This window comes from Cupressus sempervirens, chromosome 11 (genome assembly GCF_028749045.1).
Source record: "Cupressus sempervirens isolate cs-2001-9-10 chromosome 11, ASM2874904v1, whole genome shotgun sequence".
Lineage (NCBI taxonomy): Eukaryota > Viridiplantae > Streptophyta > Pinopsida > Cupressales > Cupressaceae > Cupressus > Cupressus sempervirens.
In genome coordinates this window covers 672,022,553-672,310,910 of record NC_143128.1, presented here as the reverse complement: position 1 = coordinate 672,310,910, position 288,358 = coordinate 672,022,553, and the positions used below count along the sequence as shown (strand labels likewise).

The following is a 288,358-nucleotide window of genomic DNA, read 5'->3' as shown; positions in this document are numbered from 1 at the left end:
AGATCGTTTGCATCAATGTGTAACATATGTCAATCATCTTAGTTGATGCAAGGCACTTCTAATGCTTCTTAAATAGACTTGGATAGGGGTATTACCCCTAGCTTACCTCTTAGATACTTATGAGCATCCTTAGGTAATGCTTTTGTGAAGATATTAGCTATTTTCTCCTTTTTATTCACATATTCCACCCTCACCTCTTTGTCTTAAACTAACTCTCTCAACTAATGGTACTTGATTGTAATGTGCATAGTTTTTCTATGCATCATAGGATTTTTTGATATATTTATAGCACTTGTATTATCACAATAAAGCATCACAGGTTCAATGATTTCCTTCTTCATTCCTTTAAAGTTGTTTGATCCATACAATGTTTGTACAATTTACTACAGCATCAACATATTTAGCTTTAGTAGTAGAATTAGATATACAATTATGCTTCTTTCTACTCCAAGTAACTAGCCTTTTTCCTAAGAAAAATGCTTCTTCACTAGTGCTTTTTCTATCATCAACATTTCTAGCCCAATAAACATCAGTGTAGGCTCTCAACTCAAACTTCTCATTTTTCTTGTAGTATAGACCATAGTCTTCTGTACCTTTCAAATATATCATTATTCTCTTAACAACCATCAAATAATTCTCCCTAGGATTAGTAGAGAATCTTACAACTATCCTAGTAGATAATACTATATCACATCTTCTATGCATTTCATATTACAAATCGCCAATCATAGACCTATACAATGTTTGATTCACCTTAGTTGAATCATCATTCTTTGACAATTTGTGTCATGTCACCATAGGTGTGCTTATTGGCTTGGAATCTTCCAATCCAAAAAAATTTAGTATCACCTTTACATATTTTGACTAAGTGATGTATACACCATATTTTATTCGATGTACTTGCAAACCCACAAAGAACTTGATCTCTCCAAACATAGACATCTCACATTCTTCTTACATTTCATTTGGAAAATATTTACATAAAATATCTTGACCTCCAAATATGACATCATCAACGAAAAATTGAGATAGTAAAATACCTTTGGCTTTTTTTTCATCAAGTATGGATTGTTATTATCATAGGTCCTCTCAAATCCAATCTTCACAAGATATTTGTGAAGCATTTCATACCATGTTCTTGGTGCTTGATTCAAACCATATAAATCTTTGTATAGTCTACATACCATGTTTTCATTGTTAGCATCAAAAAATCCTTTTGGCTATTCTATATAGACCTATTCTTCTAATATGCCATTTAGAAATGTAGATTTAGCATCCATTTGATAAACTTTGAAACCTTTGTATCCATAGTAAGAAAGCACGATTCTTACTCCTTCCAGTCTTACAATAGAAGTGAATGTTTCTCCATAGTCTATCCCTTCTTCTCATGCATACACCTCACAAAATAATCTTGTCTTATTCCTTGTGACTTCACCATTTTCATCAAACTTATTTCTATACACCCACTTGGTGCTAATCATAGTTTTATCTTCTAGGCTAGGAAGTAAAGTCCATTTCTTATTCTTCTCAATTTATTCAATCTCTTCTTCCATGGCTCTACTCCAATCCATATCTTCTAAGGTATCTTTCACTCTCTTGGGCTCATACATGATAAGAAAACATGTATCACTTCTCAACCTATTTCTTTTCATTCATCCTATATCTTTATCTACAATAATTTGTGTAGAAGGGTGATGTCTTTTGACATACTTTGACAATCTTGGTTATGCTCTATTTTCCTTATTAGGCATATCAATTTTTGAATCACTATGTACTTCTCTATCTTGTAATTCAACATCTCTTTCATGTACACTAATCTTAGAATCATAGTGTGCCTCAACTTCATTATGTAACTTGGCACCTGACTATAGCTCGGTTCCTGAATGCAACTTGAAATTCATTATATGTGACCTGGTAGTCATTAAAATTTTCTATTGATTTGTAACTTGATTTATAGGATCTTCATCAGTAGGCATACTTTCATAAAAGGATACAAATGATTTCTATTCTTCTAGTTCCTTCATAGGTTCAGCCTCATATACTTTTGTATATTCATCAAATTTCACATTTGTACTTTCCAAAACTTTGTTAGTGTTAGTATTTAGAACTTATAAGCTTTACTTCTTGTGGTAGCCAAGGAATATACCTTCTTCACTTTTTGCATCTAATTTACCATTCCTAAATCTTTGAGAATATAAAACTTGCTTCCAAATTTACCTTAAGATATTTTATACTGGATGAGTATCTATACCATATTTCAAAAGGTGTTGAATGAGTACCTTTCTTGACTTGCACATAATTCAAGGTATAGACAATTGTACTTACAAACCTCTCTCCAATATTTCAAAGCAATATTCTTCTCCATCATGAGTGTCCTAGCGCAATCCATTATAGATCTATTTCTCCTTTCAACAATTCCATTTTTTAGAGGGGTTATAGGGGTAGAGAGATTATAGGGGAATATGTATGTCTCTTGATTCCTTTGTCATTACAAAACATATTAAACTCATTTGATGTAAATTCTCCTCCTCTGTCGAATCTTAGACATTTGAGACTTTTACCTATTTCCTTTAGAACTATTTTTATGTACCACTTAAACATTTGAAAAGCATCAAATTTTGGTTTCAAAAACATAACTATCATCATCCTAGAATAATCATCAACAAATAACATAATGAACTTATCACCTTTGTAACTTTGCACATCAACTAGTCCACACAAGTTAGTATGAAGAATCTCCAAAATTCCTTTAGACGTGTGATTCTTACTCTTAAAACTAGACTTTGTCATTTTGGCTAAATAACATTGTTTGCAAATTATATTGTCAGGTTTCTTCAAGTTAAGAAAACCTCGAACTCTTCTCTTGTTACTAATACTAACGAAGTTATCAAAATTAACATGACATAACCTCTTGTTGCATAACCACACATCATCAAATTCTAGAACTAGACAAGTAGCATCATCCATATCAAGATAGAATACATTACCTCTACTTTGATCATCATTTCCCATTAGTTTCCCATCAATATCATATACATTAGCTATATTTTTCTCAAACTCAACCTTGCAACCTAAACTATTCAGTTGTGACACACTCAATAAATTGTAGTTAAATTCTTCAACATAATAACCATTGTCACATTAAATCTCTTCTATGAGTTTGATAGAACCTTTTTCTTTTATTAGACAAGGTGCATCATTACCAAATTTTACACTATTTCTATCATAATAATCAAGGTAATGAACTTCCTTTTACCTCCAGTCATGTGATGTGAACACCCACTATCAATGATCCAATTTTCATTCTTGTTTACACAAGACACTAATATAGTTGACTCATCCTCATCAAAATCATCATTCATTGCAACATACACCACTTCATCATCATGATCATTAGATGCATCTTTGGTATCCTCTTCTACAATGTACCAAGACTTCTTGGATTCATCTTTATAATCTTTTTTGTCCTCATCTCTCTTACTTTCGTACTTGCCTCCACCTCTATAGTTCTTCTTCTCTGGCATCTAGCAGCAATATGACCAACCTCATTGCAATTAAAACACATGATAGGTAACTTTCCTTTAAATTTTCCTTTACCTCTGTGAAATCTCATTTCCAATAGTGCTTCAAGTTGTTCTATATCATCATCATCTATATCACTATCACTAGAAACATATTTTTCCTTTTTCTTCTTCTTCTCATTAAGTTCCTTCAATGGCAGATTAGCTTTGAAAGTAGATTCAACATTGTCATATTTGAAGTTGTCAAAATTGGATAGCTCAAAAGTAGTGAGCCTACCTACCAGACCTTTAAGAGTCAGATTAGAACCTGGTATACATCTCAGTTCTTGTCTTTCAGAAACTCTAATAGCATAGATAGGCATCAATATTCTCAAAACTTTTTTTAGTATAGTTTCATCATCTATCTTACTAGTAGATCCTCTTATAGCATTAACAACATCTTTTATCCTAGAGAAATATTGAGAAACATTCTCACCTTCAAGCATTCTCATATCATCGAATATACCTCTAAGACTTTCATTTTTGGCTCTTAAAATATTTGCATCACCTCCATAGATGGTGCAAAGATCATACCACATCTTCTTTGCACTATCACAACCCTTGATGTCATCAAACTCATCATAACTTAGGGTAGAGGCAATCTCCAATATTGCTTGATTTGTTCTTTCTTCTTTTTTAGATCTTCAACAATTAGGGCTCCAACAAGATCAACATGCTAATTGGCAATGGTAGATTATGCATGGTGTCCAAGATCTCCTAGATGTAGCTTCATCAAACTTTTTCATGCAGGAAAGTTGTTCCTGTTAAGCTACGAGTACCTCTCTTTTTGACATCTCATTCTTTTGCTTCTAGTACCTTCAAACGAGTCCTCTTAAGCAAATGGCTCTAATACCAATTGTTGGAATTATTTAGAATAACTAAGAGGGGATGAATCAATTATCCAAGGTCTATATGTAAAAATAAAACTTTTCATATCTTATTGAACCAGTATTCATAAAACATATTCATGCATGCATTTATTAGATCATACAATCACTTAAACTTTGTAGGTTACTACCAAATGAGCATTGCAAAAATGTAAGCATGAAACATAAAAGATTCAATAAAACATTTGACACAATGATTTTTGGTGGAAACCCAATTTGGAAAAAACTACCACTAATATGCTACTCATTCTCACTCTTCTGAAGTGATTCCTTATGAAAGGCCAACACTATTAAAGGTTACAAGAATCATTGTTAAATTTGACCTAGTTAGAGGATTTTAATCACCCTGTTAGGAGTGAGCCATGTTAGAAGACTTTAGATCATTCACTTGGAATGTCACCTGGTTAAAGGATTTGCAAATGACTGTTAGGTCAACCTTAATCCAAAGGATTTACCTTAGAATAGTACAATGATTAGAAAGTAACAGTAAGGCTTGATCTAATAATAAATTACAACTCACTTGCAAATTAGAGATCTTTGTTTCAGTACACCATTCTACTTGGCTTTCACACACTTCATCTTTGATATCTTATTCACCCTTCAAGAATTGACACTCTTAAGCCTTCTTTCCTTTCGTACCAATATCAGTCTCTTCTATTTAGTCTTTGATTGAAGGAATACCTTAGACGTCTTGCCTAACTTAAATTCTTGAACATTGACCTACCTTTCTTCTAACTAGTCATCTCTATAAATAGAAAACTAAGATCTTTTTTTGTTCATCCTCTATCATCCATTTTTTGGTTGAGTAGGATTAGGTAGGATTCAATGAATCTACCCATGTTTTCATTTTATTCCCTTCTAGAAACTTCTTCCACAATCCTATTTGAATTTGCCTCCAAATGGTTTACCATGAATTTTGTGCCACCAACTCATCATAGTTATCTTTCGTATGCTTCATAAAATTCAAGAAAATAAAATAGTCAATTGAGATTTCTCAAATATATGATTTAACATTAATATTGACACACGGTATCACTATGTTGTCATTTGGCTTCCATTTTGTTCTTCCACTCATCTTCAACTAGATCACTTAGCAAACACTAAAGTTTACTGGTGCTTGGCATCAACTAAACTTTACTCAGCTTACACTATATCACTTGGCATACACTAAACTTTGACTTTACTTCTCTCTAACTAAATTTTTGTTCAACTTCTACTAAATTTTCTTGGCACCTACTATCCACTCAATCGAGCTCGGAAAACTCAATTATTCTTGCTTGTTCTTCTAGACTTTGTCAATGTATCCAACATTTGCAAGCTTAAGTAGATAATCAATGCACTATATTGTTAGTGTCTTAACTAATCTTTGTACTCCTCTTTCATACCATAACTCAACCTTTTCTCTAGGTTATTTTGTTATCTAATTTTATCAAACCCTCTTCATCAATAAAACAAATGATAGTACTCAAATCAACTAAGAAGTTATCTTACCAGCAAGTAGCAGGTTTGACATCAGTGACAAAACAATGATTGAAAAACATTCTCATACTTGTATTAATCTATTTTCAAGACTAGGTTGAGTTGAATGAATTAGTTGATTAACTAAAATTTCATTCTTGATAAAGTGTGATGTAATATTTAAGATAAATTTGATTAGTAAAATTAGGTACGTTAGGTTGGTTGGATACCTTTTTACTCAATTCATTTTACAAGATAAACCTATAGGTGTTTAGAGTTGTATTTAGGTTGGCCTAGAAATAACTAAACACATCATATCAATTATAACCTAACCATTTAGAACTAGATCTAACATTTGAATATTTTTTATTAAAATAATTTCAGTATACATTTTACCTTGCCATAAAATCATATACCACTATCACATATGAACTACAACCCTTTACTACATTATTAATTTATCATTACATGCTATTGCACTCACTTTATTTCTATCATCAAATTCTATTAATATAAAAACTAGACACTATTCTTATTATAAAACATTAAAATATTAACTATCTACATAATAACAATTACTAACTAGAGTAGCACTACTTACCTAAGAAACTAACATTGTCACTACCAATTTAAAATATCTAATTCAAATTCACCTTTATACTAAACCCTATTTACAAGTACTAACAAAAATTACTAGTTAACCAAATCTGATTTAGTTTAAACTAACTATACTAATAATTAATAATTATATGTTACTAACAAATCAAAGCTTCTCTAACCATACTTTATACTAACCTGCCCCACACTCTTTTCTAACACATAAAACCTAGCACCTAATGACCCTACTCATTTCCCCTTCCTATTCCCACTACTTTAGGTAGTTCCCCAAGTGCAGGTGCATTGTCCCACACCTACCACATACTTCCCAAGGCTTACATGACCATCTTCCCCATATAGTATGCATGGAAGCATTCAAAGGTAAGTGGATGTATTAAAAGGTAAAAGAAAAGGTTGGATAAGTTTTAAACTATCTCATCCCCTACCAAGTGAATTTTGAAGTCATCAAGCCCAGTACACATGGGAGAGAGGAGGGTGATGTCAGCATCTCTAAATGCATGTTTTGAGTGCAATACGTATGTGGTGGTATTTTAGGAGATAAGAGATTTGTTGTGGAGTTAATTATTCTCAAACCTTGTTGACATTTGTCCTCCCCAAAACCCAAGCATGCGTACTTTCCTTGGAAAATTGGGTAGGGTAACTAGAGGGTGATATCAGTATGCCTCAATGAATGGAAGGAGGGAAAAGGAGAAATTCAAACACATGGGAGAAGGAAGATGCTATTAGGATGAGTTAGGTGAGATGATAATGTAGAAGGGGTAGCTTAAGAGTTTAGAGTGTAGTTTTAAATATTCTTTTGACTCCTTTTTTTAATTGAATTCTTAAATAATTTAAGGGTGTATCTTTAGAGAGTATTCCCTATTACCTTTTTTTGAAATTTAAAGGTTTTCCATGTATTAGACAACATCCTATGGATGGTGCTCCTTTTACCCATTTATTAAATGCAAATTTTTTTAGGACTTTAAGAAAGGGTTTAATGGGTATTTATCCCACTTCCCATTAGTGATATTAGATGTAATTTTAATGTTCTTAGGAGTATATTAGTGGGGTGTTAATAATATGTCTATTTAACATTTAATGTATATATTGATTATTCCATTATGTCTATTTAATGAATTTGAGATGCAACTATAGAACTATATCAATTGAACATGAAATTTGACTTTTCATAACATAGGTAGACCTATCCATACTCTAATTTTAATTTCTTCATGAAACAAATTATCTTTAATATAATCAATCATCTTGTCTTCAAAATTTAAATCCAGGGTTACAAGAGGTTGAATTGTGAAACAACTAGATTTTTGCATTTATGTTATTCCAAGCAATTACAAGTGATTTGCAATGAAATATATTTTAAATCTTCTCATCCTACCATAAAATTTATACATAAGTATAATAATTCTTCTTATTACAATAACATCTACATCATGGAATACAATCCAGAAGCTCTCAATAGAGGTATAGGTTGTTTTTTTTTTTATAAAAGGATTGCAAGATACAATAAAAGCTCATCATAAGGAGAAGTCTCCAATGAATGACTCAAGGAAGACTACCAATGCTCCAAACCCAAGTTGTTCCATGATGAGGACATATCCAAGCAATCTAAAAAAGCACTTAGAACAACCATGGAGAGCTCACCTCCCATCCTAGGCCTCAAAAGACCACTAACCAAGTTGAGAGAAATTGTAACCAACCAGGTAAAAAAACAAATCAAATCTCACATCATGAAACAAAAGATAAGAACACCCTTCCAAGCATTATACAATTGGGTTCACATTTAACCCATAACTTAAGAGTGAAGGTAGGCTACCAAGTAGGATATTTCTCAATGTAAAAACATAAAATATACATCCCCTTTCGAGGCTTAGAAATTGACATAAACTTTCATATATTCTCCTCCTTATCCCCTCAAAGTAAGATCAATGGCATTGGCATGAAAGATCCGATACACCTTGATTTTATTCCCTCTCCTCATCATGGTAAGAGACTCTACACTATCTTGGTGTTCAACTAACCCCTTCCCCCATACAAGGAAATTTCTTTCCTATCTGAGGGTGAGTAATACTAACACTCCCTTAACAATTCTCCCAAAAAAAAAAGAAAAAGAAAATGAAAAGGAAGCAAGTAAAAATCCACAATACACATCCCTCACATGATAACAATAGAAACACAACTCCAAACATGCAAGAGATTTACATACACACTTAAGCAATGAACAAAATGTACACATCCATGGCTATGGATAAATCTACCTTCACAAAGGTTATGATGAGGTTAATCATTTTCTCCTCCCAATTACCAAATCTTGTCTTCTCTAAAAATAAAGAGTGTGTGAACACCCTCCAACTCTTCAAAGGGACTCTAAATAGCCTCTAAGCTCACTTACCCAAAAATAACAATAACTCTGATCTTAACTCTAAGCCTCCTTTGGTTTCCCCACTTGCTCCTATCATAAATGAAACCTCTTAGTAGGGATGTAAAATTGGGTAACCTTATGGAGATGGTCAAATTTTCCAACAAAGGGAAATTGGGATGTTTTAGGCATCATAAATGTTGCTAGAAAGTTCTAGAAGGGTGGAAAAGGTTCCTAACCCATACCCCTACCACTTGGGCACTTCGATTACATTAAATTTGGCTTCTAGGATCAATTGATGACCTATACAAGAGGCTTGATGTAATAACTCAACCAGTTATAAATTTTTAAAGTACTGAATCCTTCTCAAATTCAATTGTTTGACATTATATCAAACACTTTGCAAGCAAGCTCTAATTCCAATGTAATATCCTCTACAATTCTAATTTTTATTTCATGATTGCTAACCTGAGAATTTAGTCAAACACTTTGTACATAAGGGATATATATTTTAGATGTAAATTCTAATTTATTTCTAAATGCCAAACTAAAAGAGATATGCTTGAAAACTCCAAATGACTAACAACAAGTGCTTTTGTATTTTTGCTAGAAACATAGAGCATTGACAATAAATGAGAAAATATGCATCTACATCAAAAAGACATTAGGGAAACAAATTATAATACAAAAATCTGATATAAATTACATTACAATATATTTTACAAACCCTATCAATGCCCTAAATATTTACTCTCAAACAATGCAAAATGTAGTAGATAAAAACTCAAAATTTCTCCCAAAATATGAATTTTCCTGTAGCAAATTGTTGTAGCAACTTAGTGTAGAAAATCATTATAGCGATAACACTATAGCAATGATATAGTACCAATGGTACTATATCAAAGTTACTATAGCAATATCCAACTATAGTAATATCCTTCTTGTTCCTTCAATCTTACTACACAAATTTGGCCCTAGGCCACAAATTTGGCATAGTAAAAAGACCGATTTGTCTTCTCCAACAACCACAACCCTTCACAAGATATTTCACCACCTTAGTTATGCAATAAATGGGAGTGTTCATTCCCAACAATCAATATAGCAACTACAGAAACCCTTGGCTCCATAACTTATCTGGTAGAGTAGATGGAAGCACATTCGATGCTCAACAATGAGGTTGCCCTCCCTATTTATTCTTTTCCTCCAATAGATGGACCTCCTTCTAGAAGAAATAAAATTATATTTAATTCCTCCTTCTAGAATATTATTTTAACTTATTTATTTAACTTAAGTCACTTTTTATTAAATTAATTAAATATAAATTCACCTTTTAATTTTAATTTATTTAATGACTTTATAAGAAATTAATTTAACCAATTTCTCCTTATTTCTCCACTTAGCCTTTGGAGAATGTAAAGGATAAGAACTCAACTAAAATGCTAAAAAGATGGGGACATTACAATCCACCCTCACTAAAATTGCTTGTCCTCAAGCAATGTCAACTCTAGATGCTACAAAATTTCCTCACCTTCCCTAGTAGAATCCACACCAACAAGTCCTTCCATTTGATCAAATATTCCCTAATAACTTGTCTCCTCGACAATTTCTCTCTAACGTCCAATATAGCCTTAGGAAGAAAAATCAACTTACCCTCATCATGTAAGGGTGGTAGAATTGTGAAAAGGACCACACAATGTTCTAACACCTTCTTGAGGTGTGACACATTAAAAACATTATGAACCTTACTATTAATTGGTAACTTCAACTCATAAGGTACCTCTCCCACATGCCTAATGGTTTTGAAGGGTCCATAGTAACATGGATCTAGCTTCCTTGCACCATTCTTCTTTAGTGTAGACTATCTATAAGGTTGTAGTACCAAGTACACCATGTCTCCTACCTTGAATGAGTGTTCAACTCTTTTGTAATCTACATATTGCTTCTACTAGTTTTGTGCTCTCTGAATATTCTCCTTAAGAGCCTTTATGATATCTTTATTTTCTTGCATCAAAGCTCCAACAATAGGCATTCTACTATCACTCATTAAAAATCAAGAAAGTTGGGCACCTCATAACCATACAAGACCATAAATGGTGTCATCTAATTAGAAACTCGGTAGGTAGTATTATAGCTCAGTACTCACAAAGACATATACACTTAACCCATCCCTTTTACTATCCTACAATGTAGTTACTAAGATATCCCTTCTTGGTTAGATTAGAAAGTGGTGTTGGATGTTGTGAATATCCATTAACTGATGTATAGTAAAAACCACATGAGCCCTACATTCCTCTTAGTTGTGTGAGATTCTAAAGTATAGGCAACTTAATTATTGTCTTCATCTATTCTAGATCTATGCATACTCCTTGTGTGCTATGATGTATACTAAGTACAACAACTCTCTAGAGCCTAACCCACACTTGAATTTCTTGACATACAAGGTCTCTTAGCCAAGAATACCCAAACTTGTATCAAGATGCATAATATAATCCCTCCACAATTTTTTGTAAACAAAAACTAACACAAACTACCTCAATTGTCATATATCTAGATGATAAACATGTTTTTTCTACTCCTCATGTATTAAGATAAAAAAAATTCTATGTCATGCATCCATGCCATCTGCAATACCATATTAGCATCTCCTATGGTTAAAACATAAAAATCTACATTAAACTCAAAGTTATTCAAATGCGTGGGTAGATCTAAAATATTCTTGTCACACCTAAGAGTGTAGCCATTTGTAACCTTTACTCTTATACCATCAAAGACCTTCATCTATATGTTGTGTCTTTCAACCAATGAAGCATCAATGAAGTTATGTGTGGCTGCTATATAAAGAAAGGTAATGATCTTCTACATAAACAAAAGTCCATGTATCCTAAAAGATCCCTCAAGTTGTGTGTTAGTGAGACATGCTTCCTGTAGCTGAAATGACTCTTCCCTTTCAATCCTTTCTTCCTCATGTTCTGATCCTGCTAGCTTAGACCCTTGATCAAATTTTTGATCTAAATTTTTACATTCAGAACTCTCATTATATGCCCATATAACACAGTCAATATTCCCCTTACACCTTAATAGACAATCATGATTTGCATCATGCACCCGTTTGCAAAAAAACTTATTTCTACTCAAATCATTAAGTGTTTCTCTATCTAGGGGAGTTTTTGATTGCCCCTTTGGATCTAGCTTTTTCTGAACTTCCCTAATATAGTCCTCAATTTTTTTGTGCATAATGTTATGATAACATAATATTGCAATAATCTCATTCTTCTTCACATTCATTTGAGTCTCCAAGCTATGAGCAACTTTATCTGCACATGAAGAGCCCTAAAATTGTTCTTGCTCCTTCATGTTATGAATCTTTACCAAATCCTTTAATTGACTAGACTCGTCAATTTCATTTTTTTCATCAAATCGAGGTACATTTTTATATTAATTCTCTATTTGAAATAAGAGTCCTCTAATGTTATCCATCCTCTATTTCCTTGATAGGTTAAGGATATTTACCTTTCCTTTGACTTCTTGAAGATGTTGTCTTGCATTGGCAGCCAATGATTTAGCATTTTTAGCTTTTTGCAACCATTCATCATTCATTTCTTTAAACTTTTTCACCTCTTTAATGCTAAAGTAAGTTAAACTAGCTCTTTTATTATTGATATATTTCAATTTAGCAATATGCATAAGGCCTCCATGAATGGATGTTATCATAGTGTTGGTATTTTCATTATATGGAGAATGGTGGTGCATAACACAATTTTTGTCAAACAAATTAGTTAGGATATCATGCCATTATAAAGATTTACTTTCAACATGTGTAATCAAAATACTAGAGGTTTCTCCACTATGTAGAGGATCAACTTTCATATCCACGTTAAGTGATTCAATCAAATGATGAGGTCTTTGTAATTGCCCATTCCAAAGCAAGCTCCCTAATTGAAATGAATATGAATTAGATTCATTATGTTGTGTGCTATTATCCATGCACACATCAACATCCAAGGTACTATTTCTATGTTCCTCTAGTTCAAAATCCTAGGGCTCCATGTCAACAATTCAATCTTCAAAGTCATTTGCTAAGGTCTAATTTGAAGAATCAAACTCATCAATGCATGAGTCTGTATCACACATAGTGTCATTAATACCCCTTTCTTGAGTACTACCAAGTGACATCTCAAGGATAGCATTTGGCCCTTGTAGATGCAAGGTTTTATAACTAATGTTATAAGAATTAAAAGTGTTTATGAAATCTCCATTCATGGTACTGATATCTTGAGTGTCAACACCCATGGTCACTTCCATAAGCTCTTGTGACACCTCTTGTAAGGATAATGTAGAAAAATCATCACCCAAGGCTATCATACTATTTTCCTAATTCAAATTTGTATGTCTATCAAATTTATCATATAAATTTTTACACACCTTATTGGAACAAAAAAACATAAAGTCATTCTCCTTTATCATGTGTCAAAGGTTCTTATAATTCCTAGAATGAGCTCTAACTTTCCTATTTCCATCAAGCATAGGTAATGTCATACTATTACTTGCATGATTCAAATCTTTATTTTGTTCTCTTGGCCTTTGATCTTGCCTTGTCTTATAACACTCTCTCCTTTGACTTAGAAATCTATCAAATCTCAAGCATTCCATAACCTCTGGTGTCAACCATTCCAATTCAACATTTTTTCTGCCATAAGATGATCTTCAAATGTTGCCTCTCCTTCAACATTATCATCTCCATGTTTATTTCTAAGAAACGTAGGGTGTGTAGGCCTATGAACGGTTTAGGAGGAAGCTCTTTGTACTATACTCTTATCAGCATCTAGGACATGGTTTTGTTTGATCTGTGGGTTCATCTTCAATATTGTTGTAGTAAGTTTTTGTCAAGCTTCAACTATCCATTATTGTTTTGCTGCCAAATGTCTAAAGAACTCTTATGCTTCTCTTTCATCATTGTATCCACTATATCATCTTTTGCTTCTTGTCATCACTTCTCCTCCTTTGTCACCCATTTATTCTACGGGTATATTCTCAAACTGATTTTTCTCTTGTTCTAATCTCCTATGAGTGTAAACCCATTATTGTGGCTACATATGATAGCTCAACTCTCTAGGATGGCATGATCAAAGATCTGATACAACTCTAATAATCCCAACCAGTTATAACTTTGTGAAACACCAAATCCTTCTCAAATTAAATTATTTGACATTTTGTCAAACACTTTGCAAGCAAGCTCTAATACCACTATAATATCCTGTGCAATTCTAATTTTTATTTCATGATTACTAACTTGAGAATTTCATCAAACACTTTGCACACACACACATACACACAATATATATATATATATATATATATATATATATATATATATATATATATAACCAAACTATAAGAGATATGCTTGCAAACTCAAAATGATTAACAAAAAATGTTTTTATATTTTTTTTGAAACATAGTGCATTGACAATAAATAAGAAAATATGCATCTACATCAATAAGACATTAGGGAAACAAATTCTAATACAAAACTTTGATACAAATCAGATTACAATAGATTTTATAAACCCTACCAATGCACTAAATATCTACTCTCAAACAATACAAAATGTAGTAGATAAATATGTGGAATTGCTTCCAAAATATGAATTTTCCTGTACCAAATTGTTGTAGCAATTTATTGTAGAAAATCCTTCTAGTGATGGAACTATAGCAGTGATACTGTAGCAGAAATACTATAGAAAAATTACTGTAGCAATATTTGGCTTATTCTTTCAATCTTACTCCACAAATCTGGCCCTAGGCCACAACTTTTGCACAATGAAAAGACTGATTTGTCTTCTCCAATAGCCACAACCCTTTGGAAGATATTTCACCACCTCAAAACTTGGAAATCAATGGGAGTTTTTGTTCCCAATGATCAACGTAACAACTTCAAAAACCCTTGGCTCCACAAGTTATTTGGTAGAGTAGATGGTGACACATTCGATACTCAACAATGAGGTTTCCCTCCCTATTTATTCTTTTCCTCCAATAGATGGAACTCCTTCTAGAATAAATAAAACTATATTTAATTCCTTCTTCTAGAACATTCTTTTTATTTATTTATTTAACTTAAGTCACTTTTATTTAAATTAATTAAATATAAAGTCACCTTTTAATTTTAGTTTATTTAATGACTTTATAAGAAATTAATTTAATCAATTTATCCTCATTTCTCCACTTAGCCTTCAGAGAATTTAAAGGCTATGAACTCCAAGTTGAGATGCTAAAAAGATGGGGACATTACACTTGAAATATTTGATCTCCAAAATCATAACAATGTAACCTTTCCTCTAAACCATAATCAAGGGGAATTAATTTAGGTTACTAACTAAATCAGTCTTAGGTTAATAGGTTACATTGCCAACCATAATTTACATGCCAGTACACTTATGCATATATGATGCAGGAATATCCTGGGCTTTCTTGCAATCCAAAATTTTGGAGGTGTTTTGGCTAAGAATTATGGACTTGGTCACCAAATAGTGGTGTTTAGTCATTGAAGGGTCTAGTTTTGGGTGAGGAGCTCAGTTGTTGAAGGGGACTTGGTCATTTTGTAATATCCCTTGCCCAAACTAACATATTTCAGCTCAAGGAATATTGTCAAACACTTGTATGATTCCTTTCTCTTTTTCTTTTTGTTTTAGATTGTTTGATATAGTTTGAATAATGCTAAGAAATTTAGAATGTTCGCAAATGATATTACAATATCTCTTACAATGAACTAATATGCAAGTGCAGTTCTTTTTGGTATTTTTAATGCATATACATGGAAACTATATATGGAATGGATACTTACAACGAACTAGCATTTTGACAAATAATTGACATACAACTGTTATGCTAATCATTTATGCTATTAGATGGACATTTTGTCAAACTAATCGTATGCAACATATATCTCTTTTATTGAATTCATTCTCATGTACAATGTTGCTATGAATTTTCCAAGACAAATGGGATTACAATAATGACTACAATAATGCCAAATCTAATTCTGAATTATCACATACAACAACAAAATTATATGCCTAAGATTGCAATGCTAACTACTAATAGTTGCAAGAGGAACTTGATAAAAGTGATGCCCATGGATGGAGATTAAAGTTGTGATTGGAATCAAGAACAAATATTATAGTGTAGATATTGTAGCACAAAACTATTCATGCATATTGTAGTAGCAAAGAAAAAAATTGATTACTAATGGCTTCTAGAGATGAATCTTCAAGTCTGTGCTCATTAGTCCTTCAATATTATTCAAACTCTTGGGTTATTCCTTAACTTTAAGAATAAATAGAACTCCAAAATGAAGCTATCTTGAATGTCAAATTCAATGGAAATTTTACCACCTCAAATGATTGCAACACTGAACAATTGATGCTCTCCAATGGCTAATTGAAATTAGAAACCCTTACTTTCTTCTATCAAGTTCATATCAAATACAATTGACAATAATTAGATGCCTGACAATGAAGCTTTTGCCTCTATGTATTCTTATCCTTCACCCTTCTAGAAGAAAATAAAATATTATTTAATTGCACTCTCTAGAAGCTCCCCCCTTTCCAATACAATAATTAGTTGCGCTTCTAGAAAATGAACTATCTAGAAGCTTCCCCCTTTCCAATAAAATAATTAGTTGTGCTTCTAGAAAATTAAATTAGTTAAATATAGAGTCACATTTAGATTTATTTATTTAGTGACTTCAAATTTATTTTTTTCTCCTTATTTCTCCACTTAGCCTTCAGAGAATGAAAAGTTAAGAACTCCATTAAGGTTCTAAGAGATGGGGAAAATTACACACTAAAGAGGCCTTGATCATTGAAGGAGCTCGACAAATATAGTTTGCTCGACATTCACTACAGTACATAGCATGTCTTGGTTGCTTGACACTATTTGTGTGCTTAGAATGTGTTCATTTCTTGACATGCATTAAAAGCTCAAAAATGCTTGTTCTTTAGCTGACATGCAATCCCATCTTGGTTCTTGTAGGTGCTGAGTTGTCTGTGAGCTAACTTTTGGCATTTAATTCATGTTGTACATGACTTTGGGTATTTAATTCATGTTGTAGTTGACTTGTGGCTCAACATATATTTAATGAAAGGGTTTAATTTAATTTTTAATGATCTAGGATGACCTGTGGCTTAGTGCGGTATAAGTAGGGCATATTTTGGAGTCTTTAAGGGAGGGGTGATCCATCTTGGAGAAGAGGATGAGAACTTTGAAGAGCTAGTAGCTATGGCTTGGAAACTAGGTGATTTATTTGTGGGCTTGCAAGCACAGGTTAAGATTTCCTTGGAGGTTTCTACCAGAGTTTGGATTTGGACTATATGGGATTAGTATTGTAAGTTGGATCTTGTGGAATCTTGCAAAACTATTTTGTAATTGCTGTTGTATTTCGGTCTAACCCAAAAGGCCTTACAATTGGGCATATCACATTTAAATAGTTGATTTATGAATAAAGAATTATGATTTGGTATTACATCTTGCATTTTTATTTCTTTTTTGTTGTGTTTCTACTATGTGGTTTTTTCTAGAGATCTAGATTACCTCCAATAGAGATCTCCTCAAATTCTCACTACATTAGATTGTATCAGAGTGAAGGTTGCTCCTGAGTGTGTAGACTAGTCACCAAAGCTAAGGCAATTTTCACTAGGACTTGGGTGAAGGATGGAAGAGAAGGTTGATCTAGTAGAGTTGACTAATCTTCTGGATTTGTGGATCTATTGCTTTTAGTTTTGTAAAAATCTTAGAAGATGCCTCCAAGAAGATTGGACCCTAGGGAAATTGATGATCTTAGTGTACAAGAAATGATCTTAGAGAAGGTTAAAGAAGATTTTAGATCTAAGATGGAGGAGGCTAAAGCCATTTTTAGATCTAAGATGGTGTTGATGAAGAGTGACATGATTGAAATTGTGAGTGGTCTAGGTCATGTGCCTAGACATATGGATACTAAAGATGGTTATGAGGAAGTTGTTAAAGACTTTAAAATTGTTGGATCAAGTGGTGAGGACATAATTGATTGTGTGGAGAGACTCATTGGAACTAGGGTTGGTCAATTTGCTAAACCTAGATCTCAATTGAGGCTGAAGCATAAGATGGAGGTTTCTAATTTCTCAGATACTTTGACTCTTGAAGACTTGATTGGTTGGATTGGTGAATTGGAAGACTACTATGAGCTTTAGCATATTGAGGATCCAATTAGAGTAAAGTTGGAACAAACTAAACTAAAAGGACATGCTGCTCTTCATTGAAAGAACTACAAAGGGATGGAGAAGAGGAAGGTGAAATGAAGATTACTAGATGGAGGTTGATGGTGACTAACTTGAAGACTAAGTTCATTCCTACTGATTATGAACTTGAGTTGTTTAAGATATTTTAGAATCTAAAATAGAAGGATCTGACTATGAAAGATTATAACAAGGAGTTCTACAAGTTGACTATTTGGCCTAGGCATGGAGAATTCTCAAAGGAGAAGGTAGTTCGATACATTAAGTGTTTGAGATTCAATATTAAGGATGAAGTTAGTATGTTGAATATTTCGTTGATTGAGGATGCTTATCAATATGCCCTAAATGAAGAAGATAAGTTGAAGATGAAAAGTAAACGTAATTCTAGAGGGAAGGAGAACTAGGATAACTTGGCAAAAGATAAACCGATTGATGTAGGGCATAGATTTTTTGAATGTCCCAAGGCTGGTGATAGATGAGATGTTGTTGTGAATGAGATTGAAGGCCAAGATAGTCAACCTAAGTAATGATAGATTTTTCTAGCTCATTGAGTGTTTATTGGTTAGAGGAAAATGGGGATCTTATGAGAGGACTATTTTGTTTAGGACTCATTCTAATTCTGGTGGTAAAGTTTGCAATGTTATTGTGGATGGTGGTAGTACTAATAGCCTTCTTGCTAAGGAGATGGTTCAAAAACTTGGTTTGAAGAGATTGAGACATCCTTGTTCTTATAGGATTGGTTGGTTGCAAGGTGAGCATGCTTTGGAAGTAAGGACACAATGTATTGTTAATTTCTAGATTGGATAGTATAAGGATCAAGTGTTGTGTGATATTATAGACATGAATAGTTTTCATGTGTTGCTTGGTAGACCTTAGCAATATCATTGCAAGGTTGTGCATGATTGTGTCAAGAATGTATTTACTATTGTGAAAAGTGACAGGAAGCATTCCTTGATTCCTTTGTAGATTGAAAAGCTCAGTAGAAGGAACCTGAGTATTGGTAATTGAGTTGAGTTGAAGAATTTTGTGAGGGTTGGAGATCAGCATGAAAATAAGACCTATAGCACACCTAGGATGGATATGAAGAAGCAGAAGAAGAATAAGGGAAAGAGTGTACAAGTTGAGGATTTGGAGGATATGTATGTGAAGAACCAATTTGGGAATTATGGCTTGAAAACTAGAATATGTTCTTCCAACTATTGAGAACATCTTTTTGAACTTGGGGTGTCTGATGTAGGAGCATTTTATAGCTTTCTTGTAATCTTTCATGTTGGAGATGTTTTGGCTAAGAGTTGTAAACTTAGTCACCAAACAATGGTCTTCACTGAAGTTCTCAGCGTGTGTTGTTTATTCAACACTCTTTGTGTGCTCAACATGTCTTGCGTGCTCAGTACTCTCTGTATGCATGACATGTGTTGGTTTCTCAAAATGCACTGGGAGCTCATCAATGCTTTTCATTTGGCTAATGCTTGGCTTGGTTGTTCTGACGCTCGATCTAGTCTTGGTTCTTGTAGGTATTGAGTTTTCTGTAAGCCAACTTTTGACATTTGATTTGTGTTGTAGCTAACTTTGGGTATTTAATTTGTGTTGTAGCAGAATTGTGGCTCAACATATATTTAATGTAAGGGTTTAATTTAATTATTAGTAAGCTGGTCTAACTTGTGGCTTAGTTGGGTATAAGTAGGGGGTCTTTGGAGTCTTTAAGAAAGAGGTGATCCATCTTTGAGAAGTAGATGTGAACTTTGAAGAGGTAGTAGCTTCGACTTGAAAACTAGAAGATTTCTTGGTGGGCTTGTGAGCAAAAGTTAAGATTTCCTTGGAGGTTTCTACAAGAGTGTAGATTTGGACTACATGGCATTAGGAGTGCGAGTTGAATCTTGTGGGATCTTGTAGAACTATTTTGTAATTATGGTTGTATTTGGCCCTAATCCAGAAGGCCTTAGAACTGGGCATATTGCATGTAAAGAGTTGATTTATGAATAAAGAGTTGTGATTTGGTATCCAATCTTGCATTGTTGTTAATTTGTTCTTATGTTTCTGATATTTGTTTATTTTCAAGGATCCAAATTACCTCCAATAGGGGTATCCTCAGATTCTTACTTCATCAATATAACGAGTATCAATTGACACCATAAGATTTACTTTTACATAATATTTAACATGACACAAAATATAGAATGATGCACATATATTAAGATTATGATACAAATTCAACACTTGACAACAAGATTTGAATTACTCAATTGGATTCAACCTTGGTCTTACAATTTGCACATAGGGTTAGCTATTGTTTCTCTGATTAATTCCATGGTTAAATTTCCTACACAAATGTGAATATCAATAGTTCAATAAAATAACTTTTATATATATATATAAACCAAATTTACATAATCAAATTTATCAAAATATTATAACTTTCATTTAAATAAACTTTTCCCATTTATGAAAATAGATTATCATCACTAATCTCATTATTTAATCATCATTAGATATTCATTAGTTTAAATTGAAATACTAAAATAGTCATCATAATGCATGTTTATACCTAAGATATCATAGAAATCATTAATAGAGCATACTGAACTGTCTAAATGCATATAACCCAGTCATCAACGTACCATTAATAAACATCATCATCATAAGGTGAAACACCTCATAACATTGTTAGTACAAGTCAATGTTTAAATAGTCAAAAAATTTAGTAAGTCTTGAATCATGGTGTATCCATTCAAATCTCCCATAAATCATTTAATAAAGAAATTAATATTTAAATAATGAGGGCAGGTCTTACAATAATAAACAAAAAGAAGGAAGCACAATGTCAAAGAGAGAGAAGACAAAGAATTAGAGAGTTGAGCAATGTTGGGTCTTCAATTTCAAATATTATTTTAGCAGAGGAGGGCATTGATGATACCATGATGGATGAAGAGGATGAAGAAGAAAACTCAATACAAGAAGATTTAGGTGTCCATTCAAATAAAATATTCAATACAGGTGTGTCTCCAAACCCTTGAATTTATTCTCATGAAAAAAATGGAGATTTTGTAGAAATAGGTTACTATTTATATGATTTAGGTTTTCTTCATGAGAATAGATTGTCAAATGATCATGCACTAAAAACTCTAATAGAAATGCAAGTCACAAAAGAAATACCAAGTTCAAATTCCAAGTAACATTGAAAATGAAATGCCAATTGAAAATAATAATTATATGAATGTAAACATGGAAACACCAAGTACTAAAGAAACCTGTTTGAATGATACTAAATTGCATGAACATAATTTTTATTTTTCTAATTATATGCTAGATAATATTCATGGATTGGTTTCGTGGAGACAGATTAGGACCACATGCTAATAGATTATATAGACTATTGTTTTATAATAAGAAATTTGGGTTTCAATATGAGTTGATGTTGTAGCTAATTAAAATGTGAAAAATGATGAAAAGGTTAGGAATGTATATAAAACCCAAAAAACTAAAAAGTGTCTTTAAAAGAAGTTGTATCAACTATTACCAGTGCCTTTAATGTTATCAAAAAGAGAAGTCACTCTAAAGATAAAAATGTGACATGATGAGCAACAAAATAGATTTAGTTCACAAATAAAATTCTAAAAGAAGATTCATTAGTAACATAAGTGGGTATCTTAATGTGAGTCATAAGACTCTAGAAATGGATAAAAAGAGAAGTGTTAATTTTGAATGTGATCTAGGAAATAGTTTGTGGACTTATAGTTGTAGACTCCCAATATCTAATATGAAACTTACTAGTGAAGTCAAAAGTTTGGTTGAAACATTTTGGCACGATAATACAAGAGTATCACCTAATTCAAGAGATGTTCTTAAATTAAGAGTTGGCTCAAAAATACATGATCTACATCCTAAACACCTTTTTGACATGACTTAAATTGAATTATTCAAAAAAACTTAGATGATAAGGTGTTAACTATTACCATTAGTGAAAGATGTTCTAAAAAGTGTAAACCATGGTATGATAGGATTAACAATGAAAGAGTCGCATGTTGTAAAACTCATGTTCAATTTTATTACCAATATGACGTATTTCAATTTATACATAGTACTATGCATAGTAAAGAAATTTTACAAGAATGTGGTATGAAAATACCACCTTAGACTATAAAGGCTTTGAAATTAGGTTTTTTTTGTAAGCCACCTAATGACCGATATTTTCTTTTCATTGCATGTCTTTCATGTACATCTGATATGTGTGGCAATCTTGCTTTGTTAGATGAATGTTTGCATGAAAATTATTTGACTACTTTTGGACAATAATTAGTTGATTTAAAATGATTCATAACTATTTAATAACCATTCAAGGATGTGAAGATTGGATCGTGTGATCTAGTTGTAGATAAAGTTAGTTGTTATGCATTTATGGATGACTGTAAGAGTGTGATCATACCAAAATATGTTAAACACTCTCAATAAACTAGATGACTTGATGAACAATTTCACATATGTAAGAATAAGTTTCCAATTGGTACTATACTTTTATTCATTGAATTTATAGAGAACTACACACTTGCACCCCAAGATGAGGTACAAGAACAATATTTCAATTCAATGTAAGTAGAAATTTTTGCTCATATAGTTTATAGCCATGCACCTAAAGTACAGAAAATGATCAAAAAATATTGGGAGAGTAGTATTTCTATATGAATGATAATAATCTTCATTCATCTAAGTTTGTCTAATATTTCTTCAAAGTCTTTTATGATAATTTAAAAAAGAGACAAATTCAAATGACACAACATCTAATATGGTCTGTTAATTGAATAAGACAATTCATGAATTCTAGAATGTTCTAGTGGTTGACTAGGACATAGGAAAAATAATATCCAACATATGTTGAGTTTTTTTAAGGTTGCACATGGTAAAGGAGAACATGATGGTGTTGGTGCATGGGTGAAGAAAGCCCTTTACAAAGAGAATTTTTTTAAAATTTAAGGAAAAATCCAAATTAAAAAATGTGCATGACATTCTGGAATGGTGTAACAAATATTTATGCATAGGATCATGAAAAAACTCTACAATCAAATGTTTCTTCTACCTATTTGAAGAGAAAAATATCCTTTTAATATATGAATATAATACAATTAGTGGGTCAGCTAAATGGCATTCATTTAGGAGTTCAAATTCTAACACTTGGACTATGTGGACTAGGGAGCTTGCTTATTATTGTCATTTTTATCTTGTAGGTGGATGGGAGGAATGCGAGAATATAAAAGGGGCTGAAGAATAGCAACAAAAATCATTAGCAACTACTAACACACATATTGATGATTATATAGTAGATGAAGGCCCAAATATAAAATTTGAATTAGAAGACTATATGGTCATATTTCAGACCTCATACAACATGGTATATTTTAATTAATTTTGTTTTGATCATGCTTCAATTTATATTTTTTATTTATGTACATGTCACTAATATAATTCAAGTACATGTCATTAATATATTATTTATTTATGTATAGGTCATTAATATTTATGTATTTTATCTTATTTTGTAGAACATGTTTATGTTGTTATTGCACTTGATTATAAGAATGAACATACTGAGTATTAGCTAGCTATATGTGCGGAACCTAAAAAAAATTGATATGTCATAAATTATATAATGATGGTTTTGAGTATCCAATTGTCTCTGTCATTGTAGTTGGCACCTAGCTATGTATATACCTAACAAGAAAAAGTGGTTTATTACCATTTGAAGGAAAAAAATTCCACTATTCTCATTTGCTTGTGAAAATGAATATAAAATTAGAAAGATAAAAAGGGGAGCCCTGTAATAAGGTGTTATGAAAAATTTCAATGTAATACAATGACACAATCATAGATGCATTGCAAAAGAAAGAGGATGCAGATGCTATAGTACGATGACTACAAATTGCACACATCTAACTTTTTTCTTTATTGTGCTCTCTTTATATATCTACTTATATAATTTAAATGTATGTATGTATTGTGAATAGAAAATTAAATAAATTATATACCTCTTATATAGGTCTCAAGTAAAACTAATGAAAATTTAAATGTTTTAATTGTATCAAACATCAACATCTTGTGCAATTACACATAGTGAGTGTACATTAAGCATATTTACATAACATGGATAGGTCTTATACATTTATGCCTTTACTAACATATCAATTTCCATTTAAGAAAAAAAATTTGTAGTACCTCATTTTGAAGAAATTTGTTCAACCAATTTTTTATTTCAATTGAAACATGTTGTAAACATTTAAAAACATGAGTTAACCTCTATTTATGTCCTTCATATTGTGTTACATGTCTATGACTTCACTTGTCTTAAATATATGACTTTAGTTATTTTTTAATATATGAGTTTAGTTGTGTAAAATATAGGAGTTCACTTCTATTTGAAAGTTATTGAAGTGCACTTGATATTAAATTCTTTGTCAATTTGTAATGACCTATATTTTTCCAATAATTTTACTTTTAAACATGTTTAAATTAATTTTCCTATGTTTACATAAAATTATTTAAATTATTGTTCATACCATATACTAAAAAATGTGTCATAACATGAATAAAACATGCCATAATAAAAAAATTGGGTCATACTTACAACATCATAACATAAGAAGATACCATATACTAGCATGATAACAAGTCATAAAAATATATAACAAGGTCTAATATGCGATAATATTCGTGATCTATGAAGTAAAAAAATATAATATAGATAATTTTCCTAATACAAAGTGTATCATACAAAATGTTTCATTAAAACACAATGTAAAGGTGCCCAAAGATCTAATATATCTGATTTGTAGTCCTTTTTTACTTCACACAGAGAGGACTCAGATGGATAATCTTGTGTAACATGATGTGTCTCATCATGTGGGGCATCATATGTCACATCCTATGTGGCATCTTGAGAAGACAATATGTATATTCTTAACTAAAATGGGTTTCAAACTAGTTTGCAATTAAAATAAAATATCTAGGACTTATTTAAAATTGTACCCTACGAGATAGATGTCCCTCTATAATAGGAGGAGGTTCCCTAACATAACTACCAAATGTGGCAGTGCTCAACTTCTGTAATAGAATACATGAATTTTGAAATTTTGAAAAAGATCACAATGAACTAGTTATAAATAGAAATATTGACCTCAAAAGATGATATTTGTACCTCCATGTAGCTTAGTCCTATACTCCCACCAATACTCATGGTGACATCCTCCTAAAATCATGGATACATAAACCTTGAGTCAAAATTATATATAAATGAATTTTACAGAGTACATAATTTACGCTACAATTTTTTGTAGTAAAAGAATATATGTCATACTTGACTACTAGTCAGTATCATAGATGAGTCTAGAGATATGCTTGTACCATAATGACCATGTATTCCAATGGCCTATAATTAGAAAATATAATGATGAATTATATTTGTAGATATAAGTTAGTAAGCATACATATGCAGCAAAAAAATCTTGAAAAATTACATATAGTATGTATTTGAGGTTGGTCCTCACTACTAGAAGCATCGACATGTCTAAATGGCCAAAAGATGAAGGACTCAAAAACATACTATAGTGGGGCCTATATGGAATAGTATGATCCATCCCTCATTCGTAAAACTAACATACATTATTATACATTAACAAAGTTGAATATAAGTTAATAACAATACGTACATAAAAATAGTAAAATGTATTTTTCTTGCAAAGTTCATACCATAGGTATTTGAGGTTGTGCCTCACTGGTGGATGAATCAAGACCTATAGAAGCATCTAACTGTGTAACTGATAAGAATCCCTACAAAATTAGACAAAAATAATATATGAGCACATGTTATCAAATTCAAGTTCCAATTTACATTATTTTAACGATAACTCAAAATGCATACCGTATGATGGATGCCAACATCTGAATGTCTCAAAAAAACACTATACTATCTCTTGGGAGGAATAGTATCCTCCATCCTCTGTTAATTTAAAGTCAACATACATTAATATGGTTAATACAAATATTTGTATATAGAAAGTAAATATTTTGTACTTTAGAAATTTTAATTAAATTTTTACTGATTGCTTCTGATTATCTCCCACCCCATAAAGAAGGTTAAAAAATGGCAACACATCAATATCATCAATAGCACCACCATGAGCAACATACACCTCATCATCAAAATCACCACCCTCGACATTGTGGGCATCCTATGTTGTATCTTCATCACTTTGGGGGCCTCTGCATATACCCCCACAACTAGTACAAATGTGTCCAAGGCAATGAATATTCCTTGCTTACATCCACTAATCTACTAAATTTCCTAAGAGGGCACTTGACAAACTAAGAGAATATTACACTGCTCGATGATGGAGAGGCACTAGAGCAATTGGTGCATGCATAGGAACAAGAGGTTGAGGACATCAGTGATTCCTCATATTATCACTACACTTTTCCCTAGGCCTATCATAAGGAATCCCTCCACCAAACCCCTAAAATAGTTTTATGTCAAAATAATTGGGTGTCAATCCCAATTTAAACTCTTCCCATAGTTTCCTAAGAAAGTACATGGGCTCCTCAATATTAGTGTGTGGTGGATGGTTAAATACCATCCACCACTACTCCCAAAAATAATCTAATATGTGGAAGCATGTGCACCATTTAATAGATGTTTGAGGCTTCTTGCCACTTATCTCTTCACCAATTTTGAGGTTCTTAAAATATCTTCATAAATGTCCTTTAATAATAGTTTTTAGTTCATTGACCTATCTATAAGATAGGCCATCAGAATAGATGGCACGCATGTTTTTCATTCATGCTCTAATGTTATCTATGTCATAGCCTAAGTGATCTATCAATTGTACAATTCCTTGCATGGTATCTACAAGGTGAAGTAGCTTGGGAAGGGGCAAAGGGGTGGGGGGGAGGGGGGTCTAGTGCCTAAGATTATGGATGACTTGCATGATGTCATAGAGGTTATGCGTCATGCTCTATCACAAATCCTCTAGGGTAGGTGGTGGGGGAGGACTAGGTAGTCATGGAGGTGGGGGTGGAGGTGGAGGGGGAAAGGGTGGGGGTAGGTCCTCACCAAATGTTTCATCCATGATTATATTATCTACATATATGTATACAACATAAAAATTCACCAAATTACTATTTAATTAATAAAAATTAAAACATATAAATCTATTTACGTGTCTTTAAAACTATTCAAACATCTTAAAATACATGTCATAATTAGGGTAAGGGTTTTCAATTATGTAATGAAAACCTATTTTTCGATTTAGGTTGGTACTAATGCTTAGTACTAGGGTTAGGATTTAGGTTATGATTAGGGTTTAACAATTAAGTTTATGATTCAAGTTAGCAGTATAGTCAATCTTATGATTATGATTAGACTTTTGGTTCTAAAGTGTTAAGGCTTATATAGTATATTTTAATATTTATGTATTTATATTACATTTTTACTTTATTTGCACAAATTTTTCTTTTGTTTATATAAATATTTCATAAAGTATTGAAATAAAATCAAATGAATTACTTGATATTTGAATATAGACTAATAATTAGCATGTCAAAATAACATTTACACAATACAACTTACAATGAAGATTTGATCAACCTTGTAAATTTTATATATTTAGTTTTAAGCATAATATCAAGTTGATATAACATCCATAATGGATGAGAGATTTTCCATTTAGATAGTACATATTATGACTTTTGATATAAAAAATGAATGTGACTTTTCGACCATTGAGGTTTTGGATAATGCATGCCTGTCACTATAGAAACAAGTGCTGAAATGACATTTTTGTTAGTGCTATGTGTTTCCATTCATGTCAACCTTAAAGCTTCTAATATGTATTATAGCATTTGATGATGACAATGACTAGGAATAGTTAACAATAGACATTTTTTTCGGATTAAGGTAAAAATGAGTTTTATAAGGAGATCCATGAAATGTCCCTTTTCTAATTTTATATAATATTTCAAACCTCTAATCAGATTTTTAAAATCAAACAATCAATAATACAAAGATCCACTAATTTCTCAATAAACCCCAAATTGGGTATGTCTGAAATAGTGCCAAAAAATTCACAACTTCATATATTATTAATAAATATGAAAATGTACATTTTTACAAAAATTTTAGCAGCATAATGGCCTAAAAAATGACATTTCCATATCTGTATAGCATTTACACAACATCTCACAAACGTAGGACACAAACTATGCTCATCGGGCTCCCAAAAACAACACAAAATAGTTGGAAACACCACAAAAACACTAATAATCCATCATAAAAGTATAATAATAACCAAATAAATATATTCAGCTCTATTTTAACATCTTAATGTCTGATATATAGCAGCAACCCAAACTGATATGAAATACTCAACCGGAAACACCAAACTCTTACAAAAAACACACCCGAAAACCCACAAATCTGCACTGTTCAGCACAAAGAAAAACTCTGTATGAGCTTGCACATGGAATGGCTTCAAAATCCCATCCTTAGCCTTCTTAGAAACCTACAAACTCCCATCTTTGGTTCCCCTTGTCCATAGGTTTGGCAGCCTCTGAAGAACAACAAAGCAATAAGCGAAAATTAAGTTCTGGAATGAGCCCAAAATGTCTCCAAACCCTTTAAAAGAGGGCATAACCCTAACTCACGTCCAATAAGGGTTAATAAAATATAATTTAATAATAATTTTAATTTATTAGTCCATTTTTTTCCAAATATTAGCCCCTTTTGCTGAAACTTCACCTTTTTGGAGCTTGCCTGCCTTAGCAAAATTTATTATTTTTAATTATTTGAAAAGGGGACATGACAAGTCCTCCCCTCCCAAATATTTCTTGTCCTCAAGAAATGAAGTTTGGAATTTTCAAGAATATGTGCTCCTTCCCAAGTTGCATCCTCTAGTGGTAATCCTTTCCATTTGACCAAATGCTCTATGAAGCTCCTATTTCTCAATCTTTTCTCTCTTGTATCCAAAATCTCTTCTAGTATCAAAACTAATTTCCCTTCATCATCAAGAGGTGGTAATTCTATAGATACTATGGTTTTCTGGCCTAGAACCTTCTTTAGGCATGATACATGGAAAATATTATGTATTTTACTATTTGGTGGGAGGTCCAATTCATAAGCTACCTCTCCTATCTTATTGATGATCTTATAAGGCCCATAGAACCTTGGCTTGAGTTTCTCTGCCCCACTCCTCTTCAAGGTGCTTTTCTTATATGGTTGCAACCTAAAAAATAACAAATCTCCCACCTCAAAAGATCTTTCAATCATTTTCCTATCAGCATATAACTTTTGTTGGTTCTGTGCATGTTGTAGATTATCCTTGAGGGACCTTATTATGTCTTGGCTTTGCTTGACGAAATCACTTGCTACAGGTACACTGCTATCAAAAAGTATTAGATCAACAAAGGAAAGGGCATCATAACCATAAAGAGCACGAAAAGGAGGCATACCAATAGACATGTGATGAGATGTATTGTAACAATACTCCCCTAGGTGTAACCATTTCACCCAAGCACGCTGTTGAATTGAAACATAGTTCCTCAAATATCCCTCTATCCAATTATTAACTATCTCTGTTTGTCCATCTATTTGAGGGTGATAGCTAGTACTGGGAGTGAGTTCAATTCCTACCAAATGAAAGAGCTCCTTCCAAAAAGAGTTGAGGAATCTACTATCCCGATACTAACAATGTTTCTAGGCAAGCCATGTAATCTAAAATTTTTTTTGAAGAACAATTCGGCCACTTGTGATGCCTTGAAATCAGATGTGATAGTAAAGAAATGTGCATACCTAGTTAGTCTATCTACCACCACATATATGCAATCCTTACCTTGAACCTTGGGCAACCCAGTGATGAAGTCCATGGAAATACTTTTCCATTTTTGTTCAGGAATAGGAAGTGGCTGCAACAACCCTGTAGGAAAATTTTGCTTACTCTTGCTTTCTTGGCATACCATACATTCTTTAATGTGTTTAAGTACATCCTCCTTCATACCCTTCCATGAAAACCACTCTCCAATTTACCTGTATGTCTTGAAGTATCCCTGATGACCAGCCAAAGGTGTGTCATGAAAGGCCCTCAATATCATCTCCTTAGTTTTTGATCCTGGCACTAAGAAGATCCTATTCTTGTAATAAATGAATTCATCAACAACCTTGTACCTATTATCATCCACTAACTTATCCAAAATCTTGGTGGCAAAGGAATCTTTAGCATGCTCTAAAATTATGTAGACTTTCCAATCAGTAGAGATAGATGTTAAGGAACACAAAGTGGGCTTTCTTGAGAGAAAATCAACAACCACATTATTCTTTCCTTTCATGTATTCAATGTCAAAATCATAAGCTTGCAATGTGCTTACCCATTTTTGTTGATGATCATTCAAATCCCTTTGGCTCAAGAAGAACCTGAGACTATTATGGTCTATCTTTACAATGAATCTCCCACATACCAAATATTGTCTAAACTTATGAAGTGCATGCATGATTGCCAACATTTCCTTATCATAGATGGACTAACCTTTCTTTGATTGATTTAATTTTCTACTCTCAAATGCTATTGGATGTCCCCTTTGAGTTAGGACAGCCCCTATACCTTCTCTAGAAGCATCACATTCAACAACAAAAGGTAAAGAGAAATCTGGAATTGCAAGCACAAGGCATGAACTCATTACCTCCTTAAGCTTATCAAATGTTTTTTGTGCCTCTTCTGTCCAAACAAAAGCTCCTTTCTTTGTCAAATCAGTCAAGGGGGCAGCAAGCTGAGAAAATACCTTGGCAAATCTCCTATAGTAGCTACACAACCTGAAGAAACCTCTCAACTGTGTAAGATTAGTGGGTGGAGGCCAATCCAAAATTGCCTGGATTTTTTGTTGATCAACCTATACTCCTTTAGAACTTATAATATGTCCTAAATATAGGATCTCTGTTAAACCAAACTCAAATTTAGATAGCTTAGGATAGAAGGATTGCTGCTCCAAGATCCCCAAAAATAGTGTCTATGTGCTTTAGATGCTCTTCCCATGTTTTACTGTAAATCAAGATATCATCAAAAAATACAAATTTTTTTTTTTGAAGATGCTATCTAAATACCTTATTCATACAAGATTGGAATGTCGTAGGTGCATTAGTGAGGCCAAATGGCATAACAAGAACTTCAAAGTGCCCATAGTGACATCTGAAAGCAGTCTTTTCCACATCTTCATTCCTCATTCGGATTTGATGGTACGCTGATCTTAAGTCAATTTTTGAGAAGTATACAGCACCATGTAACTCATCAATGAGTTCATCTATGCATGGTATGGGATACCTATTTTTTATGGTCTTCTTGTTTAGAGCCCTGTAGTCTATACACATTCTCATTGTACCATCCATTTTCTTGACAAGTACCACAGATGATGCAAATGGACTAGAGCTAGGCCTTATGAATCCCATGTCCAAGAGTTCTTTAATAGTTTTTTCAATTTCTTCCTTATAAACTTTTCGATGGCGGTTTGGGGTTGTTATAACTAGTTTCGCACCCTATTCTAACTCTATAACATGCTCAAAACCTCTATCTGGTGGTAATCCTGGAGGCAAGTCATTGAAAACTATACTATGCTTATCAAGAATATTTTGAATTTCAAAATAGAAATTACCTTGATTCTTTGGAGAGCTTGTTGGATGGATTATGACTCCTACTACCCATGCTACTTGTCCTCTTCAAAAAGTTTTCTCCATCCTCTTTGTAGAGACCGCCTTAGGTGCTCCATTCGATAAGCCTCTCAATATGACTTCTTTCCCTTTGGAATGAAATTTAAACTCCATAGTTTGATGTTTCATGTAATAGCCTCCAATAGAGTACAACCATTGAACACCCAATACAAGATCTGTCTCCCCAATACCAACCACATAGAAGTCATCACATAACTCATAATCTCCTAAGGTCATCTTGAGTTGTTTCACCACCCGTGTGCAAGGCATAGTGAATCCATCAGCTATAGTAACATTGAATCCCTCAAAATATTTAGTTTTAAGCCCTCTTTTCATGACAAATCCCTCATCAATAAAATTATGAGTTGCTCCACTATCAAGAAGAACTATCAACCTTTGGCTTGCTAGTACTTCTCAAATTCGAAAGGGATGGTATCTTGGGACTCCTGATAATGCTGCTAAACTGCCATCCTTGCTGATTTATTTTTCTTTCTCTTCTTCTACCTCCTCCTTAGTGTCATGAAATTCCTCATGCTCATCTGAATCAGATTCTGAAGCAACTTCAATATAGTGCACTTGACCTTTCCCCAAACATCTGTGTCCTGGAACCCATGGTTCTCTACAAGTAAAACAAAGCTTTTTCCTTCGTAATTCACTCCTAGTCTCTTCATCTACCTTCTTTTTTGCCACATTTATCACATCTTTTGGTGGTAGTGTTGGGAAAGTCTTTTTTTGAAAATTTCCCTTATGTTGCCAAAGATTTGGGGGTTTTTGATTAGTGACTAGTTTCATAGGCATGCAAGTTTCAAGTTGCAAGCTTCTTTTGATAGCTTCCTGTAAGGTTGAGGGTGAGAAAGCCTTAACCAAACCCTTAACAAAATCTTCTAAACCATCAAGAAAAAGATAAAAAATCCTCTTTTCACTCATATCAGGTACCATAACAACCACTTTTTGAAACTCTTCTATATACTCATTAACTGATTTGGTTTGCTTCAACTTTGAAAATTCTTTAAAGTACTCTTCATCATCCTTGAGGTCAAATCTATCTATCACTCGTTGACTAAAATCATCAAATGTAGTTACCTGATCATGACCTTGAGTAGTCATTCCATGATACCACCAATCATAGGCTACATCTTCCAAGTGTAGACTTGCAAATTGAACAGCATCACTCTCCTTCATGGGGTTAAGTGTGAAGAAAGTCTATAATTTTTGTAGCCATGCTCTAGCTGAAATTTTATTTGTTCCATCAAAAGTAGGTACTATAAACTTGCTTATTTTATTTTTGAGCTCTCTTCCACTTATGTCATTCTCCCTCCTATTCTCTTTCTTGGGTATCAAAGTGTTCATCATTTCCACATATTCTCTAAAAGGAACCGAACTGCGAAAGTCATCATCTAAGCCATTGTAAGTAGCTCTTAATGCCATCAAGTTACCTGTAACCTCTTCCACAGGATTAAGGGCTGGATTCAGTACTGGTGGCTCATCTATAGGCAAGAAAATAGTTTTGGTTGATTTAGATGGTGTGGATTTGAAATTTCTTGGCTCCTCTAAAAGTGCTCCCTTTCTCATTAATAGATGCAACTCCTTGCAGATTTTCTGTCAATATTCGCAAAGCCTCTCTAGTTTCTGCCAAACTATCCATTGTTTGCTTCTGAGTATTTTGGATGTCTTGAAGAATTTCTTTGCCATGTCATCTGGATCAGCCATACTTTTCCCTTCCTTGTATTTTGTACTTTTACTTTCAACTAGAGGTTTGATCAAAATTTCTTTATTCTTTTCTCGCTGCAAATATCATTTTTCTCTTTCACTTAGTTGCATGCAAACTTCTACAAACCCTTAGGCTGGCAAGATCATAGCTCTGATACCACTGAAATGTCCCTTTTCTGATTTTATATGATATTTCAAGCCTCTAATCAGATTTTTAAAATCAAACAACCAATATTATAAAGATCCACCAATTTCTCAATAAACCCCAAATCCGGTATGTTCGAAATAGTGCCAAAAACTTCACAACTTCATATATTATTAATAAATTTGAAAATGGAAATTTTTATAGAAATTTCAGTAGCATAATGGCCTACAAAATGACATTTCCAGATCTATATAGCATTTACACAATAGCTCACAAACGTAGGACAAAAGCTATGCTCATTGGGCTCCCGAAAACAACACAAAATAGCCAGAAACACCACAAAAATACTAATAATCTATAACAAAAGTATAATCATAACCAAATACAGATATGAAACTCTATTTTAACATCTTAATGTCTAATATACAACAGAAACCTAAAATGATATGAAATACTCAACCGGAAACACCAAACTCTTACAAAAACCACACCCAGAAACCCACAAATCTGCACTGTTCAGCACAAAGGCAAACTCTGCATGAGCTTGCACATGGAATGGGTTAAAAATCCCATCCTTAGCCTTCTTATAAAATTGAAAACTCCTGTCCTTGGGTCCCCTTCTCCACATGTTTGGCAGCCTCTGAAGAACAACAAAGCAATAAGCGAAAATCAAGTTTTGGAATGAGCCCAAAATGTCTCCAAACCCTCTAAAAGAGGGCATAACCCTAACTCAAGTCCAAGAAGGGTTAATAAAATATAATTTAATAATAATTTTAATTTATTATTCCATTGGTTTCCAAAGATTAGCCCCTTTTGCCGAAACTTCACCTTTTTGGAGGCTGCCTGCGTTAGCAAAGTTTATTATTTTTAATTATTTGAAAAGGGGACATGACAATCCAAAACCCCAGATATAAACTAAAAAATTTGAATGATAACTCTAAATTAACAAAATAAACACAAAATTATCTAAACCTAGAAATATAAATAACTCACGCATCACTTTAAACCCAATAGAAATACTATATTAAACCATTGTATCAAATTCAATCTTAGTTTGGATAAATACTCATGTCTAGTTTTAGGGTTAGGGTTTAGGTCATGATTAGGATAACAGTTAAGTTTATGATTTGAGATAGTTGTATAGTTATTCTTATGATTGTGATTATACTTTTTGTTCTAATATGTTAGGGTTTATATACATTTTGGTTATTGGTTACACTTGATATATGGATTTGGTTTTCAATAAGGATTTAAATGAAAAATCTCAATCCTAAATGTTGAATCCCAATTTGCTAACCAATAGTCCTAAATATTGAATCTAACTCTAAAATAATAAACCCTAAATCTTATAAGGTAAAAATAATCCTAAATAATGAATGGTAATTATAAATGCTAAACATGAACCCTAATTGTAAATGCTAAATCATAATTGTAACCTTAATCATAAATGCTAAATCCTAACCCTTTAATACTAAATGTTGAACTATAATCTAAATATTTGAAATCATGATCCTAACACCATCCCTAAATCCTAAGCCTACTTTATTTTAATCTAAAATTGAATACAATCCATGATACTAAATGTTAAACCCTAATCCTAAATGTTAAATGATAAACCTTAATCCTAGAATATTAAATGATAATTATGGTTAGTATTTAAGGTCACAATTAAAATTATGGATTCACATAAATGAGATTATTATTATTTAATTAGGATTATAATTAGGGCATAACATTTAATATTAGGGTTACGATCTTATCATTTACAAAATTAGGTTTTGCTAGATTGAACATTAATATATGTTGATTAAGATTTAGGATTTTATATTTTTTTATTAAAGTTTTTCCATTTAGAATTAGGGTTACAATTTAAAATTTATCATAAGGGTTTGGCTTGCATTTAATATATTATGAAATAGCACTTAGTATTAGGGTTATGGTCTAACATTTAAAATACAATTTCAACATTTGTAATTAGGGATAGGATTATGGTTTGTTGTTGAAAACTATGGTTTACCATTTTGAGTTAGCACAAGTTGTTTACATTTACAATCACCATTTACTTTTTCAGAATGTTATTTTATGTTAGGGTTTAAATGGATTAGGTTAAGTTTAGGGCATGTATTTACTCTAACTTGAAGTCTTTACTGTTTAAACTAATATGGAGGAGCTTTATACATTTTTTGGTTTTCTAAGTGAAGAATTTTCAAATTTACGTTTCATTTGCATGTTGAAGCTTATTTTTAATTTATTTTCCTAATTTGTTAATTTCTGTATTATTTTTATTAAATTTTACCTAATGCTAAATTTTTTTCTACTTAAATTTTATGTTTTTTAATTGAAATTGAATCTATAGTTTATGTTTTCAATATTAGTTGAAACTATGATTTATGTTTTTCTTTGTAATTTCCCTATTCTACCTTTTATATATGAAATTCATTAAAGAAAATAATGTTTAAAGTAAATACAATGCAAATCTAGAATTAAAGATTTTTTTTATTAGTCGTGAAAAAAAACTATAAATTGACCAAAATTTAAAGCAAAAAGCTAAAAACAATGAAATAAAATAATATAAATCAAATTCAAATACCTAGAAGAGTGAAAAAATTAGTGAGGAGGGGGTCGGTATGATGTCTGAAATTGGGTTCTTGTCTACAAAAGCCACTATCAGCAACACAAATGACAAAAAAAAAGCCCAAAAATTTGGGATTTATGTTTTAAAAATCGGGCACCTAATTTGTTCAAAATCAAGTACCTAATTTGTTTAAAATTGGGCACCTTCTTTTTAAAATCGTGTGTGCATTATGGTTGAGGAGCCCAATCCACAATAAAAAAACAAATACCCAATTTTTGAAAATGGATCAAGATCGCAAACCATAATGGGTACCCAATTATGAAGAATTCTAATTCTGCAAAATGGACTTCTACAGAAGTGAGACTGATCTTTGTGTACTAACCCTAGTGTTGAATTAGAGTCGATATATGTGCCAAAAAGAAAATATAGTAGTGACTGAATAATCCTGTGATGACTGAGCATGAGAACATAGTGTTGTCTGAGGGACAACATTTGACAATTTATGAGGAAATCATGGAGTTGTATTAGTAAGATCAATACCTATTATTACTTTCTAACAATTGTATCAGTATTGAAATCCTTTAATCAAGTTTGACCTAACAGTCATATATAAATCCTTTAATCAAGGTGGCATTCTAATTGGTTTTTTTAAAGTTCTCTAACAAGACCACTCCTAATAGGGTGATTAGATCATTTAACAAGGTCACATTTAACAATGTGTTTTGTAACCTTTGATAGGGTTGGCTCCTAATAGAACTCACTTTAGAAGTGTTAAAGATTAGTGACATGTTACTAGTAGTTTATTCCAAATTGGGTTTCCACGTTAAATCATATTGTTAACTTGTGTGGATCTTATTTGTGATGATTTACTGTTAATATGTTGCATTCTACAAGTCTATTATTATTAGGATAGTGGACAAGGTCAATGAGCCTAAGATTGATATACAATCAAAACTTATGGAGTGTGTAGAGAATAAATTTGAGAGATAAGTGCTAGAGAAAATTGCTAGTGATGTTAGTGAAATTTATATACAATAAATTACTTTGTACTAAATTGGAGAATATTTTGAAGCATTTTTTATTATTATTTAAAATTTTCATGATATGCACTAGTTAATAAGTGAAGTTAAAGAAAAATTGCAAAAGGTTAATGATCATATGAAGGAAGTGCAGATGAATTAAAACTAGATCCAAGTACATCATCCCTACACTATAAAAAGGTGACATTTCTCACACACGTTCAACATAATTTATTAAGAGAAGAAAGAAATTTGAGAGGAGAAATCAACAAAATAAAATTCTTTATATTGCCTCATCTAGGGGTAGAAGCAAGGAGTTGGGTCTCAATTCTGCAAAAATTTGTGGATTGAGATTGTACTCCTTTAGAAATGGGTACCCAGTTTTAAAAACTAAGTACCCATTTTAGGCTCGGGCACCTAATACTAGATTTAAGAAATAGGCATCCATTTTTTCAAAAATTGGGTACCTATTTTTGAAAACATAAAAATTTTGTATTTTTTAGAAACGGGTACCCATTTTTCACTTTTAAAAAATAGGTACATGTTTCTAAAAATTTTTAATTTTGTTTTTTGGGGAATTTTGTATGTTGATTTGACATTTTCAAAACAAGTACTCATATTTTGAATTTTAAATAACGATTACCTATTTCTTACAACATTGGGTGGAATTTTTTTCTTCCACCTCGGATTCTAGTTTGGGATAGGCTTGTTGAGACCAAGCCTATGCCTTGACCTCTCAAGATTTGGCTAAGGCATTGAACTGACAAATTCACGCCTTCCCATAACTTTTAGAGGGTCTTCCCTATCAATTTTTTTACGAAACAAAAACCCATTAGAGCTCTCACTATCCTGATTTCAAAAATATAAATTTTATAGTGCTATGATACTATCTACTATTTTTGCATTATTTTTTAATGAAAGGTGGTACCTAAATGTAAAATAGTGAAGTTCACTAAAACTTTAATAGCTTTTTTATTTTATAATTTTTCTTAAATTAATTTATATCTCATCAATCTACATACAATTCTTTTTAAGCTAAAAAGAGAATTTTTGAAAAAAAAGAAATTTTGATCAAATTATGGTGTCCATACATGAGAGGTTTTAAAATTTACCTTTATAGCAAATTAATATTTTTAATAATAATAAAATTATTCAATAAAAAATTAAGGAAAAATATTGTCATCAATCTTAGGTGTACTAGATAACTCCCTTTAAAAGAATTTTATGAAAATTCATTTAGTTGTGTCAAATTATGGTATCCATACACGAGTGTGGTATGATCTAGAAATAAGCATTTTGAAAAAGTGGTTTTTAAAGATCTATACAAAAAAAAAATCTATCATATGAGTATAGAAATAAATTACATATTCAAAAACTAGATTCTGAACACTAAAATTTTTACTTCTAAAGTTTTTTTATATTCGATCTCTAAATGCCTCAATTTTTGACATCAATTGACGACAAATTTCAAAAATAGGAAAAACACTTCCACTTTTTGCCCAAAAGTGAGACCCAACATCTTGTAAACCCCTAGAGGTTATGGAAGATCATATTAAAGCTACAAAGGATCTCATATCTGATTTGAGCTTATCAATTGTTGATTACATGCCAAATCTTACAACAAAGCTAACAATAGAGAAGAACATCATTACAAATCATCATAAAAAATCACAAGGATTTTCTTGATCACTTTGGATTGCACCTAGAGTAAGTTTTATTATTTTTCAAGCTATTTTGACACAAGTGTCAAAAAGGCGGAATGTACATATGTTTTTCTATCTATATTTTTGTCTATATGATGGTTATTTATGGAGTTATAAGGAGTTGATGTAATACAAACAAAATATTTTTGAAAATGATTTTGATTTAAATATTTTTTGCCAAGGAAGTATATGTTTAGTGGGAGTTATATATTTATGTACATAATGTTTTTGCCACTAATATCAAAGGGGGAGAACATTACTCCTGTATATAATTATATTGCCAATTATGGTCAAAAAGCCAAGTGAAAGAACACATAGTAATCAAGTGACTATATTGAGTAAGAAAGGAGGAAATGAATGACTATTATAGTTATACATGAGCTCAGTACTTACTACGTGATTAAATTATCATCGAGTAAAAGACATCATCGAGTTACAAGATCTCACTAAGCCACATAGAGTATATTGAGCAAGGAGACTACAAAGCTACATAGTTATAACTAAGAAGAAGTTACACTGGATGACAACACAATGAACATAGTATTTACCAAGTAGCATAAAAGCTACATAAATGTTTGAATTGGCACAAAGTTTGATGAGACACGATCATACTAAGTGGAACAATCATTTACATTGATCATGATAATATTTGCAAATATTTCTTCAAGAATGTGAATTGATTATTTGATGATTATAAGGAAAGACAAATGCAAATGAAGGATGGAAAAGGAATGAAATAAAGAATTGTTCTAGATTGTTGATTTCAGTAAAAGATGGATTCTAGAAAGTTCCTAAACCCTAATTAGGTTATAGATCACAAAGAAAAAAGAAAACTATAAAACACATAAACAAAAAAAGTTTCAAAGGTTGCTAACATATTGTTGTTGATCTAATTAGGATCTAGGACTATTACAAAGGAATGCTTTAGATAATTATATAGAGTTAATTCAAAGCATTATTTTAGTGAATTAACATAAAATAAATGCGTAAATGAACAAAGCATAATAAGGTAATGACTAAAAGAAAAAGAGAAGAAGGATAGAAGACAAAACACAATTGATAACGGAGTTCGTCTGCGAGTTGGACTACATCTCTAGGTCTTGCTCCAATAAAGGGACCGATCCGATTAGCTTCAAAATCAATTAAAAGTGTTCAAGATCTCCCCTTCAAGCACAATGGCTACATTCTTCTCCAATGTGAAAGAATAATCATCAAGCCTTCAAGATCATAGTCTCCTTCTCATCATTTGGATGCCTTTTCAAAGCCTACTACCCCCATTTTATACATCAAATTTAGCCAAAAATGGGCTAAAACAAATAACCAACATAATCCCCTAATTTTAAATATGTATCTTTGACCTTTTTCTTTTACCATTCTTTTTTCTTGGATTTTATTTTATTATGGTGTTTTTGTTTTAACAAAATAACCTTATTTAAATAAGGTTGGGAGGATTCGTTATTGATCCATAATAATTCTTCCTCTAATATTAAATATACCATAAATAGTCCATTGGTCAACTTTAACTTTTAGGAGGGCAATGGTTGGGAGTTCAACTACCCTTATCTAATTTCTTTAATTCAAATTAAATAGCTATTTGAATTTGGATTTGAATTTTTTCCCTCTTTAAGATTTTATGATGTCATGCTGACATCATCAAAATTTGTATTTTTACTTGAACTTCAAATTGTCATAACTTTCACATTAGATCTCCATTTTTCATGAAATGAACATCATTGGAAAGCTTTTCATGAGCTCTTTCATTTGAAGTCCATTGTTGACCACTTTTGAGATGATTACATTTTACCTTTTAATGACCTATGTTTCTAGTTTGACCAAACTTTGATTGGTCATAAACCTAGCATCTAAACTCCAATTTTTCCTGTTCAAGTTGCGTTGGAGTCAAAATTGTGAGCACTTTGTAATGATGTTGATTCTTGGAGCATTGGGGACATTTCAATTTTCACTTATTTTTATCCCCTAGATCAAGCCTCCCCACTAAATAGCTTTTAGACCTCCAAAAGTTTGATTACTTAGAAAGTAGGTGATGGTATAGTTCCCTCAATTTAATAATCTCCATCCATCTTGCCTTACTTGGATGCATCCCCTTTAATCCCACTCAAACACATTCAACTGATCATCTTCATGAAGTTCTGACATTCCTGTCAAGGATAACATCTTCTAGTCATTCTAACATGTACTCTAGTGAAAGATCATCAACAAATGGAACCTAAATGTCTGTGTCTTCATTCAAGATCATTGGAGGCTCATACAACTTTAGATTCTCAACATTGAAAACTGAGTAAATTTTCATGTATGGAGGAAGATTAAGGTGGAAGGCATGGGTACCAATCTTTTCTAAGATCTCAAAAGGACCATATTGGATAGGCTTGAGCTTCCTTACTTCACCCTACATTCTTTCCTTGCTAATATGTAACCAAACTCTATCACCAACTTGGAAATGGTGATTGATGAAATGCTTATCATGGCGAACCTTGTATTTTGCAAGGCTCTACTCCAACTATGCTTCTACTACTTGATGGATTACTTGGACCTTCTAGATGAACTTTAAAGCATTTTCTGCATCATGGCATCAATCTACAACATCGTTCTTCCCAAAAGAAAGATCCATTCGTGTCTTGGGAAAGTAACCAAAGCAAGTCTTAAAAGGAGACATCTTTGTAGAAGAGTGTGCTACATGGTTGTAAGCATGTTGCACATAATGAAGAATTTCATCCCACAACTTAGGATGCTTACTATAGTAATTTCTAAGTAGATGAACAATTGTCCTATTGACTACCTCTGTCTATTCGTCCATTTGCAGATGGAAGGTTGTACTCTTCTTCAGCTTGGTTTCCACGAGTCCCCATAAAGAAAATCTCCCCAAGAATTGAGAATTTCGATCTAATACAATAGAAGAAGGTAACCCAAAATGAACCCATACAAATTGAAAGTATAAATGAGTTGTTAGTTCAGCAATGACCTACTTTTTACAAGGCATTAAAATACACATTTTTCTAAATTTATCAACTAATACATACAAATAATCATTATATTTCCTAGACATAGGTAAACCCCCCACAAAGTCCATAGACGCACTTTCCCATGGATGGAATGGTATAGGTAATGGTGTGTACAAACTTGATTTCCTATTACTTGGTTTACTAGTTTCACACATTACACATCCTTTTATATACTTAGTGACAATTTCTTGCATATGAAGCTAGTAACAATATTTTTGTGATTGAGCCAGTGTTTTATTTACCTTGAAATGACCTACAATCAAAGAGTTATGTGCTTCACGGATTACATGTGCTTGTTTATCTTTAGGAATGCATAATTTTCCCAAGTGGTACAAAAAATTATCCTGCACAGAGTAATTTTTCTCTTCTACATATTTACCCTAGATTAAAGTTGCATAGATATCCTTAAATTTCTCATTATTAGCATATTGTTCCCAAAAAAATTCATTAACCATAGAACTGTTCTAAAGTATTTATCAAAGCATTCTTAATAGGAGGCCTAGAAAGCATATCTGCTACTTTTTTATGGGCACCCTTCTTATACTTAATAATCAAATGAAAATGTTGTAGAAAACCCATCCACCTAAAGTGCCTACTTTGTTACAACTTAGATTGTGAGTGCAAATATTGAAGTGGCTGGTGATCAGTGTGGATTATAGTTTCTTTCCCCATTAAGTAGTGCTTCCATTTTTTAACACTCTAAACCAAAGTATATAGTTCCTTATCATAAGTGGGATAGTCACTTACTAGTCCTGAAAAATGTTTCAAAGTGGGAGCGGATTGATTTACCTCCTTGCATTAGTATAGCTCCCATGGTAAACCCACTTGCATCTCTCTCAATTTTTAATGGTTGGTGTAAATTAGGTAGAGCTAGAACTAGTGTAGTGCTCAACATTTCCTTCAAAGTGTCAAAAGCCTTTTGTTGTGGACCTCCCCACTAAAAAGTTTTCTTCATACTTCTTAATGCATGTAATGGTGATGCAATATAAGAGAAGTTTGTATGAACTTCCTCTAGTATTGAATTGCACCTAAGAAGCTCCTAACTTCTATAACTATACTAGGCTTAGGCCATTTTACAATGCATTCAACGTTTACAAGGTCTACTTTTAATTGACCATCCCCTATGACATAGTCTAAGTACACTAATGATGTCTTGGAAAATTCACATTTAGACATCTTTACATAAAGTTTTTCTTTTCTCAATACATCCAAGACTCTTTTTACATGAGTTACATGATCATCCCAAGACTTATTGAATACGAGGATACCATCTAAATAGGCTATGTCAAAATCATCAACAAAGGGATGAAAGACATCATTCATGACTCTCATAAATGTAGCCGGTGCATTAAAAAGCCCAAAAGGAATGACCAACCACTTAAACAACCCTTGTTATGTCTTAAAAGTAGTTTTCTAGATATCATTATCTACAATTCAAATTTGATGATATCCACTATGCAAGTCTAACTTAGTGAAATAAATTGTATGTTTAAATTGATCAAGTAAATCATCTATTCTATGAAGAGGATTTTTTTTCTTTATTGTTATCTTATTCAAAGACCTATAGTTGATGCACATTGTCCAAGTCTCATCTTTCTTTGGAACCAACACAACAGGAGAACAACAAGGAGAAGTACTTGGACAAATAAATCCTTTCTCAACCAGCTCCTAAACCTACTTTTTAATTTCTTCATTATAAAAAATTGATAAATGATACATGCCAATATTAGGAAGTGGCATATCCTACCGTAACTAAAATTTCATGTTGAAACTCTCTTTTCAGAGGTAAGCCTTTCAGTTCCTAAAAGAAGTCATCATAACTGGAAACAATCTTGACCATTTCAAACTTATGTTTAGGATCACATCCCTTGAATGCCTCAAATGTTTCATCTTCTTTGTATTTTACAATCATTAATACAAAGTTCTTACTGGAATTGACTAACCTTTTCATCTGACCAACATTAACTAGTGCAAGATTACTCTTTATCTTATGTGCTCATACAATGTATTCAACCTTATCTTTGAAAAAATGATATTTGTTCCTCCCCCCACTCCACCCCCTTATAAAAGATAGCTTTTCAATCATACAAGGAGGAACTCCCAAGCACAAGACAATAGACATCTAAAGGGACTACATCAACTTCTACCTCATCTACAAAGTTTGTAGGGATTGTAAATCTCAATTTACATTGCTTAGTTACTTGTAACTTTGCATCATTGCAAACCCATTCAAGAGGATATAGTTTTGTATGAGGTTTTGTAGTCAAGTTAAGTTTTTTATCAACTTCTTCAGATATCAAATTAACTTGAGAACCCATATCAAAAAAAGTATCAACCCTAGTATGTTTGATAACAACCTAAATATGAAATAATTCATTCATTTGCTTATCATTCTTAGGAAAAGATTCTTTTCTTGTAATTGCACTTATATTTGAAGAACTTGTAGCTAATGAAATAGATACACCTTTTCCTTTACCTTGGATCCCGATAGCAACAATCTTTGTCTCATCTACAGAGTCAAATCCAAGATCTTGTTGAATTATAGTAGTATTCTTTTGTTTGCCTTTGTCTCCACCATATCGCTTTGGCCTCTTTTCCGGATGTAGCTTCCAAAATTTAGAATCATCATGCCCTTCTTTCTTGCAATGTGAGCATGTAGGTTTTTCACCCTCTTTCTTTACTATAGCTATCTTTTTCCCCTTCCCTTTGTCTTTAGATTTACCTTTAAACTTAGATGGCTTTAATAGTGATCTTTTGGCAAGGATCAACAGAGTCCTCAGAATAATCCAATTGTCTGACCAGAGCAGCAGAAACAATATTTAGGCCAGCACTGTTGTCAATGAGTACTTGACAAACACATGTCTAGTGGATCATAACCTCAATGTGTAGAGGCTGATTGTGTGGGTGATTCAGTGAGTTGTCATCCTCCTTGGAGAAGGTCATAAGATGAGGTGAGGTCAGGTGACCTACCATGAATTGAAATCTCTCAAGATCAAGATCTTGAGGAATGTTTGCCTCAGTGAGGGCTTTGTCCAGAATTTGCCTATGAGCAGGTGAGATTTTAAGAAGCTCAAATATGGAAATGTGAGAATTGGTTCTTCTCAATTGATCTAGAACACTATAACTGGTTGCAGTCAAGTTCGTTGTGTGTTTTGCACCTTTATCGGAGGGACCAGCAAGGGTTTTGTCCTTGTGTTCAAGATTTGAAGTAGGAGGTGTAGGGCCTTTGAGCACCAACTTTGCATGAGAGTGAGTAACAGCGTTAGCATAGTGTTGTGAAGATGCATTATCCATGTTATTGGAAGTAGGGCCTCTCAAGACAAATTGTGTCTTGGTTTTATCATTATCTTGCTTACCCCTTATAGTAATAATGTCGCAGTATTCAAAATCTATAGGTTCAACCATGTGAATGACATTGTCATTGTTGGAATACGTATAGTTGACCTTATTTGTCAAGTTCTGGTTTTGAAGTCTCTCCTTTTTCATAATCTAGCAAATGCTCTTTGAACGCCTTGTGGTCTGAGCTTTTGTTATGTCCATCTACCACAAGTTCACCAGCATCAATCATGTCTTGGACTTTATGATGTAAATTTATACAGTTGCTGGTTTTGTGTCCCTTGTTTCAGTGATACTCACAAAATGAGGTCTCATTCCACCATGGTGGACGTGGTTGTGGATCATAGGGACAAGGGTTATCCATTGGTGAGATAAGCTTGTGTTGTAGCAATTTTTTGTAAACCACATCCAAAGGTTCTCTTAAAGGTGTATACTCTCACTTGGGTCGTGTTGCCCATGAGTTTCTCAGTTTTTTCCCAGATGCCTTATTGTCAGGAGGAGGATTCTCAGCATTTTTGGCTGCTTTGAGGCAATTTGTGACATTAAATGCTACTTTAGAAGATTTTGGTTTGATATTATCAACAACCCCATCATGTACAATTTCTCAATTCTTATTGACATGTTTGGTTTTATCCCTATTGGAAGTGGAACCTTGGTTTGAGTCTCTCTGAAGAGTGAGCTCACCTTTCTTGACCATAAATTCTTTGATACAAATAGCCTATGTAATCATGTCTTCAAAGGTACGTGGACCTTGTAGTTGGACTCTATACCGAAAATCAGGTAAGAGGTTATCAATGAAAATGTCAACCTTCTTCATTTTTGGGATTTTACAGGAATACTTAACGTAAAGTTGTCTCCACCATTGGAGGAAAGTGAGAAAAGGCTCACCAAACTTCTATTTAAGGTTGCATAGATCTCAAATATTTACAGGATGTTGAATGTTATGAGAATATTGCTGAAAAAATGAATTAGCAATTTCATCAAACGTCTTGATACCAGGAGGTAAATGTGAGAACCACTCAAAAGCCTAACCACCTAGGCTTCGGGGGAATAAATGCATGAGGTATGTTTGATTCTGTATAAACTCCATAGACCAAAGCACCAAATTACTGCAAGAGATCGTAGGGATCAGGAGTACCAAAGTACTTGTCATATCTAGGTAGTTCTAAACCTCATGGGAAAGGCGGCATGTTTATACTTTTGTCAAATGGGAATGAATAAAGAGCATCGAATGTGTATGTCTTTTTGGGTTTCTCTTTCTCATGCATCATCTAAGCCAATTGCTCTTGCATAATTTTTAGTTGTTTTTGGAGTTTAGCGGTCTTAGTTTCTTCTTCACGTGTGATAATAGTCTCCACATTGAAATGTGTGGGCAGTTTAGCTCCCTCTTGAGTGAGTTTGAGAAAGTACTTTTCTTTCTCTTTGTTGAGTAGGATTCCCATGACGTTCTCAAAGTTCTTGTCTCTTCGACATTTTGCGATGTGTTCAGGAAGGATTTCCACCTCTTCCTGCTCCTCATCAGTGTCATATTCTTTCTCTTTCTCCTTGTCATCCCTAGGTTGTTCTTGATATCGACTATGACTACCCCATTAAGGTTCACGATCAGTCATTATAGGAACTTGTTCAGTTTCTGTATGTTGTGTTTCAAAAGGGTCCATGGAGAAAGGATCATACATTATGTTTGGGAATGTAGGACTTCTACATGTCTCAGTATCCTCTTGGTAAAAAGGATTTCTAATTTGTTGCAAATTGGAAAATGTTCGTTGAACTTGAGATGACCTTGCAGGTGAGGAAGATCGTGAAGACACCTCACTAGCCAAACTGGATACAGCTCGCATAGCAAAAGGTAAGCTACCTATGCTGCTATTATGACCCCTAGCATGACCACGTCTAATGTTATCAGGATAAAACTCGTTGCCACTTCTGGTTGTGATAGTCATAGGCAAGGACAAGAAGCTAGAACCTGGACAAGGACTACACTAAGAATGAGTCTCAAAAAGGACAAGATAATAGCAAGAATGTTGTTGACTAAGGCACAAATGGTCTGATTTAAAGGCTAGAACAGCCAAAGATTATGACCACTGTGACACAAAGTATGACAAGCATTAAGACGAGGACCAAAATTACTTATGAGACGAGACTAGTCAAGGTATAAGACACAAGTCTTTAGCTAAGTGAAGTGTCACTATTTCAGGGCTATTTGCAAATAGAGAGCGATAAATAGACAGAAAAAAAGATAGTGTGTAGGCTGTAGATAGCTAGAACAGACTCAAATTGGTAATGCTGATATAAAGTCTCGGGCGAAAAACCTTTACGAGTCGCACAAAGAAGTTTTACAGGCCGCACAAAGATGTTTCTGTCTCGTGTGATGGTCAGCAATAGTTTTTAATTTTTTGAGAGAATGTTTACCAGTTTGCATGAAGATGCACAACAGAAATTTAATTTCACGCGAGGAAAAAATGGCTTCGCATGTGAGCCAGATGATTTCGCACGAGACCCAAATGATTTCGCCCAAAAGGACAAAACAGTTTCACAACAGTGGCTGATTTTGACAAAAATATTGATCATTCCAATAACTAGGCAAATAAACAGGGACGTAAAATAGTAAGCAAGTGATTTCAAGCACATCTGAAAACAATGAGCAAGGGCAAAAGCAACCTTGCACATGAACAATCAAGTGACTTAGTTTTTGCTAATCCCTAAGAGAGCTATTTGTGTATGTTTTTAAAGAGTTTTGCAACCACGCATACATCTCTAGAAAATAAAAGTTGGCCTCTCTAAGGTTTTTAGTAATGGTTTGACTCTGCAACTTTTATGACTCACAGGGTTGACCTCCAATCTCGACGCACCAAGGTTTTGACATAGCCTGAGAACTTAATCTTCAAGAGCTGCTAGGGAGATCTAACAACCCACAATGAACCACACTCATGGAGATTTCTTCCATAAGGATATTTATATAGCAGTTGTAACTACCATGGCAAAAATGGCTATTACCACTTGAGGTTTCGTCAATGCAGTTTTCCCTGTAGAGGGATTGTCTGCTACGGTTAACCCTCTCTAAAGGTGATCAACTCACAATAGTATACCACAAGGGGAATTAGCTTCCAGATTCAAGGTTTTGACACCTTTTCACCTTTAGCCCAATCCAAATAGATAGATTAATTCGACATGCAAAACTAAGATTATCTCTTAAAGATCTATGATATCATCTCACTGTGATCTATCAACCTCTTTGGAGAAAGGATGCTTTAATCAAAAATTCGAAGATTCATCTATCTATGAGATGCTCAAAGTATCCTCCCCACCTATAAGGAATCCGTCTTAGAGAGGAGTTTCACTAGGAACCCACTCCCTCAAGATCCATGAATAGTGTTCATGGGGGCTTAATTACTATGTGTGTATAGATGTTAATTTTTGAAAGAAAATCTATCCAAAAGTAATCAAAGAGCACAAGGTGGTACACTTAACACTTTAATTTATGTGAGGTGAGTCCAAAGATGTGGAACATTTAACCCCTAACACAAGCCAACGTGAGTCCATAACTCAGAAACTAGTGAGTTCTAGAAAGCACAAAAGGGTTACCTAGTGGAGCCTTTAATGCTTATGTCATGTAGACCCCTCCCCTTTAACATGGTGCTAATCTTGCAACCACGGGGTGGAATGAGGGGCTGGCAGATTAGCGAGACCAATAACCCAAAATAGCTATCTAAATCTAACCAAGTTCCTAAGCCTACTAAATGAATCCTAATAGAGATCACACCCTAGTATCAATTTATGCATGAGTTGTAAAATGAAAATACGAAAGGAAACACACACCAGCTCAATACGATAGATGTTTTTTTTAGATCCAAATGAAGTGTTGTCAGCTAAGGAAGGTTACCTAATGATCCTCGCAATGTGCTTAGTATATTTTACCTGTTTTTAGTGACTTTGTCGCACTTTTCCAATTGTCTCGCAAACTGCTCTTATGCTATTCTAAAAAAATTAGAAAAAACAGAAACACTAGAACCTACGAACAATCAGGAAAAAAACCAGACAACATGAAAATCAATGCAAAAACTTTCCTTTGTCAACAGAGTTTCGTACGAAATTCCTTACAGCTCACGCGAACAAGTTTTGCGGCCCGCGTGAAATTAAACTCAGCTCGTGTGAAATTATATTCAGCTCACACAAAGAAACAAGTCCCGCACGAAGTTTTGCACACCAAAGAAGTTTCTTGCGTGATGCAAAAAGAATCTTTAAGCAAAGATTTTGGATCCTCGTGTGAAAATGAACAATCTCACACGAAGATTCTCGAATCTGTATGGAACAGTACAGGCAGAGAACAAAAAAATAATTTAAAAAATACAGAAAGAGGCCAAAAAAATTGATTTTTCTACCCCACGGTGGGCGCCAAAAATGTATGCGTGAATATGTGGCCTCTGCTAACACACACACTTCAACATGGTCATTGTATGCAGATTCATCTCAGAATGAACATTGGATTATTCATCTGAGAATTAGCTTTTAAAGCGACCTGTTGCCTTCTATCTAAAGGGAATTGCTTGTCAGATATCCTCAGATTCGAGGTGTTTAAGCAGCCAGACCCTCTAAGAACAAAGGATTTGATAATGAAATTAAGCTAAGAATGAGTATGCAGATTAATCTAGAATGAAAGATGCAATGTAATCTAAGAACAAATAAAGCAAACTAGATTAAGCATATGCATGATTAAACTAAAATGAGATTAAACTAAGAATGAGAATGTATGCAAGAAATGTAAGCAAATGTGAGCATGAATTTCAGCAGTGATTTGATGCAAATTATCCAAATTCATCCTCCAAAATGAAGAGATGAGGGTCTCTTAAATAGACTTTCCTGAAATCCTTCAATGGTTGAGATCAATTCGGATCAATGGTCAGGATTGAAGATGAGGTTCAGTCATAAAGGGAGATTCCCAAATTAAAGGGAGTTCACAAATTTAATTTGAGTAGAAAAAGGAGTTAAATAATTTAATTTGAGTAGAAAAAGGAGTTAACTGATTTAACTCATTTTTTATCAATAGTGAACTGAAAATTTCCCTTTTTGAACTGAAGAGAGATTTTGTTGAGATATTTAATTTAATAAAATGAGATATGCTCACATAATTACTCTTTCTATTTAATTAAATAATCTTTAACTAATTAGAGACACTTCTCTTATTTATTAAATAACTTCATTTAATTAATTAGGAATGGCTTCCCATTTAATTAAATATCTTTGTTTAATTAATTAGAAGTAAGTACTCCATTTAATTAAATAATTTCGTTTAATTAATTAGAAATACCTTTCCCATTTAATTAAATAATTACATTTAATTAATCAAGACAGGCATATTTATTAAATTAAATAAATTTAATTCCATAGTACATTAGCCTTAGGATATAATTTAATTTAATTAAAGTATAAATACTTAATAATTAAATTATAATTAAATCAAGTAGGTTTAATGTGACTAATATGAGTATGTACTATAGGAATTAAATAAGAAATATGATGAATGCATATTAGGGTTTTCTGCATCTGACAATTAAGTCAAGTAGCGAATAGCAAAATGAGAATTGCCTATTAGAATAGGACTTAGAAATTATCAGAAATAGACCAGAATTAGTATCATAGCAATGAACCAATTTTGGGGTATTACATTTTGCCCCTCTTTGAATGAATGTGGGAGCATCATGTTCAATTCAAAGAAAATCAGAAAGCATGATGCAAAGATGAGATTGGTTCCGAAGTTGATGATACAGAGACCAATTGATAAGCTTTTAAGGACTATCTCTAGAATAGAGCTTAATCCTAAGGAATCCAAGTAGAGCACTTAGATACCTAAGATTGATAGCATTTAAAAGACTATCTTCAGAACGAAGCATAATCTTTAAGGATCCAGACAGAACATCTAGATACCTAAAATTGATAGCATTTAGAAGATTATGTCTAGAACGGAGCTTAACCTTCAAGGATCCAGATAGAACACCTAGATACCTAAGAATAATAGCATTTAGAAGACTATCTCCAGAACGGAGCTTAACCTTCAAGGATCTAGATAGAACACCTAGATACCTAAGATTGATAAAAGATAACAAGGTCTCATCATGAGTCATAGAATCATCCCCAGAACAAGGCTTGATCCTCAGAAGTTGGGGTTTAGACTATCCCAATACCTGTCTATAGAACTCTAAGAAGAGTTGTTATAAGGTTGATCAATTGATGAAAAGATAAGATAGATGGAAAAGATGCTAGATAGAAGGGAACAAAATGCCCCAAGTGATGAGATGCCCCAAGTGACTAAGACATAAGCTGGGAACTAGATGCCTCAAGCAATAAGTATTTAATGATGTAATCATCTTGTCCCTCAAGAGCGAAATCGAAAGATGACACACCAAAAATATGATTGAAGTAGTACATCTTGAGATACAAAAGAAATTTGAGATTCAGTAGAAACTAGAAGAGATCAAAATGATCTGAAGAAGATTCAGGGTTGATTTGAAATGATTGCGAAGTCGTAAAGACCAAGTTTGACCAAAAGTTGACTAGATTTAGCCACAATTGACTTAAGTTGACTATTTTCAAGATAAATTTTAAAAATATGGAGAATTTAAAGTTGAAAGGATTCTGAGAATCAAAAAGTATCAAAAAGATTTGGGCTGCACAAGCGTTCGATCGTGTCAGTCCCCAAAATTTTAAAATACATTTTTGAGGCTCTTAGGTGTGTCAGATTTTGAATTTGATCTCAAAAATGGATCCAGAATGGTCCAATTGGCCACGGGTGTGTTTTTTGCGCAAATCTGAGCACTTTGAAAAATTTGGTCAACACCTATATAAGGGCTCGAAGAGTCATTTTCAATTCATTTGTGCTTTTGTCTTGTAGTGATTTTGAGCTCTGATAGAGACATGGCAGTAAATGTTAGATATCATCATTTTGAGTGCTCTAGACGACACAACCGGCCAACAGACTACAGACCATCGGTGAGTCATCAATTTTCCATCTTTGTACTTTTGTTGTCACAGATTTTGAGGTCATTTATTGCACTTTTTAGCATGTTTTAGGATTGTCAATTCTTTCTTCGCACGAGACTGATCTCTTCTCGTGCAAAGATCTTCTTTCTTCACACAAAGAAATAGGATAGGTTGTTTCTTCACGTGTGGCCAGAGGATCTTCATGCGGGACAATTTTGGTTTTGCACGAAGGTGGAGATTCTTCACACGAGGCAATTTGTGTTTCACACGAGAATCTCTTTTCTCGCACAGGCAGCTCTATCTTCGCACGAAGGATAGATTCTTCATGTGAAGAAATAATTATTTCGCACGAAACTGGATGTCTTCGTGCAAAATGGAATGTTTTTGAGCGAGATTTCATGAATCTCGAGTGAAATTCCATGACAATTTTGTGATTTTGCACTTAAAAATTGCACTTTACTTCGTTTTGATGCTTCGATTTTACTTGATACTGATCTTTTGTTTGTCATTTTTTTGTTGTGCATGCAAGAGGTCTTCAGAGACATTTCATTTAGATCTCATTATTCGCCATATGTAGAGTTATTGCAGAGTTTGGATGATGCAGATCGGGCAGACATTGCCCAATTGGGTTTGTCTTCAGTACGCCGAATTTCAACCATGATGGTGAATCACGGCCTTCTCACTACATTGGTAGAGCATTTCCATTCAAAGACGAGCACCTTTCATTTGTCGATGGGTGAGATGACCATCACACCAGAGGACATATGGAGGATCTTGCGATTCCTTTTCATGGTGCCCAGGTGGTGTATGATACGGTGCCTCGATTAGGGACAGAGGCACTATCCATTTTTTTGAGAGAGAGCTACCAAGAGGAAAGGCCATTAGCTAGGATAAGTTGATGCATACCTATGGGCCTACACACAGGTTGGCATCCATGTTGGGTATTTTCTTGAGCTACTTCCTATGTCTTGACAGGGGACAGCATGGGTTGGAGTGTGGATGGGGTGTCATGCTCCATAGGATGGTTGAGGCACCTGAGATCTTTGGGTGGGGTCAGTGCATATTGGCCCATCTTTTTCATGAGATGCTTGAGATTGTCTTCCACAAGAAGAAGACCATGGCAGCAAGTGTTTATGTTCTATAGATCTGGGCCTAGGAGCATCTCCCTATATGTAGACCCATTTTTGAGGATTCTCGAGAGCCCATGGAGCCCTACATCTGTAGATATCGAGGGCATATTACCTAGGCCCACCTGGGTAAGAATGAGCACTGGCGGACACATCTCAATGACCTAGTGTCTATTATATGGCGACCCTGGAGAGAGACAGAGGACTAGGATGATGCCCCTAGAGAGCTGCCCTGGATGTTTAGTTCTCAACCGCTAGCAGGCAGGACGACATCAGTCATAGAGAGATTCATGATCTCATGAGTGTGGCGGTAGTATGGCTGACCACAGGACATTTTAGCTGAGTACTATGCCTATGCAAGGGTGTAGATGGATATTGAGTGGGGATGGCCTCCATGTATGGATCTAGGATAATCCATGATAGACATCCGCAGCCTAGCTGCAGTTCAGTGGGACTACCTGTCGACGATAGTAGATGCTGAGATGATGCCTGCATATCAGGCATTTTTTATCAGTCATCCATACCCACATTTTATAGATCTAGTGGGGATGGTAGGGCAAGTACAGGGACAGGGATAGGGATAGATGCCCCAGCAGCAGCAGGCATAGCCATAGTTGCCACCACAGGTCCAGCACTGGGTACAGCAGATGGGATCAGACCCAGGTGCTGGGGGCAGTGGGGTAGGACATAGTCGGCAGAGGATAGAGGAGCAGGCCCCTCAGCAGGAGGTCCCACAGTAGTAGGTGCCTCAACCTCAGGTACCTCCACCACAGCAGGCACCTGAGATGGTTGATGAGGATATGCCGGATCAGTCGGTAGGTGGGGTACAAGATGCAGTACGGTAGTACCGTGACTGGGTTCGTGCGGCCTCTCGACAATTGGGAGAGTTACAAATTGCATTGGCAGTCAGGTATGCATAGTTGGTAGAGAGACAGCGAGAGACAGATCGTCAGAGGGAGCGTGCGGAGACTGCAGAGCGAAGGCTAGAGCTAGCGCAGGATGAGATCTACTTCCAGTCTGCGCGGGCTGCATATTATTATGCTGCATACACCAGCGCTGTGCAAGATGAGACACTGCAAGTGCAACAATTTTCTTAGTATGCATAAGATTTTGGAGGTGCACGACCTCCTGTCAGGCCAGGCATGCCACCACCGCCTCCGCCACCTGATGCCCCTGCTCCTCCTGCTCCTCTTGGAGGTGAGAGTTTGGGACAAAGTTAGATGCTCTATGTCTGATTTTTTATATTGATCCCTGGCTATGTATCGATTGGTGTGCCAGCATTGCATGTATCATTTTTGATCAATTGCGCTTGAGTAGCACCCATTTTTGTACTAACCCATTCTTTGATACATATATATACGAGATTTTGAGCCGAGTATTCCTATGTACATGTCATTGTCAATTTTGTTTTGCTTTGATGTACATGAGATGTATGTTGTACTTAGATAGAATGCATATGTATGAATTGACATCTTATGTAGTGTTGCATGTTTTTGTTTGACAGTCATAGGTATTCCATTGAGGAGCGAGAATCGACGAACCAAATGCTTGTGCAGCCATGGAGGAATCTGATGCATGTGGAGTATGAACAGAATTGCCATCGAATTACGTGCTAATGCAAATGAAGTATATAATGCAAGACTATGTTAAATGCAACCCTAGGTCTAGTTACCAAGCCTCGACAATTTATCATCATTGGATATAAAATAAAGCTCGTATATTAGACAACTCCCACTAACATTGCAATCATGAAAATATGAATATAACATACGTTATTGGGATGTCGGGATTAAATGTAAGCATTCGAGGCACAAGAAGCCAGAATGACCAGAACATTTGTCCCTTTTAATGTAGCAAGTTAACATAAGCATCAAAGCATGAACGTTAGGATGACCTAAATGTTGCTTGCATGACAGGCACACCAAACACACGAGAGATTCCTCTTATGTTAAGTATTTAGTATTCATTCTGTTCGCAATGACCCTTGTGTTCATAGCCTGAGATAGAAGTGTGCTAGATATACACGCAGTGACCCATACATTCACTTAATAGGATGAGTATCAGTATGTACTATAGCATGAAGAGTTCACTCCAACAAACAAGGAGAAGAACCAATGTCATTGATGTATCTATATAAAAAGAGTCGAGGTACACATAGCCATCCAATATGAGATGGAGGCTCTTATAGTGGACACCCCTCTTATAGGAATAGATCAACTTATTAAAACTAAACCACAAATAGAAAGCAAAGAAAAGATCATGCCCCCTGTCATTACTTCTCTAGTCAAAGATGACATCATCAAGTTGCTCGAGGAGATATGATAAAGCAAAACAAAGCAAACAAAGAAAATGCTCAACATATCCAAAGAAGTATATCATTTTTTTTTGAGTTTAATGTTTTCAAGATTGATGTCAAGTGTTAATGTCCAGAAAATGTAAGAAAGAAATCTCTTTAGTAGGGTGACAATAGTAGGCAGACATAGTCAGAACGACTGGTGACTAAGGTCAAAGAGGAATCTTCATGATGAAGAACCTAAGAAGGACTAAGCGATAGTAGATAGACACAACCATGACAATTGGTGACTGATGCAAAAGAGATCTTCCATAAAGGAATCTTGAGACATGACCTGAGCAACGGTAGGTAGACATAGCTGAAACAATTGGTGACCATTGTGAAAGAGATTTTATGAGGAGAATCTCAAAAATATTGACACTAGCGACAGTAGAAAGACACAGTCAGAATGACTGGTGACTGTCACGAAGGAGATTCTATGAGGAGAATCTCAAAAAGAGTGACACTGGGGATAGTAGGTAGACACAGTCAGAATGACTGGTGACTGTCACAAAGGAGATTCTATGAGGAGAATCTCAAAAAGAGTGACACGGGCGATAGTAGGAAGACGCAGTCAGAATGACTGGTGACTATTACGTAGGAGATTCTATGAGGAGAATCTCAAAAAGAGTAACACTGGTGATAGTAGGCAGACGTAGTCAGAATGACTAGTGACTGTCTTGTAGGAGATTCTATGAGGAGAATCTTGAAAAGAGTGATTCTAGCGATAATAGATAGATGCAGTCAGAATGATTGGTGACTATCGCGATGGGGATTCTATGAGAAGAATCTCGAAAATAGTGACACTAAGGGGGAATGCCCCTGAGTTGTGACAAGACTCAATCCATGGATACATGAGTAGGAAGTAGGAAAGCAAAAGTATGAAAGCGATTGTACAAAATAGCCAGAAGATGCGCTGCAAGATGGAGCATTGGGAACAAGAGGCACCCGTTTAGAGAGCTTGCTAAGATTGAATCAACTGTAAAACTACTTTAGGTGGAGAGTGTTCATAGGCTCTTTAAGCATTTCTCCTTCGGTTGTGGAAAGCTAATAGGTGCCAGATCCATATACTACAGTAATGATGTAAGGACTTAGCCAGTTTGGTTCAAACTTTCCCTTTTGCATTCGTTGTTGTTGACTCTTAGGGTTCTCTCTCAGGACAAGATCACCCAGCTGGAAGTCACGTGGCCTAATTCTCCTATTGTAACTTCGTGCCATTCTTTGTTGATATGCTCATAGATGATCACAGGCTACTTGCCGTCATTCATCTAGCAACACAAGCTCTTGAAGCTGAGCTATCCTATAGTCATCATCAGTGATAAGACCTTTCATGGAGATTCTCAAAGTAGGAATCTCAACCTCTATTGAAAGTACAACATTCGCCCCATATACGAATGCAAAAGGAGTCGTGCCCATTGGAGTTCTAATGCTTGTTCTATATGCCCATAGGGCTAGATTGATCTGGAGATGCCAGTCTCTCCTTGACTTACTGATTGTGTGATGAAGAATTTTGAGGACTGCCTTATTGGATGCCTCAGCTTGGCCATTACCCTGGGGGTAATAAATGGAAGACCAATGTTGTGTAATCTTGAATTTCTTGCACAGTTTCTTGAGGTCTTCATTTTTGAACTATCCTCCATTTTCATTAATGGTTGAGGATGGTATACCATATTTATAGATGATGTAGTTTGTAATAAAAAGTGCTATAGTTTTGCCATCAGCAATTGTGAGAGGGACTGCCTCTACCCATTTCGTGAAATAATCTATAGTGGTGATAATGAACTTATGTCCATTAGAAGAGGTTGGGTGAATCTGCCCTACTAAGTCAAAGGCCCATTGTTGAAATGGCCATGTTGTAGTAGAGGGAATCAACTCTCTAGCTGGAGCGTAAATGAGACTCTCGTGTAGCTGACACTGCTTGCAGGACCTAGCATATGTAATAGCTTCTTGCTCTATTTTAGGCTAGTAGTAACCAACACAAAGGAGTTTGCGAGCTAGTGTTAGGCCATTGGAATGAGATCTGCAAATTCCTTCGTGAACATCAATTAGTGCGTCTTTGGACTCGTCAGGTTCTAAAAACCTAAGGAGTGTTCCGTCGAGACCTCTCCTATATAGATCGTCAGCAATAATGACATAATGTGAAGCATTATGGATTAGGTAACATTTCTCATTCCGGGTCAAACCTTCCAAAATGGTTTGATTAGGAAGGTAGGAATAGATGTGATGGTAGCAGGATGATTCTTGTCCTACAATAGAACAAATCATCCTGGAATCAGGTGTATCATAGGCTGGGTAGTGTAACGCTTCCACCAAGAACTCGTGTCGTAGATCATTTTTTGGCATTTGTAGAAGGGAGGCCGGAGTGGCCATGGTGTCAGCTACTTGATTATCTACGCATTGAACTTGTTGGAAGGTGATGTGTGCAAAATATTTCGTCAAGTCATCAACCATGCGTTTGTAAGGAATTAGTTTTTCATCCTTTGTTTGATATACATCATTTACTTGGTTGATGACAAGCTGAGAGTCATCGAAGATATCCAACTGATCTACTCTCCATTTAGCTGCAATTTTTATACCATTGATCAAAGCTTCATATTCAGCAATGTTATTTGTACAAGGAAATAGAATCTTGTACACTTTGGGCAATGAGTATCTTTGTGGTGTGATGAAAAGTAATGTAGCACCTGATCCTTGTTGTGTGAAGGATCCATCGAAGAACATAACCCATGTATGGTGAGTGAGTGTTAGAATTGACTAATTCTAGAAAGTCAATGTTTATTGGCAGAAGACTCTGTATGGGTGCCTCGGCCAGCTGGTCTGCAATTTCCTATCCCTTTATAGCTTTGCGTTCAACATATTAGATGTCAAACTCACTTAGTATCATGACCCATTTAGCCAATCTTCCTATGAGAGCTACCTTACTGAGCAAGTACTTTAATGGATCTATTTTAGCCACAAGCCATGTAGTGTGGGCTAGCATGTAGTGTCCCAACTTTTGGGAAGCAAAGATAACTGCCAAGCAAGCTTTCTCAATAATGCTGTAGTTTTTCTCATAAGAGACCAATGTTCAACTCAATTAATAAATAGCTCTTTCTTTGTTATCATTGTCTTCCTGAGCCAATAGGATTCCCAAAGATGTTTCAGTGGTTGAAATGTATAATAGCAAAGGCTTCCCATGCATAGGAGGCATCAGGATTGGTGGATTGACAAGATATTGTTTAATCTGTGTTAAGCTTTGCTCACAATCCTGGCTCCAATTGAATTTCAGACCCTTATGTAAGGTCTTTGTGAAGGGTTGTGATTTATCCACCAATTGTGAAATAAACCTGTGAATAGATTAAAACCTTCCCTGTAGTCCTCTCATCTAACTGATGTTTTGAGGTGGTGGCATGTCCATTATTGCTTGTACTTTTTTTTGATCTACTTCAATTCCTTTTGCAAAAATGATATATCCTAACAATTTTTCTAATGTGACACCAAATGCGCATTTCTTAGGATTGAGCCGAAGACTAAACTTATCCATACGATCTAGGATTGGTCCCAAATTGTGCAAATGAGTATTGTGTTTAGCGCTTTTGATCAAGGTATCATCAACATAGTCCTCCATAGTTCTATGCATCATGTCATAGAAAATTGTAGTAACAACCCGCTGATATGTAGCTCCAGCATTCTTTAAACCAAATGGCATCACATTCCAACAAAAGGTTCCCCATGCACATGTGAAAGCTATTTTCTCTTGATCTTTTGGTGCAATTTTTATCTGATTGTATCCAGAAAAGCCATCCATAAGTGAGTACATCTCATAGCCAGTCGTCATGTCCCTTATCATATCAATATTAGGGAGTGAAAAGTCATCTTTAGGACATGCCAAGTTAAGATCACAAAAGTCTTTACAAACTCTGATAAATTTATCATGCTTGGACACAGGGACAATATTGGATATCCATTGAGCATAATCAATTGCATGAATGAAACCAGCCTTCAGAAGTTTCTCCAATTCAGCTTTGACTAGCAATGCAACATGAGGATGCATTTTTCGAAGCTTCTATTTAACTAGTTTGATGCCTGGTGCTATTGACAAGTGATGCATGATAAGATCAGGATCCAATCTTGGCATGTCAGAATATGTCTAGGAAAAATTTATTTTCTTCTCCTTGAAAAAGGCAATGAATTGTTCCTTTTCTTCAGTTGATAATGACTAAGCCAGATGTATCACATGAGGATGTTCTTCTGTGCCCAGGTTAATTTTCTGTGTTGGCTCTATTAACACTAATTATCTCCCCTAAAAGTAACTAGGAAGGACATCAAATATCTCATCCGCAAGTGCCTCAGAGAGGTTTTCACCCTTGGATACATCTTTTGTTTTTACTTTTTTGGGATCCGACACTGCCACAATGTGGTTTTCACCATCAGACCTCTTGCATTTTTTCTTTTTAATTATGTGACTGAGATATTTGATGTCGGCCTCAGTCATGTTGATGCTTTGCTCATTGGTGGAAGACGTTACAGGTTTGATAGCGTTTAGGTAACAAGCAAGAGCATAGTCATTTTGGAATGTGGGGACTTCGTTAGATGCATTGGGGTTCCAGTCTATAAGCTTGGGATGTGTGAGTGAGAGAGTAGTGGCTGGTTCAATTGCGTTCACAATATAGTCATTAAATGCGTGGACCAGCAATTTGAGACCTACGGTGACCACACCCTTAGGTGTATTTAAATGCCTCGGAGTACGAACATTAGTAATTGATGACTCTAGGACACTAGTTGGATCAGACCCCTGTGACCTATCCCTAGACGTTTCACTCACTTCGATTTGATTTTCATAGACATGCACTTGGTCAATGTCTTTATCAATAGTTGCTTCTGAAAGATTGTCAAATTCATATTCATGAGAATCGGTGCTACATGGTGAGAGCTTATAGAACTCCCCAATAGTGATAGGGACATACTCTCCTTCAACCTCTGGATTCCTACACAAATACTCAATATGGCATGACTGACTAGATTCTCCCTTTTCTAAATGATATTTGAGTTGCTCAGCATTGTCCTCAGAAGAATCACTAGTATCATCCAAAGTGCTAACACATGGCACAAAATCATCTGGCTCAGCAAAGAATTTAGCAAGATCATAAGGAATAGGATGAGGGTAAGAATCCTCATCATCAGATTCTTCCTCTCGAGTACCTGACTCAAATTGTGACTCATTTTTGGCTGACCTCTTAGGTACAGGTATGAATTTATTGGATCCCAAATGGAAAGGGACCTTCTTAAACCCTAGGCTAGTTGTGTCACTGTTTCTTTGAGCTGTTGCTTTGATAGGATCTATTAAACCATTGTTATTGCACCCAATAGGGACGATTCCCTTGTAACAAAAATGCTTCATAAGCTTAAGACCAGGCCCATACTTTTTAGGAGTGATTTCTCGAGCTTGTTCTATTAGGTCTACTAGAGCCTCTTCTTTGTAAAGCCATGCAAAAATGGCTCTATTTTCGCTTTCATCTTCTAAGGGAACTGTAGCTTTGACAAAAGAGCCATTAAACTTGGTCTGAGGTGTCAACATGAATGGCTTCTTTAATTTTGAGGGTCTCCCAAAATGTTGAGGGGACTCTGGAATAGATGTTAATGATAGCACTGGTTCCATGTGGTACTCGCCCATACCAATTTCTTTCAATTTAAATGATTGCTCAATTTGTTTCAGCTTATTGTTGTGACAATCAGTAGACTGACGGTTAGCAGGGACAAAAGAATCAATAGCTTTGAGCATATTGCAAGTGTAGCTAGTAGTGGCAGGAATAGTAACTTCGGAGCCATGAAATGGGAATTTAATGGATTGGTGGTATGTGGATGGCACAACACGCATCTCATGAATCCATGGCCGTCCCAATAGAATGTTGTAGGCTAAGGGAATATCAAGCACCTGACAAGTGACATCCCTTTCGACAGGACTGACACAAATTGGTAAAGTCACAAGACCTAGTGACTTTCGTTCTACTTCATCATACGCTTTAATAGTGATCTTTCATTGAGGATTAACAAAGTCCTCAAAATAATCCAATTTTCTGAGTAGAGTAGCAGAAACAATATTTAGGCCAGCACCGTTGTTAATGAGTACCCGACAAACACGTGTCTGGTGGATCATAACCTCAATGTGTAGAGGCTGATTATTTGGACGATTCAGTGAGTTGTCATCCTCCTCGGAGAAGGTCATAAGATGAGGTGAGGTCAGGTGACCTACCATGGATTGAAATCACTCAAGATCAAGATCAAGATCATGTCTTCAAAGGTACGTGGACCTTGTAGTTGGACTCTATACCCGAAATTAGGTAAGAGGTTATTAGTGAAAATGTCAAGCTTCTCCATTTTTGGGATTTTATGGGAATACTTAGTGTAAAGTTGTCTCCACCATCGGAGGAAAGTGAGAAAAGGCTCACCAACCTTCTGTTCAAGGTTGCATAGATCTCGAATATTATAGGATGTTGAATGTTATGAGAATATTGCTGAACAAATGAATTAGCAATTTCATCAAATGTCTTGATACCAAGAGGTAAATGTGAGAACCACTCCAAAGCTTGACCACCTAGGCTTCTAGGGAATAAATGCATGAGGTACGTTTGATTATGTATAAACTCTATAAACAAAGCACCAAATTCTCGCAACTGATCTTGGGGATCAGTAGTACCAAAGTACTTGTCATATCTAGGTAGTTCTACACCTCGTGGGAAAGGCAGCATGTTTGTACTTTTGTCAAATTGGAATGAACAAAGAGCATCCAATGTGTATGTATTTTTGGGTTTCCCTTTCTCATGCATCATCTGAGCCAATTGGTCTTGCATAATTTTCAGTTGTTTTTGGAGTTTAGCAGTCTCAATTTCTTCTTCATGTGTGATAATAGTCTCCAGATTGAAATGTGTGGGCAGTTTAGCTCCCTCTTGAGTGAGTTTGAGAAAGTACGTTTCTTTATCTTTGTTGAGTAGGATTCCCATGACCTTCTGAAAGTTCTTGTCTCTTCGACATTTTGCTATGTGTTCAGGAAGGATTTTCACCTCTTCCTACTCCTCATCAGTGTCATATTCTTTCTCTTTCTCCTTGTCATCCCTAGGTTGTTCTTGATATCGACTATGACTACCCCATTCAGGTTCACAATTAGTTATTATAGGAACTTGTTCAGTTTTCGTATGTTGTGTTTCAAAAGGGTCCGTGGAGAAAGGATCATACATTGTGTTTGGGAATGCACGACTTCTACCTATCTTAGTATCCTCTTGGTAAAAAGGATTTCTAATTTGTTGCAAATTGCAAAATGTTCGTTGAACTTGAGATGACCTTGCAAGTGAGGAAGATCGTGAAGACACATCACTAGCCAAACTGGATACAGATTGCATAGCGAAAGGTAAGCTACCTCTACTGCAATTACGAACCCTACCACGAGCACGTCTAATGTTATTAGGATAAAACACGTTACTGCTTTTGGTTGTGATAGTCATAGGCAAGGACAAGAAGCTAGAACTTGGACAAGGACTACACTAAGACTGAGTCTCAAAAAGGACAAGATAATAGCAAGAATTTTGTTGACTAAGGCACAAATGGTCTGATTTAAAGGCTAAAAAAGCTAGAGATATGACCACTGCGACACAAAGTATGAAAAGCATTAAGACGAGGACCAAAATTACTTATGAGACGAGACTAGTCAAGGTATAAGACTCAAGTCTTCGGCTAAGCAAAGTGTCATTGTTTCAGGGCTGTTTGCTAACAAAGAGCGATAAACAGATGCAGAAAAAGACAGCATGCAAGCTGCAGATAGCTAGAACAAACTCAAATTGGTAATGCTGATATAAAGTCTTGCGCGAAAAACCTTTATGTGTCGCGCGAAGAATTTTTACCAGCCGCGTGAAGATGTTTTTGTCTTGCGCGAAGGTCAGCAACAGTTTTTAATTTCGTGCGAGAATGTTCACCGGTTCGCATGAAGATGCACAACAAAAATTTAATTTTGCACAAGGATAAAATGGCTTCGCGCGAGAGACAGATGATTTCGCACGAGACCCAAATGATTTCGCACGAAAGGAAAGAACAGTTTCACAACAGTGGCTGATTTTGACAAAATTTTTGATCGTTCCAATAACCAGGCAAATAAACAGGCATGTAGAACAACAAGCAAGTGATTTCAAGGACATCTGAAAACAATGAGCAAGGGAAAAAGCAACCTTGCACATGAACAATCAAGTGACTTAGTTTGTGCTAATCCCTAAGAGAGCTATTTGTGTATGTTTTTAAAGAGTTTTGCAATCACGCATACATCTCTAGAAAATAAAAGTTGGCCTCTCTAAGGTTTTTAGTAATCGTTTGACTCTGCAACTTTTATAACTCACAAGGGTGACCTCCAATCCTGGCACACCAAGGTTTTGACACAGTCCGAGAACTTAATCTTCAAGAGCTGCTAGGGAGATTTGACAACCCACAATGAACCACACACATGGAGATTTCTTCCATAAGGACATTTATGTAGCGGTTGTCACTGCCATGGAAAAAATGGCTATTACCGCTTGAGGTTCCGTCAATGCAATTTTATCTATAAAGGGATTGTCTGCTATGGTTAACCCTCTCTAAAGGTGACTGACTCACAATAGTATACCACAAGGGGACTGAGCTTCTAGATTCAAGGTTTTGACACCATTAGCCCAATCAAAATAGATAGATTAATCTAACATGCTAAACTAAGATTATCTCTTAAAGATCTATGATATCATCTCCCCGTGATCTATCAACGTCTCCGGAGAAAGGATGCCTTAATGAACAAGTCGAAGATTCATCTATCTACGAGATGCTCAAATTATCCTCCTCACCTATAAGGAATCCATCTTAGAGAGGAGTTTCACTAGGAACCCACTCCCTCAAGATCCACGAATAGTGTTCATGGGGGCTTAATTACTATGTGTGTACAGATGTTAATTTCTGAAAAAAAATCTATCCAAAAGTAATCAAAGAGCACAAGGTGGTACACTTAACGCTTTAACTAATGTGAGGTGAGTCCAAAGATGTGGAACATTTAACCCCTCACACAAGCCAACGTGAGTCCACAACTCAGAAACTAGTGAGTTCTAGAAAGCACAAAAGGGTTGCTTAGTGGAGCCTTTAATGCTTCTGTCCTATAGACCCCTCCCCTTTAACGTGGTGTTGATCTTGCAACCACAGGGTGGAACAAGGGGCTAACGGATTAGTGAGTCCAATAACCCAAAATAGCTATCTAAATCTAACCAAGTTCCTAAGCCTGCTAAATGAATACTAATAGAGATCACACCCTAGTATCAATTTATGCATGTGTTGTAAAATGAAAATACGGAAGGAAACACACACAAGCTCAACACGAGAGATGTTTGTTTTAGATCCAAATGAAGTGTTGTCAGCTGAGGAAGGTTACCTGATGATCCTCGCAACACGCTTAGTATATTTTACCTATTTTTAGTGACTTTATTGTGTTTTTCCAATTGTCTCGCAAATCATTGTTATGTTGTTCCAAAAAAATTAGAAAACACAGAAACACTAGAACCCATGAATAGTCAGCAAAAAAACTAGAAAACACAAAAATGAATGCAAAAATTTTCCTCTATCAGTAGAGTTTCACGTGAAATTCCTTATAGCTCACGAAAAGAAGTTTTACGGCCCGTGCGAAATTAAACTCAACTCACGCAAAATTATATTTGGCTCGTACGAAGAAACAAGTTTCGCGGGAAGTTTCGCACACCAAAGAACTTTCTCGTGCGATGCAGAAAGAATCTTCGTACAAAGATTCTAGATCCTCGCGTGAAGATTTTGGATCCTCGCACAAAAATGGAGAATCTTGCGTGAAGATTCCTGAATTTGTATGGAACAGTACGGACAGAGAACAAAAAAATAATTTAAAAATACAGAAAGAGGCCAGAAAAACTAATTTTTTTGCCCCACGATGGGTGCCAAAAATGTATGTGTGAATATGTGGCCTCTACTAACACACACACTTCAACACGGTCATTGTATGCGAATTCATCCCGGAATGAACATTGGATTATTCATCTGAAAATCAGCCTGCAAAGCGACCTATTGCCTTCTATCTAAAGGGAATTGCTTGTCAGATATCCTCAGATTCGAGGTGTTTAAGCAACCAGACCCTCTATGAACGAAGGATTTGATAATGAAATTAAGCTAAGAATGAGTATGCAGATTAATCTAGAATGAAAGATGCAATGTAATCTAAGAAAAAATAAAGCAAACTAGATTAAGCATATGCATGATTAAACTAAGAATGAGAATGTATGCAAGAAATTTAAGTAAATGTAAGCATGAATTTTAGCAGCGATTCAATGCAAATTCTCCAAATTCATCCTCCAAAATGAATAGATGAGGGTCTCTTAAGTGGACTTTCCTAAAATCCTTCAACGGTTGAGATCAATTCGAATCAAAGGTCAGGATTGAAGATGAGGTTTAGTCATAAAGGGAGATTCCCAAATTAAAGGAAGTTAACAGATTTAATTTGAGTAGAAACAGGAGTTAACTGATTTAACTCATTTTTTATCAATACTGAACTAGAAATTTCCCTTTTTGAACTGAAGAGAGATTTTGTTGAGATATTTAATTTAATAAAATGAGATATGCTCTCATAATTACTTTTTCTATTTAATTAAATAATCTTTAATTAATTAGAGACACTTTTCTTATTTATTAAATAACTTCATTTAATTAATTAGGAATGGCTTTCCATTTAATTAAATAACTTTGTTTAATTAATTAGAAGTAAGTACTCCATTTAATTAAATAATTTCGTTTAATTAATTAGAAATACCTTTCCCATTTAATTAAATAATTACATTTAATTAATCAAGATAGGCGTATTTATTAAATTAAATAAATTTAATTCAATAGTACATTAGCCTTAGGATATAATTTAATTTAATTAAAGTATAAATACTTAATAATTAAATCAAGTAGGTTTAATGCGACTAATATGAGTACGTACTATAGGAATTAAATAAGAAATATGATGAATGTAGATTAGGGTTTTTTGCATTTGACACTTAAGTCAAGTAGCGAATAGCACAATGAGAATTACCTATTAGAATAGGACTTAGAAATTATCAGAAATAGACCAGAATTGGTATCATGGCAATGAACCAATTTTGGGGTATTGCACTTACCATGCTGTGAAGTTTCATCCCGAGTCCTATTCTCTCACCAAGTTGGAGCTACACCACCTAACCGAAGAGTGGCTAACTAAATTCTATGAACATCATCTACAAGGTTTTGAACTCTATAGTAGACTTCTACTTGTTGAATCTAGTCCTCTAATTTCTCGATATTTAACGCCCCACAATACTTTGGTAAGTCAAAATTTACATCCAACTTGATTTGAGGCTTATGTCTACCCTTAGAAATGTTAGAAGACTCAAAGTGGGTAGAAGAAGGAGAATAGGGAGAAGAAGGAGGAGAGGGAGGAGGAGGAGAAGAGGGAGGTGTGTTTGGAGGATCACGATCATCTCCTTTCTTTTTTCCTTTCTCCTTCCAAGCTGCACATCTTCACATCTTTTCTTCTCTTTCCTATACCAAAACTTCTACCATTATTTGCAAATTCTAAAGACTCTTTTGGATACTCTTATCTTGAAAAACTTGTCCACCACCTTTGTCTACCATTTGTGATGATGGTTTAGTCCTTCATTTTATCATTTGAGGATTGTATTCCTCGAGGTTTCCTTTGCCTTTCTCAATCCTAGATCTTGTTAGCATTCAAATCTGCAATACTAGTCACACAAGAGCTCTAATAACAAATTTGATTTGAATAGGATATAGGACTATTACAAAGGAATGCTTTGCATAATTACATAAAGTTAATTCAAAGCATTATTTAGTGAATTAACATAAATTAAATGCTTAAATGAACAAAGCATAATAAGGTAATGGCAAAAAGAAAGAGAGAAGAGAGATAGAAGACAAAACACAATTGATAACGGACTTCATCTGCAGGTCAAACTACATCTCCAGGTCTTGCTCCAATAGAGGGACCGATCTGATTAGCTCCAAAATTAATTACAAATGTTCAAGATCTTCCCTTCAAATACAATGGCAACATTGTTCTCCAATGTGTAGGAATAATCATCAAGCCTTCAAGATCATAGTCTCCTTCTCATCACTTGGATGCCTTTTCAAAGCCTAAGTACTACCCCCATTTTATGCATCAAATTTAGCCAAAAATGAGCTAAAATGAATAACCAACACAATCCCCTAATTTTAAATATGTATCTTTGACCTTTTTCTTTTACCATTCTTTTGTTTTGAATTTTATTCTATGATGATGTGTTTGTTTTTAAAAAATAACCTTAGTTAAATAAGGTTGGGCAAATATGTTATGGATACATAACAATTCTTCCTCTAATATTAAATATGCCATAAATAGTCCATTGGTCGGCCTTACTCTTAGGAGGGCAATGGTTGGGAGTTCAATTCCCCTTATCTAATTTCTTTAATTTGAATTAAATAGCTATCTGAATTTGAATTTGAATTTTTTCCCTCTCTTCAATATTTTATGATGTCATGCTGACATTATCAAAATCCACATTTTTACCTAAACTTCAAACTGTCATAATTTTCACATCTAATCTCCATTTTCAACAAAATGAATGCCGTTGGAAAGCTTTTGATGAGATCTTTTATTTGAAATCCATTGCTGACCACTTTTGAGATGATTTTTTAAACCTTTTTACGGCCTCTGTTTCTGGTTTGACCAAACTTTGATTGGTTATAACCTTGGCATCTAAACTCCAATTTTACCTATTCAAGCTGCATTGGAGTCAAAATTGTGAACACTTTGTAATGATGTTGATTCTTGGAGCATTGGGGACATTTCAATTTTCACTTATTTTTATCCCTCGAATCAGTTATTGGTGAAATAAGTATATAAGTGAGAAAGAAGATCAGACGATAGAGTAAACTATAGAGGTCAAAGATCAAAGATTGGAGAAGAAATATGAGGAAATACAAATCAATCTCAGAAGGTGATATATCAGTTAGTAGAAGAAGGATCAAATCAAGCAAAGTAAGTTTCTATTACAAAGATCATTTGCTACTACTTTTTAATCATTGTAGCGGTTTCAAATCCTTGAAAAAGGTGGACCTAATAGTGTTTTATGTAATTCTCTTAACTAAGTACACACTTAGAAAAGTGTAGTAAAATCCTTGAGAAGGATAGATCCTAGAAAATCTTATTGTATACTCCTAATAGAGTAAGTCAATAGAAGTGACAAGATATTGTAGCCCTAACAAGGAACCCTCTTACTATAGTGGTGATTCACTTGTGGGTATTGTCCACACATCATATTTTTCTTTGACCAAGGATTTCTAAATGACAAAATGAGTGTTTTATGTGTTATGTTTTATTTTTAGTAGTTGGTGGTTGATAAATTTTTAATTAGTTTTTTTTACTTCCATTTACAAGTAAAGTGGTAAATGTTTAGTGATCACTGAGTGATAGAGGAAGGAAGAAGAATACTATTTTTTTTTTAAGTTGAAAGTTTTTTAGGAAATTGATTCACACCCCTACCCCCTTCTCAGGATCCTACCTTTCATAATATTCCAAGACTAAATGTATTTTTAGGAATAAGCTATGATGGATTTGTGGATACCATCCCCACCATAGCTATCCTTCTAACCAAGGGTTTCTGCATGACCAAATCAATGTGTTATGTGTTATGTGTTATGTTTATGAGTTTAAGGTTGATGAATATTTCATTAGTTTAACTACTTTATTTTTCATAAATATGTAGTGATTGGCAAGTGACAGAGGAAGTAAGGAGAATACTAATTTGGTTTTAAGTTGAAATTTTTTTAGCACTTCAGCACCCCCCCCACCCCCCACACCTTCCACACATGCCCCCCCTCCCACCCCCACCCACTAACATCCTACCTTTCCTAATATTCAAACACTAAATAGATATTTAGGAATAAGATGAATGACAAAGGAGAGGCAATAAGAAATAACGAAATATTATTTTACAAAAGATATGCTCAATTGGAAGGTCTTTATAATGATAAGAATTTTACATCTATCTAAATATTGTACGTAGTCATAAAAATATTGGCTTATGTAGCATATATATCATTGAAAGTCTATCAAATGGATGTGAAATAGGCTTTTTTGAATGAAATACTTTAAAGGTAAACATTGAAAAACACGAGGGATTTATTTCAAAAAAAGATAAGAACATGGTTTACAAATCTCATAAGGTATTGTATGTATTGAAACATATATTAAGGGAATGATATAAAAGACTTAATGCCTATCAAATTCAAATAGGATTCACAAGAAATAGTGAGAATAGTAATTTGTATCTAAAAGCTAAAAATGAGGAGATGATACTTATATATCAAATATTTGGTGATGACATGATCTTTAATGGAAATAGAGAAATGAGTAGACCATTTTCCCATGAAATGATAAAAGAATTTTAGATTTTTATGATAGGAGACATCAATTTCTTTATAGGACTTCAAGTACAATAGATGAAGAAAGGTACCTCAATTAGTCAATCAACATACATCAAGGAGACACTAAAAACATTTGGTATGGAAGACTCAAAACTAGTTGGAACACATATGGTCATAGGATGCAAATATTCCATAGAAGATGATCCAAAAGAGGTAAATGAAATATTATATAAATCAATGATAGATAAGTTGCAATATGATGTTCATAGTGGAGTGGATATAAAAAACTTAGTTTGCATAGTTTCAAGATTGTAATCAAATCCTAAGGAGTCTCATATGATAGAAGTAAAGAGGATATTCGTATATCTTATAGGAATACAAGACTATGGTTTAGGGTACACAAAATAAGAAAATTTTTGTTTTAATGTGGATCTAGATGTTAATTTGGATGGTAATGTTGATCACGAAAAAAGTAGCAAAGGAGGAGCTTTGCTTCTTAGAGAAAGACTAACTTCATGGAGAAGGAAGATGTAGAATTGTATTTCACAATTTGATATAGAGGTATAAAATGTTCTTGCTACTATCAATTGTAAACAAGTTCTCTAGATTAAGAAAATACTTGAAGGTATACATGAGAAGTTAATAAAGCATACATAATACATTGTAATAACTCAAGTGTTATAAATATTTAAAAGTGTCTAATGATCCATTCAAAGACCAAACATATAGTAATAAACTATCATTTTGTGAGAGATAAAATATAAGAGAAAGACGTCAGACTTGAGTACAATCTACAAAAAGCACAAGTTTCAAACATATTTACCAACCCACTATCAAATGTCAACAAGTACTGTACATTAAGAAAATACTCAAAGGTATACATGAGAAGGTAACGAAACCAATTATTATACATTTTAATAACACAAGTTTATTAAATATATAAAAGAGTCTAGTGATGCATTAAAAGAGCAAACATATAGTAATAAAATATCATTTTGTGAGATAAAATATAAGAGAAAGAGGTTGGACTTGAATACATTCTAAAAAAGGGCAAGTTGCAAACATGTTTACCAAGCCACAATCAAATGAGAGCTTTAAATATCTATAGAGATTGAAGAGGTTAAGTTCAACAACCTATCGAGGGACAAGATCACTATAGTAACAAGATGAGAAATATGATACAAGTAAACTTGGTCATATGCTAAGGAATTAATCCCACCTTCCACAATCACCTATTGGAGATAAAATATAGAGAACTACAAACAAACTTGAAGTATAAAGGAAAATACGAAACTTTGAGGAAAAATAATATGAGTATATAGTCCACACAAAGAATCAAAATAATTATAATATTGACATTGTTAACAGTAATAAAGATCTTTCCGTGATTCTCCCTCTACCTGTCTAAATAAGATTTTGGAATTATTATATTTACCTAGTTAGTATATATATATATATATATATATATATATATATATATATATAGATATATATATACATATACATATACATATAGATATACATATACATATACATATATATGTATATGTGTGTGTGTGTGTGTGTGTGTGTGTATATATACATATGTATGTATACATATGTATGTATGTATATATGTGTATATGTATATATCTATATGTATATATATGTATAGATATGTGTACATATGTATACATGTGTGTGTGTGTGTGTGTGTGTAAACATGAATCTAAAGAGTGATATAGAGAAAATAAATTATGTGATTGGGGTTTAAACCATGTAATTAAATAGAAATGAAATTTGAATGAAGAATTGAAATATAAAAGAAAAATGTTTCAATAAGAAAGAGAAAACATGGATAAAACTATGTAATAGGAAAATAAGTATAATAAATGTAAGAGAATGGGTACATATGCCAAATATTATAACACTATAAATAAAGAGAAGGAAGAAAATATGAATATAATAGAAATATTACTAAAAAAATAAAATAGAATAACATTCTAGACATGAACATCAAACTCAAGTTCCAAAAAGAGAGTTTGGTGACTAGATGCATTTATAGATTTTTTACTGTAAATCGTTTAAGGATTAAACTTTTTGGTTCTATTGGTTCTTGATTGGATTCTCCACAAATATAAATACATTTTCAATCTAATATGTTAAACAAATTATTAAAGAGATTTGATATCTATTATACTCTTATAAACTTCAATTGTACAAACTTGTCTCCCTCTGCTAAAGATTTTATCCAATCATGACTTAAGTTATTTGAAGATCATTTTCCCATGTGGGACGTCATATGTTGGAAAATGGGTTAACTCATTAGCTCTATGGTTAAAAAATATTGTATTTACATTAAGCATAATGATTTTGAAACATTCTTACTATTAAAAAAACATTACATTTTGCTTCAACAACCTAAGAATTTTCCATGAAGATAGCTTACTTTTATTGTTTATTTTTTTGTTTTCTTTCTACACCTTTTTTTAGTTATATTTGCAATCTATTTGTTTAATCTGCTTTTCCATTTTTCCCCATAGATCCTAGAATGTGATCCAAATTAGAAGTTACATAAAGAATAAAAAACAAACCATTGAAGTCATCTATTATAACTATAATTGATTTCCCTAATTAAAAATAATGATCTTCCATAACACAATTACTCCATATAAAAATACAAATAAGTTTTCATTTCTTCAGCAAACGGAATAAAGGCTCATGCTTCGTAAACTATCTCCATGCCTTTCTCTTTCTGGGGATAGTTTTAATCCCCTTTAACTGGAATGGTCTAGTTTTTTCTTTGTCTGACACTGGTTTTTTTACTGGTCTTTATTATGGATTTTGTTAGTCTTTGTAAGACCCCTTTCATCCTCCAGTTAACTGCTTTGTAATGATTCTGCAACCGACTTTAACTATTAAAAACAGAATTACTTCATAAAATAGTCGGTTCCCATGTCAATTCAGTGATATTGAATTAATTTGCACCATCTGATAATCAAAATTCAAAGTGAAAACAAATCATCTTCAATTCTCTATCATTCACGCTAAATAAATTACTTCATCTTCTCTGTATTAATTTTTTTAAAGAAACTAATATCTAAACATAGAATTAGTTCATCTGGGAAATATACATGACAGGTTAAGAGGAAAACCAAAAGATTATTGATATTGGACCAAATTGAAGATAAGAGATAAAGAAGCATAGTCTGCCGTACCGGTTTCTTCCTGAACCCAATTATAGATGAGGTCCCACCATTATTGAATCTCTAATCCAGACACAGATATCTTTGATGTCTACTGGCAGGTATATAATGCCCATTCCGATCAGCAAGTAGACCCGAGCACTAAAAAGCTCTTGTGGTTTCCAAGACATTTATTTTAACATTGTAAAATCTAAAAGAGAGAGTATAAATGTCCTGAAAGTTTAAAAAGAGGTGGAATCTGTAAATCAATACCCATTCATACAACTAATTCAATTTTGATGGTAGCGCCACACTCAATCACCTTCTTTAATTCATATAAATGTACTCCTATATTCAAGTACTAAAGCTGTCAATATTAATTTTCCATCTTATTCATGAATAAAAAGACTGATAAAAATATGTAACTGTCAAAAACTTTAACATTTTTATTATTGAATGGTTTGATTTTTAAGAATGTCCATCATATACAAACACTTTAACCGGTTCATCACTCTATCTTCACAAATACTGTGATTATAGTTTACTGAATCATGATATTGTAAAAGTATTGAATGTGTATAAAATTTGAAATTTCTCACCCAATCAGCTTATCTTAGTCATTGATGAAAACATTATGTAACGATTAAATCCAAAAGCTATTAACGTGTTATTCAGCTTAAGTAGCTTTAAGCAATGGATAGCTGTCCACTGCTATCCACTCATTCTAATTCTCAAAACATGAAACTATCGAAAGTGCTAGAGTTTCTGATCCCGTTCATAATGAGCTGGGTGATGAGTTGGTTATCGGTCAGCATTTATGAATAAAAGTTTCAATTATCTTGTACTCTTTAAATTCATGTACACAATATGCAGATGGAACCAGATAGGGAATCTCAAAGTTCAAAAAGGAAAAGTGGATGCAATCAGTGTCATAATAAGAAATATGCCATGTTTTAAAAGCATGAATTGCACAAAACAGTAAAATCATTCTAGTGTTTTACTGAAGTGCAGCTACCTGAATGTGTATCACTCTATTAAAGTTTTCTTTTTAATTTTTAAACTTCCACACAGTCTAGGTTATTTAGATGTTTGGATTTCCTTTAACCTAATAACACTTACAACACAACTACTATATATTGCAATACCAGCCATTGAATTGTAGATTGCTACAATCTTTCTATGCATCTTCCATGTTTATCCTCTCCATCAGCTGCCCAAGTCTCTGCTCAAGATTGGCGGCGCTGCTGAACTTCTGCTGATCAGAAAGCTGCAACACAAATTAACAAATAAATATTCACAATTTATTGCCAGCTTTATTTGACTTGCGAATTGAAGCCCAAATGCTTCAAAATATGGGTCCTTGTGAAAACACTACCTTGCAATGAAGACTGTGGAAAACTTTGTCATCAGGTGTGAAAGAAGAAGCAGAAATTATATGAAGCCCTTCCTGTTCAAGTACAAGGAGAAGACTAGAGAGAGCCATCTGCCCTCTCAAACAAGTTGTTGTGACAAGTACAAGGGAACCCACATGACTGACATTCACCTGAGGAAATACATTGCTCTCCCATAATGATCTATCTTTCTTCTCTTTGTAACAGTGTTTTGTTTCAGTAAGCTTCACATTTTCTTTCTTCTTTGTAAGCTCCTCCAGCTTGTTTTCTAGATGTTGGATATAGTCAGTGGCCACAGATAACTGATCAGTTATAGAAGTCTTGCCCTGCACAAAAATCCAGGACCCTCCAATCATATATTTATCTGTTTTTAACTCTCCTTTAATGGGCACCGGAAGTCAATTTCATCACAATAAAAAACCATATTGTTTCAAAACTGGATTTCAAGCACTTACTGGAGATATTAAGCAGTGTTGTAAGTAGAATTCCTTTAAAGAAATTACTGTTCAAACACCTGTATTTTCTAAGGTCATGGGTTTATCAAGCCAACTATTACTTCAGGAGTCCACGACATAATTTTGCATTATCTTTTAAATTGAGTTGCATTTCTAACAGCTTAGGTAATGGGTGAAATTGTGTATGGAGACTTACATAGAGTATTTGTTATTTTGTAATGACCTTAAGGCATCGATTGAACTTTTTTTTTTGAAAAGAATGTATGAGATATTATGGAGTGAATGAAATCTAAACTTCTAACACAGATAATGGATTTTAGAGATCACATCCTGATCAAACATTTAATAATCAAATTGGCATGTAAGAAATAGATCACAATTGCTTCATAGATTCATCTAAAGACACAAATAGAACTTATCATACAAACTTGATATTATCAAATATTTAAAAAAATAAAAAATAAAGCCAAACAAACTATGCAAGTTGGAAGAATTACTAAAAATATTCCAGCCTCGTTGGCATTAGTTGTTTTTCAAACTTATACCTAAACTTCGCACATTGACTGCATCTTTTAGTGGATAGGTTGGAGGATATATCATCTGAGACAGATGGGTTAGTATTACATACCCTAAAATGAGACAGATGGGTTAGTATTACATACCCTAAAATTGTCCTCCGGTATCAAAGATCTGAGATCAGTATAGCGAGATTTCATTTGTTTCCTCCTCTCTTTTTCTATCACTTTGTGAAGCAATTTCTTATCAAAAAAAAATGAGACAGATGGGTTAGTATTACATACCCTAAAATTGTCCTCCGGTATCAAAGATCTGAGATCAGTATAGCGAGATTTCATTTGTTTCCTCCTCTCTTTTTCTATCACTTTGTGAAGCAATTTCTTATCAACGCCTTCTGATCTTCTTTTCCGTTTCTTTTCATCATCACAAAATTTGGCGGAAGCAGTCTGCTGCGTTGAATCGAACCCAATTTTTCCATCACTAAGACAGAAATGAGGGAGTGAAAACTTTTGGTCTCCGATCTGCACATCATTACTGGAATGAAATCTGGAAAACATTGGAGGAAAATCATTCATTTTCTTCTCTAAGATGGAGCACAAGCAAATTTTGAAAGAAAGGCATGTGGTTAGAGAGAAGACATCGCAAATTTAGTGCATTGGTGAATAATTGAGGAATGCTGATTTGATCTCATCTGTAATATTCAACAGGAAAACCCTACTTCAAATATATGATTTGACAATTGAATATGGGTACTACCTGGAGAGAGGTGTTTATGGGAGGAAATGAGCGGCAAAGCATGGCACCTGTCGGTAGCTTCCAAGACTTTCTTGTCATTGGGATCTAAAAATTAGGTCGTCAGAAATCGGACACCCAACACCCATTTCTATTCTGCACGGTCTCCGAGTTTAACAAATTGACTTGTCGAGCCCACTGCCAGCTCCCATACTGTCTGAATTTTTTTCCCTGTAAGCTCCGTAGGAATAGAGTGAACAGATTATCATTCTGAAATAAGCACAGAGTAGTTCATTGAGTAAATCTTCCTTGTATCTTAGTTTTAGATTGTTATTCGAGACAAATAATTAGTTGCAAGTTGTATTAAATATGAAATGCACTCAATACAACATTAAATAGGTTAAAGATAAATTGATCGGTACAATGTCTGAGAAAAACCCCACTAATACAAAGCGATTGTTCATGTATATGTACATATAAACACCATATAAATGATCTGGGTTTTTTTATTAGATAAAATATTAATGAACATTGAAGCTAATATAATTATATGGGAAGTTTATAGAAAATGGATTCAACAATTAAAATTATGAGCTGTGTTTGTACTGTTTATGTGTGAAATTCTTACCTATTTTATTCTTACATATTTTCAGGTATTTTTTCAAGGGTTAAATCTGTTTAAATTTGATTTAAAATTTATGATTATTAATAATTTCTATAAGCTACACAACTTTGGTTAAACTCAAATTATAGTATTATTAGTCTTTCATTAATCAATCAAATTTAGTTGGTAATCAAAAGGAAGGGACTGTGATAAGAATAGCTACTGCTACATAGATCTATTATTCAAATTTAACCCTTAAGAATACAAAAAGGAATTTATAAAAATGTATTCATCAACCTACTTGAAACAACAATCCAAAGTTATATTTGAAGGCACAAACCAATGCAAGACATAATACCCTATTCCAAGATCCAAGCACCAAATCACCATGTCAAACACTATCTCAAAGAAGAATATAAGTGATATGTAACATAGATCTCAAAGGTTGACTACTGAGATTCTTCATGTTTTCACTAACTTTGTTGGTGTAATTAAATAGTCACTAATTACACTTACTTAAGCTTATTTAGGATATTGCATTGCATAATAGTTTGTCATAAAGGCACCTAGGAGTTTGTGCCTTAATTAAGCACATGGTGTAGGAGAATTCCACTCTAGGTGGTCATAGTTGTTATCTCAACTCACCTTTAATGCACATATCACATTATCATCCTTATCATCACACATACTTCATTACATAATGGAGGATAATTCACCTTTGATGGACATGTGATTCCACCTTGTGCAAGTAATATGTTCTCTTCTCCTTATCATTGTCTCTTACCATCTTTCCTATATAACGAGGCTTATTATGCACATTTTAATAAATAAATTAGATGTAAATAATATCCATTACCAATAATATCATGCTTACATCTTGATGCAATTAACTTAACAATCTCTTCTGGAAGCTATTTTGGTCTTTCATTTGATGCTAAGGGTGTTGTAGAGTCACCTAAAACTCTAACATGAAAATTCTTCTCAAGAAGTGCAATCTTGGCTTGACTCATTGTTGGTGTAGAATTAGGCAATTCAGACATCATCATCATAGTTTGGAGGAGATTTGGGGATTTGTATTTTGTGGCCTTTTATCACAAGGAAAAATTGAAGCTAGTTAGTGCAAATTAGAAGGAGTTTTCATATAGAGGCAGTCCAAAAACTCCTAAATTGAAGTTTGTTTCATCCAAATCAAATATCTGATGCCTAATCTAAAGCCATTTAATTTTCGAAGGTGCAATGGTGGCGATTCAAAAAATATAATTTGAGAGACAATTATCAAAAAATGGTATATCACTCATATATAATCCTTTTTTGGAGCATTTATTTTGTCTTGGAGTAGAATTTCATAATCTACACAATGCTATAGGTGATTTTGGATTTCTATTTCTGAGTTTTTTTTGAAAACTACAAATTGTATTATTTGCATATTTCAAGGCTTTGTTTGGGCACATATTGTATCATTGTCAAGTGCAATTTCTAGGGAAGTGTGTGATTTTTCATCTAGTTTCTAGATTTGAAATCAATTTTCTTTGATTTGGAGTAGACATTTCACTTGCAATATTTGTACTTGGTGAATACTTAGATTTCAGTTTTCTTATTTGTATCAGTAAGTTGAAGGAGTTATCACTTGACTATTTTCCAAATTCTATGCTACTATGAATGCACTTAGCAGTTTATACAAAATTTCTTCTCTTGATGAATTTACAACCAATCTCACACGAGCACAAGAAAAGTTAGCATGCATTGGTAAATTGAAGCCTTCAAAGAATCAAGCATTGATCACAAATGAATCCTCTCCAAAGGCTTCCAAAAGAAAAATGATGAAAGGTGCTCCCCTTAAAAACATAAACCAATAACAAAAATAAAGAAACAATAGGAAATGTGAGAATAAAATAGGGGCTTCTTGTTATCACTGCAAATGCAGAGTTATAAAATTCACAATTACAATATGCTAACCCACATGGGTACCTTCATTATTGTAATCTACAAAAAAATGCTGAGAACTATCACCCAAAGTTGTTCTAGACAATGTTCAAGTCTTTCTTAACTAGGCAATTTTATGTCGCCCGAGAAAGTTCTAGACATTTAAACTTAATACCTAGGGCCGACAGACCCTAACAGTACATATAGAGTTAGCCAAATACATCTTTGACATTTATTTTAGAAATTTTAGGTAGCCCAACTTTGGAAGGCCATAACTCTCAAATCTTTGTTTCAATTGGCTATTATAACCACTTTTCAAAAATATCAGCGCATGATCTACAGGTTTGGAACAATGTGAGTATCCTTTCATTGAGTTTTCAAACCTCATTTGAGGCCTCTATGACATTCCAAACTGAGTTCAAAGATTTTTCTACAAAAATTTTACTCCAAAAATCGACAATAACTTCTTCGATACTTAAGCTGGAGCAATGAAATTTTTATGGTAGCCTTATAATTCTAAGAAACCTTCATGTAGAAAATCAAAACATTCTAAGCTCTTATGACAAACTTACTAAAAGTAGTAATCTCCTAGAAATAATAACCCCCCTGCTTACTAGTCCTTATGAAAATATAAAAGACTTTCCTCACACCCAAGATGCTCATGCATTAGACACCCAAGGTAATTTGAGAAGTTACTCCATCATGTTTCAAGTGTGCAGAGGAAAACCAAGATTGTTAACCTCCTCACTTGCTAGCTATGATGAATCCTCTACTAGTCTCCCTTTCCATTTGATCAGGCATTCCTCATAAGTTCTCTTCCTTGTACTTTTGCCAACACAACTGTCTAGTATCTCCTCAATCTCCTTTGTAGCCAAAGTAGCTGCTGGAATACTCCACTGCACTTTTGTAACTTCATCTCCATCACATTCTTCATAATACTCTATCAAATCTAAAATATTAAATATCGGTGAAATATTCAATTCAGAAGGCAACTTCACTTCATAAGCATTTCTAGAATCATGCCTTTTCACTATCTTTCTAAACTTCTTCATCTTCAGCTTATTATATTTAGACTAGAAAACCCTCATTTCTAAAATGAAACATGACTTCATCTCCAATCTAAAATTCTTTATCCCTCCTTTTCACATATTTCTTAGCTTTATACTATGTATTCATCTTTATAATATGCTTCCTCACCTCTGCATGGATGTTCTGCAAATGTTTAACAAAATCTTCTATTTCAACACTACTCATCTCTCCTTTCTCCAACTATCACAATTTAGAAGCGTTTTTGGGACTACTCCCATATACAATCTGGAATGATGATTTACTAGTACTCCTATTGACAAAATTATTAAATGCAAATTCCACCTATGGTAAAATCATATCCCATCGTTTTGGCTTGTCTCCAACCAAACATCAGTGAATTTTCAAAGCTCTGATTCACAACTTTTTTCTATCCATCATTATTTGGATGATGCAACAAATTGAACTTTAAATTTATCTTCTATTTCTTCCACAATGTACACCAAAAATATCTGATAAATTTAGTGTCTCAGTCTGAATCTATACTCTTTGGTAGACCATGTAGTCTAACCACTTCTCTAAAAAATAATTTTGCTACATGAACAACATCACTAGTCTTCTTGCAAGGAATGAAATTTGTCATCTTTGAAAACATGTCAACCGCCACAAAAATAGAATCATGCCCATGCTACATCCTTGGTAATCCAAGAAAGTAATCCATGTTGACATACTCCCAAAAATTCTCTGGTATAGGTAATTAATAGTACAACCTTGTATTTTGATTCACTCCTTTCACCATTGGACATAATCTACAACTTTGTACAAACTTCTTCACATCTTGCTACTGTAGAGCTGTAAAACTAGTGCTTAAATGAATACAATGGACAACCAAAACATTCAAAACAATAGATTTAACTCACAGATATGATTGGACAAAAGAGAATTAAAGTACCAAAGTAGCCTAAGAACATGCAAACCTCTTAAACTAAGCAATCTTCCCTTTGATGCATATATGTGTCTGAAAGATGGGATGTTTGCTCAATGACGTTGCTCAATCTTCAGTGGAGGATGTGATTCAAAATGGATTTTTGGATGGATTCTTCCATTATGATGGTATTTTGATAGTCCTTAAGCTCTCAAAATAACATTATAACATTAGCATAGAAGTGGATGATATTTGTGAAGGGAGAGGGTTTCATTTATAGTGCAAGGGGTAGTGAGATGGAGGGTCAGGATGCAAGGAAGGGGAATTGGTTAAGGAAGGCTAGGATGCAAGGACGAGAGAGCACATGGATTGTGCTTCTTCAAACCTCTAGCCTTGTGACAAGTGTCATAAGAGAATTGAGTAGGGAAGATGGTCAAGCTAGGTGTCTAGAGGGAGTTATGAGGGAGGAAAAGGGAGGACAAGTGTTGAAAAAGGTGTAAAAAGTCTTTAAAGAGCCTTTAAGTCATGTAAGAGCCTTTAAGGCTCTTGGATAAGAATGCAAGACTTTAAGGATAGAACTTTGACTTTGGTTTGGTTTAAGACTTTCTCAACCCTTAGTTAAAGTTGCACACATGCATAAGGAAGGGATTAGGCTTAGCTTAGGAGAGCATTAGGGTGAAAGTGGCATGTTAGAGGGATGCAAGTGGGCTAGCATTTATGAGGTAGGCTAATTAGTTGGTTAAGCGGGGTTAGCATGGGTCAATGGGTTGGATTTATGTAATGGTAGGGATTTAGGTATAGTTAGGGGTTGGGAATTGATTTGAAATTATCTATTAGATCAAGGTGGATTTTTGAGATTAAATTAAATAGTTTTATGCATTTATTTAATTTAATATGAGAATAGGGATTTAATTCATAATTAGACTTTGGATTTGTCATTTGATTTTATCAATTGGGCTATAATTGATTAATTGAATTAATTAACTAGGGGATGACAATAGATTAATTAAATATTAAATACTTAACTAATGATGCCTTAGGAGATGATTAAATAGGATTACTTGAGTGATGTAATCAGATTTAGGTCTCTACAACTACAACTATGGCCAATAATAATTCTCAACAACCAAAGAAATGGTCTTATCTCTACCAAAATGTCAAGTCAATCCTCCAATATGCTTCTCCTTGATAAGATTTTCTCTCATTGAACTTCTGGGAATGCACAATTGACTTCCTTTGAACAAAATACTATCTTGGATCATGAAATTCAACTACTTTGTCATATCAACTGTAATAGGTTCTGTACAAGCCTTCCATGCCTCACTAAAATCAACATTATCTAGATACAAAGTACTGAGTTCCTTGATCCCAACCACCTCTATTTGTATTTCTGTCAACAAAAGTTGTCTTCTACTAAGAGCATCTACAACTCTATCATAATTCTCACTCGTGCGTTTTAAAATAAATGTATAACTTTGCAAAAACTCAACCCACTTCAAATGCCTTTGTTCAATTTACCTTGACTATTCAAATATTGTAAAGCTTGATGATCAGTATACAAAATAAACTCCTTAGGAAGAAGATAGTGCCTCCACTTCTTCAATGCTTGAACTATACCATAAAATTCTTGATCATAAACATAATATTTTCTTTTTGCATCATTCAACTTCTCACTAAAATAAGCAATAGGTCTACCTTTTTGGCTCAAAACAGATCCTATTGTAGTACCATTAGTATCATAGTCTACTTGAAACACCTTGTTAAAATAAGGAAGTGCTAGAACAGGTTGCTCAGTAACTTTCTATTTGAATAGATTTAAACTCTTATCTACTCTTATAGTCCACTTAAGTTCTTTCTTGTCCCCTATCATTGTTTTAGTTGGGGGTCCATAAATATTGCTAAAACTTCTTATGACAATTTTGTAAAAACTAGATAGTCCATGAAAAGATCTTACCTCTGTCGTACTCTTTGGAATAGGCCATTCAAGGATAGTCTTCACTTTCTGTAAGTCTATTTTCAAACCTTCTACTAAGACTAAAAATCTCAAGTACACCAACTCCCTCTTTAGAAAATTGCACTTCTTCAGGTTTATCAACAAGTTTTCTTCCCTCAACTTATCAAACACCTTGCGAATATGATTCAAATGCTCCTCCAATATCTTACTAAAAGAAAGAATATCATCTAGGTAAACAATGACAAACTTACCTAGAAACTCCTTTAGTACCTTATTCATGAGCTGTATGAAAGTGCTCAGTGCATTGGTTACCCCAAAAGGCATGACTAGCTACTTGTATAGTCCTTACCTTTTCTTGAAAGTATTCTTCCACTCATCACCTTCTTTCGTACGAATTTTACAATACCCACTCTTTAGATATATCTTTGTGAAATACTCAGCTCTACTCAAATAGTCCATAATATCATACATCCTTGGTAATGGAAATATGTACTCGATTATGATCTTGTTGATCATGTGAGAATCTGTGCACATCCTTCTTGATTCTTCTTTGGTGCTAATATGGTTGGTATAGCACATGGACTCATACTCTCTCGAATCAACCCCTTCTGCAACAACTCATGAACTTTTCTATTCAACTATTGACTTTCTCCTGGTGTCATTCTATGTGATGCCTTATTTGGAAAATGGGTTCTAGGAACCAAATCCATCTGATGACTAATTTTTTTCATTGGGAGCAATCCATTATGTACATTATCTATTACACTACCAGAAAACTCCCCCAACATATCTACAACTTTTTTAGGTACCTCCTCTCTTCTTTACTGCCTTTTGGAATTATCGTAACACACATATGCTCACATTTCACACCTTTGAGAAACTCTTTTCCACCAATAAAACATATTTTGATAGCACTACTTACCTTTACTTCTTTCTCATTCAATGGTTTCAACTTATGTTTCACTCCATCCTTGGTTAGAGTGTAGGTATTTTCTCACCCATCATGTAAAACATGCCTATCAAACTTCTACGGCCTACCCAAAAAAATATGACATATTTCCAAGGTATGATATCACAAAGTACCTCATCCTGGTAGCTTCCAATCTTAAACTTTACTGAGAACTTCTCATTGACCATGACCTTATGGTCATCTTACACCCAAGAAATATGGTATAGATGCAAGTGTTTCCGCCTCTTCAACTTCAACTTTGTGACCATATTTTCTCACACCACATTGTCAATGCTTCCACTGTCAATGATCACATCATAATAGTTATCATCACATTTGGACCTGGTGTGAAAGAAACTCCTTCTTTTCATCTGATTCATTCTAACCACTCAGTAGGACTCTTTTATTGACTAGAACTTGTCCTCTTTCAACATCTTTAGAATGTGATGATCTAGCATCTTCATCAATATGTTCAACTCTAGTCTGGCCTTTGGTTCTTTAATCTATCCTTCTTTGGTACTTGGAACATTCAAACTCTTTACATCCTTTTTCTCCACAATGAAAACATTTTCCACGGAAGCCTCCTCTTCTAGATCCTTGTCCTCTACCTCTTCCTCTCTGATCTCTATTGTTCTAATCATGGAAATGATTAGAATTGTTTCTCCTCTAGTTATGACTACTAGTTCTAACCTCATCCTTGTTCTTCTGATCATCACTATGACCTCCATAAGGTCATTTGCCACATTTTCCACTGCGACCTCTTCCACTATTCTTGTTGTAAAATTTCTTGCTCAATTTCTCCTCAACTCTTAAGGAAAACTAGTATGCCTCCTTAATACTATTCATTTGAAGTAGACTCAACTTGTCTTGAATACTTGGTCTTAACCTATTAAGATAACATGCCACTTTCTCCTTATCAAATTCTACATGGTTGGTTCTAATGAGAACTTGGTAGAACTCTTCGGTATACTCTTGAATAGATTCTTTGGCTTGCTTTAACCCTTGTATTTTCTTCAAAAGATCAAGCTCCTAATCCATGAGAATGAATTATCACTTCAGTTTATCAATCGTTTGATCCCATCTATTGATTTTCTCATTTCCCCTTTTATTTTGCTCGAACTAAATCTCCTATCACAAGACCATTGCATGTCCCTTAAATTTTTCCTTCACAAACTTGACCCTATTAGGATGCTCAATATCTTCATACTCAAAGTACTCCTCTAATTCATTGATCCAATCAATTAGCTCCTTTGGGTTAAGATTTCCCTAAAATGTGGGAACCTCAAACTTAGATCTTTTTCCAATCTTGGAATGGCCTTAAAAAGCCTCTCTTTCTCTAGGTTTAGGAATATCTCTACTTCAGCATTTTCTTCTTCTTCATCCTCATCCTTGCTTTCATCTCTTACAAAAAGATTTATTCTTCTGTGCATTTTTTCTTCTAATGATTGCATTTTTCTTTGGAGGGCTCTAAAAGCATTAGGTGTAACACCTACAACTCTTTCACCACGCCCTCTTTGTGGAGGCATTTTCATGCTTTTACTAAAACCCTAGTGCAAATTGCCTCATAATAAAAGATCTATCTACATGCTCATCCCAAACCACAATTCTAGTGTGAACTACCTCACAATTAATGATCTATCCACACATTCAAGAACTCTAGCTCTAATACGACTTGATGAAGGGTTCTCCCCTTAATACCATAAACCCATAACAGAAACAAAAATAATAATAGAAAATGTTAGAACAAAATAGGGGCTTCTTATTATCTCAAAAATGCAAAATTATATCTAATTCAAAATTACAATATGCTAACCCACATGGATGCCTTCATTACAGTAATTTACAAGACAATGCTATGAACTATCACCTAGAAATGTTCTAAACAATGTTTGGGTTTTTCTTAAATAGGTAATTTAATGTCGCTCGAGAAGGTTCTAGACATTCAAACTTTATACCTAGGGTTGATAGACCCTACCAATACATATAGAGTCTATCAAATACATCATTGACATTTATTTTAGAAATTTTGGGTAGCCTAACTTTGGAATGCCATAAGCCTCGAACCGTTGCTTTGATTAGCTATTATAAGTACTTTTTGGAAATGCCAACTCTTGATCTACAAGCCTCAAACTATGAAAGCACCTTTTCATCAATTTTTTGGACCTCATCTATGGTCTCCAAGGCCTTCAAACTTGAGTTCAAATATTTTGCTCCAAAATTTTCTACAAAAAAGCCATAATAACTTCTCTGATACTTAAGTTGTAGCAATGAGATTTTTATGGTAGCCTTATAATTCTAAAATGAACCTTCATGTATAAAATTAGAACATTCTGATCTCTTATGAAAAACTTACTAAAAATAGTAAGCTCTCGTAAATATTAACTCCCCTATCTACTAGTCCTTATTAAAACAAAAAAAGGATGAAAATAAAAATATTTTTGGATGATGCAAGATTATCCTCAAACTAGGATTCTCTTGCATCAAAAAAGAATGAAGAGACAAAAGGATCCTAAGCAACATGAAAAAGGTGGCAACTCTCCTTCATAAATAAGTCTAAATCTAGTTCCTCTTCAAGAGAGGAATCAACTAGAAGAAAGAGATAGAAATATGCATATTGAAAAAGGTTAGGACATGATGAGCATAAATGTTTTCGTAAGAAAATTAATGAGCTCACACACATTCTTCAAAATAACAATATCAATTTTCCCTCATGAATATCTACTCCTTCTACACATTAGGTAGCTTCTATATTTACATCATCATCTAAAGGTAAAGGTAAAGGAGTATATCCACACATATTGAACAAGGTATATAGCTTCTTGATTCAGATGCATCACATCATATGGCATCTTATATGGATAAGCTTTCTTGTATTAAGCCTTGTACTTCTCCATCTATATTAATGGGTATCAATACATACATAAAAGTTTGTAGAAAAGGTTATATGCTTACTAGAGGGTATATTTAATGATGTTTTTTGTGTACCATCATTAACCAATAATCAATTTTCTATTAACCAAATTACTTATGGTATAGTTGTGGGTGTTTCCAATCATAGATCAGTCTTGTATTCTTTTTCAAATTTTGTTCATAGTGATGATGATATTTATGATGTATCTAACCCTTTCTCAAGGGTGAATTATTCATGTGAGGATAAAATTGGACACTTGAATCATTTTATTCTTGAGAAAAGTGTTGATCTTCCTACTCCACCTGTTGCATCTTGTAGTATTGTATGAATTCTTGGATGAAATTTTATATGATTCCCATTATGCATATGTGGTTACTTCATTTAAAGGGATTTCTCTTGAATATGCTTGTTCATCTTCTTTGGAGATTGGATTTCCCAACTCTTCAATTTCAATTAGTTTTTTCACATCTCATAGCTCAACTCGATGGTGTGATGTAATCTTTGAGCATGGAGGCACTTATTCATTCTTTAGTGATGCATACATGAAGACCTTCTTCCCCCCTTCAAATTTTGCATGGAGTGGCTTATTCATCATTTGATCTATATATCTCTTCCTAAGGGGTGACATGTTTCTTGTAGGAATTAGCTTATCTTTTGTTTGTGGGTACTCTTCATCTACATTGGAGTTTCTTCATTATGAGGGAGATATCATGTCTCCTTATTTCCTTCCTATGGGGGGATCATTCTTTCTATATAGATGATGCATGTAGTTCTTGAGGGGTATTTAGTACTCCATCCATTGATGCATTTTGTACATTCATCTCTATTTTGGAGGAGGTTTTTTCCCATGAGGTTTTCTCACTTTCTCCACTTTTGGAGAGATTGTATTTCATGTATCATATTGTACATGGGTACCTAACATGGTCTAGTAGCTGGGAGCCATCTTGCATTGTTATTTTAAGTTCATTGCCCTATTTTTCACATAAGGGGGAGTTGGTGTAGTTAAATATTTATTAAATCTATTTACTTAACACTACTTAGGATAATGCATTGCATAGTATTTTTTCATTGAGACACCTATGAGTTTGCACCCCAATTAACATGGAGTAGGAGAATTCCACTCTAGGTGGTCATAGGTGTTATCTCAATCCACCTTTAGTGCACATATCATATTATCATCCTTATTATCACACGTACTTAATTGCATAATGGAGATGATCCACCTTTGGTGGACATGTGAGTTCACCTTCTGTTGGTGATAGGTTATTCTCTCCTTCTCATTGTTTCTTATCATCTTTCCTATATAAGGAGACTTATTATGTACATTTTAATCAATCCATTGGATATGAATTGAGTCCTTTATAAATTATATCATGCTTTCATATTAATGCAATTGTCTTTCCTATATATCTTGTGGAAGTTATCTTGGTGTTTCATTTGATCATGAGAGTGATGTAGAATCACCTAAAACTGTAACAAAAAAATAAAAAAATATTATACATTGAATAAGAACTTCTTCCTAATCTAATAAACTTCATAAATTTTTCATACAATGTATATGTTCTTCAAATAATAATGTGGTAGAATGATTTAGATGTGACTCACAACATCACCATGCAAATAATCACACATAAGAAACCACACCTTCCACACAAATTACATAGTATAAACACTAGGAAAAAACCTACATCAACCATATATTAGTATTATAATGTTAATACATTTACATGACATCCTAGAGCATGATTACCATATATGCAAGTTAGCCACAATGATAAATGTTAAACCAAATATGTAATATGTGGGATCCAAAACACAAAAAAAACCTCTTAGAGAAGTGGCATGTTATTTATTAACTAACATAAACTCTACTAGACCAGAAGAATCTTCTCTTTTGGGTGCATTAGCATTTAAAAAAAAAAAATCAAACTAGAAAATCACTATAGTCGGCTAATGAGTAAAATTAACACTATGTCACTACTAATTCTACTTAATTCATAAATGGATAATGCATTAGATTGTTTGAGAGTGGAATTATTGATTGTTATATTTGGAATTAATAATTTTTCATTAATTTTGAAACATTTTTGTTTATTAGACAATATTCTTAAATTGTTAATTAGTACAATGAATTTTTTTTAGTGAAGATCTATTTGTTGAACTTGAGCTTACAAAGGTTATAATATTTTTTAATTGATTCTACATGCTATGTTTTCCATCTAGTTATTTTCTAAGTTCATTTGGTGAAGTTTGAGAGGATTTTATGAAGACAGGGTTATCATCATTATTTCATGAGAACTATTGTATATAGTGCTTTGGTATTTCGATCAGTGAATTTCAATGGACAAAAGTTATAGTATGATATTTAGGATACTTCATGGAGATGTACATTCATAGAACTATCTATATATTTCCTTTAGTATTATTAGTTCATATTTTAGTTCTCTCATTGGATAGTGAAAGGAAGTTTATCGCCAAATTGACTTAGTCAAGAAATATCTTATTTGGATTATATTATGACTATCTAATAGATGAGAGTGTGTTGCTTAATATTGCATTGTATTCTATATGTAATATATAAAAAACTTATGGAATCCCATTGGTTGATATAATTTATTTTGATATTAGGTCTTAAATGGAGAAAACCCTAATAAGTATGTGAGACTTGTCTAAGAGAGTGAATTAATTGTGAATTTAAAGGTATGTATGGAAGAGAGAATATGCAAGAGGATGATATAATGTGAGTTTAGATTAGAGAAAAATATCAGTATTGTTGTATTAGGGTATGAGTGAAATATAATTATGTCCTTCAAAGTAATTGTATTGACATAGTTGACACTTTTGGTCAATTTATCTTACTGAATTATTATCTATAGTGAAATGTTGATCATTCTTTTTCTTTTTACCTTATTGTAATTGGATTTTTGTGCAATTAAGGGTTTTTTTTCCTTTCCTTAATATAGTATTGAGATTTTTGCAATATTCAAATGGGAAGAGTACTTCTGAGAGTGGGGGGATGAATGAGAAGTAACTAGTTTTTATCCTTTTAAACCCTCATTAACACGTAACTGAAAGTAGAGTACATGCATGAAAACATATAAACAAACATAAAATGAAAGCATGCATCAACACATAACACAAGTGATTTGATAACCCATAAACCCTCCAAGAGTAAGAAGGTAAAACTAGGGTGGGGATGACACCCACAAAAATTACTGTAGCAATATGTTCAATCACTTATGATGGTCTGCCATGTGAAAGGCCTGCCCTATTAAAGGCTTTATACTATGTCAATAGTGACCTGGTTAGAGGATTTAGAAACACTTTACATGAAGTGTCACCCTATTAAAGGATTTACAATAAGTTGTTAAACCCACCTAATACATAAGATTTTCAATCACATTCTCCAAAGGTTCTCCTACCTAGGTGTTAAGCTAACCTATCAATATAGGATTTCAACATCTAATACAATGGTGAGAAAGTATTAGAACATTTGACTTGATAGAGTGCAATCTTCAATTGTTGGGTTCAGGTTCTAGATCTACTCTTTCCTATTTTGATCCTTCCTTGATCTAATCTCTGTATGTGTTCCTTATCTCTTGTGCTATTCTAATCAACTGGATATGAAATTGCTGCTCTATTCCTCTAAGTCTTTTCTTCGTCTTTAATGAAATTTTTCTATAATATCCCCATCCACTATTCTCCTCCTCATATGCAATGAGTTTTCAACCTCCTTTTAAATATTTTAAATACTTAGGGTTAGTTATGGATCTACGATCCATATTGAATCTCAAATTCCCAGTCATACCTTCCATTTTTCTAATTGGTTGCATGCCTTCTCCATTTTTTTGATTGGTTGCATGCAAAATCGTATAGGGAATGTAAATGATTCATCCTTATCCTTTTTCTCCTTCAAAATCTCTTTAAGTCAGCTCCAAAAATGGTCTACATCTTAGTTTTTGAAGGCACAAACTACTATGCCGATGTCTGTGTTACTTGGCACATATTATATTGCTGATGCTTGGCACCTAAATGGTCCTATATTGCTTGGCACATGTTACATTTCTGGTTTGCTCAGAACCTATTATACTCTGTGTTTCTTGGCACATGAGTCTTCCTAAATCACTTGGCACATACTATGCTTAGTCTTGCTCATCATCTATTACTTGCTCGATATCTGAAGTCACTCGGCACCTATTGAAATAGTAACTTAGCACACACACTATGACTTGGCATATATAGTGTATTTGGCTTCAATACAAAAATGCTTGTGGGTTGACACTCAATTGTCAAAACTATCTAAGAGCAACGATCTCTCCCTTTGACATGAGTATCAAAAACACTTAACTAATCATTGCTATTTTATCCTTATGAGTACCTTATCTATAGAATTTCAAAATACGTTAACTCCCCCTGAGCTGATTTGATTTGTGCCTTGTCATTTTTGCAATCAAAATTTTGTGCTGAATGTACCTGATGCTCTTTGTCCTTTGTCTTGTACCTATATTATGTACCTGTTCCTCTATATCTTCTTATGGAATTTTTGTATTTGCATCAGAGCTATTTTCCATATGATTGCCAAAATTTTGCATCTCCCCTTCACTTTGTCTTTATTCTTGTCCCTTTTGGGGTACCTGCAAACTTTCCACTTTATTCCCAAAATGAATGAAAGAATGTAATCAAAATTTGATATTTCTCCATGTATCCTCATATATACATATATCCTCCTAATGTATATATATCTCCCCCTTATTATATTTCTCCCCCTTTTTTGACACTGATGTCAAAGGATTCTAAGGAATAATACCATGTTTAGCCAAAAATGTACTATTTACCTCCAAGAGTATCTTCAGAGCTAAATCCAAATTTTCCAATGCAATATCCAGTGACTTGTGTTGGATGGTAGTCTCTATAGCAAGCTGTATAAGTCCATGTAGGGTAGAAAGATTTGGATCTTTCTTTAGGACTATTTTTGTGTATGCCTGCTCCTCCTGGAGGACCTCTAAGTGTGGGGTTATGGAGGAATGGATGTACATTAATTTTGCTTTTATGTTTGCCTCCTTTTCTATTAATACAACTAATTCCCATTGTGTGTGAAGCGCCTATGCAAAATGCTTCTCACTCTAAGCTGGATCTCTAGGTAATTGCATGCTAGAGATTTTCAAGTTCCTTTCTAAGCTCATTATTCTTTGATTGGTTTCTTGTGTGAAATTTGAAAAGTCACACAACTTCCTATACAATGAAAATCTATTTTCTAGAACAATTTTGGCCTTATCTATTGTCTTGGCCAATTCTACCTATTTAAGTATAATTACACTTGATATCTTCTCATTAACCCTTCCTTGAAACTTTCTTTCTGACCATTCCATTAATTTTGCATTTGTATCATGGTCTTCATTAGTCACCTGATCAATTATATCTAATAGTTGTTCTACTATAGGCCTTGTTTCATCTAGTGATTGCAAGCTAAAGAATCCATGAAGATGTCCTTTATCTCATTCAATGCTTGCATGTACTTGTATTCTCTTCTCAATACTTGTTGTCTCTTTCTCCTATCCAGTGCACTTTGTATTTCATTTATCTTTTCTATGGTGAGGGAGCTAGATTCATAGGAGGGAATGATGATCTCTTCATCAAGTTCAGGATCTCCATAGTGAAATATCCTGGCTACCTTTTTAGAGATTGAGCCTAGTGTTTACACTTGCATTGATATTATCTTTGTGCTCAACTTCTGAAGAGTTTGAGTGGAAGTACCAGTCTTTGGTAATTCAACCAATGTCTAGATTGTAGCTTGCTCCTCATCTCTTGTTTCTTCCTTCTTTTCTTTAGATTTTTCTGTATCACTGACAATTGTTGGGGGTTAACCTATTGACTATTCTTGTTTTCCTGTATCTTCCCCTATTGCTACACTCAAAATCTGAAGTGCATCACTTACTACTTTTGGTGGAGATGGTGGTGGAAGTAGTAGGAGTTTAGTAGCAGTGTATGTAAAAGGTTGTTCCTTTGACTTCACCTTTTCTCTTTGAGATGCTGCTACTGCTCTTTGGAGTTCATCTACACTCACCAGTACAGGGCTTGTACACAACTGTTGTTATAGAGTAGAATGGTGAAGGATCTTTGAGAGATCCTCTACAGTTAAAGGATTGATGTTTTGACATGAGGTATTAGTAATATCCTTTATTTTTATGCTCTTTGTAGGTGTAATGGAGGCATGAGGAGGGCTAGGAGGTGGCATTTGTGTGTCTTGCACACTCTGTTCTTCCTATCCATCTAATGCCTTTTCCTCTCCTTTAGTTGTATTCTCCTTTTCTTCCACCTTATTTTCTTCATTTTCTACTCTTCTTTCTTTCCTATTTCCTTTTCTTCTCTTCTCTTTAAACTGGCCTCAGCCTTATATTCCTCATCAAATACATCATCAATTGACTTGTATATTGACTTCCACAATTTTGTGGATTTATTTACATAATCCTCTATCTTATTTTGGAGAATGCAAAATGCTCTATTTTTAGGAGAAAATTTGATATTATGCCTTTTATTTTCCTTAGCTATTTGACCTTTATTTAGGTCTAGCGGTATTCTAGCTAGGGTTGATTCCCTTATCTCCTCCTCCATTTGCAAACAAAAATGCCACTTATCTACAACTATCTTGTATAGTTCCTTGGGTATTGCACTATATAACTCTAGAGGTGTGTGTTTTTATTCTACCATCATTGCATACACTGATTACTCTATTTTATTTTGTTCTTCTTTATTGAGCTTATTAAAGTTTATAGTCTTCAAACCACTCAAATTTTCTTTCCTAATATTTACACATAACTAGTCAATGGCTGACTTACCACTTTAAACTAGCTGATATAATCTAACTCTATTCCTTCTTCATCTAAGTTAGGTTGGGCAAGATATCTCCTTATCTTCCTTGGTTCTTCATCAATATTCTTTGTGGCTTTCTTTTTCTCTTTGCCTTCATCTTTTTACTTTTGAGTTGCAGCCCTAGTGGTAGCCCTTGTAGTAGGCTTCTTTATTTTGACTTCAATGGGCTTTGACCCTTGCTTTGCCTTGGGTTGAGGTGTAGGCTAAGTTTTGTCTTTTCTTTTGGTGGCTTTGGCTTTAGTGGGTGTTTCCTCAGCTTCTTCTTCCTCAAAACCTTCCTTTTTCTCCTCTTCTAGGCCCTATGTCAATTCTTCTAGCCCTTGCCCTTGCTAACCTTCTTCCTCACTATCACCTTCAGTTTCTTTTTCTTCTTCTTCACCTACTTCACCTTCAATATTTGCCCCGAATGTCTTCTTCATTTTTCTTTTCATTTTATCTTTCTTCTTTACTACAAATGTTGTTTTTAAATCTGTCACCACCCTGGATTTGACAATATCATAAGTTCTAAAATGAGGAGCATCCTTGCCAATTTCATCTGCAAGTAAAGAAGTGATTGTAGCTAAAGCTTGGTCTACATCAAGCTCATATCCAAGTGGCCTAAGCCATCTTACTCTAGGTATCACTACTTGGATGTAGGTGTAATCTATGTCAACGAAGAAATAGATGTTATTTTCATGCTGCTCAACCAGTGATACTGGTATCCTCATCCTTTGTTTCATGGACTTCTTCAAGTCCTCAAAGTAGCTTATCATCTGAACATCAAAATTGTCTCCCATTTGCTCAATAAACTTATTGACTTGTCTAAAAATTGTCTTGTTAGGATCCCATATTACCTTTCCAACTAAGGGAAATTCTTTCATGACATAGAAAAATATACAAACCAATACTGACCCAAATTTGCATTGAGCTCCTTTAGATTTCCTTATGGCTCCCAAATTTTCATTGATTTGTTGTATTATGAGCTCACTAGATCATAAGTGTGATCCTTCTTTATAAGTTTATATGCTACATCTACTATTATACATGGCATGCTATTCAATCTGCTTGACTGATAGAATTTATGAGATATGACTCTAACAGTGAAATCAAGTAGGGGATTAGTGATGGTATCTATGGTCATTCCTCTATTATTCCATTTGGCACCAGTGTTCTTCTCTATGGCCTCCTTTTTATCACTTCTCAGGGTCTTAGGCTGATCTACGGTTTAGAATCCAGTAACCCTATGAACAATATTCTTTGTGATTTTCACTGGCCCTATTTCTAACCAAAATTATCCATCATGAATTTGGCTCAACACTATACAAATCCATTCAGTCTTAAATATAATGGGGAAAACTAGGGCTTTAGTTACACCCTTCTTTTCAACAATTTGAAACTTGTCCTTCAATACTCCCTTGTCACATAGCTTATCAAAGGCATTGAAAATTTCTAGGTCACCTATGGCTCCAATCTTACAGTTATAACATTTTCTAACATCTTGGAACATTACAACTTTGTTTTGAGTGACTGACAAAGCATCAACTGGGTCATTTTTATAGGAAACTTTAGGTTTTGGCCTAAATTTGGGCTGTTTAACCTCATTGCTAACAAGTTGAATCTCATGATCATCCTTTCCCTTTGTGGTTTTAGACCCAGATGCCATCTTAACCAAACTAGGTTATAATAATAAATATTTTTTTAAATACTACATAGCTCGGCACTTGATGAAATACCTTTCAATAGAAGAGTTCAAGTTGAATTGCTATTGGAATTAGTTGCAAATCACTACTAAATCGCTATTTGGTCACCTCTTTACTCTTCTCATTTTCACTTTCTGTTCGAATGGCTTGAAAATGAGTGATTTTCAACTTTTATTAGGTACAAAACCAAGCATTTATTGCATAGTGCTTACAGATGCACACTTGGCACTTGAAGGATTTAGTATGACTTGGCTTCCATTGTGATTCATTTACTCAGCCTCCAATAGTCTTCTACTTCGCTCGGTTTCAACTATCAACTCGACAACTATTGGAAACTCAACATCCATTGGAGCTTAGGATCTTTTAGAAAATTTTAATTTTTAACTTGACATCTTTTCTTATGCAGATTTCTTCTTGGTAGTACTTCTTTGTTCTTTTGAACTGATGTATGATGTATCTTTATATATATCATTCCCATGTACTTGTCTTGTGCTTAATTGGATGAAGTGTGATCACTTGACCTTTTGGGTGAAGTGATCCCTCCATTAGGTGTACTTGATTCATCTCTTCTTGCCATGTCTTTTTCATCTCTATCTTGATATGGTCCACACTAACTTTTTCTTTACCCTTCTTGACTTCTGACTTGGGTGCTTTAGCCTTTGTTGGATAGTTCTTGCTAACATGTCCTATCTTCAAGCAACTGAAACATGTGGTTTGGCTTAACCATCTGCTGTAATTTCCCTTGAAGTGTGTTCTTATGCAGTTCTGAGGGACATGATCATATTCTTGATAGTAGTGATAATTTTTCCTGATATTGTAATCCCAATTGTAGTGGTGTGCATAGTTTTTTCTCCTTGTAGGCTGATTTGTTGTCCATATAGGCTTCAATCTGCACCCAAAAGCTCTATGTCCATACTTTTTGCAGTTGTAGTAGTGACCTTCAAATCTTGGTGTCCTCATGGTTTTGGTTCTGTAGTCTTTTGTTGAGTGTCCTTTCATGTTACACTTGTGACAATAACCTTTTTTCTGGATGTGTCTTGCTAATTAGTCTTTCTACTCCTACAAACATTAGCAGTGTGCCCCTTTTTATTACAAAAATGACAAGTGAGTTTAGTGATCTTACCTTTGTTGATCCTTTGTGTTGCAGCCTTGGATGATTCTCCTTGTTCAATGCTAGTGTAGCCAAGTCCTGAAGTATCATTACTTGCCCTTAGTGATTTCAATAATTGTTCAAAGTACCTAATAGCCTCAATTGGTTTGTTTTAGCTTTCTGCTATCTCCTTTCCTCTTTTTAATTCATTCTGCAATTGTTCATTCTACATCTTCAAGGTGGAGATCTAAATGTCCTTCATGTTTAGTTCATGATGAGCATTCATTATTTGGCTTAAGGTGTCTAGTTGCATGTTTGATATCTTTACAAAATCAATTGTCTTCTCTTCTAGCCTATTGGTGAGATTTCCTTTGTCATCTTCTAGCATGGCCCTGTCCTCAATTTCTCTCTTCTTCTATTCAATTATTTTACATAACATTATGGCTTGTGATTCTTGTTCCATTTTAAGAGATCTTATCTCGTCTGCTTGAGGTATGTTTTTCTCCATCAATTCTACTATTACTAAATCAAACTCCTTGGAATATCCATTGGAAAATACTTGTGTGGCTTCAATCTCCTTGAGGTATATGTCATTTTAAGCTATGGCTATCTCCTTTCTTCTTTTCAAGAATTTTCTCAATTCCTCTCTGGCTTCTTCTACTTTGTGTGGAGCTAGTTGCACATCAATCACTTGATTGCCAATAATCTTCTCAAGTTTGAAGACCTCCATCTTATGATCTTTTTCTCCAAGTTGCTAGGCTTCTTCTTGTGAGAATCAAAGCTTTGATACCAATTGTTGGAATATTCAAATGGGAAGAGTACTTCTAAAAGGAGGGGAGGGGGGGCAGGGTGCGGGGTGGGGTGAATCAAAAGTAACTAGTTTTTATCCTTTTAAATCCTCATTAACACATAATTGAAAGTAGAGTACATGCATGAAAACATATCAACAAACATAAAATGAAAGCATGCATCAACACATAACACAAGCGATTTGATAACCCATAAACCCTCCAGGTATAAGAAGGTAAAACTAGGGTGTGGATGACACCCACAAAAATTACTGTAGCAATATGTTCCACCACTTGTGATGATCTACCCTATGAAAGGCTTGCCCTATTAAAGGCTTTACATTGTGTTAATAGTGATCTAGTTAGAGGATTTAGAAACACTTTTCATGAAGTGTCACAAAGGATTTATAATAGGTTGTTAAACCCACCTAATACATAGGATTTTCAATCACCTTCTCCAAAGGTTCTCCTACCTAGCTGTTAAGCTAACCTATCAATTGAGGATTTCAACATCTAATACAATGGTGAGAAAGTATTAGAACATTTAACTTGATAAAGTGCAATCTTCAATTGCTGGGTTCAGGTTCTAGATCTACTCTTTCCTATTTTGATCCTTCCTTGATCTAATATCTGTATCTGTTCCTTATTCTTATGCTATTCTAATCAACTGGATATGAAATTGCTGCTCTATTCCTCTATCTTTCCTTCTTCTTTACTGAAATTTTGCTATAATCTCCCCATCCACTATTCTCATCCTCATATGCAATGTTTTTTTGACCTCCTTTCAAAGATTGTAAAGATTTTGTGTTAGGTATGGATCTACAATCCACATTGAATCTCAAATTCCCACTCATACCTTTCATTTTTCTCATTGGTTGCATGTCTTCTCCATTTTTCTGATTGGTTGCATGCAGATCATATAGGGAATGTCAATGATTTTTCCTTATCCTTTTTCTTCTTCAAAATCTCTTTAAGTCAGCTCCAAAAATGGTCTACATCTTAGTTTGTGAAGGCACAAACTACTATGCTAATTTCTGGGTTACTCGACACATATTATATTGTTGATGCTTGGCACTTGAATGTTCCTATATTTCTCGACACATGTTACATTTCTAGTTTTCTTGAAACCTATTGTACTCTGTGTTTCTTGGCACATTAGTCTTCCTAAATCACTTGGAACATACTACGCTCTATCTTGCTCGGCATCTATTACTTTCTCTGCACCTGAAGTCACTTGACACTTGTTGAAATACTAACTTGGCACACACACTGTGACTCGACATATATAGTGTATTTAGCTTCAATACAAAAATGCTTAAGTGTGTTGACACTCAATTGTCAAAACTATCTAAGAGCAATAGAGATCCATGTAATTACCTAAATGTACGTGCAATCCCCATTATAATTTTCATAGAGTTATATATTTGTTAGAAATAATCTTGTGGATTTGATCCCCACTTGGATTTTCCTTGTTAACAAGGTTTCTCTCAACAACAAAAAATATTGGAGTTGTGTTATAGTGTTATTTTTTTTTGACTTCATTTAAAAGATTTCAAATCCAATATATTTACATCCTCCCCCCTAGCCCCTGGTTATGTATTGTACATTTTTATTTCTAAAATTATTATGTTTTCATACTTAAGTTCTAAGGAATATGCCACAACTCTTAGCTATCATATATACACAATAGAATAATTTTCATTTTTATACATTCTATCCAAGTGAAAGACCTAAATAACACACCACAAAAACTAATGGATCACATTGAAAAACTAGAATAGATGTATGCTAATATTAAAGTAATATTCAACAAGGGAGTTATCAACATAATTTGTCACTATCCTTTCAAAAATTAATTGAACTAAAATAGCATGAAAGAAGTAATTTAAATTATTATAACTACTAGATGCTTAGGATCAAACATAATTTAATTCAGTTTTCACTAGTCTACATTGAAATCAATGATTGTGGAATTTTCCATTAATAGAAGCTCAATGAACTCTACAATATTCTAATTTCGCATTGACAAATTTTTATTTTTTTTAATTTTGAAAACCATACAAACATAAATTCAAAAAATACAAATCTATGGCACTATCTAGATTAGAGACTCCTCCTATGAGATATACTTAGATATTTAGAATTCTATTATAAATAATTAATCCATATGAGAGGTAAATTACTTAATGCACTTAAGAGATAGAATATTTTGGGCTTCTTTCTCACACTATGAGATGGATGAAAAAGGAAAATACCTTGATTATCTCTAAGATGATCAACACTCCTTCTCTCATTCCCTAGTATATGCATTGAATTATATATATGCTTTCTCAAGGTAGTGAGTCAAAATTCCCCCTAAATTTGAACTTTATCTTGGTTCAAGAGGAGAGAGAAACCAATCAAACCAAATTTTACCAATGATACTCAATCTCTATTGGAAGATATTGTGTGGAGATATCTATAATTTACCTCATTATCTCATTATATTATAACTTCATTGTGTTCTTGGTGACGTTCTCTCTTTAACATTTAATTGAAGTATGGTCTATCCTTGTAATAATTACCCATTTTTTAGAATATTTGTGCAACTTGTATTATCATAAGGAATATAAATGTGTTCCCCAAACTCTATTTTCATCTCCTTTAGATTTTGTTTCTCTCATACAATCTAGTTGAAAGAAGTTTACCATTTCAATATAATTTATTTATATTATAAATTAGGTCCTTGAATCATTATTTTTCTCAAACTAGATACAAGAATGTCACACGATGTAAATTTTTGCCACTATGGTCATTACACTTTTAACCCAATTTGCATTTATGTATATAGTCAAATTTCAAAAACTTTTAATCTTCGAGTACCATAGCTCAAAATTTTATTTAGATATTAGTTATTATAAATATCATTTTTTAAAAATTTCTAAACACCATTATTTTTCTTGTATTATATTTAATTAATTTGATGCTAACCAAGATTAAGAGGGTAGAGGGTTTAATCAATATTGACCAGATCTTAAAAATTGAGTGATACACACTTATTAATTATATTTATCCGACTTAAGTTATAAAGAAATATATTTCAATAATAAAACATGCATATCAACAGTATAATTTTATATTGAAATCAAGTGTAGGGAAACTAATAATGATAATGAAACTCAAAAAATAAATCACCAATTATAATTGTTTAAGGCCATAGGCTAAGGAGTATTTCACACTTGTAACTAACTTCTAGGCTAAGGCACTAACCATGAGAAAAAATAGAGAGAAATTTAATATCAATAAGAGGACTTATTCCTTCAAAAGGAAAATATAATTTTTTTAAATATATCAATGGATCCATTTTAATTGAGCAAGCATAATATATTAAAAAACTAAAACTATTTAGCATCTATTTATCAATCATTGCAAAAAATCTATCAAACTTCAACTCTTGCACCTTCAATAGTTTATATTCTATTCTACTAACTTTAAATTTGATATCAATATAATTAAATTAAATCTTCACTTCAAATTAACCTTCAGAATGTCAATAAAATGAGGTAGTATACAAGAATTGTACTTTTATTCATTGTAGTACGAGTAAATTTGGTTCTAGTTAATGGGATTTTAAGAATAAACAATTAATTAGGATTAGATATATGATATTCAAGGAGAAGGTCATCTAGAAGGATAACATGCATGGAAATAAGAAAGAAGAGGAACACATATAGCACATGGTTCTTCATGACATCTTAGTGAATATAGTCCCTATAGCACCATAAAATATTAAAAAAATAAAGCTATAATAAGTTTTTCAAACTCTCGTAACATGAGTTTATAGGATAAGTATTATTGACTAATTTTGATGAATGATAAATTTATGCAGAAGTAAAGTAAGTTGAATCTAGGAAAAAGTGGTAGGAAGGAAAATGAGAGGAAATGTATTTCTTGCCACAAAATTGTAAGTTAGTAGAGTATCCTAAAGGTAGAGGATCATCACATAAGAAATTTTTTTATAGGTTAAAGGAAGAATGTGGAGGAAATAAAATATGCAAGGCTAGATTTGTGATCAAAAGTTTTAAAATGAAAAATATATTAACTATGACAAGATATTTTCTCTTTTTAAAAAGATAAAGTCTCATGGACATATAATATTTGCATCGAAAATAATTAGATGTCATGAAAAATTTAATCAACAAAGATTTGGAGGAAGAGATTTCTATGTAGAAACCAAAAGGATATGATGTGAAATATAAGGAAAATGTAGTGTCAAGGTTGAAGAAGAGCTTGTATGCACTTTAAAAAGTATCTTAGAAATGGTATTTCAAATTTCAAATTTTCATGGCTAAAGCATGGTTATAAGTTTTTTAATTCTAATAATTGTATTTACTTAAAAATATTGGATAACAATAGCTTCAAATTTCAATTACTATGTGCTTATTATATTGCAGAAACATTAAACAAAAATCCCTACTCATTCAAAGATGGTGAATAGGGGTATTTTTGGTTGTTGGTTTATCTCCATGCCAAAAAGTAGGGAACCACTTCTATAGACTAACCCTCCTATTTTTTTGTCAAACATGTAGCATATAAATTAGCTCAAACAAAACTTATCTCACTCAATTTTTATAAAGGATTTTTTGGAAGTCTTAATTGGGAAACTAAGGTGTTGAGAGTGGGGGGTGAATCGGGATTTCTATCACTTTAATCTTTTAACAATTCTTTTAATCGCTATACTTAGAATCTAAGGAATAGGATAGTGAACAATACTATTGGAAAGGCATCAGGTACTTTCTTTAAAGATATAAGCCACAAGATGAATGGTGGCCATAACAAAGAAAATTAAATGGTTTTCAAGATAAAGGATAGTAAGGCCAAGAAGTGGAAGCCTAAGAAGAAGGTGCAAGCTCAAGGTGTAGAGGTAATCAAGATAAATACATAAAAAAGGAAGTCAACTCTTGATGTTGTCTGACAAGATGAGGAGCCTATTGATCAAGTATAATAAATTAGAGGTAATTTATGTAAACATCTTATCTATGAACCTATTGGCATGATTTATATCATGTCACAAATTACTATTAAAATTTAGTTGTTTGAAATATTTATATAGAGGAACATAAAACTAAAGGCCTTTCTTGGTTGAAGGAGGGGGGGGGTTGGGAATAGTACTATCATTAAAGGAGTGACATCATCAGGATAAGAAGCACAAGTTGTCATAAAAGATAATGAAGATAAAGGAGTCATATCCCAAATACCCCAAATGAGTTTGGATATTTCATCTATAGCTTACATTAAGAATATTAACCCTTTCTTCCTTAGCTTGATTCTAAATGGAAAAACCTTGAAGAATTGCATTATTGATTTAGGAGCTTCTATTATTGTAGATACTAGATAGGGTAGATGTAGATCCATATATTCTAGAGAATTATTTGTTATAGGTACAATTGATGCACTACTACATATGTTGGCTACTTCGCCTAATGTTGACTTAACCATGAGTGTCCTAGTAGTTGATATTCATCTCAAATATGGAATGTTGCTCTCAAGAAAGTCGAGTATTACAATGGGAGGTAGCCTATAATGTGACTTTTCTTTTGCCACATATCACATTAAGGACATAGTGATCAAGGTTAATAAATAACCAAAGGGTTATTCACATGATTGAAGACAGTATTGATAGTGATTCTACATGTTTCTTAGATATTGAAGTGACACCTTCCTGGCTGAGATTGATATTCAAGAAATTGAAAAGACTATCCCATTGATGTCACAAGAAGTAGTAAAGTCCATGGACTCACTGAATGTTTGGACCATGTATTTGATGGGGCTAGTTCCAAAGAAGCATTAGCGGTTGAAGTGGTTTTTATCTCTCTAGAATAGAACACATTTAGACATTCATTTACCTTGAATTTTACCTATACAAATAAAATAGCAGAATATAATTCACTTCTTCTTGGGTTAAAAGTAGTTGCAAATCATGGTATTAAAAAATTGCATGTTATTGTTGATTCTAAGTTAGTGGTTTCTCATATTAAGGAGGCATATTGATGAAGGTACGCTTTGATACCACTTGATGAGGGTACAACCCAAGACCAAGATGAATACCACAAGAAAAGGAGAATATTATTATCTAAAGTGATATGCTATTACATTTAGTACAACAAAAAAAAACCCAATAATGTTCCCTAGGGGCCTTTCAATGTTGTTTGATTCTAGAGAAAAGCCCTCCTCATAGTACCTTCTCACAAACTCCACAAAAAATGCATTTACAATGCCAAAAGTGACCTTAAGTAACCTGAATTAGGTTTAGGATCAGGAATACATTTTAGAATATGTCATTTTGAATCCACTACCAAAAGAGAAGGTTCTATAAAACATGTCAGACATTGGTGTAAAATTAGAAGAAACCAAAAATGGTAGTCCAACTTCCAAGAGGCACAACTTTTGATATAGGACTCTGCTTGACAAACTGTTAATATTTATGGAAAGCTCTCCAAGCACTCTATAGCCCTATAGATGAGCTTAAGTCATCCCCCATTTTTTGGTCCTGTACAAGGCCATTTGGTGCCTCAAATTTGACTTTGAAGAACTCTTAGGGGATCTACAGGCAATTTAGAAGTACAATAACTTTCAAACCCTAAAGCCTTTCGACTTGATTCCTTTTCTGGAGTGCTTTAAATTACAAGTATAATCATCCCTCTAGCTTACACCCTCTAACACATCATAAATATGGCTTGATTATAAAATAACCTATTTTCTACATTGGCACATATCCCAAGGTGCTCAAAAATTCCAACCCAAAAAACCAATATGTTAGTCTCAGAATGGTTTTGACATTTGAGTGCCAACACACTTAACCACTTTCTACATTAAAGCTGAGCAGCCTTAAGGTATCGGGTGATCTTAAGGTCCCGAGTGAAGATCAAGTGCCGAGTGACTTCAAGTGCCAAGCATGTTACATGAGCCGAGTGATATTCAAGTGTCGAGTTACAGATGATGTTGATCAAAATAAAAATGCAACAGGAGCCGAGTGAGATAGTTTTGTTACATGTTAAAAGCATCAAAAATTAGTAAGTGTTGAGTAACATAGAATGAACATATGAGTTTGTAACTTCACTAATTCAGATGTAAACTATTTTTATGGCCGACATTGAAGGATCTAGAAGGATCAAATAGATAAGATCAAATCTTTTATTTTTCCTATGCAAACTACATGCAGCCAATTAAAAAAATGAAGAAGGCATGCAACGAATAACAAAAGTGCAAGGAATGAAAGGGAAATAGAGAATCAGTATGGATCGTAGATACACACCTAATCCTAAGTCTTCAAATGTCTTTAGAAGGAAGATGAAATCTCATTGTCTTATGAATGGATGAAGGAGTGTATGGGGAAAATATAATGGAGTTCATAGTGAAGAGTAAAAAAACTTAGAGGAAGAGAGCATCAGTTAGACATTCAGTTAATTAGAACAAAGCAAGGGATACGAAAAAATATCACATCTTAGAGGATCACAATCAGAGAAAGTAGATCAACTGCCTGTATTTAGCAATCAAGGATTGTAAGCTATTAGGTTTATTAGACCTAATACTCTGTAGCCATTGTATTAGAAATGAAACCCTATGTTGATAGGTTAGCTTAACAGCTATTTTGTAGATCCTTTAAAAAGGTGATTAAATCCTTTAATAGGGTAACATTTCATGTAAAGTGTTTGTAAATCCGTTAACTAGGTCACTACTGACATAGTGTAAAGCCTTTATCAGGGCAAGCTTTTAATTGGGCAGACCATTAAAAGTGGTTAAACATTATTGCTGTAGTGATTTTGTGGGTATCATCCCCACCCCAGTTTTACCTTCTTATTCCTGGAGGGTTTTTGGTTTACCAAAATCTCAAGTGTTATGTGGTGATGCATGTTTGTTTCTCATGATTTTTTAATGTTTATATGCATGCATGTTAATTTCAGCTATATGTTACTAAGGATTTAAAATAGGCTAAAGGCTAGTACTTCTGATTCACCCCCCCTCTCAGAAGCATTCTTCCCATTAAGACATCCCAAAAATTGGTATTAGAACTTTTGGTTCTCACGAGGAGAAGCCTAGCAGCTTGGAGGAAAAGATTTGAAGATGAAATTTTTCAAACTTGGGAAGATCATTAAGAACCAGGTGATAGATGTGCATCTCGCTCTACACAAGGTAGAGGAAGCTAGAGAGGAATTAAGAAAATCCTTGAAAAGAAGAAAGGAGATAGCCATAGCTGAAAATGATATAAACTATAGGGAGATTGATACCACACAAGTGTTTTCCAATGGAGACTATAAAGAGTTTGATGCAGCAATAGCAGAACTGATGGTGAAAAATAGAGTTCAAGTAGAAGAGATAAGATCTCTCAAGATGGAACATGAATCACAGGGCATAATGTTATGTGAAATCACTAAACAAAAGAAAAGAGTGGTTGAGGATAGAGTCATGATGGAAGATGAAAAAAGGAATCTTGCAAATAGACTTGAAGAAAAATGTACTGAATTAACAAGGATCTCAAACATGCAGATGGATACACTTGCCCAAATGATGAACCTTCATCATGAACTCAATATGAAAGATATTGAGGTCTCTACTTTAAAGATGTAGAATGAACAATTATAGAATGAATTGAATAGAGAAAAAGAAACAACAGAGAATCTCAACAAGTCAAGTGAAGCTATCAAGTATTTTGAGCAATTACTAAAATCCCCAAGGTCCAGCCATGACACTCAAGGATTAGGATATACTAGCACTAAAGAATGAGAGTCATCCTAGATTGCAGAAGAAAGAAATAAAAAAGGTAAGAACACAAAACCTACCTATCATTTATGTGGTAAGACAGGACATACCTCTAATGTATGCAGAAGCAAGAATGCCCATAAGCATGATAAGCCTAAGAGTGCAAGCTATTGTCATAAGTGCAAGAAGCAAGGACATCAAGCACATGAATGCAAACCAGGACTATCAAGACACCAAGATTTGAAGGTCATTGCTACAACTGCAATAAATATGGACACAAAGCCTTTGAATGCATATCAAAGCCTATGTGGACACCAAATCAGCATGCAAGAAGGAACAACTATGTAAACCATTACAATTGGGACTACAATGTTGGAAATGATTGAAAAGATCATGAATGAAGAGTAATGGAACTAGTAAAGAATGTTTTCAATCATTATTTTGTCATTGATTTCAAACTTGCTACTTGTAGGAATGACAATTGCTTTAGTGATCCAAATACTATCAATTGATTGATTGACAAGTAGGTGGCAATCAATAAGATGTAACTAGAGTAGCTAGAGAAAGGTTGAAGTTATGATGTTGTAATGAAGTATAAGGATCAGCTAAGACATTGATGAAATAGTGTATTGATGACATACTCTAAGAGGTTGGACACACTAAGACATATCAAAGATGTAAGTTTTAACTAAGTCATTTGTAAAGCCTAACTAAGTTCATTGGAGAGAGTAAAGCAAGCTAAGTTAGAGCCGAGAAGATTCTTAGTTGAAGCTAAGCAAGTTTAACTTTAGTGTGTGCTAAGTGATATTCAGGTGTCAAGAAGACTTCAGGTGTTGAGTGAAGATCAAGTGCCGAGTGACTTCAAGTTCCAAGTAAGATATAGGTGCCGAGTGATATTTAAGTGTCGAGTCTTCAAGCACTAAGGAAAGTAGAAATGTTATAGGTGCCAAGTGCCGGTAAAATAACAATAGAAGCTGAGTAACATAGAACAAGCCGAGCATCTATAAATTAATGATGCTGAGTTGCTGCATTATTTCTTAAAGTCAAAGATTTGCTAGATCAATAGCGATAAGTTTGTTACATCAAATTTTGTGAATTAGTTGGATGATAAGGATGATGAGTAGATATCATAGAATTTTATGTAAACCATGCAAACCAATCTAGGGTGAATACTAATGGATTTATCATGAAGTTTCTAGAAGAAATAATTTGGAGGGAAAAGAATACCATTTTCTCAAGATCAAATTAAGATTTGAGTGGGAAATGAAGAACAGAACACCTTTATAAGGAGTTACAGGTTAGAGATCAAATGTGCATGCATGAGAGGGAGTTGTTTATAAAGTATGATCATGCAAAGAAGCCAAGAGGAGTAATAATAGAGTAGCAAGAATTTGAGTCGATCAAATGGTCATGGAGTGTATTGGCATAATGAGTGGAAGAACTCAAGGAGATAGATCTTGAAGGGTGAACAAGCTATCAACACTACAAGGGAGCAAAGCCAAGCAAAGAAAAGGACTGAAGAGTGATATGAAATCTGTAAGGTTGAAGTTGTGATCTGTATCAAGTCAAAACCCTTCTAATACTTTCTTACCATTGTATTAGACATTGAAACCCTACATTGCTAGGTTAGCTTACCAGCTAGGTGGATAAGCCTCAGGAAAAGGATAAAAAGATCCCTAGGAGAAGGATAAAGAGATCTCAAAAGAAAGATAAAGAGATCCTTAGTAGAAGGATAAGAGATCCTTAGGAGGAGGATAGGAGATCCTTAGAGAGGGATGAAATATTCTTTTGAGAAGGTGACTGTAAATCCCATAGACTTGGGTGAGCCTAACAACTCTATCTAAATCCTTTAATAGGGTGACATTCCAAGCTGAATGTTCTTAAGTCCTCTAACAAGGCACAATCCTAATAGGGTGTAGAAATCCTTTAATAGGGTCACATTTAATAGTGTGATGTAGCCTTTAATAGGGTAGGCCTTTATCAGGGCAGACCATCAGAAGTGGTTGAAATCAATTGCGTAGTTATTCTGTGGGCATCATCTCCACCCCAATTTTTACCTTCTTATTCTTGGAGGGTTTCTAGGTCATCAAAATTCTTTGTGTTATGGTGTGATGCATGTTTACTTTTCATGACTGTTTAATGTTTAATTGCATGCATAATAAGTAAGAAGAAGCACAACACTTCTGATTCACTCTTGTTTAATTAGAAAGTTTGAATTGGACATCATTGGACCTTGGATAACTGATTCACCCCCCCTCTCAGTTGTTCTAAAGAATTCTAACATCAAAATACAAGGCAAATATATCATTATTATTAGGAATATGGACATATCCCTGAAAATTGTATAAGGACACACTTCAGAGGGAATTATAGCAAGTGGCTACGTTAAACTACTTGTTTTAGTTGCTTGAAAATTGGTCATATTTGCATAAACTGTCCTACAAGGTCAAAAGCACCAAAAACTAAAGCCAACAAAAGAAAAGAAAATATTGATGTTGAAAAAATAAGAGGACAAATGAATAAGACTTGGAAGAAGAAAGATGAGTGTAGCACATCAAGTGAAGGGATCACTTCACCCAATGGGTCAAGTGATCACACTTCATCAAACTAAACATGAATAGATGCATGGGATTGATATACAAAGGTATATTATACACCAGTCCCAAGACAAAGAAGTACTAAAAAGAAGAAATCAGCATAAGCAAAGATGCCAAGTCATAATATGAAGATTCTTACAAAACTGTCGAGTTCCTAATAGTGACCGAGTTGATGACTGATGCTGAGTTGAGTAACTTTAATGGAAGTTGAGTGAAGTGGAAATGTAGTGCAAGTTGAGTAATGTTAAAAATCCTTCAGAAGCTGAGTGGGCAGTTGAGCATTCAATGCGATGGAAATAGGGTATATTATTGCAATTTTAATCATTTTTCTTCATCGTAAATGAGAAGCAAAGAAGACAAAGAGAGCGGAGTGACTTCATAGCAGAGAATCTAGTATTCCAAGTAGATTCCAACCTCTTATAATGCATTTTCATTAATCTTGAGGTATTTTTGTTTGTGTCGAGCTACACAATTTCATATTTATTTGTAAAGAAAACCCTAGTTTGCACAAATGGCTTCAAGTTCTAAGAAAACCCATGACAAAGAGTTGTTTGAGGTCTAGCTAGTATCTAATGAGGTTAAGCAGCCTGATTTCCATCCGATCCCTGAAGTTACATATAAGAAAAATCCCACTGGAGCCCTTTCCTGCATACTTGTGAAAGTTGTAATGTTTCAGGACGTAAGGAGATGCTATAACTGTAAGATAGGAGCCATAGGAGATATGGAAATAACAGAAGCCCAAGAGAAGTTGTGTGTTGATGGAGTTTTGAAGAATGAATATAAAATTACTGAGAGGAAGAGTTTAACATGAGCTTTTGGTTTTCCAACTGTATTTAAGACATAATGGATTAGACTTGTGTTAAGCAGAATTCATGATGGTAGTCCATGGTTAGAAGATGTCCCCATAAAGATCACGAAAGGAATCATTCATAGGGTAACTAGATATCCTACCCTAGATCGGTACAAGATCTTGAGAAGTGATTCCAAGGAGGTTATTGAGAAAAAAGTACATGCCAAGTGGAGTAAAAGAGGAATGACAATTGACACCATTCAAGATCCTCTCATTGAATTTGATGTTAGAGTTATTGCTCATAAATTCTATCAATCCAGTAGACTCAATAGTGTGCCTTGTATTGCAGTAGATGTAGGCTAAAAATTGGTGAAAAAGGATCATACTTATGATCTTGCAGAGCTGCAACTACAAAAAATTAATGAAAACTTAGTAGCTATAAGAAGGACAAAGGGTTCCCAATGATAATTTGGTGCAATTTTAGTTTGTATATTCTTCTATGTTTAGAATGAATTTCCTTCTTTTGGAAAAGTTGCATGGAGAAATAATAGAAATATCATAGCCCAAATTTAAGAATATATAGAAAAAATGGCAAAAAAATTTGACACACTGATGACATGTTATTTTGAAGATTTTAAGAAATCAATGAAGCAAAGACTTAGGATTCCAATTTCTTTAGTGGAGAAACATGTAAATGATGTTTTTTTTCTTTTAGATATTGACTATACCTATGTACAAGCCATCATGCCAAGAGTGAGATGGTTAAGGCCTCTTGGTTATGAGATCAACATAGATAAAGCATCTACAGCAATAACTGCATTATTGGCAAAAGAGATAGAAAAAAGTGCCCCAAACTTTGGCACTTATGATGTGGTAAGGTCAAAGGTGGATATGGAGTTAAAGTTTTCCTCCACACTTAAGAAAAAGGATAAATTGGTTAAAAAGCTAAAGGCAAAACTTGGTGAAGGCACAATAGAAGGGTATGAAGAAGATGAAGAAGTAGAAGGAGATGAAGAAGAGTAAGAGCAAGGACCACCTGCATTAACCTGAGGCATGGGTGAAGATTTTGGAGAAGAGGAAAGTGCAGAGAAGGACCCACCCAAGGCTAAGCCTAAGAAAAGGAAAGCAAAGAAGAAACCAGTTGCACGGCCTAAGGCACAGAAAACTATGAGAAAACCTAGCCCAGTAAAGCCAATTACAAGGGTAGATACGAGGGGAATAGCCAAAGAAAAAAAGGAACAAGAAAAGAAGAAGGTAATAGAGCAATGTGGGCCTACAAAGTAGAAGAGAATAAAGTTTATTGCACCATAGGAGTTAGAGGAAGAAGAAATAGAATCTGATGAAGAACAATTTAGAATGGTAAGATGCTCCACTTCATCTAGAATAGAAAGAATTTGGAATGATATTAGAGATAATGCAGATTTGTCTAGTCTTAAGACCATAGAGTTCAATAAGTTGTCTATAGAACAATAAAAAATAGTTGAGGAGTCCATCTACACTATGATGGAAAAGTTCAAGACTACTCCACTTGAACTTAATGACTCAATACCCATGGAGCTAAGCACATTAATTGAGAATAAGTGGCATTGTTGCCTCAAAATAGAAAAGGAAATAAGAGATTCATGTTTGGCTCATGTAATTCCAAACCTTACAAAAGGTCAAATCAGTAAGGCAAGCAAAAAATATGCAAGAAAATTTGTACCTAAATATCGAGCCTTTAGTATCCTGTAGAATCAAATTGAAGATGTTGTCAAAAAGTCAACACAAATATGGAAGGTAATCTATGGATTGACTATAAGAAAGGAGGGAGAAGAGGACCCTTTTGAAGGGAGAAATGAAGAAGAAGATATTGATGAAAGTGAAAAAGAGGAAGATGTGCAGAAAGATGCCCAAGAAGGTGAACAAGCAACAGTTGAGGAGCAGCAACAAGAACAGAGTGTCCAAGACACCCAATTGCCACCACCTAGTCCTCCACATATTGCAACTACACCTGAAGAATCTATAATAATAAAGGATGTTCCTGACACCTCTTCTCAGAACATCAATCCACTCATTGCAGAGGATCTCAAGAAGATTCTTCACCAAACAAAATTGCAATCATAGTTGTACAGTAGCCCTATTTTGGTGAGTGTAGAGGAATTGCAGAAGGAAGTAGCTGAAACTAACAAGGAAAAGGTGAATCCACAACAACCACCTTCACAACTTCCTATAGCTACTAGTACTCAACCTAAAGAGCATGAAGTCAAAGATACAACTACTAAGGTTGACACTTCAGTAAGTATACCTGCAAGGGAGACAGGAAAAGAGAAAACTAGATAGAAAGATACCTCTATATCTATAGCACAAACACAAGGTGCATTTCCTAAGATAACTATCATTGATCAAGGTAAAAAATAATAGGACAAGGAAGGGGAGAGCCCTAAGGAGAAGGAGCAGCAGGCAATTCAACCATTGGCCAACTTGCCTAGAATAGGGACTCCCATTGAAACTCCACAACAGCTGAGTTGTATAGTCCCATTGCAGATATTTGTACCAGGCTCAAGTTCTACCAAGGTTGCAAGGGAACTTCACTATGGAGACCCTAATCTTGATGAAGAGATAGTCATTCCCAGGTATGACTTTGACACCATGACCATTGCCCAAATGCCTGAAGTGCAAGAGGCACTTGAAAGGAAGAAGAAGCAAGAGGTTCTTAGGAATGAGTACAAATAGAGGCAAGCATTAGTAGAAATTAAGGATATATTTCTAGATGCTTTTAATTTATAGGTACCTGATGAAACAAAGCCCATAATGGAGAAACTAGCCAATATAGTGGACCAGGTACAAAGTGAAGACCAAGAGACCAATGTAAAACTAATGGAATGGTCTGAAAAGAAATTTCAAGGGAAAGTAAACAAGAAAATTGCAAATGAAATAGCACTATCACAAGTTGAACAAGCCAAGAAAATTGAAAAGGTCAAACAGGTAGAATATATTCTCATTGTACAAAAAGTTGCGTGACTTCTCATATTTCACACAAGAGACTAGCTAGAGGATAATTAGCTTGGAGAGGAATTTGAATATTTCAAGCATGCAGCTACCTAAGGATCTAGCTCAAAGTGAGAAGCATTTTGCTCAAACTCTTCATACTTAGAAGGAATTGACTAAATTGACAATATAAGAGAGCACCATCAAAGCTAAATTGTGATAGCTTCAATCTTCCATCACCCCACACTTGGAAATCCTCCATAAGGAACAAGCCTATCCAGAAAATGTTCTAAAGAAAGACCCTAATTTTTCTACTTTAGGTGGTCTTGTTCATCTTTCTATAGAGACTACCATCTAGTACAAATCTCTTGAAATTGCTTTGAGTAATTGGGATGCTTCTCTCAAGATGATTATGGAGGTAAATAGTACATTTTTGGAAAAATATGGTCTTAACCCTTAGAACCCTTTGACATAAGTGTCAAAAAAGGGGGAGATAAAGAGAATGGGGTAGATGAGAAAAAGGGGGAGATATAATGTTATATCAACATTCAGGATGAGACATATTCAGCACAAAAATTTTGCTTACCAAGAGAGAATAGATAATGGCACAATCAACTCAGGAGGAGTTACAATAATTTTTCAATTAGTGAATGTACTCATAAGGTCAGATAAATAATACTTAGTTAAGTGTTTTTGAAACTCATGTCAAAGGGGGAGATTGTTAGTCTCAGAATGGTCAGTGCCAACACACTTAACCACTTTCTACATTGATGCCGAGTAGATTTTAGGTGTCGAGTGATCTTCAGGTGCTGAGTGAAGATCAAGTGTTGAGTGACTTTATATGTTGAGCATGATATAGGAGCCATGTGATATTTAAGTTCCAAGTCACAAATGATGCCGAGAAAAACAAAAATGCAACAAGAGCTGAGTGAGATAGTTTTGTTACATGTGTCGAGCATCAAAAATTAGTAATTGTTGAGTAACATAGAATGCGCATGAGTTTGTAACTTCACTAATTTAGATGTAAACCATTTTTATGGCCGAAATTGAAGGATCTAGAAGGATCAAATAGATAAGATCAAATCTTTTATTTTTCCTATGCAAACTACATGCAGCCAATTAAAAAAATGAAGAAGGCATGCAACCAATAACAAAAGTGCAAGGAATGAGTGGGAAACATAGATTCAATATGGATCATAGATCCACACCTAACCCTAAGTCTTTGAATGTCCTTATAAGGAAGATTAAATATCATTTTATTATGAATGGATGAAGGAGTGTATGGGGAAAATATAGTGGAGTTCAGAGTGAAGAGTAAAAGACTTAGAGGATGAGAGCAACATTTAGCCATTCAGTTGATCAGAACAAAGCAAGGGATACAAACAAATATCAAATCTTAGAGGATCACAATCAGAGAAAGTAGATCAAGTGCTTGTATTAAGCAATCAAGGATTGTAAGCTATCAGGTTTATTATACTTAATACTCTCTCATTGTATTAGAAATGAAACCCTATGTTGATAGGTTAGCTTAACAGCTATTTTGTAGATCCTTTGAAAAGGTGATTAAATCCTTTAACAGGGTAACATTTCTTGTGAAGTTTTTGTAAATCTTTTAACTAGGTCACTATTGACACAGTGTAATGCCTTTAATAGGGTAGACCATCAGAAGTGGTTAAACATTATTGCTGCAGTGATTTTGTGGGTATCATCCCCACCCTAGTTTTACCTTCTTATTCTTCCAGGGTTTTAGGGTTACCAAAATCTCAAGTGCTATGTGGTGTTGCATATTTGTTTCTCATGATTGTTTAATTTTTATATGCATGCATGTTAATTTCAGTTATATGTTATTAAGGATTTAAAATAGGCTAAAGGCTAGTACTTTTGATTCACCCCACCCTCTTAGAAGCATTCTTTCCATTAAGACATCCCAACACAATAGTGGAACTATGAGAGTTGGAATCTCTATTTATCCCATTTGGGTATCTAGAAATGAAAAGCCATTAAACAAAAACTAACACTAAGCATATTTTTGGTTGATACATGATTGCCCTTACACCACTAGATGCTCCTACATTAGACACCCAGTGTAGATTGAAAAGTGGCCCTATCACTTTATAGCTGGTAGAGGAAAACCCAAATGGGAAACCTCTATTGCAGATATCCAAGTTGAATCTTCTACTGGTCATCCTTTGCACATTACTAGTTATTCCTCATACTGCCTATTTCTAGTACTCTGGCCCACACAACTATCCAAGATTTCTTCAATCTCTTCCTTCTCAGAAGTAGGAATTGGACATGACTCCAACATAAAATCCTCATCTGCACCATCATCAAGATATTCTATTAAGTCTTCAATATTGAAAATAGGAGAAATGTGAATCCCATCTGGCAACTCCACCTCATATGCATTTCCTGAGTCACGTTTCTTAAAAATTTTGTAGGTGCCAAATTTCTTCATCTTTAGCTTGTTGTAGGTACCCACTAGAAATCATTCCTTCCTCAAGTATACCATAACCAGATCCCCAACTTGGAACTCCTTATGTCTCCTCTTTTTATCTACTCTAGCTTTATACTATAGGTTCATCTTGGTAATATGTGCATGTAACTCGTCATGTAGGTTCTTTATATGTTCAAAAAAGTCTTCTATCTTAGCACTTGTCCTCTCCCCTTGCTCTATCTTCCTTAGCTCTAGTGTAATTCTTGCACTACTCTAATACACAATTTGGAATGGTGATCTACCAGTACTTCTGTTCATAGAATTATTGTAAGAAAATTCTACTTGTGGTAGAATCAAATCCCATCCCTTAGTTTTATCTCCTAATAAACACATCACTAAATTGCCCAGATTTCTATTCACTACTTTTGTGTGTCCATCAATCTACAGATGATGTGCAAAACTAAACTTCAATTCTGTCTTCATCTTCTTCCACAAAGTCCTCCAGAAATACCCAAAAAATTTAGTATCTCTATCAAAATAATGCTTTTTGGGAGACCATGTAGCCTCACCACCTCTCTGAAAAAAAAATCTACTGTATGCACTACATCATGAGTGTTGTGGCATGGAATGAAATGTACCATCTTGAAGAACCTATAAACCACCACAAATATTGAGTCTTACCTCTTTGTGTCCTTGTAAATCCAAAAAAAAAAAATCATACTTATGTCCTCCCAAGGCTTTGATGGAACAAGCAATGGCTAATAGAGTCCAGCATTGTGACTAAATTCTTTGGATGTTTGACACACTTGACAATTCTGTACAAAATTCTTCACATCTTGTGACATTTGAGGTAGAAAATAATGTTCTCTAATAATGGAAATGGTCTTATTCTGACTAAAGTGTCCTACCATCCCTCTACTGTGCTCCTCCTTGATCAAGTTCTCCCTCATGGAATTCCTTGGAATACACAATTGACTTCCCATGAACAACATACCATCTTGAATCATGTAATCTAGCCACCTGGTCCTATCTAGAGTAATAGGTTTTTTATAAGCCTTCCACACCTCTAAAAAGTCAGGATCCTCAAGGTACAAATTCTTGAATTCATCAAACCTAACCACTTCAACGTACATTACTATCAGCAACAACTATCTCCTACTTAATGCATCTGCAACCCTTTAGACCTTCCACTTCTATTTTGAAATACAAATGTATAGCTTTGCAGGAACTCTACACATTTCAAAAGTCTTTGATTCAATTTAGCTTGGCTATTTAGGTACTACAATGCCTGGTGATCAATATACAAAATAAATTCTTTTGGCAGTAGATAATGCCTCCATTTCTTTTAAGGCCTAAACTATTGCACAGAACTCTTGATCATAAATATAATACTTCTTCTTTGCATCATTCAATTTTTCACTAAAATAGGAAATAGGATTACCTTCTTCGCTAAACATAGTCCCAATAGCACTGTCACTAGCATTGCAATCCACGTAGAACACATTGTTGAAATCAAGAAGTGCCAACACAGGTTGCTCTGTCACCTTCTTCTGCAATAATTCAAAACTCCTTGCAACTCCTTTAGTCCACTTGAACTCTTTTCTATCTCCCCTCATTATTTTAGTTAGGGGTGCACATATACTACTAAAATTCCTAATGAACTTCCTATAAAAACTAGCCAGACCATTGAATGACCTCACCTCAGTGGTAGACCTTTGAGTAGGCCATTCTAGGATGACCATCACCTTCTTTGGGTCCATTTTGAGACCTTTAGCTGATACAACAAACCCCAAATAGAATAATTCCCTTTAAACAAGGCTACACTTCTTAAAATTAATCAATAATTATTCTTCCCTCAACCTTTCAAGGACACTACAAATTTTCAATAAATGTTCATCCAAAGACTTACTGAAAATAAAAAATATCATCCAAATAGACAATAACAAATTTTCCCAAACTTTTCTTTTGTACCTCATTCATAAGCTACATGAAGGTGATTGGTTCATTGGTCAGTCCAAAGGGCATGACTAACCACTCATATAGACCCTTCTAGGTCTTGAATCTAGTCTTCTAGTCATCTCCCTCTCGTATCCATATCTAATGATAGCCACTTTTGAGATCTACTTTGTGAAATACTAAGCTCCACGCAACCAGTCCATAAGATCATCTATCATTGGCAAAGGAAATCGATACTTGATGGTTATTTTATTTATAGCCTGAGAGTCTATACACATTCTCCACCCTCCATCCTTCTTTGGTCCTAGCACTGTAGGTATTGTACATCAACTTAGGCTCTCTCAAATTAAACATTTCCTCAATAGCTCCTAAACTTGTCTATTTATTTCCTCAGTCTTAGTAGGAGTCATCCTATGAGCAACTTTGTTAGGAAAACTAGCTCAAGGAACTAAATCTATTTGACGACTAATTTTCCTTATTAGTGGAAACCCTTCTGGAACATTATATCGGATGACATCTCCATATTCACTTAATAGACCTAAAACTTCAAGTGGAACTTCAATACTACCTTCCTTATCCTTTCTAGGAATTAAAGCATAACACATATGTTGATGCTTCATGCCATCCAAAAATTTTCTTCCATCAACAAGACATACCCTAGCACTACTACATACCTTTTCAGCCTTCTTTACCAAGGGCTTCAATTTTTGGAGAACTCCATCCTTTGTTAGATAGTATGTATTTACATGACCATCATGTACAACATGCCTATGAAAGTACCACGAACTTCCCAACAATAAATCATAGACATCCATTGGGATGATGTGATAGAGAGCCTTGTCATGGTAACTCCCAATCTTGAACTTTACCAAACATTTCTCACTAACCAGGACCTTAAGTTCATCCTACACCCAAGCAATTTGATAGGGATGGGGGTATTTCTCTGTCTTGAGCTTTAGCTTTGAGACCATATCCTCTGACTCCAAGTTGTCAGTACTTCTACCATCAACAATCACATCACAACATTTACCCTTGCACTTGCACATAGTACGACACAAACTTCTCCTTTTTCCAAGTTCATTCTCACTACTTGATAAGACCTTTCTATTAACTAGAACCCCTCTTCTTTCTACATCCTCTGAATGTGATGACTATGCATCATCATCCACATGATCAACCCTTGCTTGACCTTTAGCTCTCCTATCTACCCTTCCTTGGCATTGAGGGTATTCGTAGGCATAATGACCTTCTTTATTGCAATGAAAATAGGTACCAAAAAAGCCTCCTCTTCCTAAACCTTTTCCATGTCATCTACATCTTCCTCTCTAATCTACAAAGTTTTGATCACAAGAGTGGTTTAGACCCTCATTCCTCTAGTTTTGGCTAGTACCCACATCTTAATTTTTCTTTCAGTTCTCATTTCAGCCTCCAAATAACCTGCCACCACCTCTTCCTCCTTGATTGCACCCTCTTTGCCTTCTTTCAATTTTTTTATAGATTCTCCTCAACTCACAAGGCAAACTGGTATGCCTCTTCAATGCTAGTCATTCTAAACAAACTTAACTCATCCTGAATACTAGGTCTTAATCCATTAAGGTAATGGACAACCTTCTCCTTGTTTTCTTATGCATGCCCCATCCTAATAAGGACTTAGTGAAATTCCTCTATGTCTTCCTGGATAGATTTTCCTACTTTCTTTAACCATTTTATGTTCTTGAACAAATCAAGCTCATAATCAATAGGAATTAACTGCTTGTTTTATTTTTCCACCATGCAACCCCATCTTGTGATTCTCTCCTTTCCTCTTCTATTTCTTTCCAACTAAATCTCTTGCCACCATATTTTTGCATGGCCTTTCATTTTGGACTTTACAAATGTAACCCTATCAAGGTCCCTAATATCCTCATACTCAAAATATTACTCTAGCTCATTGATCTACTAGATCAACTCATCCGAGTTTAGATTTCATGAAAACATGTCAACCTCAATTTTAGTTCTTTTTCCAAGCTTGTAAATGCCCGTAAAAAGCTTCTCCTCTACCTAGTTTAGAACATCTCCATCTCCTTCCCCTTCCTATGCAATATTTTCTTCTTCTTCATTTCCATCCTCACTTCTATCACCTAGGGTAATATTCATCCCTCTATGGATCTACTCTGGCAATGCCTAAACTTGTCTCTAGAGGGCTCTAATTTTAGGAGGGAAAACTTTGGCCCTTCCACCACACTCCCTTTATAGAGGCATATTCTTCCTATATCAAAACCCATAGCTGCACAAGCCTAGTGTAAATTGCCTCATAGTCGGCACTCTGTCTACACACTCAGGAAAACCTACTCTGATACCACTGTGAAGATATGCTCTGATACCACTTGATGAGGGTACAATCCAAGACAAAAATTTACACCACAAGGAAAGGGGAATATTAGTATCTGAACTGATATGCTATTACATTTAGTAAATTGAAAATAGACCCAATGATGTGCCCTATGGGTTTAAAATGTTTTCTAATTCTAGAGAAAAACCCTTCTCATAGTTCCTTCTCCCAAACTCCACCAAAAACTACATTTATAATGCCAGAAATGACCTTAAGTAACCCAAATTAGGTTTAGGGTTAGGAATAAATTTTAGAATATGCCATTCGAAATCCACCACCAAAATAGAAGGTTCTAGAAAATACATCAAAAGTTGGTGTAAAATTTGAAGAATCCATAAATGGTAGTCCAATTTTCGGGAGGCATAACTTTTGATCTAGGACTCTCATTGATGAACTATTTACATTTTAAGAAATCTCTCCAGACACTCTATATCCCTATTGAGGAGCTATGCTCGTCCCCCATTTTTTGGGCCCATATAAGGCCATTTAGTGCTTCAAATTTGACTTTGAACCGCACTTGGGGGTTCTCCAAGCAACTTAAAACTATAATAACTTTCAAACCATAAAGCCTTTTGACCTAATTCCTTTTTTGGAGTGCTTTAAATTACAAGTAAAATCATCCCTCCAACTTACACCCTATAATTTATCATAATTATGGCTCAATTACAAAATATCATATTTTCTACATTGGCACATATCCCAAAGTGCTAAAAAACTCTAAGCCAGAAACCCAGTAGTGGAACTATGAGAGTTGGAATCTTTATTTGACCCAAATGGATATCCAAAAAGAAAAACACATTAAACAAAGACTAACACTAAGCATATTTTTGGGTGATATAGGATTTCTCTTACACCACTAGATGCTCTTGTGTCACATATGCATCGAATAATATGAGATTGAAACAATATAGGAATGTTGTGTGGGATCAGATTGAAGCATTTGTGGGATCACTTGGATGGATAGAAGTAATAACAAAATGGTTGATCTACTAGATAATGTATCCATTAAGCCTAATGACATATCTTTTGCTGGGGTATCCAAAACTAAAGTGAAAAACAAGTCTTTTATCCCTTATAAAATAGAAAACTAGTAGGTGTTTGAAGATGAAAAAGATATTTTGAGGTTTCTTCTAAATGAAGTTAAATACCATGGTTAGGAGTTAGACAATAGTACATTGGTTGAGAGCATAGATGGAAAGGACACTATTTTTGGCCAAGAAATACTACCATTGAAAATAAATAAAGTGCCTAAAGGATTAGTAGTGATGGTGAGTGTTTTTTATAATTAAGATAGAGTTCACTAAGAAGTCAACTTAGACAAGAAACCACAAGAGCTTGAAGAAATCAACCTTGGAACAAGTGAGTCCCCCAAAAAGGTGTATATAGGTAAGACTCTCTCTCTTTCTCTAAGAAAGTCCCTAATTAATTTATTAAAGAAGTTTATACATGTATTTTCATGGTCTTATAATGATCTAAAGGCCTATAGGGAAGATTTATTCCAACATGCCATCCCATTAAAAGAAAATGTTGAGCCTTTTAGACAAAAGCAGAGACTTGGAAATCCTACACTAGCCCCCAAAATATAAGAACAACTTATGAAGTTTAGGGATGGGGGAATTAATAAACCTATAAGACATTCCTCATAGGTATCCAACTTAGCACTACTTAGGAATATGAATGGTGATATAAGGATGTGTGTTGACTTTAAGAATCTTAATATTGCTTCCTTAAAAGATAATTATGTTCTGCCAAACATGGAAGCTATGCTATAGTAAGTCATTGGTTATAAATTAATTTCTATTATGGATGGATTTTGTGGGTACAACCAAGTGTTGGTTGATAAGAAAAAATAGTTCAAAACCACATTTCCCCAAACCATGGGGAACATATGTATATGTTTGAATACCCTTTGACTTAATCAATGTAGGGACTACTTCCCAAATGGCCATGGATGTTGCATTTTCTAAATATATAGATAAATTCATGGTTATCTACCAAGATGACTTGATAGCTTATTCCAGGAAATATGAAGACCATTGCAGACATTTAGAAAAAATATTTTTAAAGGATTTGCAATATGGCATTTTTTTAACCCAAAGAAGTGTACCTTTTGAGTTAGAAAGGGGAAATTGTTGGGCCACGTAGTATCTAAAGAAGGAGTCAAAATTGATCTAGAGAGGGTTGCAGTAATAGGTATACTTCTCAAGCCAAAAAAAGTCAAGGGTATTCAATCATTCTTTGGCCAAGTAAACTTCTTGAGAAGATTTGTGACCAATTTTATTGAGTTAAGAAGACCCATATCTAAAATTCTTAAGAAAGGGGAAGTGATCAATTGGGAAGGTAAACCATCAATTTATTTCCAATAAAATAAGGATACAATAAAGAATGATCTGGTTCTTAGAACACTTCATCATGAAAAACCAATACACATATTTTATTTTTCTTCCTTTCACAATGTTGCAGTAGTTTTATTCTAGAAGAATGAAGAGGGTTTTGAACAACCCATTTCTTTTTTTTAATAACTCACTCCAACCTGCAAAGATAAAGTATGAAATCAATGAGAAGCAAGCATATGTTGTTGTGAAGATTATTAAAGCTTTTAGGTGTTATTTTATAGGAGCTATTGTCATGACATTTTTTCCTAGTTTTGTTTTAAAGGATATATTTTCCCAACATGAAGTGGTTGGTATGAAGTGTAGATGGAATAATAGAATCCAAGAATTTAACATTGAAATCCAAATTACAAAATTGGTTAGAGGCCAAGGGTTGGCTAAACTAATGGCTCATTCTAACTTGGATGCCAATAAAATGAATGTTGTAGATGAAGACCACATGTCATATACATGTGATATGGATGACTGTGAGTCATATAAGAATTTTGTTTATTACTTAAAAAACATGGAACCTCCACCTAATTTGACTAATAATGAAAGAATACCTATAAATTTTTAGGTTATCAAATATATAATCATTGATGGAAAGCTTTTGTGGAGAAATTTTGAAGGAATACTTTTGAAATGTATTGATCATGAAGAGTCAGAAAAAATACTCACTAAAATGCACTCAGGTGTATGTTGAGGTCATTATATGGCCAAGACTATAGCTCATGAAGTGATGAGAGATAGCTTTTGGTGGCCAACCCTATTCAAGGATGCTCATGCTTTAGTCAAAAAATGTGATCCTTGCTAAAGATTTGCTAGTAGAGTAAAAAAAATTGGGAATACCCCTTTAAAGATAGTAGAAGTTCAAGCATCATTCTAGTAGTGGGGAATTTATTTCTTTGGAGAAGTATAAAATAATTCTAGTACTACTTATTCATGGATTCTAGTGGCAACAAACTACTTCACCAAATGAGTAGAGGCCATTCCTACTAGAAAAGCTACTACAAAATTTGTGAACAACTTCCTGTTAAATAATATAATCACTAGATTTAGATGTCCTTAAAGGATTGTAACTGATAATGGCATGTGCTTTAGGTTAGAAGAGTTTATAAAATTTTGTGACAAGTATGGAATTACAAGATCAACAGTGTCTCCTTATCATGCACAAGGAAATGGGCAGGAAGAATCTACTAACAAGATTTTATTGAAGATTATCAAAAGAACATTGGATGATAACAAGATGACATGGGATTCCAAGATACACCTAGTAGTTTGGGATGTCAAAGTAAAAGTTAAGAAAGAAATAGGTGTTTCACCTTTTGTTTTGGTGTATGGAATCTAAAGAAGAGTGCCTCATAACAACTTGATAGGTCTATACAATTATATCCAAATTTTTGATTAGGATATCATAGATGATATGAAAGAAAGGATGGATGAATTGGTTGGATTAAGTGAAGTCAAGAAGGAAGCCTCTACCAAGAATGCCAAGTTGCAATTATAGCCCAAATACTCATATGACAAAAAGGTTGTTGCAATAAAATTTTAATCAGAATATTTGGTCTTGATCTGGAAAGCTAGAATGGAAGACAAGGGTAAACATGGAAATTTTGACCCAATTTGGCTAGTCCCATATCTAATTCATGATAATTGAGAAGAAGATTCCTATCTTGTTAAAGACTTATCAAGAAATATTCAAGAATTATCGATTCATGGATAATTCTTGAAGAAGTACTTTTGTTGAATGTACATATTTTTCCATGAACAATAGTATAGGTTTTTGTACATTTGTATATTCCTATATATATATTATGTTTTTCATGTTGTGTGTGCACTACTCTCTCTATTATTGTCAGCTATATGTTCTTATTCTGCTAGAGTTTATGAGTCCTCATACGAATATGGATTATTCATCATCCACAAATAGAGCCACTGTTAGCCCTTATTTGCATGCCCCATTGTTTCCAAAGTAGTTCTACAATATTTTTGAAATTTCAATTGTCATATCCCTTTTCTATGGTGGGAAATTTGAAATAAACCCTAAGTGAAAACATCAAATTAAAAGAACTAGTATTAATTTAAAAATATATGGTAGGGTTATTTACTTGTTAGTTGTAAATTTGCATAGAATAGGGTTAACTCTTTAAGTAGTGTCTTTGCTCAACCCATGGTTTCATATTGGTTAGCTCACATCATGTATAAATGTGCTCATTTAACCTAAGTGATTAGTTATTATTGATAACCATTGATCTTCCTTACATCTACAACTCATTATTTCTCAAAATTTGAACATGTTGTTTATTTATTAAATGTGACAACTTTAGATTTTGAAACCTATCCTATGGGACTCAAAAAATGGAGTAATCCTTAGGCATAATCTCATCTCTTAAATCCTATTAAGATCAATTTCTTTAACTTTGTTGCTAAATAAAGTTGTGCATGGTTTAATGAGTGTGACATAGAAAAGTTCTAATGCATAGATAGTGTGGGCCTGTGAAAGGATTCTTGAAATGCTTTGTCATCATTTTCTAGTTGTCATGCCCTGAGTAGTTTTCATCCCTAACAAATCCTTTCTTTTTTGTAGTTTCTTGATCAATGATTAAATTGTAGATCAAGGGTTGTTGCTATCTCGCAAAATAAAAGTGTTCAAGGTTTAAGAAATGCAAGAATGTGAGCTTTTGGCACGTATCTTGGTGGGGCCATTACATTGAAAATTTTGAAGAATGAGCTCTTTTTTTAGCCATAGATTAAGATGAAGTTCTATAGTAGTCATATTCTTACAAAAGAAACATGAAGAGTTTTTAACCAAAGAGAAAATGTGAAGGAATGACACATTGAGTTAGTAGGCCTAGTTTGTATTGTAAGTTTCAAAAGGAATGATGTCAACATGAAGTGTTAGGTGCATATTTTGATTCTCTTTTAGTGTTATGCATAAAAAAATTAAAATATTTATCTAGTCATCAAATCAAAGGGTGATCTATGCTTCTCTATGTCTCTCAGAAGAATGATGTTCAGGTTTTAACTAAAGCAAGAATGTGAGGAATCATCACATGTCTTAGTGGGTCAATTTTCTAAATAGTATATTAAGAAAGCATGGTTATTTCATGATTGTTTGATGCATGGCTAATACAAGGGTTGTTGCGATCTCACAAAATTGAAGTGTGAATTTTTTAATGAAAACAAAAATTGCTAGAAGCTAACACATATCCCACTAAATAAAAGGGTGATACAATATAAAATTTAAATCGTAGCCTTTAGATTTCTTGTGCATCAATGACCAGTTTTCAAATTCTTTGACCATTAGAGAATTCATTTTGTTTCAATGCAACCTAATTTGAATTAATTTGGCATAAAGTTTTTAGTTCATTCCATGATTTGGTTCGACATAAAATAGAATTGGAGCAGAATAAATAGAGCCTACATTTCTGAGCCTTCATATTGCAAATTATTGTAAAAGAGCTTTCTTACTATGATCAGAGGTTTGTGAGTAAGTGCCCTAACATTTTCTATGAATATTTTTTCTATTTAAATTATTTGAATTGATGAGATGCCTCCACAAATGGAATTTTCTACAAAAATAGACTAGCAACACAGGAATGTGCATGGTGATTTCCTTGAACAATTGTCTACTTGAACAAACAAAACTACGAAGGAAAAAGAATTGGTTCCAAAGAAACCTAGAATAAGGATCAATGAGGGTTTCTATGAAAAATGCAATGGGTTGAGTGATGCAAAAACATCAATGGCAGATTTGTAGTTGTTCAAGAAATGTTTTTCGTAGAGAAACCATGGTATTCTACTAATCAATGTTTGGAAATTTGGCATTGGAAAGTTGGTCATGCCTAGTGTCTTCATGGATGACAATCTACTGACAATGTTGGAAAAAAGATATGATCTAGTCCTACAAGTTGTGAAGAACCATTTGGGGGATAACTTGTTCAGGGTGATTACTAAGGTAGTCAGAGAGGTTTTCATGTTAAACCCATAACTTTACTCTGCATGATAAGATTTTTTTTGATGATTCATAGACTAGGTATGATGATTAGAGAATATACCTTTAAGGGGGGACCACAATAGGAGCATTTTATGAAGCAACAAGAATCCAAGGCTACCCCTACTGGAGGAAATTTGGATCCCTACAAATAACCACATAGTGGAAACACATCAACAAGATACACCATTTGATACCAAATGCAACTCTTTATTTATAAAATAACTATTTGTAAATGCAATGTGCTAGGCTATAAGACTTTTTAGGTTTTGGTCCACTATAATAGTAATTACAAAAATAGTTATGAAATATCCTCAAGATCTAACTCAATCCCATTCTAATCTAGTCCACATCCACACCTTGGTAGAAAACCTCAAGGAAATCTCAACTTGTGCTTGTAAGCTCACCAAGAAATCTCTTGGTTTACCAAGCCTCGACTACTGGCCCTTCTCAAAGTTCTCTCCTACACTTCATCCTTATCTCTAAGATAGATGAATCTACTATCTACTACCTTAAGACTCCACATAACCCCTTACTTATACCCAACTAAGCCACAAGTCTACCTAATCCATTGAAAATTAAAATAAATCCTTACATTAAATATTTACATAAGCTACAAGTCAACTACAACACTCATTAACTACCCACAACACAAATTAAATGCTAAAAGTTGGCCCATGGACAACTCAAGAACCATAGGAACCAAGACAAAATTGAGTGTTAGAGAAAACCATGTTGAGTATCAATATTCCACCAGACATAACTAGCCAAGCCAACTCAAGCAACACAACAACCAAACCATGTAAACAAAACTGGGCTCACAAGTATTTGTTGAGTGCCTTCAATAACTAAGCAACTTGGGTAACACTACTACCAAGTTTCTTCTTTGTAAACTGAGTCCCTTCAAAGATTGAGCAATGTGAGCAACACTACAACCAAGCTACACTGAGCTCCTAATGTGTACCAAGTTACCTCAAGCATCATTGAGATCCTTTGATGATCAAGTGCCCCAAAACTATTTCGAGCTCATTCAACAACTGAGAAACTCCAGGATCATCAAGTCCATTCATCCACTAAGTTCTCAAACAAGAACTATCGAGATATGACTGAGTAAACTCCACCAATCTCCTCTTAAATTGATTATCAATCCAAGCACCCTCAGAAGAAATTACTAAGCTATTGGAATACTTTAGAATAACTGAGAGTGGGAGGGGTGAATTAGTTATCTAAGGTCCAAATATATAAATAAAACTTTTGAAAGCTTACTCAACCCATAAAACATTTATCATCATGCATGCATCCATAAGATTATGCAATCACTTAGATCTTGTAGGTTACTATTAAATCAACTTGCAAAAATGTAAACATGAAACATAATAGATTCAACAACACACTTGACACAATGATTTGCATGGAAACCCAATTTGGGACAAACCACCAGTAACATGCTACTCTTTTTCACTCTTTTGAAGTGATGCCCTATGAAAGGCCAACCCTATTAAAGGTTACAATACACACTATTAAATGTGATCTTGTTAAAGAATTTCAATCACACTATTAGGAGTGACCCTTGTTAGAGGACCTTAGACCATTCACTTGGAATGTCACCCAGTTAGAGGATTTACAAATTATTGTTAGGTCAACCTTAATCCAAAGGAATTACCCTAGTCTAATACAAATTATTAGAGAGTAATAGTAAGGCTTGATCTGATAACAACTTACAACTCCATTTGCAAATTACTGATCTCTATGCCAGTCCTCCATTATACTTGGACTTTACACATTTTAACTCTAATAGCTTGTTCACCCTTTAAGCATTCATATCTCTAAGACTTCTTCCTTAGCATGCTAATGTAGACTCTTCTCTTAGGTCACTAGATGAAGCAAAACCCTTGACTCCTTGTCTTCCTTATGTTCTTGCACATGACAACCCTTGCTTCTGACCAGACATTCCTATAAATAGGAAATTAAGGTATATTTCCACTCATTCTCCATCAATCCTCTTTGAATTCACCTCAAAATATTTTACTTTGAATTATGTTCCACCATATCATCAATCTTATCTTCCACCTAGTTCACACAATCCATGAAAACAAACTTGTCAGCTCATATCCTTTGAATTCATGATCTTTCAAATAATGCAGCCACTTGACATTATCTTTATTTTGATGTTCGACACATACTGTGCTGCTTGACATCCTTTATGGGATCACTTGGCACAAACTAAAGTTTACTGGTGCTTAACATCAACTAAACTTTACTCAGCATTCACTATTTTTCTTGGCATACACTAGAATATACTTTTACTCAGCTTCAACTAATTTTTTGCTTGGCTTGCATTGAATTTTCTTGGAACCTATTATCCACTTAGTCAAGATTGGTAGAAAAAATTTTTTTAACTTGTTTTTCTATACTTTCTTAGTGTAACATTCTTTGTAATCTTAAGTAGATTATCAATACATCATGTTATCATTGTCTTAACTAATTTTTGTACTCCTTTTCATATCACAACTCAAACTTTCCTCTAGGTGCTATTGTTAGATCTTATGATCAAATCCTCTTCATCAATCAAATAAATGATAGTACTTAAATCATATAAGTAGTTTTCTTACTAGAAAATAGTAGGTTTGACATTAGTCACAAAACATTAATTGAAGCATATTGATCATACTTGTATCAATCTTTTCTCAACAATCTCCTTCTTCAATAATCTTCTTCAATCTATTCTTAACATAAACCTTCTTCCTTGAACTCCAGAGTAGCCCCCAAGAAAACCCAAGATGATACTACATAAAAATCCTCAAGTAAATAGAAAAGTTTTTCCCACACTTTGATGTCCAAATAAACATCAACAACCATCTTCATCTTCACCAAAGGCTTCCACTCCAATAGGGACAAGAAAATTAACATGATGATAATCCACATCTGCATCCATTTATCAAACACTAGAACCTGAACCATCTAATTAGCATGCTCACTTCTAGGAAGAAACTAAACATAATGATTCATATATAAAACCTCATTCACATTAGCAACTAGTGAGCCCACACCACCAACAAAAAACTCCATATCAATAGTAATATGTAACTCCTCAACAACATATGACAATGTCTTAACACCAGCAATCTCATTGCTCAAAACAAGATGCTCTGTAACAAATAACTCATCAACAACTGTAATTGGATCATCCATGAAAAAGTGCTCTATAATCTCTATGTCAGACCCAATTGACTAATCAAGAAAACCAACCTCCATCCTACAATCAACAAGGTTCAAAACATCCTCAACAACAACCTCAAGTTTCTCTACAAGTTCTATATCAGACTCCACCATCTAATCAATAAAACTAACATCTTTCATCTCGACCTTGCTATGCCATCTTCTCTCATGAGCAAGTGTTCTAATTGGCTAGACCACTCTCTTCTAGATTGGGAGATTCCAACACCAAAAACATCTACGAAATGCATTCACCATCCCTTCCTTAACTCAGTCAGCCAAACTAGCTTCAAACTGAGAAGACATCTCAAAAAAGCTCCTCTTTACCACATCATAGAGATTCACAATCATCCCAAGGTTCAATCCTCTTGAAGCCATCTCCCAATATCTTTGCAAACCCTCTACAACAAATCATCAATAGATCAATCTCCCCCAAAAAGATCAATATTCCATCTTCACATCCTGCAATCCATTTGCAACTCCTTTCCAATTATAGTTCAAAACCATGAACTGCCACCTCACTATTGGAAATATAAGAGAAGTAACTGAGAGGGGAGGGGTGAATCAATTACTACAAAATAATTCCTAGATCCCTTAGATGTTAGTACAAAATAATCTCTATGAAAACTCAACTTTGCTAGAACTTAGTAAACACACATAAATAGGTTGGCAAGTGCATAACATGAAAATCTTTCAGAAATTATCTCTGATTAATATTACTTTAACTTAGTTGCAGACACATAGGAGAAATAGCATGAACAAACTTGAAATGAAGATTTAATGTGGAAAACCAATTTGGGAAAAGTCACCAGTTGCAACTAGTTAGTGATTTTCACTCTTCTAAAGTTAGCCCTATTAGAATATAACCTTGTTAAAGGTTACAAACCACACTGTTAGGGGTGACCTATTAGGAGTAGCATTTTTAGAGGTCTTTAGACAATTCAATAGAAATGTCACCTTGTTAGAGGTTTTACAAATAGTTGTTAAACTGACTCTATTAAGAGATTTAGATCACTGCTATAATGGTTAGAGAGTAACAATGAGATTACCTAATTCTTTATGCAAGTAAATTGATTATTATAGATCTTAATTATGGCTTGTATACTTTATCCTTCTTGATTAAATGTATCTTTGCATCTCAACAAGGATTTTTTGTTTATCCTTCTAATTTTCTTCCTCTCGGCATCATCAGATCATCAATTATGTTCCACTATACTTCTTCGTCTAATCCTTAACTTGAACTTATATTTATTGTATATGTGAAAATGTGGCCTATGGTAACACACACACTTCAACATGGTCCTTATTAGCGAATTCATCGTGGAATGAACATTGGATTGTTCATCTGAAAATTAGCTAGCAAGGCAACCTGTTGCCTTCTATCTAAAGGGAATTGCTTGTTAGATATCCTCAGATTTGAGGTGTTAAGCAACCAGACCCTCTAAGAATGAGGGATTTAAGAAATGAAATTAATCTAGAATGAGAAATGCATTCTAATCTAAGAACAAGTAAAGGAAACTAGATTAATCATATGCATATTATGTTAAATGAAATCAAGCTAAGGATCCAAATGTATGTAAATTATGAGAAAATGTAAGTAAATGTGAGTATGAATTCTAGCAGAAATTTGATGAAAATTCCAAATTCATCCTCCCTCAAAATGAAGAGATGAGGGTCTCTTAAATAGACTTTCCTAAAATTCATCAACGGTTGAGATTGATTTCAATCAATGGTCAGGATTGAAGATGAAGTTCAGTCACAAAGGAAGATTCCCAAATTAAAGGGAGTTAATTAATTTAATTTGAGTAGAATAAGGAGTTAATTGATTTAATTCCTTTTTGATCAATAGTGAACTGGAAATTTCCCTTTTTGAACTAAAGAGAGATTTTGGTGAGATATTTAATTTAATAAAATGAGATATACTCTCATAATTACCTTTTTTATTTAATTAAATAATTATTAAATTAATTAGAGACACTTTTCTTATTTAATTAAATAATTTCATTTAATTAATTAAAATAGACACATTTATTAAATTAAATAAATTTAATCCCATAGTACATTAGTCTTAGGAGATAATTTAATTTAATAAAGTATAAATACTTTTAAATTAAATTATAATTAAATCAAGTAGGTTTAATGTGACTAATATGAGTACATACTATAGGAATTAAATAAGAAATGTGATGAATGCAGATTAGGGTCTTCTGCATCTGACAATTAAGTCAAGTAGTGAGTAGCTGAATAAGAATTTGCCTAATGGAATAGGTCTTTAGGTTTGGTCAAAAATAGACCAGAATTGGTATCATGGAAATGAGCCAATTTTGGGGTATTACATTTTTCCCCTCTTTGAATGAATGTGCGAGCAGCACGTTCAATTCAAAGAAAATCAAAAAGCATGATGTGAAGATGAGATTGGTTCCAAAGTTGATGACATAGAGACCAATTGATAAGCTTTTAAGGACTATCTCTAGAATAGAGCTTAATCTAGAGAAATCCAAGTAGAGCACCTAGATACCTAAGATTGGTAGCATTTAAAAGACTATTTCCAGAATGGAGCGTAGTCTTTAAGGATCCAAACAGAATGTCTAGATACCTAAAATTGATAAGCATTTAAAATGTTTCATCAGAATGAAGTTTAACCTTTAAGGATCCAGATAGAACACCTAGATACTCGAGAGTAATAGCATTTAGAAGACTATCTCCAAAATAGAGCGTAATCTTCAAGGATCTAGATAGAACACCTAGATACCTGAGATTGAAAGCATTTAGAAGATTATCTCTAGAATGGAGCTTAACCTTCAAGGATCTAGGTAGAACACCTAGATACCCAAGATTGATAAAAGATAACAAGGTCCAATCATAAGTCGTAGAATCATCCCAAAAATGAGGCTTCATCCTCAGGAGAAGGGGTTTAAACTGTCCCAATACTTGTCCATTGAGCTCTGAGAGGAGTTGTTATAAGGTTGATCAATTGATGAAAAGATAAGATAGATGGCAAAGATGCCAGATAGTTGGGAACAAGATGCCCTAAGTGATGAGATGCCCTAAATGATGAGGACATGAGATGGGAATGAGATGCCCCAAGCAATAAGTATTCAATGATGTAATTATCCTGCCCCCTCAGGAGTGAAATCGAAAGATGACACACCAAAATAAGATGTGAAATAATATAGCAATAGATATAGAAGAAATTCGAGTTGTAGCAGAATGTAGAAGAGATCAGAATGATCTAAAGAAAAGTGAACATTTGATTTGAAATTTTTGTAAAGTGGCAAAGACTGAGTTTGGCCAAAAGTTAATCAGATTTAGCCATGGTTGGCTTGAGTTGACTATTTCGAAAAAAGATTTTTTTTGAAAATATGAAGAATGTAGAGATGAAAGGATGCTAAGAATCAAAAATTATTAGAAAGATTTGGGCTGCACAAGCGTTCGATCGTGTCAGTTCCCAAAATTTTAAAATGCATTTTTGAGGCTCTTAGGTGTGTCATATTTTGAATTTGATCTCAAAAATGGATCCAGAACTATCCAATTAGCCAAGGGTGTGATTTTTGCGCAAATCTGAGCACTTTGAAAACTTTGGGTCAAGAGCTATATAAGGTTCCAAGGGGTCATTTTCAATTCATTTGTTCTTTTTGTCTTCTATTGATTTGAGCTCTAAGAGAGAGATGGCAGTTAGCGTGAGACATCATCGATTTGAGTACTCCCAATGTCACAGCCGCCCCGCAGACTATGGACCACTGGTGATTCATCAATTCCCCTCCTTTGTACACTCAATTTTATGCATTTTGAGGTCATTTATTGCATATTTTAGCTTGCTTTTAGGGGGTCAAATCTTTATTCTCGCAAGACCTATCAGCTTTCCTACGAAGATCTTCTTTCTTCATGCAAAGAAAAAGGGTTCGTTGTTTCTTTGCGCACAGTGGGGAGGATCTTTGCATGGGAGACATTAGGTTTCGTGTGAAGAATGAGATCCTTAGTGTGAGGTGATTTGGTTCTCAAGCAAGAATTTCTTTTCTCACGCAGGCAGCTCTTTTTTTGCACGATTATGTGATTCCTTCATGCGAAGCTTTGGGAACTTTGTGTGAAATTTCATGAACTTCGTGCGAAAGTCCATGAAAATCATGCTTTAAAATTTGGTTTTTGCACTCAAAAATTGCATTTCAATTTGTTTTGATGCATCATTTCATCTTGATACTGATTGGTTCTTCTATTGTTTCTTGTTGTGCATGTAGGAGGTCTTTGGTGATGTTGCATTCAGATCACACTATCTACCATATGGAGAGTTATTGCAGAGTCTTGATGATGCTGATTGGGCACACATTGCCCTATTGAGTTTGTCTTCTTTGTGCCAGATTCCAGTTGTGATGGTGAATCATGACCTTCTTACTACCTTGGTAGAGCGTTTCCATTCGAAGATGAACACATTCCATTTGCCAATGGGTGAGATGACCATCACTCCGAAGGACATCTAGAGGATCTTGCAGATTCCCTTTCACGATGCCCGAGTCATCTATGACACAGTGCCCCGAGCAGGGACAGAGGTGCTATCTATTGTTTTTGGGAGAGAGTTATTAAGGGGCAGGGCCATCAATTAGGATGAGCTGATGCACACATATGGACCCATGCATAGGCTAGCATCGGTGCTGGCTATATTTTTGAGCTATTTCCTATGTCCTAATAGAGGACAACATGGTTTGGAGTGTGGTTGGGGTGCCATGCTTCGTAGGATGCTAGAGGCATTTGAGATTTTTGGGTGGGTTCAGTGCATGTTGGCTCACCTTTTTCATGAGATGCACAAGGTTGTCTTCCATGAGAAGAAGACCATAGCAGCTGGAGTTTATGTATTGCAGATCTAGGCCTGGGAGCATCTTCCTGTATGAAGTTCAATTTTTGAGGATTCTAGACAGCCCATGGAGCCCTATATTTATAGATACGAGGGCATATTACCCAGGCCCTCTTGTGTAAGACAGAGCAATGGAGGATACGTCTTGATGACCTAGGATCTATTGTATGGTAACCTTGGCGAGAGACAGAGGATTGGGATGATGCCCCAAGAGAGTTACCATGGATGTTTAGTTCTTGATCTCTAGCGGGTAGGACAACATCAGTTATTGAGAGATTTGTGATATCACGGGTGTGGTGACAGTATGGCCGACCACAGGATATTTTTGCTGAGTACTATGCCTATGCCAGGTTGTAGAAGGATGTTGAGCGGGGGTGGCCAGCATGGATAGATCTAGGGTGATCCATGATAGACATTCGTAGCTTAGCTACAATTCAATGGGACTACCTGCCAGAGGTAGTAGATGCTGGGATGATGCCTGCATATCAGGCATTTTTTATTAGCCATTCATTCTGATGTTTTACAGATCTAGTGGGGATGGTAGGGCAGGGAGAGAGACAGGAACCTCAGCAGCAGCAGGCATAGCCACAACCACTAGTTTAACCACAATAGCAGTCATAAGTCTAGCACTGGATTCAGTAGATGTAGATTCCCCCATGTCAAATGGGATCAGACCTTGGTGCTAGGGGCAGTGGGACTAGATAGAGTTGGTGCTTTAGGAGAAGGACAAAGGAGGAGGCCCCTCAGCAGGAGGCTCCATAGGAGCAGGTGCCACCACAAATGTAGGCACCACCATAGTAGTAAGCACTAGAGATGGTAGATGAGGACATGCCAGATTAGTCGGTAGCTGGGGTGTAGGACATGGTACGACAGTATCAAGAGTGAGTTCGTCAGGCCTCCTGATAGTTGGGGCAGTTACAGATTGCAGTGGCAGTCTGAGATGCATAGCTAGTGGAGTGACAACGGGACACTAATCTTTGGAGAGATTGCATCAATACTGCAAAGCAAAGATTAGAGCTAGTGCAGGATGAGATCAACTTTTAGTCAACTTGAGCAGCATACTATTATGCGGCATATACGAGTGCACTACCTAATGAAACACTTTAGGTGTAACAATTTTCTCAATATGAATGAGAGTCTAGGGGTGCACGAACTCTTTTCAGGCCAAATATGCCACCATCGCCTCTGCCACCATCTACCCCTACTCCTCCTAGAGGTGAGGGTTCGGGATAGAGTTAGACGATTTGTGCCTAATCTTTGATTTTGATCCCTAGCTATGTATCGATTTGTGTTCCAACACGACATGTATCATTTTTGATCGATTATGTTCGAGTAGCACCCATTTTTGTACTGACCCATTCTTTATATATATATATATATATATATATATATAAGATCTTGAGCCAAGTATTCCTATGTACATGTCATTGTTTGTTTTGTTTTACTTTGATGTACATGAGATGTATGTTGTACTTAGATAGAATGCGTATGTATGAACTGACATCTCACGTAGTGTTACTTGTTTTTGCTTGACAGTCACAGGTATTCCATTGAGGAGCATGAATCGATGAACCAAATGCTTGTACAGTCGTGGAGGAATCTAATGCATTAGAGTATGAACAAAATAACCATAAAATTGTATGCTTATGTAAATGAAGTATGTAATGCAAGACTGTTAAATACAACCCTAGGTCTGGTTACCAAGCCTTGATATTTAATCATCACTAGATATAAAATAAAGCTTGTATGTTATACAATTCCCACTGACATTGCAATCATTGAAATATGAATATAACATATGTTATTGGTTTGTCAGGATTAAATGTAAGCATTGGAGGCACAAGAAGCCAGAATGACCAAAACATTTGTCCCTTTTAATGTAGCAAGTTAACATAAGCATTTGAGCATAAACGCTAGGATGACATGAATGTTGCTTGCATGAGAGGCACACCAAACACACGGGAGATCCCTCTTATGCTAAGTGTTCGATATTCATTCTATCTGTAACAACCCTTGTATTCATAACCTGAGACAGAAGTATGTTAGATAAACTCATAGTGACCCATACGTTCACTTAATAGGATGAGTATTAGTATGTACTATAGCATGAAGAGTTCACTCCAACAAAAAAGGAGAAGAACCAATGTCATTGACATATCTATATAAAAGGAGTCGAGGTACACACAGCCATCTAATATGAGATGAAGGCTCTTATAGTGGACACCCCTTTTATAGGAACGTATCAACTTGTTGGAACTAAACCATAGACAGAAAGCCAAGAAAAGATCATGCCCCCAGTCATTACTTCTCTAGTCAAAGATGACATCATCGAGTTGCTCAAGGAGATATGATAAAGCAAAAAAAAATCAAATAAAGAAAAAGCTCAGCATATCCAAACAAGTATATCATTTTTGAGTTCATTATTTTGGGATTGATGTCAAGTGTCAATGTCTAGAATACATTTGAAAGAAATTTCTTCAGTAGGGTGACAACAGTAGGCAAATGTAGTCAAAATGACTGGTGACTAAGGTCAAAGAGGAATCTTCATGATGAAGAACCTAAGAAGGATTGAGTGACAATAGGCAAACATAGCTAGGATGGCTAGTGACTAACTCAAGAGAGATCTTCCATAAAGGAATATGGAGACATAACTCGAGCAATAGTAGGTAGACATAGCTAAAACAATTGGTGACCATTGTGAAAGAGATTCTATGAGGAGAATCTTGAAAAAGTGACACTTGCGATAGTAGGCAGATGCAGTGAGGACCACTGGTGACTGTTGCGAAGGAGATTGTATGAGGAGAATCTCAAAAAGAGAGTGACATTGGCGATAGTAGGCAGACGCAGTAAGGACCACTGGTGACTTTCACGAAGGAGATTCTATGAGGAGAATCTCAAAAAGAGTGACACTAGTGATAGTAGACAGATGTAGTGAGGACTACTGGTGCTATGGCGAAGGAGATTCTATGAGGAGAATCTCAAAAAGAGTGACACTAAGGGGGAATGCCCCCGAGCTATGACAAGACTCAATCCATGGATACATGAGCAGAAAGTAGGAAAGCAAAAGTGTGAAAGTGACTATACAGAATAGCCAGAAGATGTGCTGCAAGATGGAGCATTGGGAACAAGAGGTGCCTATTTACCATGTTTTCACCTTCTTGGCAAGATTCTCTTTTTTTGGCTACCATTATGCCTATTTCTAGGTTTTCACCAATGGCACTTTTTTTTTTTTTTTGGACTTTTTTTTTTTTTTAGATTTTTTTCAGCACATATAGATATGTACAAAGAGCTTACTGATATCAGATCAACTATAAAACTGCTTTAGGTGGAGAGTGTTGACAGGTTCTTTAAGCACTTCTCCTTTGGTTGTGGAAAATGGATAAGCGCCAGATCCATATACTGTAGTGATGATGTATGGACATAGCTAGTTTGGTTAAAACTTTCCCTTTTTGTTTTGTTGTTGTTGATTCTTAGGGTTCTCTCTTAGGATGAGGTCACCCAGCTAGAAGTCACATGGCCTAATCCTTCGATTGTAGCTTCATGCCATTCTTTTTTGATATGCTTGTAGATGATCACATGCCACTTGTCGTCATTCATCCAGTAACACAAGATCATGAAGCCAAGCTATCTTGTAGTCATCATCAGTGATAAGGCCTTTCATAGAGATTCTCAAGGTAGGAATCTCAAGCTCTATTGGAAACACAGCATCCGCCCCATACAACAAGGAAAAAGGAGTCATGCCCGTTGGAGTTCTAATGCTTGTCCCATATGCCCATAGGGCTGGGTTGATCTAGAGATGCCAGTCTCTCCCTAACTTACTAACTATGTGATGAAGAATTTTGAGGATCACATTATTGGATGTCTGAGCTTGGCCATTACCCTGGGGGTAATAAATGGAAGACCAATGTTGTCTGATCTTGAATTTCTTGCACAATTCCTTGAGGTCTTTATTTTTAAACTGTCCTCCATTGTCAGTAAATATTGATGATGGTACACCATATCTATAGATGATGTAGTTTTTGATGAAAAGTGTTATAGTTTTGCCATCAAAAATTGTCAGAGGGACTACCTCTACCCATTTCATGAAATAATCTGTATCCATGATAATGAACTTATGTCCATTGGAAGAGGTTAGGTGAATCTACCCCACCAAGTCAAAGGCCCATTGTTGAAATGGCCATGTTGTAGTAGAGGGAATTAGCTCTATGGCTGGAGCGTGAATTAGGTTCCCATGTAGCTAACACTACTTGTAGGACCTAGCATACTTAACAGCTTCTTGCTCCATTTTAGGCTAGTAGTAACCAGCAAGAAGGATTTTGCGAGCTAGTGTCAGGCCATTGGAATGAGATCTGCAAATGCCTTTGTGAAAGTCAGTGTGCGTTTGGACTCGTTGGGTTCTAAACACCTAAGGAGTGTTCTATCAAGACCTCTCCTATATAGATTGTCAGCAATAATGACATAATGTGAAGCATTACAGATTAGGTAACATTTCTCATTTCGATTCAGACCTTCCAGAATGGTTTGATTACAAAGGTAGGAATAGATGTAATGGTAGTGGGATGATTCTTGTCCTATAATAGAACAAATTATCTTGGAATCAGGTGTGTCATAGGCTGGGTAGTGTAACGCTTCCACCAAGAACTCATGTCGGAGATCATTTTTTGGCATTTGTAGTAGGGAGGCTAGAGTGGCCATGGCATCAGCCACTTTATTATCTGCATGCGGAACTTGTTGGAAGGTATTGTGTGCAAAATACTTCATCAAGTCATCAACCATGCATTTTTAAGGAATTAGTTTCTCATCCTTTGTTTGATACACATCATTTATTTGGTTGATAACAAACTAAGAGTCACCGAAGATGTCCAACTGATCTACTCTCCATTCAGCTAAAATTTTCATACCATTGATCAAAGCTTCATATTCAGCAATATTATTTGTACAAGAAAATGAAGAGTAATCTAGCACCTAGTCCATGTTATGTGAAGGACCCATCGAAGAACATAACCCATGTATGGTGTGTGAGTGTCAGAATTGACTCATCTAGGAAATCAATGTTCATTGGTAGAAGACTTTTTATGGGTGCCTCGGCCAGCTGGTCTGCAATTGCCTATCCCTTTATAGCTTTTCATTCAACATATTGGATGCAAAGTCACTTAGTATCATGACCCATTTAGCTAATCTTCCTGTGAGAGCTGCCTTACTGAGCAAGTACTTTAATGGATCTATTTTAGCCACAAGCTATGTAGTGTGGGCAAGCATGTAGTGTCTCAACTTCTGGGAAGTAAAGACAACTACCAAGCAAGCTTTCTCAATAATGTTGTAGTTTTTCTCATAAGAGACCAATGTTCGACTCAAGTAATAAATAGCTCTTTCTTTGTTGTCATTGTCATCCTAAGCCAACAAGATTCCCAAAGATGTTTCAGTGGCTGAAATGTATAAAAGCAAAGGCTTCCCATGCATAGGAGGCATCAAGATTGGTGGATTGACAAGATATTGTTTGATCTATGTTAAGCTTTGCTCACAATCCTAGCTCCAATTGAATTTCACACCCTTATGTAAGGTCTTTGTGAAGGGTTGTGATCTATCCACCAATTGTGAAATAAACCTGTGAATAGATTGAAGATGGGACCCAAATCTTGTAGATGAGTATTGTGTTTAGCACTTTTGACCAAGGTATCATCAACGTAGTCCTCCATGGTTCTATGCATCATGTCATGGAAAATTGTAGTAATAGCCCATTGATATGTAGCACCAGAATTCTTTAAACCAAATGGCATCACATTCCAACAAAAGGTTCCCCATACACATGTGAAATCCATGTTCTCCTGGTCTTTTGGCATAATTTTTATCTGATTGTATCCAGAAAAACCATCCATAAGTGAATACATCTCATAACTAGCTGTCATGTCCATGATCATATCAATATTAGGGAGCAAAAAGTCATCTTTAGGACATGCCAAGTTAAGATCATGAAAGTTTTTACAAACCCTGATAGATTTATCATGCTTGGAAATAGGAACAATGTTCGATATCCATTCAGCATAATCAATCACACGGATGAAACCAGCCTTTAGGAATTTCTCCAATTCTGCTTTGATGAGCAATGCAACATGAGGGTGTATTTTTTGAACCTTTTGTTTAACTTGTTTGATGCCTGGCATGTTAGAATATGTTTAGGAAAAATTTATTTTCTTTTCCTTGAAAAAGCAAATGAATTGTTCCTTCTCTTCAGGTGACAATGACTACGCCAGATGTATCACATGAGGATGTTGTTCTATGCCTAGGTTAATTGGCTGCGTCGGCTCTATTAACGCTCCTAAAAGTGACTGGGAAGGACATCAAATATCTCATTCGTGGGTGCCTCAGAGAGGTTTTTACCCTTGGATACATCTTTTTTTTTTACTTTTTTGGGATCCGACACTACCACAATGTGGTTTTCACCATCGAACCTCTTGCATTTTTTCTTTTTAATTATGTGACTAGGATATTTGATGTTGGCCTGAGTCATGTTGATACTCTGCTCATTGGTGGAAGATATTATAGGTTCAATAGCATTTAGGTAACAGACGAGAGCATAGTCATTCTGGAACATGGGGACTTCGTTAGATGCATTGGGGTTCCAGTCTATGAGCTTGGGATGTGCGAGTGAGAGAGTAGTGGCTGGTTCAATTGCATTCATGGTATAGTCATTAAGTGCATGCACCAGAAATTCAAGACCTATACTGACCTCATCCATAGGTGTATTCAAAGACCTTAGAATACTAACATCAGGAATTGATGACTCTAGGACACTAGTTGGATCAGACCCCCGTGACCTAACCCTAGATGTTTCACCCACTTCAATTCAATTTTCATAGACATGCACTTGGTCAATGTATTTATTAGTAGTAGCTTCTGAAAGATTGTCAAACTCATATTCATGAGAGTCAGTGCTACATGGTGAGAGACTATAGAACTCCCCAACAGTGATAGGGACATACTCTCCTTTAGCCTCTGGATTCTTACACAAATACTCAGTATGGCATGACTGACTAGATTCTCCCTTTTCTAAATGATATTTGAGTTGCTCAGTATTGTCCTTAAAAGAATCACTAGTATCATCCACAGTGCTAACACATGACACAAAGTCATCTAGCTCAACAAAGAATTTAGCGAGATCATAAGGAATAGGATCAGGGTAGGAATCCTCATCATATGATTCTTCTCTTGAGTCTCTGACTCAGCTTGTGACTCATTTTCAGATGAACTTTCAGGTTTGGGGATAAATTGATTTGATCCCAAATGGAAATGGACCTTCTTAAACCATAGGCCAATTGTATCACTATTGCTTCAAGCTTTTTCTTTGATAGGATCAATTAGACCATTGTTATTGCACCCAATAGGGCCAGTTCCCTTGTAACCAAAATGCTTCATAAGCCTAAGACCAGGTCCATATTTCTTAGGAGTGATTTCTCGAGCTTGTTTTGTTAGGTCCTCTAGAGCCTCTTCTTTGTAAATCCATGCAAAAATGGCTCTATTTTCACTTTCATCTTCTAAGGGAATTGTAGCCTTAACGAAAGTTCCATTATACTTGGTGTAAGGTGTCAGCATGAATGGCTTCTTTGCCTCTGAGGGTCTCCCAAAATGTCGAGGGGACTTTGGGAGAGATGTTAATGATAGCACTAGTTCAATGTGGTACTCTCCCATACTAGTTTCTTTCAATTTGAATGACTGCTCAATTTTTTTCAGCTTATTATCATGACAATTAGTAGACTCATAATTAGTAGGGATGAAATTTTTAGCATCTTTGAGCATATTGCAAGTGTAGCTAGTAGTGGCAAGAATAGTGACTTCAGAACCATGAAATGGGAATTTGATGCATTGGTGGTATGTGGATGGCACAACGCACATCTCATGTATCCATGGCCATCCCAATAGAATGTTGTAGGCTAAGGGAATGTCAAGCACTTGATAGGTGACATCCCTTTCAATAGGACCGACACGAATTGGTAAAACCACAAGACCTAGTGATTTTCATTCCACTTCATTGTATGCTTTAATAGTGATCTTTCATCAAGGACCAACAAAGTCGTCAAAATAATCCAGTTGTCTAAGCAAAGCAGCAGAGACAATATTTAGGCCCACGCCATTGTCAATGAGTACCTAGCAAACACGTGTCTAGTGGATCATAACCTCAATGTGTAGATGTTGATTGTGTGGATGATTTAGCGAGTTATCATCCTCATTAGAGAAGGTCATAAGATAAGGTGAGTTCAGGTGACCTACCATGGATTGAAATCACTCAAGATCAAGATCTTGAGGAATGTTTGCCTCAGTGAGGGCTTTGTCCAAAATTTTCCTATGAGCAGGAAAGATTTTAAGCAGTTCAAAGATGGAAATTTGAGCATTAGTTCATTTCAATTGATCGAGAACACTATAAGTGGTTGCAGTCAAGTTCATTGTGTGTTTTGCACCTTTACTAAATGGACCAGCAAGGACTTTGTCTTTGTTTTCTTCAAGATTTGAAGAGGTGTAGGGCCTTTAAGCACCAACTTCACATGAGAGTGAGTAACAGCATTAGCATAGTGTTGCGAAGACACATTATCCATATTATTGGAAGTAGGACCTCTCAAGATAAATGGTGGCTTGGGTTTGTCATTATCTTGCTTGCCCTTTATGGTAATAATGTTGCAGTACTCAAAATCTACAGGTTCAACCATGTGAATGACATTGTCATGATTAGAATATGTATAGTTGACCTTATTGTAGGGTTCTGGTTTTGAAGTCTCTCCTTTTTCATAAGCTAGGAAAGGCGCTTTGAATGCCTTGTGGTCTGAGTCTTTTTTATGTCCATCTACCACAAGATCACCAGCATCAATCATGTCCTGGACTTTATGATGCAAGTTTATACATTTGCTGGTTTTGTGTCCTTTTTTTTGGTGATACTCACAAAATGAGGTCTCAATCCACCATGGCGGATGTCGTTGTGCATCATAGGGACAAGGGTTATTCATTGGTGAGATAAGCTTGTGTTGTAGAAATTTTTTGTAAACCACATCCAAAGGTTCTCTCGAAGGCGTATACTCTCACTTGGGTCATTTTGTCCATGAGTTTCTCAATTTGTTCCCAGATGTCTTACTATTAGGGGGAGGCTTCTCAACATTTTTGGTCACTTTGAGGTATTCTGTTAGATTAAATGCCATTTTAGTAGGTTTGGGTGTGACATTGTCAACAACCCCATCATGTACAATTTTTTGATTCTTGTTGACATGTTTGGTCTTATCCTTGTTGGAAGTGGAACCTTGTTTTGTGTCTCTCTGAAGAGTGAGCTCACCTTTCTTGACCATAAATTCTTCATTATGGATAGCCTATGTAATCATGTCTTCAAAGGTATGTGGACCTTGTAGTTGGACTCTATACTCAAAATCAGGTAAGAGGTTATTCGTGAAAATGTCAAGCTTCTCCATTTTTTGGATTTTATGGGAATACTTAGTGTATAGTTGTCTCCACCATTAGAGGAAAGTGAGAAAAGGCTCACCAACCTTCTATTTAAGGTTTCATAGATCTCAAATATTTATAGGATGTTGAATGTTATGAGAATATTATTGAACAAATGAATTGGCAATTTTTTCAAACATCTTGATACCAGGAGGTAAATGTGAGAACTACTCTGAAGCCTGACCACCTAGGCTTCTAGGGAATAAATGCATGAGGTATGTTTGATTGTGTATAAACTCCATAGACAGAGCACCAAATTCTCACAAGTGATCTTGGGGATCAATAGTACCAAGGTACTTGTCATATCTAGGTAGGTCTACATGTTGTGGGAAAGGCAACATGTTTATACTTTTGTCAAATGGAAATGAAAAAAGAGCATCCAATGTGTATGTCTTTGTGGGTTTCTCTTTCTCTTGCATCATCTGAGCCAATTGGTCTTGCATAATTTTCAATCATTTTTGGAGTTTGGAAGTCTCGATTTCTTCTTTAGTTTTGACAATGGTTTCTACATTGAAATGAGAAGGTAACTTTGCTCCCTCTTGGGCAAGTTTGAGAAAGTATTTTTCTTTCTCTTTGTTGATTAGGATTCCCATGACCTTCTAAAAATTTTGATCTCTTCAACATTTTGCTATGTGTTTAGGGAGGATTTTCACCTCTTCCTATTCCTTATCGGTATCATAGTCTCTCTTTCTCTTTGTCATCCATAGGTGGTTCTTGATATCGACTATGACTACCATGTTCAGGTTCATGATTAGTCATTATAGGAACATGTTCAGTTTTTGTATGTTGTGTTTCAAAAGGGTCTCTGGAGAAAGGATCATACATTTTGTTTGGGAATGCAGGACCTCTACCTGTCTCAGTATCCTCTTGGTAAAAAGGATTCCTAATTTGTTGCAATTTTTTGGAAAATGTTTGTTGAACTCGAGATGACCTAGAAGGTGAGGGAGATCGTGAAGATGCCTCACTAGCCAAACTAGATACAAATTGCATAACAAAAGGTAAGTGGCATTTTTTGCGGTTACGACCCCTAGCACGACCACGTTTAAGGTTATAGTGATAAAACATGTTGCCACTTCTGGTTGTGATAGTCATAGAAAAGGACAAAAAGCTAGAACTTGGACAAGGACTACACTAAGATTGAGTCTCAAAAGGAGAAGATAATAGTAAGAATGTTGTTCACTAAGGCACAAATGGTCAAATTTAAAGGCTAGAACAGCCAGAGATTATGACCAATGCAACACAAAGTATGAAAAGCATTAAGAAAAAGACCAAAAAAATTAGTTATGAGACAAGACTAGTCAAAGTGTGAGACACAAGTCTTTAGCTAAGTGAAGTGTGGCTATTTCAGGCCTATTTGTAGATAGAAAGCTATAAATATATATAGAAAAAGATAGCATCCAGGCCGCAGACAGCTAAAATAGACCCGAATTGGTAATGCTGACACAAGATCTCACACAAAAAACCTTTACAAGCCGCATGAAGAAGTTTCACAGACCGCACGAATAATTTTTCTGGATCACACGAAGGTTAGTGATAGCAATTTAATTTCATATCAAGAAGTTCACAGGGCTGCACAAAGACTCACAACAATAGTTTAATTTTGTGTGAGAACAAAAAGATTTCATGCGAGGATCAGATGATTTCACGCTAGACCAAAATGATTTCACATGAGAAGGTAGACTAGTTTTACAACAGTAATTGATTTTGACAAATTTTGATCATTTCAGTAACGAAGCGGATAAATAGGCACATAGAACATCAAGCAGGCGATTTTAAGCACATCTAAAAACAATGAGCAAGGGAAAAAGCAACCTTGCGCATGAACAATCAAGTGACTTAGTTTGTGCTAATCCCTAGGAGAGCTATTTGTGTATGTTTTCAAAGAGTTTTGTAATCATTGCACACATTCTTAGAAAGTGAAAGGTTTGGCATTTCTAAGGTTTTTAGTAATGTTTTCACTCTGCAACTTTTATGATTCATAGGGGTGACCTCCAATCCAGGCACACTGAGGTTTCAACACAGTCTAAGAACTTAATCTTCAAGAGCTAATGGGGAGATTTGAAAACCCACAATGAACCACACCCGTGGAGGTTTCTTCCACAAGGACATTTATATAGCGAGTTTCACTACCACATCAAAAATGGCTATTACCACTCAAGGTTCCGTCAACACAATTTTCTCTATAGAGGGATTGTCTACTACGGTTAACCCTCTCTAAAGGTCACCAACTCACAATAGTGTACCACAAGGGGACTTAGCTTCCAAATTCAAGATCTTGACACCTTTTCACTTTTAGCCCAATCAAAGCAGATAGATTAATCCAACATGCTAAACTAAGAGTATCTCTTAAAGATCTATGATATCAACTCCCAGTGATCTATCGACCTCTCCGGAGAAAGGATGCCTCAATCAACAAGTTGAAGATTCATCTATCTGTGAGATGCTCAAAGTATCCTCCCCACCTATAAGGAATCCATCATAGAGAGGAGTTTCACTAGGAACTCAGTCCCTTAAGATCCACGAATAGTGTTCATGGGGGTCTAATTACTATGTGTGTACAGATGTTAATTCTCGAAAGAAAATCTATCCAAAAACAATCAAAGAGCACAAGGTGGTACACTTAGTGCTTTAACTAATGCGAGGTGAGTACAAATATGTGGAACATTTAACCCCTCACACAAGCCAAAATTATTCCACAACTCAAAAGCTAGTGAGTTCTAGAAAGCACAAAACGGTTGCCTAGTGGAGCATTTAATGCTTCTTTCCTCTAGACCCCTCCCCTTTAACGTGGTGTTGATCTTGCAACCATAGGGTGAAACGAGGGGCTGGTGGATTAGCAAGTCCAATAACTCAAGATAGCTAATTAGATCTATCACTAGTAACTAAGCCCGCTAGATAAAACTAATAGAGATCACAACATAATATCAAATTATGCATGTGTTGTAAAATGAGAACATGGAAGGAAACACACACAAGCTTGACACGAGAGATGTTCGTTTTAGGTCCAAATGAAGTGTTATCAATCAAAGAGAATTACCTGGTAATCCTCGCAATGCGCTTAGTAGATGTTTTACCTATTTTTAGCAACTTTATCATGCTTTTCCAATTGTCCCAAAAATCGTTGTTATGCGGTTCCAAAAAATCAAAAAATACAGAAAAACCAGAAACAGTGAGCAGTTAGCAGAAAAACCAGAAAACATGAAAATCAATGCAAAAAATAGTATCTGTTAGTAGAGTCTCACGTGAAATTCTTGAGAATTTTTACGACCTATGCAAAATTATATTATGGCCCACACAAAGAAACAGGTGTCACATGAAGTTTCATGTGCTTAGGCAGTTTCTTGCGTGATATGGAAAGAATATTTGTTTGAAGATTTTGGATTCTCGTGTGAAGATTCTTGAATCTGTATGGAACAATACAGATAGAGAACAAAAAAATGATTAGAAAAAATGTAGAAAGAGGCCAAAAAAATTAATTTTTTCAGCCCCACGGTGGGCTCCAGAAATGTATATGTGAAAATGTGGCCTATGCTAACACACACACTTCAACATGGTCCTTATTTGCAGATTCATCTCAAAATGAACATTGCATTATTCATCCAAAAATTAGCCGGCAAGGTGACCTGTTGCCTTCTATTTAAAGGGAATTGCTTGTTAGATATCCTTAGATTTGAGGTGTTAAGCAACCAGACCCTCCAAGAATGAAGGATTTAAGAAAGAAAATTAATCTATATGATTATGCAAATTAATCTAGAATGAGAAATGCATTCTAATCTAAGAACAATTAAATGAAACTAGATTAATCATATGCATATTATGCTAAATGAAATTAAGCTAAGGATGCAAATGTATGTAAAATATGAGCAAATGTGAGTAAATGTGAGTATGAATTCTAGCAGCAATTTGATGCAAATTCCAAATTCATCCTCCCTTAAAATGAATAGATGAGGGTCTCTTAAATAGACTTTCCTAGAATCCATCAACGGTTGAGATTGATTTCAATCAACAGTCAGAATTGAAGATGAAGTTCAGTCATAAAGGAAGATTCCAAAATTAAAGGGAGTTAACTGATTTAATTCCTTTTTTATCAATAGTGAACTGGAATTTTTTCTTTTTGAACTGAAGAGAGATTTTGTTGTGATATTTAATTTGATAAAATGAGATATACTCTCATAATTACCTTTTCTATTTAATTAAATAATTCTTTAATTAATTAGGAGTGGCTTCCCATCTAATTAAATAACTTTCTTTAATTAATTAGAATTAAGTACTCCATTTAATTAAATAATTTTGTTTAATTAATTAAAATAGGCACATTTATTAAATTAAATAAATTTAATCCCATAGTACATTAGTCTTAGGAGATAATTTAATTTAATAAAGTATAAATACTTTTAAATTAAATTATAATTAAATCAAGTAGGTTTAATGCTACTAATATGAGTACATACTATAGGAATTAAAAAAGAAATGTGATGAATGCAGATTAGGGTCTTCTTCATCTGACAATTAAGTCAAGTATCGATTAGCCAAATGAGAATTTACCTAATGGAATAGGTCTTTAGGATTGGTCAGAAATAGACCAGAATTGGTATCATGGCAATGAGCCAATTTTGGGGTATTACATTTATATCTTTCATATTTTCAAGTCAGCTTGAATACAACTTAGAATAACTAATATGCATCTTCTTAATCAACTAGAACCTATTGGAAATGATTGAAGAGATCATGAATGAAGAATAATGGAACTAGTGAAGAATTTTTTCAATCATTATTTTGTCATTGATGTCAAACTTGCCACTTGCAAGAATGACAAATTCTTTAGTGTTCCAAATACCATCAATTGTTTGATTGACAAGGAGGTGGCAATCAATAAGATGTAACTAGAGTACCTATAGAAAGGTTGATGTTATGATTTTGTAATGAAGTATAAGGATCAACTAAGCCATTGATGACATACTCTAAGATACAGAGGATGGACACACAAAGACACATTATGTAAGGATTAACTAAGTCCTAATTAGTGCTAAAAAAATTCTCAGTTGAAGCTAAGCAAGTTCAACTTTAGTGTGTGCTGAGTGATCTTCAGGTGTCGACCAGCCTTCAGGTGCCAAGTAAAGATCATGTGCTAAGCAGCCTTCAAGTGCTAAGTGAAGATCAAGTGTCGAGCAAGATATAGGTGCCGAGCAAGATACATGTACCAAGCCAAAATGCTATAGGTGTCGAGCACTAGTAAATAACATTAAGAAGCCCAGTAACATAGAAGGTGTCGAGCATCAGTAAACCAATGATGTTGAGTTGCTGTATTATTTTGAAAAGTTGAAGATTTTCCATATCTGAGCCGACATGGTAGTTATCTAGAATTTTGTGAACCAAATAGAAGATAAGAATGATGAGCTGGAGGCATAGAATACTGTGTAAAACATTTTTGGAAAATGTTAATGGATTTATCATGAAGTTTCTAGATAGAAACAAGATATGGGATAGATACATGGTATCCTACCTAATCCAATGAAACCCTAAAGTTGGAGAGGGAGATTTGAGTGGGAAATCAAGAACAGAACTTCTTTATAATGAGTTATAGGTCAGAGATCAAGTGTGAGCGCACGAGAGGGAGTTGGTCATAAGTGTAATCATGCAAAAAAGCCAAGAAGAGTAATAATAGAGCATCAAGACTCTAAATTGATCGAGTGAGTAGAGAGAGCATTGGTGTAACAAGTGGAAGAACTAAAGGACACAGATCTTGAAGGGTGAACAAGCTGTCAACACTACAAGGGAGAGAAGACAAGCAAAGAAAGGGACAGAAGAGTGATCTGAAATCTGCACAGTTAGGGTTGCAATCTTTATTAGGTCAAAACCCCTCTAATACTTTCTTACCATTGTATTAGATATTGAAATCCTACATTGCTAGGTTAGCTTAATAGCTAGGTGGATAAGCCTTAGGAAAATGATAAAGAGATTCCCAAGAAAAGGATAAAGAGATCCTCAAGAGAAGGATAAAGAGATGCTTAGGAGAAGGATAAGAGATCCTTAGGAGGAGGACAGGAGATCCTTAGAGAGGGATGAAAGATTCTTTCAAGAAGGTGACTGAAAATCCCATGGACTTGGGTGAGACTAACAGCTCTATGTAAATCCTTTAACAGGGTGATATTCCAAGTTGAATGTTCTTAAATCCTTTAACAAGGTCACATTTAACAATGCCATGTACCCTTTAATAGGGTAGATCATCAAAAGTGGTTGAAATCAATTATGCAATTATTTTGTGGGTATTATCCCCACTCCAATTTTACCTTCTTATTCTTGAAGGGTTTCTAGGTTATCAAATCCTTAGTGTTATGGTGTGATGCATGTTTACTTTTCATGATTGTTTAATGTTCAATTGCATGCATGATAATTTCAGTTAAGTGCCATTAAGGATTTGTAGAAAAAATTGAATTGGACATCATTGGAGCTTGGATAACTGATTCACCACCCCTCTCAGTTATTCTAAAGAATTATAACAATTGGTATCAGAGCTCACTGCTGATTTGTTTTAAGGTACTAGCAGTAGGAAGATCAAGATGTCCAAGGGAGAAGTTCCCAAGCTAACTAAAGACAATTTAGTTGCATGGAAAATTTTGATGAAGCTACACCTCAGATCAATAGGTGACTATGCATAGACCTCAATCATAGTTGATCATGTAGACCCTACAAGACCCCTCACTGCAGATGACATGAGCAAGAAGAAGGAGCACAATCAAGAAATGTTAGATATTGCTTTAGCACTAAGCTATGTCGAGTATGATGACATCAAAGGATGTGATACTTCACATTAGATATGGAATACATTATCAAGAATCTATGGAGGAGATGAAAATGTCAAGAGAGCCAAAAGAGAAAGCCTAAGAGGGAAATTTGATGATATGAAAATGGAATAAGGAGTGAATGCTGGTCAATATGGTGCAAGTATGAAGGAAGTAATTAGTTCCATAAAAAGCCTAGGAGGACACTTAGCAAAAGAAACAGTATGTAGAAAATACTCAAGAACTTTGCTTCCTATCTATGCTATAGGAGTATCAACCATCCAAGAGCTAAGGTGTGTACCAAGCAACACAAGGACATTTGAAGGAATAATTGGAAGACTCACTGCCTTTGAGCTATCCAAATTTGACAATTAGAAACCAAAAAATTTTGAATTTGCATTTAAAGCTAAGATGACAATGAAAGACAACGAGGAGGTTCAAAAAAAGAAAAATAATGGAAAAGGAAAGTATGTATCCAATGATAGTAGCACTGATGAAGATGATGTGGACCAATTGGAGGCATTACTTGCAAGAAGATTTCACAAAGGAAGAGGAAAATTCAAAGGTAAGCTACCAATCATTTGTTTCAATTGTAATGAAGTTGGTCACATTGCAACTAGATGCACACAAAAGAAAAATTACAAGGATTGAGGAAACTTCAAGAACAAGAAAGAGGAAAACAAGGACTACAAAGTTAAAGGCAAAAGATGTTACATTGTTGAAGAAGACTCTGACGAAAATGATGATGAAGTAGTCTATGTGGCTATGAAAGATGAATCAGATAAAGATGAAGCAACTGCTCTGGTAACCTGTATGAACAAGAATGATAGATGGATCATAGATAACAGATGCTCTCATCACATGACTGGAGACAAAACTAAGTTTGTTACCTTTATTCAATATGAAGGAAATAGTGTTCGATTTGGTAACAATGCACCATGTCAGATCAAAGGGAAAGGTAGTATCAAGCTTACTGAAAAGATATCATGTGATAATGCATACTATGTTGAAGGGCTTAATTATAACATGTTAAGTATCTCACAGTTAGGCAAGATAGGGTGTAAGGTTGAATTTGAAAAAGGAGTTGCTAAGATTTATGATTCTCAAGGAAGTCTAGTGGGAAAAGGTGATTAGACTAAGAGTAATTTGTTTTACCTAGACATGGAAGATGCTTCTTGTCTTATTGTTCAAATTGATGATGTATGGTTATGGCACAAGAGGCTATGTCATGTAAATTTTGACAATCTGATAAGCATCAAAAAAATGAAGAAAGTTAAAGGTCTACCAAAGTTGAAGAAGCCTGATAACACCATGTGCAAACAATGCCAACTAGGGAAGATGACCAAGTCAAATTTCAAAAGAAAGACTTATACTTCAAATGAAGTATTAGAGCTAGTTCATACTAACTTGTGTGGTCCTATTGAAGTACAAAGCTACAAATGTGATAGATACATAATGCTATTTGTAGATGACTATTCAAGAATAATGATAGTCATGTTCCTAAAACAAAAATCAGATGCATTCCAAATGTTCAAATGGTACCTAGCTAGAGTTGAGAAAGAAATTGGAAAGAGCCTAAAATGTCTCAGATCTGATAGAGGAGGTGAATTCACATCAAAATAATTTGAAGAGTTCTGCAATGAAAGAGGAATTAAAAGGAAGACATTAGCACCCAAAACTCCACCTTAGAATGGTATAGCAGAGAGAAGGAATAGATCAGTTATTGACTATGCTAGGACCTTAATGATGGAGGAAAATGTTGCACTCAAGTACTGGAGAGAAGCTATAAGTATTGCAGTCTACACACTCAATAGAGTTCAAGTCAAGAAAGGTACAAATGCAACACAATTTGAATTATGGTATGGACATTCTCATAATGTAAAACATTTCAAAATATTTGGATGCAAATGCTATATATATAAAGAGTCTAGGAATGGAAATTTTGATACAAAGAGTGAGGAAGGCACATTTCTTGGTTATTCTACTAGAAGAAAAGCTTATAAGTGCTTGAATGGTAACACAAACAAAGTAGCAGAAAGCACAAATGTGAAATTTGATGAGCTTGGAGAAGTTCAAAGTGTTGAGAACACCATGAAAGTAGAAGAATACAAGATCTTTGTATACTTTTATGAAGGTATATCTAATAATGGTGAAGTTGCAACTCAGAATGAGAATCAGCAACATAATTTAGTACTTGTCGAGTCACAGACACTGAATGATGAACAACAAACACATTCAAAAGTCGAGCTGTAGAATATAGAAAATGTTCATTCAGATTCTGAGAATAGCCAACAAGAAGAAAATGAACAAATACCTGATGAAAATATGCATGAGGATATAGATTCTGAAAGAGACAACATGCAAACAAGATAAGAACCTATATTGGCAAAGTATGTGAAAAGACATCATCCTATAGATCAAATTATTGGAAACAAAGAGGCAGGACCAATGACAAGGAATAGACTTAGAAATGTAACATTTCTACTCAACAAAATGGAACCAAAAATAGTAAGAGAAGCCATAACAGATGATCACTGGTATAATGCTATGAAAGAAGAAATAGAAAAAATTAAGAAGAACAAGACATGGACCTTAGTCTCAAGACTAGTTGATAAGAATGTGATTGGAACCAAGTGGGTATTTAGAAACAAGTTAGATGAAAATGGTGAAATCAAAAGAAACAAGGCAAGACTAGTTTGCAAAGGATATGCATAAGAAGAAGGATTAGATTATGGAGAAACTTTTGCCGCAGTTTCTAGAATGGAAGGTGTAAGGACCTTACTGGCATATGCAACCTTCAAAATATTTAAATTCTATCAGATGGATGTAAAGTCTACATTTTTTAATGGTATACTTGAAGAGGAAGTCTACATAGAGCAACCAGAAGGTTTTGTTGATGAACATAACAAAAATAAGATATGTAAACTACATAAGGCTCTATATGGATTGAAGCAAACCCCTAGAGCTTTGTACGAGAGACTTCACAAGTATTTGGTGCAAATAGGATTTGAAAGAACTGTTGATAATAGCAACATGTACTTCAAATTAGAATAAGGTAAGGATATTCTTGTATTTGAAATATTTGTGGATGATATAGTTTTTGGAGGAAAGGAAGTACTATGCAAAATTTTTGGTGACAAAATGAAACATGAGTTTGAAATGTCTATGTGTGGAGAAATCAAATTCTTTGTAAGATTGCAAGTACATCAACTAAAATATGGTATATTTTTGACACAATTAAAATACATCAGGGAGATACTCAAGAAGTTTGGATTAGAAGAATCCAAACCTATCAACACACCAATGGCAACATGACATAAGCTATCTAAAAATGATGAATCAGCTGAAGTCAATCAAACAATTTATAGATCCATGATTGGAAAACTACAATATGTTGTACATAGTAGACCAGACATAGCACCAGCAATTGGAATAGTGGCTAGATTCTCTGCCAATCCTAGAGAAAATCATCTCATGGAAGTAAAAAGGATAATGATGTATCTCAAAGGAACTGATGATTTTGGCTTATATTACAAAAAGAATGAGAAGTTTGTGCTCAATGCATACATAGATGCAAATTGGGGAGGAAACATTGATGACAGGAAAAGCACAAGTGGAGGAGCATTATTCTTAGGTAAAAGGATACTTACTTGGACTAGCAAGAAACAAACATGCACATCTTAGTCCACTGTAGAAGTAGAATATGTGGTAGCAGCAGTCAATTGTACAAACATTGTGTCACTTAAACATCTATTGAAAGGAATGAAAGAAGAGGTAACTAAACCTGTGATATGGTATTGTGATAATACAAGTGCTATAAACATATCCAAGAATCTAGTAATGCATGCAAAAACCAAGCATATTGCAATCAAGTATCACTATGTCAGAGAATTGGTGGAAGACAAACAAGTGAAGATGGAGTACATTGACACAAAGGAACAAATTGCAGATTTCTTCACCAAACCATTTCCCAAGGATTCTTATGAAGATCTTAGAGGCAAGTTGGGGATAATTCCCCTAACTCAAGCAATCTAAAGAAACATACAAGCTACCCTGCATCAATAGGAGTAGATCATTGAATATCAGAAGAATGATGCAGAGGATGACAACAGGAGTAGAAACTCTAGATCAGTCACAAGCATGGTGACAGACAGAGAAAACATGAGATGCAAAGTTTATATTTAGCATGTTAAGGATGCTACATCTTTGGCATTTATGTCAAAGAGGGAGATATATGAGAAACTGATCAATACAAAGTAAGAGGGAGATATATATGGAGATTTCTATGAAGGATCAGGAATACAAAATAAGGATGCAACAGTCCAGAAGGAGAACCAAAACAAAGAATTCATATTTTGGTGGTAACTAAGTTGATCAGCTTAATCATTTGATCAATTAGGTTTGCCATCAATGCCAAAGAGGGAGATTTTTGGAAATGATTGAAAAGATCATGAATGAAGAATAATAGAACTAGTAAAGAATGTTTTCAATCATTCTTTTGTCATTGATGTCAAACTTGCCACTTGCAGGAATGACAAATGCTTTAGTGATCCAATTACCATCAATTGTTTAATTGACAAGGAGGTGGCGATCAATAAGATGTAACTAGAGTACCTAGAGAAAGGTTGAAGTTATGATGTTGTAATGAAGTATAAGGATCAGCTAAGCCATTGATGAAATAGTGCATTGATGATATACTCTAAGATAGAGAGGATGGACACACTAAGACACATGATGTAAGGATTAACTAAGTCCTAGTTAGTGCCAAACAGATTCTCAGTTGAAGCTAAGCAAGTTCAACTTTAGTTTGCGCCAAGTGATCCTCAAGTTTTGAGAAACCTTCAGGCACTAAGTGAAGATCAAGTGCCGAGCAGCCTTTAGGTGCTGAGTGAAGATCAAGTGTCGAGCAAGATATAGGTGCCAAGAAAGATATAGGTGCCAAGCCAAAATGCTATAGGTGTTGAGCACCAGTAAATAACATTAAGAAGCTGAGTAACACAAAAGGTGTCAAGCATCAATAAACTAATGATGTTGAGTTGTTGCATTATTTTGAAAAGTTGAAGATTTGCCAGATCTGAGCCAACATGGTAGTTATCTAGAATTTTGTGAACTAGATAGAAGGTAAGAATGATGAGCTGGTAGCATAGAAAACTATGTAAAATATTTTTGGTGAATGCTAATGGATTTATCATGAACTTTATAGATAGAAACAAGATATGGGATAGATACATTGTATCCTACCTAATCCATTAAAACCCTAATGTTGGAGAGGGAGATTTGAGTGGAAAATCAAGAACAAAACTTCTTTATAAGGAGCTATACGTTAGAGATCAAGTGTGCATGGATGAGAGGGATTTGGTCATAAGTGTAATCATGCAAAGAAGCCAAGAAGAGTAAAAACAGAGCATCAAGACTCTGAATTGATTGAGTGACTAGAGAGAGCATTGGTGTAACGAGTGGAAGAACTCAAGGAGATAGATCTTGAAGGGTGAACAAGCTGTTAGCACTGCAAGGGAGAGAAATCAAGCAAAGAAAGGGACTAAAGAGTGATCTAAAATCTTCATAGTTAGGGTTGCAATCTATATTAGGTCAAAACCCCTCTAATACTTTCTTACCATTGTATTAGATATTGAAATCCTACATTGCTAGGTTAGCTTAATAGCTAGGTGGATAAGCCTCAGGAAAAGGATAAAGAGATCCCCAGGAAAAGGATAAAGAGATACTTAGGAGAAGGATAAAGAGATACTTAGGAGAAGGATAAGAGATCCTTAGGAGGAGGATAGGAGATACTTAGAGAGGGATGGAAGATTCTTTTGAGAAGGTGACTGAAAATCCCATGGACTTGGGTGAGCCTAACAACTCTATGTAAATCCTTTAACAGGGTGACATTCCAAGTTGAATGTTCTTAAATCCTTTAACAAGGTCACATTTAACAATGTCTTGTAGCCTTTAACAAGGCAAGCCTTTAATAGGGTAGACCATCAGAAGTGGTTGAAATCAATTGCACAGTTATTATGTGGGTATCATCCCCACTCCAGTTTTACCTTCTTATTCTTGAAGGGTTTCTAGGTTATCAAATCCTTAGAGTTATGGTGTGATGCATGTTTACTTTTCATGATTGTTTATTGTTCAATTGCATGAATGATAATTTTAGTTAAGTATCATTAAGGATTTGTAGAAAAAGTTGAATTGGACATCATTGGACCTTGGATAACTGATTCACCCCCCATCTCAGTTATTCTAAAGAATTATAATAGAACCAAAAGAAAATCAATTTGAACTCAATCTGCCAAAAAAAAAAAATTCTTCATTAGCCAACCGTGCTCGTACAAACTAACTCGACAATTATTTTCCTAGTGTTAACCAAGTGAACTTAGTCAACATTGCATATTCACAAAGTTCCTTTGGTAACTAAGTGAGCTTGATTAACACTAGTTCCATCCAAAATTTCCTTCATTAACCATGTGAGCTCAGTTAACACTCAACTTTTGCAAACTTTCCTTTGACACTCGAGTGAACTTAGTAGATACTTTCTTATGAACTCACCAAACTCTAGAATGCTTGGTAGACATAAGAAACTATCTTCAATGCCCGAGTGAGCTCAACATACACTGACTAGCAATAATATGACATTTTGTGTAACATCAAAGTAAATACACAATTAATCAATTTTATTCGACAATCTCCCTCTTTGGCATTGATGGCAACACAACATGTCATAATACAATGAAATTTTTTGAGTAAGAATAAAGTAAGGAACATATCCTTAGTTTCATTCTAATTCTCATCCATGAGACCTCCCTCTATCAGTGTGAACTCATTTTTCCTTCAATTTCTCCCTCTATTAGAATACCTTTGTCTTCAACATCTACTTTTGATAGAAAACTCTATCTTTGATATCAGACCAAGTTCATTCTCCCTTATTGACATTTCTTTCTCTATTTCTTTATAAAAATTCTATGAGATATGATAAAAAAATTCTCCATCTGTGACATCTCATTCCAAAGACAATATTTAGTGAATGTCAATGTACCTCATGTACTGATTCATTCACAATATGCACTTCGTCAATACGGCACCAACTGATTGATCTTTAACATGCTCTGGTTGATGCATCACTAAACTTCATTTAATGAGTTTAAAATAAGGGAATGACCCCTAAATTACCTCTTAGATATAGAAATGCATCCTTAGGTAATGGCTTGGTGAATATGTTTGTAATTTATTCTTTAGTATTTACATATTCCAATTTGACTTCTTTATCTTGTACCAATTCTCTCAAAAAATGATATTTTAAATAGAAATGTGTTTTATTTTGGTATGCATCACTGTATTATTTCATATATTAATTGCATTGGTGCTATCACAGTATATAACCACTAGATCCCTGATCTCTATCTTGACACCTAGCAATAGTTGTTTGAACCAAAGAATATTATAACAATTAACTATTGCTACCACATATTTTGGCTTGTTGTGGACTAAGAAATACAATTCTATTTCTGATGGGGATACAACCCAAGACAAAAATGAATGCAATAGGAAAAGGGGAATATTATTATCAGAAGTGATATGATATTACATCTAGTACAATTAAAATAGACTCCATGACATGCCCTATGGGCTTACAATGTTATCAAATTCTGGAGAAAATCCTTCTCACAATACCTTCTCTCAAACTCCACCAGAAGTTGCCTTTCTAAGGCCATAAATGTTATTAAGTAACCCTAATTAGGTTTAGGGTTAGGAATAAATTTTATTTTATGCCATTTGGCAACCACTACCAAAATGAAAGGTTCTAGAACACACATCAAAAGTCAGTGTAAAATTAAAAGAATCCAGAAATGGTAGTCCAACTTTCAGGAGACATAACTTTGGATTTGGGACTCCAAGTGATGAACTATTTAAATGAAAGCTCTCCAAAAGATTTATATCCCAATGGACTATCCTTTCTTTTCCCCCATTTTTTGGTCCCATATGAGGCCATTTAGTGTGTCATATCTGACTTTGAAGTGCTCTTAGGAGGCCTCTAGGCAACTTAAAATTGTAATAACTTTCAAACCGTAAAGCCTTTTGGCCTGATTATTTTTCTAGAGTGCTTTAAATTACAAGTATAATCATCCCTACAACTTCCACCTTCTAACTCATTATAATTATGGCTTAATTTTAAAATAACCTATTTTTTGCATTGATACATATCCCAAGGTGCTCAAAAACTCTAACACAAGAAACCGATAGTGGAACTATGAGAGTTGGAATCTTTATTTGACCCAAATGGGTATCCAAAAATAAAAGCACATTAAAAAAAACCTAACACTAACCATATTAATTGGGGATACAAGATTGCCCTTACACCACTGGATGCTCCTACATCAGACACCCAAGGTAGATTGAAAAGCAAACTGGTCACTTTATAACTGGTAGAAGAAAACCCAAATGGGCACCCTTCATTGTAGATATCGAAGTTGAGTGTTCTATTGTTCATCCTTTCCATTTCACCAAGTATTCTTCATATTGCCTATTTCTAGTACTCCAACCCACATGACTATCCAAAATTTCTTCAATCTCTTCCTCCGTAGAAGTAGGAATTGGACATGGCTCTAGCATTAACTCCTCATATGCACCATCATCATGATATTTTTTGAAGTATACAATATTGAAAATCACGTTTCTTCAAAATTTTGCAGGGGCCAAATTTATTCATCTTCTACTTTTTGTAGGTACCCACTAGAAATTGTTCCTTCCTCAAATATACCATAACCTAGTCTCCAAGTTGGAACTCCTTATGTATCCTCTTTTGATCTTCCCTAGCCTTATAGTATAGGTTCATCTTGGTAATATGTGCTCGCACCTCCTCATGTAGGTTCTTGACATGTTTGGCAAAGTCTTCTACCTTAGCACTTGTCCTCTCCCCTTGTTCCATCTTCCTCAGCTCTGGTGCAGTCCTTGGACTACGCCCATACAAAATTTGGAATGGTGATCTACCAGTACTCCTATTCATAGAATTATTGCAAGAAAATTACACTTGTGGTAGAATCAAGTCCCATCACCTGGGTTTATCTCCTACTAAACACCTTACCAAATTGCCTAGACTCCTATTCACTACTTTTTTTTGTCTATCAATCTATAAATGATGTATAGAACTAAACTTCAATTTTATCTTCAACTTCTTCCATAAAGTCCTCCAGAAATACCTCACAAATTTAGTATCTCTATCAGAAACAATACTTTTTGAGAGACCATGTAGCCTCACCACCTCTTTCAAAAACAAATCTGCAATATGTACTACATCATGAGTCTTGTGGCATGAGATGAAGTGTGCCATCTTGGAGAACCTATCAACCACCACAAGTACTGAGTCATTACCCCTTTGTGTCCTTGTCAATCCGAGAACAAAATCCATATTTATGTCTTCCCAAGGCTTCGATGGAACAAGCAATGGCTGATAAAGTCTGGCATTTTTACTAAATCCTTTGGCTATTTGACATACTTGACAACTCTACACAAACTTCTTCACATCTTGTGACAATTGAGGCCAAAAATAATATTCTCTAATAATAGAAATGGTCTTATGTCGACCAGTGTGTCCTTCCATACCTCCATTGTGCTTCTCCTTGATTAAGATCTCCCTCATAGAACTCCTTGGGATACACAATTGACTACCCTTGAACAACACACCATCTTGAATCAAGTAATATAGCCACCTAGTTTTGTCTAGAGTAACGGGTTCTTTACAAGCCCTCCAAGCCTATGCAAAGTTTGGATCCTTAGAGTAAAAATTCTTGAGTTCATCAAACCCAACCACTTGAACTTGCATTACTATCAAAAACAAATTGTCTCCTACTTAATTCATCTACAACCCTATTAGACCTTACGCTTCTATTTTTTCAATACAAATGAATAGCTTTGCATGAACTCTACCTATTTCAAATTTCTGTGATTCAATTTAGCTTGGCTATTTATGTACTACAATGCCTCATGATCAATATAGAAAATAATGCCTCCATTTCTTTAAAGCCTAAACTATTTTATAGAACTCTTGATCATAAACATAATAGTTCTTCTTTGCATGATTTAATTTTTCACTGAAATAGGCTATAGGTTTACATTCTTGGCTCAATACAACCCCAATAGCACTGCCACTAGCATTGCAATCCACCTAGAACACTTTGTTAAAATAAAGAAGTGCCAAAATAGGTTTCTTTTTCACCTTCTTCTTCAACAATTCAAAACTCATGGTAGCTCATGTAGTCCACTTGAACTTTTTTTCATCTCCCCTCATTGTTTCAGTTAGGGGTGCACATATACTACTAAAATTCCTAATTAATTTTCTATAAAAACTAGCCAAATCATCAAATGACCTCACCTCAATGGCCGACCTTGGATTAGGCCATTCCAAGATGACCTTCACCTTCTTTGGGTCCATTTTGAGAGCTCCAACAAATACAATAAACCCCAAGCAGACTAACTCCCTTCCCTCAACCTTTCAAGGACATTACGAATGTACAATAAATGTTCATCCAAAGACTTATTGAAAATAAAAATATCATCCAAATAGACAATAGCAAATTTTCTCAAAAAATTCTTTAATACCTCATTCAAAAGTAGCATGAAGATTCTTGGTGCATTGGTCAGTCAAAAGGGTAGGACTAACCACTCATATAGACCATCCTTGGTCTTGAATGCAGTCTTCCACTCATCTCCCTCTCATATCCATATCTGGTGATAGCCACTCTTGAGATCTATATTTGTGAAGTACTAAGCTCCACTCAAACAATAAATAAGATCATCCATTTTTGGCAAAGCAAACTGATACTTGATGGTTATTCTATTTATAGCTTAAGAGTCTATACACATTCTCCACTCTCCATCCATATTTGGTGCTAGCACTACATGCACTACACATGGACTCAAGCTCTCTCAAATCAAACCCTTCCTCAAAAACTCTTGAACTTGTGTGTTTAACTCCTCAGTCTTAGTAGGAGTCATCCTATGAGCAACCTTGTTAGGAAAACTAGCTCTAGGGATTAAATCTATTTGATGGCTGATTTTCCTTACTGGTGGCAACCCTTTTGGAACATTATTAGAGATGACATATCCATACTCACTTAATAGACCTGAAACTTCAAGGGGAATTTCACTACTACCTTCCTTATCTTTTATAGGAATTAAACCATAACACATATGTTGATATTTCATGCCATCAAGAAATTTTCTTCTATCAACAAGACATAGCCTAGCATTACTGCATACGTTTTTACCATCCTTTATCAAGGGCTTCAATTTGTCACAAACTCCATCCTTTTTTAGAGAGTATGTATTTTCATGACCATCATGTATAGCATGCCTATAAAACTACCACAACCTTCCCAACAATAAATGGAAAACATCCATCAGGATGATGTCACAGAGAGCTCCATCATGGTAACTTCCAATCTTGAAATTTACCAAGCATTGCTCACTAACCAATACCTTATGATCATCCTAAAACCAAGCAATCTGATAGGGTTGGCAGTGTTTCTCCCTATTGAGATTTATCCTTAAGACCATCTCCTTTGTCACCAAGTTGTTAGTGCTTGCACCATAAACAATCACATCACAATATTTACCCTCACACTTGCAACTGGTGTGAAACAAACTCCTCCTTTTTCTAAATTCAATCTCACCACTCTGTAAGACCCTTTTATTAATTATAACCTCTCCTCTTTCTACATCCTCTGAATGTATGACTATGCATCATCATCCGCATGAGCAACCCTTGCTTGACCATCGACTCTCTTATCTATCCTTCCTTGGTGTTGAGGGCATTTGAAGTCATGATGACCTTCTTCATTATAATGAAAATACTTACCATGAAAGCCTCCTCTTCCTAAACCTTTTCCATCTCCTCTACCTCTTCCTCTTTGATCTCAAACATTTTGATTATAGGAGTGGTTGAAACCCTCATTCCTCTAGTTTTGGCTAATACCCACATCTTCATTTTTCTTCTGGTTCTCATTTTGGCCTCCAAATGACCTACGACCAACCCTTCCTCCTTGACTACACCCTCTTTTCCTTCTGTCAAACATTTTTTTTAACTTCTGCTCAACTTGTAAGACAAACTAGTATGCCTCTTCAATGTTAGTCATTCTAACAAAACTTAACTCCTCCTAAATGCTACATCTTAAACCACTAAGCTAATAGAGAACCTTCTCCTTGTTTGCTTTTGCATGCCCCACCCTAATAAGGACTTGCTAAAATTCCTCTATGTATTCTTGAAAAGATTTTTCTACTTGCTTTAACCCTTGCATCATTTTGAACAAATCAAGCTCATAATCAACAAGAATGAACTGCTTCTTTAGTTTGTCCACCATGCGATCCCATCTTGTTATTTTCTCCTTTCCTTTTCTATTTCTTTCCAACTAAATCTCTTGCCACTAGATTTTGGCATGGGCTTTTGTTTTGGAATTTGCAAACTTAACCATATCAGTGTCCCCATTATCCTCATACTCAAAATATTTCTCCAGCTCATTGATCCAGTTGACCAACTCATCTGGGATTAGATTTCCTGAAAACATGTCAATGTCAATTTTAGGTCTTTTTCCAAGCTTGGAAATGGCCCTAAAAATCCTCTCCTCAACCTGGTTTAGGAATTCTTCATCCCCTTCCCCTTCCTACCCAATATTTCCTTCTTCTTCATTTTCTTCCTTACTTTCATCGCCTACAACAACAGTCATCCATCTACGGATCTCCTCTTGCAATGCCTGGACTTGTCTCTAGAAGGATCTATCCTTAGAAGTAACAACTCTATCACTTCTGCCATGCTCACTTTGTGGAGGAATCTTCTTGTATCAAAACCCACAACCACACGATCTTGGTGCAAACAGCCTCACAGTCGGTGCTCTAGCTACACACTTAAGAAGACCTACTCTGATACCATTTGATGGGGACACAACCCAAGACAAAAATGAATGCAACAGGAAAAGAAAAATATTATTATCAAAAGTGATATTCTATTACATCCAGTATAACAAAAATAAACTCCACAACATGCCTTATGGGCTTACAATGTTATCAAATTCTTGAGAAAACCTTTCTCATAGTACCTTTTCCCAAACTCCACCAAAAACTGCCATTAGAATGATAGAAATCTCCTTAAGTAACCCAAATTAGGTTTGCGGTTAGGAATAAATTTTAGAATATGCCATTTGACATTGACCGCCAAAAAAAAAGGTTCCAAAAAATATGTCAAAAGATAGTGTAAAATTAGAAGAATCGAGAAATGGTAGTCCAACTTCTAGGAAGCATGACTTTTGATCCAAGACTCTGATTGATGAACTGTTTACATTTCTGGAAAGCTCTCCAAGCACTCTATAGCCCTATGGAAAATATTTATCCCCCATTTTTTGGGCCCCTATAAGGTTGTTTAGTGCCTCATATCTAACTTTGAAGTGCTCTTAGGAGGCCTTCAAACAACTTAAAATTATAATAACTTTCAAACCGTAAAGCCTTTTTACCTAATTCTTTTTCTAAAGTGCTTTAATTTGCAAGTATAATCATCTCTCCAAAAACACCCTCTAACTCATTATACTTATGGCTCAATAATGTATCCCAAGGTGCTCAAAATCTCTAACCTGGAAAACCAATAGTGGAACTATGAGAGTTGGAATCTTTATTTGACCCAAATTAGTATCTAGAAATGAAAACACATTAGAAAAAAACTAAAACTCAGCATATTTTTGAGTGATATAGGATTTCCCTTACACTACTAGATGCTCCTCCATCGATTTCTTTCTTGTCCAAGACACTAGTCTTTTTTCAAGAAAGAATGCTCCACTACTGGTGATTTTTCTATCATCAATACTTTCTACCCAATCAACCTCTATGAACACTTTTATATCCAAATTGCCTCCTATTTTGTACCATAAACCATATTCTTGAGTATCTTTAAGATATCTCATGAATCTTTTGACTGCCACCATGTGATTTCTTTTGGATTTGTTGAGAATATTGTCACCATACTGACTGCTAATGAAATATTAGGCCTTGTATGCACTACATACTGCAAATTTCCAATCATTTATCTATATGTTGTCTAATCTGCCTCTTTGGAATCATTATTTTGGAAAGCTAATTTCCAGTAGACATAGGGGTTTGAACTGGTCTAGAGTTTTCCATTACAAATTTCTTTAGTATCTCCTTGATATATTTGGATTGAGTAATGTAGATACCATCTTTCTTCTACTGGATCTATAATCCAACAAAGGATTTTATCTCTCCAAACATAGACATCTCAAATTATTTACTCATTTCATCTAAAAATACCTTGAACAAGTCATCATTTCCTGTGAATAAAGTGTCATCCACGAATATTTCTACCAACACAATCTTCTTATCTTTTCTTTCTTTGATATGAAGACTACTATTATAATGCTTTATATAATTTGTAGACCAAATGTCTTTTGCTAGGATCTATAAAATGTTTAATTTGTTCTATGTAAACTTCTACATCAAGAATTCCATTCACGAATGCACATTTTACATCCATTTGATGAACTTCAAATCCTCTATGTTGCATATGCTAGTAAAGTTCTAACACCTTCTAATCTTACAATAGGAGAAAAAGTTTCACCTTAATTAACACCTTCTTCTTGAGAATAACCTTTACATACTAACCTTTTTTTTTTTTTTTGGAAACTTCTTCATCTTCATTTAGCTTATTTTTGAATACCCAATTTGTGGCAATTAGATTTTTATCTTTGGGTCTAGGAACAAGAATCCAAATTTTGTTCTTCTCTATCTGTTCTATTTCTTCATTCATTGCTTCAATCCAACTTTCATTATCTAAAGTATCGTTAATATTTCTAGGTTCAAATTCAATAAGTAAACATGTACCTTTCAATTTGTTTCTTGTCATTCTTCCATCTAACTTGTCTCTAATCATTTGGTTAGGTGCATGATGCCTTCTGACATATCTTGCTAACACAGGTACTTTGGATTTTGAGTTTATTTCATTTATTTCTTCATGACCTTCTATGATAACCTTGGGTCCCAATGTTTGCAAGTTAGTCCCATCAGACTCAGTTTGCTCTAATAATAGCTCAATAGCTTTTGACTATGACTTAGGTCCTTCAGACTATGACTCAAGTTGCATTGATTGCAACTCGATAGCTTTTGGAGATTTTGGGGACTCAAGAGGTGAGACCTCCTTTCTTCTAAATCAATTTGGTAGAGTATCAAGTTTGTAGTAAATAAATCTTTTGTAATCCTCAGGCTCTTTATTGCTTTCTTCTTCACTCTTTTCTAAAAACTCATCAATTCTCACATGTGAAATTTTTATGATTTTCTAAGTACACAAATTCAAACATTTGTATGCTTTACTTTGCAAGAGTATCCTAGGAATATGCTTTCATCACCTTTCACATCAAACTTACCTTTCCTAGATTCTTTCAAGATATAAAATTTGTTGCCAAATACTTTCAAGTAACTTACATTAGATTTGTAGCCAAACCATAGTTAATAAGGAGTTTGATTTAAGTCTTTCTTCAACTATACTTTGTTTAAGGTATGCACTACAATGCTGATTTCTTTCTTCTAGTATTTGATTCCAACATTCTTTTCTCTCATCAATTTTCTTGCACAATCTATAATGGATTTGTTCCTTCATTCAGCTATACCATTCTACTAAGGTGTACTAGGGGCTGATACATGTCTCTTAATTCATTTTTCAATGTAGAATTCTTTGGAATGAATTCACCACCTCTATCTGATCTTAAACATTTCAGCTTCTTTCCTATTTCTTTTTCTCCTCTTTCTAGATACCACTTGAATTTTTGAAAAACTTCAAATTTTTCTTTTAGATACATTACAATCATCATTCTAGAATAATGATCAATAAAAATAATGAAAAACCCATCTCTACTATAGCTTTCTACTCCAATAGGTTTACATAAGTTTGTATGTACAAGCTCTAAGACTTCTTAAGAATGATAGTTTTTCTATTTGAAATTAGTTTTTCCCATCTTTACCAATTTGACAATTTTTACATAGACCCATATCATGTTTCCTCAAGCTAGGAATACCTCTTACTCTTCTATATTTTCTTATCTTAACCAAGTTATCGAAGTTCACATGACATAATCTTTTGTGCCATAACCAGCTTTCTTCTACTTGAGCAATAAAACATGAACTTTTATAGAGATCTAGATAGAATAGATTACTTTTTGTTTGTTTGCCAAATCCAACTAGATTTCCTTTTTCATCTAGGAGTTTGGCCTTCCCATTCATAAATTCTAACTTGAATCTAATGTTATTCAATTGTACCACACTCAATAGATTATGGTTTAATCATTTAACTCAATAAGAATTGTCATATCTAAGTTCATTGGTTAATGAGATACATCCTTTTCTCTTTATGCAACAAGGTTCATTATTTCCAAATCTCACACTACTACCATCATAATGTTCCATGTGCTCAAACTTTGTTTTTATCTCCAATCATATGATGTGAGAAGCCACTATCAATAACCCATGTGTCAATTTTTCTAACATGAGAGATAAGTGACACTTTATCTCCACCATAAGATTCATCTTTTACAACAATATATACCATTTCATCTTTAGTGTTATCAGAATCTTTAGTCGTAAAACAATATTTCTTACCTTTTTCCTTGTAGTCCTTGTAGTTTTTAAATTCCTTCTTGCCTTTGTACTTTTTTTTTTTCTTGTCATCCTTGTCTTCTTTTTTTAGGCACCTTGTAGCAATGTGACCAATTTTTTCATAAGAAAAATAGGTTAGAGGAATCTTACCTTTGTAGTTTCCTCTATCTTTGGAATTTTTTCTTGAATGTAGGGCTTATACAACTTCAATATCACTATTTGAACTTTCTTCTTCTTCATCACTTTTAGATTGACTAGCCATTGATTTCTTACCCCTTTTCTTTAGTGAAATCTTGGCTTCAAATGCAAAGTCAATACTTTTGGAACTAGGGACATAGTTATCATAGTTATCCAACTCAAAAGTTTTTAATCTTCCAACTAGAGCATCCAAATTTTCTGTTTGGATCACATCTCATCTCTTGAATAGAAGACATTCTAATTGCATAGATAGGAAGAAGGGTTATGATTACCTTTCTTAAAACTATTTTTCACCAATATCTCCTCTAGATACTTTGATTGTGCTCACACTTGCTTTGATTCTCTTAATATATTTTGCAATATTTTCATCTTCTCTCATCTTCACTTGATCAAATTGTTGTTTGAGACTTTCAATTTTAGCTATTCTTATATTATCATCTTCTCCATAGATTTTTTTAGTTGTATCCACATATCATAAGCTATAGTACAAGTTTTGACTTTATCAAATTCAATATAATTAAGAGTAGAAGCAATATCAATCACCATGATGTTATGATTTTTCTTTTCAGCAATACCTTCAAATGATAATGTACCAGTAGGAGTCTTGTATTCATTATCAAGATACTTACACCCTAAATCACTAATATATGCCAAATATAAGCTCATAAATCCTTTCCATGCTACAAAATTGTCTTAGTTCAACTTGAGAATCTCTCTTCTATAAGACATCCTAATCTTTAGCTTTGGTTCTTAAAACCTTCTCTGCTTGCATCAAATTCTCTAATACCAAATTTTGGAAATATAAGAGGAGTATCTAAGAGGGAAGGAGTGAGTCAGTTACTACAAAATAATTCCTAGATCCCTTAGATGTCAGCACAAAACAATCTCTGTGAAAGCTCAACTCTACTAGAACTCGGTAAACACATAGAAAAATATTGTAACTCAATAAACACTGAAATAGCTAAGCAATTGAATAACATAAAAATATTCAAGATACTATATATGATTAATATAATTTTAACTTAGTTATAGCATAAGAGAAATATAATGAACACACTTGACACCAAGATTTAAGATGGAAATCGAATTTGGGAAAAACTGCCAATTGCAACTAGTTATTGATTTTCACTCTTCTTAAGTGAGCCTTCTTAGGATACAACTCTATGAAAGGTTAAAAAATACACTATTATGTGTGACCCTATTAGAGGATTAAATCACCCTATTAGGAGTAGCTTTGTTAGAGGTCTTTAGAATATTCAATAGAAATGCCACCCTGTTAGAGGTTTTACAAATAGTTGTTAAGTCAACTCTGTTAACAAATTTAGATCACTACTACAATGGTTAGAGAGTACCAATGAGATGACTTGATTCATAATGCAACTGAATTGCTCATTACAAATCTAAATTCTAGCTTGTATACTTGATCATTCTTGATCGAATGTATCTTTGCATCTCATCAAGGATATTCTTCTTATCATTCTAATTCGCTTCCTCTTGGCATTATCAAATCTTCAATTATGTTCCACTATACTTATTCTTCTAATCCTCAACTTGACCTTATATTTATATCTTTCATAATTTCAATTCGGCTTGAATACAACTTAGAATAACTAAAATTCATCTTCTTAGTCAGCTAGAACCAACAGACAAATCAATTCGAACTCAATATGCCAATAAAAGAAAATCCTTTGTTAGCTAACCCTGCTTGGTAGAAAATAACTTAGAAATGATTTTCCTATGTTAACCAAGTGAACTTGATTAAAACTACATATTCACAAAGTTCCTTTGGTAATTGAGTGAGCTTAGTTAACACTGGTTCTAGTCAACATTTTCTTCATTAACTGAGTGAGCTTGATTAACACTCAACTTCTGCAAACTTTCCTTTGATGTTGATTGAATGGTTGACATTGTCTTTTGAACTTGGAAAACTTTGAAATGCTCAATAGACATAGGAAATTATCTTCAATGCACTAGTGAGCTTGACATATACTAACTAGCAATGATATGAAATTTTTTGTAACATCAAAGAAAATATAGAATTAATAAATTGTATTTAACATTCACAACCAAGAGAACTAGGACTCTAGAAAGAAAAATCCACCACTAGATCAATATCTTCTCAAATCAACTCTTTTCATCCCAAGGTCCTGGTGTAAGCCACCTCAACTTAGATGATCTATCTACATACTCAGGAACAACTAAGCTTTGATACCACCTGATGCAATGAGAATCTAAGGGTACCCATATTAGAGGTAATTCAAATCCTTGTAAATAACTACATAGAGGAAACACAACAACAAGATAAACAATCTGATATCAAATACAACTATTTATTTATAAAATAATTGTTTGCATACAATGTGCTCAGTTTTAAGGCCTTATAGGTTTTAGCCAATTACAATAGCAATTACAAAAATAGTTCTACAAGATCCCTCAAGATCTAATTCAATCCTAATCCCGCCTAGTCTAGAACCACACCCTAGAAGAAAACCTCAAGGAAATCTCAACTTGTACTTGCAAGCCCACCATGTAATCTCCTAGTTTACCGAGCCTTAGCTACTAGCCCTTCTCAAAGTTCACTCCTACACTTCATCCTTTTCTCCAAGTTAGATGAATCTAATGTCTCCTTCCTATAGACTCCATAAAACCCCTTACTTATACCCATATAAGCCACAAGTCATCATAGCCCATTACAAATTAAAATAAACCTTTACATTAAATATTTTAATAAGCCACAACTCGGCTACAACACTCATTAACTACCCACAACCCAAATAAAATGCTAAAAGTCAGCTCATAGACAACTCAAGCACCACAAGGACCAAGACCAAACTGAGTGTTAGAGAAAACCATGTCAAGTGCTAGCATTTCACTAGACATAATCTAGTTCCTTCATCAATTGAGCCAACTCATGAAACACTCCAACCAAACCTATGCAAGCCAAACTGAGATTGTAAGTATATGTCGAGTCCCTTTAATAGATGAGAAACTCAAGAAACACTATTTTAGGTTCCTCCTTCATAGATCGAGTCCCTTCAATGATTGAACATCTTGTGCAACACTACAACCAAGCTATATCAAACTCCTAGTGTATGTAAATTTTTTCCAAGCATCATCAAGCTCCTTTGATGACCGAGTGCCCCCAAGCTATGTCAAGCTCCTTCTACAAACTAGAACCTCCAAGATCACCATGTCCATTCATCCACTAAGTTTTTGACCAATAACTTCCAAGATATGACTAGGTAACCTCTACCAAGCACTTCTTCTTCAACTAAATATTAGTCCAAATACCCTCCAAATAAACTACTAAGCCTTCTTTCATGAACTCCAAAGTAGCCACTAAGAAGACCTGTGATTCTTCTACATCATGTTGTAAAGGCAAGGCACTTGACACTAGTAACACCTTCTACCCCAAAGTCCTTATAGAAGAAATATTTCAACCCTAGGGCATAGGTTTTTTATATTTGCCTCCACAAAATCTTTGGTATGGATGAACAAGAGCACATCCTAGGGTCCTTAATTTTAATGATAGCTAAAATTTTATAGTATGGAATGATCTCTATTTTTTATTTTTCATCCCATTTGGTTGAAGAAATACACAATGGGATAATTGGCATAAGCAAGGATAAGGTTGGAAAACTCTTTGGTTGGTATTTGTGTCTGATGTATATGTGTCTATTTAAGGATTTTTTTGTCTTTGCAAAATACATGAAACTCGAGCAAGAAATGGATGGAGAGAAGCTGCCAATATAACTCTAGATTACAGATATGACTTGGGATGTCATAAATGATAGTTTTTTTCATTTTGATAGATATTTTGCATCTAAGATGAGGACATTTTGAGTCAAGACAAGCCTCAAATTCCTAGACCACTACTCGAGCTAACAATCATGCTAAAGGTCTAAAGGTTAGCCACAACTGGGGAGACATTATCCCATATTCAGTGTCAACTATTTTCAAAGTACATGGTTTCCAAGGGAAGCCCCGTGTCCTTCCTTGCCAAGTTCCCTTAAAGATATGAGTTTTTATGTTTCTATGTAAGATTGGAGGACTTGAAGAGAAAGAATTGGTTGCAAGATCTAGAGGGATGATCTTTCCAAATTTAATAATTGTCCACAATTTTGTGCTAACTAAAGGAGGATGAATACAGTTGGATAAGTTCCTTGATAGGTATCAAATGACCCCATCTCATTCTGATTTTATAGATCTAGAAGGATTTTTTGAAATGTTCAAAGAAATAACTAAAGCTAAATCATATGAGTATATAGTTTACTTTCCTAAGGATATAATAAGAAATGAATCTTCTTTACAAGAATAGGAAGTATGAAAATAAAAATGGAGAGTTTACAGTAGTGTTTTGAAATTTTTTAATGCTTTATATAGAAAATATGATCCTTTAGTTGACATCATGTTTTGGGGAGATAAAATAAATAAATTGATGTCACATTTTGCTGGGATTTCACAAACCCTGAATGAAAAGAATGAGGTGTTAATAAAGGCATATCTAGACTAGGCTAAGTAGGTGGAAAGAAGAATGGTGAATAAAATTGTCATTAGCCAAGGAAAATATAGCCTCCAAAGGAAAGATGGATATATAGTTGCTAGGAATGTGGGAGCACATCCTACGCTAGTTTATCAAAGGAAACATTTAGAGAGCCCATCCTTAGAGCTAGCAACTAAAAAGGAAAAAGTTGGAAGAGGGATATTTATCAAAGGTAGAAGATTATTCTCCCTCTCAAACCCCCATTCACTTTGACAATAAAGAATCCTTGAGGGATCAATTGAAGTAGATGGGAGGAAAAGATTATATTCTAAGAACAACATCAAAAGTAGAGGAGGGAATGCCTAAAGAACCTCCAATGCCACTCCTAGCCCTCACTCTTGAAGATTTCAAAGGGAAAGTGATGGATACTATTATAGAGAAGGTTGTTAGGAAATTTTTAAATGATGATGATTTTGTGAAGTCTACTACAGTTATTAAATTCTTATGAAGAAGCAATATATCTAATTTTGAAGCAAAAGGAAAAATAGTAAAGGTAGAGCAATCTAGCAAACATGACTCTAAAATAGAGGAAGAGATTAAAGTTGAATTGATGTAGAATTTTAGTCAGGTAACCCCACAAGGGGGAAGATAAATACTAAAGGATTCAGGTGTCCTCAAACTTACAGAATGGGATATTGCTAGTGCAATGGTTTTTGATGTTGTTAGGAGATAAAAAGGGAACAAATTTAGCAGAAAAGAAGAGGTCAAGTAGCCCATAAAGGGGTGAAATATAATGAAAACCATAAGGCTTTGGTGATATTGTATATTCAAAAGAGAGACAAATCTACACACTAGGAAGCTTTAGATGTAGAACATATAGGAATCCTAGTAATGCATAGAGTGGGAGATATGGATAGAGAGAAAGTTGACTGCATGAATAAAGAGGTAGCTAACTTTTGTTTGGAAGTGCGAGTAAAAGATAAAAGTAATTTTCTTGAGCTAAATGCCAAATTTGAAAAGGTATTAGAGGCTTATGATGATAGGGGAAGGAGAATAAAGGAAATGGAGAAAGTCATTTCAAATTTGTAAAAGAAAAAATGTAAGAGAAAGGTGGGGGAAGAATCCAACCAACTTATGATTGTAGCCTCCCCTACTCCACCACCTCCCACTAGACATATTGTGGAAATCCCAAGTACACCTCAGTGTTAATACTTTTACATGGCAGATGAGCTAAATGAGGAAAAATCTAAACTCAAGGTACCACATGTAGAGTTGTAAATTCAATAGGAGGAAAGGGTTACAGATAAAATTTTGTTTCTATTCTATTCAAAGATGTCAAGATTTATAGGCATCTAGAAGGAAATAGAAAATAATGATGCTACCTTAAGACCAATTTTGAACAAGTGGATTAGTAGGGAAGATGATATCACTACTCTATGTTTTTCTCTCATTAACAATATTGATGATCAAATTGAGAAAATATATATGATCAAGCAAGTGACCTACAAGATTTTGATTTAAAAATATATATATTACAAGGAAAACTGAAAGCATGTTTCTCTAAATATCTTAGTAGGAATTTTGATCTTTTTCCTCATGTGCTAAAGGGTCTTGGCATTATTAAAAGTAAAGAGGAGTGGGAAAATGAGTTGAAAGAATTAATGAATGTCAAAATGAATAATGATGTTAATAAGGAAAACTATATCTGGTTTACCAAAACTATTGAGGTAGTGGTTAATTTCCAAGTCTTATTTGATTCTTCCCAACAAGATTTTAAGAAACAAAGAAATAAGGAAAATACATCTTGAAGAGAGAACAGTAAATCCTCAATTTCAATTGGCTAGATGACATTGTTTATATAAGTTGATGGTAGAATATTCTTTAGCCTCAAAAATATTATAGCTGGCATCTAATGGTAAATTGATGGATAAATCCATGACTACTAAGGAGAGAGAAATGTCTAACAAGGCTATCTCAGCTATCGTGGTAGAGCTAGATGAGATGAGCCCTTAACCATCATAGGAAGTTAAAGATAGTATATCAAAGGTGGTTGAGGAAAGAGATAAGCAATTACCTATCACAAACACTACAAAATCATATCTAAGTAGAATAGAAGAAGAAAAGGTGGCACAACAACATGAAAAAGACCAAAAAGATAAAAATCAATCATCAGATGTTGTGGAGGAGAAAACAATAGATGAAATAAAAAAGACCCCACCACAAGGTAGTCAAAATAAAACTACTTTATTATCAAGAAAAATTCCACAAATGTTTTTAGTTTCTCATGCAGTGAATACAATGACATTTTGGCATTTTGTGTAACCTATATTTTGTTTTTAGGACAACTGTCTTTTCCCCCTATAACTAAAGCTTGTTGCAACTCATGCTATATAAATGAGTTCCAAAGGCTAGAGGAAGGTTTTGAGAATTTTAGTATGAATAAACTTTTGTTCATTTTTTGAGTCAGTCCATGTATATTGTATATTTTTATTCAAAATTTTAGAATGAAAAAAGTTAACAATTGCTAGTCTAATTGATCTTTCTCTGATATGGGTTGACAACAAATTGTATTTTGGAAAGAAATTAATACAAAGATGTAGAGAATTGGTTCTTCTTTCAAATCTTGTCTCATCTTTGTTTCCATTTTATTCTCTAAGATTTAATAAGAAAATTTCATTAAATTGCAGTTGTAATTCATTCTAAATTATATTTCAATATACTTCTACTAATAATCTAATGGGTTATGTAAATGGTTAATGTAAATTGAAAGAATTTCCTAGTTTTCATTAAATATTTTGATAAGAATGAGATCTAGAAATGAATATTGATATTCTTCTCACAAAGCGTTAAGATAGATCCAAAAGTAGATGTCGAATTCCTTTGAGATAATAGCCCAATAGATAAGGCACTAGTCATATTTTGAATTTGATCTACTTTGTAATAAATTAGATGATACACTCTTTTATCAGTCAATCGTTTTACTATTTAGTTGTTGAAATTTTGAAATGCCAACCTATACTTGATTCATGGAGTTTTAGGGTTTGATAGAATAGCCATTTATCATCTCTTTTGCAATCCTAGAATTAGAAGAATTAAGGATAAATCATCTACTATAAGGGAACTCATATTGAGATTTTAAGTCTTAAAGAGTTAAAGAATAAATTCCCAAGTACACTTGTCTAAATTTTGTAGAGTTAAAATTGGAGAAGACATCACAAAGTGTTGTTAGCCAGTCTTTTTAATTTGTATCCCTGAATTCCCATTATGGTTTCTAGCTAATTCCTAGGTATTCTCACATTTTAAGACCTATTGTTAAAGTTCTATCAAATCAAAAGCTAACATCTTGTACTCCATATCTAAAATAAGTTTAAATCTTCTCTATTTAAAGATTTCATAAATATTTTTCTAGATGCTTCCTTATTTCACCTCTTCATCTAATTGGTTAATCATAAGACATAGGGATATGTGATCCATGTCATAAAATATGTAATAACCTCTATGAAAACCTCTAAAATGATTAAATAACTTGTCAATGTCAGCTGGAAATGGTTTACCTCAATATTTGTATCATTCCCTACTTGAATGTCAATTATGCACTGCTCAACACTAATTATCTATGATACTTAGCATTCAATATACATGTTGCTAATGCTCAGTCTCTATTGTGCTTGGCACCTTCTATATAACTCAATGTCAATATGCTCAAACTAATTGGACAATAATAGAATTGCCTTATACTAAAAATACTTGAAGACCAAAGACTTTCTCAGCTCCTAAAGAGCTTGATATGTACATGTTTATTTTTAAGTCTATATACAACTTGGTCCATATAGAGTAGCTAGTCATAGTGATGACCTTTTAACTCTTCCTAGTATATGACTAAGAATTTGACACTAATTGAAGCAAGGAGGGACCAAAGAGCTAGGGAAAAAGGTACACCTAACTATCCAAACAACTTGCTAAGTAAACACGCATGGAAGAAAAAAATAGAGAACAACACTAGGGAGAGAGAGAGAAGAAAATATTTTTATTGATTCATCAAACTATCGACATACATGCCTAGTTGTAAGGCCTTCTAGGTTACAACCAAATGCAAAATATAGATTCAAGATCCATGATCCATCTTCAAATTTGCTATTCCAAAAATATTTTCTCTAAACTCTCTAAGTCCTTACCTAACCTAAACCAATTACATCTACTTATACTTTCCAAAATAGCTTATAGAAGATTCTAGATTATTACATAATAGAAAGGCTGACCTTAAAATTGTCTATAAGCATCCCAACACAATATTTGAAAATTAAATTTGTGATCCAAATTAATTACATAAGTCATCTCAAACTAAGAACCAATCATATAAAAACTTAGTCAAAGAAGGAACTGAGCATCAAAAAATATCAATCTCACTCGACACATGAAGGAACACTTGACCAATACTAGATAGCTTGGCCAACACTAGGTAGCTTCACTAATACTAGAAAGGTACAATAACCCAACCATCACTAGCAACAATAACTCATCCATCACTACCTATAATAACTTGGCCATCACTAGCTATAGTAATTCAGCCAACACTAGTTATAGTAAGTTGGCCAAAACTTGCTATGTAACTAATTCGGCTAACACTAGCTATAGTAACTTGACAATCACTAAACAAATTGGCAGTAATAACAACTTGGAAACCACTAATAGTCAGCTCCAATAAGTAGACTAAACAAAGATGAGCAAGATACCAAGAAAACCTAGGATCCTCCTACATCAAATGACAAGGGTTAAAACAAATGATTCTCCTAAATCATTGAGATGTCACAACTCGAGTTGAATCCAACTTGGATTGATAAATCCATGTAGAATCTTTAGATAGTCTATTCTTCAACTTCACCAAATATTCATACTAATATTTTCCTCTTGTGCTTTTGCCATCTATCTTATCTAATATCTATTCAACCTCTTTAGTCTACTTCTAAGGATAATCATCTAATACAACAACTTCATCATTTGACTCATGATACTTATACAAATCAGTAATATTGAATATAGGAGACATATCCATGTCATCAGGTAACTCAACTTCATAAGCATTGCCAATGTCAAACTTTCTCAAAACTCTACAATGTCCAAGCTTCTTCATTTTTATCTTATTATATGTTAGAATAGGAAATTTTCCTTTCTTCAAATGGACCATCACCTCATCACAAACTTCAAAAACATGATGTCTTCTAGACTTATTAACTTCTCTTTATACTTTTGATTACTCTGTTCCAACTTCAACTTCACTTCATCATGCAAAGACTACATAAAAATAACAACTAGCTCATTAATCCCTCCTTGCATCACTAATAGATTACAATAGTTAGAGATACCAACAATCTCCCCCTTTGACATTAATTGCGAATTTTTTTTTGTCATGATTACATCATTACAATGATAATAAGAGTACTCCCCCTAAGCCTATTACTTAGTTCTTATAGAACTATAAAAATTTTAACTTACGTTGAATAAACAAATAATGAACAATATATTCGCATGACTCTAAGTTGTTTGATTATTTAGTGTCATACCCTATTATCCTTCTAAATTTTGATCGCTTCTAAATTCTAAATCTGACTCTTTTGATCATGTAATCATCATTACAACCCTTGTTTCCCTACTTTTTTCATTACCTCCATTATGATCATGTAATAATCATAATCATCATTACTTTCACCCTTATTTTTGTCACTTATGTCTTCTTTTCCAGTTGAATGGACAAAATCAAAGTATATTTCTCAATAACTTGTTTGTGAACTTGGTTGATCATAGCGAGTGCATGATCCCAAGTTGTTCTTATTGATTCCAAAATGTGCTTCTACCACTCCAATCTAGCTGCCAAAGTAATCAAACTTTCAGAAACCAAAAGATTATGATCATGAATAAACTCTTTTGTTAATTTTAACTCTCATTGCATAACCTCTAAATGATGTATCAACATGGATTAGGTAGAGATCAATTTGACCTCATGTTGTTATGAGTTGACTGAAGCTTGACCAATTTTCCTTGTGAAAACAATAACTTATTATAATTTTGTGAGCTAGATTTAGTTGATTGTGAAATAATGCTACTTGTTGTCTGCATATCATCTTGAATTTGTTGGATTTTGGCCTGAATATCACTAGTGAATCTTGCAACATCACACAAAATTGTGTACCAATGTTATACTTTATGTATAAGTTCATTTATATTTTGTACTCTTTCTTGAAATTGAACCTTTTTCTTGGAAATGGTTGTTGAGACTTTGTCCATATCCTTATTCTAAAATTTCTTTGCTAACCAAGCCATCAACCTCTCATTTTCTTCTATATCTCCAACATTTATTTATTCAACAATACTTGCAAGCTAGGAAATTATTAGGGATTGCCAATCAATATTGTGTATATCAAATGCTTCTACAAAATGTCCTTAACATCATGGAATACTTTCCTCTATTGATGTTCTCTTCTTATCTCTAATTGCTTCTTCTTCTTCACAAAAATTGCTTGTGACAAAATTGTTTTCTCAAGAGTTACATTTTCGAAATCCAACTATGGAATTTCAATAACTTCATCCAAAATAACTTGACTATCTAGACAACTATCCTTTATTAATTTCTCTTTGTGAGGTGAAATTGTGTTGCTACTTAGTAGTTCTTTAGGAGATGATGAGGGGGTATCACAACTCAATCTTTCTTTTAAATTTGTGATAGAAATAGAAATAGTAGCACTCGATACTATTCTATTTACCTCATTATTTCTCTCAATTCAAGGTTCTAACACATTTGGTCCTTCTTGACCTTTGGTAGAACTGTCTACACTTATGACTTTGTTTGTTTCCTTAGCCTCTTCCTCCTCTTTATTTGCATCTGAGGGCTTCTCCTACTTGGAAACTAGAGTGTCAAGGGTGTCATTGGTGAAAGTCTACCTTCTAGACTTGACACACCTAAACTCATTTCATCACTTTGATCATCCTATATTTTTACTAGCTCAATATCTTTTTCATGTGTCATTTCTTTAATTATAGGACCAAAAATATTTTTTTATAGTAACTCATTCCACTAAACTACAACTTCAGTCTTATTTTGCACAGTTATAAAAATTCTAAACTTAGCAACAAATTGGTTCCTATACTTCTTCAAAAAAAATTCTATTTTCTCCTTTGATAGATTAGGCATAACCTTGGCTAATGTGTCTTCTATAATATCTTTATCTACTTCATTAGGAGCCAATTTATTAATTTCTATCATATCCATCATCATCTCCTCAACTTTATTTCTATCAACATTATCCAGTGTATCATACTTCACAAATCTAAAGCTAGATAACCCTACAAAGCTTCTTATGTCAGCACATACCTTATCAATATTATTTTATATTCTAGGTATTGTAGCTGATTTATATTATTTTGTCCTCTATCTATCATCTTCTTCAACTTTTACCTTTACTAGTCTTCTCCTCTTTGGCTAGCTCATAGGGGCTTGTGATAAGTTTTTCTCTGTACTTGAGTCACTTGGTTTAGTGATTTTTGCTACTCCTTTCTTTCTAGATGGCTCAGCTCTTGCTACTATTGCCTTGGTCCTTGGTTTGATTGGTGGTGGAGGAGAGAGGGTCACTACCACTATCTTCTTTGTAACTCCCTTTTCTTTAGGCTTGAAAATTTTATCCTTCTTGGTGGGTGGTATAACAACAAATAAAGATTTACCCTTATACCTTTCTTCTTCATCCTCTTCCCCATCACCACTATATTTTTTTTCATCTTCTCCAGAACCTTGAGTGAGCTACAAAGGTTCCTTGCCCTTGCCTTGTGTGACTATTTCTTCCTCTAGGTCTTCAATCATTCTCTTTCTTTTTTAATCCTTTGAAGCTATATTGATGTCAATAATAATTCTTGCCTTAGCTTCTTCATATTATCCAAAAGGTTTAGATTCGGCACCAATTTCTTCTTTTAATAATATAGCAATATTTTCACTAACCATATCACTATCAATTTCATAATCAAAATTTTGTAGCCATACATTCCTTGGCTTTACTACCTATACAAATGTATTATCTATTTCCACTAAAAGAAATACATCATTGTAATGTTTTATTACCCACTCTTCTAGTATTCTCATCTTTATCTTCATTCTTTATTTGAATTCCTCAAAATATGTGTCCATGACATTCTCAAATTCTCTCTTAATTGATTTATGTAGTCATTGATTTGATTTGTCACTAGTTTTCCTTGTTCCCAAACAATATTTCCAATACCATGAAAATACTTCTAAACATAAAAGAAAATACACATGATAAGTGATCAAACCTTACATATAGAGTTCTTTTCCTTCCTAATGGATATCAAGTTGTCAACTAATTGAAGTTTTTGTAACTTGAAAATAATAATCTTCCATGCCAAAAGTCAACTTCCATACATGGTACAGTATTCAATCTACTTGATTGATAAATTTGTGAGAAATTACTCTCACTACAAATTTCATCAATGGATTAGAAATGTTTGAGATGGACAATACTCATCCATCCCCCTTAGCTTCTATGTTTACTTCAACTTCCTCATGACTCAAGCATCACATAGTCTTTTTCTTATCTAGGGTGGGATAACTCGTAACCTTGTGAATCATTTTCTTTGTTATCTCAAATGGTCCATTGTGTAGCCAAAATTTCATATCATGGATCCTTGTTAGTACAACCTTGATCCATGAGATATTAAAGTCCCTTGGAAACTCTAGGGCATGAGTTATCCCTTTCCTTTCAATAATTTTTAATTCATCCTTTACAACTCCTTCATCACACAATTTTTCATATGCCTCTCAAATCTCATAGTCATCAAATTCTCCAATCTTACACATATAGAAACTTCACACATCATGTATCATGATTACCTTAGGTGGTATCGAAGATAACACACCCGTTAAGTCACCTTTCATTTCAATGTCAAGAATAGTACAAAATTTTGGTGGAGGACAAGCATCACTCTTCACCAATTGAATGATACTAGCCTCTACTCCTTGAATTTTTCTCATGGATGATGAATCTATCATATATTTTGTGTTAGGTTTTAAAGCTTCTTCTCTATGGATAACTCAACACCACTCAATCCTCACTTGATCAAGATTTTATCTTAGATTTTCTCTTTATCACCTTGGGATATCTTTTGTAACTCACTCAAATTAATCAAATGCTTTGTGCTCTCATAATCTATATGCAAGGAGTGAAATAATGTCTTCAAATATTGATATATACTTCCTTCTACTCAATTTAGGGTCTCCAATAATGTTGTGTACTTAGGTAACTAGAAGCCAACTATCTTGGTTGATATTGTGTCTTATGAACTAGGTCTCCACTATATGGCTTGGTCTCTTCCATCTAACTTGTCTTATACACTAGTTTAGTATCTCAAGTACTCAGTCCATATTACAATGCTTAGTTAATATAAACAATTTTATTGATGTTCGACGCTATCTATATAAATCATTTCTTTTGTACTAATATTTTCATCGATCTATTATTATGCATCTTAAATTATGAAAATATAAACCTTAGCACATTTTATGTTTCAGAACTTATATAAGATATATTATTAATGTTAGGATTTGACAGATCTAAAAATATATATGAATAAAGAGTTAAATGCAGAAACAAAAGAAGAAAACCATAAGAACACAAATAACACACAGATTTAATGTGGTTCACCCAAAACGTAGGCTACATCCACCTATATAGTCATCCAACCTTTCTTATTATCTATTGATTATAGTATAAACTCTTACAGCTCAATATTGCTACAAGAATAACCTATCTCACTATACATCACATTACAAAAGTCCCTAACCCTAAGGTATCTTATATAATATATTTTAGCTTTATGGTTACGATGTGCCTATCTAAATAAGGCATGATAAAATAGGAGTGGAATTTTTTTTTCACAAATAATTATGAAGTATGTATAGTACTTCTCTGATCAGTCATCACAAACAAACAATTAATTGGGAAACTAAGATACTAAGAATGGGGGTGAATTAGGATCTATAAAACTTTAACATCTTAATTATTCTTTCTTGTATTTTCCACATTTACCATCTCATGTCCAATGCATGCATAACATAGCTTGTAAAATCAGACTTTAATAACATATAGATATAATCTATAATTACATGCATGAAATCTAAACATATACCACAAAGATTTGGTTACCCAAAAACACTTCAATTAGGGTCTCCGTTATTGATGATTTCTCTGTTAGGTGAAATCTAGTTGTCTCATTCATTACTTAAACTATTGAACTTGGTATCCACTATATAGCTTAATCTTATTTCATCTAACTTAGCCCATACATTAGTTTTACATTGGGGTACTCATTCCATATTACAATGCTCAGTCAATATAAACAATTTTACTAATGTTTGGAAAGAATTGTGTAAATGATTCTTTTGCACTATTCTTTCCATCAATCTATTCTTATGCATCTTTTCTTATGGAGATATTAAATTTAACATATCCTATCTTAGGAATTGGTGTAAGATAAATCATTAAGTACACATTTCCTTACATAGCTTTTTTTATCAATTTGAGATGGTGTCATCATCTTCTCCATTGGATTGGGTGACTTTAACTTCATATGTTTCAATACCTCAAGCTTCCGCCTTTTTCTTCTAGGTGTGATTCATCTCCTTCTTTGTTTGTTCAACATGCACTTTGACTTCACCCTTATTGCATTCATTGTTTGGTACTAGTACTCTAGTCCTACAATTCTTATTCACATGTCCAATCTTGTGACAATTAGAAAAAAAATTCTTAGGTGCACTCTTGATTGTCTAGTAGGATTTTGGCTATGAATCTACATTCATAAGCTTTGTGTCCAAACTTTTGATAGTTGTAACAATATCCCTAAAATTTGGGTATAGCAGGTACATTGTCATTCTTGATCTATACTGATGTATTTGATGTCCTTACTTCTTGCAATAAATACAAAAACCAAAAAAATTAAGTTTAGGGTTTTTCATATCACATTTGCTTTTGTAGATGTTTTTAGTATGACCAAGTTTTCCACAATGATAGCATGTGGGCTAGCATTTTGAATTTGTTAGCTCTCCACTCTTGGATGATTCTCCTATTTTGGTAGATGAATAATTTTTTGATCTAGAAATGATGGTACATGCCTTAGGTGATCTCATTACCTCTTCAAGGTACTTTATTGCTCCACTAGGATTGTTTATTCTTTCAGCAAGTTCTTTGTCAATTCTTAATTCATTTCTTAGTAGACAAATCTATGATCTTATATTTTCTATTTCCATGGCCTTCCTATTTAACTCCTGATTTTCAAGCATCAGTTGATTCATCATGTCTAGTTGAGTGTTTTTAAGTTTTTGCACATCAAATGACCTTTCTTCAAGTCTGATAGCCACATTTTCTTTTGTGTTCCTCAACCACAACTTTTTCTTCTTTGGATTTCTTCTTTTCTTCGATCACTTCACATAGCATTACTAACTAAATTTCATGTTCTCTCTTTAATCCTTTGACTTCTTCATTTAGGATATTGCTCTTCTCAAGTAGATCTACAATTTTTGCATTACTCTCATTAAAATTTCCACTATCAAAAAGTCCTTGAGTATCGACTTCTTCAAAAAATTTATGTCATTTAGCTTTATGGCCATGTCCTTTCTCTTTCTTAGAGATTTCCTTAGTTCCTCTCTTGCTACTTCAAGTTTTTGTAGTATGAGTTGGATGTCAGTCACTTGATTATCAATAACCTTTCTCAATTCATAATCCTCCATCTCCAAGATCTAAACTCCCAAGTTATTAGACTTCCTCAAGAGAACCAATGCTCTGATACCAATTTTTGTGAGGTTAATTGGGAAACTAAGATACCGAGAGGGGGGGTGAATTAAGATTTTTTTTTTAAATTCCCTTAAAACCACTTTACTATATTCACCATGTTTTTCATCTCATATCTAATACATGCATAACATAACTTATAAAATCAAAGTGTTGTAACAAGTAGATCTAACTATCAATCACATGCATGAAATGTAAACACATAACACAATGATTTGGTTACCTAGAAACCCTCCAAGGTAAAGGTTAAAACTGGGGTTGAGATGACACCCACAAATCTTCACTATTGCAATAACAAAGTAAACTTGTTAGGGTTACAACATATAGTCTTCTTTTCATCCAATGTTGGATACCTAGTAGCATTGTGAATTGTTTGCTTTCTAATCTCAATAAGTCCATTTTCTAGCTAGAACTTCATATCATGAATTCTCAGTACTTCCTTAATTCATTCAATCTTGAAATTCCTCAAAAAATATAGGGCATTGGTGAACCCTTTCTTTTCAACAATTTTAAATTCATCCTTCAATATTCCTTCATCACATAGTTGCTCATATTCCTCACAAATCTCATCATCACCAACTTCTCCAATTTTACACACGTAACAACTCCATACATCATGGATCATAATGATTTTAGGTGGTAACAATAATAATGCACCCATGTAATTTCCTTTCAATGCAATCTTAGGAATAGCACAAAACTTTAGTGGAGTACAAGTGTCATTCTTCCCCAATTGAAAATTACTTACCTCTACTCCTTAATTCTTTTTTTCAGATGATGAAATGTCATATGTCCTCATTGGGGTTTTGAAACTTTGTCCTTTGAGCAACTTTTCACAACTTAAATCTTCACCTGATCAATCTTTCACCTTAAAATTAATTTTGCAAATTGCTTTGTAATCTAAAACCCTAAATACAAGGTGTGTAAACTAGCTTTAGATTTTCAATATATACTTCCATTTTATTAAATTAGGGTCTCAATTAATTTTGATTTATTTTTTAGGTGGTATTTAGTTGTTTCATTCATTACATAAACTTTTGAATTTGGTCTCCACTGTATAGTTCAGTCTTATTCCACCTAACTGTTGTTTAGTATGGAGCCTGATCAGTCCCCAAGTGGGAGATTGTTAGATTATGGTGACTAATTAGGAAAGCACTGTACATATTCCATAATTAGTGGGGTTCAGGGAATCACCCCAAAAAAAAAAATTTGGTACTATTTGTAGATTCGCCATTCATAGATTCACCACTAAAATTATTGCTAATTTATGGCCGAAATGTTATAACCCTAAAGAAGTTTAATACTTGTACAAAAGGGCTTAGGGTTAGGGATTGTTTTCATAGTGTGATGCGAAATTGGTTCTTGCAGTGGTATTGAACTATAAGGGATTACGGATAGTAATCAGGTTGCAATCACTGGATTGTAATAAGATCGGACTTGCTATTTGGTGGACGTAGCCTAGGGATTGGGTGAACCACGTTAAATCTTGGTGCCTTGTTTTTGTTTCTATGTGATCTATTATTTTATGTTATTGGTTATATTTGCATGTATTTTTTATTTTTGTCTGTGGTTTTATCCTAATAAGTGGTATCAGAGTGAGGTTGTCTTTTAGTTATCCTCTGTAGGAAAGTATCACAGTTAAGTGGGAGACTCACGGTTGAGTGGGAGCAATGGAAGATGAGGGTAAGCTGAGGGTTGATAGGTTTAATGGGTAGAACTTATAGTTATGGAAGATGAAAATGGAAGATTATCTTTATTAGAAGGATTTATGAAAGTTGTTGAAAGGAAAAGCCAAGAATTAGGGATCTATGTTAGATGCTGAATGGGATTTTTTGGACAGAAAGGCACTTGGAAGCATTTGGTTGTGCCTGGCACCATCAGTGGCATTTAACATTACAAAAGAAAATATGACAAAAGAATTGATGAAAACCCTAGTAACACTGTATGAAAATCTCTCTACTTCAAACAAGGTATTTCTCATGAAGTGTTTATTTAATATGAAAATGGAAGAAGTTGGATCTATAATGAGTTTAATACTATTACTAGTTAGTTATCTTCTATGGGTATCAATTTCAATGAAGAAATTAGGGCTCTCTTGAGTTTGTGTTCTTTTCCTGAAAGCTAGAATGGCTTGGTAATGGCTATGAGTAGTTTTGTTCCTGGATCTAGTACCCTAAAATGTGAAGATGTGATCGGTGTTGTTTTGAGTGAAGAAACTCGTAGGAAATCCTCAGGTGGATCTACATCAAGAAGTGCTTTGAATGCACAAATAAAGGGTAGAATGAACAAGAGAGGAAGTAACTCTTGAAATCATGGGAAATCAAGAGGAAATTCAAATCAGAAGAGGTCTCAATCGAGAGGACCAAACGATTATTGGTACTATAGGAAACCAAGGCACAAAAAAGAAAGATTGTTGGAATCAAAAGAAAAATGAAGTAGATATATTAGATGGAGACAAGGAGGAAAATGTGGTAAGTAAAAAATCCCAAGAGGATGCTTTGCTTCTATCTTTAGAAAGTGTTGATGATTCATGGGTTTTAGATTCTGGTGCTTCATTTCATACTACACCTCATAGAGGTTATTTCATTGATTATGTCCAAGGGGATTTTGGGCTTGTTTATTTGGGGGATAATGAACCCTTTCAAATTTTTGGAAAGGAAAAAAATAATATTAAGTTGCAGAATGGGAATCATTGGCTACTACATGAGATAAGACATGTTCCAAGGCTAAGTAAGAATTTAATTTTAGCAGAGCAACTCGGTGATGAGGAATGTGTAGTTACTTTTAATGATAAAAATTGGAAGGTTTCAAAAGGTTCCCTTGTAGTAGCAAAAGGTGTTAAAGTAGGAACCATATATCTTTGTATAGGTCATATTGTTCCTTCTACTTTGATGGTTTCAAAGAAAAATGAATGTTCAGGAACAATTGTTGCTGTTAGGAAAGGAGAACAAATAGCTATTGTAGATTTTGATACAACGCTATGGCACAACAGACTTGGGCACATGAGTGAGAAAGGTATGAAAGTACTTCATTCAAAGAAATTTTTACTAGGTCTGAAATGTGTTAATATGGATTTTTATGAGAGTCATGTGTATGGAAAACAAAAGAGAGTGAGTTTTGTAAAGACAGGGAAGGAAAACAAAAAGGAAAAATTAGAGCTTCTACATACAGATGTACGAGGACTAGCTCAAGTATCTTCCCTTGGTGGTGCTCATTATTATGTTACATTTATTGATGATGCAATTAGAAAAGTATGGGTTTATTTCCTTAGACAAAAATCTGATGTATTTCAAACTTTTAAGAAAGGGAAATGCTTGGTTGAAAATGAGATTGGTAAGAAATTAAAATGTCTCAGATCTGATAATGGTGGTGAGTATTACAGTCATGAATTTGAAGAGTATTGCTCCACTAATGCTATTCATAGACACAAAACTGTTCCAAGGACTCCACAGGAAAATGGAGTGGATGAATGCATGAACATGACTATAATGGAGCACGCAAGGAGCATGAGGTTGCATGTTGGGTTTCCCTTACACATGTGGGTAGAGGCTATCAATACTATTGTATATTTGATTAATAGAGGTCCCTCTACTCCATTGGGCTATGGTATTCCAGAGGAGGCATGGACTGGTAAGAAGGTGAGTTATTCTTTTCTCAAGACCTTCGATTGTGAAGCTTTTGCTCATATAGACTCTGAAAATAGAACCAACCTAGAAGCTAAATCAAAGAAATGTGTCTTTGTTGGATATGGAATTAATGAATTTGGTTATAGGCTTTGGGATTTTGAAAATCATAAAATTGTAAGAAGTTGGGATGTCATATTCAATGAGAAAGTGTTGTACAAAGATTTGTTGCAGCAACATGAGAAGAAACAAGATGATTATGTAGTGCTGGATGATACTCCAAAAGCTAATGTTTCATCCATTCCTCATGATGTGCAACAACTGCAACAACAAATACCACACACACCAGTGAATGTTAGATGGTCAATGAGGCAAATTAGACCTCCACAAAGACTTTCTCCCTCTTTGTATTCTATTTTACTTACTGATGCTGGTGAACCTGAAAGTTATGATGAAGTTGTGCAAGTGGATACTAAGATTCAATGGGAGTTTGCAATGAAAGATGAAATGGACTCTTTGCTAAAGAATAAGACATGGGATTTGTGCAAGTTGCTTGTAGGTAAAAAGGGTTTATAGAATAAGTGGGTTTACAGGTTGAAAGAAGAGGAAGGAGGTAAGAAAAGATTCAAGGCTAGGTTAGTTGTAAAAGGATGTGCATAGAAAAAGGGAATTGATTTTGATGAGATATTTTCTCTTGTTGTTAAAATGACTTCTATCTCTACTATTTTAAGTCTTGTGGCTACTAAAGATTTGCATTTAGAGAAGCTAGATGTTAAAATAGCCTTCTTTCATGGTGATTTGGATGAAGAAATATATATGGCTCAGCCACAAGGATTTGAGGTCAAAGGTAAGGAGAACTTAGTGTGCAAATTGAAGAAAAGTTTATATGGCTTGAAGCAAGCACCTTGGCAATGGTATCTGAAATTTGATAGGTTTATGCATGAGCATAGCTATAATAGGTGTTATTTAGATTATTGTGTTTATTTTAAGAGGTTGGATGATGATAGCTACATTATTTTATGTTTATGTGTTGATGATATGCTTGTAGTTGGGTCTAACATGGATCATATTAATGGGTTGAAACACCAGTTAGCACATGCATTTGCTATGAAGGATTTGGGGGCAGCAAAAAAAATCCTTGGTATAAAGATTTGCAGAGATAGGAAGAATAGAAATTTGATGCTATCTCGGGCTGATTATGTTGAGAAGGTGTTGCAACATTTCTCTATGGAGAATTCTAAAGCTGTCAACACACCTTTACTTGGTCATTTGAAATTGACTAAGGAGATGTGTCCTAAGACACAAGAAGAGGAGGATAAGATGTCCAAGGTACCCTATGCTTCAAGCTGTAGGAAGCTTGATGTATGCTATGGTATGCACTAGGCTAGATATTGCCCATGCAGTGGGAGTCATTAGCAGATATATGAGTCATCCAAGAGTTGAGCATTGGAATGCTATCAAGTGGATTCTCAGATATTTGAGAGGAACGTCCAATAAGTGTTTACACTTTGGGGGCTCCACTACTAATTTATAGGGCTATGTTGACTCAAATTTGGTAGGGGATATTGATACTAGGAAGAGTACTACATGTTATGTCTTTACTATTGGTGGGGCAGCCGTGAGTTGGGTTTCTAGGTTACAAAAGATTGATGCTCTATCCACTATCGCGGCAGAGTATGTTGCTGCTATAGAGGCAACCAAGGAGATGATATGGCTTCAGTTCTTCTTGGAAGAATTGAGACATCCTCAAAAGGATAATTATTTGTTCATAGATAGTCATAGTGTCATTCATCTTGCAAAGAATTCAGCTCTACATTCTAAGACCAAACACATACAATTACAGTGCCATTTCATTCGGTCAGTTTTGGAGGATGGATAGTTAAAGCTAGAGAAGATACATACAAATGAAAATCCAATAGATATGTTGACAGAGGTTGTAACAAGGGAGAAGTTGAACTCCTCTTCAGCTTCAGTTGGTCTTCTAGACTAACCATAAATAAAAGAACAACGGAGTCCAAGGTGGTTTGATCCAGTGGGAGCCCCATGTGGTAGTGGTATTGCTATAGGATCAGTCTCCAAGTGGGAGATTGTTGTTTAGTGTGGAGCCTGATTAGACCCCAAGTGGGAGATTGTTAGATTATGGTGACTAATCAGGAAGGTATTGTACATACTCCATAATTTTTTTTGGTACTATTCATAGATTCGCTATTCATAGATTCACCACAAATGTTATGGCTAATTTATGGCTGACATGTTATAACCCTAAAGTAGTTTAATACTTGTACAAAAGGGCTTAGGGTTAGGGATTGTTTTAATAGTGTGATGTGAAATTGGTTCTTGCGGTGGTATTGAGCTGTAGGAGATTACAGATTGTAATCAAGTTGTAATCACTAGATTGTAATAAGATTGGATTTGCTGTTTGGTGGATGTAGCCCAGGGATTGGGTGAACCACATTAAATCTTGGCGCCTTGTGTTCATTCCTATGTGATCTATTATTTTATGTTATTGGTTATATTTGCATATAGTTTTTATTTCTATCCATGGTCTTATCCTAACACTAACTTGGCCTATACATTAGTTTACTAACATTTACCACCCATTATGCAAATAATTATTTTGCACTATTATTTCCATTGATTTGTTCTTATGCATATTTTCTTATGTAGATATAAACTTTAGCACATTTTAATTAGGAACTAATGTAGGATAAATCATTAAGTGGATGGTTTCTTACATACTTTTCTTGATTAGTGTGAGGTGGTATGATCACCTTCTCCATTGGATTGGGTGACCTTAACATCATCTGTTCAACTACCTCCAGTTCTAACCTTTTTCTTAGAGGTTTGATTCATCTCCTTCTTTGTTTTTTTAGCATCCACTTTTACTTTACCCTTGCTGTGTTCATTTTTTGGTACTAGTGCTCAGGTCCCGTAATTCTTATTCACATGTCCAATCTTGTGAAAATTAGAACAAACTTTCGTAGGTTCATTCTTGTTTGTCTAGTAGGATTTTGCATATGATCTACATTCATAAGCTCTTTCTCTAAACTTTTAACAGTTGTAATAATATCCCTCAAACCCAAGTATGGTGGGTAGTTTATTCATTCTTGATCTATAGTCATATATTTGATTTCCTTACTTCTTGCAATGAAAATAATAACTAGAAAATTTAGGTTTATGGTTTTGAATATCATTTTTGTTTTTGAAGATGTTTGTAGTATGAACAAGTTTTCTACCATGATAGCATGTGTGTTTTATTTTTGAATTTCTTAGCTCTCCACTCTTGGATGATTTTCTTGGTTTGTTAAATGAATGTTATTTTGATCAAGAAGTGCTTCCAAATTCATTAGGTGATCCCACTAGCTCTTCAAGGTACTTTATTGCTTCACACAACTTGTTTATTCTTTTTGCAAGTTCTTTTTTAGTTCTTGATTCATTTCTTAGTAGATCAATCTATTATCTTAGATTTTCTATTTCCATGTCCTTCCTATTTAACTCCTAATTCACAAGTATTAGTTGATTCATTATGTCTATTTGAGTGTTTGTAAGCTTTTGCACATCATATGACCTTTCTTCCAGTCTAATAATTAGTTGTCTTTTGTCTTCCTCAAACACAATTTTTTCTTCTTCAACTTTCTTATTTTATTTGTTCACTTCACATAGCATTACTGACTGAATTTCATGTTCTCTCTTTAATCCTCTAACTTCTTCATTTACAATATTGTTCTCCTCAAGTAGATCTTCAATTTTTGCATTACTCTCATTTAAATTTCAAATGTTAAATAGTTCTTGAGTATTAATTTCTTCATAATTTATGTCATTTAGTTGAATGGTCGTATCATTTCTCTTTCTCAGAGATTTCCTTAGTTCTTCTCTTGCTACTTCAAGTTGCTATAGTAAGAGTTGGATTTCCATCACTTGATTATCAATAACCTTTCCCAATTTGTAAGCCTTCATCTTCAAGATTAGAACACCCAAGTTGTTAGACTTCCTCAAGTGAACCAATGCTCTAATACCAATTGTTGGGAGATTAATTGGGAAACTAGGATACTAAGAGGGGTTGTAAATCAGGATTTGTAAATATTTTATCCCTTAAAACAACTTAACTATATTCACCATATTTTTCATCTCATAACTAATCCATGCATAACATAACTTGTAAAATCAAAGTGTTGTAACAAGTAAATCTAACTATCAATCACATGCATGAAATCTAAACATATAATACAGTGATTTCATTACCTAGAAACCATCTAAGGTGAAGGTGAAATAGGGGTGGGGATGACACCCAAAAATCTTCACTACTATAGTAACAAATTTAACCTGTTAGGGTTATAAGTTTGATCACTTTTGATGATTTTCCATGTTAGGGGTCTACCTTGTTAAAGGTGTTTAAGACTATTAGATATTACACTATTAAATAATTTTGTAGCTATAATAAAGTAAGGACATTATTAGGAGATTTACAAAGGTTTGTTAAAACTATTTTATTAAGAGATTTGCCATGATTCAATCTATTAGTACTTAGTACTAGATCCTTTGGTATGTAATATAATTGCTAATTATGGATCTCATCCTTCCAATCTTTGATATGATCTCCAATTTTGTATGGATTTACTCAATCCTTCATTACTTCATAAGGTCATTAAACTATATTCTTCTTAACTCTCTCATGCATGCAACATCCAAAACTCAACTCCTTCACTTCCTTTTGCACACTTCACAATATCTTTTGTCCTAGCACATTCCACTCATAAGAAAAGAAGGTTTGGATTTTCCTATTTAAACACTTCTCTGGATTCTTCTAGATGCTTCCCTTTTTTAATTCATCAAAATTGGTTGTTCATTCCTCATAAGGATAGGTGATCCATGTCAAAATACATAACAACCTTTATTAAAAAACTCTAGAATCATTAAATGTCATGTCCACAACTTAAAAATAGTTTACCTCAATATTTCTATCACTTCAAACTTTTATCTTCTCTATGTGTTACTTGACACTTACTATCTCTAATGCTCAACCATAATTGTTCTACATTATGTTTCTCGGCCCTAACATTACTTGACACTTTGTATATAAGTCAACATCAATGTACTCTATCTTCTTGGCATTTACTAGCTTAGCTTGTTCAAAAAATTCTCAGTGGGCCAAAGTCTCTCTCAACTCCTAAAGTAGCTTGGCATAAACATGTTTATTCACAAGTCTTCCACATGATTTGACCTATATACAATAGCTTGATTGCAGTGATGGCTAACTAACTTTATCTCATATATGACTAAGTGGTTGACACAAATAGACAACAAGATTTAGAGATACCAATAATCTCTTCCTTTGACATTACTGGCCAAAACACTTTTTCATCATTACATATTTACAAAGAATAAGAGTACTCCCCCTAAGCCTATGGCCTAGTTCATATAGAACTACAAAAAAACTTGTCGACTAAATAATATAACAATACATATATAACATGACTCTCAATAGTACAATTATTTCTTCATCATACCAAGTCTAATTTCTGAGTTTTAATTTGTGTATACTCCTTGATCTCATTATTTTCCTATTATGTATGGAATCATTAGTATTACATCCTCTCTTATTTTTGTCACTAATGGTTATTGCTAGGGTTGACTGGGTGGAATCAAACTATATTTGTCAATAAATGGTTTATGGATTTGTTTGATCATGGAAAGAGCATGATCCCATGTTGTTCTTGTTGATTCCAAGCCATGAATCTTCAATTCCAATTTTTTTGTCAAGTCAATTAAACTGTTAGCAATCGAAAGATTTAATCTATATGGATTAGATCTTTTGTTGAATTCAACTCTTATTGCATAACCTCCAAATAATTCAACATTGACTATATAGAGATCAATTTGTCCCTCATGATGCTATCAATTTTTTGTAGTTTGTCCAATTTTCCATGTGAAAATAGCAATTTATTGTAATACACTATGTTGGATTATGCTGATTGTGAGATTAAGCTTCCTGAGATCTTCATTTCAACCTAAATCCAATGTCTATTTTCTTGAGAATTATTGGTAAGTCTTGGAATCACATAAGATATTATACATTTTTTAAACTTTTATGTACAAACTCCTCTATATTTTATACATGTTCTTGTAACTCTAACTTCCTCTTGGCAATGTCTATAGAGGCATTTTCCATAACGTTATTCTCAAATTTATTTCCTAATAATGTCATTAATTTCTCGTTCACTTTAATATCTCTAACTTTTACTTTTTCAAAAAATTGTACTAGTTAGGAAATAATAGGGGCTTTCTCATCAATATTATATACATAAAAATCATTAGTAAATATTTATTTTATATCATGAAACACTTGTTTGTGTTGTTTTCTCTTTTCATTTCTTCTTGCTTCTTTTTCTTTGCAAAAATGTCCTGTAGGATGACATCTTTCTCAAGAGCAAAATTGACTACATCCCATTTTGACATCTCAATGACTTAATCTAGACTAAGATTAATATTTGTAGAATTTTCCTTTATTTTTTTAAATTTACTTTGCTTCTGAGTGTTTTAGCTTGGCACTGTTCTAGTAGGAGTAGGTGATGAGGTGTCATCATTCAGTCTTTCCTAGGCTTGAGTTCTTGACATAAAAATTTTAGCATTCAACACTATATTTTATATTCCTTAACACCTTTCCTTGTTTCCCTCAATTTTTGGTCCTAAAATATTTGTTCCTCCTTCACCTATGGTAGAAGTTTCTATACTAGTTTCTTTGGTTGATTGCTATACCTCTTACTTTTTTCCTTTAGTGATTGACGAGTTTTATTTTTCATCAACTAAAGTGTCAGGTGTGGTGGCATATATAGGTGATATGTTTCCTTGTAGGCTTGGCACACCTAATCTTCCTTTATTACTATGATCATCTTTGACCATCATTGTATCCACTGGTTTATCTTGTTCAACTCTTTCAATAGTTGAACAAAACATACTTTTACACAATAGTTCATTTTGTTGTACTACATCTTCAATCTTATTCTCAAAAATCATAAAAAAATTGAACTTAGGAACAAATTGGTTCCTATGCATTTCCAAAAACGTTGACTTATGATCATTTCACAATTCAGCCATAATTTTAGCCAAAGTGCCTTCTCTTATTTGTTTCTCTGTATCTGATGCATGTTGCCATCTCCTTTCTAATATACTATACAAATAAATTGAAATCCTTTTTGCCAAATCAGTAGAGGCCAATTTATTGTTAGCCATCATAACTATCATGGTCTCTTCTACTTTGGATTTGTAATCATTATTCAGTGTATCATATTTTATAAACCCAAAACTTGATAATCCTATAGAGCATCTAATGTTGACAAATACCTCATCAATATTCTTTGATATTTTATGTATTATGACTTAGTGATGTCTTAGTTCATCTAACTCGATCCTCTTTGTATCTTCCTCTTCAATTTCTTTATTCTTGACTAGTCTTCTTCTCTTTGTCTTTCTCCTAGTGGCTTGTATTTTCTTCTTTGTATTGAAGCCACTCCGTTGAGATAATGACAATCACTTTCTTTGTAGATGTCCTAGCACTAGATATTATCACCCTTATTCTTAACTTTGGTGGTGCAGGAGAAGAGAGGGCTATCATTTCTAACTTCTTTGTAACCTCCTTTTCTTTAGGCTTTGTGATTTCACACTTTTAATCCTCCAACTTCTTCATTTAGGATATTGTTCTTCTCAAGTAGATCTACAATTGATAAATTACTCTCATTGAAATTTCTAGTGTCAAATAGTCCTTGAGTATCAACCTCTTCATAATTTATGTCATTTATCTAAATGACCATATCCTTTCTATTTCTTAAAGATTTCCCTAGGTCCTCTCTTTTTACTTCAAATTGTTGCAGTATGAGTTGGATGTCAACCACTTGATTGTCAATGAACTCTTCCAATTTGTAAGCCTCCATCTCCAAGATCTAAACTCCCAAGCTATTAGACTTCCTCAAATGAACCAATGCTCTAATACCAATTATTGAGAGGTTAATTGGGATACTAAGATACTAAGAGGGGGCTGAATCAAGATCTGTAAAAATTTTATCCCTTAAAAAAACTTCATTGTATTCACAATGTTTTCCATCTCATAAATAATTCATGCATAACATAACTTGTAAAATGAAAGTGTTGCAGCAATTAGACCTAGCTATCAATAACAAGCATGAACTGTAAATAGATAACTCAAAGATGTGTTTACCTAGAAACCCCTCAAAAGTGAAGGTAAAACTAGTGTGGGGAAGACACCCACAAACATTCACTACTATAGTAAAAAAGTTAACCTATTAGGATTACAATTTTGATCACTTCTGATGATCTACCCTATGAGGGGTCTTTCTTGTTAAAAGGCATTTTAGACTATTAGGTCTTACTATGTTAAAGGATTTTACATTTACAATAAAGTAAGGACTCTATTAGGAGATTTAAAAAGGTCTTTTCAAATCACTATGCTAAGAGATTTTCCCTAATTCAATATGTTAAAACTATCTTAGTACCTAATCCTTTGGTATGCACTATAGTTTCTTATTATGGACCTCATCCTTTCAATTTCTGATCTAATCTACAATCTGGTATGGCTTTACTCTATCCTTCACTACTTCACAAGGTAATTCTAGGGTAAAAGCACAAACTTGTGTCACTCTTTTATAAAGGAAAAGGCTAACAAAAGTATAACTATTCACCTTTAATGACATAAAAATGGTAGTATTATTTAGAATTTGATAACGAAGTAAACTAATGAAATGTGTAGAAATGGATTAATTTTAAGATTATAATTTTTAATAATTATTTGAAATAAGAATTGATATATTTTCCTAATTTTTAAAGATAATTTTTTACTTGCTAAAAAACATTGAAAATTGGGGGTCTAGTTCCCACCACAAAATAATGTGGAAATAAATTTATTTCCCTTTGATCTTAGATTATGTTATAGATAACATATTGTTAAAAATGCTTTAGAATAACTAAGAGGGGGGGTGGGGGGGTGTGAATCAGTTATTCATGGTCCAGATGTCCTATTCAAACTTTTCACTAGGTATAGTAGATCCATTCAACCATTCATTCATCCAAGCTTTAACTTATCTAATCAGCAAGTTACTATAAATCAACATGCAAGCATAACACATAAGAAATCAACACATGACACAATGATTTATGTGGAAACCCAATTTGGGAAAAACCAATAGTAACATTCTACTCAATTCTCACTCTTCTAAAGTGATGCCCTGTGAAAGGGCTACCCTGTTAAAGGCTTACAACACACTGTTAAATGTGACCTTGTTATAGGATTTAACCACCCTATTAGAAGTGGGCCTAGTTAGAGAAATTTATATTATTCACTTTGAATGCCACCCTATTAAAGGATTTACAAATGGCTGTTAGGCCAACCTAAGTCCACGGGATTTTCAGATCCAATACAATTGCCAGATAGTATTAGAAAATCTTGACCTGACTACAACATACAACTTATCTTATTGATCTCAGATTACTTCTCAAATCGTACGATCTCCTAGCCTTTGATCTTTGCAACTTTTGATAGATTGTCCTCCTTTCAAGCTTTGTCCCCTTGAGTCTCCATACTCAATGTACCAATGCAATCATCTCTTTCTGACCACTTATAGAAGCAGAGCCTCTATGCTCTTCCTTCTCCTAGATGTCTTATGCTTGACACCTTTCTAACCACTTCATAGATTTGGCTCTTTAGCAACAACAATGTTAGCTACTCTTTGCTTATTGGTCTATGAATTCTTAAATAGAAGTCTTGGAGTTCCTTTTCCCACTTGATTGCTCAATTTTTTAATTTGAATTCACATGGATTAGGTAAGATTCATTGCATCTAAACCATATTCTATTTCCTCTGGAAACTTCTTGAATAATCCTTTAGAATTCACCCAAAAATGGTTTACATAGGATTCTGTGACACCAATCATCATCCTCACCTTCCAACTCATTCACAAAATTCAATGTAGCCACTATGTAAGCTTAGATTTGGTGAATCTTTTTCATTTGAAATAACGTAGTAGCTTAGCACATACTATGTTACTAGGCATCAATTGTGTTTTTCCTGATGTTTGGCACCTAAAGATCACTCAACATCAATTGAAAATTTTCTCAGCTTCAACTAACTTGCTTAGCACCCACTTATGATCTTAGTTTAAGCTTTGTAGCCAATCTTGTTACAACTTCTTCCTGCAATAATTTTAAGTGTGACCAACCTCTATTTCCTTAAGTATGTCATCAATACATTACTTAACCATTGTCATAATTGATCCTTGCACTTCATTACAACATCATAACTCAACCTTTCCCTTAGGTGCTCTTGTTACATCTTGTTGATCAAATCCTCTTCATCAATCAAATAAGTGATAGTACTTGGATCTTATATGCAAATATCATTCCTGCAAATAGCAAGTTTGACATCAATGACAAAACAATGATTGAAAATATTCTTTTGAAATAATTTCTCTCTTTGATCTTCAACAATAATGAGCTTTTTCAATCAGATTTCCAACAATCTCCCTCTTTGGCATTGACGGCAAACCAAATCGATCAACCATTAGACTAAACTATTCAACCACAAGCTTACTAGGTTAGAATAGTAAGTCAAATGCCAAAAAGTAAATTTTAACATCACATCTCCTCCTACTATTTTGATTGCTTCATTTCAAATTCTCCCTCTTTGCTACGGTATCCTTGTTCTTTGTCTTTCTCAACGTCTACTATTTTGATCAACATCTTAAAAATTCTCCTTCTATCTTCTTTGATTAGTCTTAAATATCTTCTCCCTCTTTTTTGATTCTTTATCTTCAATAGTTGTTGATTAGTTATGTACTTCTCCCTCTTTGACAAAAAAGCCAAAGATATATTAGCATCTTTAATATGCAAGTGTAACTTTTACAGGTTTATTCAATGTCTCTATCTATCACCTTGCTTGTAACTGATTTGAAATTTTAGTACTTCTACTTTAGGCATATATCACAAAGTAAACATCTTATGCATCAATGTATAAAATCTTCAACATTTAGCTTATTTGATGTAGAGCATAATTGTGTTTGGTTCAAGTATCATTATCTAGGGGTATCACCCCTAACTTACCTCTAAGATACTCAAAATTATTTTTTGGTAGTACTTTTGTGAAGATATCTATAATTTGTTCCTTTGAGCTAACATATTCCATCTTCATTTGTTTGTCTTCCACCAGCTCTCTTACATAGTGATACTTGATTGCAATATGCTTAGTTTTTGCATGCATTACTAGATTCTTTGATATATTGATAGCACTTGTATTATCACAATAAAGTATCACAAGCTCAATTACCTCTTCCTTCATACCTTGTAGCAAATGTTTGATCCATACAATATTGGTGGATTTTATAGTAGCTACCACATGTTCAACTTTAGTAGTAGACTGTAAGGTGCAACCTTTCTTTTTGCTAGTCCAAGTAATCAACCTTTCTCCTAAGAAAATTGCTCCTCCACTGGTGCTTTTTCTATCATCAATGTTACCACCCCAACCTGCATTAGTGTAGGCTTTTAGTTCAAACTTCTCACTCCTCTTCTAATACAAACCAAAGTCATCAGTTCCTTTTAGGTATCTTAGTATTCTCTTCACTACCACTAAGTGATTTTCTCTTAGATTTGCAAAAAATCTTGCTACTATTCCAATAGCTAATGCAATGCCTGGTCTACTTTGTACAACATATTGCAGCTTCTCAATCATTGACCTATACAATGTCTAATTTACTTCAGCAAACTCATAATTCTTGGATAGTTTATGGCTTGTTGCCATTCGTGTGTTGACTAGATTTGAGTCTTCTAGCCAAAATGTTTTGAGTACTTCCTTGGTGTATTTGGATTGGGTCAAAAATATGCCATGCTTCAACTAATGTACTTGTAATCCAACAAAGAATTTCATTTCTCCAAATATTGACATCTCAAATTCATGCTTCATTTGATCAACAAAATCTTTGCATAAAACATCTTTTCCCCCAAATATTATATCATCAACAAAGATTTCTAATATCCAAATGTCTTTACCTTCTTCAACTTTGATGTACAAGTTTATATTGTCATCTATTCTTTCAAATCCTATCTTCACAAGATATTTGTACAACCTCTCATACCATGCTCTAGATGCTTGCTTCAATCCATAAAGTGCTTTGTGTAGCTTGTAGACTATTTTCTTGTTCTTCTCATCAACAAATCCCTCTGGTTGTTCTATGTAAACTTCCTCTTCTAGTATATCATTCAGAAAAGTAGACTTCACATCCATTTGGTAGACTGTGAAACCTTTATATGCAACATATGCATGTAATGTTCTTACTCCTTCCATTCTTGCAACAGGGGAAAAGGTCTCTCCATAATCTAGTCCTTCTTCTTGTGCATAGCCTTTGCAAACTAGTTTTGCTTTGTTTCTTGTTATCTCATGATTCTCATCAAGTTTGTTTCTAAACACCCATTTTGTACCATTCACATTCTTATTAGCTAGTCTAGGAACTAGAGACCATGTTTTGTTTTTCTTAATCTAATCTATCTCTTCTTCCATGGCTTTATACCAATCATCATCTTCTAGTGCATCTTTCATTGTTTTGGGTTCAACCTTGATCAACAAACATGATTCACTTTTGAGCCTATTCCTTGTCATTGGTCTGGCATCCTTTTCACTAATAATTTGATCTGTAGGGTGATGTCTTCTTAGATACTTGGCTAATCTAGGTTCAGTCCTTCTTTCCATGTTTGATCCTTTAGCTTCAGAGTTATTTCTTTCTTCTTCATCTAGCATTTTATCATTCCTTTCTTGCATACTATTTTCAGAATCAGAATGTGAATTTTCTACATTTTACAGCTTAGCTTCTGAATCTAGCTTGGCACTCATAGGCTGAGACTAGGAAAATATTGAAGTTTTTTGCTGATTCCCAACTTGATTTGCAGTATTATCTTCAACTGTCATTCCTTCATAGAAGTATACAAAGGATCTATCATCCTTTGTTCGCTTTGACTCATCAACTTGAACTTTTGCATGCTCATCAAAATTTACATTTGTACTATCCACAACTTTGTTAGTATTAACATTCAAACACTTATATGCCTTACTTTTAGTGGATTATCCAAAAAATATGCCTTCATCACTTTTTGCATCAAACTTGCCATTTCTTGTATCTTTTAGAATATAGCATTTACAACCAAATACCTTGAAATGTTTAACATTAGGTGAATGACCATACCATAATTCAAAAGTTGTTGCATTTGTAACTTTCTTAACTTGAACTCTATTCAGTGTGTAGATTGCAGTACTTATAACTTCTCTCCAGTACTTTAGTGCAACATTTTTCTCTATCATCAAGGTTCTAGTATAGTCAATCACTGACATATTCCTCCTTTTAGCAATACCATTTTGTGGTGGAGTTCTTGGTGCTAATGTTTTCCTTTTAATACCTTTTTCATTGTAGAACATTTCAAACTCTCTTGATGTGAACTCACCTCCTTTATCTAACCTCGGGCATTTTAGATTCTTTCATGTTTCCTTCTTAACACTGGCCAAATACCACTTGAACATTTGGAATGCATCAGATTTTTGTTTTAAGAACATACCAGTCATCATCCTAGAATAATCATCTACAAATAGCATTATGTATCTATCTCCTAGGTAGCTTTGCACTTCTATTGGGCCACATAAGTCTGTATGGACTAACTCTAGTACTTCTTTGGAAGTGTATGTGCTTCTTTTGAAACTAGACTTAGTCATCTTTCCTAGTTGACATTGTTTTCACATTGTGTTTTAAGGTTTCTTTAACTTGGGCAACCCTCTAACTTTCTTTTTGTTCCTAATCCTAATCAGATTATCAAAGTTAACATGACATAGCCTTTTGTGCCACAACCATGCATCATCAAGTTTAACAAAAAGACATGTTACATCTTCCATATCTAGGTAAAATAGGTTACTCCTAGTTTGTTCACCCTTCCTATCAGATTTCCATCAGTTTCATAGATCTTGACAGTTTTGTTTCCAAATTTAACTTTGCAACCTACATCGCCTATCTATGATACACTTAACAAGTTGTAGTTCAATCCTTCAACATAGTATGCATTATCCCATTAAATTTTCTCTGTAAGTTTAATAGAGCCTTTTCCTTTGATTTGACATGGGGCATCATTACCAAATCTAACACTATTTCCATCATATTGAGTAAAGGTAATAAACTTACTTTTATCTCCTATCATGTGATGTGAGCATCCATTGTCTATGATCCACTTGTCATTCTTGTTCACATAGGTAACCAATGTTATTATTTCATCTTCATCTTTGTATGATTCATCCTTCATGGCTACATAGACTACTTCATCATAATTCTCATTAGAATATTCCTCAACAATGTAGCATCTCTTGCATTTCTCTTTGTAATCTTTGTTGTCATCTTCTCTTTTGTTCTTGAACTTGTTTCCTTCTTTGTAGTTCTTCTTCTGTGGACATCTTGCAGTTATATGACCTACTTCATTGTAATTGAAACATATGATAAGGAGCTAACCTTTGAATTTTCCTTTACCTCTATGGAATCTCCTAGCCAATAGTGCTTCTAGTTGCTCCACATTTTCCTCATCTATGTTGCTATCACTAGATACATGTTTTCCTTTTCTTCTTCTTTTTCTTGATGTGTCCTCGATATCTTTTATTGTCATCTTGACTTTGAAAGTAGATTCAAGATTCTTAGGTCTGTAGTTGTCAAAATTGGATAGCTCAAATGCAATAAGTCTTCCAACTATTCCTTCAAAGCTTAGTGTGTTCCCTTGTACACACCTCAGCTCTTGAATGGCTAAAACTCTAATAGCATAGACAGGAAGCAAAGTTCTTAAGTATTTGCTAATAGTTTTTTCTTCTTCCAATTGTCCACCTAGACTTCTTATTGCACTCATCACTTATTTCATTCTTGTAGCATACTGAGCAACATTTTCACCTTCTTCCATAGATTTCTAACAAGGTTTTCCACATTTTGAATGTAGTGTTACAGTCTTTGATGTCATCATATTCTAAATAGTTAAGTGTAGAGGCAATCTCAAACATTTCCTGGTTTTACTCCTTCTTTTTATTCAAATCATCTCCAGTAAGAGGTCCTGCTGGAGTTACATGTTCTATTCTAATTGAGGTTTGTGCATAGTCACCTATTGATCCAAGGTGCAATTTCATCAAACTCTACCATGCAACAAAGTTGTCTTTTTTGAGCTTGGGAACTTCTCTCTTGGACATCTTGATCTTTCTGCTTCTAGTACCTTGAAACTAAATTAGTAGATGGCTCTGATACCAATTGTTGGATTTTTTTTAGAATAACTAAGAGGGGGGGCGGTGAATCAGTGATTCAAGGTATAGTGGATCCATTCAACCATTAACTCATCCAAGCTTTAACTTATCTAACTAGCAAGTTACTATAAATCAACATGCAAGCATAACACATAAGAAATCAATAAATGACACAATGATTTACCAAGAAACTCAGTTTGAGAAAAACCACTAGTAACATGCTACTCAATTCTCACTCTTTTAAAGTGATGCCTTATGAAAGGCCTGCCTTGTTAAAGGCTTACAACACACTGTTAAATGTTACCATGTTAGAGGATTTAACCACCCTATTAGAAGTGGGTTTTGTTAGAGGACTTTAGAAAAGTCACTTGGAATGCCACCTTGTTAAAGGATTTACAAATGGCTATTAGGCCAACCTAAGTCCATAGGATTTTTAGATCTAATCCAATTTCCAGAAAGTATTAGAAATTCTTGACTTGACTACAACATCCAACTTATCTTGCTGATCTTAGAACACATCTCAACTCATACCCTTGCCTGGCCTTCAACCTCTGGAACTCTTGATAGCTTGTCCTCCTTTAAAGCTTTGTCCCCTTGAGTCTCCATACTTAATGTAGAAGTGCAATCATCTCTTCATGACCACTTATAGAAGTAGAGCCTCTGTGCTCTTCCTTCTCCTAGATGTCTCGTTCTTGACACCCTTCTAACCACTTCACAGATTTGGCCCTTCAACAACAATAGTATCATGAGCTCTTTGCTTCTTAGTATATGACTTCTTAAATAGAAGTCTTAGAGTTCCTTTTCTTGCTCGATTCCTCAATTCTTTAATTTCAATTTGCATGGATTAGGTAGGATACATTGCATCTAACTCATATTCTGTTTCCTCTAGAAACTTCTTGAATAATCTTTTAGAATTTTCCCAAAAATGGTTTACATAGGATTCTATGCCACCAACTCATCATCCTTATCTTCCAACTCATTCGCAAAATTCAATGTAAGCACTATGTTGGCTTAGATTTGGCGAATCTTTGTCATTTTAAATAATGCAATAGCTCAAGACTATTAAAATACTGGCGCACAACACATATTGTGTTACTCAGCACCAATTTTGTTTTTCATGATATTCAGCACCTGAAGATCACTCAGCACCAACTAAAAATTTTCTCAACTTCAACTAACTTTCTCAGCACCCACTTATGATCTTAGTTTAAGCTTTGCAGTCAACCTTGTTACAACTTCTTCCTCCAATAATTCTAAGTGTGACCAACCTCTGTTTCCTTGAGTATGGCATCAATACATTACTTAACCATTGTCTTAATTGATCCTTTCACTTAATTAAAACATCATAACTCAACCTTTCCCTTAGGTGCTCTCGTTATATCTTGTCGATCAAATCCTCTTCATCAATCAACTAAGTGATAGTACTTGGATCTTATAGGCAAATACCATCCCCACAAATAGCAGGTTTGACATCAATGACAAAACAATGATTGGAAACATTCTTTTACAACAATCTCCCTCTTTGGTCTTTAACAACAATGAGGTTTTTCAACCAGATTTCCAACACATATATAGGTAGAACAATCAAAAATAAAAATTGGCTTTAGATCTATATTTTATCTTTTATAACGATTTCAAATTAACTCATTTGAAATTGATAGTTTCCATCTCCCACCACATTTTTGAGAAAAAATATTTTCTAACCGAAAGAAAAATTATACATTCTTCAAGAGGATGGAACGTCATGTGATTTTTAAATTTTTTTGATATGATTTAATATTTTTTCCTTTCTCAAAATTGACATCTTCTCAAGTGTCAAAATATATACTTATAGAATTTTTTAATTACAATATACTATATGTAATTAAAACACTATAAACTCTATACAAGAATATTCTCGACTTTGAACCCTATTAAATGATATTTATATTTTATTAAAAAAATATCATAAAAAATAGTTAGAGTTATTGAAACGTTAGTTTTCTAAAATAAGTTTATTTCTTTAGTAATTGGATACAAACTAGTATAAAGCATGCATTTAATAGACATTTGTAATTGGAAAAGTGTGAGACCATATATAACTTGGCTAGAGTGAATTTGTCTCTAGATCAAAATTTTGAATAAAATTTATTTTTAGATAGAAATGCTCAAATTGAATTGTTCTGATAAGTCAGCTTGAAAGGTGACACAACTTTGTACTTTTACCTTGTACTATGTTCTTCTTAACTCTCTCATGCATGTAGCATCCAAAATTAACTACTTCACTTCCTTTTCACACTTCACAATATCTTTTGTGATAGCACATTCCACTCATATGGAAAGAAAATTTGGATTTACTTATTTAAAGACTTCTTTTGAGTCTTCTAGGTGCTTCCCTTTTTTCCTCTTCATCTGATTGGTTCTCCATTCCTCATAGGGATCAGGAATCCATGTCAAAATGCATAATAAGCTCTATATAAAACTTTATAATCATTAAATGCCATTTCCATGTTGGCTTAAAATGATTTAGCTCAAATTTTCTATTACTTTAGACTTTTATGTTCTCTCTATGTTACTTGTCACTTACTATCTCTAATGCTTAATCATAACAGATCTCTATTCTATTTCTCAGTCTTAGTTGTACTTGGAACCTTCTATATAACTCACCATCAATGTACTCTATCTACTCACCATTCACTAGGCTCATCTTGCACTAAAAATAATCGATGACCAAAGACTTTCTGAATTCCTATAGAGCTTTGAATAAACATGTTAGTTACAAGTCTTCCACGTAATTCAACCTAAATAGAGTAGCTTAGTCGTAATGATTATCGACTAAATTAGCCTCATATATGACTAAATGTTTAACACTAATAGACAATAATATTCATAGATACCAATAATCTCCCCCTTTGATGTTAGTGGAAAAAACACTTTTTCATGATTACATCTTTATAGAGAATAAGAGTACTCCCCCTAAGCCTATGACCCAATTCGCATAAAACTACAATAAATTTGTCAACTAAAAACTATGACAATACATATATTACATGAATCTTAGTAGTCTTATTGTGTCTTCATCATACCATGTATGTCTTCTAAGTTCTAATTTTTGTATACTCCCTGATCTAATCAGTTTCCTGTTTTGTATATAATCATCAATATTACATACACTCTTTTTTTGTCATTCATGGTTGTTACTAGGGTTGAGTGGGTGGAATCAAAGCATAGTTTTTAATAAATAGTTTGTGGATTTTATTGATCATGGAAAGAGAATGATCCCATGTTGTTCTTGTTGATTCCAAGATATGAATCTTCAATTCCAATTTTTATGCCAAGCCAATTAAATTGTTAGCAATCGAAATATTATGATCTATATGGATTAGATCCTTTATTGAATTCAACTCTTTTTGCATATCCTCTAGATAAGGTATCAACTTTAACTGTATAGAAATATGTTTGGCATAATTTTTTAGTGGAAAATCTTCGCCACTTTTCTATTTTGTGTCTTTGGGAAATCACAATTTGGCAAATAAAACCCACATATGGGATCAACCACCTCATCAAGATATTAAATAATTTGGGTCCAAATCCTAGGATAGTCACATATTAGTTTACACATAATTGGTCCCACATCCCGGTCCAATTGACAATGTAATCTATATTTAGAACACAATTATTTTTAAAAAATTGTGAGCCTTTCCCTAATGTTTTCTTATTGGACAATGTTATTTTTCCCTTAAAATAAAATAATATTTTCCCTCAGTTTGAGCATTGTCTAGCATTTTATTGGCGTGTTTCTCCAACTACCCCCGTTTAGCTAATTATTTTATGTTTTGGTCTTTGGGAAACATGTCATAATTTTTTCAAAGATTTAGACTTTATGCTATGTCATTTAAAATTAGGCTCAAAATAGAGTTGAAGCCATTAATCTATATTACATCAATGGTCCAATTTAATTCTTTTCACCATAAAATTGATAATATTAAAAGTGATGATGACCAAGTTGGCAATAAAAAAGGACACATTATTAATTGAATCTTAATGGATTAGCATACTACAAGTACACTGTATAGTGTACACTTGGAATGTGGGCCATGGACCACTTATGACTCTATAAATTCACCAAAAATTAATTAGTCTCTCTTTGGAAACTAACATATTAAGCAACTATATTAATATTTTGTGTTATATGAAATAATTAATTCGCCTCTTACATTAGGAAATTTTTTATGACCAAGAAAAAAATCATCTACATTTATTTACATACCAAAAAAAAAATGAATTCACCATAGTTATCACTAAATTTTGATATGGAAAGGAAAATTTCACTAGTAGAAAACAATTATCTCCCTTGCCTCGAATGAAAAAATCACCCTCGATTAGAAATTTTTCCTATAAATTTAATGCTGAACTTTCTTGCATTTTACATATTTTTCTTGATAGGGGTTTATGAAAGTTATCCATAATGTTTGGCCCTCATGTTGTTATTAGTTGTTTGTATTTTGGCTAGTTTTCCTTGTGCAAATGAAAATTTATTGTAATGCATTGTGCTAGATTCTACTGATTGTGAGATTAAGCTTCCTAATCTGCTTCATTTCAAACTGAATTTGATGTATGTTTTGCTGAAAATCATTGATGAATATTGGTACATCGTATAAGATATTATAAAAAAAATTGTATCTTGTATACAAACTAATCTATATTCTATACACATGCCTTTAACTCTACCTTTCTCTCAACAATGCTTGTAGATACCTTTTCAATAACATTATTGTCAAATATCTTTTCTAACCATGCCATTAATTTCTCATTTTCTTTAATATCTCTAGCATTTAGTTTTTCAATAATTTGTACTAGCCAGGAAATAATAGGATCTTTCCCATCAATATTATGTACATCAAAAGCATCAACAGATATTTCTTTTATACCATGCAACACTTGTTTATGTTGGTTTTTCTTTTCATTTCTTGCTTCTTTTTCTTTACCAAAATGTCCTACATAATGATAGTTTTCTCAAGAGTAAGATTGGCCAAATCCCATTTTGGAATCTCATTGATTTCATCCAAACTAATAGTAATATCTAGAGAACTATCCTTTATCTCTTTTCCTTTACTTTTCTTCTGAGTGTTGTGGTTTGACATTGCTCTAGTAGTAGTAGGTGATGAGGTGTCACCACTTATTCTTTCCTAGGTTTCAATGCTTGACATATAAATTGTAGTATTTGGAACTATATTTTATTTTACTTGTCATGTTTCCTTGTTTTCCTCAATTTGAGGTCCTAAAATATTTGGTCCTCCATCACGTGTGTTAGAAGTTTCTATACTAGTTTCTTTCACTGATTTCTTTGTTTCTTGCTTTTGTCCTTTAGTGTCTAAGGAATTTTTTTCTCATCAACTAGAGTGTCAAGTGTGGTGACTTATTTAGGTGATATGTTTCCTTGTAGGCTTGGTACACCTAATATTTCTTCATTACTATGATCATATTCAATGGTCACAGTATCCACTAGTTTATCATGCTCAGTTTTTTCAATACTTAAGCAAAAAATACTTTTCGATAATAATGTTACAAATATAAGAGGAGTAACTAAGAGGGGAGGGGTGAATAATTGACCACTGAAATAAATCCCCAATCCCTTATAGGTCAATATGAAACATAAGCTCTCCTAAAACTATTGTTAGTTAGTTGACACACAGGTACTTGGTTAACACTAACAATATGTTGTAACTCGGAAAGAATTATAATATTGAAAGTGTAGATCTTAAGATATTATGTGTAATTAACCTTAATTAAATTAGCTACATACACATAAAATAAATAGCATGGACACAAGTGACACCAAGATTTAATGTGGAAACCCAATTTAGGAAAAACCATCAATTACAACTAGTAACTAATTTTCACTCTTCTAAAGTGAGCCTTTTTAGGTGTCAACCATGTTAAAGATTACAAAATACACTATTAGGTGTGACCTTGATAGAGGATTTGACCACCTTTTTAGGAGTGGCCTTGTTAGAGGCCTTTAGACACTTCAATCTAGAAATGCCACCTTGTCAAAGGATTTGGCAAATAGTTGTTAAGCCAACTCGGTTAAGAGATTCGATACACTGCTACAATGTTGTATTAATTTCTGGGGAAGATTGTGTAAGAGTTTTTTCATCAACATTTTGAATCATACTATATGATCCATCATCAGGATGCCAAAGAGTCAAAGAGAGCAAAAATCATACTATATGATTTTTGCTCTCTTTGACTCTTTGGCATCTTGATGATGGATCATATAGTATGATCTGAAACGTTGATGAAAAAAATCTTACACAATCTTCTCCAGAAATTAATACAATATTCATGGATTGTGGAAATCTGTTTGCTTTGATTGCTACAATGGTTAAAGAGTAATAATGATATGACCTGATTTATGATGAAATAGTATTGTTGATTTCAAATCTCAATTATGGCTTGAATACTTGATCCTTCCTTATCAAATATATCTTTCCATCTACACAAGGATATTCTGCTTATCTTATTCATTTGCTTCCTCTAAGAATCTTATTTTCTTCCATGCACTCACACACATTCAATCCTCAACTTGAATTTATACTTATATCATTAACATTGTCAAGTCAGCTTGAATACAGCTTAGAATAAATAATATTCATCTCCTAAGTTAGCTAGAACCAACAAACAAATCCATTAAAATCAATATGCCAAAACAAGAAAATCATTTGTTAGTCTGTCCTACTTGATAGACACTAACACTAAAATGATTTTCCTGTGTTAACCAAGTGAACTTGGTTAATAATGCATCTTCTTCAAACTTCCTTTGGTAACCAAGTGATCTTAGTTAGTAGTGGTTCCATCCAACTTTCTTTTATTACATGAGTGAGCTCAGTTAACACTTAGCTTCTTTGAACTCCTCTTTGACAACTGAGTGAACTCAGTAGTCACTATCTTCTAAACTTGGAAAACATTGCAATGCTTACTAGATATAGGAAACTATCTTCATTGCCCAACTGAACTCGACATACACTAACTAATAAAGATATGACATTTTGTATAACATCAAAAATAATATACATTTGATCAAAAATCTCCCTCTATGGAATTGATGGCAACACAACATGCCATTATATAATGAAATTTGAGAGAAAAATAAAGTAAGGAAAATATCCTTAACTATTTCATTTGGATTCTCATCCATGAGAACCCCCTCTATCAGTGTGTAACTCCCTCTAACTTCAGTTTCTCCTTTTGTCAACAAGCTCTATCTTGAACATCTTCTTTTGATAGCAAACTCTCCCTCTTTGATATCAAACCAAGTTCTTCCACTTTAACATCTTCAATCAAAATTTCTTCTAATATGTATACTCTCCTTCTTTAGAAATTTTTTTGTGATATGATAGAAAACTCTCCCTATTTGACATCTTATGCCAAAGACAATATTCAACAAATTTCCAATGTACCTGATGTACATATTTATATGCATTTTGCCATTTCATTACTACATCAACATGATTGATTTTCAATGTGCTCTAGTTAATGCATCACTAAAATCCATTTAATGAGCTTTAGATAGGGGAATGACCCCTAACTTACATCCTAGATACAAAAATGCTTCCTTAGGTAAAGGCTTTGTGAATATGTCTGCATTTTTTTCCTTAGTATTCACATATTCCAATCTTACCTCTTTATCTTGCACCAATTCTCTCAAAAAATAAAATTTTATTGCAATGTACTTGGTCTTTGGATGCATTACAAGATTCTTTGATATATTGATTGCACTAGTGCTATCACAGAAGATAACCATTAGATCCTTGATCTCTACCTTCATACTAGATAGTAGTTGCTTGAACCAAACAAAATTGAAACAACTAATTGTTGCTACAACATACTCTGCCTTTGTTGTAGACTGAGAAATGTATTTTTTCTTCTTACTTGACCAAGACACTAGTCTCTTACCAAGAAAGAATACTCCACCAATCATGCTATTCCTATCATCAACACTTCCTACCCAATGTACATCAGTGAAGGATTTCAAATCCAAATTGATTCCTTTCTTGTACCATAATCCATCATCTTTAGTACCCTTCAGATACCTCATGGTTCTCTTTATTACCATCATATGATTCTCTTTAGGATTAGCTAATAATCTTGCCACCATACCAACTACAAGAGCAATATTAGGCCTTGTATGCACAACATACTGAATTTTGTCAATCATTGATCTATATGTGGTCTAATCTACTTCCTTGGAATAATCATTTTTAGAAAGCTTATTTCTAGTAGACATAGGTGTTCCAACTAGTCTTGAATCCTCCATTCCAAATTTCTTTAGTATCTCCTTGATATACTTAGATTGAGTAATGTAGATACCATCTTTCTTCTATTGAATCTACAAGCCAACAAATAATTTAATCTCTCCAAACATGACATCTCAAATTCCTTGTTCATTTCCTTTGAAAATCTTTGCATAAATCATCATTTCTAGTAAACAATGTGTCATCCACAAATATTTCTGCCAACACAATCTAATTGTCTAGTCTTTCCTTGATGTATAGGTTTTTCTTATCATTTGTTCTTTGAAAACCAATCTTGATCAAGTAATTATGATGTTTTTTAGAGCAAGCTCTAGGAGCTTTCTTGAGACCATACAATGCTTTGTGCAATTTACAAACCATATCCCTTTTTCGAGAATGAATATTTCACATCCATCTAATATACTTTAAATCCTTTAAATGTAGCATAAGAAAGTAAAGTCCTAACACCTTCTAATCTTGCAACTAGAGAAAAAGTTTCACCATAGTCAATACCTTCTTCTTGAGAATAACCATTGCATATTGACCTTGCTTTGTTTCTTGAAACTTCTCCATCTTCATTTAGTTTATTTCTAAAAACTCACTTTGTGCCATGTACATTCTTATCCTTTGGTCTAGGAACAAGAGTCCAGGTCTTATTCCTTTCTATCTAATCTATCTCTTCATTTATTGCCTCAATCCAACTTTCACTATCCAAAGCATCTTTAACTAATCTAGGTTCAAATTTAGTAAGCAACCATGCACATTTCAATTTGTTCCTTGTCATTGCACCATCTAACTTATCTCCAATGATCTTCTCAGGTGTATGGTTCCTTCTAACATATATTGCTAATATAGGTACTTTGGATTTGGAACTTGTTCCACTTGCCTTACATGATCTTATGCATCATGCTTGGGTTCCACTATCTGTGACTTAGGTCCTTTAGATTTTGACTTGGGTTGCACTAGTTATAACTTGGTAGCCTTTGACTATAACTTTTGTTCTTTAGACTATGACTCGAGCTATACTAGCTACAACTTGGGTGCTTCTAGAGATTTTGGGGACTCAGGAGGTAAAGTGAATTGATTTCCAATTAGATTAGGCAATATATCAGGTTCAAAGTAAATGAAATTTTTGTAATCTTCACCTATTCTTTAATGCTCTTTGCTTCACTCTTTTCTAGAAACTCCCCAATCTTCACATATGCACTTTTTGTGATCTTATGAGTGGTTGTATTCAAACATTTTTATGCTTTACTTCTGCTAGAGTATCTAGGAATATGCCTTCATCACTTTTGACACCAAATTTACCTTTCCTAGTCTCCTTCAAAATATAACATTGGCTACCAAATACTTTCAAGTAACTTAAATTAGGTTTGTAGCCATACCATACTTCATAAGGAGTTTGATTTTAGTCTTTCTTCAACTGTACTCTATTCAACATATGAACTAATGTAATGATTTTTTCCTTCCATTATTTGATTGCAACATTCTTTTCTATCATCAAGTTTTTTGCACAATCCATGATTGATTTGTTCCTTTTTTCTACTATACCATTTTGTTGAGGTGTAATAGGGACTAATACTTATCTTTTGATTCCTCTTTCAATGGATAATTCATTGAATTCATTAGAAATCAATTCATCTCTTGTATCTTATCTCAAACATTTTATCTTCTTTCATGTTTCCTTCTCTACTCTTGCCAGATACCACTTAAACTTTTGAAAAGCTTCAGATTTTTCTTTCAGATACATTATTGTCATCATTTTAGAGTAAACATAAACAAATAAAATAAAGTAATTATCTTCACTATATCTCTAAATGCTAATAGGTCCACAAAGCTCTATCTGAACCAGCTCCAAGACTTCTTCAGAATGATAGTTCTTACTCTTGAAAATTGTCTTGTCCATTTTACTAATTTGACAATTTTTTCATAGGACCATATCAATTTTCCTCAAACTAGGAATACCTTTTACTCTTTTGGTTTTTCTTATCTTGATCAAGTTATAAAATTTTACATGATATAACCTTTTATTCTATAACCATCTTTCTTCTACTGGAAAATGAAACATGAACTTTCACTAAGATCTAGGTAGAATAAGTTACCTTTTGTTTGGTTACTAGACCCAACTAGATTTCCTTTTCCATCTAGCATCTTGGCCTTCTCATTCATATATTATACCTTGAATCCAATTTTATTCAACTATGCCATACTTATTGGATTATGTTTCAATCCTTCAACCCAATAAGCATTATCACATCTGAGTTCATTGGTTAGGGAAATATAACCTTTTTCTTTTATGCAACATGGTTCATTGTTTCCAAATCTTACACTTCCACCATCATAGTGTTCCATATGTTAAAACTTTTTCTTATCACCATTCATATGATGAGAAAAACCAATATCAATAGTCCATCCATCCTATTAGCTAACATGAGGGATAAGTGCCATATTATATTCTTCATTATCAAATTCATCTTTCATAGTAATATAGACCATTTCATCATTATCACTACTATCTTAGTCTTTAGCCATAAAAAAATTCTTATTATGTTTGTACTTGTCATCCTTGTAGATTTTGAAATCCTTCTTCCCTTTATACTTGATGTTCTTCTTTTCATCTTTGTCTTCTCGGTTTGGACACCTTTCAACAATGTGACCAATTTCTTCAATAGACAAATAGATTAGAGGAATTTTGTCTTTGTATTTTCCTTTGCCTTTTGGATACATCCTTGCAAGAAATACTTTAATGGCTTCAAGATCACTTTCAAAACTATCTATCACAACAAGGTGATCATTACACTGCAAAGGAATCTCAACTAGCAAATCATAGTTGTAGATTAGGGATCAACCATTGGTTCATCCTAATAGGTGGAATAGGTAAATCCTTTCACAAGGTAGACTTAATAGTATTTTGTAAATATCTTTACAGAGTGCATACTTCATTGTCTGTTTTGTAAATCCTTTCACAAGGTGGACCTAGTAGTCCTTATTGCTCCTAATAGGGTGAATCATTAGAAGTGATCAATTGTAAGCCTTAACCAGCCAACTTTATACTTTAGTATTAAAGCTTTTGGGTATCATCCCCACCCCAATTTTACTTTCTATTTGGAATGTTTTAGGGTAACCATATCATGTGCTAAAATGCTATAAATGTATTAATGTTTTCAATTTTTCATCCATGCAATTAGATTAGAATACATATGAAGGATTAATTGGTAAATTAAGATTAATTTTTATTGGTTCTTGATTCACCCCTCCCCTCTTAGTAACCTAGCCTATCCTATATTTCCAACACAATCATCATGATATAATTTCTTTTCTCTTCAACAATCTCCTCTATAGTCAATGTTCCAGTAGAAGCCTTATACTTAAGATTCAAATATTTTAGACTTGAATCACTAATGGTTTCTAGATGTAGCTTCATAAGTTCTTTCCATGACTCGAAGTTATCCTTGTTCAAATTTGGAATCTCTCTCCTGTAAGACATCATGATCTTTAGCTTAGGTCCTTGAAACCTTCAACACAAGAACCAAAAGCTCTGATACTAATTGTTGGAAATATAAGAGGAGTAACTAAGAGGGGAGGGATGAATTAGTTACCACTAAAATAAATCGTAGGGCCCTTAGATGTCAATAAAAAATATAAAATCTACTAAAACTGTTGTTTCTCAGTTAACACATAGGCACTTAGTTAACACTAACAATATGTTGTTACTCGGCAAGCACTATAATATCAACTATTACTTAGAAAATACTAAACATGTAGATTTCAATATATCATCTTTGATTAACCTTAATTAACTTAGTTGCATGAACATAAAATAAATAGCATAAACATAAGTTATACCAAGATTTAATGTGGAAACCCAATTTGGGAAAAACCACCAATTGTAAGTAGTTACTAATTTTCACTATTCTAGTGAGCCTTGTTAGGAGGAAACATTGTTAAAGGTTACAAAAAACATTATTAGGTATGACCTCGTTAGAGGATTTAATCATTGTTTTAGGAGTGGCCTTCGTAGAGATCTTTAGACACTTCAATCTAGAAATGCCAACTTGTTAGAGGATTTGGAAAATAGATGTTAAGCCAACTCAGTTAAGATATCTGATACAAAACTATAATGGTTAGAGAGTAATAATGATATGACCTAATTTCTAATGCAACTCTATTGGTGATTTTAGATCTCAATCTTGGCTTGAATACTTGATCCTTCCTGATCGAATGTATCTTTGTAACTCCTTGAGGATATTCTAATTATCCTTCTAATTCGCTTCCTCTAATCATCTTATTTTCTTCCACACACTCACACACATTCAATCCTCAACTTAACCTTATACTTATATCATTAATATTGTCAAGTTGGCTTGAATACAACGTAGAATAATTAATATTCATCTCTTCAATTGGCTAGAACCAACAAACAAATCTATTAAACTCAATATGCCAAAACAAGAAAATCCTTTCTTAGTCAACCCTTCTTGGTAGACACTAACACTAAAATAATTTTTCTATGTTAACCAAGTAAACTCAATTAATAGTGCATCTTCTACAAACTTCCTTTGGTAACCAAGTGAGCTCAATTAGCACTTGTTCCATCCAACTTTCCTTTATTACTAGAGTCAGCTCAATTAATGCTCAAGTTCTACAAACTTCTCTTTGATGCCTGAGTGGACTTGGCAATACTTGCCTTCTAAACTTGGAAAACACTACAATGGTTAGTGGCCACAAGAAACTATCTTCATCACTCAAGTGAGCTCGACATATACTGACTGGTAAAGATATGACATTTTTGTAATATCAAAGACAATATACATTTGATCAACAAATAGTTCATTTTATTGTACTAAATCTTCAATCTTATTCTAATAAATTTTAAAAATTTGTAACTTAGGAACAAATTGGTCTCTATACATTTCCAAAGATGTTGACTTCTGATCTTTTGATAATTCTTGCATAATTTTGGCCAAAGTTGCTTCTATTATTTGTTTCTCCATGTCTAATTCATGTTTCCATCTCCTTTCAAATATACTATACAAATCAATTGGAATATTCTTTTCGAATTTAGTAGGGGCCAATTTGTTGTTTACCATCATAACTATCATGGCCTCTTCTACTTTGGATCTGTAATAATTATTCAATGTATTATATTTTCCAAATCTAAAAATTGATAGTCCTATAAAGCTTCTAATGTTTACACATACCTCATCAATATTATTTGATCTTTTAGGTACTAGGACTTGGTGATGTATTGGTTCATCTAACTCAATCATCTCTACACCTTCCTCTTCAATTTTTTTTCACTTGACTAGCCTTCTTCTCTTTTTCTTTCTTCTGGTGGCTTGTATTTTCTTCTTCTCTTTACTAGAGCCACTTGGCTTAGACAATGACTATCCCTTTCTTTGTAGATGTTTCAGTACTAGTTTTTGTCCTCTTCCTTAGCACTACTGACTTTATCTTCATCTTCACCAAGACCTTGAGTAAGCTTCAAAGATTTTTTTTTCCTTTTATCTAGGTGCCTAGCTTCTCTTCTAGGTCTTCAATAATTTTCTTTCTCTTATTCTCTTTTGAAGCTATTTTGATATCAACAATGATTCTTGCCTTAGTTTATTTATATCTCCTAAAGGTTTTTCTTTTGAATAAATTTCTTCTTTAAATAATGCATCAATATTTGCACTTTCATTGTCACTATAAACTTCATAGTCAAATGGTTTAAGCCATGCTTTTCTAGGCTTGACTGCTTAAACAATTGTATTATATGTGTCTACAAGAAATCATACATAATTTTAGTTTTTCATCACTAATTTCGTTGGGATCCTCATCCTTTTTCTTGAATTTTGTTTGAACTCCTTAAAATACATGTCCATAATTTTCTCAAAATTTTCTCTCAACTAAGCTATACATTCACTAATCTATCTTGTGATAGGTTTTCCTTGCTCCCAGATAATATTGCCAACAACAAGAAAATAATTATGAACATAAAAGAAAATGTATATAATCAATGATCCAAACTTACACATTGAATTATTTTCCTTCCTAATTGATGTCAAGGTCTTTGCTGACTGTGACATTTGTTATATTAGGTGAAAAAACTAATCTCCCAAGAACACTTGCATGCATAAACCTGTCACATGGATGAAGCAAAGAACAAAGGCAAGGAAAAATCAAGGAGGCCAAAAAGCCAGATCCATCTTATGGACATGCAAAGAGCAATATCTCATATAATCCAATAAGTGAATGTTTTAAAATACAAAGAGGTGAATCCTTATAAAGAAATCATGAAACCCGAAAAGGGAAACTAAAGCCTAAAAAAGCTAGGGTTGCACAATATAATTAATAAAATATTAATTATATGCACCTGCAAGATAGCTTAAGAAAACTAGAGTAATTGACAACTTAATTAATTAAATCAAAGTGATTTAATTAATAAGTTAGAACAAATAATTACTCTAACACCCCCCCTTAAGCGAAGCTTGGGAGGAAGCTAACCTAGCACAGCTATGAAAGAGAATTGGGTCCCGGCAACAAGGCCAGATCAGGTACCCAATCACAACAAAATCTCTATAAAGAGGAGAAATAGAGAAAACCACATGGGAAAAACCCTACTCCAAAAAGAGATAGAAAAGAATGTTCTAGAAGAAGGAACAAAGAGATCAGAAGAGAATCATTGAAGCATGAAGAACCGCAAAACTCTGTCAAAAAATGCTGATCTGTAGAACCTCCATGGAAATAGAAGGCACGAACCGAGCGTGTCTATATGGTAGATGATCCATCTCACCGAAATGCATAGGTAGCCAGCCACTGCAATTGCCTAGTATGTAGGATCAGGTACTAAATACATAGCTCACACCAATGAACGATCAACCAAAGAAGCATAGAACAACAATATAACCTCCCCTTAAGGCAGGTGAGGTGACAGGCAGCTGAAAAGGCGGGCCAAAAAATCTCCTACAACACAGGAACCAGACACATCGAGAGTGAGGTACAGACACTAATAAAGGCATGTGTCATCGACACTGCATGAGAAAAAAGAGAAAGAGGGCCTATAAGTGGCAAACAACTATCCCCCCCATGGCACTTTATAAAATAGTGTGAGTACAATGAATCACAATGATGAAAAGGATCCCGAAACGCAAGAATGGAACTTTATCTCAATGCGTTGCATAAAGATGCTTACAATGAATATCAAAAATGATCAGAAAAAACATAAGGCTAAAAAAACAAAAGGTAAATCCCAAAACAAAGCAACTGAAGCAACAAAATCGATCTCCGGACCTGAAACAATCAGGATATCCACCAGAATGCTAAAATGCAAAAGACTGAATAGGATGTTCTTGGAATAGAATCTGGAACAACAACCAGCATCACTAGAAAGAGCACAGAAATATCTTTCCAACGATATAAAGAAGTCCAAAATCAGAGATCGGAAGCTCAAGATACGCCTCACGGAGTGCAAAATAGAACATCCGGCTTTGACTACCAAAATAGGCAACCAAACTACATCAAAACCCAAAAACACCTATACCAGCATCTCCGTCTTGGAACCAGCTTTTTGGTGCATTTTTTAGATTGAAAAAATACGTCCGTATGCTCAAGTTACGGAGAAAAAACCTCCAGGGCCTTTGAAAATGCAAAAAATTATTTTTTTTTAATAAAAAATAAATAAAAAAACAAAAAACTACAAAAAATCCCTCCACCGCCGGTGGAGCAGCGGGAGGGTGGAGGGCCGCCTCGGGGCGAAGCTGCGGTGGAGCCGCTGCGGGCCGCTGGCGGAGCCACCGGTGGAGCCGCTAGCGGTGGCCGCTAAGCGGGCCGCCAGTGGTGACCGCTACGGTAACCGCAGTGGAGCTGCTAGCGGTTAGATAACCGCGACGGCAAAAAAAAAGTCGCAGAATGTTTTTTTTACAATTTTTTTGATTTTTTCCTCGTACTGCGTGCAGGGGGCCGTACGGCCCTATCGGACAAAAAAATTTGCCTCCCAGACCAACGGTGTTCAAAATGGGCAAATTTTATATGGATTTTGACTGCAAACGGCCTTTCGAATCCAATGGAAGCGTCCGTTTGAGCCCAAAGTGCTCCAAAAAAAATTGTAAGTTGTTCGTACAGCCTCCCACTGCTCCAAAAAATGCAGCTTCTGAAACGCTTCAACAAACCACGAACAGCAAGCAGCAAGCTGGCTCTGATACCATGTTAGATTAGGTGAAAAAACTAATCTCCCAAGAACACCTGCATGCATAAACCTGTCACATGGATGAAGCAAAGAACAGAGGCAAGGAAAAATCAAGGAGGCCAAAAAGCCAAATCCATCTTATGGACATGCAAAGAGCAATATCTCATATAATCCAATAAGTGAATGTTTTAAAATACAAAGAGGTGAATCCTTATAAAGAAATCACAAAACCCGAAAAGGGAAACTAAAGCCTAAAAAAGCTAGGGTTGCACAATATAATTAATAAAATATTAATTATATGCACCTACAAGATAGCTTAAGAAAACTAGAGTAATTGACAACTTAATTAATTAAATCAAAGTGATTTAATTAATAAGTTAGAACAAATAATTACTCTAAAATTTTAGTTTTTCATCACTAATTTTGTTGGGATCCTCATCCTTTTTCTCGAATTTTGTTTGAACTCCTTAAAATACATGTCCATAATTTTCTCAAAATTTTCTCTCAACTAAGCTATACATTCACTAATCTATCTTGTGATAGGTTTTCCTTGCTCCCAGATAATATTGCCAACAACAAGAAAATAATTATGAACATAAAAGAAAATGTATATAATCAATGATCCAAACTTACACATTGAATTATTTTCCTTCCTAATTGATGTCAAGGTCTTTGCTGACTGTGACATTTTCACCTCAGCAAGATCATATTCATGATTCTTCATAACAATCTTCCATGCTTGGTTGACTTTCATGCATGGCACACTATTTAGTCTACTCAAATAACAAAATGTGAGAAATGAGTGATAGTAGAAATAGACAACCCTCATCAACTCCATTTGGCTTTTCTATTAGCCTCAATTTATTCTTAGCTTAGGCAACTAATAGTCTTCTTTTTATCCAATGTTTGGTATCGAGTAACCTTGTGAATTATTTTCTTTGTGATCTTAATAGGTCCATTTTCTAGCCACAATTTTATATCATAGATTATGCTTAGCACTACCTTAATCCATTCAAGCTTGACATTTCTTAAAAAATATACGGTATGAGTTAACCCTTTCCTTTCAAAAATTTTGAATTCATCCTTCAATACTCCTTCGTCACATAGTTTCTCACATGTCTCATGAATCTCATAATCACCAAATTTTCCAATTTTACACATGTAACAACTCTATACATCATGTATCATAATGAATTTAGGTGGTATCAATGATAAAGTACCCATGTAATCACCTTTCATTGCAATCTTAGGAATAACACAAAATTTTGATGAAATACAAGTGTCATTCTTTACCAATTGAACATTACTTACCTCTACTCCTTGACTCTTTGTTGTAGATGATGAAGATGACATATTTCCTCATTATTGTTTTGAAACTTTTCCCTTTAAACAACTAGCCACAACTTAGATCTTCACTTTGTCAATCTTTCGCCTTAAAATCACTTTTGTAAATTGCTCTAATTGCACTGTGCTCTCAAAATCTGAATACAAGTTGAGTGAAATACCTTCAAATTTTTAATATATACTCTCATTTTCTTTAATTATGGTCTCCATAAATGTTGAGTACTTTTTTAGGTGGAATCTAGTTGTCTCAGTCATTACTTAAACTATTGACCTTGGTCTCCACTATATAGTTTAATCTTATTCCATCTAGCTCACCCTATACATCAGTTTTTCATTAGGGTTCTTGGTCCATATTGCAATTCTTGTTCAATATAGATAGTTTTACTAACATTTGACATCCATTTTGTAAATGATTCTTTTGCACTATTATTTTTATAGATTTTTTCTTATGCATTTATGAACTTTAGCACATTTTATGTTAGGAATTGATGTAGGACAAATTAGTAAGTACATAGTTTCTTATATACCTTTCTTGATTAGCTTGAGGAGGTCTGACCACCTTCTCCATTGGATTGGGTGGCCTTAACTTCATATGTTCCACTACCTCTAGCATCCACCTTTTTCTTTCAAGTTTGATTCATCTCCTTCTTTAATTTTTTTGCATCTACTTTGCATTTATGCTTGTTGTGTTCATTGTTTGGTAAGTTGGTGCTCATGTCCTACAATTCTTATTCACATGTCTAGTCTTATGACAACTAGAACAAACTTTCTTAGGTTCATTCATGTTTGTCTAGTAGGATTTTGCCTATAATCTACATTCATAAGCTATTTGTGCAAACTTTTGACAGTTGTAACAATATCCTTCAAATCTAGGGATGGAATGTATGTTGTTCATTCTTAATTTACACTCATGTATCTAATGTCTTTGCTTCTTTCAATAAAAAAATAACCCAAAAAATTAGGTTTAGAGTTTTGCATACCATTTTTTCTGCTACGGATGTTTGGAGTATGACCAATTTTTCCACAATGACAACATATGGGTTTTCTTTTTGAATTTCTTAGCTCTCCACTCTTAGATGATACTCTTGGTTTACTATATGAATGTTCTTTTTTATCCAGAAGTGCTGCTAGATGCCTTAGGTGATCTCATTATCTCTTTAATTTATTTTATTTCTTCAGTAGGATTGTTCACTCATTCTACAAGATCTTTCTCATTAGACCAATCTGTGATCTTAGATTTTCCATTTCCATGTCCTTATTTAACTCTTGATTTGCAAGCGTTATTTGATTCATCATGTCTAGTTGAGTTTTTGTAAACTTTTGTACTCAAATCTAATAGATAGTTATCTTTCGTCTTCCTCAACCACAACTTTTTTTCATCATCTTTCTTCGTTTTCTCGATCACTTGACATAGCATTACTGATTGAATTTCTTGTTCTGTCTTTAATCCTCTGACTTCTTCATTTAGCATATTCTTCTTCTCAAGTATATCTACTATTGTTGCATTACTCTCATTAGAATTTCTAGTTTCAAATAGTCCTTGAGTATCAAATTCTTCATAATTTATGTCATTTAGCTAAATGGTCATATCCTTTCTCTTTCTTAGAGATTTCCTCAGTTCCTCTCTTGCTACTTCAAAATTTTTTAGTAGGAGTTGGATGTCAACCACTTGATTTTCAATTACATCTTCCAATTTGTAAGTCTCCATCTCCAAGATCTAAACTCCTAAGCTATTAGACTTCCTCAAGTGAACCAATGCTCTAATACCAATTGTTGGAAAGTTAGTTGGGAAACTAAGAAACTAAGAGAGGGGTGAATCAAGATCTATAAAACTTTTATCCCTTAAAATAACTATACTATATTCACCATGTTTTCCATCTCATATATAATTCATGCATGATATAACTTATAAACTCAAAGTTTTGTAACAAGTAGATCTAACTATTAATAACATCCATGAAATGTAAACACATAACACAAAGTTTTGATTACCCAAAAACCCTCCAAGGTGAAGGTAAAGTTGGGGCAGGGATGACATCTGTAAATCTTCATTACTACAATAAAAAATTTAACCTAATAGGGTTACAATATTGATCACTTCTAATGATCTACCCTATGAGGGGTCAGCTCTACTAAAAGTGTTTAAGATTGTTGGGTCTTATCCCTATTAAAGGATTTTATACTTATAGTAAAGTAAGGACTCAGTTAGGAGATTTAAAAAGGCTTATTAAAACTACTATGTTTAGAGATTTTTCCTAATTCAATCTATTATAACTATCTTAGTATGTGATCCTTTGGTCTTCACTATAATTTTTGATTACCCATCATCTCCTTCCAAACTCTAATATGTTCTCCAATCTAATATGTGTTTACTGAGTCATTCACTACTTCATAAGTTCAATGTACTCTATTCTTCTTAACTCTCTCATCCATGTAGCATCTAAAACTTAACTCCTCCACTTCCTTCGCACACTTCACAATCTCCTTTGCGATAGCACATTTCACTCATATGAAAATAAGGTTTTTATCTTCTTATTTAAAAACTTTTGTGGCTTCTTCTAGTCACTTCTCTTTTCGCCTCTTCATCTAATTGGTTGTTTATTCCTCATAGGGATCGGTGATCCATGTCAAAATGTGTAACAACTTCTATAACAAACTCTACTATCATTAAATGTTGTGCCCATGTTTTTTCGAAATGGTTTACCTCAAAGCTTGTGTCATTTCAGACTTTTATGTTCTCTTTAAGTTACTTGGCACTTTCTATCTCTAATGCTTGATCATAACTTTTGTTCATTCTTTTATTCAACCTTAACTTTACTCGGCATCGATGTACTCTATATGCTTGGCATTCATTTGGCTTGGCTTGTAGTAAAAATACTCAACAACCAAAGACATTCTTGGCTCCTATAGATCTTGGCATAAACATGTTTATTTACAAGTCTTTCACATGATTCAGCCTATATAGAGTATCTCGGCTGCAATGATGATCAATTGAATTTGACTCGTATATAGCTAAGTGTTTGACACTAACAGAAAACAAGATTTAGAGATACTAATAGATTACATGGTGTATGATCTAGGATATGGATGTGGATTAGCCATGAATGTAGTTAATCTATTATTTTGTTTGAAGGAGTTAAAAGTTGTATAGATCCCAATTCGCCCCCTCCCCCCACCACCCCCCCACCCCACTCTGCACCCCCCCTTTTAATATCTTGCTTCCGTATAAGAATTCCTGCATAACTTAAGTTCCTTAATCTTTTTCTTCAACTTCTTCATTTGCCTTGTAAATTATCAGTTGCTCAAGCTTAGTGTTTTACTCAACTTCTTGGCTTCTAACAAACATCTCTTTCACACTTCGTCTCAATTGTCTTCTCCACTTAATATAATGATCAAACAACACATTATATTTTCAAATACCTACTGATCAAGTATGCATTTTAATTCTATCATAATTACTTATCTTTACTCAACAACTTGACTAGCTCAACTTGCTAGATCTCTTCTTTTCAAATCCTCTTCACCAACTAGCTGATATGGCACTCTACATTATTAGTAAATGTCTTACCAATTAGGTTAGACATCAATGACCACATAAAAATTGTTCAATTCTAGTTTCCATGCAAAGACATGAATATATATTTGGCTAACAATCTACATGGTATCCATCTTTTTCTTGAGGCTAACCAATAAAGATCATATTTTTGTAACGTGGTATATAAGATTAATTTTTTTGTGTTGATTGGTCAGTGTGATGATTAGTTGTGATAATGAACTGATATATATAAATACTAACCATGTTAAGGATCATATTCTAGAGGTCAGGTGAGTAGTATAGAAGAGCTTTAGTTTTTTATTGGCATATATACCTATATAGAACTATTTAGGAATGATTGATGCTAATATAAAGCTCATTATTTTTAATTGTTCTCTACTTATGTTTTGTAGGGAAATAAGCCTTCCTAAATTTTAATCCTAGTGTGCTCTAGGAAGTGTGAGTCTATGCATGTGCACAACCCTTATAATTAAATCCGTTGATAGGATATTACTTTTAATAGAGTAATTATATATGGATTCCATGTACCCTTCATGGCTTTTCACCTAATAAGGTTTCCATGATAAAATTCATGATTCTATAATGTTGTGGATGTACACTTTATATTATACATGTTTTTTTTTCATTTGGTTTAAGGTTAAGATATTAGTTTTTTAGAGTAAAAAGTTACAAACAATTGATTCACTCCCCACCCATGTCCCCATGTTCCTTGATTCCAACCCATGGAACATGTTGAAAGAGAACTATTATACAAGATGTTATTATGATAATTAGACAATAGTAAAATTGTATATAAATTTAAAGGAGCTATAGTTTTAGACAATTAAAATAGTTTTAAAAATTGTGATATTACTATCAAGATTCAACTATGTAGTTTGAGTCAAACTCATTAACCCATGTTTCTTGAGTAGTAGTTCCCAACAACCCACCACTGATGAGAAGGATTGCAACACTTGGCACTAATAACATCTAGGTGATGTAGTGAGACTTCTTGGAAGGTCATGCATCTATGTTTTACTCTTACAGAAGCATGCTTGACCATAGGATTTCATCCATGGTTGAACCAAGTTTTTTTCCAATCCAATTCATAAAAGCTTTATCAAGTATTATACCTTATGAATTAAATTCATTTTCAATCTCTTTAATCTCATCATTTGATACTTGTAGGATTATTTTCCATAGGTAGTCAAATTGTGTTGCTATCAAGCTTCAACTTTGTATTTTTTCAGTCAAACTCGTTGACCCATGTTTCATGAGTAGTGATTGAAAAAATCCCATCTTTCATGAGAATGAATGGGACACTTAAAACTCATTGCATCTAAGTGATATTCATAGAGATGAAGCAATAAGACTTCCTAAGGTGTCAACTATCCCAATACTCATGAAACATGGGTTAATGAGTTTAACTCAAAAACTATCAAGTTGAATCCTACTAGTACTATCACAATTGGGCTTGTTATGAAAAATATTTGTTAGTTTTCAATTGATAAGATTAAGGGGCTTTACAATGAATGATTCATAACAGACCATAGTTGTTGAGGGTTTTGCAAATGGGGTTGTGAGTATAAGCTTGAAGAAAATTTTGTGGTTAAGAGTGGTTGAGTTAGAATAGTACTATGATGGGTGACCTCATGGGAAGTCCTGGTGCTTTATCTTTGTGAGTTTCACTTAAATGCAATGAGTGCTAAATGTTCCATTCTTTCTCATGTGAGATGGGTTATTTTGCATGATTGTTCATGAAACATGGGTCAATGAGTTTGACTCAAAAGCTATACAATTGAATCCATGGCAATATCACAATTTAACTTGTTTTAAGAATTAGCTCCCACTTAATAAGTCTTCTAGTTTTTCAAATATAAGATAAGATAATATAATCCATTAAGGTACACCCAAGAAAATAAGGATGAGAGGGAGAGCATTATTAAAATGGTTCAAATATTGAAGAATGTGATGATCTCTTTGGTATAATCTTATTTAATCTAAAACAATTAAGAAAAAAGTAGATGTGATGAAAAAGTAAAGAAGATATAAAAAAATAAATGTAGAAGAAGATTTTATGCCACTAAATCAGAATATTTAATAATATTTTGAACTGTAGATAAGGTAGTAGGTAGATGGTAGGATTTCAAGTCCCGTTTGGTTGCTGGCATAGGAATAGAAAATTATAATAGAAAAATGGAATGGGAATGGAAATGGGGAATGGAAATAGAAATGGGCAATTCCAATCATGTTTGGTGCACTTGGAATTCGACTGGGAATATGTTAATCCATTGTTTGGTTGTACAAAAATGAAATAGGAATAAGGTTAAGTTATGTATTTTTAAAAATATTTTTCCTAAATTTTTTTTTAATTTATTATTTTTTTGGTTAATTCATTTTCATTTTTTTAAACAAATAGATATAATTTTAAAAAATGTTATAAAAAAAAAATTCAAAAAAAAAACAAAACAAAAAAAATTCAATAAGAAAAAGTGTAAAAAAAATTTAAACATTCAAAAAGAAATTTTTTTAAAATATTAAATTAATTTTTTTTTATAATGGAAAATCGGAATGGGAATGGAAATGGCCTATTCCAATAACAGATATTTTTTGGCATAGACATATGCTCATTTTAAGGGGAAAATTGGAATATGTCTTCCTATTCCCAATTCTTATTGAGCTTACCAAACAACGAATATAAAACATATTCTAATTTCGTTTTCCTATTCCACTCATATTCCAGCAACCAAACGAGGCCTCATGTTACCTTAAGGTGAAATAAATAAAAATTTGATTATTTAACCCTAAATCAGTTTTTAGAATTTAGGTTTGTCATTTTTATTATTATTATTTATTGTTTCTATACCCCTCTCCGAGGTAAAAGAATTTAAGAGGACCAATGAGGAGCTTCTATTAGGGCCCGTTTGGTTGCAAGCGTAGGAATTGAGAATTAGAATAGAAAATTTGAATAAGAATGGAGAATGAAGAATAGGAATGGAAAAATGCAATCCAATCTTGTTTATCCCTTGTTTGGTATGCAAGCTTAAATTGGAATAGGGTTAACTTGCAATCGGTGCCACTTGAAAATATTTCTGAAGATGCAATCGGCGCCATTGGAAAATCGCCGAAATATTTGAAAATATTGAAAACAAAGTTCCAGCGCTCACCCCAGGTCAAAGCGGATTTGAAAATTTAATCAAATTTGAAAAAGTTAAAATGAATGCAAGAATAGCAATTCCAATTACAGGTATTTTTTGGAATGGACAAAAGCTCATTTTGGGGCTAAAATGAGAATACGTATTCCTATTCCCTATTCCTATTCCACGCACCAAACAAAGAATACAAATCATATTCTAATTTCCTATTCCTATTCTGATTGTATTCCAGTGACCAAACGGGCCCTTAGGGTTCACCATACCAATGAGAATTTGAAACATACCTACAAACTTCAATTGTAAGCTGCCCCTATACATTTGTCAGTTTTAGAAATGGGATCCATTAAACAACAATGAGATGGAATATACACACATATTTTATACAACAAATCTTCGTAAACAATCGCAAGTGATGAAATCAGTACAATCTAGTCCAACTATCTTTACAAACTGCATATCAGTGCTTTGAATGATGAATTGCAGCCTTATATTGCAATCATATTCGTCATTTCATAAAGATCAACGATGAACCAAATGGGTAAACACAAAAGTGAGACCCATTAAACTTTTCAATTCCAGACCTGTCAGTAGAAAGGAGACACATATCTTGAAAGATGCATTGTCAGTATTACGTGAACACTCACGATAGGGACAGAATAAGCCCACCAAATTCAACTCATTCGACCATCTGTAAAGCTACTAATGATTTTTCACAGTGAGCCCACATTGGAAATTTGGAACCAGATATTTACCTTCTCACGAATAAGAATAAGACACATAAGCAATGCAGTATATAAATCAAATAACTAATCGTTCTAATAAATTAGTTCATGCATTAAATTTTAGTGGTATCATATAGTTTGCATTGATCTATGCACAATCGACAAGAATGGACAGAACTTGCAAACTCAGTCCACACTGATGCCGCATTATATCATTTCAACAAAGAACACATCATGGCACATTTCTGTCCATGTAACTCTTTTCTTTTTGTCGCATGACTGATTAACAATTAGAACATATAAGATTTGCAAAGACAAACATCCACACTGATTCTTAGTGCAACTTAACATTGATTTCTGTCCAGGATTTAAGGTGGACTGTAGTCAGCTTCTATAGTGGACAAGAAGTTTACGCTAATCAAGAAGTTATCTCTTCTTAATCAATTAGTTGTGTAATCATTTTGAGACAAGGTAATGCATGATTTTTCTTCTCTTAATATCAAGGATTTGTTTTGTCGTACCAAAATTCTTCAAAGTAAATATATTTTCTAATTTCTACTGAAATCTATTTACATGTTCTATACCAATAAGCATGTCATCAACAAGATAATATAGTTATTATTACCTGAGTCTTGTAGAATAAACATAATGATCAAATGACATCTGTTGTAATCTAGTTGTTTAGTATTCAAATTTCAAATTTTAAGCACTATTATTAAGGCACTTGTTTTTTACCATACAATATTTTCTTTAATCTACAAACTAAATTATACTAACCTTTGACCTCATATATCTATTGTTGCTATGTATAAATCTATTCATCCAAATATCTATAATGAAAAGTTATATTTATAGATCAAGATGTAAGTCTTTTATAGCTACAAGACAAAAAATATTTCTAATTAGAGTACCTTAATAGGAGGGGAAAATATTTCATTAATATCAATACCCTTTTAATGTGCAAAACCTTTTATTAATAAGCTTGGCTTTATATTTTTTCTTTCCTCCATGTTCTTTAACCTATAGACCCCCACTTGCTTGGTAACGATCTTTTATCTTCAAGCACTAAATCCCAAGTTTGATTATGTACCAAAGATTGCATGTCCACTTTCATTTCCTACTTCCACTTCTTTCTAGTTTCAACCTACATTACTTTTGCATAACTTTTTTATTCAAAATAATCAATCAAAAGTCTATAACTTAATGAAGGAGATATTTGTTTAGGGGAATTACTTAACTTGGTAGATTTTCTTGCAAGATTTTGAGTTACCTATTGTTGTTCAAACTTTTCAATGCTTTTTAGCCTTGGCTATAACATACTTTAAGATCTCACCAACCATGTGTATTCTATCTTTAATTATTCTGATTTGTTTCCTATGTGTGGTATCTATAGAAGGCCATCTCATTAAATGTGACATCTCTACTCATGAGTTTTTGGTTTTTTATAATCTTATGAAAGATAACCACAAATATGAACTCTATACCCAATAAAACTACACTTGTTGGATTTTACTTCACGCAATTTTCTAATCTCAATGTCAATATGAAAAAATGTTTCACAACTAAGATTCTTAAAAAATGAGTGGCTTACATTTTTGTCTATCTATGCCCCTCCTAGAACATCAGTATCTAAAGGACTTGAAGGTCCTCTATTTATAATTAAATAGAAAAATCTAAAGAATTTACATATAATTGTAATGAGAATCTGATGAAGGGTACTCCCCTTAATAACACAACATGCAACAGAAACAAAGAAACAATACAAATTGGGAGAAAATAATATTCGCTTCTTATTATTGTTGAAAATGTGGAATTGTAAAATTATAATATGCAAACCCACATAGGTGCCTTCCTTACAATAGTCTACAAGACAAAGCTACAAGTATCACTCAGGACTACCCTAGATAACCTATGAGCCTTCCTTATATAGGCACTTTTTACCACCCCAGAAGGTTCTAAACATTAAGCCCTAACCCTTGAGGTTGACCAACCTTGACTTATATTATTCTATTACACTTTATTACATAGGATTGATTCAAGAAGATTTACAAATTATATTTTTGAATGGATCCACTTCTAGAGACCGTAACTAGCAAACTGTTGACCCGATGGGCTATTATAACCCCATTTTGGAACCCTCGACTAGCAATTTGAATTGACTTATGGAATTAACTAATTAAGAAAGCATCCATTAGCCAAAGTTTTTCCTTGTTTCAAATCCATTTAGACCTTCATTACTAGACTTGAAGTTTGGATAGCCAAAATTCATGCCAAAAATATACATTAACTTGTGCATCAATACATATGATATGCTAATAAACTCATGTGGTAGGATGATATGTCAAAAATGAACCTCCATATATGGTATTAGAAAAATTTGAGCACATAATACCAATTTACTAAAATTAGCAAGCTCTCACAAATATTAACTCTAAACAGGATTAGCCCTTGTTGAAAACACAAAATTGGAAAACTAGAAATAGATATATTTTTGAGTGATGCAAGATTTTCCTTACACCAAGGATGCTCATGCATCAAACACCCAGGAGAATTTAAGAAGTGGCCCTATTGTTCCTCTAATAGTCAGAGGAAAACCAAGATGGTCAACCTCCTCTCATGCTAGCTATGAGTAATCCTTCACTAGCCTCCCTTTCCATTTGACCAAATATGTGCTTCATATGTTTTGTTCATTGTGCATTGTCCCACACGACTATCTAATATCTCCTTAATCTCCTTTATAGCTAAAGTAGATGCTCGAACACTCCACTATGCTTCTGCAACTTTGTCTCCATCACCTCCTTCATAGTATTCTATCAAATCTAAAATGTTAAATATTGGTGAAATATTTAATTCAAATGGAAACTCTAATGCCCTTTTACTATCTTGCATCATCCAAACTTCTTCATTTTCTACTTATGATATGTACCCATTGGAAATCTCTCCTTCCTCAAATGAACCATCACTCCATACCCAATCTAAAATTCCTTATACCTCATTTTCACATATTTCTTAGCCTTATACTATCAATTCATCTTTGTAATGTGCTTCATCACCTCCTCGTGGATATTCTTCAAATATTCAGCAAAATCCTATGCTTCATCACTACTTATCTCGCCTTTATCCAACTACTTCATTTCAAAAGCATTTTTGGGACTACTCGCATATACAATCTAGAATGGTGATTTACTAGTACTCTTATTGACATAATTATTGTATGCAAATTTAGTTTGTGGTAAAATCATTTCCCATTCTTTTGGCTTATCTCCAACCAAGCATCTCAATGAATTCCCCAAACTTTGGTTCACAACTTCTATTTACCCATTAATCTATGGATGATGGGATGAACTAAACTTCAAATATTTCTTTAAATTCTTCCATAATGTACACCATAAATACCAAAAAAATTGATATCTCGATCAAAAACTATACTCTTTGGAAGACCATGCAGTCTCACCACTTCTTTGAAAAATGACTCTATCACATGAACAACATCACTAGTCTTCTTGTAGGGAATGAAATGTGTTATTTCTAAAAATATGTGAACCACCAAAAATAATTAATCATACCTTCACTATGTCCTTGGAAAATGAAGAATGAAATCCATGTTGACATCTTTCCATGGATTTTCAATTGTAGTTAATGGCTGATACAACCCCATATTCTACTTTACTCTTTTTTCCATCTAACATATTATGTAAGTTTATATAAGCTTCTTCACATCTTTCTGCAATTGTGGCCAATAATAATTCTCAATGATCAAATCAATGATTTTTTCTCTACCAAAGTATCCAACTAATCCTCCACTATGCTTCTCCTTAATAAGATTATCTCTCATAGAACTTTTAGGAATGCACAATTGACTTCCCTTGAACAACATACCATCTTGGATTATGAGAATCCAACCACCTTAACCTATCAAGCATAATAGGTTTTCTAAAAGCTTTCCAAGCTTCACAAAAATTAGGATCCTTTGGATACAAATTCTTGAGTTCCTTGAGCCTAACCGCCTTAATCTATATTTTTTGTTAGCAAAATATATCTTCTACTAAGAGCATATGCAACTCTATTAGACTTCTCATTCTTATGTTTCAAAAAAAAATATGACTCTACAACAACTCAACCCATTTCAAATGCCTTTGATTCAATTTTCCTTGCCTATTCAAATATTTCATAGCTTGATAGCTATATACAAAAAAAAAAAACTCCTTAGGAAGAAGATAGTGTCTCCACTTCTTCAATTCTTGAATTATGGCATAAAATTCTAGAACGCAAACAAAATCCTTTCTTTTGCCATCATTTAATTTATCACTGAAATAATCAATACATCTACATCTTGGCCCAAAATAGCTCCTATTATTGTACCACTAGCATCACAGTCTACTTGAAACACCTTATTAAAATCTCAAAGTGCTAAAATAGGTTGCTCATTAACTTTTTGTTTCAACATATTAAGCTCTTACCTTTTCCTACAGTCCACTTAAATTATTTTCTATCTCCTCTTATTGTTTCAGTCAAGGGTCCACAAATTATATTGCTCAAATCTCTGATAAACTTTCTATAAAAACTAATTAGTCCATGAAAAGATCTTTACCTATTTTACACTCCTTGTAGTAAGCCATTCAAGGATAGCCTTCACTTTCTCAAGGTCCGTTTTCAAACCTTCTGCTAATACTACAAATCCCAAGTACACCAACTGTTACTTCACAAAACTACACTTCTTTAAATTTATCAACAACTTTTACTCCCTCAACTTATCAAACACCTTATGAATGTGGATTAAATTCTCTTCCAATGTCTTACTAAAGATCAATATGTCATCTAGGTAAATGATGAAAAAATTACATAGAAACTACTTTAGTACCTCATTCACAAGCCTTGTGAAAGTGCTCAATGCATTGGTTATCCCAAAAGGCATGACTAACTACTAATACAATCTTCCCCTTATCTTAAAGGCATAAATCCACTCATCTCCTTCTCTGATGCAAATGTGATCATACCTACTCTTTAGATCAATCTTTGTGAAATATACAACTCCACTCAAATAATACATAATATCATGCATCCACATCAATGGAAATCTGTACTTGATTATTATCAAGTTAATAGTTGTAAATCTATACACATCCTTCATTCTCTATTCTTCATAGGTGCTAATACTGTTGATACATCACATGGATTCAAACTCTCTCAAATCAACCCCTTTTGCAACAACTCATGAACTTTTATGTTCAATTCTTAACTTTCTACTAGTTTCATTTTGTGTACTTCCTTTTTAAGGAAACTAACTCCTGGAGTCAAGTCCACTTAGTGAAAGATCTTCCTCACTTGTAGTAACTGACGCAAGGAGGGTACAAAGAACTAGGACCAAAGGCACACCCAACAATCCAAAGTACCTTGTAGAGTTAACACACAAGGAAAACAACACTATAGAAAGATAGAATGAAATACTATTATTGATTCATTAGGTAATTAGTATACATGCCCAACTGTAAGGCCTTTTGGGTTATGGCTAGATACAAAATACATTCAAGATCCATGATCCAGCTTCAAAAATGCACTTCCAAACACATGCATCAAATTTTCAAAGTCCTTTAAGTTCTCTAAGTTCTCTCCAAAATCTTCCCTAACTCTAAACCTAGACACCCTATTTATACTTGGAAAAATGGCTTATAGAAGATTCTAGAACTTTACAAAATAGAAAGGATGACTCTAAATTGGTCTACACACATCCCAAGACAAGATCTTATCATAAAAGTCACGATCAAAATTAATCCCACAAGTAAACTCCCATTAAGAACCAAAACACATAAAACTCATCCAAAATGTTGACACTCGACATCAACAGGTTTACTTAACACATGAAGGAACACCCAGCCAATTCTAGATAACTCAGCACACACTAGAGAGCTCGACACACACTGTAGAACTCAGAACACACTATAGAGTGAGATGGGATAACATACTAATCCAAATGTTAACATGATGTGGGATAACAACAAGTTGGTTAATACTAAAAAATTACTAGCACTCGGCAATTGTTGCAACTTAGCAATGACTACAACTCAGTAAAAACTAGCAGACTAAACACAAATGAGTAGGATAACATGTCAACATAGGATGCTCTTTCATGAGACAACCAGGGTAGAAAGAAATGATTCTCTTGAATTATTGAGATGTCACAACCTATGCTAAATCCAACTTAGATTGAGAAATCCATATAGCATCTTCAACTAGTCTGTTCTTTCACTTCACCAAATATTCATAGTAGTCTCTTCCTCTTGTGCTTTTACCAACTCTCTAATCTAATATCTATTCAACCTCTTCAATCTACTTCTTAGGATAATCATCAGCTACAACAACTTCATCATCTGACTCATGATACTTATATAGATCAACAATATTGAATATAGGAGATATATCCATATCATTATGTAACTCAATCTCATAAGCATTTCATTATCAAACTTCATCAAGATCTTGCAAGGTCCAAACTTCTTCATCTTTAGCTTACCATATATTCCAACCAGAAATCTACCTTTCTTCAAATGAACCATCATCTCCTCACCAACTTTAGAAAAATAATTTCTCCTAGACTTATCAACATTCTCCTTGTACTTTTGATTACTTTGTTCCTATTTTAGCTTCACTTCCTTATGCAAAGACTTCATAAAATCAAAAAATTCTTCTCTTACAACACTTCTCTTCTCTTCACCAACAGCATCCCTTAAATTTGATACTCCTCTAGGCTTCATTCCAGTAATAATTTTGAATGGTGTCTTACTTGTACTTCTATTCACAAAATTATTATATGCAAACTTAGCTTGTGCCAATAACATCCCCTAATTACGTTGTTCATCACCAACTAAGCATCTTAGTGAATTACCCAAGCTTCTATTCACAATGTCTATCTGTTCATCAGTCTGTGAATGGAATGCAGAACTAAATTTCAACTCAGTACCCATCTTCTTCCACAAAGTTCTCCAAAAATAACCAACAAAGTTACTATCTTTGTTAGAAATAATACTTCTTATTAATCCATGCAATATGCCAATCTCTTTGAAGAAAAGTTAAGCAACATGCTCACATCTGATGTCTTCTTACATGGTTTAAAATGAGCCATTTTATAAAATCTATCCACAATAACAAATATAGAATCATACCTCTTTGTTGTTTTAGGCAATCTAATAACAAAATGTTACAAGCTAGAGTTGTTGTTGCACCAAAAGATCAACTTGTTAATGCTCGATACAACCACTAGACTTATAGAATATAGGAGGCAGTTAAGCCATGTCAAAAATCTCACAAGGGAAGGGTGGTGGTTAGTCCAACAATTCCCCCCCATCATTAATCAAGGAGATTCAAACCTATGACTAAGTTCTGATACCACTTGTTACAAGCTAGAGTTGTTCTTAGACCAAAAGATCGACCTATCAATGTCTGATACAACCACTAGACTTATAGAACATAGCAAGTGGTTAAGCCATGTCATGAATCATTAATGGGAAGGTTGGTAGTTAGTCCAACACAAAATCGATACCAATGTCACTCCAAGGTTTCTTGGGAATAAAAATAGGTGTATACAATCTAGTATTCTGACTGACTCCTTTTGCAACTTGAAAAACTCCACAAATCTTCACAAAGTTATGAATATCCTTATACATCTGTGGCCAATAATACTTCTCTTTTAACAAGCTCAATGTCTTATCAATTCCAAAATGTTCAGCCAATCCACCACTATGCCTTTCTTTAATCAGATTAATTCTCATAGAATTTCTTGGTATATACAACTGAATACCTTTGAACAAGATACCTTCTTGAAAAAATATTCATCATACTTACCAATGTGATCTATTAGATTTGATGCTATACACTCTCTCTATGCCTCAAAAAAATTAGGATCAGTATCACACAACTCTTTCATTTCATCAAAACCAAGAACTTCAACTATCATGTCAGTCAATAAAGAACATCTTTGGCTCAATGCATTAGCAACTATGTTAGTAACTCAAATTTTATGCTTGATCACAAATGTAAAAATCTACAAATACTTAACTCACTTCATATGTCTTCAATTCAATTTTTATTGACTTCTCAAGTATTATAAAGCTTTATGATTGGCACAGCTCCTAACAAGGTTGGCACAACTCTTAACAGGGTTAGAATCTCCTAACAAGGATTTAAAGTCTCCTAATAGGGACTCATATGTGTTGAATGTATGCATAGATTCCTAATAGGGTCCATCCTCCAACAAGGAATATTTATATTAGTACATCATCTTGTGGGTACCATCCTCGCTGGGGTTTTCCTTCTGATCAAGAGTTTCCCTAGTTAACATATATGGTGTTATTGTGTATGAATATCTTGTTATGGTTTTAGTTTATATTACTCATACGGTTAAGATTATTTAAGTTTGATAATAGTGATATTAGTTGGATAATCTATTCAACCCACCCACCCCCTCTCTCCCCTTCTTAGTTATATCAGTGAACTATATATTCTAACAATACCAACAGGCTTACAACTTTCCAAACCAAATCCCTCCAACAAATCTTTCAAGTCCTTATTTTTTCGTAAGAGAATACGATCGTTATTTTGAAAAATTTGTAAATAGATGAAATATTTCATCTCTCCAATAAACAAAAAATTTCATACCATCTAGCTCTTTTTTCATAAGTAGGGCAATTCCTTCTTTAATCTTTCTATCTTCTTCAAATATCGATTTATTGCTACTAGCATTGTCTCCATTGGCTCTTTTACTTCTTGATAAAGTAGGTCTATTATTTTGTATGCAACAAAATTATTTTGGATCTAGAAACTCATTGTTTTGTTCTATATATAATTATGATCTCATCGAGGAACTCCATCTTCTGAATATCAAAATTAACTCTCAAGCTTAGGTCTTTATTTTCTAAAATGACCCACCATTGATATCCTTAAGTTGTTAATATTTTCTTTTAAGGACATGATGCTCTAATACCAATTGTTGGAAAGTAAAGTCCACCAAGATAATTGAAAGGGGGGTGAATCAATTATAAGATCAATATAACTTTTATCAACCTTATTAAACCTTAAGCCTGTGAAAAATATAACCAAAAACCATAAGAAGATACACATACACAATAAAACCAGATATGTTAACTAGGGAAACCCCTAATCAGAGGTAAAAACCTAGTGGAGATGGTACCCACAAAATGATGTAGTAATATAAATATTTCTCTTAAGAGGATGGACTCTGTTAGTAGCCAATGATACATTCAGTACATGTATCAGTACATGTTAGGAGACTTTGAAACCCTATTATGATATTCCAACCTAATTGGGAGTTGTAGAAGGAAGATGGACCTACTATCCAAATAGCTTTATGGGAAAGACCACCAAACTCATTGTCCAACTGGCTCTATATTATTCCTTTTAGAATAATAGAAATAAAATTAAACTTCACAACTGGAACTCTTTCTCTATCCTCCTATTGTGACAATACCACACCAAATACCTTCTCATATCTCAATACTAGATTTTAAAATTTGCAACACACTTATCCCTTTGATCTCTTACACACATTTACCAAATTTGGATGTCACTTGTACAATTTGCAAATCCCCTTCTCTTGCATACTTCACCACAATGAAAATAACCTTCCTTTATACCATATCCTTAAAATAATTTATTGAGTCATTCTTGAGGTTTTCCCAATTATTATAATAGGACCTTATTGAGATATTATAATTCATTATATTTTTTTACAATTACAAAACATTTTGGGCTCATAGTAAATACAACTTCTCACACGTGCAACCTCTAACCTCATGCACTTGCTAACATCATCAATAGACTATCCACTATCATTGTCTAAATTCTCTCATCATGGTTCTATCTCTAGTAAGAGATACAATCCAAACATCAAAAACTACTTCTCAGGTACTTATCTACATGCACTACCCTATATAACTCTTGAATAACTCTCACATGTCTTTGACTCTCTACATGTGCACTTGTTCATTACATTAGGATACAATGTAGAACATGTCCTCAACTATTCTTGATCTCATCATTAATACATAGTTCATATGACCTTTTTCTCTATCTGCTACTCTGTTGACATCAATGGAAAACACAGTCATGAATGCAACATGTCAATCATCAATCACACTAACAATATCTCCAAATTTTCTAGAATTTTTTAGGATACTCCACAAAGGAATACCATCAACATTCATGCTAACATCTTCTTCTCTATGCCCATACTTGTTGTAATAATAATAACATCCATCTATTATTTTCTCATTGAAATGAGATATATATTGTTGTGTAGTATGGTTATAGAGATGGTAGTTATGGCACTACCCTTTGTAGGTATATTTTTTAATAGGTACAATCTACTAAAACCAAAACTCACTAGATTTGTGCCCTTTCTTACCACAAAAATTCTAGTTAGGTTTAGTACCCTTACATTTTGGAGATGTATGTTCTACGATGATGCAAGTTAGGCTCTTCTATTCAGAGGTCTCTCCATCCTTAGAATTGTTATCACCTTGGTAGCCAAGACTGGTTTGTCTCTTGTATCTTCTTTGGGCCTTCAATTCCTCATTGATATTCTCAGATTTCTCATTCAATCTTCTCATGTTTTCATCTCTTTCATTTTTACTTCTTAGCTCTTTAGTGAACTTCAACACTTACTCGGTCAGTTCCATGAATCATTTCATATTGGGATGGATTTTCTCCTCAATCCTTAGTTCACCTACTCTCCTTTCTGTTGCTTAATATTTATCTCTTAGTAGGATGGTAGCATCATGTTCATCTCAAGCTTTACAAACCTCTTTGGTTATCTCATCTTCCTCCTTTCTTAATTGAGGAGTGGTTTTCTTCAGCTTCTTTATTCCGCCCATTAAGTTAGAGATGGATTCTTGATGACGGCACAACCCAAGACAAAATGAACACAAAAAAGAAGAATACTTTTATTATAAGAAATGATATATAGTTATTACATTCATTACATTAAAAAGAAAACCATTTATATGCCCTATGGGCTTACAACATTATCATATTATGGAGAAGAAAAAAAACCCTTCACATAGTACCTTCTCCAAAACTCCACAAAACTACCTTTATATTGTAAGCATTGACCTTAAGTAACCAAAAATAGTTTTAGGGTTAGGAAGACACTTTACATTGTTCCATTTGGTGGCTGCCACCAAAACAAAAGGTTCTAGAAGTGGCATTAGAAGTTGGTGCAAAATTAGAAGATTCTAGAAATAGTAGTTAAACTTCTAAGATGCGTAACTTTTGATCTATGACTCTAATTGACAAACTATTTACATTTTTAAAAATCCCTTTCAGTTCTCTATATGCCTTTGGGTTGACTTTGTATGACCCCCATTTTTGGGGTTGTACAAATTCATTAAGTGCCTCAAATTGGGCTTAGAAGCATTCTTAAGAGGTCTCCAAACAACTTAAAACAACCATAACCTTTTAACCATGAAAACTTTTGACCTAATTCTATTTTTGGAGTTCTAAAATTTCAAATTTCCCTCCAACTTACACCCTCTAACTCTTCATAATTTTGTCTCTATAGAAAAAGAATCAAAATTCTACATTTCTACATATCTAGAGATGCTCAAAAAACACTAACCTAGAAAAGTAATGGTGGAAGTATGAGGGTTGGAATCTCCACTTGGCCCAAATGAATATCCAAAAATATAAACACATTGAATAGAAACTAACACTAAGAATATTTATGGGTGATATAGGATTTCTCTTACACCAATAAATACGTTTGCATCATATACCCAAAGTAAATTGAAAAGTAACCCTGTCACTTTACAACTAGTTGAGGAAGACCCAAATGAGAAACCTCTACCTTGGATAACTAGGTAAAATCTTCCATTTGTTTTCCCTTCCACTTTACAAGGTACTCCTGATACTACATGTTTCTAGTACTCCTTCCCATATGACTATCCAAGATCTTCAATCTCTTGCTTCTCAGAAGTAGAAATGGGACATGGATCAAGTATCAACTCCTCCTCTACACTATGTTTATGATATTCTATTAAGTCTATAATATTGAAAATAGGGGAAATATGAATTCCATTTAGCAATTCCACCTCATATGCATTCCTTGAATCATGTTTCTTTAAAATCTTATAGGGGCCAAATTTCTTCATCTTCAACTTGTAGTAGGTTCCCACTGGAAATCGTTCCTTTCTAAAGTACACCATAACTAGGTCCCCAACTTGGAACTCCTTATGCCTCCTCTTTTGATCTTCTCTAGCCTTATAATCCATGTTCATCTTGCCAATATGCTCATGTATGTGCTAGAAATATTTAGCAAATTCTTTTGCCTCAGCACTAGTCCTCCCTCCATGCTCCATCTTCCTCAAATATAGTGTAGTCTATAGACTAATCCTATACACAATTTGGAATGGTCACCCACTACTACCCCTATTAACAAAATTATTGTAAGAAAATATTCCTACGATAGAACCAATATCTCATCCCTTTAGCTCATGTTAGCATGGATGCCCATGATATTCCTATGAGGGAGTATACTAGCATTGCTAGAGCATTTTCAAGGATATTTTTAGTATGACTATATGTTGCAATTATAGTATTATTTTTCATTGATATCAAAATATTGGTTATTCTGTGAAGACTAGTAGAAAAAAAAAAACAAATATTAAGATCATTAGTTTCAAGGATTGAAGATGAGATCAACTTTAGTTGAGGATATAGTATATAGGTTGTCTTGATGACGAGGATATGAGTGTGTGCACAAAGTCAAAGATTGTTGATAATTATTCGATAGTTATTGAAGACGGTATACAACTAGAGTTCCTAAAAAATAGTTTCTGGTAATTGGATTACATCTCCTAATAGGAATAGAATCTAGTTGAGCATAGTTAGATAGGGGTAGAAGACATCATGATGATGTTATGGTTGAGAGCATGGAGTCAAAGGTTGCATCCGTAAAGATTTGTGAAGACTATAAGCCAACAATGTTATGTAATTGTAAAAAGATGTACTATAACATATATTATTTTATCTTAATGTGATCCTATTGTAATTGTAAATTGAGAAAGCCTCAAGGCTAACTCAATGAATTAATTTGAGGACTTGGTATAAACGAAAGTTATTTTCCTTGTGGTTAAAACCATAATGTTAGTGAATATAAACAAGTTGTAACTATGAATTATATGCAAGTAAGTGATCTAAGGGATTTATGTTATGAAAGTATGTGGATATGGTATAGACATCATAGAAGTGTTTGGTGTAGTAGAGATACAATGAAAGAGAAAAGTGAGTATATTTTGCATAGAGTGCTAGTGGACAATTGATCATTTGGCATTGTTCTAAAAGGAATAATACTAAGGCCAATTGGATAATGAGTTCAGTAGTGTTACCCCTAAATTTATTTTGATAGTGGGTCCTTTTGCCTTCCATAACCCATAATAGGGTTGGCACAACTGCTAACCAGGTTGGAATCTCCTCATAGGGATTCAAAGTCTCCTAACAAGGACTGATATGTACTTAATGTATCTCATTGACTCCTAGTAGGGTTCATCCTTTTACGAGGAACTTATATATTAGTACATCATTTTGTGGGTACCATCCCCATTGGGGTTTCTCCTCTAATCAAGGGCTACAAATCTAGTGTTATTGTGTATGGTTATCTTCTTGTGGTAATTTCAATTTTTGATTACATGTTTTAGATTTAATTAGGGTAATAAGAGTTAATTTAATAGGATAACTTATTCGACCCCACCCCCCCTCGGCCCCTCTCCCAGTTTTCTTGGTCGATATTACTTTCTAACAATTTGTATTAGAGCATCAGGTCCTTGAAGGAAAAGCTCAACAACTTAAGGAGGTCTATGATGGGTCATTTTAAGAAAGGATAGTCTAAATTTTGACAAAACCAACTATGACATTTGGAAAGAGAAGATGAAGGCATATTTTCTATGCATGGGTCTAGGATATTGGCTGATTACTAAGAATGAGAATGAAGTTATTGAAGAAGGAAATCTTGAAGATTGTATTGAAAGACATCTAGAGAATTATTCATGTGCAATATGCTTGCCAAGGAGGAGACGATATCTTTTAGACTAGGTTCATAATGAGCTCAATTGCTTTGATTTAGTGTGGGTGGAGCTTTGTCACCTATACTCAAGAGTTGAAGTAGTTAGTGGACATGGAAAAAGTTATGGTCTAGGGGTTTCTAAAGGGTGTTTCAAAAAGTTTAGCTTAGTAGGAATTTCCAATGACAGTAGGTTCCCCACACTAACAAGTGAGGAAGTGGAGCTCACTAGAGTGTTCAGATGCTAGTTTGTTAAGCATTTCCTTAGTTAGATGGGATAATATCTCATTTCTAGTCATGCTCTCAATGGATAGATAGATTGAGGATCCAAAGGACCCAAAGGGCCCCCTATCTTATCTATATCTGGGGCACCCCCTAGAAACCCCACCCCATAAATGGATCAACATTTGACATCCCTTCTTGAAAATGAGTATAGTTAGGTAAAGTCTTTGATATTATCATATTAAATTTGGAAAGATTTGGAATCTACTTATGAAAGTCATAAGCATGCTAAGAAGGTTAGATTGCATAATTGGATATGTTTATTTCAAGAAGCTAAAATGATGGAAGATGAATATGGGTATGTGCAGGATCATGGTGTACCAAACTATGGCTTTAAGTGGCAGTGAAAAACCAACAAATCAGGGTTATGTCAACTTGACACATAATTTTAAAGTGGTTCTGGACTTAATATCAAAAAGTTGTAAGAAAATAATCTATAGTAAATTGAATCTAGTTTTTAAACTACAAGGCCTTATCTAGAGAAAAAATTATTTGATTGGTCAAAAGTTTGGATTTTAATGCAATACTACAAAAATTTTAGGACAAAAATAAAAAGTAGGTGTATGTCTAACCACTTAATCATAATCAAATGATAATATTTTTAAATATAATTTTAGATATAAAAAGTAGACTCATGCTTGGATGTGATGAATATTTTTGGAAATTTTTATTCCAAATAAATAATTAATTATGAATTTTCTACTATACTATTTTCAGAATTAAAAAACTCCCATGTCTGACCACCTTAACTAGTTCAAAAAAAATCAAAATTAAGTTTTTTTTTCTTTTTCTTATACTAGTCAAAGCATAGAATGTGACACATCTTTTGGATTTCACAAATCTTATACGGTTTGAAAGTTATAGCTATTTTTCAACTAGTATGTCAATCAGCACTTTGTAGCTAACTCCATTAGAAAATAAGTAATAATTACTTACTAAACTCGTAATTTGACAAAACTTACATTTATGAAAAGCTAAGAAAATTGTTAAGAAACCCTTTTCATTACATCAAATTTTGGTTAAAAAAAAGTCATCAGCTACATGCTTGAAGTAAAAAACACATAAGAACATGCCAAAAACACATTTTCGAGATGTTTTAAAGATGACCATATAAGGTTGGTATTGAAAGATATAGTAGGAATTATAAAGGTATTAATTGTTTTCATTTAGTATCAGGATGGGTGGGAAAAAAGTGGGAATAGATTTTGAAATTCTTTGAGGCATTTCAGAACTACATATTTTTCAAATCGCCACCTTTTGGCACACCATGATCCTGCACATACCCATATGTAAGAAGTTATTATGGTAGAATATTAGAAATTATTGCAAGAATTAAGGCTTGTGATGAAAAAAGGATGGAGATGAAATTTTATGGAAGATATTGAAAAAATTGACACCTATTTTTTAGTAGACAACACAAATGATTGAACATGTTATACCTTGCATAGAGATGTTCACAAGATAAATTCTTCTTGGAAGATTGGAATCAATGGAGATAAGTTTGAGATACGGAGACTTACCTAGAGTTGAAACTACATTCAACACATTATGTATTCGACCTATATTGACAAGTAATGTTAGTACTAATGGAGATTATGCTAGCAGTAGCAGAGAAAGATAGAAATATTGAAGAAGGAATTTCTCTACTTGTGAAATAAGACCCTAAAGGCAAAAAAAATCTTTAAATGTTGGACTTGTAATGAATATGGTCATTTTGCTTCTAAATTCTCTAAGAGAGTAAAGAAGTACAAAAGGAATTTATAACCTAGGAGACCTAGAGAATGTCTTTATGCAAATGATGAGTGGAAGCTAGTGTGGAAAGATTCCTCAGTGAAAGTGATAATTAGAGTGATAAACTAGGATTTGTTGCAATTAAGGAAGAAAGTCCTAAAAAGAAGACATTAGAAAAGAAAAAGCATTAGTGTCACAAGTTGGAAATAAGAAATCTGATTGGATCATAGATAGTGGTTGTTCACATGATATGACTTGTGATATGAATAAATTTGTTGATTTCAACATTTGTGATGGAGGAATTGTCAAAGTTGGAAACAATGCATCTTTTCATATAATAGGAATAGGATCTATTACCCTTGATGGTAAAACTAACACTAATGAAGTTTATTTTGTTAATGGTCTAAAACATAATCTTCTAAGTGTTGGATAGTTGGTTGACAAGGTATATTAGTTGCAGTTCACAAAAATGATATGTATTATCAAGGATAAAAATGGTAACATGATTGGTAGTGGTACTAGTATCATTCAAACTTCTATAGCTTTGGAATACTAGTGAATTCAGATTTGCACTCTAATTCTTGATGGCCATACTTATTACAATTATAATAGTAACCATCAAATCTAAGAGTAACAACTTAATCTTACTGACCTTTCTCTTGCACGCATTTGTTGTGTCACCTAATTGTCCACAATGATAACATGTTGGCTTCTTAGGTTTTGAAGTTTCATATATATTTCTCTATTCAACTTTCTTTGATGACTCCCCATTTTCATTTATAGAGTACTTAGTATAGCCTAGTCCACTGACATCTCTCAATCTTCTCTGATTTCTTAACTATTCATCCAATTTCCTCGTTTCATCTAATTTGTTTATTTTTTCATTATTTTCCTTCTCAGTTATCATCTCATTCCTTAATTTTTCATTTTCTTATCCCAATCCAATAATCTCTTTCATCTTTCTACCAATCTCATGATTAATACTAAGTAGTTAATTTACCATATCATAATGGTTTTATGTCAACCTCTATATTTCAACATCTTTCTCATCTAGTCTTGTAGTCGTTTTTTATTTATCATCTTTTATCATTATCTTGTCATCCTTGCCTTGCCTCTTTATCTCCAAGACTTCACACACTCTCACTAATTGAGCTTATTGTTCTTTCTTCATTTATTTTACCTACTTAGTTAGGGTTTTGTTCTTTTTTTTTGGATATAATATAGTAACTTCAGATTCATCAAACATGTTTCCCTCTAATAGTTCTTAAAGTTCTTCTTCTCTTTCATTTCAATGATCTGACAGATTACAATTTTTAACTCAAGTCTCTAATTCTCAATCACCTTTTCAAGCCAATAAGATATCTTCATGTCTTTTATCTCAAGTAGATAAACTTCTTAACAAGAGAGCTAGCTCTAATACTAATTGTTGGAAAGTTTGTTGAAAAGGTAAGGTGTTTAGAGGGGTGGTCAATTAGTGCCTTATAAAACATTTACCCTTAATAAAAATATTTCTATGTCCTCAGTTTGCATTCATAAACTTAACAACATTTGTTGAATAAAGTAAGAAAATCAAATAGAAATGATAATAACACATCACATATCCATCAACACACATGAAACAATGATTTGGTCTCACAAAAATCCTTTATTAGAGGAAGAACTTCACTAGGGATAGTACTCACAAATCCTTCACTAATATAGCATAAACGATGCTCAATTAGAGTGTACAAAGATATCACTTCTAGTGATTTTCCTTGTTGGTAGTAATATAATAATATACTTGGTGAAGGTTTTACAAATGGGGTTACAATCTATGGGTTTAACCATGGAGGAAACTCTATAGTTAAGCATGCTCAGGCTAGAGTAGTACTAGGTTGGGTGACCTCTCTAAAAGTCTCGATGCTTCACCCCTATGAGCATCACCTAGATCCAATGAGTGCTAAGTGTTCCATTTATTCTCATGAGAGATGGATTCATGTTGAATCCCTACTCATGGAACATGGGTCAATGAGTTTGACTCAAAATCAGAAAGTTAAATCCTAATAGAAATATCACAATTGGACTTGCTATGGAAATTATATCATACTTATCAATTGATGAGCTTAAGGGGCTTTCTAATGAATGGTTCGTAAGGCACAAAACTTGGTGAAGGTTTTGCAAATGGGGTTGAAAGCTTTAGGCTAAACCATGGAAGAAACTTCATAGTTAAGCATGCTCAAGCAAGAGTAGTACTAGGATGGGTGACCTCTTAAGAAGTCCCAGTGCTTCACCCTTGTGAGCATCACCTAGATCCAATGAGTGCTAAGTGTTCCATTTATTCTCATGAGAGATGGATTCATGTTGAATCACTACTCATGAAACATGGGTCAATGAGTTTGACTCAAAATCACACAATTAAATCCTGATAGCAATATCACAACAATAAAACATAATAAAGTTATATATATATAAAAAGTATTACTATAAAACTGATCAGTAAGAATTCACATACCTATACTTATTCATCACCTTCTTATGATTAATTTTATCGAATTCATCATCTATCTTTGCTCAGTATCTTTGTTCTATTGTAAGTTCACAATATCTTCGAATTTTCATTCTCTCAATAACTTCTAATCAGTTATTGATTTGTCTATTAGGATTAACCACAAAAATAAATAACAATTACATGCAAATATAACCAATATCAAAAAATAATAAATCACATAGAAGAGAACACAAAACACAAAGATTTTACATGGTTCACCAATCCCTTGGCTACATCCACCAAAAAATGAGTCCAATATTATTATTATCTAGTTATCACAACTTGATTACAATCTATTATCCCTTATAGCTCAATACCACCACAAGAAGCAATTATCACATCACACATACTGAAATCCCTAACCCTAAGAAATTAGTATACATGCATTACTTCCTTGATCAGTTTTCACAAACTAACATTGTCCTTATATAGAAATATTGTAGCTTCCTCAATTCATGACTTAGTTAGGATTTTAGACCCTTCTAATATGCTCATAAAATAGATCAAAAATCCTCATTCATCTTTATCTTCAAAAAACTTTAATCTTTTATTTCATTGGCTTACACTTTGCCTAGGCATCCATAAAATCATGCATCAATCCCAATACATCTCACCTAACCACCTTCTTGACCTTTATAAACCATTTCCTTGCTTGATAGGATTCAAACACATAGAATTTTGTGCATTTACAAACTCGAATATTCATCTTGTATTGGTAGGTAAACACTAGTCGATCCACTCAGTAGTGTGTTGTCCATCAGGTAACATACTATGCTCAGTGATCTATGTGCTCAGTATCCATACATTTCTCAATATCCATATATATTTGGTGTCTAACTCTTTTTTGTAACTATATCTTGTTTAGTGATGAGGTTCACCAACCTATTTGCATTGTATTCACTGGGCTTACTCTTCAGTATAATTTGACAATAATGACACCATTGAAATGAATTTAGGAGTAGTATGGGTTATAGACATTAGGAATATTGCTTGTCCCTCATAACATGATGGGTTTTTTTAGACCTTTATTGTTGGGTTTGTTATGATATTTTCTTCCATGCATGTGTTGTTTTGGATTTGCGCTTTTGGTTGGGCTTTGATTTAGCAAAGTTGAACTCATGTCCATATTTTTGGAGGGTATTTCCCCTTCTCTCTAGGACTCTTTTACATAAGATCATTTCTCCTCTTTCTCCCTAGGAAGGGTTCGATATCTTTGTGGCTTTTCTATTCTCATGTAGGGTTCTAGTTGGTCTACCTAGGGTTGGTCGACTCTCTTTTGTGCATGAAAAGTTTTTTTATGTCTCTACCCAAAGGGGTGTTTTTTCCTTCAATTTTTTTTATCATATGACTCTTATATTGGTGGATTTAAGCCCTATTGAGGTGGGTTATCTTCTACTCATTATCCAAGTAGTAGGGACAAACACATATCATATTTTCTCTTTTTTGATTGGTTGTCCTATAGAGGTGGTTGACTTCATGCAAAAAGAGAACTTAAGGACCATTATGTTATCCTTTCTAATTTCTAAAATTTAGAGTACAAATTTCTTCTTAAGCTTTCCTCCTTTTGTCTTCTTCTTCCTTGTTCTTCCTTTCTCTTGACAGAGGGGTTCTCTTAGGTTACTAGTTTAGGGTTCCCACCTAAGCCCATTTGTGATTATTTTGTAGGGTCTTGGGACCTAGTTCACAATAATTATAGATTTTTTCAAATTAATATATTCACCTCATGGGTTCCTTTTTTCTTATTTTTTTGACTTAACATTACTTCAAGGTTGGGTTCACATTGTCTAATCATGATTTATCTAATCAGAAAAATGTTATTTTTTATTGATTTCTCCATTAAAATATATCAAAATAGACCATTGTGTGTGTGTGTGTGTGTGTGTGTGTGTGTGTGTGTGTGTTTTGGTGGGGGGGGGAGGGGGTGGCATGGGAGAAAATATAAAGAAGTAACAAGAACATAAAAAAACACACACAAAATGGTCTACTTCCAAAACTTTCAACAACAAGAACATATAAAGAAGTAGCCAAGGGACACTCCTAGGAATGGATCAGAAGAGGCCAAAAGCCTAGGACTAGTGACCATTAATTGTGATACAACTATATTCATCTCCAAAGAGTATCTAAAAAGAATGTATGAAAGTACAACCAAAGTCGAAGGCTTTAAGCATGGCTAGAATGAAAGGCCACTAAATGCTATCATAGGCTTTCACAAAGTCAATCTTTAGAAAAAAAGAACTTCTTATTTGTACTTCTTGGCCCCTTCCATGCTTCCCAAAATTGTCCACAATATAGAGGGACTTGATAAAACCAGTTAGTTTAGGTCTAATCAAAATAGGTAGGATATGATGAATTTTAAGAGCTAAGGCCTTAGCAATGATCATATAAGAGACATTAAGAAAGGTAATTAGTCTCCAATTATAGATATCTTCAAGATCTCCTATCTTTGGAATAAATTTAATATCGCCTCTATTAATCATTTATCTGAGGTTTGGAAATGAAATGCCTCAAGATAGACCTTGTGCACATCAAGGCCAACAAAATTCTAAACAAATTTATAGACTTCACAGGAGAATCCGTTACATCTCGAAGCATTGTATCTTCTATGGATAATACAACCTCTTTAAGGTCTTGTAGCGCAAGTATCTGATCATAGGAAGTTAATGTTTAGGAGCTAACCGAGAAGGGACAAAAGCAAGGAAACCTTTCAAGGTTATATCTCTAGTAGATGAATTTACCTATGTAATGAACACCTTCTCATAATGTTGGACAAAGGGTTGGAAAATATCAAAAAGATTGATAAGGACAACTTGGCCTTCCTTAATCCTCATAATCCCCTTTGAGGTATGTGTGGTTCTAAAGGCTTGTAAAATTCTTTGGAAGCTTGATCTTGAACACAAAGCCAATGGAGACGGGCTTTGATATGAGCACCCTTGACCATGTAGGTGTCATTAATTTATTTTTGGTGCTAGAGTTGGGAAATCCTAACTTGCAAGTCTATATCAAACACATTCAAGCCTAAAGCTTCAATAGGAGCAATGACATCCTTGATATAAGCTTCATACAATCTCCTTAGGTACATGGTAACTTTCTTACCATAAATGTGCAGAAACCTTGTAGTATGGGCTATGGCATCATTTTACCATTGAATCCACCCAAAGTGGTGATGGGGCCTAGGATCTAGATTACACACACATTGGATATGGGTGAGTGTAGCTTGATGATGAAGTAAAGATGTTTTCAAATAAAACTGCATTATGGAGGAATGTCAATGAGCTATCTAGTAGAAAATAGAAAAAGAAAAAGGAAAGTGGTCTTACAAGGTCACATCAACCAAAGGAGTGACAGGTAATTCTTTTTCTTTAGAAAGAAAGAACAAAGATTGAGTCGTTCATAGCATGATTAAGCTTCTTAAAAATCTAGTCTGGACAAGCTCTAAAATTAGACCAAACATGCCAAACTAAATCAGGATAGTGGTAGTTTGTATTGGGACCAAAAAGTGCAATTTATTGCACATGTAATACTAAGCTTCTTTCTCTCTAATTGTCCATCGGAAAGGCAAAATTCCATCTTTATTAGAGGCCTCTCAACCAAGTTAAAGTCTCCACAAATGACACAAGTTGCCAGTGGCAAGTAGTTTGCGAGCCAACGTCATAGATGTGACTTTTCAACTGCATCATTGGGAATATAAGCATTAACAATCATAAAGGAGTGATTGTTAATGGACAACAAAAGCCAAATCACTCTCTACATGGGATTAGAGCCATGATCAACAACTGTAGAATGCCACCAAGGTGAGAAAAGAATGACTAACCCACCTCAATCAGCTTTATGTTGGGAAGAAAAAACAAATTTGTCTAACTAAATCACAAGCAAGCAGCATTTAGCAAAAACCATGCAAATTTGACCTCCTAAAGGCAAAGCACATCTAGATTACCAATTCTTTGACAAGTGTCCTGAATAAAACACTTCTATGGATGTTAGTGAGACCTCGAACATTCCAAGAGAGAAAACTCACGATAAAAAGTATTGCATGTCATCCTCATCCCAAAGAGAGGAGAAATTATTATGCAAAAATCTAAATTAATTATATTTGCAATAATGTGAATGATTGTACCTTATTTTCTCCCAAATCTAATAAAACACCTACAAATGTTAACATGTAATTTAAATTAAATTACTATTACAAAATATATAAAATATTATTCTGAAAATAAGAAAATCAAATTAAAATAAATATTATTTAAAAAAAAATATGATTGTAAAAATTATCATAAAATTATAAGGAACAATTTCATATCCTTCTACTTATCTTATTTTATGAATAGTATACTTTTTCATTAGTAAATAGTATACTTTTCAATTATTATTAATGAAAATATCGTGTTCCATAAACAAAAAAATTGAGAGAGAATCACTTCATAAAAATTACAACTTTTTTTAACAGTGGAATATTTTTATTAGCGAGTACATATATTAACAAATAAATAAATAATATAAGAATATTGCATACTTATTTATAAAAGATTTAAATATGTACTTCCGTGTTCTTCCCACGAAAATTTCAAATGATAGATTGACAAGAAACTGCCACGCGTACTTAAATGGCTTGTCTATTTGGGCCATTTATTTGTAATCACTAAATAAAGCTCGGGAGGTTGGCAGGAATTAATTTAGAGTAATGCTTTTTAATTGTTTACTCTCGACGAAAATTTCGCGTTCCGATAGAAAGTTCGATGCTAGATATTATTATATCTTCATAAAAAGTTTATTGTCACTATTGATAATAATAATAATAATATAATTTGGCATCCTGTAGAAAATATATTTTATTTATTAATAGTAAAGAAATTAAAAATTAAATCTAAAAAGATATTTACTAATTTTATTTTATTTTAATTTTAAATTTATATTTTAAAATTTGTTAACTATTTAAATTTATTAAATACAGTTAAAAGATATTCTTATTATACATAAGAGTCTATAATACAATCATAAATTGTGGTAAATTGTGAGTCTCTAGTCTAGTTCTTGAATTTGAGTCTATTAGACCTCAACACATAATGATAATTAATCTCAACAAATAATAATAATTAAAAATACTCTTATTAAAACAATAATAATAAATATTCTAGACTTCAACCTATTACCTATTAAAAAAAATTATGCTTAATATCTCTATTTATTAATTTATATATATATATATATATAATATTACAAATTATTAATTTAACTTTTTTGGGTTTCTAAATTTAGATGGTAATTTGTCTTGTTATTTAGTTTTTTAACAGTTCTCTTGGTGGGCTATTAATTTGAAAAATTCTTAGCTTGTTTGGTCAGAATTTTCCTGTTAATGTGAACATATTTTAGTGTTCTATTTGATTCCTCTTATTTGTTTGTTAACAACACTCATTTAAAATATTTTTCTTATATATTTTAAAATATAGATTTATTTTTATATTAAGAAATAAAATAAACTTATAAATAATATAAATTTTCCATTCAAATGAGATTCTATTTCAGTAGTTTTTGAAAATGAATTCTGCTGCTTTATTTTCTGTTCTAATTTTATTTTATTTTGATGAAATTTTGACCAAATATGTATGCATTTTAATTGTTTAACTGGCAGTAATTGTTTAATCTTTAAACACTGTAACAAGAGACCTACTCAAAATTGAATGCAAAGAACAAATGTTAGAGAAGTAGAAATGTTTATGTTTGGTTGTTTTTTCTGATGAGAAATGATTTAAACATTACACAGTAAGACTTGATTTCTAAACTAAAATTATTAAATAGTCAAAATTAAAAAATAAATTAAAGTTGATTTTGCCCTAAATATTAATATATAAGTTTTCCAAACTAAAAGACTCTCTTTCATATATCATAGTGAAAGGGGAAAAAAAATTATTCACTAACGTTTTCCATTCAATAATCGAAACAAAATACAGAGACAGAGACAGGATTATGAGTGCGTACCTGTAAGTGTTCTTGTACTGGCGCAGATCTCCATGGTAAAAGCAAGATTTGACGTCTTTACTTTTATTTATTTTTGGAGATCCTTCTCCACGCCGTCTTTGCCTTGCATCGCTAAACTGTAAACGGAAAGAATTCTGATAAAATAAGCATCGCTATGAATCATGACAATTTGCAGCAAACTCAATTATTTAAAGCTTATTGCGAGACAAAATAAATTCCTGAATAATATAATCGCATTTGTTTCTCATTCAATATATTATGTTCAGAAGGGATCTATTTACACAGTTTGATAGGCTTGAGATCTTTCTATAACAGCGAAGTAGTTTAAAGCATATGGTTAAGTGTTTGCAGAATTTTTAGACATTTATTATTATCAACTGACTATAATTTATGATAATTTTATTTAGTCACCAGTATATAAGAATCGGCTTCCCTTTTATTGATAAAGAAATATTATATTCGTCCGCTATAATTTGTATAAAATTATCAATCCATGATAATACATTTACACACATGAATTTATAAAGAAGTATTCAGAAGAAGAATTTCCATACTCTATTTTCTGTTCCAATTGTTTTGTAATGGAATAGAGGACGGACTGTGTGAATTTTAACTGTTACTTTAATTGAATCAGGAGTGTTTCATTGATCTTTATAACTAACTTAAAAAAATTACTCGAAACAGAATGCAGGGAACAAATAATTATTGAAGAAAAAACTTTTAAGCTCGCTCGTTTCAATATTGAGGGGGGAAAGTAAAAGGGCACTCTTTTACACAATACTCAAAGCAAACGTAGAAATAATTTATTTATGCATGCCTGCCTTTAAATATTCTTGTAGAAGCGTAGATCTCCCTTGTTCAAAAGCAAGATTTAATGTCTTTCCTCTTAATTCTTTGTATGAGAACTTAACAACCTCCTCTGACCTGTCTTTGCTCTCTATGCCTACACTGTGAACACAAGATGAACTCTGATAAAAATAACCATGGCTGTAATTGTGAGAGTCTGCGATTTCTATCTATTAATGTTTAAATCTCGAATAGATATGATGCAAAAAACGAGATTAGCGAAACAAAACAAACATGCAAATTTAAGAAAGATTTAAAAAAGGAATTCTCCTACTCTTTTTTCTGTTCAGTTTTTCTGCTAATGGAACAGCTAACGCCGGACTATGCATTTTAACTGTTTATTTAATTGAATCGGCGGTATTTCTTTAATCTTTAATGACTGTAACAAAACAAATTATTCAAAATTAGCGAAAAGAAATAAACATATTTAAGAAGGATTCAGAAAAAGAACTCTGCTATTCTATTTTGTACTCCAATTTTCTTGTAATGGAAGAGTAAACGCCGAACTATGCAGCTTAACTGTTTATTTAATAGAAATGGTGATATTTATTTAATCTTTAAAGACTGTAACAAAAAAAATTAGAGATTGACTACAAGAAACAAATCCTATTGAAAAAAAAATCCAAATGCGCTCATTTCATTGCGACGAGAAAAAAAAAGAGCTCTTTTAAACAGAATAACAAACTATTCATTCATAAGCGCTTTCAATTAAATATTTGAAACGGAATACAGAAAAACAAAATTATGATTCCGTGCTTTCAAATTTTGTTGCAGGGGCGCAGATCTCCATGGTCGAAAGCAAGATTTGATGTCTCACCTCCTCTTAATTCTTTGTGAGACCTCGACGACGACCTCCTCCAACGCCGTAAATGAGATGAGCGCATTCGATCTTCATGGCTAAATTGTGAACAGAATTCTAATAAAATAGCCACGGCTGTAAATGACAGTTTGCAAGCTCTAAATCGTTATAACAAATGCAGAACATACTGAAAATAATCTTACGGAAGTACAGCACAAAATTAGGTCTTGTCTAAATAACCCCTAGTCACAAGACTTATGTTTCTAACAATCTTTGCTCTTATAAACTACCTTTATTTATGCAGGAGTCGGGAAGACTTATATAGACGAAGTTGAAAGGAGGAATTTTTAATAACCTTTAAACACGTGAATTGTTTTCGCTGGACTCTTCATAATTTTGTTACATCAATTATTTTGCTAATACAAATGAAATTCTTCATTATCTTTTGAGTTACTTACTAGAAATTGCTACTTGAATTATTAATAATTTATACTTTAAATTTTGAATTACTAATAATCTATATTTTTAATTTTTAATAATATGTAGTAATATGAAATGTAATTTTATTTAACAATTTTAGATGAGCTTCAGAAGAAATTAAGTTTGAAAAAATAAGCTATTTAACACTTTAATCAAGTCTTAGTGTGTGATTGTTTAAGCTGTCAACTTTTAAATGCCTAAATAACAATTTTGATAAAAAGATAAACTCTAACTTCCAATCTAATAAATATTTAGATTAATCATTATTATATGCTATAATTATTTATGATACCACTAAACTCTAGCCTTTCATAAATTATTATTTTATACAAATAGAATAATTAGAATAAAACAACCATTTTACTTAATAACCTGAATTGTATTTATTTATGTTTTAAAATAACTTGACCACATTAATTGTAGAAAGCCCCATTTCCATCTTATATTTGACATTGGGTCTATCCACTTTTTATAAAGTTGGACATTTGGCCGTTAGAACAGAACGACATAATTAAAATTAGCCCCAGCAAATAAATTGATAATGTCAAGTTTTCCAGATTCTAGAATTATGCAACCAAAGTAATTCATGATTTTCACATGTTGGGCAATTTTTTCGAGGCTGAAATAATTAGAGCGCGAGGCGCCCACAATAAATTGCGTCTGCCTGCATTTCTCGCTTGTGCATTCACACCGATATTGAATTTGAATTAATGCATATGTATTTATATTGTATTCGAGTTTAGAATTATTTGACCAGTCTCAATCGCTATACGGTAAAATCATCAACAAATTCTCCGTGAGCCCAGCCGACCGTTTTGTACACACATGGTCTCCACTTAGAAGAAGAGAGTAAAAGGTACAAGACCGCACTATGACCCACGACCGTTTATTTCCAATTCCATGCAGTCTTCTATTGCATACATATATGCTAGATTTAATTAATGGAATTATTAGTTTATTTATATTTATTAAGTCAAGAGGCTTTTAATAGTGGCAGCAATCTTCAATATAAACATTTTTCATTTTGAAAAAAAAAGACTTTCATTTACATGTCAAAAAATAAAATAGAAATAGACTAAATATAATTATAATTAAAATCGTAAAAATTACAGAGAGGAAATGGAAGTAAAAATGAGGTAGATTAAGAGATGGATAATCCTTATGCCTCTTGGACTCACATAAATATGTGCGATGATGAAAATTATGGGATTATGAAAATAGGCGCCTTGAGAAGGATATCTCTCGGCTTATATATATATATATATATATATATATATATATATATATATATATATATATATATAAGCTAGTATAAATATATTGGGATAGTATTCCTTTCCACGTTTATTTTCATCAAATCTTAATCTATTTTTGTGCAAGGATTTGATTGAAATGGGCACTTTTAGAAGGATATATATATATATATATATATATATATATATATATATATATAGAAGCTAGTACGAGTTGTGATACAACATGGAAGATATTTTATAATTTTAAATATTTAAATATATGGTGGTAAGAATTAATGCTATGGTTAGTATTGTGGTTATGGTCAATATTAGTGGTAGGGTTACAATTAAGGTTAATGTTAAGGATAGAAGGAATCTTAAGATATTATATGAATTTTAATCTATAATTATGTAAGGGTAAGGGTTAGTGTTAGTATTACAATTAGTTTTACTATTACAATTAAGGTTAGAGTTAGAATTATAGTCAAGGTTAGTGTTAGGGATCAATTAAGGTCAATGGTGTAATTAGGATTACTCTTGAGGCTAGTGTTAGGGTTAGGATTGGAATTTAGCTTAGTATGATAGTTCACCTTGGCATTTCACCTAGGGTTAACGGTAGAGTTGTGGTTACAACTAGGATGAACAGTTTAAAGGATTAGTATTGTGTTAATGGTTACAATTAAAGATACAATTAGGAGTACGGTGGGTGGGGGTTAGGGTTAGCGATCATGTGAGATTAATATTAAAGTGGAAATTAGTATTATTATGTTAGAAATTACAATTAAAGTTATGATTAAGGTTAAGGTTATGATTATGATTAGAGGTCAAGATTACGATTAATATTTCGATTATAGTTTATTTGGGTTCATATTAAGCTACATGCATATGGTCAAGGCTTTAGGGAGGGTTAGAATAAATTTTACAATTAGATTTTAAGGTTCAGGTTACAAGTAGGGTTAGGATTAGAGTTAAGACTTAGGTTATTGTTAGAATTATTGTTATTTTTATAATTCTCTCTCTCTCTCTCTCTCTCTCTCTCTTTCTCTCTCTCTCTCTCTTACATCAGTTCAGAATCCCTCTAGATATAACCTCTAATCACTTTATCTCTCTCTCCCTCTTCCTATCTTTCTCCCTCTCCCTATCCATTCCTAATCTCTCTAGATATCCCCCCTAATAACCCTCGCCCACCCCCCACCTCTCTCTCTCTCTCTCTCTCTCTCTCTCTCTCTCTCTCACACACACACACACACACACACACACACACACACACACTCAATTAAACATGAATTGTAATATCTAATATCTTAGATAAATAATGATTAATATTTAATTACAACTAGATCTAGGGTTACAATTAAATTTAGGTTTCAACTTAATTTAGTATTAGAGTTAAATCTTTGTTAGAGTTAAGTCTCAATTTAGGATGAAGTTATGATTTGAAACATTAGTGCAAAAAATATAACATAATTAATCAAAATTATTGTATATAATAGATTAAAATTTAATATTTTTAAAATTTTATTGATCCATTTCTTTAATGATGAACTTATGTTATATATGTATATTCAATATTGAATTATTTTTCCATAAAATCATTTTTCTAGTTTTTATTTTTTTTCTATTATTCTTTTTAGACTAATGTCTTTCTAAATAATAATTATTAAATGGGAAAAAATAATTTAGTTATAATCATAATCTATTAGAATAATGAAATCTTAATACTATTTATTATTGAATCTACCTATTTATGCTTTTGTGATGTTCTTTTGTAACTTCTAGAAGAAGAAAATCTGAAAAAAGTAAGTTCTCAAATAAATTGAAAAAGTAAATTCAAAAAAGAAAAATGTCACTTGACATATTTTATTTTATTTTAATTTATTTTATAATATATACTTTAGAATCTCATTCAACAATTATTTTTTAAATTTAATTTTTCTATTTTAATTTAACTTTTAATTCTAATGTTTTTGAAGTATTAGATAGTAGCCAAAAGGATGGGGGGCTGACCCCAAAGTACAAAAAGGCTAAAAAATCAGTCAGAAGTTACCTCCCTATCATTTAATCGATACCATCTTTAAACTTCAAAAATAAAAAAAATCCAAAGCCGAATTAACAATACCATTAGTCCTGAAACTAGAAAAAAAAAATGAAAAATATTCCAGCAGCACAAAAACAACTTGATGCTATTAGTCTCACATATTGAGATAAACATATAATGTAAAACCGAGTAGGGTATCTAGTTCATAGTGAACAACAACATAACAACAAAAAATAAAAAAACCAAACCCAAGGCTAGTTGTCCTCCTTTCTAGGATCATCATTATTCTTCCCCTCAAGCTTGTCCTTGTTCACATCCTTCCCCTGCACTTTGATAGGTTTATCCAAGAGCGTCTTTAGCTAGTCCTCCACTAGAAAGCCATAAATGGAATGGGTAGCCTCACTCTTCTTGCCCAGGTCCTTCACATCCTTATTCACCTGCAAAAAGTAAAGGATGATGGCCATGGAATGCATGAATTTGGTGGAGAATTCCACCAGAGTGTCAATTTTTGATAGATACTAGTGTGACTATTTGCTAGATCCATCATCGACTCCTCTAGCCTATCTAGTCAAGCCTTGTTGTGGCTTTGGTCATGGCTATACTTGCCTTTCCCCCCGCCTTTACGAGTATCTTTCCTAGGGGAGGTGATGTCTTCCCCCTCCCTCACTTCTAGCTGGGGTAGCTTTGAGGGTTTCAAAAATATGAGAGGGGCTAAGGAGGTTGGGGACAAGCTTTGTGTCCTAGGGAAGTCTCTTCCTTTTGGTAGGTTTAATATCACTCTCATTAGATTTAGAGATGGAATCATGCTTGGGTGGGACTTGAACTTTTCTAGCTAGAGGTGTTTGCTAGTTCTTTGGGCCTTCTACTTATTCATCCTAGCATTTATATCCGAATCAATGAGGCTAATTTTAACCTCAAGGGTGAGAATTTTCTTGGTTATATTTTTCATTGGGGCTAGGGCTAGGGTTCAAGGAGACTTGGGGAGTGACAAAAGCTAGGAGCGACGAGTTTTGGACAAGATGGTAGATAAAAGAAACGAAAAGGAAAAATGATCCAAGTTTCTGAAGTGGTTAAGAATGGGGAAATGGTATTAATAGACTACCTAAAACTAATCCTTGAGGGTAATGTATCTCATAATAGCATAAAAGATCACATCCTAGGGTTTAGCAAGGTATTCCCTTGGAAACCCACCATGCATTCACACCGGTTCCTCCTTGAACTTGAAAAAAAATCGTAGATTGGTTTCCTCATTTACTTTGGCCTACTTGCACCAATTCTTGCATTCTAGGACACACCCTCCAACCTTTTTAATGACTTACTCCATGATTTCAAAACCCATCCCATTGATTGTCACTTTCCTATCATCCCACAAATTAAAGAGTTGCATCGAGATGTTCTCATCATGTTTCGTCATCTCTTCCATAAATGGTAATAAATAGATATACCATCACAACTTCACTCTTACAGATGCAAGCCTCCACTCCCATAGGTTCAATATGATCACTAGTGCCCATGCCATCATCTAGTTCAACCACCAACTCCTTAGAATTTTTTGACATAGCCTTATTGTAGGTTTGGCAATTACTGAAGATTAAATTAAATTCCCCCAAGATTAAAAGAAAATGTAGTGAAAAACCATCGTAAGTCTGCAAGGTTTCCCAAAAATTGAAAAACCACCCTCAACAATCCCTTTCCATCTGTAAATGATTGTCACTAGGTATAGTTGGAGGGGGAATTTAATAAAATGTCTTTTTTATCATATTTTGTCATTATTTTACATCTCGACAAGTCCACCCTCTTTGTCCTTTTATGGAAATACTTAAAGCTCATGGCAATTGAAGAGCCTTGCCTTCCCACCCACAGAGATAATTGAAAGTTTGCCACCTATTGCACGATGATTCATATGGATTTATTGTGATTACACTCCCTTTCCATCATAACTTGAGTTGATGATTGAAACTATTTTACATCCTCCAATTCAATTAACTATGTGACACTATGGACAAATTTTTCTAGCTCATCCACCACACCATTCCCTTCGTGATATATGTGATCCATGTGGATCTCATGGCACTCTTCCATGAATTTGCAAATTTCATCAATTATCACTTTGATCGACTAGTTGCTTTGGCCCTCTCCCTTAATAGCATTAATAATTAACATTGAGTCCCCCTTAATGTAAAGCCTATTAATTCCACATGTTCTTGCAATTCTAAAACTCAAAAGAAGCGCCAAGGCTTCCACTTTATTGTTTGAGCCCCCTCCACAATTTCCAGTATAGGCAACCACTAGATTTCCCATACTATTGTGAAAGACACCTCCCACCATAGTACTTCCCATCATGGTTAAACCATTGAAATTGAGTTTAATCTAGGACTCAGGGGGATGGTGCCACACCATCTTCTTTCTATTCATGGCTTTAGAATTGTCAAATTGTGCCATTATTGGACCTACATCCCTAATAGAAGCCCATTTCATGTCTTGTTTGCCCAGTGGGTTCAGGGGTGGCTTCCACTACCAAATCCCACTACATTCTTTTATAATTCTAATAACCCATTGGTCCACCCTTGAACTAGTAGTGGCATGTTCCCTAAAAAAATCTATTGTTCTACTCCTTCTAGATTTTCCATTAGACATACGAGGGAAGTATAGCCCATAAATTTTTAAGGTAAGGGTGGGTAGACAGACTTTCCCAATGAAAACAATGTTGCAACTCTCCATCAACACACCACTAGACCTCACGTAAGGAAAGGACCTCCCTCCACACCTTCATGGAAAAAGGGAAGTGGATAAGAAGGTGTGGAATAAATTTAGCACCCTGGAGATATAAAATGCAGCAGTTAGCAAGTTCACACCTTCTACTTTGGAGGTTATGCACAGTGAGGATAGACCCATGCAAAGTTGTCCACCAGAAGAAGTTTATCTTTGGTAGGATCCAAGGGTGCCAAACCTTTTTCCAATCTACCTGGGCCACCTCCCCCTCGAGACAATAGAGGTAAGCTGACTTCACTATGAAATCACCTGAGGGGGTAAGTTTCCAAACCACAGAGGTGAGGGGGATCCTATAATTTTGAAGGTGGTCTTGTAGTTCTAGGGTAAGGCTCGTCTCCATATGCTCCTAGTTCTAGAATTCAATCCATTGTTGATCTAGAGTGATAAAGCTTCAATTCAAAGAGCCATATAACCTATTAAACATATCGTGGGGAGGTAGGAACGTAGTGTGCATGAGGGGGTTATCTTGGAGCCATTGACCTTCCTAGAAATCAATTGAGTCTCCATTCCTCATGATTCAATGACAACCCATCTTCAATATTTTTTGGGTGTTAACCACATTGTTCCAAATTTTGGAACCTTGGGGGAGAGCATATGCCCAAAGGAAGTGATGGAAAGAAAACCCTCCAAGGTACTTAGCCATCACAATGTTGCACCAATTATCCTAAGAATTCACCAATTTCTAGCCACTTTTGGTTAGGAGGGTGTTATTCATATGTCCTATTCTTCTTATATTCAATCCTCCATGGGCTTTAGGACAACAGGCTTTATCCTATCTCACCAAGCTCATCCTAGAATTTTCTCCAATGTTAGACCATAAAAAATTACATTGGATTTTCTCAAGAATGCCTCTAAATATGTCAAGGATTTTGAAGATGGATAGGAAATACATCTGGATGCCCTACAAGGAGGCTAAGAGGAGCTAGAGTTTTCCCATGTTACTCAGAATTTTACCTTTCCAACTTGCCAACTTTCTCTTGAAGCATTCAACCAGGACTTTACAATAGTGATTGGTGACTTTTTTAATTGTAAATGGGAGAGCAAGATAAGTGTTTGGGAGAGATTCCTCCTAGCAACCAAGAATTTTAGTTACCCTTTCTCTCAAACTAGCAATAGTGTTAAAGAAATACATTTTACTTTTCTAGAAATTTATACATTGACTAGAGACTAATGCATACTTATTTAGGGTGTCTTTCCACTCTTTGGTCTCATGAATAGAGGAGATACCAAATAAGAATGTATCATCCAATAATTGTTGGATAAGTTATGAGGGCCATAGGGAAGTAGGTTTAATACCTTTAATTCTGCTAGAGTTAGTCAAAGAAACTAAATTTTTGCTTAAAACCTTTGCCACAATGATGAACATATAAGGAGATAGGCACTAAAAATGTAATAGAGGTCACTGTATTTTTAATAATTCTAGTAGCATTCTCATTAAAGCCAAGCTTAGAGAGAATAGAAAAAATAAATTCCCTCCTAACCTTATCATAAGCTTTGGAAATATCCAGTTTAAGGGCCAGACCTGGGTTCTTGCTCCTTTCCACAGAATGAATTACCTCATGAGTAATTATTACCGAATCAGGAATCTTCCTCCTTGGCACAAAACCATTCTGGTTCTGGCTTATGAACTTATCAAGAAGGGTCTTGATATGATTTACCATGACCTTGGCAAGAAATTTATAAATTTTGTTGTGAAGGCTATTGGGTCTGATATCTTCCAGTCATCTAGGGTCCTCCATCTTAGGGATATGAACAATGAAAGTCTGATTGAGTTCCTTCAATGGTTTACCCATTCTGACAAAGTCTCCAGTAGCGTGGATTGCATCATACTTGACAATTTCCTAGAATTCCTACAAGAAAGCTAGAAGAAGCCCATCAAGACCAGGGGCTTTGTACTAATTCATACTGAAAACTATCTTTTTTACTTCCTCCTCCTTGACCTTACTAGTCATGTCCTCATTCATCTGGTCATTAACCACTGACTAAAATGGCCTTAGGATATCATTTGTAAGTTACTATTGACCTAGGCAGTCAGGGGGTTATACATTTCCTAGAAATAGGAATTGGCTTTACGTTCTATCTCTTCCACTTCAGTTACTTCTTGACCACTATCATCTAGCAATAGGTTAATGATGTTTCTATTTCTTCTTCTTGAGGTTGATCTATGGAAGAAAGCCATGTTTCTATCACCTTCTTCCAACCATTGAACCCTAGATCTTTATTTCCATAAGACTTCCTCCTGATTCAAGACATTCTTCCATTTGTCCCCACACTCCCTATCCTCATGTTGTTGCTCAATATTTTTCCTTTTGCAAGATGATTTTGGAGAGATTCCAACTTCTTTTCAATAGACTTCTTTTCTTTGGAAATATTCCCAAACGAGGATTTTCTCCATTGTCTCACCTCTTTTTAGATTCTATTAATTTTTCTAGCAATATGGAACATGGTTGTACCTTCCACTAGATCCTTCCACCACCGCATAATACAATCTCATAACTCTTTATGCTAGTGCCACATGATCTCATACCTAAAGGGCCTTTGTTTGGTTGGACTTTATGTCCAAGAGAGAAATAGTATAGAGTGATCTGATATGGTCCTCGAATCCACCTTTAAGGAAGTGTATTAGAGAATGTCCCATCTAGAAGATATGAGGGCCCTATCAAGCCTAACCTAAATCAATTTTTTTCTCAATCTATTGTTAGACCAAGTGAAGGAAGAGCCCTAATGATCAATATCAATCAAATCATTCCTTCTCAAGAAACCCTCCAAGCCTTACATGCTATCGGAAAAGTCCTCCAAGCACCCCATTTTCTCCTAAGTGTAGAGTGGAGTGTCAAAATCTCCCATTCATAAAATATTTTCTTGTCTCATGGAATTAGCCACTCTAGTACCTTCATCCCATATAGCAAGTCTACCATTACGAGTGTTGGGGGCATAGAAATTAAACAAACTCCAACTACCAATTTGGGAGGTGAAGCTTGTAACAACAAAATTGGCATTGACAAAGATAACCACACCAGCCACCTTGTTTGAATTCCACATCGCACTGATGTCACTAAAAGCTCTATTAATTCTAATGTTTTAGAATGGCATTTTTCATTCTTTTTCACTTTCTATTTCTTAATAGTTGTGAATGTCAAATGACATTGTGTATTTTAATTTGACTTTAAAAAAAATTGTGAATGCCAAATGACATTTTCTTTTTTAAATTAGTTTTAAAAAATAAATTTTATTTGTAACTATCATCAAATATTCTTTCTTTACTTGCAATATTCCTTTTATTCTCATGTAGGAATTTTTTGATCCCACTTTATATGCCTCTTGGTGTAATACTAATGATGTATTATACTTATGTTAAAATAAAAATTAGGTAAAATATGTTCAAAGACCCATAATAAAAAGTGTGATGGATATTATTAATGTATTTTCACAAGAGTTGAAATTATGTAAAATAAAAATCATTATTTATATGAGATTTAAAATTATATAGAAATATTTGTGTTGTCTTTTGGACTTGATGTAATAATCTCTTTGCAGTAGCCTCCACTTTATCCTAAGCTTTCTTGTGTTGCATAGACAACTCTTGTGAACCTAGTTAAACTTCAAGCTCTTTTATAGATGCAAAGGCAATCAAAAGCTCATTATTTTCTTCCTTTAAAGGAACCTAAGCTCTAATTTTTGTAATATGTCCCTCCAACATTTCCCAATTACACAACTTCCCCTTGAACTATCTCCTCATCTCCCACAACACCTCATCTATCTTCCCTTTGGTCTAATCCTTTACCTTGCACTCAATCTTAGTTAGGGCTTCAAGCTTATTAATTTTCTTCTCACACTTTAAAGCTAGTAGAGGATCCTTTTAGTAACAACTTTAAGTATATTATGATAGATGCATAATTCATTAGCTTTCAGAGTCATAGCCTCCAAGACAATACCACTATATTCAGTCTTTGGGAGTAAGATAGGGGAGACATACCTGGGAATATGTAGGTCATTAAGGTAATTGAGATGGGTTTTAGTGGAGAGAAAGAAAAAAGAAGTAGAAGTGTGTTGGGGAAAAAATTAGGGGTGGAATTTTTAGGGGTCTGGGATGATTTCTCAGACCAAGAAGATTCAAAGTTTTGTTCTTATATATTTTAAGCTTTTTTCTATGAGGAAGCAGTATATTAAAATAATCTCATATGGTTTTGATATATTTTGGTTAGTTCATCTTGTCTTTTCTTTGAGATTAATAATGGCTTTCCTTCTACCTATTTATGTTTATTATCAAAAAGCTTAGATTGTTCAATTCTAATATAAAAAATATCATCATTCATAGACACATGTTTAAATATAATAGAAATCATTATATTTTTAATATTAAATTAATTAGTTATAAAATCAAAATTTTCAATAATTTTATAATGACAAGTGCAATCAAAAGTAAAATTGACATCAAGATTGTTATATTTTGTCAAAAAGAGGCAAAGATGAGTGAAACAAATAACACCAAATAACACCTAGATTCATATGATTAACCAAATTATCATTTTAGGTGAATCACCATGCATTGCATTGTCTTAGAATATGCAAATTATTTTATTGATTCAAGAGACTACAAAGACTTCTTCATCAAATGAAACTACAAAAAGATTACCTGGGAATAACAAATGATTTGTAATTGACCTTAGATACATCCAAAGATTCCTTATCATGGAACATTTTCTATTATTAGAATAAAGCAAAAAATGAATCACATTTTATAAAATAAAATAATGTAACTAATGTAAATATTTATAATTAATTAAAATTTGATTAAATAACTAGAAAAATTAACAAGTATCACATAGTGTGACTAATATTTTAATATTACAATAGTCATTGTTTTAAATTGAACTATAATAAATAATAGTAATTAATTGTAATTAATTAGTGTGGCTAATTTTACTTCTTATTATAGTTTATGTCATGTAAAGTGAAACATTAGAAACAATATTTAGAACTATTAAATTACATAAAATGATGTAGTAGGAAGAGAAAGTCTTTTTATAAGCTTTTTTTCTAATAGAAATAAATAATTTTTATTTGATAATCATTTGTATTACATTTTGATATAATTTTAAAAAATAAAATTGTTAGGAAGGATATACAACAATTTATTATTTAATATTTTAAGTATAATCCTTAATATATATATCATATCATTCTTATACTTTTTAATATAATTTAATTGTGATAAAATATTTTCTTTAAATAAATAGATAACTAAAATTATATAATATTAACTTGCATTATTTAACTCATTATGTGAGTATAGTATGCCTCTCACAAAATGAAATTTTGAGATAAAATAAAATAAAATAAATTTCATTTTCAATTTTTATATTTTAAGTTAATAGGGAAACTAGATCTTAGCATTGAACAAAGACTGATTACTCTCAAGAGTATAAACTTATTTTAGATCATCTTTTTATGAATGGAGATATATATTATCAGTTGTCCTAATGAATTTGTTCTTTTAAGTCATTAGTCTTCTCTACCAATATAATTCTAAGTCACATGTGGCATTCTATTATATATAGAAAAAAGCTAAATAATCTTCTCATTATAGATTAGTATTACCTCAGTTGTCCTAATGAATTTGTTCTTTTAAGTCATTAGTCTTCTCTACCAATATAATTCTAAGTCACATGTGGCATTCTATTATATATAGAAAAAAGCTAAATAATCTTCTCATTATAGATTAGTATTACCTCAGTTGTCCTAATAAATTTGTTCTTTTAAGTCATTAGTCTTCTCTACCAATATAATTCTAAGTCACATGTGGCATTCTATTATATATATAAAAAAGCTAAATAATCTTCTCATTATAGATTAGTATTACCAAGTCTAAACTTTTATAGAATTCTTAAGAAAAGGTTATTTGCATATATGCAATTGTTGAGAGTGTAGTTACAGTTTGGCCAAAGGAAAATCTTAAAAACAACCTAGTGTACCTTGAGATTCAATAATATATGTATCTTCTATATGGATGCAATGCTTCAAATATATATGCATTATTGTTGATGGCTATGATAGTTATGCCATAGTTGGGTTTGTGCGGGCTTGGTAGATGTCAGTGTAATGTGACCCACTTTTCTAAAACTGGTTTTGGGTTTCATTTTATGATTCATTCTTACCATGTTATCTTCTATTTTAATCTTTTTTCTTCTTTAAAGGCTAATTAACCTATGGAGAATAGTATTCAAGAATTTAATTTTAAGGGTTTTCAAGATGGTTAAGGATGGGAGTTAGGAGTTCATCATGATATAGTCTCACACACAAATTAACATTTTGGAAATATTTTGATTACATAATTTATTTCAATGGTAAGGGTTATACAATAGAATGAAGGTAATAAATTATTAGAATTTTATTTATCATAATACTATTTCAGTATTTGGTTAATTTTGTGATTGTTTTGAAAGAAGGTTCATTTAAAATAATGTTATTATTTTTAACTAAAAAGGAGTGAAATATTATTGAAAATTTAAAAAAAAACTAGAAATCAAGAAGATTCATTTGATCGATAAAGAACAGTGCACTAGTTAACCTTATCTATCCCCTAACTAATCCAATACATGAGATAATACCAAAAATAATTCAACCCCATATTCAAAATATTCAAAACTTGCATGTAAACTAGAGCTAGTTTTCCCAAAAAGTATGCTATGACATCTTATTCCCTTGGATTGTGAATAAAATTTATATTCCAAAGAGCCACTCAACATAAGAATTTCTCAAATAAATAAAGTTAAGTTCCAAATAACATCATTTAACCATTTCTCACTTAGTATAGTTGCAACCACCTAAGAATCACATTTGCACACAAAATTTTTTTGTCCAAGAATACAACATCACTCTATAGAATCCAAAATAGTGAGAGCCTCCATGTAACTATTTATACAAAGACCCTTATAAATAGAGGAAAAAATGATTACTCGTAGCACTATTCTACTTCTTTTCTTGAGTAGATGATCTCACAGAAGTTTATTTCTTATGGGTAAAAGCACAGATCTGTGTCACCGTTTGTGATATCAAAACCTGTTTTGGTCAAATTTCATTTCTCTATCAAAACTCAATTTTATTCAAAAACTAAAAATACCCTTTTATAGATCTTAGATTCAATATAATCATTATATAAATTTTTGAGTGTTTTGATTAGTTATAATATGCTAGAATTTCAAAATATTATAAGTCGATATTTCAACATTTCAGAAGATGCTCACTTAAAAAAGGGAAAAAAATAGTAAATCATACCAAAAAAACAAAAAAATTATATTTATCTCTAGAGGAGAGAGTCCTCTTCATGAATATGTAATTTTTTGTCAAGAAGGTGTAGATTTGATTGGGAAGTTTTGACGAGAGGAAAAAACTGTTGGCTTCTGAGAAGGTTGAGCTTGAGTACTTATAACAAAGAAAATATAGATCAAAAATAATTATTTCTTTTCTTGTGCACTAGATAAACATGTCATCTATAAGATATTTTCAAATCAAAACAAAAAAAGATGATTTGCTTCTTCTTTTTTGATGGGAACTACACCCTATATTTTTTATAGTTAAAACAAGGACTTCAAAATAAAAGAAATGACTAAATTCTTACTCAAATTTTTTTTTTAAATGATAGGCATAAATTTCATCCAATTCTACACATTTCATCAGTTTACATCATTTTCAAATTCTAAACGCAAATACCATTTTTTTAGTCATTAATGTTGAACTGTCGCATTTTGATATCATGTTTCTTCATAAAAGGTGACACAGGTTTGTGCTTTTACCCTTATGCAAAACCATTGTGTGAGTTGACTGAATTGTTATTAATTGTTTTGTTTATTTCCATTCAATTATTTATCATATTTCTTGAATTTATTTGGATTCCAAGTGTGATTTTAAAGTTAGTCACTTTTAGAGAGATGGTATAGAGAATGAGATGGAGGATGATAAAGAGTTAAAATTAGATGTAGAAGAGAGGGAAAGGTGGGAGAGGGGGAAGGAAGAAAGGACTCAAGATTTAGGTTTTATAGTTATATGGTTTGGGTTTGAGGATTATGGATAAAGCTTTAAGGCTTAGGGTTTAGAGAGGTATATATATAGATGGGTGAGAGAAAAAGAAAGTAAGATAGGGGAGAGAGATGGGGAAGAGTAACGTAAGGAAAATAGTGAGAGAGTGATGGAAGGAAAGAAAAGAGGGGGTAAAAGGGATAAAGGTAGAATGTATTTAGGGTTTAAGGATACAAGTTTAGGTTTTAGAATGTGTGTGTGTGTGTGTGTGTGTGTGTGTGTGTGTGTGTGTGTGTGTGTGTGAGAGAGAGAGAGAGAGAGAGAGAGAGAGAGAGATTATCATCTCTTAGAGACCATTATGTATCATACAAATCCCTATAATCCATTAGGACCCTTTAGTAACCTTAATATTTTCTTGGACTCCTAGAATACATTAATGTATCATAAGGGGTCATAATAGGCCATAAGTGGTCATAGAATATATCGATGTAACCTAGGACTCCAAGGATACATTAATTTATGGTAAGGGGTCATAATGGGACATAAGTGGTCCTATAATACATTAATGTATCCTAGAACCACATATTATCTCTTACAACCCCCATTATTCATTAATATATTCTAGGAGTCCCTAGGATACATTAATATAGAGTAAGGGTGTGTGAGGGGTTGTAAAGGGAAATAAATATTTCTTATGGGTCCTAGGATACATTAATGCATCCTTGAGATATGTTTACAAACCCTTCCAACACCCATTAACCAACATTAATGTATCTTGATGAGTCCTAAGGTGCCATCAGGGGTCATAAAAAATTATTGGTGTACTATGGGACTCCTTATGACCCCTCAGCATACACTAAACTGTAATGGATATCCAAAGGGCTTGTAAAGAGTAATAAGTGGCCTTGAAGGGTCACTATGCATCCTCAAACCCCTTAGGATACATTTAATATATCCTAGTTCTCCTAGGATAAATTATTGGTTAATAGGGATCATTATAGGTCAAAAAGGTTAACTCGAGGTCCTATGTTGTAGGATCCTTAGGACCCCATGATATGCATTAATGTATCCTAAGAATACCATGATATATTAATATTTAATAGGGGGTTTTAAGGGTTATAAGCATACAAATGAGTATAATAATTAACACTTTGATGTTGGAATTTATAGTTATTAATGTAAAATATCCATACTAATACTCTATGAGTATTAGCTATTGTGTGAAATGCTTTGGTATTTGTCACTTAGTTAAGTGATAGTGTCATTGATATCTTGATAGAAGCATTAATAAGAATGAATACATATTACACATTTTTTTGGTTAGTAAATGTGTATCTCATTTCCTATATTGATTTATCGAAAAGAGTGTATCTAATAGATAAAATATCTTTTGTTTTATGTTTTTTATTAACATGTCTACTCATTTATTTTGGTTCTTCCAGTTAGTACTTTTTTTAATTTCTTGGATGGCTAATTATACTCTCATGTTTGGTACTTGACCATACTTTTTTTTAGTTCTTAGCTTCATTAACATGATATCTAGGGTCATTTATGTATCCAATGATCATATGTTTCCATCTTTAGGACTTGGTTGTGGTGATCCAATTATGTTGTTTTTTGTTCTAAATCTCTATATACCTTATGTGTAACCCATTTTGTAATTAAATGGTGTGGTGATGTAAATACTAGATTTATGTCCAATGCTTGTAAATAATTATAACAATTTATATTGTGCATTGGTGGTATAACACATCTTGTTATTCTAACCTATATATTTGATATTGAATATTGGTATAAATAAAGAAGACCCTTTTGTGTTCAAGAGTATAATGAGAGTAAAATAAATGCATAGATTGTGTATAGTGTAAGTATGCATTTGAATGCATAGAAGTGTGCAGTGTGTATTCATGTAATCATATTAGTAATAATTTTGTGTAATGAAAATACAAATAACTCACAAAAGTGATCAAGAATGTGCATTAGCTAGATTAACTAAAATTGTAGAGGCTTGACACTAGACTCTATTTTAGTTACACTTCTCATTTTATTGGCAATGAGCCTTCTTATGTTCAGCACATAGCTGCCCAAATAGATAGCATACCAAAAGTCCTCCCTTTTTGGATAAATATCCTTGTTTCAATCATCATCTAATCACTATCACTTTAACTAGTGTTGTTTTTATTTCATGATAATTATCTTCTCTATGGTTATTTTTACTAAAGTTGGGTTCTCCACATAAAATATGGTGCTCATTATGTCATTTCACATGTGCTTCAATGTGTATCTTTTGATGATGTATTACTATTATTTAACTAAAAGATCTAAAATAGTAGTGGATGTATGTAAGTGTTTACTAGTTACTAGGGAAAATAATTGATTGTCAAATAATTTATCACTCCCGTCTTAGTTATTCATTTTTTTCATAAATTAGTATTAGAGCTTGTTCTCTTAGTTTTTGGGCTTAATCACTTGAAGGAGATCTTGGATGTTTGAATAGATAGATTAGGTATGTGTTTTAGATAGTGGTTAGAAGGTAATGATTAGTGACATTGAAGGTATTGATTCAAAAAATACAAAACTCAAAGAGGATCTAAGAGAATATACAAAATGCATTTCTAAACTCATGGATCAAATCAAGAAGTTTAGAGTTATACACAAGGAAGTAAATAAATAACTAAATGCATCTAGGGAGAGGGTTCTTAGAATTTAATTTTAACTATGAAGATTGAAAAGTCCTAGAGAAAAGGTTAAAGAGTTTTATTTAGAGGTAGAGAAGATCATTGTTGCAAATGAAGATTCAAAGAAGGTGGTTAATGGCATAAATAAAGTAACGGATAATCCGATTACTGGCTAGTTAGCATATTCAGATCTTGAATGAACCATGGAGGAATTCAAGAAATTCAAGAATATATTCGACACGAGGATGGACTTGAAAGCATAGGGCCAAAGACATACCTAACTATCTAATCACCTCACTGAGTACACACAACAAAACAAAACAACATCAAGGAGAGAAGAAACAACAATTACTTTGTTGATTCATCAAATTGTCCATGTACATGTCCATCTATAAGGCCTTCTGGGTTACAACCAATACAAGATTCAAATTCAAGATCCACGATCTCTAGTAGTCCAACTCTAAACTGCCTCCTTTAGGATCATCTACTCGAAACTCCTTAAGTGATCCCTAACCTAAACCTATCAAACCCTATTTATACATGCCAAAATGACTTAGAGAAAATTTTAGATTATTACATAATAGAAGGTTGACTTTAAAATAGGATGCACACATCTCAAGGAAAGATCCTTTCATCAAATTCACAATCCAAATTAAATACGCACATGTCAGCTCAGACTAAAAACCAATCACAGACAAACTCAGTCAAAGAAGGAACCAAGCAACAACAAACATCAATTTCACTTGGCACATGAAGGAACACTCTACCACCAAAGTACTTGGTCAATACTGGGAAACTCGGCCAGCACTAAACAACTTAGCCAACACTAAACATCTTGGCCAATACTAAACAACTCAATAGCAATTGTAGCTTAACAACCACTAGAACTCGACACTAACAGGAAAAATGAACAAACATGAGTAGGAAAGTAAGGCAACCTAGGATGATCATGCATTAGACAATTGAGGTTAAAAGAAATGATTCTCCTGAATCATGCAAATTTCACAACTCAAGTTGACTCCAACTTAGATTGAGAAATCCATGTAGCATATTCAATTGGTTTGATCTTCCACTTCACCAAATTTTCATATTAGTTTTTTATTCTTGTATTTTTACCAATTCTCTAATCCAATATCTATTCAACCTCTTTAGTCTTATTCTTAGGATATCTGGTACAACAACTTCATCATATGACTCATGATACTTATGTAAATCAGCAACATTGAATACATGAGATATAACCATGTCATCAGGCAATTCAACTTCATAAGCATTATCACTATCAAACTTCCTCAAGATCTTACAAGGTCCAAACTTCTTTATTTTCATCTTACTATATATTCCAATAGCAAATCTTCTTTTCTTCAAATGAGCCATCACTTCATCACCAAATCCAAAAACATGATGTCTCCTAGACTTATAAACATTCTCCTTATACTTCTGATTACTTTATTCCAACTTAAACTTCACTTCCTTGTGCAAAGACTTCATAAAATCAAAAAATACTTCTCCTTCAACACTTATCTTCTCTTCACCAACAATATCCCTCAAATAGGATATACCTCTAGGTTGCATTCTAGTAACAATCTCAAAAGGTGTTTTCCAATACTCCTATTCACATAATTATTATATACAAACTCAAAATTTGTCAATACCATATCCCAACTACTTGGCTTATCTCTAGCTAAATATATTAACAAATTAACCAAGCTTCTATTGACAACCTTTGCCTGTCCATCTATCTATGGATGGAATGCATAAATAAACTTCAACTTAGTATCCATCTTATTCCACAAAGTCTTCTACAAATAATCGACAAACTTGCTATCTCAATCAAAGATAATACTTCTTGGTAATCTATGCAATCTAACAATCTCTTTGAAGAGAATATCAACAACATGCACAACATAGGATGTCTTCTGACATGGTATGGAATGTATCATTTTATAAAATCAATCCACAATAAAAAAAACATTGAATCATACCCTCTTGTTGTCTTAGGAAATCCAAGAACAAAATTTGTACTAATGTCACTCCAAGGTTTCTTGGGAATAGAAATAGGTGTCTAAAATCCAATATTTTGATTTACTCCTTTTGCAACTTGACGAATTCCACAACTCTTTACAAACTTATGAACATCCTTATACATCTGTGGCCAATAATACTTTTCCTTAAGAAAAATTAGTGTCTTATCAATTCTAAAATGTATGACCAATCCACCGTAATGCTTATCCTTAATCAAATTAACTCTCATAGAACTTCTTGGTATACACAAATGAAATCCTTTGAACAAAATACCTTCTTGAATGAAATACTCATAAAAATTATTTAGTTGACTTGATATATTTGGTATTCTACTCTCTCTCCATGCCTCAAAAAAATTACGGTCAATATTGAATACAACTCCTTCATCTTATCAAAACCAACAATTTCAACCTTCATCTTGGTCAAAACATAATATCTTCTACTCAATGCATCTACAACTTAGTTAGTAACTCCATTTTTATGCTTGATCACAATGTAAAACTCTGCAAATATTTAACCCGCTTAATCTCACTGATTTAACTTATGTTGACTTACCAAATATTGTAAATCTTTATATTTAGTAAACAATATAAAATCCTTACAAATCAAATAATGTCTCCACTTTTCCAAGGCTTAAAAAATAGCATAAAATTATTGACCATACACAAAATAATTCCTTTTAGCATGATTCAACTTCTCACTAATGAAAGCAATATGTTTTCCTTCTTGACTCAACATAACTCCTATTGCACTACCACTTGCATCATATTCAGCTTGAAATACCTTATTGCAATCAAGAAAATCCAATACAGGTAACTCAACAACCTTTTGTTTCAAAGTCTCAAAAATCTTATCAATTGCATGTGTCCACTTGAAATCATTTTTATCTCCTCTCATAGTCTCAGTTGTAGCATTACAAATACAACTAAAATTCTGTATAAACTTTGTATAGAAACTAGCCAAACCATGAAATGATCATACCTCACCCACATTGTAAGGTGTAGGCCTTTCCAAAATTTCTTTAACTTTCTTAGGATCCATTCTCAAACCATCATTTGAAATCAAAAATAACAAATACACAATATTCACTTAAATAAAGGAACACTTTTTAAAATTAATTAATAGCTTCTCCTCTTTCAATCTATGTAATACTTTCCTAATACACTTAAGATGTTATTCCTTAGTCTTTCTAAATATCATAATATCTTCCAAGTAAACAATCACAAATTTATTAAAGAATCTCTTGAGAACTTCATTCATCAATCTCATGAAAGTACTTGGTGTATTAGTCAAACCAAAAGGCATAACCAACCACTCATACAAACCATATTTTATCTTAAAAGTAGTCTTCCATTCATCACCTTCTCTAATTTTTATTTGATGATAACCACTCTTCAAATAAATCTTTGTAAAATGCTTTGCTCCACTCATGCAATCCATTATGTCATCCATCCTCACCATAAGAAACCTATATTTCACTATGATCATGTTAATAGCTCTAGAATTAGTACACATTGTCCATTTTCCATTCTTTTTAGGTTCCAATACAATAGGTATATGTTGTCTGACTTTCAGTCACCCATTTTTTTGGCATTGTTGGAGTCATATGGTCATGTCAAGTCAGTCTGGTCAGTCTGGTATCTAGGTCTAAGTCTTCCCTAGGATAGGGAGTCTTTGTTGGATTCCCCTTTCCTTGCCTTCATGATTAGCTGGGTGGGTTGCTATCAGAGTTTCATTGTTTCGGGTAGGTTGTAGATCCTAACCCGGCAGAGACTTGTGTTTCAATGGATGTTTCTTTTCAAGAAATGGTATTCAAATGTTACAAGGAATCAGAAAAGAGTTCTTATTTGGTAATACAATGATAAAAGCTGATGTTGAACATTCAAAGAAGTTTAGTCTCATATATCCATGTATAAAAGATGGATTTCTTGCATAAATAATCGTTGAAGGTTTGATATCTCAAAGTCTTCAATAAGGAAATGAAGGTATTCTTGAAAGTTTTCAAAATGCATTGGATTCAAAATATAGTGCAGAGTTTTTGTGGAAGGTTTGATCATTGAATCATTTCGATACTTATGGATTCTTGGTGGAAAATTCCTTCCAACAGCTACAAATTGAGAAATTTGGAAATGTAACAGGAGGATGAAACAAAACATTAAATCCATGATTCAAGAATGACTAAAGACAGCTGATGGATGAAAGCAAAACATCCTTTTTAACTGGGAAGGAGAACAGAAGTACTCTAATATGATGGGCACTACTATTGTTAGCACTCAATCCCTATTGCCAAGACAAAGCTCGACAAGAAGCCAAAGACATTTGTGGAACCCAAGATCCCACTGCAAAGTCTGTAAAAGACCTCAAAATTATTGGAATGATATTGAAAGAGATGCTTCATCTATATTGTCCAGCACCAGGAATAATTAAGTAGACATTCATAGACTTGAAGGTAGGAGAAGATGGCTTGGTGATTCTTAAGGGTGTCAATGTGATTGTTGACATATTGGCAGTCCACGGGGATCCAAAATTATGGGGTTCCAAGTATGATTGTTTTTCAAGTTTGCATCCTCTGTCATGCAAATATGTTATTTTCTGAGTCATTGGATATAATGATCGACTTTGTCCTTTGAAAATGAAGTCATGATTTGTTACTATTTTTACATTTAATCGACACTATTCACCATTGCTAAAAAGTGAAATCGAGTGGAATGATTTGTAAACTCTAATTTGGCATAAAAGGATGGAGTAAAAATGATTTAGAACAGAGAATTTGATTGGGGGATTGCTGTCGTGATCATGGAGATAGAGAAATTATTTAATACAATGAAAATATTATAAAGATTTCTAGGTTATCAATGTTTTAAATTTGAATGATAAATATTTTGAGATGGATTGCAGATGAATATATTGATCAAATAACAAGAGTCTAATGTCTAAATCAGATTGGAAAGCTTCATCGAGCTATTGTGAGAAGCTAGTCAAGTGTTAAGTAGAAAAGGTAAACAAATTATTCTAATCAGGTGTTGATTGGCATGTGTTATATTAGATTCTTTCATCATCTTATAATATTTTTAAAAAAGGGAATGTTGGCAATGTTCGAAGGATGGAGATTTGTGGCTGTTCATATAATATCTTCAATATTATATCAAGTTGTCTCAATAGTATGGAATCAATTATATCGATCTGATAAAGTCTGTTCAATTTATCTTCTCTAGCCAAAGTAGATGAAGGGACAACATTAGAATTAGTTCCTCCTTGTTGTAATTTCATACCGAGTTTGGTTGGTTCGATTGGCACTCAAGCTATATGTGTGTAGGCTTTAGCTGAGTCTATTAATAGAAGTATGTTGTACTTATGCCATGATGTTTCCATTGTTAATATGGAAGGCATTCAACTTTTGGGAACTACTTCCTTCATGTATTGTTTATATCTCCCTCACTGCCAAGTTAGGATGATGTGGCACAAGTTTAATGTATGTCTTGGAATTCATCGTGAATTGTCTTCTACCATTCATGGCTTTCTATATGGATGTCCATTCATATATTTTCAAAGTATGCTATTAGTCTATGAATTCAATCATTAAAAATTCAAGATGAGTCATCAGTGCTTATAACTTCTGACCCTTTATATTCTGTGGAAGAATCTTCACCTTCAGCATTGTTTTGATGTATAAAGAACTAGAACATTGTATCTCGCCAGGGGGGTAAGAAATAAGGTGTATGGGTGTACCATAGAGACTATGGTGTTGGCTCATTCTTGGAGTTTACATGATCTCTATGATTGCAGTCGGCAAAATTGTTGGCATGAAGAGAGGTTGCAGAGACAATCATACTTGGTGTCAAGTCTTTACTCTCTGTGGGGTCTTCTTTTCCTGCATACAGTCAAAGAGCTGGAGTAGAGGAGAGGGCATGTTGTTTTAGGTTTTTCATTTCATTACATATAGGGGTCAAAAAATTTTGGGTGTGAAGCTAGTTGCAGAGACAATCAAGTCTAGTACCATTTATGTTTCGTCCAATTGTATCTAGTGTTATTTCATTGTGTTGAATTGGGAATGATAAATAAATAGAGTTTTGTTCCATTTTTTTCTAGTTTAACCAATTAGTAGGATAATCAGAGAATTATAACTGGTTGTGGAATTGAATCAGCTACTTCATTTGCATTTTGTAACTTGCATAATCATTCTTCAATTGCATTTCATAATTTGCGTCTTTCACAATTGCTTCTTTGGGAAATTCATAAGATTGTGAAGGTCACAACATAGCATCTTTGCATTTAAATCCTACCTGAGATTTCACTTGCTTGGGTGGAACTCAGTTTCCTCTATTGTTCTCCGGTTAAGAACATACTTGCAGTAGGGATTAGTATTGAAACATAATTCATTGGATATCATTTACGTAGGGAGCTATACCTCAATTCAGAGGGAAACTAGATATTCTTAGAAACGGTTTCCCAACTATTGTGTAAAGTTTTTCTTCATTATAAGTTTGGGCACATAAAAAGAGGAAAAGAAGAAGAACAATCTGTTTACCAACAAATTTTTGGCAACTCCCCTGGGGAGTGGAAAAGAAGATCAGTGTTTAGATTTTACTTCCTCAGTATTATTGGTATCTTTGCAAGAAATTGGTGACTCTGTTTTTATTCTCATATTTTCTGGTTGAAGAGTCTAGTGCTTTCATTCTCAGAAACTTTATTATCTTGCAAGAGATTGGCAACTCCATTATAAAAAGGACCATGCCTATTAAATTGGTGAAAAGAGGGAGACTAGATCCTTCCCTTATAGAGCTTCATCACACTATTGATTTGGTATTGCATGACATGTTTGAAGCTTGGAGAGAAAGCATTAGTAATGGAGTAAGGATGAACCCGAGTATCAAAGAAGATCATGCAACCGTGCTATTATGGAGAAGTATATGTGCAAGATATCATCTATTGAAAGAGGTGGAAGAGAAAACAAAGTTGTTGCAGAAGTTAACGAGAGAACTACATGTAGGTGAGGGCGAAATGTTAGAAGCCCTTCTAGATTGCATTTCTTTAAAATTTTCAGTTTTGAGTGAACAAGAAGTCAAACCAGATGTGCTTGATAAAAAATTAGTGAATGAAGAATGTTTTTAGCCTGAATCATCACAGGAAGAAGAAAAGGTAGTTTTGATCCCTTGTTTCTCAATAGTTTTTCCTTTGGAATTATTAGGTTCACCAATAGATTCATTAGTTGAGTGTGAAAAGGAGATTTCTTCTCCTAGTGATGAGAATAATGAAAAAGATTTTGAAAGTAGTCTACATGTGTCCGAACACCAAAAACACACCATCAATAGTTCAAATGCAATTATGGAGGATTTCAGTTTCTCTCAAGAATCAACAGGTATGAATCTAGAATCACTTCCTGAATTGAAAGCAAAAGAATCAGTTTTGATTTTAGATGATGAAATGATTGGAGCCAAAGAAACTGGATTGATTGTTAAAATGAGTGAGGAATCAATGATTAAAGATAATACTGCTCATAGGCACAATGAGGAATCATCTCTCTTAGTTGAATCACTTAAGGCTGCAGAGAATTTTTTTGAAGAAAATATAATCAGTGAGAAAAATGAAGAGTCCATGACAACTAGTGGTTTGATTCTTGAAAAACAAGAGATGTCCTAGTTTCCAGAAGTACAATTGTTAGCAAACGAAGGTATTCCTCATAGTGATAAAAGATTGGTCAACAAGGATCCCATGGTAGAATTTATTTGTTTTGAAGAAAAGGTAATGATTAATTCTCTTGATGAGTCTTATATTGAAAAGAAAGTGAGGTCATGTTTTGCTAAAGCTGAAAATATGGTTGAAGAGATGATAAATAAAATTGAAAGAGAAATAAATGGGGATCATGCTTCAAATTGTTGTCTTCCTAAAAATTATCTTGAAACAAATGTGCTGGCTGCATTATGTTTTAGTGATCATCATACTAAATTTGAGAATGTAACTTCTTACAAGGTGGATGAAAGTGATAATGAATTACCTTGGAAGAGGCACCGGCAAAAAGAACTTTTCCAGCCTATGGAGATTCTTGAAGATCATGAAGGAAAGGTAAGCAAAATTGAAAAAGAAGATGTATCTATATTTGCTTTTCCTGATGTTGATCAAATTTTTGAAATGGATGAAAAGAATGCCGGTGATATTTCAAAATGTTGGTCTGAAAATCATCCCAAGACTAATGGATTATTTAAAAATGAAATTTTTGATGTCATTGAAGAGTATAATAGTATTGAGTCTTCCTTCATTATGGCTGGTAAAGATCAGTTTTCTGAAACATTTTGCTTTGAACATAATTTATTGGTGAATGATCTTGATCAAATATGTGTGAATGAAAAGGCTGAGATATGTTTTGACAACCACCTTACTAAAAATGTTGATGAAGAAATTGATGCAATAATATTTTTTGAAAAAGAGGTTTCAAATATTAATAAAGTACTTCAGCATCCTGTAGGAGACAAAGAATTAGATGAAGATTTTTCTAGTTGTGAAATGAAAATTGAGCAATCCTTGGTGCCACCCACATATGTTTCTTCTTCTTTAATCAATTCAAATATGAAAGTTTTGAGTTTAGAAGGACATTTCTCAGATCTGATAAACAATAAGGATGAAGAAGATGTTTCAATTCTATTAGAATCTATGAGTAATGAAGGATCATCCAGTTTCAGCCTGGGTTTGAAGTCTGAAGTGGTTATTAACAGTGCGTCTAATGCTGGTATTTTTGATAAAGGTGATATTGTTGGTAATAAAATAAACACATGTAACTATCTTCTAGCAACATGTACAAAAACTAGTGATTGTTTTTTTTCTTCACCAAAGAAGTTAGAACATGTGGAAAATGGGGATGCATTTTTCAGCTCTGGTTCAGAAGCAAAAGTTTTTTTTGACAGTGCTTGCAAATGGTATGATGATATTTCTCTCCTAAAAGATTTGCAATGTTTTGATTTTGTTACTTATGATTTGAAAGTTGATATCTCTACTAAGGATGATAACAGAACAAATGAATATGATAATGCTGAAAAAGATGAAATGAATTATATTCTAGTAATGCATCTAGAATATGTTGAATATTTTCTTCCATCATAGAAGTTTGAGTATGCAAGGAAGGCTATACATGGAAGCATAGATGAATCAGAGATCTATTATGAGGCATGGCTATTTGGAAAGATCTTGTGGGTCATCATGTTGCAAAAGGATTTGGGGCTTAAGTTCTGTATATGAGAAATATGATAGCAAGTAATACTAATCTATTTAAAAACAAAAGCATTAACTAGCATAAAAACCATAACATATGAGATAGACAAAGTGAAAACCCTCAAATGAGAATAGGAGCCATGGAATGGCTCTCCCAATGAGGATGGTCACTTGATTTAGGGATGAGTCTATTATGTGGATGTGGGATGTATGCTCAAGATACTCAAACTATGCTTCAATGGAGATGGAAAATGACAAATTGGTAGCTTTGCGAGCTCTCAATTTGGCATTATAAGGGTATGGTTAAGGGTTTTGGCTTCTCAAACTAGCATTATAACTTTAACTCAAGGATTGTGATGAAATGGCTTGGGAGGGGATCTAATTTATAGCCTAAGGGCTTAAGGGTTTGAGGGCTAAGATGCAAGGATGGGGAAATGGTTAAGGAGGGCTAGGATTGCATGAGAGGAGAGAACATGGATTGTGCTTCCTTATAGCCAATCAAGGAGTGACACATGTCACAGGGTGAGAGGATGGAGGAAAGGGCAAGGATGAGTCAACAAAGGAGGCTGAAGGGATAATATCTTCATAAATACCCTTCTTAATGGCTTGTAAGAGCAATGAATGGGCTTGTAAGAGTCTTTATGGCCTTGTAAGAGCATTGAAGGCTTAGTGGTTGGGATATTTTGGAGGGAGTTGAGATTGTTGACTTTGCTTGGCTTAGGAAAGTCTTAAGCTTGCTTAGGGAATGTGACAAGGTTGGGGGGGGGATTAGAGGTGATTTAGGATTAGACTAAGCTTGTTAGAGATATGCAAGTGGATGAGATTCAATGAGGGTGGGTGAGTTAGTGGCTAAGCTTGGTCAGTATGCGTGGATGGGGTGGATTAGGCTAAAAAGGGGGTTTAGGGATAGGCTTAGGAAGAGGATAAAATCATTCTAGAAGAGTCTAGAATTTCATATGGTTTTGAGGATAAATAAAGTTTATTTATCTCAAGGGTTTGGGTTGAGGAAATATTTATTAAAACATTTTTAATAAACATGGGGATTAATATTTAACCTTAATTAAATATCTTGAGTTGGGATTAAGGGTAGAAAATGATGGGATTAGCCTTTAATCAAAATTAAAGAAGGATTAGAAGATTTTGGAAGAGGTTAGTGATCTTAAAGAAATTGACCAAGATTTGGGCAAAAAATAAATAAATTATTTATTTTGGAATTTTTGGTCAATTTATTAATTAAATAATTAATAAATAAGGAAATAATGTTTAAATAAGATTTAAACATTTTTGGGAGGGATTCCTTAATTAAATTTTTAAAATTAAGACAAGGGGATTTAATGGCATAAAAATAAATAAATAAATAAAATAAATATTTAATTAATAAATGATGATGTCATCAGGGACTTTTCAAAAAATAAAAAATACTTTATTTCCTAAGGGATTTTAGGTGTCTTCATTTTGCCCCTCTTTGATGTGATGCCACAAGTGGCATGACATCAAAGATAAAAAAATAAGATGCCCAAGGCTAGAGCAGAAGAGGAGAGAATGGACTATGAGATGCCCCCTCAAGAAGGTGGCAAGGAGAGAAAGCAAGGCTTGACGTCTTCTTGAAAAGTACAAGAATCCGAGATAGGCAAGGAGACCTAGATTAGCAAAGGGAAGGGGCTGAATTAGCTCAAACTCTCACTATGGGAGAATGATAAAGGAGAATCAGAGGCACAAGAGGAAGAAAGCTTAAGACTTTAGGGAATGTGGAGGATGAAGGAGTAGAGCGCTATAAAAAGGAATCCACGATACGGAGAAGGATGAGGGGATGATAAAGTTGATGCAACAGGATTTCAAAGAGTCAGATTGGTGGAAGATGGGTTTCGGAGATCCCTAGGACTAGGATTGTGGATCTCAAAAGATGAGGCTTCGTGGATTGATTGGATTGGTGGATCCCTAAGACTAGGATTGTGGATCCCTAAAGCTAAGAGTGATGATTGATTCAAAGAGATATAGTTTCACAAGCTAGTGTAGGAGAGACGAATGCTAGATATGGATGGGGGATAATGGAGATGAAGGGATTCCATTGAAGCTTATTGAGAGGGGGGATACTTCAAAGAGAATTACCACCATGTAGTTGAGCACTAGATTTGTTATAAGACTGTTGGTTAATTGCCAAGGTTACCAAGAACATCAAGGCCTTTTCACCAACCATCCAGAGGATTGACAAACTGACTCAAAACAAGCACACAAGGATTGCCCCAGCATCACACATGATTCTCAGAGGAAGCAACGTGGAACCGACACTGGGTAACCCACAAGCAGAGAAGAAAAAAAAGAAAAAGACCTGATCAAGACCTTATGCTCAAATTGCCCCATTCGCAGTATACCATGATATGGAAGATCGTGGCAACCTTGAGGAGGGAACAAAAGGATTTTTTCGAAAAGATATTTCAAGACCCAAAAGGGAAGATTCCAAATCAAAAGAAAGCAAAAATCCTAAAGAGAACCATTTGCCAATGAGATGGGTGGGACGAGGTACTAATAGACCAAGATCAAACATGAGGAAAGCGATATCCTTCAAGGATCTATCGGAGAGCACCTAAGCTGATGGATCTGGATGAGTGATGTGTCTGGCAAGCTGAACTAAGAGGATAACACTTTGATGATAGGAGATCTAGCTAAAGGATGCATTGGAATAGCTAACCAAGATTTGTGCGATGTGTGCAAGATGTTGATCAAGGAGGAACTGACACAAAAGTTGGATAGATACAATGGTACTAAGTTAAAGAGGATGTACAAGTTAATGGACCAAGATATGTTACAAATGTACAAGGTTGTTCATGTTTTGGTTTTGTGAGATGGAAATGTTTTTGAAGGGTGGGATGTCTACAATAATTGATAGGCAGATAGGTAGATGATTTTTGAAAAGCTTAAGGAAAATGGGATTCTTTGTGTGCATGTGATACGATACAAGCTAGGATAGAATATTTACAAGCTGAGTTACAAGATTTACAAGCTGTATAGGAGGTATTTACAAGCTTCATTAGATTTTGGATATTTGGTTGGAACACCAAGGGAACAAGCATGTATTTTATGGGATCGTGAATGGATGGATGAGGGATAGGATAGTGATAGATAATAGATTAGTCTTAGTACACAAGGTGCTTGAATTACTAGGTTTTCACCAAAGTACCTATCCAAGGTGCTTGAATTTCCAAGTTTTCACCATTTGACGTTTATTTCTCTTTACTATTTTTTTTGTATTTTTCAAAAGCTGGGCATACCAAGGATCTGCAAGCATAGAACCTCTTGAGATGAATGATGTTAGTAGGATCATTCAAGAGTTCTCCTTATGGTGTAGATAGCTGATAAGCTTCGGAGCCAAAGGAGGTAGTGACAACATAAGGACCAAGCCATGTAGGTTCAAACTTGCCTTTCTTTTCTTGATCAGCTTGGACTTTCATATTTTCTTTGAGGACCATGTCGCCTAGTTGAAAATTCCATGGGAGCACCTTCTTGTTGAAATTCCTTTTGAGACGAGTTTGATAGACTATGAGATGATCATAGGCTTGTTGTCGCTTCTCGTCTAAGAGATCTAGCTGGGTGAGCTGAGCTACTCTGTATTCTTCATTTGATATTTTCCCCTGCAAAGATATGTGCAAGGAGGGAAGTTCAACCTTTATGGGTAGTACTACTTCAACACCATAGACTAAGGAGTATGGAGTTGTGCCTATGGATGTACTGAAGCAAGTTCGATAGACCCATAGGGATGGATTTATTTGTAGGTGCCAATCACGACCGAAATCATTGACAACTTTCTTTAGGATTTTGAGGAGGGTTTTGTTAGTTGCCTCTACTTGGCCATTACCTTGTGGGAAATATGGGCTAAAAAAGTGGTGATGGATGCAGAGGGAAGTGCATAATTCTTCCATGTTGAGATTTTCAAAGTTACCTTCGTGGTTGGTGAAGATGGTGGATGGGATGCCGAAGAGGAAAACAATGTGGTACAAGATGAACTTGGAGACCTGAACTCCTATAGCTAAGACTAGGGGAATTGCTTCCACCCATTTAGTGAAATAGTCTGTAACTGTTATTATCCATTTATATCCATCAAATGACAGAGGTGTGATAGTTCCAACTAGATCAACGCTCCAACAAGCGAAAGGCCAAGGTGGTGCAATAGGTTGTAGATCCTGTGCTAGACCGTGCACGAGATTTGCATGTTGCTGAGATGGGAGATACTTTTGACAAAGTCATAGGAGTCTTCTTCAATGGTAAGCCAATAGTAGCCTGCTTGAAGGATTTTTTGTGCTAGGACAATACCACTCGTGTGGGCATCGCAAAGTCCAAAGTGTACTTCTTTTAATGCCATCGCGGCCTCATTTTCATCTAAACATTGAGAGAGAGTATCATGATAACCTCGACGATATAGGGTATTGGCTATGATAACATAGCAGGATGATTTTTGGATGAGGTTTTGGCATTGGGTACGTGTGAGGTGAAGGGAGATGATACCATCTTTAAGGTAAGTGTAAATCTCATGGTACCAAGGGGATTGGGGACTAACCAAGATACAAACACAATTTGAATCCTCATTCACATAGGTGGGTGTGAGGAGCTGCTCGACTAAAAACTCATACTGTGTAGCTACTTGGAGAATTTTCAAGAGTGAGTCAATAGTAGCCATAGCATCTGCTACTTTGTTATGCATTGGAGGCACTTGTGTAAACTAAAGCTTTGTAAAATGCTAGGTTAGCTGATCAACTAGCTCTTTGTATGGTAATAGCTTTTCATCTTTGGTTTGATATTCATTTAGTGCTTGCTTGATGATGAGCTAAGAATCACCAAAGATTTGTAACTCAGTGATGTTCCATTCTGCATCTATCTTTAATCCTGCTATGAGAGCCTCATATTCAGCTATATTGTTGGTACTAGAGAATTGTAGCTTGAAGGCTTTTGGAATGTAATCTCCTTGAGGTGTGACCAACAATATTCCTGCCCTTGATCCATGAGATGTGTATGAGCCATCAAAATAAAGTTTCCATGGGGGTTGTTCTTCAATTAGATAGATATGCTCATTTGGAAATTTTGTGATCAAAGGATATGCATCTATTAGAGGTGCATCAGCTAGGTGATCTGCTATAGCTTGCCCTTTGATTACCTTTCTATCCACATACTAGATGTTAAATTCACTAAGGAGCATAACCCATTTGGCCAAACGGCCTGTAAGTGCTGTTCTAGAGAGCATATACTTGAGAGGGTCAATCTTGGAGACTAGTTAGATGGTATGACTTAGCATGTAGTGGTGAAGCTTTTGAGTTGAGAAAACAACTACCAAAAAAGCTTTTTCCATAGGAGTATAATTGAGTTCATAACCAACTAGGGTTCTAATGATGTAGTAGATGGCTCTTTCTCTGCCGTAGTCATCAAGTTGTGCTAGAAGTGCCCCTAGAGCAATAGGCATTGCTGATATGTACAAGATCAAGGGATGACCAAGAACTGGTGGAAGCAAGATAGGGGGATTGGTGAGATACTGCTTGAGCTGATCATAGCTGCGCTGACATAAAGGATCCAACTTGAAGTTCTCATCCTTCTTCAGTAAATGTGCAAATGGTGTACACTTATCTGCAAGCTAAGAGATGAAGCGCCAAACGGATTGAAGCTTTCCCTAAAGAGAGCAAAGCTATCATAGTGTTTGGGGAGGAGGCATGTCTAATATAGCCTTGACCTTCTTGGGGTCGATCTCTATACTTCGTTTAGAAACTATAAAGCCTAGAAGCTTGCTAGATGTGACCCCAACGACACACTTCTTAGGATTCAGCATGAGATGATATTTGGCTAACCTATCAAAGACTTTCTCCAGGTCAGCAAGATGATCCATGAAGGTATGAGATTTGACCAAGATATCATCCACATAATCCTCCAAAATGCTATGGATAAGATCATGGAAAATGGCTATCATAGCTCTTTCATAGGTAGCCCCTGCATTCTTTAGGCCAAAAGGCATCATGTTGTAGCAAAAGGTTTGCCAAGGGGTAGTGAATGTTGTCTTACGTTGATCCTCTTCTACAATCTTGATTTGATTATACCCGAAAAATCCCTTCATGAGGGACAGAATTTCATGTCCAACTGTAAGGTCTACAATCTTATCTATGTTGGGCAAGGGAAAATCATCCCTGGGATAAGCTTTGTTAAGATCTTTGAAATCAGTGCAGATTATGATGTCACCGGAAGGCTTAGTGACAGGAACCATGTTGGAGATCCACTCTAAGTAGTCAATAGGTCAGATAACCTTAGCAGCTAACATTCTTTCTAATTTAGCTTTGACTAGTAATGCCACCTTGGGGTGCATTTTTCTAAGCTTTTGTCTGACGGGCTTGATCTTTGGATCGACTGCAAGATGATGAACTACAAGCTTTGGATCCAGTCCTAGCATGTCCTGATATGACCATGAAAATTGGCCAATGTTCTCTCTTAAGACCTCAAAGAGGAGGTTAGCTTGGTCTTGTGATAGGGATGCAGCAATGTGAACAAGTCTGGGGATCTCTGAAGAACCGATGTTGACTTGTCTAGTATCCTCAATTAGAATAAAAGACACCTCTTTTCGATTATCTTGAGGAGGCAATGCTAAATCCTCATGTTCTACTTGTGACTCTATATTTTCTTGCTGAGGGGTTCTCTTCACTACCTTAGCTAGTCTTGAATTCACCTTAGTTCTAGTTTTGGGTGTATCAGAACTAGGTTCGGGATTTTCTCCAAAATACCCTTTGGGATCTAGCTTATAGATATAGGCAGAATCTAGCTTTATTTTCTTGTGAGGTGTTTCAACTCCCATGAATCTCAGAAGCACTTCCTCTGATGTGAATTCATCAATGTGTATGACGCTTGGTTGGTCTCAATCTATGAGTTGTGGATGGGCAAGTGGTAGATCAATGAAATGGATGGATAGTTCTTGGAGAACAAAGTCTCCGAGGAAGATTTTGTCGGGGATATTTTTGTAGGCTCTCTTTTCAACTTACTTAAGAATGTCTTCGATTTTGACAAGGTTATGATGAATGTTCGAAAAAGCGTGACCGTTCTCATTGGTGCCCCCAATTATGGGTATGCCAAAGCCAAGACTTGACTTCGATTCCTACTTGTGTGTGTCGATGGGGCACTGCATGCCTCTTTCTTTTGGTCCTAGACCACCACCTTGATAGTTCCATTTGTCAGTGATGAGCTTATGTTCTTGGGGATACTTTTGGCTAAAGTGATCAAGGCATGCTTGATTTCTTGGAGGTGCATCCTTATGTAACCAATTGTTGATATCTGGAGTGAGCTCCTCATGAAGAGGGATTTTCGAGGATACAAAGGTTGTTGGGCCAAACTGTTTGTATTGAGGAGGTGGAATCTCCTTAGCTTTGTGATATGTTGGTCATCCATGGGTGTGTGGATCAAGTGGGAGTGCCTCGACAAAAAATGCATCTAACAGACTATACTCTCCATAGCTTTTGTTATTGATCTTCACTGTAGACAAGGTGGAGGCGAGGATGGTTTCTGGGTCATTACAAGTGTGGGATGAGCTAGAAATCACTGTGCCAATATCAATTCCAGGGCAATGGTTTGCATATGAAGCTTCAATCACATTGCAATAAGCAAAGGGTTTTGGATCAGCATGGATGGTTACCTCAGTGCCCTGATGCAAAAATTTGACATACTGATGGTAAGTGGATGGAACGACTTTCATGGCATGAATCCATGGGTGATCAAGAAGGATGTTAAATGGTAGGTTTAGATCAATAACATGGTAGAGTGTTTCTTGGATGACTAGCCCAACCTTGATTGGCAGCAAAATAGTTCCTTTTGTGGTTCTTTCCAAGTTGTCATAAGCTTTGATGGTGATAACCTCACTGATGATATCTGCCTCAATATACCTAGCTTGTTTTATGAATTTTAGGGTGCAAATATTCAAGGCTGATCCATTATCTATCATTACTCTTTTTACGGAAAAATTGGATACCATGATGGCTATGCGAAGTGGAAGGGTGTGATCTGACTCCACCACAGGTATGTCGGTGGGTTTGAATGATAGGGCAGATGAGGAGGATAGGTGTCCAATGAGATTACAAAAATTAGTAGTGTTGATATCTGAAGGGACATGAGATTCTATGAGAGCACTGTCAAGGATGTTCTTGTACACAAGACTAGTGCAGAGTAGGTCTAAAATGGAGATTTGGGCTGGCATGTTCCCAAGGTGTTCCAAGATATTGTACTAGCTTTTTGATGGAGTTGATGGTGCTGGTGAAACAGGTGGACCTGCGATGTTAAATCGCGCTCTTCGAGTGGTGACTACACACTTATTATTTGGTCCTTGGATATTGATAACATTGACGGAAGGCTCTTTCTCAGATATACAACCTATGAGGCTACCATTGTCTATAGAGGATGAAGTGTGGTCATTGTTCTTCCCATGCTGTTGGTTTGGCTAGTGGTTGTTGTTGTTGTTGTTGGTTTGGATAGGTGCTTTTCTAGGATTTTGGTTGTTGTGAGGAGGAAAAGCATTTTGATAGATCTCTAAGCCTACATTGGGAGAGGTTTGGGCACCAATGGTGATTTCTTTCTGATCAATGAGGTCCTGCACATAATCT

The 288,358-nt window shown here is 33.9% G+C and overlaps 2 protein-coding genes across 3 annotated transcripts; both read right to left on the bottom strand.

Annotated features, from left to right (window-relative positions):
• Nucleotides 1-74,321: 74,321 nt before the first annotated feature.
• LOC149531521 (transcription factor bHLH36-like) lies at nucleotides 74,322-76,520 on the bottom strand. 2 transcript variants are annotated; one of them, XM_089811010.1, is made up of 3 exons: nucleotides 76,069-76,520; nucleotides 74,798-75,139; nucleotides 74,322-74,689 (listed from the first exon to the last, which is right to left on the bottom strand). In XM_089811010.1, the coding sequence occupies exons 1-3, from the start codon at nucleotides 76,357-76,359 to the stop codon at nucleotides 74,600-74,602; spliced, it is 723 nt and encodes a 240-aa protein (XP_089667136.1). In that variant the 5' UTR covers nucleotides 76,360-76,520; the 3' UTR covers nucleotides 74,322-74,599. The 2 variants fall into 2 exon arrangements, with proteins under 2 accessions (XP_089667136.1, XP_089667135.1); XM_089811009.1 differs by having other exon boundaries at nucleotides 75,931-76,493.
• A 20-nt stretch (nucleotides 76,521-76,540) lies between these two features.
• On the bottom strand, nucleotides 76,541-253,568 carry LOC149531520 (uncharacterized). Its single transcript, XM_089811011.1, has 4 exons — nucleotides 253,350-253,568; nucleotides 252,473-252,599; nucleotides 251,652-251,767; nucleotides 76,541-76,786 (listed from the first exon to the last, which is right to left on the bottom strand). Exons 1-4 carry the CDS (start codon nucleotides 253,379-253,381, stop codon nucleotides 76,690-76,692), a joined length of 372 nt encoding a protein of 123 aa, XP_089667137.1. The 5' UTR covers nucleotides 253,382-253,568; the 3' UTR covers nucleotides 76,541-76,689.
• Between the last annotated feature and the right edge of the window lie 34,790 nt (nucleotides 253,569-288,358).

Coding starts and splice junctions, on each gene's coding strand:
- LOC149531521 (XM_089811009.1), bottom strand. CDS start 76,359: ATGAATGATTTTCCTCCAATGTTTTCCAGATTTCATTCCAGTAATGAT. Junction 75,140..75,930: donor TACCGGAGGACAATTTTAGG/GTATGTAATACT, acceptor ATTTTTGTGCAG/GGCAAGACTTCTATAACTGA. Junction 74,690..74,797: donor TCCACAGTCTTCATTGCAAG/GTAGTGTTTTCA, acceptor TTTGTGTTGCAG/CTTTCTGATCAGCAGAAGTT.
- LOC149531520 (XM_089811011.1), bottom strand. CDS start 253,381: ATGCGCTCATCTCATTTACGGCGTTGGAGGAG. Junction 251,768..252,472: donor TTCTACAAGAATATTTAAAG/GCAGGCATGCAT, acceptor TTCCGTTTACAG/TTTAGCGATGCAAGGCAAAG. Junction 76,787..251,651: donor CAGTACAAGAACACTTACAG/GTACGCACTCAT, acceptor TGCTTATTTCAG/AATGATAATCTGTTCACTCT.